Source organism: Podarcis muralis, chromosome 9 (genome assembly GCF_964188315.1).
Source record: "Podarcis muralis chromosome 9, rPodMur119.hap1.1, whole genome shotgun sequence".
NCBI classification, from domain to species: domain Eukaryota; kingdom Metazoa; phylum Chordata; class Lepidosauria; order Squamata; family Lacertidae; genus Podarcis; species Podarcis muralis.
The window spans coordinates 5,147,777-5,373,246 of NC_135663.1; the positions used below are offsets into that span (position 1 = coordinate 5,147,777).

General features: G+C 46.7%; 1 protein-coding gene across 2 annotated transcripts; it reads right to left on the reverse strand.

The window, feature by feature from the left end:
* Positions 1 to 18,432: 18,432 nt before the first annotated feature.
* ATRN (attractin) lies at positions 18,433 to 173,326 on the reverse strand. Of its 2 annotated transcripts, XM_077933720.1 has the most exons (29): positions 172,636 to 173,277; positions 124,380 to 124,463; positions 122,320 to 122,433; positions 118,258 to 118,386; positions 115,434 to 115,639; positions 114,269 to 114,437; positions 112,068 to 112,158; positions 108,286 to 108,529; positions 107,029 to 107,212; positions 103,996 to 104,150; positions 100,139 to 100,223; positions 96,567 to 96,787; positions 95,552 to 95,673; positions 93,094 to 93,232; positions 92,460 to 92,641; positions 91,455 to 91,671; positions 89,586 to 89,771; positions 88,374 to 88,613; positions 86,707 to 86,844; positions 85,599 to 85,692; positions 81,244 to 81,296; positions 78,327 to 78,421; positions 76,412 to 76,490; positions 75,344 to 75,501; positions 58,106 to 58,167; positions 52,178 to 52,256; positions 31,744 to 31,851; positions 20,473 to 20,587; positions 18,433 to 18,666 (listed from the first exon to the last, which is right to left on the reverse strand). In XM_077933720.1, exons 1-29 carry the CDS (start codon positions 172,887 to 172,889, stop codon positions 18,542 to 18,544), a joined length of 4,128 nt encoding a protein of 1,375 aa, XP_077789846.1. In that variant the 5' UTR covers positions 172,890 to 173,277; the 3' UTR covers positions 18,433 to 18,541. The 2 variants fall into 2 exon arrangements, with proteins under 2 accessions (XP_077789846.1, XP_077789847.1); XM_077933721.1 differs by lacking the exons at positions 18,433 to 18,666; positions 20,473 to 20,587; positions 31,744 to 31,851 and adding an exon at positions 42,869 to 44,074 and having other exon boundaries at positions 172,636 to 173,326.
* Positions 173,327 to 225,470: the final 52,144 nt, after the last annotated feature.

Here is a 225,470-nt window from a genome sequence, read left to right on the forward strand (position 1 = left end):
GCCTGGTTAACCCCCTAAAAACTCTGATACCCCATTTCTAAATACAATATACTCCCATAGAGACTACCTTACACTGCGTTTAAAACCAAAATCACATTTGGATAGAAACTGTTTCACAGGCACCTGGCCCTAGTCTTTATAACCCCGTACCTTCTTCCAGAAGGCAGAAGCTGAAAGAGATCATTTCCGGGGTGCGCACTATCCTGCGCTATCTCTGCAGCTTTCTTATGGCACCTGGAAGCATAGATTTGATCCCAGGTGGGAAGAGTGCACCCAATTATTCTCTCCGCAGTCTTTACAACCCTGGACAGCATTGTTTTCCCCCTGGCCGTGCAGCTCCCAAACCACACACAGAGACCATAAGTTAATACACTCTCAACAGTACAATGGTAAAATGCCATCAACAGGTCCTTTGAGAGATTGTTTTTTCCAGAGAATTCTCAGAAAATATAACCTCTGCTTGCTCTCTTCATCAGGTCTTTGCTGTTTGTCTGTTTGCTGCCTGCCCTTCACCCTAAGGTCCCAGGATGGGTTACAGCCTTAAAATACAATATCAAAACATCAGGAAGAACTTTCTGGCAGTAAGAGCTGTCCAAGAGTGGAACGGTCTCCCTCAGGAGGTGATGGACTCTTCTTCCTTGATGGTTTTGAAGCAGAGGTTGGATCACAGCTGTCAACCTTTCCCTTTTTTTAAGGGAAATTCCCTTATTCCGAATAGGATTCCTCACAAGAAAAGGGAAACGTTGACAGCTGTGGGTTGGATCGCCATCTGTCATGGATGCTTTAGCTGAGATTCCTGTGGGAATGTTCAGGGAAGCAGGAGAGGATATATTGTTTATTAATATCCTTCCTAACTTGCGCTAGCAAGTTATTTTACTTAGCAGAGTTTTACATTCCCCTTTTAAACGCACAGTGGATGGCTAGTTCCAGGCTTGTGTAAGCCTCTCACTATTAGGTTCCTGGTAAGTTCCCTTATATCCCTCTTAAAAGAATAAACACGCCACAATGTTATTTAAAGATTAATAAAAGAGGTTTACTCACATCATCAGTTCACAGTTGGATCCCTGAAGGCAGACTTAGTTACAAAGTATATACATGTGGATCTATCCCATATGGAGATAATCCCAGGGTCCTCTGTTGGCTGAAAGCTGAAAGCCAACAGAGCATTTCTAGCTAAAAAAACTGCTCCAATGACGAATGGAGTCAAAAAGAGAGAGTGCTGAGCTCCTTGTTCTTCTGTGTTACCTGGACAGGTAAGGTCACACTGTGCTGGTCCCGGGGGTTACCGTGCAGTGTGGTCCAAGTCCAGTCCGAGGTATGTGTGGTATGGGGGCTGTCCGTCAAGGCTGAAGTGGGGTCCAAGGCAAGGAGTCAGGTGAGATCAGGAACTCTGGCAGAAGAGCAGGACAGTGTGCAGGCAGGAACAGGTTACCAACAATGTGGCTCCCGCAATTTGGGACTGGGCTGGCTGGCTTTTATCTCCTCTGAGGCATAGGGCGGCCCCAGTCCACAGGTGACTCGCCCCTCCTGGCCTGGAGGCGAGCACTCTTCCTGCGAGAACTTAGTTCCCTCCGCCTTTCTGCCCTGAGCCTCTTCAGCTCAGGAGAGGCTGGAGGGTGACCAGACCCAGAGGCAACCTCACCTTCCCCTGACGGGGCTGGGAGAGGAGCACCTGCAGGCAATGGGTCCTCCATCACCTCCGGAGCCAGAGCAGATTCAGTTGGTGTCTGCTCCTGAGGATCCGGCACAGGTGAGGGCCCTTCAGGTTCAAGCCCCAGCCCTGGCTCAGCCAGTCCTGGAGACGGGGACTCCTGTGCAGGCTGGGATTCCTCAGGTTCAGCCTCTGAATCCGATCCCCAGGCCATCACACACACACACACCTCTAGTCACATGCAAAGGAACTATGTCCCAGCCAGGAGGAAACAGGAAGTTTTCGACTGGCTGGACCAAACATTCCCCCGCATGTCCACTCTAGGAAAACAAGGAATGTTGTATTTGACTGCTACTTATGCATCACATCCCACAATTGCTGCATTGCAGGGGGTTGGGCAACCCTCGAGGTCCCTTCCAACTCTACAACCCTGCGCTTCCTTTTAAAGCTCATTCTCAAAAGACGAGACGTTTTTCTTCTTGGAAATTAAAACCCAAACAGGAGTTGCAGCTCAGACTGATGAAATTGAACGAAGAAGACGCAGAGGTGTGTTGGCACGCTTGTCGTGCCCCAGAAACAACAAGGGGAGCGGCGACAGATGCAAGAGGGCAGAGGTGACTCCCCGACGAGATCTGTAGCTGCAAGGCAATCTCTCTCTGAAGAAGAAGCAAAAGGACGACAAAAGGGTTGGCTTCGGAAGAGTGTGTGTGTGCTGCTCTTTCGCCTTGAGATTGATGAGGAAAAGCCTGACTTGCGGAGGGCTTTAGTTAAAGGAGGCCTTCCGGATGGTTCCACCTTGACCCACTTTCTTATCTGAACAGCAGATTGTCCTTTCGAAATCTGCACCGAACCAATGCTGATATATCACATACCCTGCCTCAGATGAGAATAGAGACTCCTCATTCCCCCGCAACTGACCCTCCTAGACACCCACCCACCCACCCACAGAGCATTTAAAATATCTCAAGGGCTGGTCACACAGAAGAGGCAACAAGCTTGTTTTCTCCTGCTCTGGAGGGTAGGACTCAAACCCACGGCTTCAGGTTACAAGGAAGGAGATTCCGACTCAACATCAGCTTTCTGACAGCAAGAGCTGTTTGACAGTGGAACGGTCTCCCTCAGGAGGTGGTGGACTCTCCTTTCCTTGGAGGTTTTTCAGAAGAGGTCTTGGATGCTTTAGTTGAGATTTCTGCCTTGCAGGAGGTTGAACTAGATGATGAGGAGGAGGAGTTTGGATTTGATATCCCGCTTTATCACTACCCAAAGGAGTCTCAAAGCGGCTAACAATCTCCTTTTCCCTTCCTCCCCCACAACAAACACTCTGTGAGGTGAGTGGGGCTGAGAGACTTAAGAGAAGTGTGACTAGCCCACGGTCACCCAGCAGCTGCATGTGGAGGAGCGGAGACACGAACCCGGTTCACCAGATTACGAGTCCGCCGTTCTTAACCACTACACCACACTGGCTCTCATCTACACCACAGATGACCCTCAGGTCCCTTCCAACTCTACAAATCTCTGATCCTATGGTCCATAGCTCAATGACAGAGCCCCTGCCTTGCTTTCAGGCAAGATGGCCATCTGCCAGGGGTCCCTTCCTATCCTACAGCTCTGTGACTCTATGCAACGGGTCCAGGTTTCAGTCCAAAACAGCATTTCCGGCTTAAAAGGATCCAGTAACACACAATGGGGGTGGGATCACACCCACACCGTACTTTTAGAGTATGTGGCTGTCCCCCAAAATCCTGGGAACTACCCATTTTTACAGGTGCTGGGAGTGATAGTTCTGTGGGGTAAACTAGAGTTCAAAGGAGACCCTTTGGGGAAGCCATGTGCTTTAAATGGAATGGAAAGCCCAAACTGGTCTAGATGGCTGGGTGCTTCAATGTCTTCCATCTGAGCCTGAAAACACTAAGACAGCCTTTGCTCTTGCAAAAATCCCAATTAATTTCCACAGTTGAGGCTGGTGCCATCAAAGCTTGCAAGGAGCCTTCGTTTTACTTTATTTTTTTTCTGAGGGAGGGGGGGGACAACGTATCCCTCGCCAGCAGCAGGCGCCAACTTTATTGGCAGCTGTCTCAATGGCCGGTTCTGGCTGTTAAGAAGAGCCAGGTAAGAGGGGCGAAAATTAATGGCTCCTCATTATTCCGAGTCGCTGGTACATTTACAGTCTATCACTCGTTTGGAGTGCCTCTTGAATGCGCAATAAAAGGAAGCGGCAGTAAGATGTTGCCCGCTTGTCTGATGAGCTCCTGTTAGCGGCTCCTCGGCCGAGAGATCCGAATGCCTCCACCCCCAGCAAGACACATCCTGCTCCATACCCTCCAACATTCCTCCGATGAAAATAGGGACTTCCCATTCCACAATGATAATTTTACTATTTATACCCCACCCATCTGATATGGTTGCCCCGGCCACTCTGGGCAGCTTCCAACATATATAAAAACATAATGAAACATTAAACATTTTTTTAAGAAAACATTCCCTATACATACAGGATTGCCTTCAGATGGCCCATACCCTCTGTAATATCCTAGGCAACACGATGACTAAATACAATGATACAATATCAATATACACTCTTTATATAATATGGAATATATGAAATCACATAAACGGAAAACTTATGAATCTCTGAAGATCACAAAATATGTACTCTTAATGGATTCTCTTGAAAACATAGAACCAAATAAACATAAGTCTTAAAAGTCTCTGAAAGTCTTTGAAGACTACACAAGTCTCTGAAAGAAGCAATAGGACAGATTCTTATCTAGTGAAAACAGGCTATAAAGCTTTGTATTATGACGTCCAGCGCTGCCGAAGTAGTTCGCAAACAGACGTAGTGAACAGTGATTCCGGATATACCCACTGTTTCATGGAATTCTTCTTCAGCACAGCAGAAGGATACAGAAATGCTTCATCAACCCATCTATGTGGTGAATGGAATTGTGCAACAACAATTGCTATGCAGCAGTGGTCATAAAGTTATGTAGTCGCAGTGGCTCTCCAGACTTTCGGGTCAGGGAGATCTAGCCATGCCCAGAGGTGGCAGGAACTGAACCCAGGACTGTCTGAACCCAGATCATGTGCTCTCTTCCTGGGCTATGGCTCTGCCCTGTAGCTGTTTCTCTACCCAGAAGAAGAACCGATAGTTGTACCCTTTCAGGGCATTGCACTAGGGGCAAGTTTTTCCTGAATGGTAGATCATCCGCTTTTAATACACACTAGCAGGGAGCGCCTGGTATTGCCTGGGATTTTAAAGAAACCAAACCAAAAACAAAAACACCCTTTGTTTTGTTTTTTTAATGGATAGTATGATTTATGGGTTTTGACCCACCACACTAAATATTGGTCGAGGTCATACCAAAGTCATGTTTCAGCCCACCATCTTGATTCAAAATGGCAGCCAATGTCCCGATATCAACAAAGAGTATCATCCCCACCGTGGAAACCCTCTGACCAAGTTTGCCAACACTATCTTGAGAGGCGTCTTAAGGTGTAGAGAACAAGCAAGAGAACACACCAACCGCTTTCCTCAAAATGTTGGATTTGTCCTGTGCCTGCCTCTACCACCTCACCAGTCTTCACTTCCTGTCAAGTCCAGGGCCTAACCACCCTGTGATCCTCAGATGAAGGGCTGTATATAAATCTTATTTTTTTAAAAAATGGGCAGAGATGAGGAACCTTGGACTCCAACTCCTTTCAGCCCCAGTCTGGATGGCCAATGACCATGGATGATGGGAGTTGTAGTCCAGCCACAACTGAAAGGTCATTATTTTCCCCATCCTTGGCTAAGATGTATCTGGCCATCTTTCACCCGGTAGGGCCCCTAAAATCGGCATCCTTCCAAAAACTCTTCAAGGAAAAGCATCACCTGGCTTTTCCGTAGGTGTCGCCCGTTTCCTCTAACGCAAACCGCCACAGCAGAGGCAGCAGTGTCTTTGAGTAGCCTGGTGTGCCTCTTGTTGATGGTTATTAAAATGTTGTCCATGCTTCTTCAGAGCCGAGACGGATGGCGGGAGGCCAGAGGCAAAGAAACAGGGACAGAATTAGCAGTTGCACGGTGGCGACAGTTCATCGCTCCTCTCGCCAAAGAAGAAAGCGAGTTCAGGGAAGCTCATTCTGTGGAGAGTGATTTGAGGAGAGGCTGAGGAATATTTCTTCGCTCAGATTTGAGGGTGGGGGGTCAGGGAGGAAGGCAGGAGTGGAGAACGCTGGCAGGGCTTCAGTAACATCTGGACTTTCATCCTGACCTAACAAGGTCTGCGTGTCACTGGCCGGCAGAGCCTCATTGTGGCAAAAATAATCAGACGGCTTCATTTCAGCACAGCGTTGCCTTCTCAGAAGCCTCGGGGAAAGAGGATAGCTTGTGACTCCAGAAACATTTATCGGTCCTCAAGCAAGTGTTTAACTTGGCCTCAGGCAAAGGATGCTGCAAAGAGCTCGAGAAAGGCAGGGCAGATTACAGGCCTGGCCAGGGTCCCTTTTCTGTGTGTGCATGTTTTAAAAATGAAATATTGGTACACGCCACCCCAATCTCAAAGCAGCGAGAGACTCCAGGAGTTAAAGGTAAAGGGACCCCTGACCGTTAGGTCCAGTTGCGGACAACTCTGGGGTTGCGGCGCTCATCTCACTTTATTGGCCGAGGGAGCCGGCGTCCAGCTTCTGGGTCACGTGACCAGCATGACTAAGCCGCTTCTGGTGAACCAGAGCAGCGCATGGAAACGCCATTTACCTTCCCGCCAGAGCGGTACCTATTTATCTACTTGCACTTTTTGTGCTTTCGAACTGCTAGGTTGGCAGGAGCAGGGACCGAGCAACGGGAGCTCACCCCCGTCACGGGGATTTGAACCACTGACCTTCTGATCAGCAAGTCCTAGGCTCTGTGGTTTAACGCACAGCGCCACCCACGTCCCTTACTCCAGGAGTTACCCATGGTTGTTTTCTTGAAATGAAGGTCAGCAGAGACTGTGGTGCTGTTAGGATACACGGTTTTGTTTATGGAAGCTGAACATAAGATAGAGGGGTTCACGGCATCGACACCCCGACAAATCTTGCTTCCTCACCACCACCCCTGAAAGCGGGGGCTCAGAACTGCAAACCCAAGCTTTGCCAGTTCTAACTTTTGCCAGATAACGAGTGTCGATTTGCTGTTATTGGGCAATATATTTGTACTTTACGTGCCTTGTACTTTGAAGCTTTGATGAGAGCCACCCTCCTCTCAGGAACTGTTGGGTGATGGATTTGGAGCAGCAAAGGTCACTGAGGGACTCAAAGATGAGAGAAATGTTGGGGGGGGGGCTGGGAAGAGCGATAAGAAGCTCAAAGGCAGGTGCGCTGCAAAGCCCAGTGAGAACCGAGAAATAAAGGAAGCTTGGGCTAAAGTAATGTTTGAGACAATGGGCTATTATCTCTTTTCCCCAGCCACTCATTTCCCTCTCTCCTCATTAACAAGCTAAATCGAATATGCATAAGTATGCCAGGAGTGGGGGGGGGGAGCCCGTTTTATGTGCTGTCCATTGAAGTGGGACCCATCAAAGGCAGATTCCCAACTCGGACAGAAATAAAAGTAATACTTTACTTTCCAATTTGGGTCTCTTTCTCCTTTCTGGAGCACTCCAGTCAAGACAACCATTTGTTACCACGAGACCTGGTTCAGCTCCCTTCTTAGGAGTTAATGTGTGCTCAGGTGCCAGGAGGCAGAGAGGTTAATGGTCAGAAACTAAGCTCCTGGCCGCATTTGGCAAATCATTTGGAGAAATCAGCCAGTGGAAACTGTGATGGACTCCAAAATCAATCAATTAAAGGGGGAAACTTGCTGCTTTCCCCGCTTCTGGGGGTGAGAAACCAGACCTCCCCCCACCCAGCTCCTATTCCCAGACTGACTTCAAGTATCTCCTTTGCTTTGGCGTAGATTTCATGATGTAACCAGTTACAAATGGTTCACCTCACAGGGGAGGGTAGCCTGAGGCCAGACTGCCAAGCAGAAAAGCGCTTGACTCATCCAAGGAGGAGATGCAAAGAGCCAGGGGAACCCTTTGTCTTCCAGAACTGCCCTTATCACATCAGATTGTGCATAGCAACTATGAATCATAGGGTTGGAAGGGAACTCAGAGGTCATCTAGTCCAAACCCCTGCGATGCAGGAATCTCAGCTAAAGCATCCCTGGCAAATGGCCATCCAACCTCTGTTTAAAAACCTCCAATTAAGGAGAGTCCACCACTTCTTGTGGGAACCTGTTTCACTGTTGAACACCTCTTACTGTCACAAAGTTCTTTCAGATGTTTAGTTGTAATCTCCTTTCTTGTAACTTGAAGCCATTGGTTGAGGTACTACCCTCCAGAGCAGGAGAAAACCAGCTTGCTCCACCTTCAGTATAATAATAATAATAATAATAATAATAATAATAATAATAATAATTTATTATTTGTACCCCGCCCATCTGGCTGGGTTTCCCCAGCCACTCTGGGCGGCTTCCAACAAAGATGAAAGATACACTAAAATTTCACATATTAAAAACTTCCCTGGACAGGGCTGCCTTAAGATGTCTTCTGAATGTCAGGTAGATGTTTATCGCTTTGACATCTGATGGGAGGGCGTTCCACAGGGCGGGTGCCACTACCGAGAAGGCCCTCTGCCTTGTTACCTGTAACTTGGCCTCTCGCAGTGAGGGAACCGCCAGAAGGCCCTTGGAGCTGGACTTCAGTGTCCGGGCAGAACGATGGGGGAGGAGACGCTCCTTCAGATATACTAGACCGAGGCCATTTAGGGCTTTAAAGGTCAGCACCAACACTTTGAATTGTGCTCGGAAACGTACTGGGAGCCAATGTAGGTCTTTCAAGACCGGTGTTATATGGTCTCGGCAGCCGCTCCCAGTCACCAGTCTAGCTGCCGCATTCTGGATTAGTTGTAGTTTCCGGGTCACCTTCAAAGGTAGCCCCATGTAGAGCGCATTGCAGTAGTCCAAGCGGGAGATAACCAGAGCATGCACCACTCTGGCAAGACAGTCCGCAGGCAGATAGGGTCTCAGCCTACGTACCAGATGGAGCTGGTAAACAGCTGCCCTGGATACAGATTTGACCTGTGCCTCCATGGACAGCTGTGAGTCCAAAATGACTCCCAGGCTGCGCACCTGGTCCTTCAGGGTCACAGTTACCCCATTCAGGACCAGGGAATCCTCCACACCTGCCCGCCTCCTGTCCCCCCAAAACAGTACTTCTGTCTTGTCAGGATTCAACCTCAATCTGTTAGCCGCCATCCATCCTCCAACCGCTTCCAGACACTCACACAGGACCTTCACCGCCTTCACTGGTTCTGATTTAAAAGAGAGGTAGAGCTGGGTATCATCCACATACATGTGACCGAGTGTGAGATCCTTGAAGATGGCTTTCGTATCTCCTCTGAGTCTCCTCTTTTCCAGACCAAACATACCCAGCTCCTTCAACTGTTCCTCATAAGGCTTGGTTTCCAGACCCTTGGTCATCTTGGATGCCCTCCTCTGCACACCTTTAATAATAATAATAATAATAATAATAATAATAATAATAATAATGATGATGATGATGATGATGATTTATTATTTATACCCCGCCCATCTGGCTGGGCTTCCCCAGCCACTCTGGGCAGCTTCCAAAAGAATATTAAAATACATCAAACAAACAATATTAAAATACACCTTCCAGCTTGTCAACATCCTTCATAAATTGTGGTGCCCAGAACTGGACACAGGACTCCAGGCAGAATACCAATGGAAGGTGAGAGGTTGGGGGTGGCACTGGATTTTGGTGGCACAAAGGGCAATCACTGAAATTCGAGATGTCAAGGTCTTCTGCTGGTGGAGGTCCAAAGCTGCCATTGTGGTTAGAAGCTATAGATAGTCCCCCCCAGAGCAGCACACAGGGGAAGGGGAGGGAATAATTTTTTGATCTGGCAAGAAGAAATGCTTGTGCTGATGGACCAATAATAACTGAATTCCTCCCATGCTTAAATTCGGGTGGATTATTCTTATTGCTAACGTGAGCTGGCTTTCCTTTTCTCTTTGTTACACTTGACACACATATAGAATATTTAAAGCTATTTGGGCAACTCTAATCACAATTTCCTCTCCAAGAGGAGAAATAACAGAGGATTTGATCTCCCCCGAAAGCCCCATCTCCAATAAGCTAAGGAATATTTTCGGAGGGTTATGGAGGGAGATACTCTAACCGGTTCTGGAGTAACCCAGCTGGCTCCAAAGCCTGTTTGCAGACTCTCAGCACAAGAAAGGTGAGCTCTTTGAAAGGTGAGCTCTTCGAAGGCTGGATTACCTGGCTGGGCTGAAGGAACAGCCGGGGTCACCCACTGAGTTAATGGAGGGCAAAAAATAAATAAATAATGAAACAAAAGGGGAAGAGCTTCTGTGTTACTCTTCATCCCTTCTCTCGTGCTACAAGATGCAGGTTTTAAAACCCACTGACTCCTTAAACTGCAAGGTGAAAACATTAACTTTCTTATAATAAGTGATGTTACAGGGAACCAGGCAGAGGGCCTTCTCGGTAGTGGCGCCCGCCCTGTGGAACGCCTTCCCAGATGATGTCAAGGCAATAAACAACTATTTTACAGTGGTACCTCGCAAGACAAATGCCTCGCAAGACAAAAAACTCGCAAGACGGAAGGGTTTTTTGTTTTTTGAGCTGCTTCGCAAGACGATTTTCCCTATGGGCTTGCTTCGCAAGACGGAAACGTCTTGCAAGTTTGTTTCCTTTTTCTTAACACCATTAATACAGTTGCGACTTGACTTCGAGGAGCAACTCATAGAACGCGGTGTGGTAGCCTTTTTTGAGGTTTTTAAAGACTTTGGTGATTTTTGAAGCTTTTCCAAAACTTTCCTGACACTGTGCTTCGCAAGACAAAAAAAATCGCAAGACGACAAAACTCACGGAACAAATTAATTTCGTCTTGCGAGGCACCACTTTACTTTTAAAAGACAACTGAAGGTGGCCCTGTCTAGGGAAGTTTTTAATGTCTGATGCTGTATTGTTTTTAATATTCAGTTGGAAGCCGCCCAACTTATTATTATTATTATTATTATTATTATTATTATTATTATTATTGCTCGGATCTTGGCGGATGGAAATACAGAGTGAAAGAAATGCACTAGCATAAGTGTTACGATATAGAAGCAATGCAGCCGCGAGCTGCTGGTAGCTTGAAAGCAAAACATAATGGGAATGTTGGGACTGTCCGTGGGAAACAGAGGGACAGTCAATTCACAGGGCATTGCACCGGAATTAGCTCAGAGTGTAATATGAGCTCTTCCTCTTGTTCCTGTACAGGAAGTGCAGGAAGTGTTTCACTCTCGACTGCTGGAGTTTGAAGAGAGCAGTCATGTTTTTTGTAACGCTGCAAAGACAGAAATAAAGGCATGTAAATACGTTTTCTGTCTATCTCTTTTCCCTGCCGGGGGGGCAAGAAAGAGGGGGGGTGTTCTTCTCACGCTGAGAAGGATCGCCTATCACGACCTCTGCCTGGATCTTGCTGGGAAAGCAGACAAGGAGGTCAACAGGAGACCAAGCCTGGGAGAGTTGCCAGTTTCTACTGATAAAGGCTTGATTTCCGACAATAAGAACATAAGGGCCCTGCTGGATCACACCAATGGCCCATCTAGTCCCGCATCCTATTTTCAGACGTCTGTGGGGAAACCCACAAACAGGATTTGAGCACAAGAGACCTCTCGTCTCCTGTGGTTTCCAGCAACAGGTATTCAGAAGCATGATTGCCTCCATCTGTGGAGGCAGAGTAGACATCCTGGCTAGTAGCCATCAATAGTCCTCTCCTCCTCTAATCCTCTCTTTAAGCCATCCAAGTTTGTGGCCATCACTGCCTCCTGTGGCAGAGAGTTCCATAGTTCCACAGCCAGCAGCTTGTGAGGCATGTTTAGGTCAGGCAGACCTGGATTCAAATGTCTGCTTCCATGAAACACGCCATGAGTGACACACACAGCCTAGACTACCCCACAGTGCTGCTGCAACGATGAAATGGGGAGAAGACCCAGTAATTTTGCCCCACACTCCTGGGAGGGAAAGGTGGGGTGTGAATGCGAGAAATACACAGTAACCAAAAATGAGGCAGCCATTCTTAACCAGATCGTCTTCTTTTTATTCCAGAAGGGAAAAAAGTTTTTGTTCATTATTTACTTTTATTTACATACATATACTTCACATTGGTGTTTTAAAATGCACGTATTCATCACCTTATTCCTGCTTTTAAATTAGCTGTTATTTTGTGTTTTTTTACAATACAAAAAAATACCAAAAAACCAGCAGCCCTAAAATGCGTATTTTTATACCATCCCCACCCCAGCAATGAAATACTTTACAATACTTACTCGTTATTTACATATGAATGCAATAAAGGCTAAATTATACATATGAACAAAACTAAGCTCAGGTCCAAATACAGAAGAATAGTGTTTTTCCCCCCACACCAGAAAAAGAAAGAACTGTAGGGGGAGAAGAAACAGAAAGAAATTCCTAAGAGAAAATTAGTTCAAGAACTCTACAGAAAAGACCTCTTTGTGCACAAATTTCAGAGTAATAGAAATGTAAGGGCTTTTTTCTTTTGCTGTTTCAAGGGCCGACATTATTTGACACACCATGACAAATTTCACTTAATTTCCCCCATCCCGGTTTAAGTGCTGGAGCAGATTCCTGATGAGAAGAGACCAGGCTCAAAAGTGTCAAAAGCATTCTGAATCTGGAAGACGCAAAAAAAAAAAGGGGGGGCAGGTTTTTTTTTCTGGGAAAACAAAGAAAGTTTGTTGGAAGAGTTTTGCAGAGAGGCGGGAGAGTTGAGAGGTTGGTTTTGGGTGGGGGGGGGGGCAACGTGAAGCAGCACAGCTAACCACATCCTGAATTTTAAAATTCGAAGCTGCTAGGAAAAAGGTAGCGACTGGTGCCGCGGTTTATGAGAAGAACAGAAAGACAAAAGCGCCGTCGGCCTTTTGGCCGAAGACGCTTACCTACAGAGCAGCTGCACAAAGGAGGAACCAACCTGCATCTATAAGACACAACCCAGCAAAAGTTATTTCAAGTAGCAGCTGAAAGGGAAGAGGAAGCCGCCAAGACAACTGACCTGAATCCCAACTTCTTCAATAGGTGTTAGAAGCGGGGGGAAGTGAAAGAGAAACTCGCAAGCGGTGGTTTTGGCAATTCAACAAACCACGTTGGTGGTGCCCATTGGGCTTAGATGGCTGTAGGTGGAGCTGGCCTGCGGAAAGGCAGTCTCTTTCTCTCTCTGGATATGTTGCCCTTGCCATCGTGCCCCACTTTTGCCAGCTTCCCAGATGCATTTGGTCAGCTCCTTTGGGGGAAAACCAGGCTCCTGGACTGGGTGGCTCCTCAAGTCCGATCTCGAAGGGCTCTGTTCACAAGCTTTTGCCTGGATGAGGCCTGGAGGGACTTGTCTTCTCAAGGAACAGCAGGCAAGGCCAATGTGGTGCTCTCCAAAGGTTGCTGGGAGCACAATTCCTGCCCATTGGCCATGATAGCCTGAGATGATGGGAGTTGCAATCTCACCTCTGGAGAGCGCTACATTGGCGACTGCTGTCCCAGGGGAGATTTCAATACCCACAGCGTCTTTCAGGGCCTCATGCACAGCCAAGTTTTTCACTCAACTGCTGCACTGCAACAAGTCGCTTCTGCTCCTGTTCCACACTGGGGAAGCCTGCCTTGCAGGGCGGGCAGAGTTATTTCCCACACGGCTATGGTAGACAGACTTGTTTGGGTCTCCATCCTTCCCAGCCCTGAATTACAAAAGCTCTTCCTCCCCAAATTTTGGGTTTCCCATTAGGAAAGCTGAGCTGGGTCACACACAGGCTTGAGTCTCCAGACACTTGGGGGGGGGAGAGACAAATGAGTCACTGGTTTGACAAACCAGCACAACTGGGTGCTTTTTGCCAGGTCGCCTCGGAGCAGCTGTCAAACAATACCAGACAAGGTCCACATGCTTCTAGCGAGACGCGGCGCTGCAACGTGCTGGCTGTGGACCTGGGGCTCCAATCCTCACCCAGAGATCTGTGCATAATACAAGGGTTCCCCGATAGCAGGGGCTCAGCCTGCAGGCTATTTTTGCTGTGTGCGTGAATATGATATCACCCTAAGAGTAACAAGGAGTCGCTGCTACTAGGATGGTTTGCAGCGGGCTTTGGTTTACAGCTATTACGAGTGAGGAAATCAATTCTGTGTCGGCGCCCTCTTAATGTTTAGCTAGGGCAGCCATCGCCACCCTGGGTCCTGCCAGATGTTTGGGGCTACATCTGGCTGGCAGCCGGTCAGGCAAGCCGGACCTATGACAATGGGAAAGAGTCCAGAAATTTGGGGAGGGGGTTTGAGATAGAGATTGGAGGTCAGCCAGTTAGGGTCCGAGTGCTCCTCCTTTCTGAAACACATTCTCAAAAACCCTGTAAGGTGGCACAGAATTGCAGGTTGGGGGGGGGGGGGGATATATATATATGTCTAAGACCACTTACTGAGTTCCTGGAAAAGGTTGGATTCCTGGTTCACAGCTCAGCTTCTTTGCTCCAACGCTACACTCATAGCCAAGGTCTCAGCCTTCATTTTATAGATATACAGATACTGTGTATATATAAATCCCATTTCCGACAGTAATTCTAAAAGCGCACTGGGAACCAAGTGAATATATTCTCACACATCGGCGGTCTCCGTGGGGGAATTTCTTTCCTCCTTAATACAGTGTGCATGGTAACTAGAAGGCAGCAGATACCTGTCAAGGGGTGCTTTCACAGCCTGTCATTCTTCAAGCATTTGCAATTCGCCACAGTTAGGTTACATTATTCATGGATAAGATCCAGAAGGGGAGGGAAGAGAATCTCAGGCACCAGGCAGTCAAGAGACAGCCGGGGCTTTGGCATCTGTGACACAGAACATTTGTGGCCTGACAGCTCCAAAGGACACGCAAGCCGCATCGCCAGAGATACTCGTCTGCCTTTGTGTACAAATCACAGGTCCAAACGGAACACCTTCTTGGATGGCAGCAGGCTCCCAGGTGCTCACCAGAGGAGATGAATGACCGAGGAACTGTTTGAGAACAGAAACAATTATATATATATCCCAGGTATTAAAGAGTGCCCCCCTACAGAGATCTCAATTCCAGCTGCCTCCAGAACTTCAAAAGCCGCAAAATTCAGATTCTGAAATAATGGCTTGAAAGGCGAATCTCTGTAAAGATCCCTAACTCCTCCGCTTCCCAGGGGAAACAACCCTCCATTGAAAAGCAGAATTTAGCTGGCACAAAACACCAGAATCAGCTGGGGGAGTTGTACAAGGCCTGCTCATTTCAAGGTGTTCCCGCACAACTTCCATCGACTTCAGGTTGGTCTGTCGGCGCAGGTGGGTAGTCCATGGAAAATGGGGGTCGCGAAGGCCTTCTCTGACACAAGAGGTTATTCCTTAAATCAACTTGTATGCCGTTTATGGAACTAAGACCCGAAGTTCTTCAAACAGATCTCCTCCCCGAAACATGCACACACTTTATTTTTTTGGCAAATAATTTTACTTTCATATTTTGGGAGCATTGCAGTCCAGTGGTTGGATTAACTCTGCAGGCTTTCCGTGATTTTCGTGGTGCAGTTCTTTTTGGAGATTGGGATTCCCAGTTCTGCTTGAGCGATGGTGATGGGAGAGAACTTTGTTAGCGCCACTCCCCTAACTCCTCAGTGTCTCAACGGAAGCGACACTGGTAGTATAATACTGGAGCAAGCTGAATGGGAACAAGTCCTCCACTCCCAGATCTTCAGATCTGTGATCCTAACTGGAAGGTCCAGGAGACGGGTGCTTAGCAGGAAGCGGGCAAGGGATCTTGGTTCATCCCGGACTCTTGTCAACGCCTTTGCCATGGCAGATTCAGGCTCTTTTCTACCGCACACAAAACCCACACAGCCTCCCCAAGGCGGCACGCTCCTTAATGCTGCAAAAATGGACTTCGAGAGGTAATTTGCTGCCTTCCACTTCTCCCCAAGGACAAGTCAATTCAAGTGCAGCTTCAACAAAGCAAATTGGGGAGGGGCAGGGAGAGATATGCTATTTTAATTGTACGTTTGTTCCAGTTCTGTAGGGTTCAAGAAGTACAGGTTCATTAATATGCACAATGACAACATTTCTGGCCAGGCAGTCCAGAACAAGAAAGCTTTGGTCGCTCACCGTTTGTTCATTGCGAGATGCAAATGAGCGGCTAATTCCAGTCGCGCAATGCACATGCATGCACCTCCAAGGAGTCTAGATCGTTGCCTCTCTCATCTCCACTCCCTCCCCATCCCCATGAGTCCGCTCAAAATACAGCTGTAATACATTACTGCGTTCAAGAGAGGAAAAGGGGGTAGATTGGGGAAAGGGATGCAGTTACTCCAGGTGTAACTATAGGAGCTGCAACATGCGACACTGCTAAAAAAATATCGCATTTATGTTTCAAGCTACTGTCCCCCACCTGGATGCTGGGAGCACAAGCCCCAGATCTGTGCAGGGGAAGAACTTGCCAGAAAAATGCTATTGGGGGTGGCAGACGCACTTAAGGGCCAAACATAGCTGCCTCCTCCTAGGCTACAGCAGCCTTGATCCAGCAGTGTGTTGTGCCCAGATGAGAGGGTGGCACAGGGGTTTCTCCAGTAAGTGTGGCATCAGGGGCAGCTCCCAGCCGCTGGAGTGGAAGCAATGCTACAGTGACGGGAGCCTTTGCTGCTTTCTGCATGCATTTAGGCAACGGGAACGCTCTCCATCGGCGGCAAAAGTGCAATTGCATCGCGACTCTTGCTATGGCTAATGGACTGGCTCCCACGACCCCCTTGCGTGGGCTGGGATGGCATGCACCGCCAAGCAGCCGCCAGCGGTTCCATTGTAAGTGGGACACAATTTGGGCAAAATGGGATGGTGCACTGACTATCCCTGCCCTGTTTTGGAAGCCTGGTTGCTCCCTTCTGAACACACATGCGAGTGATTTTCAGAGGGAACGCAATAGGTGTTAAGAGCAAGTGAAAACCTGAGTTATAGCAACTTCGAACACATGCCGACTCTGCAATGCCCGCTCGATTTGGAGAGAGTGCCAAAGCCAACACTTCTTGCTTCTCAAGGCTCCTGCTTCTCTGGCTGCCAAGCTAATAAAACCCCAGGTTTCTGCTGGTTTCTGTCTGGAACATACAACGGGCAACCTGGTTAACTGCCCAGGATTTATCAAGGCCAGAGCAATGTAAGTGGCTCTCAATCTGCAATGGCAGTCCAGCCCCTGGGCCAACCGAGAAGCCGCACCTCGACTTCTTGAGAAGGCACTCAAAGGGTGCCACCAAGTGCCACACTCCGGTCTCCCAGCCTCTCCTTGGGGCACCTTACGTCAACCTGGCACCCTCCAGCTCAGTGGTTCTCAACCTTGGGCCCCCGGATGTTTTTGGCCTACAACTCCCATGATCCCTAGCTCGCAGGACCAGTGGTCAGGGATGCTGGGAGTTGTAGGCCAAAAGCATCTGGGTACCCAAGATTGAGAAAGGTGCTCCAGATGCTTACTACAACTCCCATCAGCCCCAGTCAGCACAGCGTGATGAGAGTTGTAGTCCCAAACATCTGGAGGGCACCAGGTTGGCTAAGGGATGCTTCAGAGTTAATTCAGACCCTACCCTTGCCTTTGCAGGAGTACACTTGCCCGGTGTGCAGGATTATTGATAGGTATTGGGGAGGAGCGAGCAATGTAAGCTGTTCAAACAGAAGGGACCACTCTTCAGAGCACATCCACTGTAATGCAGAAAGTGGTTTTCCCCACGTTTGTTCTCAAGTGAGGTAAAATAAAAAGGGGCGTGGGAGAGGGGTGGCGCCCAAAAGAGGGAACATCTGCCTTGAATGGAAGCAGATGCACGATGCAAAATGACAATAAATAGGAAGCATTCCAGCCCCCCACCCCGGCCCCCCGACAACCACCACGGCTCCATCAGCCTGAAACAGGTTAGCGTCCTTATGCTCTGCGCCCGTTAACTGGGCACAGCGGGGAAAAGGCCACGGATTGCCCAGGGTAACTGAGGAATGTAGTTACGCAAGAGGCCAGCTATGCTAATTCCCCTTTGCTGCCTTGGTTCTATTTAAAACCTTGGGAACACTTGCACACAGATCTGCCACATAGATCCACGTGAAAAACATTAATCTTCCCAGAAAAGGGAGGTGTTGTTTTTTTTCCTGGCAATGTGCTGCAGTGCGTAGCACCCAGCCACACTCAACAACATCCCTCGATTTAATACAGTCAGGTGGATGAAAATAAAGCGGCAAACATAACCCCAGCCCCAATGAAGGTATTGTATTTGGAACAGAGCTCTAAATAAGAGAGAAATAAATAGAATTTTTTTTACAACACTGGGTTCCTGGAGGAAATTGAGTTAGCTTCTCCTTAAATCCTGGGGGTTTAACTGCCGAGGGCAGAAAATTATCTGTAAGCGCTGCAGCTTTTCTTGTACGACCAGGGAAGGGGTGTGGGGAAGAGAATCAAATACCACAAAGCGCTTTCCACATACAAAAAGCCGAGTGTTCTTTGTCTTCCCGTGGCTTTTCCCTACTGCCAACCTTCAGTGGTAGAGGCGGACGGATAATGGATTCGCAACCAACGGCCTTTAGCTGGATAGGGGAGGGAGATGCAAAAACGTGGGAGCCAGGCAGGCACGACGGGATTGGCAAATCTAAGACGGAGTGGATGTCAAAACAAGGCCAACTAAGACAACGCCAGCAGGAAGGGCTGGATGCTCCCCAGAAACATTCGAGGTGTCCTTTGCAACACAAACCTTGCAAAAAAAACCACACCTCTGTCCTCCTCCTCCCAGGTAATCCCTTGTGTTTAAAACCCTAAAGAGGCAGTTCAGATGTCCATGCATCAAATACAGGTCCCGGGCTGGGCTGGAGGCTGCTGTTTGCGACTTCGTACCGCTCCCGACTTCTCTTTGTAGGCAATAGGCATTTGTTGTGAAATGTCCACCAACGCACTAGCTACTGCAAGACCTGGAAGGAGAAGGGAGAGAGCAGGGAGTTACAGGCAGAACGGAGAACAGGGGAGCCCAGCCAGCATCACCACACCCATCCATCGTAGACTGGCCAGAGACCCAGGGAGGTTTCTGCTCCCTCGCCAGATTCCTTGCACCCACCTCTGACGCAACTGGTCTCCACACTCAGTGAAAGGTGGACCAACCCTTGGCCAGGATTCAGAAGATGGGGTGGAAGATGGCAACGCTAGCTTCCAGAGAGAACCCAAAGCTTACAGACAACTCTTAAGGCAGGGTGACTCTGCCCTTGCAAAGTTTAATAATAATAATAATAATAATAATAATAATAATAATAATAATAATTTATTATTTATACCCCGCCCATCTGGCTGAGTTTCCCCAGCCACTCTGAGCTGCTCCCAATCGAGTGTTAAAAACAATACAGTATTAAATATTAAAAAATTCCCTAAACAGGGCTGCCTTCAAATGTCTTTTAAAAATAGGATAGCTGCTTATTTCCTTGACATCTGACGGGAGGGCGTTCCATAGGGTGGGCGCCACTACCGAGAAGGCCCTCTATCTGTTTCCCTGTAACCTCACTTCTCGCAATGAGGGAACCACCAGAAGGCCCTCGGCGCTGGACCTCAGTGTCCGGGCAGAATGATGGCTGTGGAGACGCTCCTTCAGATATACTGGACTGAGGCCGTTTAGGGCTTTAAAGGTCAGCACCAACACTTTGAATTGTGCTCGGAAACGTACTGGGAGCCAATGCAGATCTCTCAGGACCGGTGTTATGTGGTCCCGGTGGCCACTCCCAGTCACCAGTCTAGCTGCCACATTCTGGATTAGTTGTAGTTTCCGAGTCACCTTCAAAGGTAGCCCCACGTAGAGCGCATTGCAGTAGTCCAAGCGGGAGATAACCAGAGCATGCACCACTCTGGCAAGGCAGTCCGCAGACAGTTAAGACTTCCCCTGCATGCATAGACAGGCTTCGGTGAAAAGACAAGACTAATTGCGTTTCCAACGGTTTCTGCGTATGCTGTTGAGGGAAGTGAGGTGCAGATGGGGCTTGTCAACCTGGGAAGATAGCCCATCTAGGAGAAGGAAAACTCTTATCCTAAATCTCCCATTTCCTTGCAGGATATCTTCGGGAGAAGAAAAGGCTAAGGGGTAAAGCCTACACAAATCCAGAGTGGATATGCTAAGATGGTTGGATGGTGCCTTGTACGCCTCCTTTCAACAACTCCTACAGCCAAGTTGGTGCAAAACGCATTGAACTGCTTTCCTTTGGACCAAGGCTGAGAGGAGAGCCTTGTGGTCTGGGCAGCCCCAAACCTCCACAAACACTGCCCAGGCTTGCGCCCTAGGGAGGTCTCTTTGGTTACTTCTAATGATGCGGTTTGACTTCTACGGAAGTGAACTCCATTGTCTTTCGAGACAGACGGGTGCCAACAACAAGCACACTCAACAGGACAGGAAGCAGGAAATGAGTGCCTCTATACCAACAGCAGCACTTGCTTCCATGCGCCGGGGCGTACAACATGTCAGTTATATGCCTTTAGCAGATGCAGTTATACTAGGCGTACACGGGCGTGCAAATCGGCACAAGCAGCCGTCCACGTGGAGGTGCTCTGAAAGGAATGAGTTGCATTTAAAGTTGCATTTAAAGTGCATTTAAAGAAAAGCGAAAAAGGGTCGGGTGGACTTAGACATCGAATGGCTGTAGGAAGAGGTTACTGGACGACTATGTTACTGGACGACAACTTCCAGCATACTTCAAAAAAACAGAAGGGCACCGTGCTGTGGAAGGACGGTGGTTGCTTACCTGATTGCCCTGGTGGAGGGATACCTCCCAGGCCTCGTGGCAACCTCACAAATACCGAAAGAACAGCAGCTTTGTTGCCAAAACAGGGCTCCAACGCTATGGGTTTGGGGACAGTCTGCGGGGGAGAAAAGAGAGCATAATTTACTTCATGCCAGTTTCACCTGATTTTGCCAGCTTAGGAGCTGACCTCTAATCTTCAACCAAACCGCAATCCAATCTGCAGCCACAAACTCCACGATATGCTATACCTGGACAGAACCAACGCAAGGGGCCATAAGAAGTGCTCACAGAATGGAACAGAGGCAGCATCCCTTTTTTTATTTTTAAAGTCAAGGGAAAGCAATCAGCAGCTGTGTTTTCTTGCATCTGATTTATTTATCTTTGCTCAGCTTACTTTAAGCGATCTCTCCGTGGTTAAATACAGGTTTGTGTGCACACATTCCCAGAATCAATTCAGCCAATACTTTTTAGCAGGCACAGCAGAAGCCAAGGTTCATCCGTGCCTTTGCATAACCGGGGAGGAGGGCGACGGCAGGGTGCAGAAGGAAGAGGAATACCGAAAAAGAGCATCTGAATTACAGGCTCTGGGAGTTGGAGCAGAACGAACGCTTGGAGGGTGACAAGTTCCCCATCCTCAGGTACAAGGCAACTCCTGGGAGCACAGGAAGGTGCCTCATACAGAGTCAGACCATTGGGTCTGCCTAGCTAAGTATTACCTACACTGGCTGGCAGCAGCTCCCCAGGGTTTCCCAAAAATCACAGACACGGGTGGCATTCCTGAGTATGAAATTCATTTTTCTCTCTCAAGCTCATGCCGCAAACCTCTAGCCCTCTGCTATGTCACGCTGGTTTCTTCTGTGCCGCTCCTGAAACATGTCTAACATGCACTTAGCAGGGCTCCAAGACCCTGTGGTCGAAAATAAACCGGAAAGTGTTTCCATCTATATTTCACTTTGATAGATCAGCAGCTCATTTTAATGGGGCATGTAATTAAATCGAAAAGGTACTAAGGAACTGTATTTCAACATCTATTAAAAGTAGCAGAGTGTTCTCAACGGCAAAGTAGCTGGGAACAAGGCACGGAAACTTGGGTCTTTGTGCGAGCAAACTATCAGAGAAGCAATTACAAAAGGAAAGGAAAGGAAAACACTGTTCTGCTTAGCGGCTGGTACGTTTTGTTGCTTATAAAGTTTCAGCTTCAAGCAAATTCTTTTTATGACGTCCTAAACGGAGCAATTATTGCCTTTTTCATTAGGTGAGGCATTATAATGCAGTACTTATGAGCCAAACAGAAACTATAGATGTTAAAAGAAAGGGAGAAGGAACCAAAGTCACCATTAAGTTAACAAATGCCTAACAAGGCAGTGACAGAGAGAAAAACCAAAATTAGTGCCTTTACGCATCTCTAGTATTAAACGGATAACAAACACACTGATGGATTAGTCCCTGCAAAGCATTTCGCTGTCTACCACAGGGAGGCTGATATTTACAGCAGCCTGTGCCCTGGAATCTCCACTCCCTATAGAGTTGCTAAAGTTCAAAATAATTCTTTTCTTACAAAAGCAGTGGAGAACAAACTTGCACCATATATTCTGCCGGAACTCAATTACTAGAACTAATGGGCATGCAGTGCCAGGCAACTCCAAGTAATACATTGCCCATGGTGGCATCCAGCATGGAGAGAGAAATAGACAGAAAGAAGAGGAAAGAGAAAGAGGAGACGAGTATATATAAATAGTGTAGAAGAGGAAGGATGGGGAATTGGAATCTGGCAAGCAGACTGGATCTTTGCCTCCCCTACAGGCCAACTTTAACAGGTGGGCAGGCCCCCTAGCTGCCAATCACCCAATATCACAATGGTGTCAAGTAACCAGTTTTCCTTTGAAATCAAACCACCAGCTGATTGGCAGAGCCTGCTAGCTCCACTTTCAGTAGAGCACCACATGTTTACCTGCCCTACCTGTAGCGCAGGTGGGTATGGCTTGGCTGAAAGGGTCTCACAGACCAAATGGGAGCAGAGCAGGCATTCCACACCACGGTTTAGATTAGTGTTCTTCCACCTTGGTTCTTCCGATGATGATGGACTACAACTCCCATCATCCCCAGCCAACTTAGCCAATGGTCATGGACAATGGAAGTTGTAGTCCAACAGCATCTGAGGAGCTAAGGCTGAAGGACACTGGTTTCAGGAAAAGGAGAGAAAGCCAATGGTCCAGCTGTTCAAGCAAGCAACTTATAGGATGTGCAGGTCCGTGATCTTCATTAACATTTTAATTGATATTAAGCCAGGACAGAGTTACGATAGCGTGTTTATTTTTTAGGCTACTTTGGTTTAGGTGCATTCCTTGTAGTAGAGAACGAAGACGGAAATACTTAAGGGCAAGCCTTTCCTACTAAAAGAACAAGCAACCCCCACTGCATCCCTAATCCCCAGGTAATTTATGAACCCCTGTTTCTGCAAAGGAAATGAGAAATGCACTACATTCACTCAGAGGGCTTGGGACCTGTTTGCAGGTTTCCCATAGGCATCTGGTTGGCCACTGTGGGAACAGGATGCTGGACTAGGTGGGCCATTGGCCTGATCCACCAGGCTCTCCTTAGGCTCTCGTTTTCTTAATGTGCATCTCATCAGGTGAGTCACAACTGAAGGGGAACTCCATGGAGTTCATCTTCCCATGCCCAACCTGCAGGTACCTACTCTTCTCAACGGAATGGCTAACGCCGCAGAGCTGAAGAAGGCCTCCCGCTTCCGGACCCAAGAGGCTGTTAGTGTGGTCCAAGAGCCTTTGCTCCAACTCCCTCTCCCAGGAACAGGAAGCCTAGCTAGATAGCCCAGCTCCCACAGTGACAGAACAGGTTTCTTGGATCTCTGCCCAGACCAAGCTTCCTACTAAACTTAGGTGGCCTGTCTGACACTCCCCCGCCCCCTTCTTTGGGGTGTCATTTCGCAAGATGCCGTGGAAGTGTGCTGAGAGACCTCGGGGGGAACTTTCCGTTCTGCCCCATTACTTTTCTTCACATAAATTCACCAAGTCGCAAGGTCTAGGGATTGATAAACACATTCTTTATAAAAATAGACGTCAACAACAAAAAACAGATTCCCCATACTTGTTCTGAGAGCGATAATCAGTCCTAATTAAGTATTGCGAAACACCAGATGAATAAGTGAATTGGGTTATCCTTTTTCAAATCCAATTAATGGTGATAGGCAGGGCCAAACACTTAAAAAAATAAAAATACAGAATGACCACTGAACATGAACCCAGGGGAAAAAATCCTCCACACACTTCTTCTCCAACCATGTCCATTAAATCCCCCCATGCAGTAATAATAATAATAATAATAATAATAATAATAATAATAATAATAATAATAATTTATTATTTATACCCCCAGTCACTCTGGGCAGCTTCCAACAAAATATTAAAATACAATAGTCCGTCAAACATTAAAAGCTTCCCTAAACAGGGATGCCTTCAGATGTCTTCTAAAAGTTGGGTAGTTGTTGGTCTCTTTGACATCTGGTGGGAGGGCGTTCCACAGGGCGGGTGCCACTACCAGGGAGGCCTTCTGCCTGGTTCCCTGTAACCTGGCTTCTCACAGCAAGGGAACCTCGGCGCGGGACCTCAGTTTCCGGGCAGAACAATGTTGCACAGTAAACTTAAGGGCACAAGAGGATCCCTGCTGGATAGGACCAAAGGTCCACCTAGTCCAGAATCCTGCTTTCTACCATGATGCCCATCCAGATGCCTCCAAGAAGCCCACAAGTATGTTTTGAAGGCAATGGCCCTTTCCTGCTGTTGCCTCCTCTAGCACCTGCTATTCAGGTATGGGGATTCCCTTCAACCACCATGGCCCATAGCAATGGATAGTCCTCTCTTCCTCCATGAATCAGTCAAGGCCCCTTTGAAAGCCATCCAGCCTAGTGGCTGGGGATGGGGTGGGTCAAGGGGCTCCCATTCCCTCCTCTTCCTCCTCCTCCCATGGAAGGTGTGCAGAGGAGGGCGACCAAGATGATTAAGGGTTTGGAAACCAGGCATTATTAGGAACGGCTGAGGGAGTTGGGAATGTTTAGCCTGGAAAAGAAGAGACTGAGAGGAGATAGGATGGCCAGCTTCAAATATCTCATGGGCTGTCACATGGAAGAGCGAGCAAGATTGCTTTCTTCTGCTACAGAGGATAGGACTCAAACAAATGGCTTCAAGTTACAAGGAAGGAGAATCTGACTAAACGTCAGGAAGAACTTTCTGGTAGTAAGTGTCAGTAGTTCAGCCTGCACTTGAGTAGGACCCTGGTAGAGACACATGACTGACTGGCATGTTCTCTCCCTCCTGGTCGATCATTTGGGAGCTTCAAAAGCGTTCTTCAGCCCGAACATCACAGCGACCGATGCCAACAGACATCGGCACACTTAGGGATCCACAGAGTCTTCGCAGCTTGCGTAACAGAACCTCAGCAACTCAGCATTTTGGCTAATCTACTTTATTTACATATAAACACACACGGAGCACTGCAACATGGCTCCCTCTCTCTCTAGCATCAGACAGCAAAAAGAGAAAGAACAAAGGACAATAGTCCCACTTCATGGAACACAGGAACACAGGAACACAAACATCCTGTCTCTGTCACTTCCCACTCTGTGGGATATATCGTCATGTGAAAGACAACAATCTTATGACTGCAATCATGGATGTTACATGGATGTAACATTGCAGCTGTTTGACCGTGGAGTGGTTTTTAAGCAGAGGTTGAATGGCCATTTGTTAATGGATGCTTTAGTTGAGATTCCTGTATTGCAGGGAGTTGGACTAGATGATCTTTGGGGGTACCTTCCAACTCTACAATTCTATGATTCTATGATAATCACTGTTACACATTTTCTCCTTGCATTTTGTGGTAGCTGTTTCACCACGAGCCAGCTACAAACATGTCAGGAGGAGGAGTGGGATCATTTCAGCAAAGCGCTCATAGTGCTTTGTGCCTCCAAAGCGCCATCACAGCCCTGCCCCACTTGTGAGTGCAGAAAATGCATGAGCTGAAGTCCCCGCCCCACCCTTTGAAACCCTACGAGCAGAATCACCCAGAGGTCATCACAGCCACCGCTCTGCCGCACCCACCAGGAAAAGTTGGTCCCAGGTTTGCAAAAACTGTCTAACTCCATGCCTTGCTAAGCTAGCTAGAAATAATTCATTAAACAACAAAGGTTTGTTTCCTCCTGCCGCTCCTGTATCTAAGGAGCCTTTTTAGAATAAAGTGAAATTTTAGCGGAGCTAATCCGTTTTGCACACCTCAGCTGCCCGCATAATCTCCAGCTCTTTGTGGTGGGCAACAGCGTCCCCCTGCCAGGTGTTCAAAGGGCAGCGTGTTCCTTTCCATGAATTAAAAAGCAAGGTGATGTCAGCAGAGGCACCAAGTGGAACACAGAAGCCGAGAACAGTTTGCCTCCTTTTGCTCCGATGTCCCTGCACATTAGAATCTGCTCAAAACCTGCCCAACAACACGGCTTGCATCAAGTGAACTGGTAGCCTTAGAAGCATGTTTTTAAAACGCTGCAGAGGAAGGGGTGCTTTTGTTTATTAAAGGGGAGGACTCATAAGTTCAGAAGGCTATTCTCCCCCCAGTCTGAAGTGCTTCATCAGAGGTGAGCCCCAGACACATCCAAATTTGAGCCTTGGCTCATACTGCCTTGAAGCAGGATCTGGTCACCGCCATCCCTTCTGTCTACCAGCTAGATCTCCGCCCCCCCCCCAAAAAATTTACAGCTTAGCAGCAAGGTTTCCAGTCCCCTCTGTTTCCCCCTCCCTTCCCTCAGGATGTAGGAACCCTGGAGAAGTAGATTTGCCAGAGCTTCCATTACCAGGGATGCGACCATTGCAGCATGCTAGGCACTGGAAAGATGGAAAGAAGGAGGGAGAGGAAGGGAAGAAGAGGAGGAGAAACTGTAGAGAGACACCCTGCTGCCACAAGTTTGGAGATGGCAAAGGAGTCCAGGGGATCTCCAGAGATGGGGAGATTGCATCATCAACTCATCTTTTGAAAACCCTTGCAAAATCCTTGAGACAGCACTCCCCTCCTCCCGAAGCATTCACAAAGGAAGATTACAAAAAGCAGAAATCAAGGCGAATCTAATTCACCCAAATCATAATGCTGCCCCAAACCAAACACTGAAAACTCGGAGGTGGTGTGATTCTGCGAACGACACACTGGACGTGATGCATGTGCAAAAAACACAGGAATCTGAATGATAGCCGTTTGGGGGGAAAGCCACAATCCCCAGATAGTCAGTACCTTTATTAAGGGTGACCTGACCAAGGGATATTACACTCCCAGCCTCCCTCTTCAGGGGCAACAATACAAGCACTGCTGTATCTTCCTTTATGGGGTGGGGGGTTGAGAAGATCTGCTTGAGGGAAAGTAGAATTTTTAATAGAATGAAGAGAAAAGGGGAAAAGGTTTAATTAGCCCAAAACCATTCCTCTGGTATGGTATGTTCTCTTGTGTGTGTTTGGGGTTTTTTAACAGTCACGTCTAGTTTTGCTCCATCGAGATCAACACAGGAGAAGGAGCAAAAGTGAGAGAAGGAACATTAGCCGCTGAGGCTGCGCCCAGCAAAATTAATGAGAAGAAGAGGAGAGCTGATGAAGGCAGAGACCAGCTGAAAGAAAGGACCTGAACTGGCTGGTGGGCAGGGACAGAAAGCCAGTACAGGACAGAGAAGAGGTGGGATTTGGTGGGGTGGGGGAGAGAGTTTGGCAGGGACCCACAACGGTGTGTTCATAGGGGGAAATCAAGCTCTTCTGACTCTGCTTGGATTACTTGGAGCAATCTGCTACCCACACGCCCTGAGGCCATGGACCTCACTGGCTTTGCTAAAAGCGCATGGTGCTCAGATACAGACATTGGGAGGGTCTTGTTTTACAGCAGTGGGTCATACTGCCAGGTGAGCTCCTGGTTATACCCAGCTCCAAGATTACATGAGGACCTATGCACTACTAGATAGATTGTGCCGGAAATATGGTTTTATTTCCTCAGTACAGAATGTTAAATTGCCAAGCAGCTTACAAGCTTTGCTAATCTTAGATCATTCACACCTGCCGATTATAAAAGCTACTTCAAAGCAATATTCTTCTCGGAATAAGTGGATGAAGAAAGCTCAGCTCTAAATCTGATTCGGAGCAACTCTGCCAAAAAGAGAGAGCTGTATTTCACAGGTATCTAATGACAAAACAAGCCGATAAGCCTTAGAGGGTCAACTTGCCACACTGGCCCTTGTGAAGCAAAGGGCTACCAGATGCAAAACCAAAATGGCTGCCCACCGGCTAGCTGGAATATAAAAGAGGGAGGGGTGGTTGGGAAGGGGGGGAACCACTCCTTTAGGCTGCTAGTCACGCGTTGGCTTAGAAAGACGTCATTCCTACTGGGTAAATCGCTCTCTCTTTTCCTTCTTATGCACTGCAGGAAATATACTAATTGAGACTACTGTTCCAAAATGAGTCCAGCTGCAAGACGTTCGCCTAGGATGCAATTAGCTTAATCTGACCTGCCAGTTGGCCAGGCACAAAAGGAAAGTGAGAGACCCTTGCTGACTAAAATGACCCCTTTCCTACTATTTATTTGGCCGCTAGTAAGTTAAGCAGTCGAGGGCCAATTCGCACGTGGCGTTTGCCTGCACAGCCACCATCTCCATGCAGAAAAAGCTCTGGGGTGCTCCGAGCTCCGGTTCCCCACAGGATCCAGCCCTGCCAGAACAACTGGGTGGCAAGGAGCAAGGAGCAATCTGGGGGTAGGAGGCCTGCTGAGAAGAACTGGCAACACTGGGGAGGAACCAGGCTCCTTTCCTCCCAATCTGTTACTCCAGAGGCAGGGTGGGGATGCTGCCCCAAATATCTGAGGGCCACAATTCCCACCAGCCGCAGCAATAGGCCACAGAGCTGCTAAAGGAGCAGGTGGGGAGTGGGTGGCTCCCTTGGCCACTTGTCCAGAAGGGATGCATCCCAGAGATTCTTCCCTTTGGCCTGAAGGGGGTGGAGCAGATCCTCTTCCTTGACTGCTGTTCTTGCAATGCAGCAAATAAGGCTCTGGTCTCCCCTCTGCCTCACAGTGCCCACTGGGGCACACCTTTGCACATTGGCATAAAAGGACCGTGTAAAAATTAGCCAGGAACGTGCTTGTGGAAGCTGCTCCTCTCCTTGCAATTCCCAAGAGCGTGAAATTGGGGTAGGATACAAATCTGCCTAATTTCCAAACCAAGTGGTGCCCGTGACCATTTGTACAATATTCACATAACGCAGCCCATGTGGGTGTGTCCATCCCTACACACCGATAACTGGGAATTAAAACTGTTGTGCGGGCACAGTCCAAGAGTTTCTGGCACCTGAGCCAGACAACCCAAATGGCCAATCCTTCTCCCCACCTCCCTGAAATAGGGTCAGGGTCCCGACTAAACCACATTAGCAATTTGCACCTGACCTACACCATCCAGGGATTATACTCAGAGGTGTTACATGAGCACTTGCACACCTGAGTGTCTTCTGCTTACAAAATAAGCAGAGCAAGAAAAAGGAAGTGGGAGGGGGCAGCTTGCAGAGAGACAAATTAGGTCCCTTTTTGTTTCCCGTGCTGAGAAGCGACTGGCGAACCACCCCCGCGCCCCCTGCAGTCATGCCACTTCCGTTTAAGTCACAGATTCTACACTCTCACACATGCATACACAAAAGTTAAGAGGGTTTCGATAGCTTGTACATCCATGAACTCCCTAACCCTGCTCCGCATTCAGAACAAGGGCTGTCTGTTCCCATATTGATGGCGAACATATGCCAAGTTCTCACGGCTCCCCAGCTGGGGGAGAAAAGGGCGCAGACGAAAAAGTGGCAGCTTGTCAAATCGTCTCCCAGGAGGAGCTGGAGGAGCAAGGCGGCAGAAGCAGGAGGGGCGAGAGGAAGCAAAGAGGGAGGGTGGAGGACGGCTGCGGAAGGAGATCCCTGGCCCAACTAGCTGCCGGAGAATCTGGTGAGCCACTGCCAGAGAATATTCCCAGCCCTACCAGGAGCTGCCAGGGACTGAACATGGGGTGCTTGCAGTGATATGTGGTCCAGGCCTGGTTTAAGGGCCAGAGCACAATGGCGCCTTCACCTGGCAGTACATTGTGGGTGAGGCTTGCCTGACACCCGGCATCTTGCCTTACCTTCTCCAGCTGCCTCCTTCCTCCCTGCGCCGGGCACTGCAGCAGCGGTTTGGCTTCACCATAGTGCCTCACAGGGGACCAGGGCCAATTTCCCTCCCTCTGTGCTGGGTGCTGGTTCTGGGGAGAGCCAACAGAGGCAATTTGGCTTCACCCCGGTGCCACGCAGGGCCAAAGCCAAATGATGCTCCTTCCCTTTCAACATTGCAATGTGTCACTATATCACGATGTTTAGCTGGTGATGCATCAGGATGTTAAAAAGCTGGCATCGCCCAGCCCTAGAAGGCAGAGCATTCGCTCTACCAACTGAGCCAAAGCCCTTCCCCACGCTTAACTGGCTGCACCTCAGAAAGTCCACTCTCCTTGCCTCTGCTACGATGCCCCCCTACAAATCAGGCAGGGAAGTCACTGGTTCACAACCCAGAGGGCAGTGGATACTATCCCACAGCAGAGACACTGGAACTGGGAACAAGGCTATGTTAGAATTCCTGCTCCATGGTTGCAGTCATGGGATTGTTGTCTTTCACATGACGGTGTATGTTTTGACTCCACAGAGTGGGAAGTGACGGAGACATGATGTTTGTGTTACTGTGTTCCGTGAAGTGGGACTATTGTCCTTTGTTCTTTTTCTCTTCGCTGTCTGATGCGAGAGAGAAAGGGAGCCATGTTGCAGTGCTCCATGTGTATTTATATGTAAATAAAGTAGATTAGCCAAAATGCTGAGTTGCTGAGGTCTGTCACACGCATGGCGCACAAACCCTGCGGATCCCTAAGTGTGCCGGTGTTGGTTGGTATCAGTTGCTGTGATGTTCGGGCAGAAGAAAGCTTTTGAAGCTCCCAAACGATCGACCAGGAGGGGGAGAACATGCCAATCGGCTATGTGTCTCTGCCAGAGTCCTACTTGAGTGTAGGCCAAACTCCTGACAGGCTATGCTTCCCTCAAAGCGGGGGGGGGGGGTGTCTGTTGGAGAGGGGGGTGTCAATTGGAAGAGCCATCTCACCACCACTCATTCCTAAGGTGGTATTTCCACTTTCTCCACCTATCCCTCTGCCTTTCCAATGAGGTAGGGAGTGGCCCCCCAGCAGCTTGGACTGGTTGCAGCACTGTGAACCCATCCATGAAGAGGATGTGCATGAGCAGAATTATGTTCCAAATCATAGAATTGTTGAGTCGGAAGGGACCACTCGGGTCATCTAGTCCAACCCTCTGCAATGCAGGAATCTTTTGCCCGACGTGGGACTCAAACCCATGACCCTGAGATTAAGAGTCTTATGCTCTACCAGGTGAGTTATACTAAGTGCATACAGGTGATCTCGGTGTCAGTCCCACTCACATTCATTTCATTTCACTCTTAATTATACCACCTTTTCTCTCTCTTTTACTTTTACTTTGTATTCTTCCTGCATGGATCACGTTCAGAACCCAAGTGTCCACTGTACACACATTTCCTCCTCCCTCCTGTTGCAGAGGCAGCAATGTTGTAACATGCAACAGATTCCTTTGTTTCTGGGCAGTTATCCAAGTTATGCCCCCAACTCTCAGCCACAGGACAGCATGCTGGGGCTAGAAGCAGTTTGTCTGGCAGTGGCACTCCCTCTGCCCACTGCACCTGTTGCCAGGCTGGCTTTCCAGATCACCTGCTGCCGAGTGTAGGACCCCCCCCCCCCCGTTGTAACCAGTTGTACCCGACTTTCTTAATACTTAGCCAATTAGCCTCCCCCCGTCCTTTGAAAGACCGTGCAAAGAAGGCTTTTTCAGCAGCACCTACAGCTATTTCCAACCAACTGTTCTGGCATATTAAACTGTATCCTTCTTGATTACAAGGCATAAAAAATCTTTTTAAAAAGAGCTGCAACTTTTATTTAAACCAACGTAACCTGAAAGATGCAAACGAGCAGCCTGGAGAAAGAAAATTAGATCAAAAACAAGGCCTGCTGGGTTTCGAATGTTTACGGCTTCTTTGTGGCTAGACTTCTAATATTGCCTTCCTCTCCTCTCCTCCGCCTCCCTCTTGCAAAAGCCGGTCAAGCAGCACAGCATCTGTGAATATTAACAACGGGAACAGTGCTCCTACAGGGTGGTCCCTCACCTTTACGCTGCCTCCAATGAGGTCGGGTGGCTCCTCGTCCGTTTCCAAGGCAACGTTGATGGACGCAAAAGGGCGACTGGCCATCTGCTGCATCTCTCGGAGCAGTTGCTGTTGAATAAATGGAGAGATGTTAATACGGCAGCCCGACATATTCAAGGGTCACGGGCGTTCATGGGATTTTCACACAGTTGCAAGGAAACAAGAGCGGCGGCTGGCACTCTGTGCCCAGAAAGAGAATAATTCAAGACTAGCAGTTAAAGAAAGTTTAAGCAATACTGCTATATATATATATATATTTTAACAGGATGTGGCAAAACATGGGGTGTAGGATCAGACCTGCTGCCACCACAACTCTGGTCCTGAGTTAGGGCAGGCGGACTCATGGGAGTTGTAGTGAATTCAAAACAAGTTCACAGCATGGTCCATTTGTGTTATAGATTTACAGCCTGAGCTGGACAGGCTGCTCAAGAGGCATCGCCTGTTAGGACCGGTGCACAAGGCACAGTGAGATAAGCATCCCTTTGTTGCCTTCATGTGGAGATTTGTCTGGACGCTAACAGCCACATACCTGGCACTGCCCAGAAATCCTAAGAAACCAAAGTATCAGTTCAGTTTTGAAACCAGGGGTTACAATAAGGGAAGTTTTGGAAGGTCCGTTCTTCTGCCATCTTGATTCAAAATGGCATCTGATTACAGTGGTACCTCGGGTTAAGTACTTAATTCGTTCTGGAGGTCCGTTCTTAACCTGAAACTGTTCTTAACCTGAAGCACCACTTTAGCTCATGGGGCCTCCTGCTGCCTCTGCGCCGCCAGAGCACAATTTCTGTTCTCATCCTGAAGGAAAGTTCCTAACCCAAGGTACTATTTCTGGGTTAGCAGAGTCTGTAACCTGAAGTGTGTGTAACCTGAAGCATATGTAACCCGAGGTACCACTGTACATCCAAGCAGATGAAAACCTGTTCCTTTCCAAAATATATACTAGATGCGAGGGCTGAGTTGGAGGCGATGGATAGTTCAGCAAGGGTTGCAAACCTCTGCTGCGACCCGGGCTCTCACCACACACCTTCCTGCCATATTGAGACTCACAATCGTGTGCACAGGAAACAAAGTGGTCCTTTCACAAAGAAAAAACCTCAATGTTTCATTGAGAGAAAACAGGCCTGGTTAGGTGACCTACAACTCAGAAAGGAGATGAGGGCTGAGTCAACCTGGAATCCCTTGATTGTATAGAAAGAAGTTCTCTCTAGGCAACTCACAAGTAACAATATACCCTGAAGAACTAAATGAGCAAATGTATGTACTAAAGCATCACAAATTTGCCCAAGGTAAGGTAGGTCTCATAACTCTTCTGTTTTGGGATGACGGTGGAGAAGGTGTTCATTGCATGCTTGTTTCCACAGCAACTTCACTGATCCATCACACACAACCTCCAAAAAAACCCCTATTATGAGCATGTAAGAAACTAGCTGGCGTAAGGAAATCTGCAGAGCCAGATAGCCATGCGTCTTCCCCCATCACATGGCCGGTTCCTGCTTTGTTTTTGCTCAGTTCAGCATTTTCAAATTGTTTCCCAACCTGTTCTCTACTTCTCTGGCCCGCTTCCACCTATATTCTCCACCCGGCTCCATGAGTTTTGTGGTTTTAATTTTAATTGCACGGTTTTTGTCAGAGACGGCCTCCAGGTCCCAGCTCACAGAAGACCAACGCTAGCCAGCAGAACTGTACAAAGTCTTTATTGAAGTTTAGTTCCCATTTTCAAACCCTAGCGTGCGTCTCTACGTCTAGACCCTAGACCAGCGAAGCCTCGTCTGAGTCTCCGCCCCCTGTACACCAGTTTAAGACTCTAGCCTTACTCCACCTCCTACGTTTCTCCTTCCTCCTCTGGGTCCTACTACCCCCCTGGGTGCCTTCCTTCCTGGACGCCTCGGAAGCGGACCCTTCGGACTCCTCCCCCTCTCTTCGGCGTGCTTTGGGACCCGGCTCCCTCTCCGGGCTGCTCATTGCGCCTCCCTCTTGTACATTTGAACTTGGCGCGCGCGCGCTGCCCCCGACCTTCCTTTTGACCGTTTCCTCGCTCTCTGATGCAGGCGTGGCTAACCCTGACTCATGTCCTTCCGCTGACGGAAAGCTGCCTGCTGCCGATGTTTGGGACTCCTCCCCCTTACTGCTCTCCGGTGGGGAAGCTGGTCCCGATTTCCAGCTGCTGCTCTCTGAGTCCCCTCTGGCCCCTCCTTCCTGGGGTGTTCCCTCTGGCAACCCCCTAGCTCTGACCACGGGAGCCCCTTTCTGTGAATCCTCTGATTCGCTGGAGAGACTTAGAGACCTCGGATGGCTATCATCGCTGACCTCTCCCTCGGATTCCTCTCCCTCGGTCTCTAATTCCTCCCTATCCTGTCCCTCTGCTCCTGAACCCCTGACAGTTTTATAATTAAACGGTTGCATTTTGTGAATTTGGGGGGTGCTTTAGAAATAATTAAAAAAGCAGGCCACAAAATTTAAATGTTAAGTTGCACGAATGTCTTACCCTGTGACTGAGTTGGAGGTTAACGAATCTCCGCTTCCCCTGCCAGCTGCAGGGCTGATACTCCACACCGACAAATTATAATGAAACAACAGCAGAACAGAGCGAAACCCACAGCATCAACCATGTAAGGTCAGCAAGTCTCCCAAATCCATCAGATTCATGTGTGCCACAGTACGGAGGACTACCGTATTTTTTGCTCTATAACACGCACCCGACCATAACACACACATAGTTTTTAGAGGAGGAAAACAAGAAAAAATAATATTCTAAACGAAACAGTGGATGTATGATTTTTGTGGTTCATGCTGTGGCCACAGACATGTGATCTGACGGTGAGTTTGGGGTAGCCCAATGCAAAAATCCTGAGGATCCATGTGGAGCCATGCTTTGTAACCACGTTTTTGCACCACTGCGCCCCCAGGCAACAGTGGGTGTGTGATTTTTTTTGGTGCAAGATGTAGCCATGGTCATGCTATGTGATCTGATGGCGAATTTGGGGTGACCCAGTGCAAAAATCCTGAGGATCCATGTGGATCCGTGCTTTGTAATCACGTTTTAAGTGGGGAGGGAAGGAAAAGCACTCAAGGGACAAGGAACACGCATGGGGTGGGTGGAGAAGGATGCTGTTAATAATGCAGAAGAGGGGTATAAGAGGAGAAGGCTCCTCTCCTCTCCCGCTTTGCTCCTTTAAAGCAAGCAGGCTCTCTGTCCCTCTCCTCCCCCCCACTCAGCGGCTCTTCTCCCGCTTTGCTGTTTCAAAGCAAGCCACGGAGGAGGGAAGTAAGGGGAACCATGGATCCTCTGCTCACGACTACAGCAGATCCCCCCGCCATCCGTAGGCATTCGCTCCATAACACGCACAGACATTTCCCCTTACTTTCTAGGAGGAAAAAACTGAGTGTTGTGGTGCAAAAAATACGGTATATGTCTGCTTGAGATTAACAGCAGCTGTAAATAACTCAAGGGTCTACCAACTCCTCCAAGGTCCAGAAAAGAACTGAACCTAAAGAGCAAAGGATATAGAAATTATGCTGAGTGGATTGATCTGCAGTCTGTATTGCTTAGGGGCGTCTATTTTTCTCACTTCCCACCAGTTGCTGGGGTGTTTGCGGGTTTTGTCTGGGGGTAGGGGTTGCCGCTATTGTTGTTTTTGTGTCTTTATTGTGAGTTGTGTGGAAATTGTTCAGTTTGGTTGTTATGATGTTTTATTTACTGTTTAGGACTACTTTTGTAGTGGGTGTGTGTGTGTTAGGGGACGGTAGTTCCTCTGGTGGGGGATATGTCATGCCCCTTTTGGGGTAGTTTGTCCACCCTGAATCCCTACCCTGCACTCAGCTCTCACCTGTAGCTCCTAGAAGCTGTGACAGCAGCCACACCCTGGGAATGGGTCCAATGGTCAAGAAAGTGGTTTCTGCACAACACGCTGCAGAGGGCGAAGGGAAGAGCAGATGGGTCTTGTCAACCCATCTAGGAGAAAGGAAAACTCTAATCCTAAACTTCCACTGCCTTGCAGGTTATCTTTGGGAGAAGAGAAGGCTAAGGAGTAGACCCTACACAAATCTGGAGTCCCTAAGGCAGTTGTACGCAACTCCTGCAGCCAAGCTGGTGCCAAGCGTATTGCTCTGTTTTCCTTCAAACCACATCAGTGAGGCCAGAGTGGGGTCTTGCCGCCTGGGCAGCTCAGGACCTCCATCCACACTGCCCAGGCCTGTGCCCCATGGAGGACACTTCAGTGCTGCTAATGCAGTGGTTTGACTTCATCTCCGGAGGAGCACTCCATTGTCTCTTGAGACAGACAGATGCCAACAATGTAGTTTTTTTCATGTTGAATTGTGAGAGAGCCTGCCATCACGGGCAATTGCCCTGGGTGAAACAAGACTGGTAGGGGTGGTTCAGTACTTCCCCTACTGCTAGTTCAGTGAGGTCAGACTCAAGAGGTACTAGCGAAGCCTGGGCAGAGCTTCTGCTGTTGGGTAACCATGCCGAATTAGCTAGCTGTATTGAAAAGAGGTCAGGCTCTCAGCTGGAAACGCCCAGCTGCAAAAGGCCACAGAGCTCTTCCCACTATTTTAAGCATCGTTTTGAAATCTCCCTTCATTACTTGGGCCCATGGTGCGGATGAACTATGTAAAACTACTGAAATGAAAAGCATCCTAAAAATACACTGAAAGGCAGCCATTATATATACAGTGGAACCTCAGTTTTCAAACGTAATCCGTTCTGGAAGACCGTTCGACTTCCGAAATGTTCGAAACCTGAATGTTAGAAGAATGTTGGAATGAAGTTACATGGCTTTAGTAGAAATGTTATAAGGAATTAAGTATAAATAGATTAATAGAATATTAAAGGAAAAAATAAGGTTAGAATGTGGTAAGATAATTATAGGATAGAAAACAGAGGAAGATGGAAAGGAATTGCTGAAACAATTAACAGAAGTGGAATACGAAAAGGGAGGTGTGAGGAGGTCGTTGAAATAAGTGAATGAAAGATAAGATATTGAAATTGTTTGATGTGTTTTAAACTGTTTTTGTTTTGTTTTGTTAGTTTAATGTGTTAGTGTTATGTAGTGTTTTTGTATTGTATTGTATTGTTCCTTTTTTTTGTAGTGTTTAAATTGTTGGAAAAGTAATAAATATTATTTTCAAAAAAACCCGAAATGTTCGAAACCTGAGGATCAAAGGACAGTTGGCAAAATCCATTGAAAACATGGAGAAATGCGCCTCGGAAAGCCATTCAAGATCCTAGGCGCGTTCGAAAACGGAAGCAATTACTTCTGGGTTTTCCAAAAGTAACGGAGATGTTCGAGAACCGAGGTTCCACTGTACTTTGCTTCCAGAAAAGGCTTGGAGGATGAAGGGAGTTTTAGAGGTGGAGAACAGTCTCTGAGAACACCTCTCTTTAAGCCCCTTGCTACACTTAGCATTTTATAAGAACAGGGGGAGCGTATCAAAGTCAAGCTTACAAGACTAGGAACTAGCCCAGAACAGCAACTGGAAAGCTCCAAGATTTCAGGCAGAGGTCTTTCCTAGCCTGAAATCCTTCCCAGAAGCAGAATCCAGAGTGTACCAGTGGTTCCCCATTTTTTTCCCCATGGACCACTTGGAAATTGCTGAGGGTCTTGGAGGACCACTTAATATTCCCCGCCGCCGCCTGTCTGTAGCAATTGTGAATCCTGGATGCTGAATTATTTTGACAGTACAGTCATACCTTGGTTCTCGAACAGAATGTGTTTCAGGAGTCCATTCGACTTCCAGAACTGTTCGAAAACCAAGACGTGGCTTCCGATTGGCCACAGGAGCGCCCTGCAGCCAATCGGAAGCTGCGGAAACCACACCGGACCTTCAGCTCCCGAAAATTGTTCGAAAACAGGAACACTCACTCTCGGTTTTTTATTGTCTGGGAGCCAAAATGTACAAGTTCCAGGGCATTCGACAACCAAGGTACGACTGTATCTTTTTGCTTCTTTTAATTCTTATATTGTATGTTATTGTATTACCATCTGAACTTAACAGGACTGTACAGAAGTCAAAGTGTTCTTCGCAGACATGCCCCAAACCACCTGAATTAAGCTCAGGGACCACAGTTTGGGAACCACCAGTCCGGCCCTGGCCCAGAGTTAGCGAACAACATCCAGGTGTGAGACCTGGGATCTATTCTGGAGACTGCCTTGAACAATGCAACGATCATGCCAATAGAGCTTTACATAGTATAAAGGGAGGCAGTTTGCCCACAGGGATTTTTGACCTATACTCTACTGACAACCTGCCATACAAGTGCCACTCAAGTGAACCCAAACTCATGTGCCAGACCTCCTGTTCCAGACTACTACTTAAAACGATGCTCGGCAGATTGCAAAGTGAAGAAAGCGCGAAACAGATTGCAGGGTTGCTGCTGCAGTAATTGTGCCCTTCAGCTACCATAAAACGCTTTGTCTAATGGCTGTAAAATAAAACCAGAGCAAGCTGTCCTGATAAATATGCCCAAAATAAGAATCAAGCAGAACTCATTAACTCGGCAAGGAGTTGAATATTCACACAATCACTGAGCCCACCCAGGAGGTTATGTGGGTACAGCTACATGAATCTTGCACTTGAAATAGCTCTCGAAGCCTTCAAATCATGAGACAATACATGTTTGGCAAATGTGTTGTGTTTTTTTTTAAAAAAAAAATTGCTCAATTCATGCTGGAGGCCCTTGATCAGAATGGACAATGATGAACCATTCACAAGCCCAGACACTGATTGTTCACCTCAATGGAGCACAAGAACAAGATTCAAGGATAATAACAGTGGGGCAAAGGAATCTCACAGCAGTAAAATGCTAGGTGCAAGAGTCCCCTGTACTGCAGCACAGATGAAGTAAAACAAGTGTGGACCTTATCCAGCCATCGATGGGAGACCAGAGACAGCCTCATGAAAGCCACGCTGAGCTTTCCAAGAGCGAGATCTAATCGTGTTTTGAAACCAATATTCAGGCATTTAAAGGTCTCTAGGGAAAGACTGCATAACTTATGTGTTCTCTGTAGGTCTTACTGAAATGACCCATTAATCTAGAGTTACTCCTGAGTAGGTTAATAAATAACAGCGTTTTCCAGCTCAGAGTTTGTGATCAGCATCAGAACCATTTTCACAAGTTCTTTCGCACACAAATCAATTCCTGGTCTCCCCACACCCCCAAGGTGTTCTTTAACAGCAATCCAATTTAGAGGGAAATGCATTTTGCTTGTCACTGCACAACTGGAAGTCAGAAACCCTTCCGATCTACTTTGAATTACCCAGTGGTCTACCAGCACACCCTGCTCCTCCTTCTACCCACTTCTGCTGTCAGCGCAGAGGTGGGGCTCACAAGAGTCATAGGACTAATCTATACTGGTGAGTTATAACGTTATAAATGTGTTATAAAAATGTGACACTAGCAGGTGCTGTACAGGATTCAATGGGAAATTGTATTGAGAGCTATATAACTTTTCTTCTTAGCTTTTTTTTTTTTTAGATCATTGTAGATCTACCCTTAGTTAAACAACACCTGGGAAGGGTGAAAGTTGGTCACTCGTGCTGTAGGAAATCAAAATTAAAAGGTCATCCAGCTATGAGAATGATATGCAAAAGGAACACAACTGGTACACACACACACACACACACACACACACACACACACACACACACACCATTATCAAGAAGTAAGTTATAGATCTGTCCCATTATTGTGTACTTCTTGACAATTCTGTGATTCTATGCTACCATCAATCCGTAACACCAGCCCTTCTGGAATCACTTTGTAAAATAAAAGAAATAGCTTTGGCACGTATCAGCCTTGGGACTTGCTTAACTTCAAGAGGAACATCTATTTTTAAAGGAAGCAACACTCCTCCACCCAAAACACACACACACACACACACACACACAGATCTCAATTGCTGCCAGTGGACCTTGGTTTAAGAAAACCCGACTGAGCAATACATCATCTTTACTGAAGAAATATAACAAGAATGAAATATTATGCAATCAAGGATAAATCAATTTTAATGTTTTATCTTTACATTCATGAAATGGTGGCCTGCCAAAATGGAATTCTGAAACAAGCGAAGTTTTCAGTCATTAATGTTATTCTCCCTCGAAAAGATACTACGCTACTCCTCAGACCGAAATGCAGGAGCTTCCATTCAACCTCCAGGCACAACACACGATTGTTATGGAATTCTTTTGTGCATGACAATAGAAACCTTTGATGAGGTATGACAGTAACAAGCAACAGTAATCTAAGACAGACAGGATGGTGGTGATATCAAAACCATTGAAATGTTGGAAGAGGGAGCAGACATTTTTGAATTTTTATTTTAAACCCTCACTAGTATTCTTTATAGCTATGAGAATGAGAGTAATGAAATCTGGGACTTTAGGGTGTGGAAACTAGAATAAAGAAAACAGGTAATGGCTTTGTTCAGACATTGCACCAAACCATAGTTAGAGAAATTTAACTTTGGTTTGTTTTGAAGTCTGAAATCATAAGCCGTGGTTCATGACCAGCCAACAAACTAGAATCAGAAGCCACACATGAACTGGGTTTGCAAACCATGGATTGAAGTGATGTCTAAACTGACAAACCATAATTATGGCCACTCCTGCATCTCTGGAGAAAAAAGTGCTTAGCTGATGTTATATTAAAACCACACACGGTGCAATAAATCATGATTTGCCTGTATAGTCATTCAAACCATGGCTTAAACTATGGTTGGACTACAGTTCTAAACTATGATTAGTGAAAGCTGTAGTTCGTTCTGATGCCCAGATTGAACCAACTTCTGTCTTTGTTGAAGCCTTAAGGGGAGCTATTATAAAATACATTATCAGTGGTAACTGATACCCCCCCCCAAATAAAAAAACTAATCGGGGGTGGAAAGGGGGAAGGAACGGGCTGGGGAAAGGGTAGAATGGGTCCATGTGAGGTTATGCACACTGAACCAATGCACGCAGGAGTCAGGAACATAACCCCCACACAAATCAGTTGTTGCCTGAACAAACAAGACCAGGGGGGAGCCCTCATCCGTCCAACTACCATCTGCATCACTAAGACCACTAGAAGAAGAGGCGCATCAGCATTCCATACTGCTTAGACCAAGCTCTGCATGGCCTGCAGAATGACTATCTGACTACAAGCCACGATAGGGACGTGGGTGGCACTGTGAGTTAAACCACAGAACCTAGGACTTGCCGATCAGAAGGTCGGCGGTTCGAATCCCTGCGGCGGGGTGAGCTCCCGTTGCTTGGTCCCTGCTCCTGCCCACCTAGCAGTTCAAAAGAACTTTTAAAAGTGCAAGTAGATAAATAGGTACCACTCTGGCAGGAAGGTAAACGGTGTTTCCGTGCGCTGCTCTGGTTCACCAGAAGTGGCTTAGTCATGCTGGCCACATGACCCGGAAGCTATACGCCGGCTCCCTCGGCCAGTAAAGCAAGATGAGCGCCGCAACCCCAGAGTCGGCCACGACTGGACCTAATGGTCAGGGGTCCCTTTACCTTACAAGCCATTATCCGGAAGCCAAGATCAAGCCTTGGCCTCTTCATCATGGGTCCTCTGGGGAAAACCAACCACAGGCACTGGTTCACACCTAACACAAAGCCATTCTCTGTGTTGTTTTGCCCCATTCGTGGCAAAGGATTTTCAACAGGAGATGTGAAGCAGCCACTTCTGAGCAGCATGCAGCCCAATCACATAAAATAAGCTATGGTTTAACGTAGGTGGGAAAACATTTTCATTGCTGTAATCGCCACGAACCCAAGTTCTCTTTACTGGTCAGTTACTGCCATGTCAGGTTGCATTAGTATCCATAGGAGGGGTTCTTTTTTGGGGGGGGGTGTATCCTGCCTCAACGTTCAACACTTTGCGCTAGCTTACACTGAACTGCATTTGCCAGTGCATTGCCCATTCCCCCAATTTGGGAGATGTGCTTTTGAAGCTCGCCAAAATCCTTTTTTGCTTCTACGACCCTGAAAAACTCTGTTTCATCAGAAAACATGGACATGTACCCCCTTAGTTCATGGACCACACCTGCTGGGTTTCATGAAGCCCCGTCAAGACTGCCTGGGAGATAAACACTAGGGAGCAGAACAGTTATTCACCGAGGCAACATAAATGCTTAAACTATCACGAGAGAGGAGAGGCATGTTCTTTTGAAAATAAATTGGGCAGTAACACTTAGCCACAATTGCAAGCCACCATGTAAGACAACGAATAAATAATTATCTGGCAGTATTTTCATCATAGCCGAAAATTAAGTTTCCAGTTCCCTGGGGCAGCGATTGCATTAATGTTAGCTAATTAGGTTTGTAACCAACTTTGCAAGCCTCTCTCTCTCTCTCTCTCTCTCTCTCTCTCTGTGTGTGTGTGTGTGTGTTTGTGTGTGTGTGAGTTTAGGGGGGGGGATAGAACTCAACAGGCATTTTCACACTTCAAATTATTACAAACACAGGACAAAGCTACTGGGAATTGATGTCATGTGAAAAGACAAGACAAATGTATCTTCATCAGCCATGGATTAAATACATATTTTATCAGAACCAGGCCCCCAAACAAGGAAGACACAATGGATGACCTTTAGTATGCAGAATAAGCTGAAGGTTTGAGGCTTTAAAAAACGTAAGCGAGGTCTGCTGTAAATGCAAATTAAAAGCAGGGAAGAATACGATAACAAGGGGCACCCATCAGCTGAAAAGCTGAGAAATGTTCAATGTAATTACAAAAAGGCTATTATAACTCTCCAAGAGAATAAATTCCAGTGCACCCATTACTGACCATTTTTCCCAGGAACAAACTGTTCCTTGATAGGGCAAGTCAAAAGCCCAAGCTTGTGGTTCTTCTAGGCAAGGATGGCCAAGCAAGCGCTTCTTGGTCTGGATGCGACCCCTGAATCAATCTCATCAGCCACAATGTTATCTTTCACTGGTGGGCTAGGGGGACCTCAACAGTCCTGGCCCAGGAACCCAAATTACCAAAACTGAAGTTCAGTTTTGTTAAAAGCAAGACTCGTTTTCCCTTCAAAAGCCAAAGACAGAACTAGATATTGAAATTGAGGACCTCATGGGAAAGAGAGTTGTGATCAGAGGCTGAAATCAATATAGAAAATTTATTTAAAATACCCAAGCAGAAAACCATTTTGCATGATGAAAAATGCAAGGATAATCCACAAAGAATATCAAAGTGGAAAAAGGCTTATTATACACAACTGTAAGGAACAGTGTATGCAGGTAAAAATAGAATGTAATGATTACATGGGTAACAAAACAGAATATTCTGCCTTGTGGCTTAATGCTATTCAATCTAAAGATTTCACTCTTAAAACTTTACTTTGTCATTTTATCTGATACTTCCAATATTTCTGTTCTATTGCAGTCAACAATTACGGCAAGCAAAACTTAGAAGTAATTTTTATTTACTTAATCTCTGCTTTGATTTACCTTCCAGATCACCCACTAGTCAATAGCAGTTAAAAGCTTTGCTTATATAGCAAATTAATCTTAAAAGTTAAGCAGAAGAAGAGGAGATGCTAAATCTGTCTTTCCAGGTAGGGGTTCAAAGGAACAAGTTTCTGCGGATTCTAGGAAGAGTAGAGAGATTAATCCAGGACCCAATGCATGGAGGAGAAAAAGATCAAAAAATAAAATAGTGTGGTTCAAATCTCACCGGGGAGTAAGCAAAAATAAAACAAGAATTATTTATGTATAAAACTACAGAAGCCAAATCTGTTTAGAATTGTTCATGAACCAAAGCTTGTGCCCCAAAAGGCAGATTCACAGAAAAAATTGCCACAAAACACTTCAAAAGTGGAGGGAGGGACAAGCTCAAAGCATGAAACCCCTTCTTCTCGCAAAGAGAAAAGCAAAGGGCAAACTGGACCCCAGGAGGCCTAGAACAAGCAAAAATATATGATAGCAAAACGGGAGCTAAGCAGTGAAATCAAGCGAGAAGAAAAAGTGAGCTCCAGCATGGAGCTGCAGTCTTTTTCCATCCCCACCCCCTTGGCACCCCAATTTTTCTGCCTTCTTCTCACTGTTAATTCAGTCTTGCTTTGGGTAAAGGACAGGCCAGCGGAGAGGCACCTGCAGAAACAATTCTCCACCAGTTTTGGGTGATTAATGGCACGTTCTTGAGCCTTATCAGAGTCCAGAGAAATTCACGAAGGCTGCTCAGGGCTGCTAGCCACATGGAATAACCAAACTCGTATCTTCATCAGACTGCAGCACTCTTGTCTCAGCTCGTCAGCATTTCTGCTTCCAACATCTCAGCATCCGAGTCGACAGAGACATTTTTGCCCTTAAGAAGAACATTGAGGCCTGATTAAACCATGAGCCAGACTTTCTCAACCAAAGGTTTGCTTCCATCCTGCTCCATAGCTCTCTGCCTTCCTCATGCACACCACTATCCACTCCCTGCCCCAAAGACTCAAAGAGCAATGTTTTTGCTGTCTCTCTGTAAGATTGACTGATATTTATTTATTTATTTATTAATTACTTGTATACAGCAAGCCTGCAGCTTAAGTGCATTTAACTTGTGCGCAATCAGCTTTACGTGGACGGCAAAAAACATTAAAAAGGGGGCAGGGTCCAGGAAAAATGACTTGGGCAATCCCACTCGCCACTGAACCCAACGAGTTTTGACTATGCACAATCTTGGCTTTCAGGCACGATGCCCAGAATGTAACTCCCATGTAAGCTGCGGACCTACTGTTCCACTTTCCCTCCAAGGAGCTCCAGGTGGTTGTACATACTGTATTTTTCGCTCCATAGGGCGCACCTGACCATAGGGCGCACCTAGTTTTCAGAGGGAGAAATCAAGGGGGGAAATGTGATTCCCCTCCCCCCACAGCTCTGGGAGCAGCGGACAGGCTGCAGGCAGCCTGTGCGCTTCTCCAAGACCTTCTCCCTGCTTTTGCGGGAGGTGGGGGAATTCCCCCATCTCCCGCAAAAGCCCACAGGAGAAGAAGGGACTGACTCGGCCAGTCAGTCCCTTCTCCCTCCTTGGGGAAAAGCCCCCAAGAGCGGCGAGCTCTTTAAAGGCTGCGCGGCTCCTGCGGGCTTTTGCGGGAGGTGGGGGAATTCCCCCATCTCCCGCAAAAGCCCTCAGGAGCCACGCACCCTTTAAAGAGTGTACGGCTCCTGCGGGCTTTTCAACCGAGCTTGTGGGGCTGGCGGTGGGGGGAAGCGCTGCTTTTCCCCACTGCCAGCCTCAAAACCAGGTTGGGGAGTCGCGCGCCTTCCTGCTGCCCCCCGAGCCTGTGGGGCTGGCGGTGGGGGGAAGCGCTGCTTTCCCCCACCGCCAGCCTCAAAACCAGGTTGGGGAGCCGCACAAAGGCGTCGTGCGCCTTCCTGCTGCCCCCCCCCCGAGCCTGTGGGGCTTGTAGTGGGGGGAAGCGCTGCTTTCCCCCACCGCCAGCCTCAAAGACCAGACTCTCCTGGCTTCAGTGAAAGCAACGGGAAGCCTCCGGAGTGCAGGCTTCGGAGGCTTCGCATTGCTATCGCTGAAGCCAGGGAGCCTGCATTCGCTCCATAGGACGCACAAACATTTCCCCTTAATTTTTGGAGCGGAAAAAGTGCGTCCTATAGAGCGAAAAATACGGTAGCTCTCATCCTCCCAATTTTATCCTCGCAAGAACCCTGTAAAGTAGACTAGACTGAGAGAGGTCATCCCAGATGAGCTTCATGGGCAAGTGGGGATCTTCATTGGCTCCCAGTATGCTTCTGAGCACAATTCAAAGTGTTGGTGCTGACTTTTAAAGCCCTAAACGGACTCAGTTCTGTATACCTGAAAGAGCGTCTCCACCCCTATCATTCAGCCCGGACACTGAGGTCCAGCGCCGAGGGCCTTCTGGTGGTTCCCTCGCTGTGAGAAGTGAGGTTACAGGGAATCAGGCAGAGGGCCTTCTCGGTAGTGGCGCCTGTCCTGTGAAACGCCCTCCCAGCAGATGTTAAGGCAATAAGCAACTATTTTACTTTTAAAAGACAACTGAAAGTGGCTCTGTTTACGGAAGTTTTTAATGTTGAATGCTGTATTGTGTTTTTAATATTCTGTTGGGATGCTGTATTGTTTTTAATATTCTGTTGTTGGGCAGGGTATAAATAATAAGTTGTTGTTGTTGTTACAGTCATACCTCGGGTTACAGACGCTTCAGGTTGCGTTTTTTCAGGTTACAGACCCGCCAAAACCCGGAAGCACCAGAACGGGTTACATCTGGGTTTCGTCGGTCATGCATGCACAGAAGCGCTAAATCACACTTTGCGCATGTGCAGAAGCGCCGAATTGCAACCGGCGCATGTGCAGATGCGCCGCTGCAGGTTGCGAATGTGCAGCATGGATCACGTTCGCAACCCGAGCATCCACTGTATTATTATATTTGAACCCTGGTCTCCTGAGTCTCAGTCCAAAACCTGAACCACCACACTGACTTCACAATGTGGCATAATGTCATCACCGTGCGGGTTTCACTGCTCATGGGGGCAGAGGGACTGTGAGTGTTGACATTACAGGCTACAAGGAGAACCACCAGATGCAGGGATCCTCTTTTCAGAAGTTGCCTCAAGTTCCCCATATTTAGCATATTGACTGTTTGACTTCACCAAATGGTCCCGGGGAAGGGTTACAAAAATGTCACCATTGGAACCAGTGCAACTTACATTAAAATCGTAAGATAAAACCAGAGAACCAACAGCAAACAACCAAAACAGCAGCACAGAACAGAAATGCAGGAAAAGGGAAGACATCCACTCAAGCAAAGGGTTCGGTAAAATGGTGCGTCTTGGCCAGCTGTCAAAAAGCACGCAATGGATGGTATAAAGACACATCTCACTGCATAACCTGGGGCCACCAAAGAGGAAGCTTCATTTTGAAGGGGGAAAGTAAGACAGCAGGGCTAATAATGGTTCTTAACCTTCCTTGCCACCAAAGTTTCTTTCTGACTTGGATTAAAGTCTGAACCAAGACAGAAATCAGGGACCATGACACTTGCTGGTATTGAGAGTTAGCATTGTAGTTCCTGAATGTTGCACCTGAAACCAAGCAATAATGGACATTAGTGCCATAATTAAAACAAACACTAAATTTAGCCTTTTCTCTCAAGCATAACCCAGAAAAAAGGAAAGTGCCAAATCTCAGAGAGAGAGAGAGATATTTCAGTATATGTTTCGGTTGCGTCAATTTTTACTGATAAACCATTTTAGATTATTAATTGGAAGGTGGCAGATAAATATTTAAAATAAATGAAAGCAAATCACTCTCTTTTCAGACTATCTACACAGGTATAGTATAGCATTTTGACTGGACAGTCTACTGTTTTGAGACTTGGATAAATGCCCTCCATCGTACCCTGCCCAAGCTGATTCAGAATCCGAGGTTTAAGCCTTGGATTGTGGCTCACAGCTTGACTACAGGAATCCCAAAGGCATGTAAAAAAAGGGAAAGGAGGTTGAAAGGGAGCAAAGAATACATATTAAGACTTGGTTGTAGACAGATGTACTCTTTATGATGCCATTGCGGTTTTATTTCAAGCATTATTCTCTACCACCGCCTTCATGTTTCCTATCACTTTCCAAAAGTCATGTAATAAAAGGAGCAATTTTATCTGTCTTTCAGTATCATTCCGAGCCCCAAACAAGCATTCTTTCTTGTTTCCATTTCCTCCACCAGCAAAATACAGCGCCTGAAAGCCATTTCGTTACGGTGCTCAGTGGAGAGAGAGAAAAGGGTACGAATTTACGAACCACTCACTTCCCTTTAGTAGATCAGTGTCACGCAGACTCTAATGCCGCCTTGCCAAGTTGCCCAAATGTTACTTCAGATAATATACTGATAGGTCTAAACCCCTGCCAAATGCTTTACAATATCCTACTCTCATTCAGTTATGAATAAATGCTCCTCATCACCACCGTATCCGGGCTAGGTTAAGTAGGGAGTTACATTGGCTATATTAGGTTTCAGGATTGGTTTGGCTTTTAATTTGTGGAGGAAAGATTGAAACAAATGTGCTTTACACGCATTGGGCAGATGCTCTTGGTTGTTCTGTTTTGAGCAATGGCCTGAGTAGTATGGAAATGGGGAATGGATTTTAATGGCACCTTGGAGAGCTCCCTGTAGGACTCAGGCTGAAGACTCCATTAAGAGCAGAGCTTAGATGTTGCTTCAGCAGCAGTCATCTTCTGACTGGGCCTTAAATGGGAGCTGCAGTTCTTTCTCAGTTGCTAGCTCCACCTTCCGTGTGAGAAGCTTCTTGCAGCGGTTCTCAACCTGTGGGTCCCCAGATGTTGTTGGACTACAACTCCCATCATCCCTGATCTCTGGCCTTGCCAGCTAGGGGTGATGGGGAGTTGTAGTTCAACAACATCTGGGGACCCACAGGTTGAGAAAGGCTGGACTTTAAAGGGACCCCGGCTGCTTAAGCACTTGCAGATTCCTGAAGAACACGGGAGACTTTGGCCCTGCTAGGACCACAGCTAGAGTCCTCTGCATCAGAGGAGGAAAGCAGGATCGCATGGTCATAACACTGGTCGCCACAGAGTTGGCAGGGAGCACAAGCGTCATCTAGTCCAACCCCCTGCAATACAGGAATCTTTTGCCCAATGTGGGGCTTGAAGCCACAACCTTCAGATTAAGAGCCCCATGATCTACAGACGGAGCTGTCCCAGCTCACCTGAGAGTGAGCAAAATCTTCTGCTTTCAGTGTTTTGCATCATGTTCTACTGGCCAGGTACAAGAAGTTATTGCAACTATAAGTAGTGTTTTAACAATACCCCCCCCCCCCCCGGTTAAAAAGCATAACATTCTATATTTTTCTGCAGTATTTTTCAAGCTGTTAGAAATAGCACAAGCCTGCAACAACCTTACTCAACATTCCTATCACATAGTCCTTCAACATTCCAGAGACCTGGGCAAGTTCTGTTGCTCCCCAAACCAGCAAAAGTGAGCTTCTACTTTCCCTTCTAGGTCATAAGGACCCCAAATAGGTCACTGCCCTATCTTCCATATATCTATCCCTCTCCTAGCATACCAGCAACAATATAGGGGGCTTCTTAGATTTACTTGTTATTTATTACACAAAATTTCTACTCCGCTTGATTGCAAAAAACAAACCTCAAAGCGGATTGCAAAAAGTTAAAACAATAAAATCGAGAAAAAATCACAAGCATGCTTTAAAACATACAAAATATAAAATACTTTCTAAGCATCTGGGTAGGCTTATCTAAACAGGAATGTTTTCGGCAGGCACCAAAGAGAGTACAGTGAAGTCTGCTTGATCTCAATAGGCAGGGAGATGGGAAAGGAATTAACTCAATTCAGCCCATAGGAAGCGGTTATGACCTCAGTCGTCATTTTGGGGTTGAGCAGGGACAGCAGGTGACCTGATACACAACTCGGGTCAGAAAGAAGTCGCCACTGGACAGCAACTCTTCAACACTATTAAGTTATGAGGATCCCTTCTGTATAAAGTTTTAGGACAGTTTGTTAGAAATCAGACAAGTTGTCTATCACTTGAAATTAAAGCGTGCAAGCCAAGTATGAGAAACCTAACTGTGAGAAAGATAAGATACCAGCTGATCCTCTCTGCAACTTTCAAAAAAAAAGTATGCCCAGAGGATAACTTCACACCAGTGACATTTTCCATTTAAGCCATCATTAAATGCCTCACTTGGCTCCAGGCAGAATGCGGTATTTCTCAGACTACATCCAACATAAACCCTGATTAACATTTTATTTAGGAAGAACTCCAGGAAGCCTTCACTTTGCTTTTTATACTCTTGTCAAGATGGGAAAGAGAAGAACAATGGCCATTTATCCCCAAAGTCTGTCTCCTGCTGGTGGTGCCCTGCTGCATCAGACCAAAAACCTATCTGGCCCATCATCCCATTTCCTACAGTGGTCCATAGGAGGCCTCTGAGAAACCCACAAACAGGCCTTGAGTGCTATAGCACTCGTCCTCTGTTGGCCCCCTGGCAACTGCAACTATTCAGAGGTATTCTTCTTCTGGATGTGGTACAGTAAGGGCATGCCTCAACTTTAAATTCTGCTTTGTATGTCTGTTTATCTTCTTTAAAAATTGTATCTGTTTTGAATCACTCTGTGCTCAGGTTCCAAACTACTGTGTGTATGTGTGTGTGTGTGTGTGTGTGTGTATAAAAGCTCTGTGTTGCCCATTCACGATAACAGGTAATCTAAAAACATTTGCAACCTTCCTCCCAACCTTCCTTCACTTTGGCCCAAGTGTTTTGAAAAGGAACATGTGAGGTATAGGTTGACACTGTCAAATTCAGCCAATTTATTTCACAATTAAGTCCTCCCTACTATACTTAAAAATACCTGTTGAGGTCTCTGAATTTTCAAAGTTAGGTCCTGATTAAGGATGGGCATGGTTGCATGCAAGCCTTTTGAGCAGGACAGAGCAGATGACATAAAGCACACAAGTGTACAACTCCTAGGAGGAAATACATGTCCGTGCAAGAAGGACTTGCGCATTTTAAACACTCAAGCTCCAGAGTAAATGTCACTGCTCATGTCAATATATGTTAGATGGACTAGATAGGGAAAGGTAGTCAAGCTCAGGAAAGAATAGTTTGCCCAATAATGCGTGAGCCTTTTCAAACTACTTACAGAAAACAAAATGACCTCTCTTGGGCCTATAACAATTATTATTGCTTGCCTCACTGCTGAAATACCATTATTAACTTTCTTTACGAGAAACCACTACTCCTCTTGCATCTTATTTGAAACTCTTGGTGGCATTCAGCTAAGTTTTACTTACAGCAGACCCACTGAAATAACTGGGCCTAACTAAGACATGTTCATCAATTTCAGTGGGTCTGCTGAATAAACTTACCCTGAAGTCTTCTGGCATGAACAGAGCCCTGGGAGGGGCAGGGCTCCATCTTACTTTCTGAGGGGCTTCAGGGAAGGCAAGGATCTGTATTTTTAGTATTTCTAAATATTAAAAGGTAAAAAGGTAAAGGTACCCCTGCCCGTACGGGCCAGTCTTGACAGACTCTAGGGTTGTGCGCCCATCTCACTCAAGAGGCCGGGGGCCAGCGCTGTCCGGAGACACTTCTGGGTCACGTGGCCAGCGTGACAAGCTGCATCTGGCGAGCCAGAGCTGCACACGTAAACACCGTTTACCTTCCCGCTGGTAAGCGGTCTCTATTTATCTACTTGCACCCGGGAGTGCTTTCGAACTGCTAGGTTGGCAGGCGCTGGGACCGAGCGACGGGAGCGCACCCCGCCGCGGGGATTCGAACCGCCAACCTTTCGATCTGCAAGCCCTAGGCGCTGAGGCTTTTACCCACAGCGCCACCCGCGTCCCCGCTTCTAAATATTAGCACATCATAAAAGATCGGGGTGGTGAAGAATGACAAGGCGCAAAGCACCATCAAGAACAAAGCAAATAACAGAAGAGACGGGCTGTCACATTGAGAAGAAGAAGAAGAAGAAGAAGAAGAAGAAGAAGAAGAAGAAGAAGAAGAAGAAGAAGAAGAAGAAGAAGAAGAAAAAGTGTTCAAGAGACATTTGAAAGTCAAAAGCGAGGGTGCCTACTAAATATCTATTGGACATGTATTTCACCTCCAGTTGAGGCCAATGAGGGTTCTGTAACATGTGGAACATCTGTTCTCCTCCAAATGATTTCAGGGATTAATATGGGATTATAAGGTCTCAGGTAAGGGTTCAGGTGGTCCGTAAAAGTATACTGGGTCCAAGTTGTTCAGGGCTATGTATATCAGTGCAATAACCTTCAACCAGGCCCATTAGCATATGAGCAGCCGGCGCAGATGTTTTAGCAAGTTGCTGGACCTCTGCTCCCATCAGTAGTCTAGCCATTGCATTCCACACCAGCTGGGGCTTCCAGGTGAGGCGCAAGCACGACTTGCCATGGAGTGTGGTGCATTAATGCTGGCTTGGGGAAGCAGAGAGGGGAGCCATGCTGCTTCCTGGCTGCCCCCAAATCCTGCACACAGAATCATAGAATTGGAAGGGAATCCAAGGGTCATCTAGTCCAACCCCCTGCAATGTAGGATGAAACAAGATGAAACAATATCTGGTCTCTTCCACACACCCCACATGGTGCCAGGGAACTAGGAGGAAGAGGAGAAGGGCCAGACCCTCTTTTTCTTTTTAAACATTTGCAGCAGGGCTTTTGCAAAAGCAACGTGCGTCTCACGCCATTTCTGCCTTCCATCGAGCTAACTCAAAAGGAGACAGATGCCTCTCTGCTGCCTTCTACAGAACATAGGGAATTTCAAGAGGGCTTCCAGAGCCCTCGGTCAGTAAGCAAGGCATCTGGTTCAATTGTGTGCTTGGCACCTCTTAGGAGAACACATGCAAGAAGCAGACATAAAAGCTCACAGGTCGTAGCAAGAAGGCAGTGATTCTGTCATTTTGACCCACCTCTCTCCGCCGCGACGCCCAGCAGCTCTGCTTAATCTTCCAAACCACAGCGGCCACAAGGAGCAGAGACAAGAAACAGCTGAAATGGAGGAAACAGGAAAATCAACAACAACACTTATTTCCTTTCGATTTGAGATGCAGGAGAATTCGACAGCTAGACCAACAAAAATAGCATTGCACTCGCATGAACTTCTGTCAACAGATACTAATGGCACATAAAGTGCTTGGCAACATTAAGATTCATGTCTCTGTCTTGTAAGGTGGTGCGCAGCAGGCATTTGGGGGGGGGGAGAGGGGGGAGAGAGAAGCAAGATGTGCCGCTGCGAAGGGTGAATGACAAAGCCAGAATGAGACCATATCACCTGCCTTCACACTTGAGAACGTCAACATAATTCAATCAAGTTATCACTCAACGGTGATGACAGAAGGCCCTGCTAATGCAGATCTCACTGTGACCCAGCAAGGGAAACGGAACGGCAATGTGTGAAAACATGCAAAAGGGATTTTAAATAAGGAATGTTTGTTCTGTTTCCTTTCTAATCGCAGGTAACGTCTTATTTATAAGACCAAGTGAACTAGAAAATGAACCCTGTTCATATTGATTTATTCACTGGCTGAGATTTATAGGCCTACTCTCTCCCTAAGGCACAGAGTAGATTCCAGCCAAATGTTATCATTAATCCTCATAAAAACAAGCAAGGGAGGTCACCGTTATCCCATTTTTCAGATGGGAAAGTGAGGCTGAATGATGTACCGAAAGCCAGCTAATGATTCCATAGCTGAGTTGGGATTTGAACCCAAGCCAAATCTAACACTCTACCCATGGGGCTCTCCAGTTTCACAATCGTTTTGTAAGAGTACTCAATTATTTTTCTGCATCTGTTATGACAAAGGAAAAGGGTGATCTAATAGCTTTCATATGTCATTACTTTTATCCAGATCTTTCTGTAATTGTTTTTGATCCAATTAATTATAGCAACTTGCCAACCCAGAGCCAGCAAACATTCTTCCCCCATTATCTCAATAACCTTCAAAGCAGCATGCCCTACAGTTAGATAGGTGGCTGCTACTTGCTCCAGTTTACAACCTGGAACAAAGGCAGAAAATTACTTGCCCAAATATTATCTGATGATTTACCAAAGCAAATGCCAAGTCCATTAATAAAGTATCATTTAAAATCTTCCTATTTCACAGACACGATCTATTCAGCAGACAGAAACACAAAGAGAGACCTGCAGCGGTTGTATGCAAGTTATTTAATACTCCTCCCCACCTAGCATTGATGTTTGGGGCATATTTGTCCAAAAGTAAGTTCTTTTGCAAGGTGAATTCTTGTCCGATCAAAAAGAAAATATCAAAAAATAAAATGTAGACCAAAAGAAGAGAATGGAATTCTGCTATGCAACATCCCGGCCCATCAAAGCCTCCTGAACAAAGAACCAACTTTGTTTCTCTCCCTAAAACAAAACCCTACGGTGTCTCTGCTCATGTCCTCAGTCCCAATCCCTTTTCACCATTTCTAAATTCAGAGGCAGAAGTTGGGAGCAGAAAGGACGTGTGCAGCCACACCAGATGATCTTGGAGGCTTACAGGAGCTCACACTCCTCGCTAGACAGACCATAACCCACATCAGATATTTGTCCAATGGCTGAGGCCGTCCCGTCTGTGTGAAAAATTCAGCAGCCCTTAACACTTCAGCCAAACCCTGCTGAGTTTAACAAGAGCCTGTCAAAAGACTTCGCTGAAGTGTCACCCTCCTCTAACTCTTTTGCTACAACTATCTTCTTTGCCTTTTTTTAAAAAATCCATTTGGGAAGGTATCAGTGGAATATACTGAGCAGCTTTCTTCTTCAACGCTTCCAAAAAGAACCCTTTACATCTTTGTCACAAGGAGGCAGCAGATCCCCGTAAGTGCTGAAAAGCTCACACAGTGGGGCTCATTTTTTATTGCAGGAGGTCAGTCGCCAGCACTTCCAAAAGCATCAGAACTGCAGAGTTCACTTCAGAGTCAGGGCTCTGAACCCCAGATGATCGGGTCATATTTAAAGGTGACATTTCTGACACATAAATGGCACTCAGAAGTTCCACCATGCTTGGGCAACCAGCAACTGGAACCGGCATGGGGCTATGCAGAACATCAGGCAAGGCAAATGCAAATAAGATCCTGTCTTAGTTTTCAATGGCTTGTATGGGAAGAAGCGATTGGTCTGCAATCCAGTGCAACTGAAAGGAGGAAATCCTTGCCCTTCACTTTAAAAGAGTGGCAAGAAATAAAGGTTCGGTGGACACCACAATGCTGCCAAATTGTATCCTATTACTTCTGCAAATAACAGAAATGAGAAGGTGACTTTTATTATTATTATTATTATTTATTGAATTTTTATACTGCCCTATTCCCGGAGGTCTCAGGGCGGTTCACAGAAAAGGCCTACATAAAAACCACAATATATATAATAAAAATAACAGCAATAACCCAATAATACCCCCCCCTAAAGAGCCACATTTTAAAAGGGTATGGGATGTTGATCAGGTCAACCAAAGGCCTGGTTAAAAGGGAACATTTTTGCCTTGCGCCTAAGGTGTATAATGAAGGTGCCAGGCGAACTTCCTCCCTGGGGAGAGCATTCCACAGATGGGGAGCCACTGCAGAGAAGGCCCTGTTCTCGTCTTGCCACCCTCCGGCCTTCTCGAGGAGGAGGCACACAAAGGAGGGCCTCAGAAGATGATCTCAGGGTCTTGGTAGGTTCATATGGAATGAGGCGGTGCTTGAGGTATTGTGGTCCTGAGCAATTTAAGGCTTTATAGGTCAAAACCAGCACTTTGAATTGGGCCCGGAAACTAATTGGTAGCCAGTGCAGTTGGGCCGGGATCAGTGTAATAAGCTCAAACCATCTGTCAATAGCCCAAGTCATTTGGGTGTTCCAGAGGTCAGCTAAGGCTTCAACATATCCAGTCATATCAACCAGAAACACCCCCCCCCCGAGCCATTTGGAATCCCACTGGATCCATCAGCCTCCGAGGGCTGACCCTCCTAATAGGTCCCCCACTTCTGCGGAGAGGAAAAGGTGCTGACAGCCTAAATCTCAACAGGAGTGATCTAACCATGGCAAGGGGCTGATGCCAATGTCTCCCACCTTCAAATCACCCTATTCCTGCCCAGTCGAGAAAACAAGGTCGAGAGTGTGGCCTGCCATGTGCGTTGGGATGGTGACATGTTGGGACAGCTACATGGATGTCATGGCAGCCATGAAGTCCTGAGCCGCCCCAGAGCCAGCTGCCTCGGCATGGACATTGAAGTCTTCCAGAACCAGATAGAAACTGTTTATCCGGTGGCTAGTCCTAGTTTTTATAACCCTGTACCTTCTTCCAGAAGGCAGAAGCTGAAAGAGATCATTTCCGGGGTGCGCACTATCCTGCGCTATCTCTGCAGCTTTCTTATGGCACCTGGAAGCATAGATTTGATCCAAGGTGGGAAGAGCGCACCCAATTATTCTCTCCGCAGTCTTTACAACCGTGGACAGCATTGTTTTTCCCCTGACCGTGCAGCTCCCAAACCACACACACATCCCCCCCCTCAACTGGACAGAGAGTCTGGAGATAGAGAGTGGATCTCTATAGACCACAACAACTCCCCCTCCCCGACCCTCAAGTCTGGCCTGATGCTGCGCTGAGTACCCAGGTGGGCACAGCTGGGTGAGACCAACTCCACCTTGTTCACCCACCCAGGTTTCTGTGATACATGCCAGGTCAGCCTCCTCAGCCATAATCAGGTCATGGGTGAGGGAGATTTTATTCTGGGCCGACCTGGCATTCAACTGCAGCAGTCGCAGACCCAAGGGCTGGCTGATATAACTGCCTGTGCCTTGTGCCCCTTGCCCAGCCTGCCATATCTCCCCCTACCTAGAACCATTGTAATTGAGCCTCCCCCTGCTCTGCTCTCCTCCGCTCCTCTCCTCCTGGGCACAAGCCACCAAGTGCCCTCACGGCCCAGTTAAAAACAGCTGAAACACTAAACAAAAGAATTTAAAAGGATATAAAAACAATTTAAAAGAAGAAGCCCTCTCTGCTGAGCATCAGTCCTTATAAAACCTGCCAGGCCCCGCCCTGGGCCAGGTGGAGAGAGGCAGGAGCAGGGCCCTCAGGCTCTCAGCAAGATGAGAGCAAGTCACATCACGGATTCACCTAGGGCAAAGGTAAAGGTAAAAGGGACCCCTGACCATTAGGTCCAGTCGTGGATGACTCTGGGGTTGCGGCGCTCATCTCGCTTCATTGGCTGAGGGAGCCGGCATACAGCTTCCGGGTCATGTGGTGGCCAGCATGACTAAGCTGCTTCTGGCGAACCAGAGCAGCGCACGGAAACGCCGTTTACCTACCGCCGGAGCGGTACCTATTTATCTACTTGCACTTTGACGTGCTTTCGAACTGCTAGGTTGGCAGGAGCAGGGACCAAGCAACAGGAGCTCACCCCATCGCGGGGATTCGAACCACCGACCTTCTGATCAGCAAGTCCCAGGCTCTGTGGTTTAACCCACAGCGCCACCTGTGTCCCTTCACCTAGGGCAGTGGCTCCCAATTAGCTAAGTACTGTGGAACTCCTGTTTTTCAAAAGCCAAGCCATGGAACCCTACTTTTTTTTAAAAAAAAAGATGTCTCTATGGTAGTTTTTGTTAAGTGAATGGTGCCACGGAACCCCTGGGTGGGTTATGTGGAGGGGTCCATGGACCACCAGTTGGGAACTACTGACCTAGCACAATGTACTTGGAAGTAACATTGTGGTGGGGAGGAAACTTATATAGGCCACCTGAGACTAGGTGGTGCCACCTCCATCAATGGCCGCCCCACCAGAGCATGCACTATGTGCCAATGCCAGGCAGGGACAGGCACCTGTGACGCCGCCACATCAGCATTAGCAGGGTCAAGCCGAGCAGGTGGCGTCCAACCACCCTCTGAATATATTTGCAAGGCTTCCTGTCAACATCCCTTTCGTTTGCCATCTGTTGCAAAAGGACTGAAGTATCAGACAATAACCTTGGGAATCAACTTTACTGCCACATGAATTCTATTTCTCCAGGAGGATACATCATCATCATCATCATCTCAATTTATTACTCACACTTTACCATAGGTCACAGGGCATGTTACAACAATTTAAAATTCGGCATTAAAAATAATTGAAACAAATCACAGTGAATGAATAGGGTAGAGCCTAAAAACATATCTCAAGTCTCCTCCTCTCATATGCTCTTCTGGGATTCTCCAAAATAGATGGGCGAATGTGTGGAAAGCCTCATTGCACCAGCTGGATTTATTCCACTAGGTTCCACTAGCACACTCGGTTAGTTGAATCTGGCCCCTAGTTTCTCTCATATGCTGAAGACATGCATCTGTTCCTTGCTTCCTGTGCTCCCCAAGAACTCTAATGGGTTCATAGCACAGGACTTGCCCTTTGCACAAGCCATGCTGGCTCTACTTCAGCAAATCTTGTTCTTCTATATGCTTAACTATTTTATCTTTAACAATACTTTCCACCACTTTCCCTGCTACAGACATTAAGCTAACCAGCCTGTAATTTCCAGGATCCTACCCCAAGTTCACACTACCCCAGTGAATCCCTTTTAAAAAAACTCAGTTCTTACTGATAAAGGATTGTAATATGGCATAGGAACAAAAGACAAACCCTTATTCAGATAGCTCAACAGTCGGTCTTTAAGCACTTAGAAAAGGATGCTGTGATTACTAAAACCCAGCATGGGTTTCTCAAAAACAAGTCATGCCAGATGAATCTCATTTCTTTCTCTTTCTTTCTTTTTTTATGGAGTTACAAGCTTGGTGGATGAGGGGAATGCTGTGGACATAGTGTATCTTGACTTCAGTAAGGCTTTTGATACTAACAGTAAAATATTTTAGTTATTTAGAGTAGAAGATTACCTGAAAAAGGTGACAAAGAACTGTACCAGGTCCATAAAGTTACTGTGCTGTGAAAATGCAATCTGTAGAGAAGAAAAAGCAAATGAATTATTTGTTGTTGCATTCAGAAACTCATGCTGCAAATAAGCTATTCCGTTTCCAGGGCTAACATAATAATGAAATCCTGCTCCATTTAGATAGTGTTAGCACAGCAACCTGTCACTTAAAAGTGGTGCATTGTTGACATATTTGATACCCCACCATTCTACCAGGTACCCAAGGAGGCTTACAACACACGAAACAATAAAAACATGGTGCCATATTAAAAGCACAAATAGAACAGCAGGATAATAAACATGCATTGCTTAGAACTACAGGAACGTAATCAATAAGCTACAACTTCTCTCTCTCATGCTCTATTCATGTCTGAGCACGCATTAATTTATTGGGCTAAAGCTCTGACAACCACAAAAACCTCCCTGATGCTCGGAAACCACAGTACAGAAGAGGGTCGAGATGGTGTAGTGGTTAGAAAGCCATCCAAGTTAAAACAAGATGGGTTCAGGGACTAAACTTGGGCCCTCTCAGAAGGGGGAATCCTGCAACATAAAAGACCTCCCCTTGAACCTCAGCAATGACTATAAAGGCAATCCCTCTTGCAGAGAAGTGAAGAGCAGAACTATGCTCTATGTCCTGCTCTTGTTAAGGTTTCCTGGCCGACATCCTCAGATATTGACTCCTCCCTAGCAACTTCCTCAGTTCCAGTCTTCCCACTTTTTTCCATTACAGAAGCCTCCCTAGAGTAAACACCTCTTAAAGTAGTGCATGGCCCTTTAACTGAGAGCAAATCCCCTGGGAGGCGAGGTCTAAAACTCTTTTCAGCAGCATAGTGAGAGCTGGACCATAAAGAAGGCTGATTGCCGAAGAATTGGTGCTTTTGAATTTTGGTGCTGGATGAGACTCTTGAGAGTCCCATGGACTGCAAGAAGATCAAACCTATCCATTCTGAAGGAAATCAGCCCTGAGTGCTCACTGGAAGGACAGATCCAATACTTTGGCCACCTCATGAGAAGAGAAGACTCCCTGGAAAAGACCCTGATGTTGGGGAAGATGGAGGGCACAAGGAGAAGGGGACGAGATGGTTGGATAGTGTTCTCGAAGCTACCAGCATGAGTTTGACCAAACTGTGGGAGGCAGTGGAAGACAGGAGTGCCTGGCGTGCTCTGGTCCATGGGGTCACAAAGAGTCAGACACGACTAAACGACTAAACAACAACAATAAACCATCAGTAGACTGCCAGGCAGTGCTGCTGCAGAAACACGCTGAGATACCTGCTCTCAGGCTCCAGCCCTCCTCCATAGCTTTCACCTTGCCGGGAGCAGTCACAGTGTGCTGTCCCAGGTCCTGATGCTGCCATATCACTGAGATCCTCACCACCACCTGCTAATATTTGCAAACAATCTACGACCAGGACTGCAGACATTCCCACCCATTGCTTTCCTCCCTTGCCCCTGGGCAGCGACTCCTCTGAAGACTTCAGGCACAAACAGGCTTGCACAGACCTCTGTCAATTTTACGCAAAGCAGCTGCTGCGTTTCCAAGATTACATGGCGACAGCCACCCCAGCCCAGGTTTGGCACCAATACGAAAGCCGGCGAGCCAGACCTGGTCTTTTAAGCAGGATGTCACCACTGTGTCATTCATTCCAAGTTTCCAGGGACAGGGCCAAGAGACAGCCTCCTCCTGATTCTTAGATCCTCATATGAAGATTAAAATATGGCAGAAAAAACTGGAGAGAATTTAAGGGAAGCATTCTTCTTATTTATTGTTTTGAAATATGAGATTACTTTTTTTTTACAATTCAGGTCACAGAAGGCTTTTGCATATTAAAGCATGTTTGTAACACTTTTAATGCAAATGATGAACCATTTTCTTGTACTTTATCATCTGAGCACATAGCTGCCTCTGAAGACAGTTCAGAAACGTCAGCTAGTGCAGAATTCAGTGGCCAGGTTGCTCACTGGAGCAAGAGGGTTTGAGCATCTTACACCGATCCTGGCCCCATTGCACTGGCTACCAATTAGTTTACAGGCCCAATTCAAAGTGCTGGTTTTGACATATAAAGCCTTAAAAGGCTCAGGACCGCAATACCTCAAGGACCACCTCTTTCCATATGAATCTACCTGAGATCATCTTCCAAGGCCATGTGCCTCCTCCTTGAGAGGTCCGGAGGGTGGCAAAAGAAGAACAGGGCCTTTTCTGCAGTGGCTTTTCTGGAATGTTCTCCCCAGGGAAGTTCGCCTGGCGCCTTCATTATAAACCTTTAGGTGCCAGGCAAAAATGTTCCGTTTTAACCATGCCTTTGGCTGATTTGATTGACAATCCTATGCCCTTTTAAAACGTGGGTGGTTTTTTTTTTCGGGGGAGGGGGTTATTTGATTGTTGTTTTTATTTTGATTATGTATTTTGTGGTTTTATATTTTGATTTTATTCTTTGAACTGCCCTGAGACCTCCAGGTATAGGGCAGTATATTGATGATGATGATGATGATGATGTTTTTATAAACATTATCTACTTGTCCTCCTTTTCTATCTCTCAGAGTGTCCGTAATTTTTACCATACACACCCAATCACAAACCCTGAATAACCATGCTATGGATGGCAGAACTCCCTCCCCATTTATAAAACTTACTGCCATCGTAGCAGTTGTTAAAAGACACATTAATATTCTGAGATAAGATAGCTGTCTTTTTTTAAACAACAAAAACAGAACAATGGATGTAGTATGAATGCACAACTGCACACACAAGTCAAAATTGATTTCCAATGTTTCTTTCTTTCTCTCTCTCTCTCTCTCAGGACATCATCCGTAAATGTGGAACTGAACTGCTTTAATGTCACCACATCTCCAACAGATGTTATTCGCTGTAGTACAAATTCTGCCCAGCCTAGACAGCATGTATTCCTGCTTCAGATCAAATGGGCATGTTCTGACAGATATCCATTTTCAAGAACTCACATTTGCCTGAACTTGGGGTCCCGCAAGCAGCTTGAAACAATGGAATCAAGTGCGAGTTAATATACTACCAAGTAGAACTGAGAAGACCGACACACTTAGCAGTAAAAGAGGAACTGCACTCGTTCCTTCTGCAACAGTCTTGTTTTGAGTGGACCAGAAGTTGATTTACAGTTAGAGAAAGCAGCAACCTAACCCACCAACATCATGGAAGCTAATTCTGCAAGTTATTAGGCCAGTAAGCACTGTGTATTTCATTTCAACAAATTAGGGACCAAATCAGCTATTTTGGATCCAGCGGTGCAAAAAGGAAAAGGGGGAAAAAGCTTCCAAGATTTTCTGGTTCCTATTTCAGAAAAAAATGGAATGCCAAAACAAATTAAAATACCACACAAAAGCACACAGAGACCCACAAGGCTGAAAAGTACCCAGACTTTCCAGACAGATAAAACAAACAGAGAAATACACCATGCATGCTTTGTATGAAATCCATCTGTTTTCTTTCCTGCCAACTGTATTTCCTGAGTTCTAATGTTCAGAAGAATGAAGTCAAACAAACCTCAGAGCTGTGTTTGAATACAAAGCTGCTGCTCAACTTTCTATTGAAAAACAAATTGCCTAGGTATTTCCCAAGCCATGCCAAAAGTTGTCAAGATCATTCATTTTGGTTTTTGACAGTGCATTGTAAAAGGGAAAATTTTAATACTGCCCTTCACCTCAGGGCGGGTCAGCAGCAGCTGGAGACTTAGATTTCCACTTATATTGTTTTTTTAAAGAAATCAGGTCTTCTTGGTTGAATTTTTGAGGCTGAGAAAAGGCAAGGGTGAACCATTAACCTGTAAAAAGAAACAAATCAAGAACCATTCTGCCTGCTGAATCTCTCTTCCCAAATCAATAAATGTAAATTCTTTGATACTTTGTGTGGTGGGTGTTAGCCAAAAAAGGTTCCGGTTATTACACTTTTATTAAATTATGGGGGATTGAATTGCTCCACAAAAGTCCTCCAAACAATGACTACACTGGGGACAAACTTTGAAGAACTTTGACTAAGTCCAGCAACAATCCTTACTGTATCTTTTGAGAGCCTTGTAGTGCTATATTTTCTTGATTCTGGACAAGACGATAGATCACAATTCCTCAGAGCCCAGGGCCCAAGAATGACCTCCATAACAGCTATTGTCTTTCACAATTAGATTCTAAGTGTGAATGCACAATAGATGAGGGTCTGAACAGGAGTTGAAAGTTAGAACTAGAGGATGATGCACTCCGGGACAAAATGATAGTTTCCAAATGAGAAAAATCTATCATATGCAAGATTATCCAAATGCTAGGATTCTACAGGAGGAGAACAGGATACGGTAAACAGGGCATAGTTCAGCTTCCTGAGAATATCAGCTTCCTTTAAAGAAAAAAGCAAACCAACAAGTTTATATCCCTTTTCATGATGTAGCGCTGACTGAATGAGTGTGGGCAAATTTCAGACATCAGTGGTGAGGTATGGCTGAATGCCAACTTCAGTGCTCAGAGGTGGGGTTGACCCTCCCATGGCTACGAAACCAGAATTTGGGGTGGAGGAGTAAGAAAATTGTGTCCTTTTTTTGCAATCTTTATTTTTTACAGTTCACAGAATTTGGATTCCCTGTGTACATAGAATCCTGGATATGCATTGAGGGATGAAAGGCAGAGATGGGGCAAAGAACATGAGAATAAATACTGGTTTTACACTGTCCATATTGTTACAAGTCGCCCCAATCTCTGCTGAGCAGTGGCAAGAGATTCCAGGGTCTTGGCACTTAACCAGGGTTGCATTTCCACTGAGACACCAAGACACAGCACAAAATGACACCTTCAGGAAATATGGTTTATTCACACATATTTACACCTGAGTTTTATGGGGAGAGAGTGCACAGCACGTCTATCGTCCTTCCCAACATTACGGCATGGGATTCAGGGGCACCCTAAATGCCATCCCCATGCCTCTCTGCAACTGCACGCTCCAGACAGTCATCATGGCTGCTTCCCATCAGTCCCAGCATGGAGTTCCTCCCCCTTCTTGCTTCTTCCCAGAAAGCCCTGCCACCTAAACTTCTGTCGTAAAAGGGCACCCTCTTTTTCTGCGGTGACATCACACCCCCGTCTTTACCCTGGCAACCTCCCTCTGTGCCTGGCAAGGTCTTGTTCCTGGTTGATGACTTCCATTGAGGGGTAATGGGTAGCCATCACAACCACTGTTTCTTCAATGACCCGCCATCGCCAGGCTGGCATCATGAAGAAGTTGTTGTTGTTGTTTAGTCGTTTAGTTCTGTCTGACTCTTCGTGACCCCATGGACCAGAGCATACCAGCCACTCCTGTCTTCCACTGCCTCCCGCAGCTTGGTCAAACATGTTGGTAGCTTCGAGAACACTGTCCAACTATCTCGTCCTCTGTCGTCCCCTTCTCCTTGTGCCCTCCATCTTTCCCAACATCAGGGTCTTTTCCAGCGAGTCTTCTCCTCTCATGAGGTAGCCAAAATATTGGAGCCTTAGCTTCAGGATCTGTCCTTCCAGTGAGCACTCAGGGCTGATTTCCTTCAGAATGGATAGGTTTGATCTTCTTGCAGTCCATGGGACTCTCAGGAGTCTCCTCCAGAACCATAATTCAAAAGTGTCAATTCTTCAGCGATCAGAAGTTAGGTGATGTTATTTCCCAGTCCTTGAGAAATTCAGGAATTTATGAGTCTGCTCAAATTCTGACCCTTCACTGAATGTAGAGATCTGCCCCACCCCAGCCCCTCATAACAAGGGGACCACCTGACCCTTAAATCAGAAAGAATATTCCATGGTGCAATATGCACTGGAATTTTCTTGCACTTCTTTTGCCAGAACCTTTGCTATACAATGAAATGACCTGAAGGAGATTTCACACATACATACACACACACACCGGCTGCTGCCAGGGGGGAGATATTGGCCTCTGGAATGCCCCCCTTAGCTGCATTCAAAGGAAACCCAGGAAAAGTCTGATTGGTCCTTGTTGCTATTGCAGAAGAGATGTTTTTGAAAAGGAGCCATTCCTGCTTTGCTTAGCCATTTCATTTCTCCTTTAGTGGAAGCAGAATGTGTTCTGGAATACTTAAACCACAACAGCTATTAGGGAAAAGCTCTTCACAGCTTAAGTAGTCAGACTCGCTGCAGTAGGTAGGTAGAATTCACATGGAACAAAATTGGCGGCGGGGTTGGGGGGGGGAGTCTTAATTTAAAAAGTATATATGACTCACTGTTTCCACAGGCAGAGTTTAAGGATTGGAGTTCAAGCAAGGAGACTTCCTGACAAACCTTTAAAACAACAACCCTCCTCTTGGATCTCATGCGTGTTTGTTCAACGAAGCTGGTTTGAATTATCTGCCGTTTGGCAGCAGAGATGTTAGAATCGGGCTAGGATGCCTGCCTGCATGGTTTCTGTTACCTTTTTTTTTTTTTTTGCAAAAGTAATAGGATAATTTATTTCATTTAACACATGTCTGCGCATTTAACACACTCGGGGACATCCAGTGAAGCTGAACACTGGGAGATTCAGAAGAGACAGAAGAAACTACTTTTTCACATGGTGCAACCATGGAATTTGCTTCCCCAAGAGGCAGTATTGGGTGGGACATATTCCTGGAGAAGAACTATCAATGACCACCTCCACTATCAGACTCTTAATCTTAGTGTCATGGGTTCAAGTCCCATGCTGGGCCAAACAATTTCTGCATTGCAGGGGGTTAGACTAGATGACCCTTGGGTCCCTTCTATGATTCAATGACTAGATGAGCCTCTGGCCTGATCCAGCAGGGCTCTTGTGATGTCCTTATGCATCGTTTTTGTTCTTTCTCTCCGTCCCCCCACCTCCCTCAAGAAAAGCAGCTCATGATAAATTGTGTATCAACATAGCTTACCGTTTCAATTCAATCTCATGCACTACTTGGATGACAAGACTGAAACCTTGTGGTTGGAAATAGGCCAACGTCCCTAGACAAAGTATTCCACGGGGCCATCATGGAAAAAGCCCTGCTCTCCGTCCCATAGAACAAAGCTTTTTCCGAAGGCTTTTAAAGCTATGGAGGCTCAGTTGGCAAGAGGCAATCCCCAAGGGGGGGGCCAGAGGCAGCACCCTGTATATTGGTTTAGAGAAGCTTGAGCAGTTTGGTTTCTCCAAATTCTGATGCAAACGGACGTGATCAGCATCTCTCAAACTAATGTACAGATCGCAGTGTAATTACCCCTTTGGGTTTTCCACTTCTCAAAATCTTGTGGCACACTCAGCGGCTCAAGTAAGTTAGCAAATGTGTATTTTAAAATGAAATGCATTTGGAAATGCAAACACTGAGATAAAATATGCATATTATCACCTCACCCCTTATATACCCAAGCTGATCACTGGTCCTTGGCTTGGCAGAAACCCTCTTAGCAGGAGGACCACCTGACATTTGGAATTCTCTCCCATTAAATATCAGCCAGGAGCCCCCTCTGTTATCTTTTTGGTACCCACTAAAAACCTTCCCATTCCAGCAAGCTTTTTAAGTAGAAACCTTTCCCAGTCTGCATCTGCACTGGGATTGTTTTTAAGAAGCTGTTGTTGTTTTGTTGTTTGTTGTTTACCGCCCTGGGCTTCTTTGAGAAGAACAGTGGGATACAAGCTAAATTACTGTAAAAAAATATGAATAATAATATCTAGATGCATATTTTGAGATAAAATACATATTTAAATACAGAGTGTGACATTTGGTGCAGATTCCTCCCCCACCCCCTTTTACCGAAACACTGCAGATTAATGCAGAAATGGGACAAAAGACTTATGAGTGAGAGACTGATCCATCCATCCCTAGCATTAGCCCCAGAAGCTAATTGGCAAGAAGCATTAATACAAGCCAAACTACAGGAGATAAAGTTCAACAGAAAAACCAGCAGCATACAGTTTGCCTTTTCTGGCACAGCGCAGATGAAATCCATGCCACGGGAGGAAAGCACGTATTTATTTCTGAAGCAGCATGAAGTACAGTACTGTTTCCTGGGTGCTGCAGGATCTGCTCCAGTTAGCAACTAGAAATTATTCTGCCTTTTAAAAAGGGGGCTCCCATTAGCAGCAAAATTAATTGCATTTCTTTGTTTTAGACTCATTTTGCTTTAACAATACTATTGACGATTGTTCAGCTGGCACAGGAGCTCTATTAGCTGAAGCACAAGTAAAATTCAAGACTCAGGTCTCCTAGGATCTTGCAACCTAACCATTCCAAGGTTTGCTCCCAGTGGCAGTTTATTAGGGTAGCATTTGCATGTGCCCAGAAGTAGCCTGGTGTTCGACTTTCTACAAGGAAAGATGCAACATCAATTTCCGTGAATTGCTGTGGGGGGGTGTGGATGACAAAGGGATGGCTGATGGCTCTGCAGTATTGTCCAAACACCATTTGGACAAAAGAAGTTGGCAAAAGAGACTTTCTTCCCAGTGGGGCAGCATTCCCCCATAACCCCATATGAAGAAGGGGTGGGTTGAGTCATGACTTTTCATTTTAGCATGATAGCAAAACGAAGAGCAACAGAAGGAAACATATCCTCACAGAGGTGACTGTGCAAACAGCACTCATCACTTGGTAAAACTACTGCCATGTGAACTTCTATTGGCTTGGGTTTGCTCAGTTCTCACTTCCTGTTTGGAATGAAGCACCCAGTGAGGACGCGGGTGGCACTGTGGTCTAAACCACTGAGCCTAGGGCTTGCTGATTGAAAGGTCAGCAGTTTGAATCCTTGCGACAGGGTGAGTTCCCGTTGCTCGGTCCCTGCTCCTGCCAACCTAGTAGTTCGAAAGCACGTCAAAGTACAAGTAGATAAATAGGTACCGCTCCTGGTGGGAAGGTAAACGGCGTTTCCATGCGCTGCTCTGGTTTTGCCAGAAGCGGCTTAGTCATGCTGGCCACATGACCCAGAAAAACTGTCTGTGGACAAACGCCAGCTCCCTTGGCCAGTAAAGCAAGATGAGCGCTGCAACCCCAGAGTCGTCCGCAACTGGACATAACTGTCAGGGGTCCCCTTTACCCAGTGAGGCATAAGGTATATCCCACTGGTTAAATGGGGACAGATGGACGGACGTTTCACCTTGAAACAGCCCAAATTCAAAGATAGCCTTCACAAATATAAAGGAAGTGCATGGCCTGTTTCTCCAGAAAGATTATTTCATGGTCTGCTTTGCATTGGAGGACTCTCAAAAGCAGATTTTCGAGGGTCTGCATGGAAAGGACAATAAGGGAACCTCCAATGTATGATCTCTACAGGTGCTGCGCTGGGCAAGACCCGTACTCTCATCCAGCAGAACTCTTTTTACACACATATTTGAGTCTCTGAAAGATGCATGTTCAAGACTTTTGCTCTTTTCCTTCCCTGGCTGCTTCTCCTTTTCGCTGCACTGGCAGCGTTGTCGGTGACCAAGCTGTGCACTTGACATCTGAATTTTGGTCCGGTGCATTGCAGCTTTACCTTTGCCGCTTCTTTTAAGTATTCTGCCGCGAGCACATTCCCCAACGCTTCAATTGTTTCTCAACGAGAGAGACAGCTCTTTTCTTGGGCTGTCACACAAGCACATATTATTGGATCACTATGGATGCCGTTTCACATATCAAGGTACAGGCTAACAACTTTTTCGCCTTCTCTCCCCTCCCCACCCTGCATCCCATTGTTCCGTTTCATCCTCATTTACTGCATCCAGCAATTTGCTACCTAACTCTACTCCTAAAAATAGATTGCGGTAGATTTTCCATCATTGCAATCAGGCTACAAAATGTTTGTGCTGAACTTCTTGAGAGTTTGTCGCATAGATGTAACGAATGCTTCAATTGGTGCTGTGCGGGAATGAGCTGGGGGGAAGAACAGCGGCGGTAGGAAACCTGCTTTGAAGGGCAGAAGGACACCAAGTTCCACTGAGTGGAGACCAACGGTAGGGAACCTCCAGCTCATGGGCCAAACGTGGCCGGCCAGGCCATTTTGGGGCAGCCACAACCACCAACCCTACATCTGATTCCATACATGACATCAGGAACGGGGCAGAGAAGGCCGAGTGTCAGGGGACTGCCATCGGAACAGGGAAAGGAAGCAGAGAGGCAGTTGGGATACAGGGAACTTCCGAAAATCTTGAGAAGCAGTTCCTCTTCCTGCGGTGGGGAAAGCCACACCTCCAGTGGGGAAGAGGGGAAGGGACCAGAGGATGCTGGTGGGAGCCGGCCAGGAGGGAAGCACGCCTCTTCCGTCGCCCACCTTGCGCAGAGGTGTAAAACACAAAGAAGGAAGGAAAAGGCTGGGGGTGACTAAGCTCTTATGTTGGGGGAGGACCCGGAAACGACCACTCCCGGATTCTGCTAGCGATTGAGGCAGACATGAACTGATGGTTCTGCACTGTAAATAGTTTTGCACCAAAATAAATCCTGTTAAAGACAGGTCGGAGTCCTGCCTGGTTACTCACGAGCAACCGCCACTGACATCTGACACTGAGGTTTTGCAAGATCCACCAGGAGCTTCAAGCATGCTCCCACCCTTGCTTTCCCTTGGGCTCAAGGAGGGGGGAAAGTTTCCATTCAATGAAGGAAGCTGCTCCTCCCTCCCAGCGCTGCTTCATTCAAGCTATTAGCTTATATTCATCTAGGAGGATTTTCTCTGTACAGAAGGAACCAGCCTATTTGCTGTTTTCCTTATCCTAAAGGGCAGGAGAACAAGTTGCGCATGGAGGCGTCCCAGGGCTGTTATGCGGCACCGATCCAGCTGCTGCAGGGTCACATATTATTCTCAGTCTATAAAGGAACTGCTAAGGTCTTGTTCTAGCCTGGATATTGCCTGGGGGGCTGAAATGCGTGGAGCACGTGCAGAGGGCCTTTTCCCACTGTGGCACTGCAACTCCAGAATTCCCAACCGGGGTCCCTGCTCATCTGGGTCACTTTCTAGCTGTCAGTAGTAAGTGAAGACATTTATATTCTGACAGGTTCCTTGATTGATTTCCACTGTCTTTTTGATCGATGGCTCTTCGCTGCTTGCTCGGATGAGCACTTTGTTACAGGGAGGCTTCTGGTCTATAGTTGCATCATCTTACTATTGGAATACTTCGGATCTGCTGCTGCTGTTTCACAGCTAAATCTGAGATTTTGCACTTTTGGTACAGGGGATTTTGCAGGGAATGTTACAGGACACATTAGGCAATTTTCAGGAAGCAGAGGAGAGTGTTATAGAAACATATAAAGTGCGTCAGGGGTATGAACCGCCCTGAGACCTCCGGGTATAGGGCGGTATATAAATTCAATAAATAATAATAAAATAATAGAATCATAGAATTGGAAGGGACCCTGAGGGTCATCTAGTTCAACCCCCTGGAATGCAAGAATCTCAATTAAAGCATCCATGACAGGTGGCCAAACAACCTCTGCTTAAAAACCCCCAAGGAAGGAGAGTCTACCGCCTTCTGAGTGAGTCTTTTCCGCTGTCAAACAGTTTTTACCTTCAGAAAGCTCTTCCTGTGGTTTACTAAGAATCTCCTTTCATGTAACTTGAAGACATTCGTTCAAGGCCTACTCTCCAGAGCAAGAGAAAACAAGCTTGCTCTGTCTTCCATGTGACAGCCCTTAAGATGGCTATCCTGCCTCCTCTCAGTCTCCTCTTTTCCATGCTAAATGTACTCAGCTCCTGCAACCGTTCCTCATAAGGCCTGGTTTCCAGACCCCTTGATCATCGCACCTTACCATTTCCAGATGATATCTAACCCCTGCTCCCCCCTCTCTCACACACAGTGTTGGCAGCTATCACAGGACAGAGAAAACAGATCAATACAAAAGCAACATTTTCCCAAATAACAATTTATAAGGAAGATTAAACAATTAACTGGACCATTATTTATCAGGCAGACAAAGCCAATCATAAAAGCTTATATAGTGTTTATTGATCACTCATATTCTTATAATAATTTTTGGTTCTGAACAGGCTAAATGCATCTCTTCTGAGATTTCTTTCCATATTAAAATTCACATTTCCTAATTTGTATCTCTGAACTCTTTGTGTCCTCTTCTTAAAAATAATTCACTGATTCACATCCAGGAAAGTCTTTTAACAAAATGAACTTCAGGTGTGCATTGACTGTGTACTCTCCAAATTGTGGGGTGGACCAGGAGAGGTTTTCACATGTTTGAATTTGGTATGCCCTAAATTTCAAGTTGTTCTTTGGATTTGCCTGCCCTGGGTCCAAAAAACAGTGTGGTTGGGATTTAACACTAGGCCTATTCAGAGTAGACCCACTGAAATTAATGAACATGACTAAGTTGGGTCAATTAAATTCAACAGGATTACTCTGAAAAGAAATTCGCTTAATTTCACCCTGCATTTTTAAAGTGACACTGCATTATTATTATTTTCTAAAAAGCAAAACCAATATGACAAGCTCAGTGCGAGTAGGGAGGGGTGGAGAAGTGGAGAAATCATTTGTTCTGACTGACACTGTTTCTGAACCCAAATGTTTGACACCACTTACAACACACACCAAGTCCTGGGTGCCACTCAAGTACAGTCATACCTTGGTTGTCGACCGCCCTGGAACTCAAGACGTTTTGGCTCCCAAACGCTGCAAATCCGGAAGTGATTGTTCCGGTTTGTGAGCGTACTTTTGGAGCACGAACATCCAACAGGGCTTCCACGGCTTCTGATTGGCTGCAGGAGCTTCCTGCAGCCAATCAGAAGCCGCAATTCAGTTTTCAAACGTTTTGGAAGTCGAACGGACTTCCGGAACTAATTCCATTCAACTTCCACGGCATGACTGTATAAGTCCAGGGTCACTGTCCCTCTGACTGGCTCCGAGAAATCTAGAAATTTCACCTCTTTGTCATGACTGGAAGACATATGTAGCCATTCTATGTAAGGGTAGTTGAAGTCATTAATCACGATAACAGCTCCTCTTTCGGACGCTTCCTTCATTTAATTCTGCATCTCAATGCCTCCCTGAACATTTTGATTGCAGGGACAATAGCACACACCCCCAGTACGAGATTACTCAATTCCCATTTCAACTGAAGCCAGGAAGTGGCACAAGAGATTTGCGTTTCACGATGGAGCTTGTACTTTAAAAAAAAAGTTTTTTGTCACTGTGCTGTACACATGCTACTGCTCTGGTTCCACTTATATTGTCCAACTGGTGCTTTGAGCAGGGTAAATAGGCGTGGGTATTGTATACCCTCCAACATTTCTCCAACAAAAATAGGGGGACGTCCCATTCCATATTGGTAATTTTACTTTTTATACCTGGGTTGCCGCAGTCACACTGGACAGCTTCCAACATATATAAAAACATAATGAAACATTAAACATTAAGAAAAAAAACTTGCCTATACAGGATTCACTTCAGACGGCTCGGGGGTTGGATAACTCCATACCCTCCAACATTTTTCCAGTGAAAATAGAGACATGCTAAAGCAGGCATGTTCAAAGTCCATTTTGGGGGCCTAATCCGGCCTCCCGGTCGATTTAATCCGGCCCCCGTGGCAATATATGTCCTGGGGTAAAATCCTAAAAAAATCTCCAGCAACTTTGGGGTAAAATTGTGGAAAAAGCTCAACAACTTTGGTCAGCCCTCACGCATGTTCACTTCATCAAATCCGGCCCTCTTTGAAAAAAGTTTGGGCACCCCTGTCCTAAGGAGAAGTGGGACATTCTGGGATCAAATCAGAAACCAGGACAGCTTCTCTAAATCAGGGATGTCCCCGGGACACTTGGAGGGTCTGGTATTGTGCAAATGCCTCCAGGTTCTCCAGAAGGAACCTCAAGGGCAACAGCAACCCAAATCAGTACAACAAAATGGATAGGTTAATAATACCTGCACCCTCAAACACTGATTATTGGGCACAAGACTCAGCTTGTAGCACTGCCAAGGAAATAGAAGTACCACTGACCTTACAATCCTCACTGCGGGTGTAAGGTCAGAACATGCCACCGTCAAGTATGAGTGCCCATCACACTTCTAAGGCTTTCTCATTCAGTCACCAATTGACAGAGCTTTCAAATGAGCTCCGTTTGGACCCCGATGTTTGTGCCACTACGTCAAAGCAAACTACAGAACCGCTAGCACACACGGGGAGGAGAACTTTAACACTGGCGCGTAAAACTGCTGACACAACACAATCAAAGGAGATTTGAAGTGTTTCCCATTACTAACTTGTCAGATATAGCGAAAAAATGAGCCAAGGTAGAAAGGGGGGGGGGGCTTTACTTTGTTTGCTTGAACTGAGAGCCATCTGTAAAATTCCACTGCTGGTTTCTACAACTCAACTTCTTTGCTTCTCAGTTCGGAGGCTTCTAAAAACCACCAAGCTTAACCCTCTGAGATCACGACACCCTGTAACAACTCTCACCACTGTGCAAACCGACAGGCGGGGGAAGGATGGGGATCTGAAACATGAAACTGCCATTCTCATATATTACTTTGCAGATGATCGACACCTCCAGTGGTTATACAGCATGCAGAAGACGAATTTGCCAATTCTATTTCTAGAAAGGCTCATTCCGCACGGCACGTGCCAAATAAACTAAATTAAAACTGAAACCATAAATAAGACGAACCGATTGCAGACTTGATTAATTTTCTAAATCAGAAATGAACCCCTTTTTTTATAACAAACACCAACCATTTGCAGCGCAGGCGGCAAACTGTATCCAACAAGAACTTACCCGTCTTCCCCGAAGGAAGCTGACAAACTAACTTAAGCAGACTTGACAATGTGGCTGTCACAAGCCAGAGTGGCTTAAACTGAACCGACTCAGTAAACACTGACGCTAACTTCCAAGTTTTTAAAGAACGGTGATCTACATTTTGCTAACTGTGAATTCTAGAGAGCTTTTTATAGAAGAGATTGCTTAAATGAAGGAAGCTAGGAGGGAGGGAGGGAGGGAGGGACATTCTACACCAATATACTTTTAAAACCAACTGGTGGTTTCGAAGAGAGGTGGAGCAATATTTTAAGGGTGGGAGCTCAGCACTGGCAAATGCACAACTATCAGTCGTACAAAAGAGCATTTATATGCTTGCAGCTTCCTAAAGAAAACCAGGCAGAGGGGAAAGGAGAGCCAGGAGGACAAGGAAGTCTTGAAACAGGAACTCCAGGACAAACAAGGGCGAGCGATCAGAGGACCAACATCTACGATGGATTCTTGCAATGGGCGGCTCTTCCCAGAGATTTAAAAAGCCTTATATCTGGCACACACCACAACAGGACAAAAACTTAAGCGTCAGTTAACAAAGGAGGGGAAATGCGCCAGCACATTAATTAAGCTGCCCAAATTAAGAATACAAATACTGGCTTCAGGTTAAAATGAGAGAAAATGAAAGTGACTAAGAATGGGTAAACAGCAAAACAAAAGGAATTCACTGAACATGTAATTTCATCCTATTTCAGTTCTCCACTGTGAGCCAAACTACATGCAGCACTAAATGCGCCACTTGGAAGCATATCAGGGTTTTCTCGTTTGCTTTTTTAAGTTTAATAATGGGTGTGAGGGTCCCTAATTTCCATTGGGACCCTTTTCTCCCCAGTCTGAACGATAGGGGAAAAAAAAAAATCTCCTGCCTCGGCTATTAGCTTTAGAGGAAAAGGCTATCATTATTGCCAATGAGTCCTTGGGGGTGGGGAATGCACATTTTTCACTCTCTCCAAGTCAATGCACACATACACCTTCCTTTATGTACAACAGGGTCTGGCATTGCCCACGTGGCATTTCTGCCACTTATCGAACTGCAACCCCTTCTCCTTCCCCTCAATAATACAAGTTGGCTTGTTTTTTTACATTCCACCCCACTTCTAAACTTGGGACAGGGGGAGAGAGACCAAGACCAGACATGCAGAGTTGGCTGTACAGTTCCTCCGGCCGTGTTCGGATTCAAGCACATGGCAGGCCAAGTTCCTAACGGGTTGATGGGCAGGGGGATTTGACCCATCTTCCAACACCCAGCTCTTGCCAAAGGAGGGCACTGACAGGGAGACTGGCCGCACCAACAAGGAAAGCTGCACAAAAAAGGCTAGTGGGAAGTGTGATATCACTCACAATAAATAACTCTTGGCCAGGCTTTCTTACTGATTTAATTAGCAAGGATAGCGATACACAGTTCCTGCTCGCCTGCTGCCAACTGGTTAAGGTCACGGAGCCACCGTCCATGTCACTGCTTAAGTCCTTCGTGTACCTTTCAACTTGGAGCTTATCACATTCACATCCAATTCATTTGCACCCATTTGTTGCTGTTTATAATATTTCTTACTCTGTTTGCCGCATTTACAGACTGCTTTTCGCCATGCATGGTCTCAAAACGGTATTCCAAACTTAACAATGGAAAGTGTAATGCTGGTGGTCAACGAAAGAGGTTTAAAGACTCTCTCAAGGCGAATCTAAAAAAATGTGGTATAAACACTGACAACTGAGAAGCCCTGGCCTCCAAGCACTCCAGTTGGAGAACTGTCTTTACTAAAGGTGTCATGGGCTTTGAAGATGCTCGAACTCAGGACGCAAGGGAGAAATGCGCTAAGAGGAAGGCACACTTGGCAAACCCTCACCCTGATCAACTCCCACCCGGAAACCTATGTCCCCACTGTGGAAGGACATGTGGATCCAGAATTGGCCTCCACAGTCACGGACCCACTGTTAAGACCATGTTCATGGAAGACAATCTTATTCAGCTACGAATGATCACCAAAGAAGAAGAAGATAGAGAAGCCCACCAGCAGGCATGGAGTTCTGCAGAAGTCCCCCACAGGGGACCCAGGTAGGGAAGGGAGATGAAAGCACACACAGCAGGAGGGAGGGTTCATTCCATTATACAAGTACTCTGGTCCAAGTTTTTTAAAAATGGGGTTTGCACTAACAGACTGCTTCTCAAGATGGAGACCTTCCACTAGCACCGTCTGAATGGTCTCAAGTTGAAAGATAATAAAAATGCTGTGGCCCCATAAAACCTACAACATTTAGCCGCCCAGGAGATATCATAAGCAACAACTGACACAATCTGAATTGCACTGAGGCTGCAGAGTAAGTTAGATCGCGGCCAAAGAGTGATAATGGCAATAGGTGATGGCTTCTAGCACACAAATATATACAGTACAGGACCTGAACATTTGTTGGAGTATCGGACATCAGCACTAAGCAAACAGAACAGAGTATACAGAACAGCTCCCATATATTCCAGTCGTTCTCTAGTGCTTATGTGAATGGAAGGGTCTCTTACCTGTATCTTTATTGGCCAGGTGAAGTTGCTCACGTAGACAAAGAAAGTGATGTTGGGATTGTTGCGGAAGTCAAATTTCTCATTGGAGAAGCTGTCCTTGTACTCCTTGATTTGGCTCTTTGAAACCACCGGAATCTCCTCCCCTGCCTGGGTGCCAGCTGTTGGGAGTATTTTAAAAGAAACATTCTCATCTGTCGGGAGTGAAGATTTTCAGGCTCAGGTTCAAATCCTCACTTGGCCACAAGGCTTACTTGATGGCCTTGAGCCCTCTCAAACTAATCTACCTCAAAGGGTTGTTGGAAGGGCAAAATGGGTTGGGGTGAGAGGAGCCCTTGGGGCAAAACCAAAATATAACTGAAATGAAATAAAGATATATGTTTTTGTGCAAATCCTTGGTAACATTACAAGGGGTGCTCTTAAATTATACAGCAGCGCTAGTTGATAAAACAATAAAAATTATTCTGCTTCAACAAGACAGTACTGAGCTCAGTTTCATTACTGCGATTAAGAAACACACAAACGACTGTTGCATACAAAATTAACATTTTGGCTGCCAACGCAAGCATTCAAGATCTGGAAATCGGATAAATTGTTCTACTTCGTTTCTCAGATTATCTTTGGAGTGAAGTTATGCCTCAATATACAGACTATTACACGGCACAGCAGCCTTCTAAATCCCTAAGTCACCCATAGGGTATCTGCATATAAAGAGGCTATAAGCCAGAACTGGCTGCCTGATCCGAGAGCTGCCTCTTGCCCCCGGCTGAGTTGCTGTGCACCAACTGTGTGAGAAAGACGATCTGTCTAGCTAAGGAGGAAATAGGAAGACTGGAAGCAGAACAATGAGGAGCAGGAAGTTGAGGGATGGAGGGTGTCAAGAGGCAATGGAAGGAGTTTGGGCTGTTCAAGGCCAATGAAAGAGCCAGGTCAGAGGGGGACTGGCCTCTGGTTCAGCAGAACTGGCCAAATATCTGGCCACTGGTCTCTGGTTTAAATATGCCACCACTGCTTTCCAGAAATTTCTAGTTCAGACACTGGGCATTTGGAAACGGGAAGAATTGTCCTCACCTGCAAAACTTGTTGACCAAGTGATGTTGAGGTTGAAGTTTTTAGAAGCATTGATAAACATGTCCAGGTCTCTGTTTTGCTGATTTCAGGGAACAAAGAAAGCAGCACAGATTAATGGCTTGCACACAGAGAGAGCAGCTTCCATCAAGTTTTGTCAGCACTGCTTGGGCAAGAACAAAGGCATGCCAAAATCCCCCTAAAACAGCCCAATAGGATTCAAGCTTACCTGTGCCACATTAAAACACAGCACTGGTTACGTTTCTGTTTGCCAAATATTTTTGCATTTTTTTGTATTTCAGGAAGTGGGAACATGGGATCCCAAATCCTACAATTTTACCCTGTGTTCACGAGACAGGAAGATTCTGAGTTGCACAGAATACCACTTTATTCAGGATTAAGAACAATAAATCAAAAAGAGGCTTTAAAAAAAAAAACAAGCAGGAAACCCCACATTGGGTTATGTGTATACTTGTTCTCTGGAATTCCCAAAGTCATTTCCATAATAATGTCCCAAGGAACCACAGCAGGCACTACTAAGTAAATTAACCTTTCTTCAGCATGGTCTGCAAAGAAAAATGTCCAATATGAAGTCAAGCAGCAGCAGGCCAGAGATTAAACCTGTGACTTCCAAGAAAGGGAAGGTAAAATTAAGAGATTCCATTCACACTACGGTCAGACTAGCCCTCCCTATAATAAACTGATCTTGGCCATTTTGAGTGGTCAACACAGAATGGCAAAGAACAGCAGGCACAGAGGGTTGGAACTACAAAGACTTAAGGGTACAGCCATAGCACAAATGTACCAGTGCTCTGCCCTCAAAATGCGTTATTTCCGTGTGATTCCTGGAACCAGGGCTGTGTCAACTTTTTTTAAGAGAATATCTATTTTCAGGAAAAAGAGGCATTTCCTAGACCAGCTCTCAATTAGCCCTTTAAAAAAAGGGGGGGCATCTGCCTCCTACTGGTTAGAGCAGGAACCACAGATATATTTGGATCACTGCATAGAGACAAATACCCATTTGTAACTAAAAGTGTATTTCTTTAATAATAATAATAATAATAACAATGGATTGCTCCTATGGATCCTCTGCAGTGATGCTGCGATGTCAATATGGTTGTGTGGCTCCCTAATAATTGTTGGATTCTGCCATGAGTAAAACAAAATTAAATTTAAAAACGTATTTTGTTTTTAAAATTACCAACTGTTCTCACATGCCCCCCCTCCTGTGATACTGTGGTGTTAAAAGGTTTTTGTAAAAACTGGAGGACCCCTCCCAAATTTGTCCATTAAAAAAAAATTGTTTTTTTTTGGGGGGGGGGTTTAAAAAAACCTGACTTGCTTATGCCAAAATGTTTTTTTGTGATAACCCTATTCCTCAAGTAGTGTGTGTGGTTTTTTTATTTAAATAAGAACCATGCCCACCTTTACACATCTGTGACACATACTCTTATATTACTGTCCCCTCAAGGACTGACCATGCAGCCCTTGGCCTGACATTTCTGTCAGCCCCAAGGCCACAGGACTTCACACACAGGAGTATAAATTATCAGTTACAACGGTCGCTGTAAGTTGACTCTCAGCGTAACTGCAAGTTTTAAAAATAATTTAAATTTTAAAAAATTCAAAACCAGCCATTTATTACAGCAACGAACTCCACGGCTAATTACACGTACGCCTTGAGGTCATCAGTATATCTCAACTTGAGTTCCCCATCGCTAGGAACAGAACTGCAGGGGCCTCTCACACAGTGCAAAATGAGCACAGAACTGGCACTGAAAGGAGCGTGCAGGCAGTCTTGTTGTGGGCGGGGGAAAGAAAAGAGTCGATCTCTGCATGCAGCCTACTGACCGTCGGCCAGAGAGAACCAGGGCATTTTAATAAACAACGTGAAATGCAATTGGGATAATTTACTAACCTCTTCGGGCGTCGCTACGAAATTGATTGCAGTGTAATAACGATCATCTTCTTGCGAAAGGCTGAAGGTGAACTGATAGTCGATAAGGAGAGTGTCTGTATAAAAGTAGACAAATTGGAGTTAGGTGCCGCCGTGGCATAAAGCCAGAGTCAGCCTGAGGCATGAAGTTTGCTACTTGCTAGGATATAAATAAGGGACATGGGATATAAGGGATGCGGGTGGCGCTGTGGGTTAAACCACTGAGCCTAGGACTGGCCGATCAGAAGGTCACAGTTTGAATCCCCGTGGCGGGGTGAGCTCCCGTTGCTCGGTCCCTGCTCCTGCCAACCTAGCAGTTCGAAAGCACAAAAAGTGCAAGTAGATAAATAGGTACCACTCCGGCGGGAAGGTAAACGGCGCTTTCGTGCGCTGCTCTGGTTCGCCAGAAGTGGCTTAGTCAGGCTGGCCACATGACCCGGAAGCTGTACACCGGCTCCCTGGGCCAGTAAAGCGAGATGAGCCCCTCAACCCCAGAGTCGGCCACGACTGGACCTAATGGTCAGGAGTCCCTTTACCTTTAGGATATAAATACGAGCCTGTTGCACGGCTGGCCCTTGCATGTGAGCAGGAAAAGCAGAGAGGGGCGAGTGCAAGCAGATGCAGGGCAGCAGCCAAGAGTATAGACCAGAGAGCCCCCAGGATAGCCTTGCCCAACCCAGTGCAGGCCCATCTAGCCACCTGCTCTCTATGTCTCAGCTCAGCAAATGAAGCACAAGGATGACAATAGTAAAGGGCTCCTGAAGCATGACTCAAACAATACAAGGGAAGCCTCTGAAAAACCTCGCGCTACACACATGCGGAATGTTGTTTTTGCAGTATGTTGCATGCGCCGCCATTACGCTCTGTCTGGTGGGAATGCGCAAGGAGGCTGGGCTCAGCTCACGGTACAACACCTGGCGTCTTCTCTGCTGGCTTTTCACCACTTCCTTAAGTCTTGTTTGTTCTTGTAGGCATTTAATTTATCTGGTTAATCCTTCATTTAGTTTTTATCTGCCGCTCTGTTTGCATTTTAGTTTTTAATTGGTTTTTAATGCCTTGTTTGATCGTTTTAAATTGTTTATGATTGCATTGTTAGCATCTATTAGGTGATATGAAAATAGGCTCAGCCAAACAAACTGTTTGCATTCGCACAGCTATCTTTCTTTTCTTTTCCCTCTTTTGCTTTCAAGTGCCTCCTTCACACGTATCTGCTGGCTCCAACCGGCCCTCTTCTGTTTTTACAGCCTTTCCATTAATGTGACTTGACTTTATTATTAGATTGCAAGCCCACAGGCAGGATCGGAACTTCTAACTTCTTTTCAAGCACCTACAAATGTGAGGTGGGTGGAGATGTGTGTGCCTGCGTGCGCGCGCACCGAATAAAAAACGCATCATTAATTCCACTGGAGGGTTTTGATCCTTATCCTTTATCCAATGGCAAAAATAATGACCAGGGTGCTTCAGAAGAAATCAGCAACCCCTTACACATATCTCTAAGTATCTTTATTTAAATGTATTTTTATGGACAGAATATGGCACAACTTTTCTGAATGTCATGGGCTGCAGAAAAGGCCTCTGCATCACCAAACTGTCTAGACCAGCTTCTTACAGATATCCATTACAAGAAGCCTGCCATCAACTATTAAAGCTTGTTATTTCAATCTTAGTATCAAGTCCATCACCTCTGCAGCTCCCCCAGGCATGCACCTTCCTTCTCCTTCCCTTCACCCTTCTCCTGTGGACGCACCTCTCTCCTTCCTAGGACCCTTCTGCTTCTTGCCTCTACAGGTTCCTAACCACCTCTTGGGAAGACAAGAGCAAACTGGATATAAGAGCAATTGCACCTGCAGCTGAAACAGCAGCCCCTCAAGCCAAGACTGAAGCCCGTTTTGTCAACTGCAGTCTAAAATGCTGAACTACAGCTCACCTAGGAACGGCAGCTCTGGGTGAGTCCACTTAGGGAAGTAGAAAGAGAGATAGACCCTCGTTCCAAGGGTGTCTGTCAGAAACGATCAGGCCAGAAGTTGCCAACCGTTTCAGACCCGTGGGCACATCTGCTAACCCAAGGAAGTGTTGCAGGAGCCACACTCGCACGCTACGACTAAGCACACACCGCAACCTATTCTGTTGGCTACAACAGAATGCTGCTTTCAGATCTAATTTCTGCATGGAGAGGACTTGTGGGTGCCCGGGACAGGTGCACAGGTACCCCATGGTAACCCCTGGATTAGAGAACCAACACACATTATTTATATAGCACAGTTTGTGTGTTTGGCATGAGGAAATGGCAATAGAAATTAGTGGAGGGCAGGGGGGACACAGACTGAGGAGTGCAGGAAGAACTAGAGGCAGAAAAAGAAGTCACTAAGGGGAGGGAATGAACAGACTCAGAGAGAATGGGGTTGCCCCTACAAATATACACACAGTTGTACCTTGGAAGTTGAATGGAATCCGTTCCGGAAGTCCGTCCGACTTCCAAAATGTTCAGAAACCAAAGCGCAACTTCTGATTGGCTGCAGGAAGCTCCTGCAGACAATCGGAAGCCATGGGTGCCCCATCGAACAGTCGGCTTCCAAAAATAGTTCACAAACCAGAACAGTCACTTCTGGGTTCGCGGCGTTCGGGAGCCAAAACGTTCGAGAACTAAGCTGTTCAAAAACCAAGTTATGACTCTGTGTGTGTGTGTGTGTGTGTGTGTGTGTGTGAGAGAGAGAGAGAGAGAGAGAGAGAGAGAGAGAGAGAGAGAGAGAGAGTGCAGCTCCAGAATAAGCAGCAGCCAACAGAGAAAGCAGCATATTGTTCTCTCCTTTTAATATGCCTTTGAGCTCATTTGCAGCAAGCTGATGATGTACAAGTACCAAGTTTACGTACAGGCAAAAGAAAAACAATTTTCACTCACAGTAGCACGTTCCTTTGAGAGGATTGCCTTGGTATCGGTTTTCGACCTCACACCTAGAAGAAAGAGCATGAGCAATGTTGACCTTCTGCCTTAATTTTCCCTTGAGCTTGAAATTGTAATGTTTGTTTGTTTGCTTTTCTTTTAAGTCACATCCAGCATGAACCGGGAAGAAAACCACTTCTTATTAAAAATAAAACAGCAGCATGCAAAGAGACGAAAGAACAAACAACGCGGGACCAACAGAGGCGACGCAAACCCGGTGGAAGAGTAATGAAACTGAAATTTGGAACACATTTGAGAACCTTGCCACTAACTTTAAAAGTTGCCTAAAATAATCTAAGAAGCTAGCTGGGAATAAGCAATACAAGAAACCACAGGCGGCGGAGAGCTAGGGAAATGATGGTTTGTTTCACTACATGTTTTGTAGAGCATGGAAAGTGTTTGAAGCAGAAACAGTTTATTTTTCCTAAGCATCAAAAAGAGAAACCAGGAGGGGGGGGGTATATTGTTCCTGGACCCTTCAGGACCAGCAGTTGTGTGACGGAAGGGACCAGCCTCCTGAAAGACACATCTATCCTTCAACTTGCATCTGGAGAGGGGTCATCTCTTCCCTCCTTCTGCCAGTTTTATACTGGTAGCTGGACTAAAGGCTTTTGCCTGTCTGGAGTCCCTATTGGACCATAAATTTAAAAGGTACTAATAAACTGGGGGTTATCCACATCTAGCTTCTTGTTATCATTATCATTATCATTATCATTATCATTATCATTATCATCATCATCAATACAGACATACCTCGGGATAAATACGCTTCAGGTTGAGAGCTTTCGGGTTGTGCTCCGCAGTGACCCGGAAGTAACGGAGAGTGTTACTTCCGGGTTTCTCCGCTCACGCACGCGCAGACGCTCAAAATGACGTCACATGTATGCGTGGAAGCGGCGAAACGTGACCCGCGCACGAGCAGACATGCTGTCACATCTTAGGTTCTGTTCGGGATGTGAACGGGGCTCCGGAACGGATCCCGTTCGCATCCCAAGGTACCACTGTACTCCACCCATCCACTCTGAAAAAGGAGGTAGCATTTATGGCTGTGCTAAATGTTTCCTGTTTTTAATAATATTGCAGTCAAAGCTACTGCTTTCCAAGCAGAACAGAAACTCCTACCTACCCCATATAGTTTTCTGTACTTTCTACTTTTGATAATAAAAAAACCCCAAATCCCTGTTCACACAGCATTGAACTAAATGACCCTTGTGGTCCCTTCCAGCTCTACAGGTTTGCTATTCTATGACACCATCTTAATGTAGGAATTTATTTTATTTTTTTCTAGCACCTATTCCCTGCTATTATTTCCCATGCACTGCTGCTGAGACGGCACCGGTTTTCATTTCCTGCTTATAGCTTCTTTCTAGAGTGACCTCCGGGCAATTGGGCAGCAAAACGCAAATGTGCTAATGTCATAATGCTACATAATCAATCAGATTTGGTTATATGCCGATATCTCTCAGAGCAAACAAAGCCAATTAAAGAGTGTGAGCAAGGCTTCGTAGACTGGTCAGCCTGGTTATCACAGCCAATAATACATTATGTATTGAACGTGATGTCTTTGAGGACAGATGGGCTATTCGTGACCCTGCTTCTTGAGTAGGGGGAAAATTTTACCCCTTCCCAGAGTCTCTCAACTGGTGGGTGGACTTTCAGTACTGACAAAACAGTGTTCAACCAAACACACCCACTCCTCAAATCTAATAATTTTCCATCACATAACCCACTAAATCTTGAAAGCAGTGGTGGGAATAGATTCTTCAAATGTATATTGTGTTGCGCAAGTAACTTCATAGGACTCCTGAAGAGCAAGATCTTAGTTCTGCATCTCCACGGATCAACTTTTTTAAAACAGGATTCAGGGTTTATAAAGTAGGATTGCTTTCTTCTTCTGAGCTGCAGAAGCCTGGGCAGGTTTAATCTCAATAGTGGGCTAAACGTTCAATGTAAGAATCAGCTCCATCTGGTACGCAGGCTGAGACCCTATCTGCCCGTGGACTGCCTTGCCAGAGTGGTGCATGCTCTGGTTATCTCTCTCTTGGACTACTGCAATGCACTCTATGTGGGGCTACCTTTGAAGGTGAACCGGAAACTACAACTAATCCAGAATGTGGCAGCTAGACTGGTGACTGGGAGTGGCCGCTGAGACCATATAACACCGGTCTTGAAAGACCTACATTGGCTCCCAGTACGTTTCCGAGCACAATTCAAAGTGTTGGTGCTGACCTTTAAAGCCCTGAACAGCCTCAGCCCAGTATACCTGAAGGAGCGTCTCCACCTCCATCATTCTGCCTGGACACTGAGGTCCAGCGCCGAGGGCCTTCTGGCGGGTCCCTCACTGTGAGAGGCCAAGTTACAGGGAACCAGGCAGAGGGCCTTCTCGGTAGTGGCACCCACCCTGTGGAACGCCCTCCCACCAGATGTCAAAGAGAACAACAACTACCAGACTTTTAGAAGACATCTGAAGGCAGCCCTGTTTAGGGAAGCTTTTAATGTTTGATGCATTACTGTAATTTAATCTTTTGTTGAAAGCCGCACAGAGTGGCTGGGGAAGCCCAGCCAGATGGGCGGGGTATAAATAAAAAATTATTTTTTATTATTATTATTATTATTATTATTATTATTATTATTATTACATGAGAACTGACTGCTGCATCAGGCCAATGCCCCCCCTAGTCCAGCACCCTGTTCTCACAGTGGCCAACCAGATGTCCGTGGAAAACCCTCAAGCAGGATATGGGCACAACAGAAATGTTCTCCCCTCTTGCGGCTTCCAGAACCTGGCATTCAGAAGCATTGCTGCCTCCATCAGTGCACCACACCAAATAAAACAGCACCATGACACATTCTGCTTCAACCATGTTACCCAAACCTGTCACTGCACCCCATCCAGTCCTCTGTTTTATTGCAGGCGTATGCAGCAAGATGCCACTGGTGCATTAATAGTGCATTTGAAGTGGTTATCTATATCTAATGCTCCCTCATTATTGAACGCACAATTTAACTCCACCAGTCCCATTGGTGGGTGTTCATGCCACCCCCAATTCCACCTGCCCTTTTTCCCCTGAGGGCAGGTTGGTTGCCCTATAATAATAATAATAATAATAATAATAATAATAATAAAATTTTATTTATACCCCGCCATTCCCAGTGCAAAAACCGGGCTCAGGGCAGCTAACAACAAATTTAAAACACTTAATTATAAAAGCAGCATAAAATACAGTATAAAAACATGAATAACAATAAAATTCAAAAATCAAAAATCAATTTAGGGGAAATAAGCATTAGATAATCCCCAGAGCTAGTTGGCTGAATTGGTCCTACTTGGGCCAGCGAGGAAGCCAGGGGAGAATTAGCTGTGGGGTCTCAGAGTGGGTAATTTTCATAAAAGGGAAGGGGGGAGGGAAGGGAAATAAAAGATCAGGCTGAATTCAAATTAACGGCCAGGCGGAATAGCTCTGTCTTAGAGGCCCGGTGGAAGGAGGTTAAATCCTGCAGGGCCCTAGTCTCCTGGGACAGAGCATTCCACCAGGTCGGAGCCATCACTGAAAAGGCCCTGGCCCTGGTGGAGGATAGTCTGACTTCCTTAGAGCCCGGGACCTCTAAACTATAGTTATTCGTGGACCTTAAGGTCCTCTGCGGGGCAGACCAGGAGAGGCGGTCCCGTAGATACGAGGGTCCTATGGAGCCACCATGATTTCATTTGTACATTTTTTGTGTTGTTGCAATCTGGCTGCAGTGGCTGTGCTAAAATATGCATCCTTGCAGAAAAAGAAACAGGAATGTCACCACATGGCATCAAGGAGAAGTCGGGGGGGGGTACAGCTACACGAGCTTTGCTTCTGGCCCCAAATGAAAGTCAGTTGTGCTCTGGTGCCAAGCCACCAGACTTTGATTTTTAAGCTTTTCTCTTTTTTTATGCTCAGGCTGTGATTACCCGCGAAACCTTTGCTCGTTCACACACGCAAAAGCCACCCCACAGGAACGACTGTATCCAGCATTAACAGGAAGCACTTGGGAGCAGCTCTAACACAAATAAGTGGATTTGATTTGGTGCCTTGAGGGGGCACCCCAGCACTCTGGTGCAGCAAAAGCTGGATCCCACACCCCAAGTTGGAACATTTGTGGCATGAAAAGGCTTCAGTAGGGAGCTATGGGCCATGCACTGATTGCTCACAAAGCAGTCTGACTGCCCTGAAACCTTTGTGGGCGCAAACAGTATTGAATGCAGGAGTGTGTAGAACCACCCCAATGCCATCAAGAGCACAATGAATGGACAATAAAAAGGACATATGTAAAGGCTGACTCACAGCTGACACTCCTCTCCTTTGATTCCTTTTGTGGTGCAAAAACACTTCCCTGTGTTTGCGTTGCAGATAGAAGCATGGCCATTGCACTTGCAAGCTGAAAGATAAACAGATTTTTTCCCCTGTAAAATAAATACTGATGGATCAATTAACAAGCAATTAAGCTGTTCACATTGTGAGTGGCTTCCCACTCGCTTATATGCCTTGAATGCACATTTATGTCATTTATGACAGGACACAAAACACTGCTTGTTGCACAATTTGGAAGACCGCACTTGATTGAGTAGTACCCTGAATTTCATCTCTCTGCCTATACGGACAGACAGACAACCCCTGGGTGAGAGCTAAAACCAAAGGTAGTTCAGCAGCCTTAGCAAAAGGCGAGGAGGAAAGCAAGATCTTATCAAATTTCAGGCATGAATGAATGGCAAAGGGATCATCTCTACAGACTCAATGTCTTTGTTAAATGAGTCCATGATTGGGAAACGTGTTGCTCAGGCTTTTGGTTCATATTTGAAGTAGACCTGCCACAAGGAATATTATGATCCATGCCCCTGTGAAATGCTTCTTTAAGTTCAGTTATATGACAGATGTAATAAAATATCACTGATGTTACACAGTTCTATCACTGGTAATTATCAATTATTCTGTAAAAGTAGAACAGACACAGAATATGTATCAAGTATAGAATTCAGCTTTCTGGGAATCTTAACTTCGCTTTTTAAATGGTTCCCACCACTCGAGGCTGGGAAGACAGCCTTGAAAGTATGTAAGTGAAACCTGCTGAATTCTCTCCAAAAAGGCTAGATGAATAAAATTCTCAGTGTTTGGATGGCTTCAGTGCCCTGGCAAAACATGAATAAATTATGCAAAGAAGCAAAACCATAGTGTTCAGTGAAATAGTGTAAATTTGCTCATTTTGCGCAATTTACAAATTGCAGAAAATAGGTTTCCTTGGTACAGAATTTTGCACAGTCCACACACAGCCTCGATCATTATGGCCTGCATACTAGCTGTTAAAAAAAAAAAGGTCAGGCAAAAATAAATGGGGACCAGGGGAGGAAATGCAATTGTTCAGCAGTGGGGAAGATGGATGGAGGACCCAACTTACGCTGACAGGTGCCTCCATTTGTGGGGTCTCCATAGTAACCAGAGATGCAGGTTTCACAGTGCTTGCCAGTCGTCAGGTTCTCACACCTCTCGCAGATGCTCTCGTTGACACATCTACTGTGCCCGTTACACTGGCAGGCTAGAAAACAAAAAGGGACGCTCAGCACATCTTTCGCTCTCTCCCATCCATCTCGTTATTTGTCACCACAATTTTGATTGCTTGGTGTTTTGGGCTAAGTAACAGCAAGTTCACACCAGACCAGGTGGTCTTGCTTTCCAGAGATCCAGGATAAGCACCAGAGCATCTCAGCAGGGCTCCCCTTCCCAGGGTGGACTGGAGTGCACACAATCAGCAGCTACAACACTCAGCACTTAACTGTGCTGGAGAAACTTTCTGGCGTCGCAGGTGATTGTGCATCGCCTGTATCTGTACTCAAATAATTCTAATGGACGTTAGAATTAATGGAGGGAGCACATGCAGAAATTTGCTCTTTTTATGTTGACTCATCTGCCCATAGACAAAGGCATTTATACGTGTCGTTTTGTCTAACTACACAGCATGAAATTCAAAGGATCATATCATCATAATCTGGAAGCGAAACAGATTTTGAGTTTGAAACAGTTGTGCCCCCCAGATTTTGAGTTTGAAACAGTTGTGCCCCCTTTCATATCTTGCCGGTGCTGAACTGCTTGCTATCTGCAGCCACTGTTTCCTTTGATGGCCTCTGCTTTGGGAGACATCCCACCACCTCTATTCTTCCCCAGCCAGTTTGGGCTCCTGTTCTGAATGTGATGAAATCACAGCACAATCTAGCAAATCGGATTTAGCTATGTGCTGACATCAGTATATGAAAACTATCGATAAGGGCACTAGCTCCTTTCTGGTCACAGTAAGCCTAGCCAATCATGAATCACTGGAAGAACTGGGACATTTCTCTGCCCTTTCACAACACCAACTCCTCTCCTCTCCTCCCCCCCCCCCAAAAAAAAAGGAAAAAGAAAAAGAAAAACCAGCCAAGGAAGAAAAGCTTTGCATTCCAATAAACTGTTCTTTTCCCTGCCCCCATTTCAGGTGACATTAACCCTTATATCTATTTCTATTTTATTTTAACTATTTCCCATAAGGCTGCAGCAGGGGAAGATATGGGACTGCAGGGCTGCTGCGCCAGCTCTGGTGAGCAACTAGATCCATTGGGCTCTTCTTCTCCCACCAACAGTTGAACTTCAACGTGGTCCTTTTAAGAACTTCATACCTTTAGGAACTGTTGTCTGAATTTGCTTTCCCCTCTGCCTTTCCTACTGCAACATGTCTTTTAGGCTGGAAAATTGTGGGCAAGGAGTGCCTCATTTATAATGGAGTCTTTTAACTAAAGAGAGGACTACAAACACTATAAACAAGCAAACAGAGTGGCAGACTTCTCACGTTCCCCTACATTATAAACGTAAGATTGCATTCTCTGAAGTTCTCCCTTAACACGGCTAACAACTCAGCACTACTCAGGAATAGGCACCATTACCTGGTTCCATTTTCAAGAAGCTGCACACAGTCACTGAAAGATTAAACAAATCCACCCTCTTGCCCCTGCCTACTGGGCATACAAGAGGATCACTTAAGGTTTTAAGAGATAACTGATCTCCACATCAAATGTGCACTCCTAAATAAGTTACCTGGACAGTGAATAAAGGACCAGTTGTATTTGTTCTCAGCCAGGCACATGCTGACATCAAGGACAGGCTCTAGGTAGGATTTTCCTGTTGCTGGTGGAGGTGAAGGCGGCATCTTCACTGGACCTCTGGAAGAGCCTTCAATGCACTTCCCCTTGCCTGTATTACTGGGATCCGTACACCAGCCACAGCCAGGCTGCTCCAAACAGTGCCCACAAGTGAAGTAGCCAGAACAGTTTTCAGCTGCGGAGAGAAAGAGAACTTCCAGGTTAAGGAAAGAAGCCACCAGTGCTTTAAGGCTTCACATCCTGGGCTGGTTCACATGCAACAACAGCACACCAGGGTCTGAACATCCTCCCACTTGCACACTGCCTCTTTCGCATTCTGTTTCGATCCTGGCTGGCTCCAAGAAGTCAGAGTTTGCCATTAAAGCTGAATGAGCAAACTACAGCCTGCAACCTGCCTTCCAAGCAGCAACTGGGAAGCGTAATGTGAAGTGGGCTGAATTTTTTTTCCCTTGTAGGTTAGGACTTTCCAAATATCAATAATGCAATCATAAATAAAGATGAATGGAATTTTAAAACAGGGCCTGGGTTGCATCTGGGTAGCCCGGTAAATATTGTGCAGGAAAACTGGTGTTGGAGGCTTCACCTGGAACTCTACCGGCTGGAGGCAGTAGCCTGGCAGGATGCAGACAAATGAGAGCCTCAAGTCCTACTCAGTATGGGGATTCTAACATATTCCTCCAGATTTAGACCACTGCAACTTGCCCACAGCCACCCTGCTAATCTGGGGAGCAGCTTTGGGATCCTGTTGTCCTCAGTCCTACAATGAGCACACACACAAGTAAAATTCATTCTCCAGTCCAACAGAAGAGTATAATAAAATCTGTATACCCCCTTCCTCCATAGATCTCAGGACAGTTCACAAAATACAGGCAGCAACCATTTCATGAGGGGGTTCCGTTCCCAGGCCCTGCGTGTGCAGCAGAGCACATATAAACGCACCCCACCCCGTTATACCCCCCTTCTGCCATCTTCCAGGTCCAAAAGGACCCTGTGTCGGCGACTGCGTGTCAATTGGATGGCCCCAAAATAGTCGCTGCCTGTGCATAAATATACTAGGTGCACGGACCATTGGATGATACCACCCCCTTTATGGAAGTGCCCCTACACAACAACTGTTGAGATCCCCATCAGCCAAAGGATTGCTTACGTGGACAGCTGCTCACGGTATGCCACTCCATGCACTGGCCATAAGGGAAAGAGGCCACATAAGCACTGGAGTCCACGCACTGTTTCTTGTTGCTGCACCACATACACTCGGAGTTGCTGCTGGTGCATTCGCTGCACACCGTTCTCAGGCCACAGGGGGTGCGGCACTGCTTGGCACTGTGGTTGGCTGCGCATTCAACAACAACAACAACAAAAGGGATTAGTGCAAGCAGCTTTTACCATATGAGACATTTCCAAGCCTTTTTCTTTTCTTCCACCTTGAAGCCAAAGGTAACACTACATTGCTGGTGAAAAGAATCCAACTTTCTCCTCCCGAACCCCCGAAAGGCTGCTGAATCCTGACACTGCTTCTTGTCAGCATCACTGTGGTCCTTCCCATTCTTTACTAATAAAGCTCTTATCCATTAAGGAAGCTACTGTAGCCCTCTTGCTGACAGACCTCTTTCCGCACCCCGGACAATTCAAAACGGCTCTCGAGTTCAGCTCCGTGCCTGATTATCCATTTAATTTCCCCTCGAGGCTTTAGCCCTTGAGGTCACACTCTGCATGAACGCCAAGGTTCTTCAAGATAAACCACAGCTCCCTAGACTTTAAAAGCTGGAGCTCACATTTTGATCAGCAGTGGGATGGTGTCAAAGGACTCCACAAAAGTAAGTTATCACCACTCTGACAGTGGAACAGACTCCTTCGGGAAGTGGTGGACTGTCCTTCAATGGAAGTTTCTAAGTAGATTGGATGGCCACCAGTCATGGATGCTTTAGCTGAGATTCCTGCCTTGCTTCCTACGTTCCTGAGTCAGACAACTGATCCATCTAGCTCAGTGTTTTCAAACACTGACAGGCAGCAGCTCCCCAGAGTTTCAAACGGGGGACATTCCCAGCTGTAGCTGGAGATGCCGGGGACTGAACCTGCAGATGAACCTGCAGACGGGACCTTCTGCAGATGAAGCAGATGCTCTACCAGTGACCTACCGTATTTTTCACTCTATAAGACACACTTTTTTCCTCCTAAAAAGCAAGGGGAAATGTCTGTGTGTCTTATGGAGCAAATGCAGGCTGCGCAGCTATCGCTGAAGCCAGCAGAGCAAGAGGGAGAGCTGCGCAGCACCTCTTGTTGTGATGCCTTCACAGCGATGCACGATGAGGGACGGAAGGGAGCCCTTACAGAGCCTCTTCCGTCCCTCATCCTGCTTTGCTGGGAAGCCAGCAGACCAAGAGGCCCCGCACAGCTCTCCCTCTTGCTCTGCTGGCTTCAGCAGAGCAGCGCAGCGCATCTTCAGCAAAGTGGGAGGAGGAAAGGAAGGGGCTCCTTGAAGAGTGTCGCTTCGTCTCGCCTGCTTCCTCCGATCCCCCCAAGAGGGACAACGCTGTTAGGTGGCCAGCAGATCCAGCTTCCCCAAAGGGGCGGACGGACCGGTGGCTCCTTAGCCTGATCCTCCCTCCTCTTTACTCTTCAACAACATTTGATTCAGAATATTTTTTTTCTTGTTTTCCTCCTCTAAAAACTAGGTGCATCTTGTGGTCGGGTGCGGCTTATAGAGCGAAAAATACGATAAGTCCCTTTCCCTTGAACTGATAGTCCAGTGTGTCTCCTTCTTTGGAGGTCTTTAAGCAGAGGCTTGACAACCATATGTCAGGAGTGCTCTGATGGTCTTTCCTGCTTGGCAGGGGGTTGGACTCGATGGCCCTTGTGGTCTATTCCAACTCTATGATTCTATGATTCTATGATACAAATCAACTCTAATATTGTGGAAGGAAGAGTCTACACCAATGCATCATTCTGTATTTGCATGCCTCCACACATGTTCGTCCCCAGTCTCCTACGGCAAGAGCACCAAGAGATATTTTACCAGGCCTTTCGCAGACGCTGCCATTGACTTGGTTGATGCATGTTGCTGCTTTCAGCCCTTGGTTGTTTGGCACCGCCAAGTAGCTGCAGAACCCAATGTCGCTTGGCTCCCCAGGCAGCCACTGGAGTGAGGTGTTCGTGAAGGGAGACATGTCTTCCCAGCACCAGTACGATATGTTGATCTTCCGCAGCCCAACCCAGGGCGTCAGGGCTTTTGGCTAAGAGGAAGGAGGGCGGTATGAGAGTTAAGGAGGAGCACACAGCCACAGTGTGACACACGGGCATTTTCAATGAGCAAAAATATGCTTTCTATTAAGGGATAGGTCTTGCTTAACGCACAATGGTCTCTGAGCTGCCGAGATTCGAACAGGGTGCAAGTGAGAGGCAGCAAGCTGCTGAGTTTGCAAGCGAGAAGGTCATTTGTGTCTCTCCACAATCCCATCATGCTATCGCCAACTTCTTTCTCTAGCTCTCTGCCCCTTCAACAGACACGCATGCTAATTGCGGCAAGTCTCATAGCTATAAGCAAGACAGTCAAACCCAGCTGCTGAAATGGAGCCCTAAAACCAGACAACAGCTTGTCAGAGACAACAGCTTGTCAGAGACATAATGGCAAGCCTAGGTGGAAGGGAGGGGGTGGCATCATGAGTGCCCCAAGGGGGATAGAGAACACAGTGTCACAACTGCCCCACACTAATAAGATTATGGGTAGTTGGGTCTTACAAGATAGCTAGATGTGGGTTCTCTGCATATGGAACCAAGCCAGGTAAGCCCCAACTTTCAACTGCTAAAGTAGTCAAAAACCAAAAGCAGTTGCTTTGGGGGATTAACATCAAAAACATAACATTGTACTGAGATGCCAACATTAGCCTTGGTTACAACCTCACAGAGGAATATGAATTTCAACAGCTCCCTTTGAAATGGAGCAACTCAACCTGAGGGTGAATGCGCAAGGACCTCCCTGATCACCCAGATGCAACTTCAAAGGGCATTAAGGATCACTCACCGATGACTGTGTTTTCTGGAGTTCTTTAAGAAGGAAATCCACCTTCTTCTGGGTGGTGAGCGACGCCAGAGCGGCATTGTGGCTCCGGCAGTTCAGCTTTGCATTGTCGTAGCTATCTTTCGTTTGCGTGAGTCTCAGGCAAGAGTTGCCCACCAAGTGCCAGGTGGCCCCACAGATGTTCTCTGTAAAAAAAAAGAGGAGCAGAAGTTACGCACGGATTTCACTCTTGCCTCGCTTGCGGCGATCATCCACAGGGACTCAGGTGCCTACAAGGATCTCCAATTCACAAAAAATATATATTTAACTCATCAATATACTATCATTTATTTAACTCACTAATAATAATGATAATAAATAATAATAAAATTTTATTTATGTCCTGCCCTCCCCAGCCGAAGCAGGGCTCAGAGTGGCTAACAACAGTAAAAGTAACACAATTTACATAAAATCACAATCAATTAATTGAAATAAATTCTAAAATCAATTCAGAATCAAATTAATGGCATTAGTTAAAAATAATGTCAGTGCAATAAAGCAATGCAAAAAGATAGGCAGGCAGATATTCTTCTCCATTTGGGAGGGAAAGGAAAGGGTAGAAGCACATGCGAATGCTACACTCAAGGAGATAACATACCAGGCAAAGCAATGCATTCTTGATTCCGACCTTCCCACTGACAGTTCTGATCCAGGCTGCAGCTCTTACAGCTCGTCTTCTTGTTACAGTAAAATGCAGGGTTATCCTTGGGGCAATTTTCAAACGCAGCAATGGGAGTCTAACAGAGACAGCAAAGAGGTACACTTTTTCCTTCACAAGATACACAAGATGAATCAACAATTCTGCTAAAGAGACAACAGGGTAGATCTAGCCATGAACACACTCCTTGTGGGGCACCAAAGCCAGCAGAGTTATCTATACTTCGGAAATCCCATTCATCCACCCAGCTTTGAAACCATTCCAGGCTTGGGTCTCATTAGAAGTTCCAGATCAGTTTCATCAGTTTTGTCACAGATCGTCCCACTGAATCAGAGTGTTGGGCAATGCATTCAAAGTGTGCCTCCCAGGTGGTGACAGCCAAAGGTTTTGAAAACGTTCAGGAAGCAACAGGGCTTTTTAAAGGTGGCTAACTGCATTCCCAAAACACTTTGGGGCCCATATACTTTTTTCAGTGACTAAAAAGCAAGTTCTTCAGCTGTTGGGACCAAAAAAAGGAAAGAGGGAAAAGGGGGTCCTGAGGGTCAGGGTGTATGAAGAAAGCTTTCCAAATGCAGCTAAATCAAACTTCCTGGCAAAGTAGCAGCCATGTGACCTTATTCCTCATTGCTTAGCTCAGCTTTTGCTAACCTACTGCCTCCAGCTGTTTTTGACACTGGGTCCAGCCAGCACAGCTGTCCAAAGGAGCCACTTCCACCCACTCCAGGACCTTCCAGGCCAAAAGATATGATGTTACCCAACAACATGAGCTAACAGTGTGACGCAGCAGCAAAAAAACCAAAAAACCCTAATGCTATTCTAGGTGGCATCAACAGAAGTATAGTGTCCAGATCAAGGGAAGTCATAGTCCCACTCTATTCTGCCTTGGTCAGACCACCCCGGAGTACTGTGGCCACAATTTTGGCAAACTGGAACATGTGCAAAGGGTGGCAACAAAGATGATCAAAGGTCTCGAAACCAAGCCTTATGAGGAACGGTTGAAGGAGCTGGGTATGTTAAGCCTGGATGAGAGGAGACTGAGAGGAGATATGATAGCCATCTTCAAATATCTAAAGGGATGCCGCATGGAAGATGGAATAAGCTTTTTTTTTCCTGCTCTGGAGGGTAGGACTCGAACCCATGGCTTCAGGTTACAAAAAAGGAGATTCCGATTAAGGATCAGGAAGAAGTTTCTGACAGTAAGAGCTGTTTGATGATGGGGCGGACTCCCTCGGGAGGTGGTGGACTCTCCTTCATTGGACGTTTTTAAGCAGAGATTAGATGGCCATCTGTCATGGATGCTTTAGCCGAGATTCCTGCATTGCAGGGGGTTGGACTAGATGGCTCTCGGTATCCCAGTGCTACAGTTCTATGATTCTATGACTCAGAGGTCTCGTCTGCACCACACCCCATTGTATGTAGTCCTCACTGTCCCTATGCCATAGGAACCAGAGGCATCTCAACTGGAAAATGGCCCCTTAAAAAACACAAACAGGTCCTCAGAGGAAGACGGGCTGACAGAAGGTCTGGACCCACCAGCCTTCATAAGGCCTCGGCATGCCACTGAGACAACAGCCCTTTTCCTGCAAGCTCCAGCTAGCACTTGTCACACTGATCTGTCCATGGTCCTGACAATCTGTGGTTAGCCTTCCTGCTGCAAGGGGTGCATTGATCTGGGCCCACAGCACAGCACTGACATTCATTTATCCCAACCCTGACCTATGCATGTGAACCTGAGCACTGTATAGAACGCCAAAGAACTGAACATCAAAAACAAAAATCCCCTAACACAGCGGTTCTCAACCTGTGGGTCCCCAGATGTTGTTGGACTACAACTCCCATCATCCCTGAGCTCTGGCCTTGCTAGCTAGTGGTGATGGGAGTTGTAGTCCAACAACATCTGGAGACCCACAGGTTGAGAAAGGCTGCCCTAACTAAAAAGGATACAAGGGCATAGGGAGGGTGAGGACGAATAAGGTACTATACTATTTTATTGTAATAACGTGAAAAACCTAATATGCTATAGATAAGAAAGAAAGACAAGCAGAGCTACTGATCTAACACAGCCTGCCTTGGAAGCGTCAAATCAAAACAGGACAAGACAAAGGTAGGTTTTCATTGACGGAGTGGGGGGAGATTGTTGTTTGCACCCTGCAACGCTTCTCAGTGTTTGTGACTTGTGTGATTAGGTATAAAAAATAGAAGCGTTTTGGCAGAGTATACACAACCCTTTTGCTTCGCCCCACTCTCTCTTCTAGGATGTTCATTAGTGAGCCACCGAGCACAATTGAAGCAGCCCACCCAGAGCTACGAATTGCAACTGCTTGGCAAAGTCAGCTGCAGTTGCTGACAAGCGCTTTCTTGGCAGCAGACATAAAGGGGGGGGGGCAGAAACCGTTACCTGGTCTTCTGAGCAGTTGCTGTTCCTTGACACACACTGGTCGGTGCACCAATGGCACCGGTTTGTGTTGGACGTGCAGCTGTAGCAGTCTGTTATCTGATCGCATTTGTCATGGTCCACAGCTAGTAAGGAAAAGGAAAGACCTGCATGACCAAACAGGGGCATTTCCTAGCCGTCTCAAAAGGTCTACTTGCCCACCGCAATTCAGACACAAGCAACAGGTGTTGTTATTTAATTAAATTTGCATGCCGCCCTTCATCCATAAATCTCAGGGCAGTTCACAGCATAAAAATACTAGGTAAAAACACAAAATGCGTAACAACTACAAAAACAAAACAATAACCCACCCTTGTCACTGGGCTATTCCATGTCAGACTGTAGCTCAGGAATTTCATATGAATGAATGCTCCTTTATATACATAAAAGGATACTCCACATTGTAATTCACCGTGCACATTAATTTATTTTTTTTCAAAATATAGAGGAGCAGCTCTAAAATTCAATGAAGGGGAGCAAGAGGGGTGAGCCAAGGGAAAATATGCATTTACTTCAATTGCACCTATGCAGCTTAGTTGCAGAAGGCAGGCAGTACAGTGGTACCTCAGGTTATAGACGCTTCACGTTACAGACTCCACTAACCCAGAAATAGTACCTTGGGTTAAGAACTTTGCTTCAGGATGAGAACAGAAATCGCGCAGCAGCGGCGCGGCGGCAGGCCCCATTAGCTAAAGTGGTGCTTCAGGTTAGGAACAGTTTCAGGTTGAAAACGGGCCTCCGGAACAAATTAAGTTCTTAACCTGGGATACCGCTGTAACTGCATCTCTGACCACTGTCACTGCTGGCTGGGCCTGACAGGGGTAGCTGTTCAGTGATATCTGAAGGGCACTCCCTACATTTTTCAACCCCCAAACCATTCCCCAACGCTACCAAACAGCCAGTGGAAACATCCCTAACCGAAGGCAGTGTCCAGTATGCCAGAGTAATAAAACCCAGTGGATCTGTCTGCAACACCTACCTGTCCAGCAAGGGCATTCCTCAGCAGCTTTTTGCTCTTGCTGCTCTGTGGCCAGTTCCCACGGGAGGCACTGGAGGGTGGAGCTGTTCCACACGCATCGGAGCCCAGGGCCTGCCCCCGAGCAAGAGGTTGCATTGCTGTAGGCTTCGCAGCTTTCCGGTGTGTATTTCACAATGTCGCTCAACAGCAGGCTGTTAAAACCTCCAAATATATACATATTGCTAACAAAGGAAGGAAAGGGGAAGGGAGAGATCAATGGCTTGTTCTTTACTTCAAAAGGGAGACCGTGTGAGACACTTCTAACCGGCTGATCCACGCACAGAAGCCGTGTTTGAAGATTCGTCTCAAACACTAGGCTCGTTTCCAATTAAAGCACTCCCATTCCATGAGAAGTTGGCTGGTTGTTCAGGAACACTTTGTAGGGCCGTTCTCTGTTACTGCAGGCACTGGACCACTTGCAGCCCGCTGGCCTTGTCAAGCAGGTAGCAAGCCCACAGGTGCAGTTGGGCTGCACTTAGCTTGGTGGGTTGCAAGTCGGCTTCCATAAAAGTAACATTTCTACAGAGTTCACCACTATCAGAGGGTAGCCAAGCAGCTCTTTATGGCACAAGAATCTAATATAAGTGCTAGAAGCCACCCAGAATAGCTGGGGAAACCCAGCCAGATGGATGGGCCATAAATAATAAAGTTGTTGTTGTTGCATTGCATTGCAACACGAAAAGAGTAAAGAGAGAGGCAGAAGGACTAATAGGAACTACTTAGTTCTACACGCTGTGTGTTCGTGCAACTGATTGTGCAAGTCAGGTGTAGGGAACCTCAAGCCCTCCAGATGTTGCACTGGCAATGCTCACTGGGGTTGATGAGAGCAACATCTGGAAGTCCAAAGGTTCCCTGGCATAAGTACATGGTCTGGTACGCAGTTCTTCAATGGGCAGGCAAGAATCTTAGGTGTTTTTAAAAACCTACATCCAGTCTTCTTGGCTACTGAGAAGTTTGGGAAAGTTGCAGCTGGGGCTAGTGGACATCTTGGAAGCAGAAGGGCGAAGTCAGGATGCTCATGGCTTCAGTACTCTGAATCATGGGTAGGCAAACTAAGGCCCGGGGGCCGGATGTGGCCCAATCGCCTTCTAAATCTGGCCCGCAGACGGTCAGGGATTCAGCGTGTTTTTACATGAGCAGAATGTGTCCTTTTATTTAAAATGCATCTCTGGGCTATTTGTGGGGCATAGGAATTCGTTCTTTTTTTCTTTTTCTTTCTTTCATTCTTTCAAAATATAGTCCGGCCCCCCACAAGGTCTGAGGGACAGTGGACTGGCCCCCTGCTGAAAAAGCTTCCTGATCCTTGCTCTAAATTATCTCAAGTATCTCTTGGTTCATCTCTTCCCCATCTCCACAATTGTTTCCTGACCCTGATCTATGCAGGCCATGTGCTTCCAGTCCTCCAGCCTGGGTCAAAAACTCTAAAGCCAGACTGAGCAATGTGTGGCCTTTCAGGTCCTGATGGACTACAATTTCCATCATTCTTGCAAATGGCCCTGCTGGCTGGGGCTGATGGAAGTTGGGAGACCAACTTCATCTGGAGGGCCACAGGTCCCCCTGTCCCTGCCCTGAATCTCTGGGCTATGTGGTTGCAAAACTTGCATAATATACTCTGACTGCAGGTCTGTTTCCCCCACTCGCCAACGCAGAAATATTGTGACGTGCAAAGTGCACAGAGCTCTTAATAACTCTGCTGAGCATCACCTGCACACAAAGGAGGCCGGAGTTTCACAAAAACAGAGTTTTTAAGTGAACCTAAGAAGTGTGAAAATTGTTTCTCTGGGTGTTTTAAGACAAAAGAGAAAACTGTGGCGGTACAGATTAAGTGACGGATGGCTGAAGTCAAGTGCGGTGCAGTAGATACAAAAGAGAGTTCACAAAAGGGCCAGCAGTAACACAGAGGAGCAGGGAAACGGGTTTTCGCCCAGGAGAAGATTTAAGGCGGAGGCTCTCAGAAAGGCGATAAAACCATGTTGTTATGATAGGAGGTACATTAGCCAGCGAATGGGGTGGAAAAGCTGAGTTGGAAACTGTTGTTCAAAGCAAGGATGGAGGCAAAACTCAATGAGCTAAACAGTCATGTTTCAAAACTAGTAAAAGTACTTCTCCACAATTAACCCATGGAGCTCATTACCACGGGAAGGTAATAGTACGGCAGCTAGCATAAAACCGGCAATAAAGAACAAAAGGGGTGGGGGAAGTTTCAAGCCCACCACAAAAGGTAATGTGTACTCTATACACATTAACACAACTGAGTGTAAGGTTGGGAAAGCATCCATGTTGTCATTTGCATACAGTGTGTTAATCTGCTGGGAATCTGGGAGCAAGAGCCAGCAGCTAAAATATTGGCCCTATCACTTAAATTTGACAACCCACAAGCACCATGGATGCTGTTGCAATAGGAAAAGTCACTTGCTTTAATTAGCCTTCAGACAAATGGCGGTCCCCTCTTTGTGATAACAGGTATGGGCACCTGAATTGACATGGGCAACAGAGCAAGGCAGGATCACCCCATGTATCCAAGGTATCCAAATTTGTTTTGGGGAAGGGGGGGGGAATGGTCATTTGTCTAAAAGACAAAACTAAATTTTTCTTATATGCGACGTCTGCAGCAAGAATCCTGGTGGCTAAGTACTGGAAAGGGAATCAGTTACCCACTAGGGGAGAGTGGTTATGTAAGCTTTCAGAATATTCAGAATTAGCCAAATTGACAGATATAATAAGACAAAAACCGAAAAGTGAAGTGAAAAAGGAATGGGAGTGTCTAAATGAATACCTTAAAAGCCAAGGTTCGAGGACAGAAATCTGGCTGAGTCTGGAATAACCTTGTGAAGTGAAAGGATAAGAAAGAGGGATTTATATCTAGATGCTAGGACAGAGGTGATCAGGAAAACAGGGAGACACAATGAGAGATAAAGGAGGTGCTGTGGGATTGGTGGAAGTCAATGTTTGTTTTTCTTTTTAGTGTTTATATTATTAACTTGTAAGATATGGATTTGTTTTGTTTTTGTTTTTTTGAATGTTGGTTTTTGTGTTTTGTGTATTGTTATTTTTCGATATGTTTGTGTTGTTGCGTGGAAAATACTAATAAAATTTATAAAAAAATAAAAAGGTAAAGGAGGGAGCATGCAAGTACAAAGGCTCCATCCTTGCTGCCACATGGCTCCCTCTGCCCTCCCACCTGTTGAGGACAAACACTTGAATCAAGGAGCCTGCTGCACTCCTCCAGGCTCCCCACAGCAGACGATTATCCTGAACAACAGGGGAAGGGCAAAAGTCAGAGCCCCACAGCCCCTCTGTGCTTGCGATGCCCCTTCATAGGAGGAACAACTGAATAGGGCTAACGGTTTGGGAAAGAGTGGCAGCACTGTGCAGCTATCACAAGCAGCTGGTGCGAGTTCAGAGGCCCTGGTCGTGCAAGCAGGAGCGCCTTCAGCCATGACCTGGCGTGGTCGGGAACAGGAGTGCAGGACGAGACCCTGGCTCCCCTTCTCCCCACACCCACAAGGACCCAAGCCATTTTGCCCTCTTACTTGTTGCTCAGCACAGCAGAGTGTCCAAATCTGTTGACGTCGTGAGGGAGGTCAGGTTGAGGCAGCACGGACCAACAATCGCAAGCTGGAATTAAGCAAGCCTCATTTCAGAGCAGTTCCTTCTGGTACATTAGCTGGCATTTTAGGTGGAACGGCTTTTTTTTGCATTATTCCAAAAGCAATTCAAATGACAACACGGGACGTTCATTAGCTATTCCAAAGAGCAGATAAGTGCTAAAGCGTTTCGGGAGACACATCCAGCCCAATCCCCGGTGCAATTTCTTAAGGAGACCCCAAACAAGATGAGGGTATACGTAGCTGCCATTATTTTCACCACTCACCTCATTAACCAGTATGGCAGAACCAGTTGTCTGCAACCAAGTACCTGCTCTGTACGCCCGGAAGAAGAAAGTCTAACCTGTGCAAAAGGTGTTTTAGGGCTGGACGCTATTATTAAATCCCCAGGGGGGTCTGATTATCTTTTGCAACTAGATAAATTACTCCCCCACCACAAATGAATGTCACAAGTAGCTAAGAGGGGTCCCTGTTCTTTCACTGGTTATTGGGTGAGTGGGCTCAAATCCATTTAGAATACTTTCTGCTTGCCATGGCTTTAAGGCAAGGAGGAGAGAAGAGCAAATCAAACCACCTCTTCCTTCCTCTCTCCAAGCTGTCCTAATACCCCCTTTCACATCTGCTTACGATTATTCCCACACAAATACACACTCACCTTGGACGAAACTACAAAAAGTAAAGTACTTGAACCAAAAAAAAGAAAGAAAAGGGCATCAGCCCATAAGGTTTAGCAAACATGCTATCTTTAGGCTAATGCCTCAAAGGGCTTCCTGTCTAGAATATCATGTCTTTCCCTTCCAGTGGTTCAAAATCTTTGGGGTCAAAAGCAACATTGCACCAGCCACAAACGTCCAGCCGTTTAAATCCTTTGCAGAAATCAAGAAATTGTCTGTAATAATGAGGAATAATGCAGGGGGAGGAATAATGGAAGGAGGGGGAGGTTCAAACTGTTCAAAATACTGAATCTTAAAAAACACACACAAAAAACACACTGAGGTCTGAGGCAGCTGCCATGAGAGGACCAGGGTATGTGGTCTAATCTTAAAATGTATCTACCCAGGTCAGCTCTCAGGTAATGAGTCTAATGAGTCAGGGTGTGACCAGGAGAGATACTCACCCACCCACAACAACTCAAGAAGGCTTTAAAGTGGTTCTGGCGATTGCTCCTCTTTACACACACACACACACACACACACACACACACACACACACACACTATTCCCAGGAGAGGTGGAAGCACACAAGTTTGCAATAAGGAGAATTTTTAAAAGTTCTAACCACCAGATGGTTCACAATCTATATTTCCATGCGCACTAAAGGCAAATGGCTGGGCAATGGGAGGAAAGAGGGAGGAAAGCTGGATCTCAAGAGACAGGCATTGATGCCTTGGCTAAAACAACATATGGCCTTTGTTAATGCTTCAACTCCAACGGCACAACTGGCTTCTGTGGGTGCAACAAAGCTCCATCTTCCTCTTCCTCTTCCCCTTCCTCTCCTGTCCCATCTAGCAGGTTCAGGAGGCACACAGGAGGAAGAGAGGAAATGGAATTCCTGTTGCACCACTGGAGCTACACACGAGGAGGAGCATTGGATGCAACCCACATTTTCCAACCCAGCCAGTTGCTTCTCATAATACAAATGAACCACAACCAGGTGCCTCACCCCAACAGCTGATCTGTTGCCCACTTCCTGGCTGTCCTGCCCTGCTACTTCCAAGCCTCCATCCTCCTCAGCCTACGCCTACCCCTCCTATCGGGGCAGCAACCGAGCCTATTTCTTCCCCTTTACACCCCCACATTACTGGTTATCCAGACTTAAAACTTCCCTGTAGTCAGTACTGCACCAGAATGTATTGCAGTGCGTGAAAAGAAGGCACCAGCAAATGGGACAACGCATGCTACATTAGCTGAAATCATTAGAGCTCTGGCAACTTTGAATAGTTCAGGATGAGGCTTTGGCATTCAGGGATGGAACCCTAATACAGTTTGGACTAATGGCCCCTCGCCCTGCGGGATGCTTTAATTGCCAGCAGAGGTTTCACTGATTTATTCTCTCTCTCTTTCCAAAAAAAAGTTCGGTGCGAGAGCATTTGATTTTTTCGCTGAACTGTTTAATGGGCACGTGTGCCGTTCCAGTTTTTCAAGGCAGATCTAAGGGAAAGCGAGCCAGAAAGCTCAATGGTATTTTTGATCCAGGAGGCTGAGAGCTGCGAAGCCAAGGAACATATTTTTGTAGATTAGGAGGAGCACTTGAAGTGCTTCGACTCTGCTGCCTTCTCCCTCTTTCACTGGGAACCAAGTAGAGAAAAAGCTAATGGTTTTGAGATTACCAAGAATTATTGCCCTGCTGACTTTGAACTAAGCCAACTTTTGAATTCCACCTCAGATCCACAAGAATGTATCAGTTTGTGTGCGCGCGCACACATGCACTGTGAAAGAGGTTGGTGTTCTCGTAAAACCTAAGCCCGTTCACAGGGAAATGGTTGCCAGGATTTCAGTGCGTGCCAAGAGAAGAGGGAGACACAGCAACTGCATTATCGTGAAGGGCTTTTGATAGCTTCAGAGAGCTATGTAAGATGCTGGGGGGGGGGGGAGAAAGAAGATGGGCGTTAAGCTCTTGCACAGAAAAGAAAAATATATTGCTGTGCTACGACATGTGGGCAAAAACGAATCATTCCAGAAATCCAGGAATTATGGTGAGGCTTCCATAAAAACTTAAATAGGGTATTAAGAGATGATCTAGATTTTATTCTTCGGTGTGTAAACTGATCCCCATCTTGCCTAAAGAAAAACAGCATCCATGTTATAGTTTTGTTAAATGCTGCCCTCTCCTGGCTTTTCCAAGTTCGGCTGCTTAATCAAATTGGGTCCCTGACACATGGGAATGCGTCTCCCAGCAAGGCACATTCAAGCAGCCACAGATGCGCATGGCCTTTGAAACAAGAGCTTGGCCTTGTTTCATGCTTCTCCACATGACCACTTCGACCCCCGTGTGTGCTGGACAATCCAGCATCACACACAACTGTGTCGTCGCTAGCCATGCATCCTTTTCCTGGGATTATGGAACAACATTTGCAATGCACACGTTATCAGCAGGACAGATAAATAATGCGCACTCGCCTTGCAACAGACTGAGGGCTGCTCACGTTCCAAAAACCTGGGCTCAGTTCATCTTAACTGTGTTGTTTACAGCATATTCTATTTCTCCCCCCACCCCACCCCCAGCTACGAGCTGCTGCAAAAGCAAAGTTTGGAGCAAACAGAAATTGCCCCATAGCGAGAGCCCGGTGGTGACTTGACGTTGCACACACGGCTGATCACAGCAGCGCTGGCTGACATCTGCATGGGGGAACTTGAGATCATGAAAACCAGAACCGTCTGCTACCATTTTCAGGCAGCCCCGCCTCCATTTTGCCCAGAGATATTCCGGGGACAGAGTCACGTGCAGAACCTTGGCACAGTTGTGCCACAGGGAACTCTGCTGGAGGCTTCACTGGGGAACCTGTTTGCAGTATAAATACCTAAGTTAGTATAAATACCTAACTCAAGCTTTGTGAGACAAAGCTCAGAGGCTGAGCGCCACTGTCCCCCCTACAGTGAGTGAGACAGAGGGGAGCAGGCAATGACCCTTCAGCATTAACTGCAATCAGGTAACCCAAAAGCATCTAATGTTTTCAATTGTTGCTTTTTTAAAAAAGCATGCTATCTTGAATGTTGACAGATCAGCTTTCACGAATAACAGGGGTTTTTGTCTGCTTACTTGAACTTCTAAATGAGACTTACCTAGATCATAGGCCATGAAATCTGAAGAAAAGCACTTGGCGCCATGGCTCATGGAAGTGTCATTGTGGGTGTTTCCTCCAAATACCAGCATGGTCCCACTAATGATCACAGCGGAATGCAGGTATCGGGAGAACTTGCTGTCTCTGAGGATTGTCCTGCGGATATATAACAAGAGATGGGATTTCAAAGGCTGCCCACGCCCTAAACACTCCAAGTGTCTTCTAAAAGAAGAGCGGAGGCAGCTATGGCTGAAAACAAGCCACGGGAATGGAGTACAATTATTTCAGAGGTAGCGCAGAAAAGATCCAGGGTCCAAGGCATCAAGGCCAAACACAGAGGTTGCAAACCCTCTGAGTGCCATAGCACCCATAAAGGTTTTTTCTGGTGCCTCTGGGCAGATGCCCAAGACTCTGAGCTTTCATTTCTAATTTTGGTTCTACCACACACCACACGGCAGTCTTTCTGTGTTATGCCATGCCCTCCCCCCTTCAAAATAGTAGCTATTTTATTGCTGGCGCTTCCCAGCACTCTCCCACAATTCAAAATGTCCCCACCGATCCATAAAGGTTGGCAGCCCCTGCTTGCGACAAAAATTCAAACAGCAAACCCAAAAGGTACATGGGGAACAAACCACATTTTCAAATACCGGTAACAAATGCGTAAATGCAACACAATGTAGAAAAACCAAAATCAGGAATAAAAATACAAGCAATAAAATAAGTAAAATCGCCATCACACGCAGCCAGCATACAGCCCCCCACTGACCCACTGCTTGCCCAGGCCCTTGCTAATAAAAGATGCTCTTTTTTGCCATAGGGAGAGAAAGGAGAAAGCATCTGCGAGCTCATCAACTATCTGCTTCCTTCAGAGCTCTTCTCTTGAATAGGAAAGAGAATGTGTTGGTCCAAGATTCTCGGCATTAATAAGTTATAGAGACCCTTGGGTGGGGGGAAGGCACCGAATGACAGAGTGAGAAACTTGCCCTGTACTGTTCGACTTTCTGGCCAAATCTACTTCTAAGTGTATAATTTGCACAGAGACTGGTGTCAGAGCAAATTAGACATCATGATGGCAGATCCACTTGTCATAATCAGATCCTCACCAAGTCCCTGTGTGGGTAAGGTGGGGGCTGCTAAACAGTTTCCCCCCTCATGATTTCCCCACTGAAACGGCATCCCAATGTTTTTCCCCTCCAGCTAGGGCTCTGAAACTAAGAGCAGTTCCCATCAGGAGTAGGTCAGCTGGGGAGAATGTTTTGGGGAAAGTGGGCAGACAAGCAGGGGCAGAATTCAGCCTTCTCTCGCCCCCATCCCCTTAAGGAATCTGCTTTTCAAAGGTCTGTGGCTAGTTGGACCCTGATTTGTAGGAAAATTTTACCTTTTCCTACAAATGAGCAGGGAGCGGGGATCTGTCTAAATAAAAATATGCCTATGTCCCTTGGTGTTGCCAATTTAACTGCACAACCCTTGCATAATTTAAAGAGAACCTATCGACTCACTTAAACGTGGTCTGCTAGTTAAAACAAAGACTATAAAATATGCATTTCCCATAGTCCTCCCTTTGCCTTCAGCCAAATATCTTAATTAACTCAATCAATCTCCAAAGCCCTTCCTAGCCACTGTGTGCGGTGGTCCTCCAAGTATGTGACATTTATTCAAGATATGGTTGACATATTCATCACTGCTTACACGTAGGAAGCTGCCATGTACAGATTCAAAGCGTGGGTCCATTTAGCTCAGGACGGTTTACACTGACTGTTTACAGCAGGGGTCGGCAAACTAAGGCCTGTGGGCTGGATCAGGCCCAATTGCCTTCAGGATCCGACCTGCGGACTGTCCATGGATCAGCATGGGGCTTCTGTTCATTCAGGCTGCACCATTTTCCCCCCTGCGCCATTCCATTTCCCACACACACCGCGGCAGCGCCTACTCCCTCCCTCCTCCTCCCTTCTCCCCGCCCTGCCTAGAGGAGGAAGGGGGCGGGGCTGAGCCAGATGAGCACCATTTTAAGCAGCCCCTCTCCGGAGCCAGCCCTTTCGCGCCGCTCATCTTCCCTCCACCATTGCTGCCCCCATCCTGGTACTCCTGTGGACAAGCTCGCTCTGCCTACCCACGAGAAGCAGCGGCGGTGGTGGTAGCCCCTGGGAAGGTAAGCGCAGCGGCTGGGGCTGGGGAGGAGGACTACTTGCCCCCTTCGCCTCTTCTTCCAGCTCCTCCCTCCAGTGTCGTTTCTCCGGCCCACCACAAGGTCTGAGGGACAGTGGACCAGCCCGCAGCTAAAAAAATTGCCGACCCCTGGTTTACAGGCTTACAGACAGGGAATCTCTATCAGCCCTACCTGGAAATGCCAGGGACTGAACCTGGGAGCGTCTGCATGCAAGGCAAGGTGCTGTACCACTGAGCTATGGCCCTCTCCACATGGTCTCACGGAGGTTAGAGCAAGGGCTCTTTCAAACATCCAAAGAGACTGCTAAACGATCAAAATGGATTCAGTTTTTTTGCTGAGAGCCAGTGTGGTGTAGTGGTTAAGAGCGGTGGACTCGTAATCTGTTGAACCGGGTTCGCTTCCCCGCTCCTCCACATGCAGCTGCTGGGTGACCTTGGGCCAGTCACACTTCTCTGAAGTCTCTCAGCCTCACTCACCTTACAGAGTGTTTGTTGTGGGGGAGGAAGGGAAAGGAGATTGTTAGCCGCTTTGAGACTCCTGAAGGGGAGTGATAAACGGGATATCAAATCCAAACTCTTATTATTATTATTTCTGCAGGGGTAGGCAACACGGTGTCCTCCAGGTTCTTTGGAACTACTATTCCCATCAGTACCAGATGCAATGGCCAGTGGACGGAAATGATGGGAATTGTAGCTTTGGAGGGCAACCTGTTGGCTGACCCTGTACTACAGAAACGTTTCCCCAACATTTCAAGTTTTTAAGATCGACTTACAGTAGAATCCAGCATCAACTAGAGTGTCGGGACTCATTAGGTGGCCGCAGAAGGCTGCAAATTTCAAAGTGAAAATAGATTTGAAATATACCTACCACCTGCCCTTATTGACTTCATACTGGTATAAATCGTCTGTTAGTCTGTATTTGTTGGCACTGAACGCCTTGTAACCTCCGTGAGCGTAGATGGACTTGGTGTTTGGATCATACACGCTGCTGTGGCCATAGCCTCCTTGAACTAAGGCTCCCGTTGTTTGCAGAATATTCCATGTATTTGTGGCTGAGAGAGAATGAAAGGCAGATATGAATGTGCCCTGCTTAATCGGCAGGTGTCATATGTTCCAGCTCAATCGCTACTAACAGCAGGGATCATCCTCTTTACAGAAATCCTCCCTATTATCAAATAAGAAAGCCCCTCCAGTTCACAGCTACTTTCAGCAGACGTTCACTGGCTGCGGAATCCTTCAGGGTCTGGGCATGGATGTTTCCCAGAAACAAATAAGAAAATCAATTCAAGCTGGCTTACATACTGGCAAGCTGAAACTGAACTTTAATTTATACATTACAAAGATATATGCTGCGTACATAATTTAAAATTGCTACCTAACCCAACGCCAGGGGATATGAATTGTCAGGAATTTGATTTAAAAATGAGAGCAGGACCACTACCCCATCACAAGCGACAAATACCCAACTCAGAAGGATTTACAATCGACATCAGATCAACAAGGCTGAGATTGCCCAGGGGGTGGCTGGCGGGTGGGGAGAAGGGAACAGAACTTGAAAAGGCACATGAGCATCAAGGATCTGGGAAGGAAGAGGGAAGTGATGGAGGAAATGAACACAAGGTAAGGCCGCAACAGGGGTAGAAACCGTGAAAATTTGTGGGTATTTGAAAAGGACAAAATAGTGTTACCTAGTCCTCTGCAGGAGGGAATGACAACATACACACAGAGAATGATGATCAAGCAAACGCAATACGTTAAAAAATAAACAGGGCAAACATGGAGCATTGAATGGAGCTTCCCCTTTCTTCCCACTGCAGCCCCCTCATTCTACCCCCACCCCACCCCCAAAAAATCTAGAGAGCTCCCCATGGAGATGTTGGGGGGCAAGCAGAAGTCACAGGGGAAATGGAAAGGAAGGGAACACCCCATGGCACAAGTAAAATGCTTTTCTGCTCACGCACAGATGTCATTTGATACAACCCAGTGTTGAAACTGACGGTATAATTAGAATTATTAAAAGGGGACAGGTGGAAGAAGGAAATTTGTCCATTAGTCTTATGTAAGATGTTCCTCTTTAGTTCTTTATGAATGATAAGTTAAGAGTCCCTGTCAAAGCAATACCTACCCAGGTTGTATTCCTGCACGTTGCTGATGTATCCATAAAGAGGGCAGTGCCCAAAGATGACTAGCATCACAACAGAGCCGTCATCCCGCGTGACAATGTGGGCTGAGTGGCCAACGACAGCGTATTGCTCCTTGGTCTTTGGGGTCACGTGAACCCATGACTGGTTTGCAATATGGAACACCCAGAGCTCACTGGTCACGTTTCCAGATTCATCTATCTTGCCTCCATACATGTAGATTTTATTCTGCGGGGGGTAAAGGTTTGTTTCACATTAGAATTCATTGCTAAACAAAAAATGACCCAGCAAGAAAACAAACTCATAAGCACGTCAAACAGCTCTCCTTGGGAAGAAAGAACTTGAATTTGCACACACCTGCATATAACAGAATGAATGTTCTAATACAATCATTTACACCATTCACCAGCACACGTGAAAAGATACCAACAATCTGATCAGAGCCCCCCTGAACTTGAAGCATGGGAAGTCCCAATAAAAAATTTATAATTCGGCAGAATATTTGGATTATTTGATATGTATATGTATAATTTGGAATATTTAATGTGATTTGATTGGATTGTTAAAATGGAAAACTTAATAAAAATGATTTTTTAAAAAAATGAAAAGGTACCAACAATCTAATAAATGACCCAGCATCCACCCAGCTTTAGCCTCACACCCACCTTTCACCAGTTAATATCAGCATTTAACAGAAAATGTTCCAAATTGTGAAGAAACGAAATAATCTCAGACATTCTTCTGCATATCACAATTTCACCTAATGGCATGGGAAACGATCCCGCTCCTCCCATATTCTGTCCCTAAGTGTGGAAGTCTCAAATGCCAGGGTGGTGGCGGGTGAAGGGGATGTGTGGAAAGCAGACAAGAGAAAAGAAAACCATATGGGGGAATAACATCCCTCCCTGGCCCCAATGGGCTAACAACTGAGGCACCGCAAATCACATGGCAAGCTTACCCCGCTCTATGACAGACCCAGGGAATCTGTTCCTCAACCCCACAGCTTTAGCATACAAGGCCACTATGCAAGATCAGGAGGCCTGGAGGGAGGTGTCATTCGGATGCAGACAACACTCAGCTCAGTTCTCCTGTCCTCTGAGTTAGGTGAGGCTGTGCGAGTGCTGAACTGGTGCCTGGATTCAGAAATGGGCTGGATGCAGGCCAAGAAACTGAGGCTCAGTTATGACAAGGCAGGCACGGCAGATAAGTAGCTCCGGTGTCCAAGAATTAGCTGCACAATCTGTTCTATATGAGATTGCACTCCCCCTGGTATGCCGTCTGGGGGCAACTCCTGGCTCCAGCATTGTCACAGAAGGCCTTAGTAGCGCAGAGTGCTGCCCATTACTTTCAGCTGTTTTGCCAGCTGTGGCTGTTCCTGGACAGCAATCGTCTTGCCACCGTGACCCGTTGTCTGGTATCCTCCCAACTGGATCACTGCAATGCGTTCTACATGGGGTTGCCCTCCAAGACAACGCAGGCGCTTCCAATTCATACAGGATGTGGCTGCCAGAATTTTAATTGGCACGGCCAGATGGACTCACATTACACTGACTCTAAAGGACTTACACGGCGGCCGGATCGCTTCCAAGGCAATTTGTCTTTAAAACCCTCCAATACCTGAAGGGCTGCCCATATCCTAAGATCTTCAGATGAGCTTCTGTGCACCTCTGCCAGGTGAGATTTGTTGTATATCAACAAGGAAGAGAGAGCCCTTTAGAATGCCCTCCCTACAAGCGCACGGCTGACAGAAGCATTCTAATCATTTCAGCACAAGGTAAAAACTTCTTTGCACAGGAGTTTCAAAGGTGCTTAGTCTAGTTGGCCGTATTTTGTTTCTAGTTGCCTTTTAAGTATCGTATGATGAATACTCAATTTTTTGGCATGTTTAGTTTTGTTTATGCTTAATGTGCATCACCTTGATTTCCTTAAAGAGGCAGGACAGTGTGAAGATTAATGATCACTGTTTGTTTAAGTCCTTCTCTCAATTTCCAGTCCAAGCTCAGTAACTGCAACATCATCCTTCCACCGATGGATCACCCCCCTTTTTATATAGTGTGCCACATGAATTGCCCTCCATGCCAAGCTGTCTTAAACTGGGCTCCTAAGGAAATTCTTCCCTTCTGTGACATGCTCCCATTGCAGAAATAAATTCGAGGCTCGTTTTCTTTCTTTTGCTGAATATACTGCATTTATCCCATTTCGTACTGGAATTAATCCATGAATCTCATGGATAGAGCACTGGATTTGGGGTGGAGATAAAGTAAAGGTAAAGGGAGCCCTGACCATTAGGTCCATTCGTGACCGAATCTGGGGCTGCGGTGCTCATCTCAGCTTCCGAGTCATGTGGTCAGCATGACTAAGCCACTTCTGGCAAACCAGAGCAGCGCACGGAAATGCCGTTTACTTTCCCGCCGGAGTGGTACCTATTTATCTACTTGCACTTTGGCGTTCTTTCGAACTGCTAGGTTGACAGGAGCAGGGACCGAGCAACGGGAGCTCACCCTGTCACGGGGATTCGAACCGCCAACCTTTTGATCGGCAAGTCCTAGGCTCTGTGGAGATACCTGGATTCAAATCACTGCTTCACCACGAAACCCACAGGAACTTAAGAGCAAGGGGTTCTGCATCAGCCCAAAGGCGCCTCTAGTCCAGCATCTCGCTTCTCACCTTGGTCGCCATTCAGGTGCCCTTTTGCCCTGCTTCAGAGGACACAGCCTCTTCTCATGGTTGCTCCCCATGAAAGCTTACACACTGGTGCAATGCCTCTGAACATGGGTGCTGAATGTAGACAACAGAACTCATGCCCGTTCATAGGCCTCTCCTCCATGTGGATTTTTAAAATACCCTATTAGAACCATCCACTCTAGTGGGAATTATCACATCTTATCTTTTGGCAGGAAGTCACTTTCGTGGCATTGCTCAAGCCTCTCCTCCTCAGCCTGACCTGAACAGAGGAAGGAGCAGCTGCATCATCTGGTTGGAGGAAAGGTGGCATGCAAATGCATTAAATAAAGACACTGTATCAAAGCTCTTTAGTCTGCTCTCATCTCGCTGTTTCTTAAAGGTAAAGGTAAAGGGACCCCTGACCATTAGGTCCAGTCGTGACCGACTCTGGGGTTGCGGCGCTCATCTCGCTTTATTGGCCGAGGGAGCCGGCGTACAGCTTCCGGGTCATGTGGCCAGCATGACTAAGCCGCTTCTGGCGAACCAGAGCAGCGCATGGAAACGCTGTTTACCTTCCCGCCGGAGTGGTAACTATTTATCTACTTGCACTGGCGTGCTTTCGAACTGCTAGGTTGGCAGGAGCAGGGACCGAACAACAGGAGCTCACCCCGTCGCAGGGATTCGAACCACCGACCTTCTGATCGGCAAGCCCTAGGCTCTGTGGTTTAACCCACAGCGCCACCCGTGTCCCTTCACTGTTTCTTAAGAGTCACCAAAGAGCTGCTTCAGCATACTTGATCCCCAGAGAACAGACTATGCCCAAAGATGAGCTGATCTGCGTCATGTCCCACCAACACTATCAAGAGAACGTACAATGTGGGCGGTTGCCAAAACAGACGTGGAATACTGAATGCTTCTCCTTGGTGTTTCTACTGGGAGAAGAGTTCACCCAAAGCAGATCCAGAATTTCAAACCAGATTGGAAACGCAGCCTCAATAGTTCTAATAATAGTCCAATCGATTTTATTGTTTGCAGCCAATGGCCATTACAATACAATGTGAACACAAGTCGCAGCCTCAATAACTCCAGCAAAGTCACCTACTTCGTGTATGTCCAGGGAATGCCCGTATCTGATCACAACTGCATTCACGCTGCTGTTCAGGGGCAGCCATTCTCCGGAAAGAAGATTATACCTGCATAATGAAAAAGATAAAATACACTGATGTATCCCTTTTGCACGCCCGAGCACAAAGCTGCTATTTATACTTCTCATAATGCATATGGGACAAGAATAGGGCAAACACAGTAAAAATGCTAAAAGGGGTGTTTAATGATCAAACTAGCACACGGATAAAACAAAAACCGATTTGACTCCAGTGCTTCTGCTGGCAATATCAGGGGCTGCATTTGTTGTGGTCTTTGATAGAGAAAACAGACCCTCAAAATGAATTCAAGCAAGACAGGAAAGAAGCAGCAGAAACAAGAGGAATGCTTTTATTCATTTTTGTTCAGCATCATCTCCAAATATTCTCCCTGAAGATCAGTAAGGACCTTCTTCATGAAACTTTTTTACCCTGGAGTTCGGTGGCTGTAAGCCAGCTCCAGACACAATTCTGTGAATTGCCACCTATTTGGGTTGCCTTTGTTGACCTCAGCTGTATTAGTTTAATGACGTATAGCCAATACAGAGAGACAGTGAAAGGCATATACACGATTAAGAGGCTCCCATGGCACCCTTTACCCGTAGCTTGGGAGACACTTCTTCTGCAAGCAGGTGCCAGGCTTCAAAGGTTGCACCAAAATGTCTCAACAATTACATGCAAGGCTGGCCATGCAAGTCTCCCCCATGGAACTGGCATCCTATCAGGGAGAGGAATTGGGACCACAGAAGGCATCTATGCAACTAGCAACACTCACATGGCTGCATCATTCGAGCACAGCTTTGTCTCAGCTTTGTCTTAGTCCTCGTTACTGATGGCTGAGTCTTCCCCATGGTCCCTTCCTAAGCAGTTACAGGTGCCAGGCAGTCCCCTGTTAACCGCTTAGGAAGGGTCCATGGGGAGGACTCAGCCATCAATAACAAGGGTGAGAGGGCAAAGCCGAGCTGCTTGACCAATGAAGCTCTGGGAGCTCAGGCTGTGGCATCTGCTGCCAAGGTGACCTCCTTACACAAGGTAACCTGAAAACAAGAGGACCTGTCCACCTTCACTGAAGCAAAAAAAGAGGCAGCAATCATGGCCACCACAGAAACTCAATGCCACACATAGTGTTCAGCTGCAACGGACGCAGCACCAGACATCACATAAATCACAGGGGAAACAGAGATGAAACAAATACACAGGAAATGACAGAGAATAAGGTAGACTGGGGTCGGAAAGCCTAGCTTTGCATTTTGCGGAGAGAAATCATAAAGTTCCTAATGACACATCATCTTCTGCCACCAAGAGGAAGCTTTGCTGGGGAAGAAGGAAGGAAGGAGCCAGGCCCTTCTGAGCATATGCCCTTTCCACAACAACCTTTCCACCTAGCTCTAGGTTTCGAACCTTGCTCTGCACAGCCACAGAGCCCGTGTGCAAGACTGCAGAGAGATCACCAGGTATCACCATCTTTTAAGGAAAGGGAGAGCACAAGGCAAGAAACAGCTTAGCTATACGTCCCAGCACGTTTCCAAGCACAATTCAAAGTGTTGGTGCTGACCTTTAAAGCCCTAAACGGCCTCAGTCCTGTATACCTGAAGGAGCATCTCCACCCCCATCGTTCAGCCCAGACACTGAGGTCCATCTCCAAGGGCCTTCTGGCAGTTCCCTCCCTGCGAGAAGTGAGGTTACAGGGAACCAGGCAGAGGCCCTTCTCGGTAGTGGCGCCCGCCCTGTGGAACGCCCTCCCACCAGATGTCAAGGAAATAAGCAGCCATCCTATTTTTAAAAGACATCTGAAGGCAGCCCTGTTTAGGAAAGCTTTTAATATTTAATGCTGTATTGTTTTTAACACTCGATTGGGAGCCGCCCAGAGTGGCTGGGGAAACTCAGCTAGATGGGTGGGGTATAAATAAATAAATATTATTATTATTATTATTATTATTATTATTATTACTACTACTACTACTACTACTACTACTACTATTATACTTCAGAAGAGCAGAGGGAGAGCAGGGCCAGCACAGTACTACAGTCAAACGACTGGCTGTTACTCATCCCAACATCTTGGTTCCCTCTAAATTTAGCACAGGTCAACACAAGAGCAAAATGAAACCCCTCACTACCATTTCCCATTAAAACATTTTGAAGTTTTGTTTATACTCACGCCAAAACCATTTGAGCATCCGTGTGGTTGAACATGTAACCACCAACTACCCACATGACATCATCTTGGACTACGGCTTTATGAGATGCTCTAGGAAGTTTGGGGATGTAGAATTCCTCCTGAGTCCAGAACGACTGGTTTGCTGGGACAGGTACTGAGCAGTCTGTACCTAGGAGAAGCAAAAGCGAATGTGTCTAGAACAGTATTACATACTTTCCATCACTTAAGAGCTACATTTATATTGACAGACATTTACAGGTAATAAGCTCTAAAAAGGAGGAGGAGGAAGAGGGGACCCGAATAAAGAAAAGGAGCTTTGAAAGGTACGGATAAGAAGGGACTAGGGGGAGGAAGTATAGGAGCAGCATAAGAATGGAAGAAATAATAGAAATTTCCACCCTAGGAGCAGAACAAGAGTTGCCAAGGAACTTGGGGATGCAGGATGAGTGAATCTAAATAGATAGCTAACGGGATAGGTGTTAGCAGCTATCTGAGTATGTAAAAAAGGTAAAGGGACCCCTGACCATTAGGTCCGGTCGTGACCGACTCTGGGGTTGTGCGCTCATCTCGCTCTATAGGTCAAGGGAGCCGGCATTTGTCCGCAGACAGCTTCCGGGTCATGTGGCCAGCATGACTAAGCCACTTCTAGTGAACCAGAACAGCGCACGGAAACGCCCTTTACCTTCCCGCCAGAGCGGTCCCTATTTATCTACTTGCACTTTGACGTGCTTTCGAACTGCTAGGTTGGCAGGAATCTAAGTATGTAGGTAAAGATAAAAAGGTAAAAGATGCCTGGACGGTTAAGTCCAGTCAAAGGCAACTATGGGGTTAAGGTGCTCATCTTGCTTTCGGGCCAGGGGAGCTGGCATTTGTCCACAGACAGTTTTCCGGCTCATGTGGCCAGCACGAGTAAAATGCTTCTGGTGCAACAGAACACCATGACGGAAACCAGAGCGCACGGAAATGCTGTTTACCTTCCCGCCACAATGATACCTATTTATCTATGTGCACTGGCATGCTTTCGAACTGCTAGGTTGGCAGGAGCAGGGACCAAGCAAAGGGAGCTCACATCAAACTGGAAACAAAAAATGCCAGCACCATTCAAATCCTTGCTAAGCATTTCAAACTCTAATACTTGTATTACAAAAGGGCATTTGCCACCTACCTTGCCAGCCCGAGTTGCAAACACATCCTTGGGTACCATTCACGTTGCACAGCCCTCTCTCTGGGGAGCCACAGTCGTCTGGGCAGAATGGAATGTCACAGGCTTCTCCTTTCCAATGTTCTGAACACTCACACTCAACCACTTTGCTGCTGTTGGTGACCCTGCACTCCCCTCTGCCAGAGCAGTTATGAGGGCACACATCAAAGCTGCAGACGGAGAATCAGGAAAAGGTCATATCAAAGATTGGTTGTCATAGCACCGGGAAATGGGAGACTGGCAACAGCAAACGACCAAGACTCATGCCAAATATGATCAGGAAGCTAGCAGTTTTACTGCTCCCTTGGGAGGAACGTCCGGATCGAAACCCAGTATGTCATAGTAATTGGGGGAAAGAAAAGGAAAAGAATGCAATACAATTTTGCCCTTTAATCAACCAAATTATGCTTGGAAAAAGGGTGGTGAAAGGACAGAACTCTTCCAGACTTTCGAAACATGTTTCTGGAGACTTAGTGCACAGAATCAGAAAGTTTTCAGCCTTTGGAGTTAATGATCTGAGTGTAAGGGTTTGATAGGCAGAACCTAGAAAAAAGTAGCTAGACAAGGAGCAGCTGCAGAGCTACAAAATAGGTAACATGGCTGTGCCCAGGTGAGGGAAGGTGAAATATTCAAAAGAGATAACGGTATGATTGTGGATTACGCTGGGGAACAAAAATTTTGTTGCATTGACACCCGCAGCCACATACATAACAAAAGGCACCAGGCTTGTTTACACATTTTTGTCTACTTGAAGAAGCCATGGTCTGATCTGAAAAATACAAGTATTTAGGTTACAAAACCGTAAAAATAAAGAAAAATTAAGTTTGCAAAACAATAATTACCATGTGGTTAGGGTAGATCACTGAGTCAGTGTCCACTTATCCCCAGTGTAAATATGACATATCGGCAAAAGTTGGAAATTGAAAGATAACTATAGCATGTACACAAAAATTGATTTCAGATTTGGAATCAGCCTTGAAAGAACATACAAGAACAGTTGAAAAATCTCATGCAACAGAAAATGGGGGGGGGGATTGTTCCCCAGTGATTATTACTCATTAAATTTATTAGTGTCTTTTTTGCCAATTTTTGATGTGTTTTATTTATTGTTTATGACTACTTCTGTCGTTATGGAAATCTGTTCATGTTGTGAGCCACCTTGAACATGGTTTTAATTTTGGAAAGGTGGCATACAAATAAATGATGGTGAGATCATGTGGTCCTCATCTGTTAGGAGGCTGGCTTAAGTTCTCCAGTCTAGGAGATCTGGATCAGTAACAACTTGTACATCAAATCACTTGCTTCAGCTCTGCTGAGTCAGGGCAGCTGGGGTATGCATGGGGTATTTTTTAAACAAGGAACTACAAAAGGGTCATTCGGTTCACTGCAGGGCACATGCCTTATTCGTGGAATTTCCAAGGTTCAGTCCCCAGTAAATCCAGTTAAGAACCATCAGGTTCCAAGTAATGGGTAGGGGGAAGTCGCTCCAGTTAGAGAAGACGCTACTGGCCTCGACTGGCAAATCATCTGACCTGGTATAAATCAGCTTCTTCTGTCCTTCAAGGTTTTGTACAGTGAAATACCAACTGATGCCACAAGATGGTGCTACAGTTTCTAGAATTTCAAGTTCTGGAAATGTTTGTTGCTACATCCCAGATTGCCATTTGTTCCATTGCTGTGTTTTAGATCCCAGTTCAGTGTGTGTTTAAAGATCCCAGTTCAGTGTAAAGAATTAGAGATCACAAATTGGGAATTTGAAAGATCCAAGTATGAGTAATAAAATCAAACTTTTTTTTTTTAGAGCAGGGCATGATACATTCTGCATTTGCCAGTAGAATAGGGGAGGAAACTGTTATCAATATACCAGACACAGAGTATAAAAACATAGGTATGGTTAGCTATTTATGCTCCCAGCAAGTCCAAAATAATCACCTGCCCAAACCTAACAGGGCAGAAACCACGTTAAAGGTAAAGGTAAAGGTACCCCTGCCCGTTCGGGCCAGTCTTGCCAGACTCTAGGGTTGTGCGCTCATCTCACTCTAGAGGCCGGGAGCCAGCGCTGTCCGCAGACACTTCCGGGTCACGTGGCCAGCGTGACAAGCTGCATCTGGCGAGCCAGTGCAGCACACGGAACGCCGTTTACCTTCCCGCTAGTAAGCGGTCCCTATTTATCTACTTGCACTTTGACATGCTTTCGAACTGCTAGGTTGGCAGGCGCTGGGACCGAACGACGGGAACGCACCCCGCCGCGGGGATTCAAGCCGCCGACCATGCGATCGGCAAGTCCTAGGCGCTGAGGTTTTACCCACAGCGCCACCCGTGTCCCCACAGAAACCACGTTATCGGTGTGTTTTCTTCAAATACCGTATTTTTTGCTCCATAAGACTCACTTTTTCCCTCCTAAAAAGTAAGGGGAAATGTGTGTGCGTCTTATGGAGCGAATGCAGGCTGTGCAGCTATCCCAGAATCCAGAACAGCAAGAGGGATTGCTGCTTTCACTGCGCAGTGATCCCTCTTGCTGTTCTGGCTTCTGAGATTCAGAATGTTTTGTTTTTTTTCTTGTTTTCCTCCTCCAAAAACTAGGTGCGCCTTGTGGTCTGGTGCATCTTACAGAGCGAAAAATACGGTAAATGAAGTGCTGATTCAAGATGCAAGCTAAATCCACAAGGAGCTATTGCTTCAAAACCAACTGTAAATGCTAGCAGGGAGAAACTGACAAGTGAATTTAAAGCAGTACTTCAAAGCCTTTCATTCTGGCACTCCTCGCATACCTGCAGCCGCAACTTACTTGTAGGTGATGTTAAATCCTGTCAAGTTATATGCCGCATCGCTGAAGAAATGGAGGAGAGCATAACCAGAGGTGGCTACAACTTCTGGGACCGTCTCGTTGCTCTCCCTCTCGGGAACGATCAGGCCACTGTACAGGGAGAGACAAGATGCAGCTACATTAGGAGAGGGTTTCAGGAGCTAGAATAGGCAAAGATGCAACATCAAAGACATAGCTTTAGATGGAAGACTCCACACAGTCCTATCAATAGAAAAGTTGGCCAACAAAGTAATATATGGAGACAAAAGCATAACATCTGACCATCAAACAGTTCACAAATACCATCAATATCACTGAATAGCACAATTTATACAACCTGCAGCACAAGCCAAACTGTGACAACTCCGAGTTAAGTCCTACTGGATTCAATGGGGCTCACTTCCCGGTAAGTGGGGTTAGGACTGCAGCCTTAGTCACTAAAATGAAACTCTCATTCACCTGAGTCAATATCCGAATCATTTAATCTGGATAATGCATCTGGTTTTAATTATGAAGGCACGCATTAAAAAAAACCTTCCCATCATCATCTTTAGATGGGCAAATATGCAACCATGCACATTTAAAATCTAATCAAATGGATGGGAGCAATATCTATGGGGGCACTTTCAAGAGCAACTAACAGGGATCAGTTATCTATCTTGTCCATTTAAACTCTCTCTCTCTCTCTCTCAAAAATCAGGAAGAGGTCAAAGCAATCAAAATCAAACATATTTTCAAACACCATTTATCTTCCTTTTGTACTTTTCGAGAATGGAAAGGTTCCAACTACATATAAAATGCTCCAAATCACAGGAGGCAAAACACTCAAGAATTCAACACACACATATATGGAAGGGAGGGAGTTTTCCTTGTTGCATGTGCTCGTCAGATGAAGGGCAGTATATAAATTTAATAAATAAAATAAAATAAAAACATTTCTCTCAGAGATAGCATGCCACCTAAGCATTGCCACGAAGTCGAAATGAATCGACCCCAAAAGGGAATGAAAGAGGACACACATTTGTATGTGCTACGGTAATTTGTATGTGTAGAAATAATTTCTATAATTTGAATGGAAATACATCTCTCCAGGTGCTGGCTGTGGGTGGGCACTTCGCTGTGCCTTCCAATGGTTCTTCACTCTTCAACCAGCCTTGGACCAGACAGTCCTTCAGATAAAGAGCTCTTGGCCTTGCGCTTCTCAAACAATGCAAAAGGGTACTTGTCTAGTTAAGGAAGGGGATGCTAGCTAGCTGAGAACTACAAACACACAAAACGAGAGATCGGAGCCCTTTTTATTTATTTCATTTTGAGCCCACCCTCCATCAAGCAAGTGATGCCAGGGTGGGGTACCTCCAATACAGAAACTAAGAACGCAACAATTCCAATGAAAACAGTAAAGTAATATAAAAACCAGCCAATGATACGTCTCACTCACATTCGATACAGCACCGGATTCTGGAATTACGTTAGTCCAAGTGCAACCTCTTGCTTGCTTGTGACTCCCACACACTTCCAGCTTACATCTGCACTGATTCACACAACTGTGGTGATCACAATGATGTTCTCACTGATCAAAGCAAAGCCTGATCACACCCATAGTTCTGGGGCATGTGCAGACTTCCAGAAGAACTGACCTCCTCAGTGAACGGAGGTCCTCTCAGGCACAGAAAAGGTGCATGTCCCATCATATGCAAATGGTGCATGCCTCATAATATGCAAATGGTATAGCTATAGTGCTGGAGGAGACTCTTGAGAGTCCCATGGACTGCAAGAAGATCAAACCTCTCCGTTCTTAAGGAAATCAGCCCTGAGTGCTCACTGGAAGGACAGATCCTGAAGCTGAGACTCCAAGACTTTGGCCACCTCATGAGAAGAGAAGACTCCCTGGAAAAGACCCTGATGTTGGGAAAGATGGCGGGCACAAGGAGAAGGGGATGACAGAGGACAAGATGGTTGGATAGTGTTCTCGAAGCTACCAGCATGAGTCTGACCAAACTGCGGGAGGCAGTGGAAGACAGGAGTGCCTGGCATGCTCTGGTCCATGGGGCCATGAAGAGTCGGACACGACTAAACGACTAAACAACAACAATAGCTAAGGTGGGCCGTGCATGGGGTGCAAGAGTCAGCACCCCACATCATGAACTTGAGAAAGCCTGTCCAATCTCGTCTACCACTTTCATGCAATTTGAATACTTTTTTTTCCCCTGGTTAGAAATCCTTTGGCTAGACACCTTGGTATATGCAAGGTTCCAACAAACAAGACCTTCTCTAGAGAAAAATTACTGCCACTCGACTTTTGCACATTAAAGCATTAAGAGAAATAATTTCACACTTGATGCATCCTCGTAGGCTCAGGTGCCTAAAGATTAATTATATATTTGCAGCCCTCTTATGCCTGTCACTCTAAAGTCAATGTTTCATCATAGCTTAATGTCAAGTGAACCCAATTGTTCAACCAAGGGGCAGCTAGGAACAACAAGTGCTTTGTTTTCCCATCACAGTGGAGAACTATTAAAACATCTTCAGGCCGTTGAAGTAGTTGTTCATAGACAAACCCATTGTAATAGCAGAGTTAACCAGTAGAATGCCAGGACTTTATTCTTCTGGAAGGAACCTGTTTGCCTGCCAGCCAAGATTCCAGAATAGGAAAATTACTTGACTACCCAGGATTTGCTATTTAAGGCACCAGAAGACGCAGGTATCTACGGAGCAAAAGCCCAATGAGGTTGCTTTAGGCAGCTGTCAGGTTGCAGCTGCCATTTGAAGGTGTAAGCAACACTGGCAGTCACGGGAGAGAAAAGGAGACTTAGACCGAGCTAAGCATGTCAGTCTTGATTCTTGCTCCAATGATGGTTTCGTGTGATGCAACTGAATGACAGGAGATCCATCAGGCAGGGCGGGACTTTTAATGAAGTTGGGGCTTACAAGATGTCAAGGCAGTCACTTGCCCAACTGTGTTTGTCATCAGTATCTACAACAGCACCTGGAAGCTTTAGGCCATATGAAGACATCATCGAAAGAGTCAAGCTGCAGCCAGCATTATATTACCTAGGGATCAGAATCCACTTTGTAGAAGCCAGCAGCAAATCAGATAGACAAGTGATGGGGAAGTTCATTATTCTTAGGCACCTGGGGGAATATCAAAGCTTGCCTACTTGCAAGAAGAAACGCTTATAAGTTTGTCAACAGCATGAGCTGAAGATGCCAAACACAGAAACATCTGCTTAACCTTGCTCTAAATTAAGTTCACTTAAGCCAATTCTGGATTGCCAAACTGGCAAGTGTCAAAATAAACAAGTTCATCTCAAGATAAAACAGAAGGTAAAAGACTATTTCTATGTAGAAAACGGTGTTTATCCCCAGGCAGTGATTTCTCGTTTATGCCATTTCGAAACACTTTAAGCTTCCTGAAACCCCATTAATAAGCTCACTTCAGCTTTACAGATGAAAATGCAATTCAAAGCAAGTATCTGCAAGATCTTTGCTAACGACTGGGGTGGGAGAGATCTATATTATTTTCCCAGATGAACCACGGCCTCACTATATGACATCTGGGCAAAGAGGAAGAAACGGAACTACTGTCAAGTTCTCAGTCTTGACCCCTTCCTAAAGCACGCAAATAAAAGCAACATGGAACCCAAGTGCATCTCCTGTTGAAATGCAGACGTGTCAAGGCACCTGATGGGCAAGGAAAAAGGTTTTCAAGGTGGCCAAATCATGCATAGCCATCACATTTGGCTGGAATCAGTCAAAGCTCCAATGTGAGTCGAAAGGAAAACTAGTGGAACAGCAGCACAGCACAGTGAGGACTGCTGTGCAAAGGCTTTTCCTGTGTTCACCACATGCACAGATATGCAAAGGGGTAGAAACTCAAGTAATGTGGGAACTACAAACAAAAAATATACCACATAATACTTTCCCTGCGTTTCCTGATCCTAGGACAGAAAAAAAAGAACCGCAGACTTTCAAGACAAAACATGAAGAATTGCATCAAACAAATACGACAAACCAATTAGTTTCACACTGTTCTCTGGGGCTTACCTAAAAGCAGCCAGTAATGGAGCATAAATCGAATCCCCATCATATACGTACAAGTGGTCCCAGCTGCATTCCGTCGCAAAATGATTAAAACGGAGCCTAAGGATCGAGTTCGGCCTGTGGGAAGAAAACAAGCGGCGTTATTTCCACAGACCCTCAACATATTGCTCTCTTTTGCAAGCAAAGCCACAGCTCGCCTCTAATATTGTATCATCGTCTGTTCTTTCAAGTTATTTTATTGTGATGCAATGACTGTTGCCTCATAACTTCCATCAACCCTTTTTTTGTAGTGAGCATTTCTTCCAAGTTGGTCCCCATACAATAGGTTTTACGAAATCCTGAAGAATTAGCCAAAGCTGAAATTCTGCAGGCTATTATAATCTCAACACAATGAGGAAATATTCCTATGTAAAAGCTAGGTCCTGGTGACCAGCTTCATGCTACAGTGGTACCTCAGGTTAAGTACTTAATTCATTCCAGAGGTCTGTTCTTAACCTGAAACTGTTCTTAACCTGAAGCACCACTTTAGCTAATGGGGCCTCCTGCTGCCATTGGAGCACGATTTCTGTTCTCATCCTGAAGCAAAGTTCTTAACCTGAAGCACTATTTCTGGGTTAGTGGAGTCTGTAACCTGAAGCGTGTGTAACCTGAGGTACCACTGTATTGACAACAATTTGGCAGTTCGGACTCGCAAAGGAAGGAAATATTATCAGAGCAGTCACACAGTGCCACTGTTGTGGGGCTGAATCTTTATAGACTGCAGCTGGGGGGTGCCACACATTTTAACCCCCCACCTCCACCCCAATATATTTTGGCTGAAAATGTCCAGTCCAACAACCGATGTATCTCAAAAATTTAGCATAGTCTCCTCACTTATACTCAGTTTTGCTCTCTTCTTTCACATCAAGGACTGCAATGACATCTCCTAACTAATTCACATATCGCAGGCACAGGAATAAGGTTAACAAAGCAGGGGGTGCCTCTTCAATACAAGCAACTGCTTCCATGTAGAAATTTCATTTGTGTAGATATATATATTCTGTCACATCTGACCCAACATATGTGCTCAAACGTAAACGCATCAAGTGATCCAGAATCTCAAAATAGGTTGGGCTTGCCAGCATCCAGCCTAAAAATACCACAAAACATTATGACTGAACAAAAACATAAGCACCCTTCAAAAGGAATGGAACTATAAAAGCACCATTCTTAATTTTTTTTATTTTTAAAAGAATCATCCTGCTAAGAAACCACTAAAATCTGCAAGGGGGAAATCAAATATCATAGTAGTTAAAGCGAGGACCTTGGCTGAAAGCTTGACAGAACCTCTGAAGGTCTGTCTGAATAAATGTGAATTTGGGACAGGATCAGAGAAGTCCCAGCTTTCGTTGGGGAAATGCCGGGTTTTGTTTCCTTGCACAAGAGGAAAAGTCATGAAATATGCTGCCTCTTGCCTTTGGCACAATATCTGGGCAGCTAGGCTGTGACCCACAAGTTTAAGCTTGAGAGAGAACAATAATTGTTCTTCCTCTCTTTTGCCAACCCAAGGAGAATAGTAGCCATGATCAGAAAGCCAAACCACCAAATTATCGGTATTTTTTTATTATGTCACCCGATACAACTCAGATCTTTCCCTATCTCTGCTGATGCTGAACCACAGCCTGAAGAAATGGGTGGTGAGAGATTCTCTGGGGCTTAATCCTCACAGCTCCATTCCGAATGACAGGCTGTAGTCTTTGCTATAGGCCAGGAAGAAGTCTGATTCCCCAAAGTATAGAGAGATGGATGCCGTTTTTGTACGGACTGGACCAGACCGCGGCCTACGAACTGTTCTTAAATTTGGTAAGAATTCTCATGCCAAAAAACAACAGCATAAAACTGCTGGAATGCAAAATTAGGGCCAGTTTCAATAATTGTTCAAGAGCAATTCTTTCCTCTTTAGCAACTGGACAGCAAAATATAAGCCAACTGGAAAAGCAGTTAAAAACATCATGATGTAGCTACATACAGGCAAGAATACGGCACAATTCCATCCCGTGAATATAAAGGTGTTTGCTTCTTACCTTCCCACAATAAGCCATGTGCATTTCGTTTTGTATTTATAGTTTCCAGGTCCATCTGTTACATACCCCGAACTTCCAGTAAGCCTGTGAAGAGAAACTAAAAATGTAGCATCCCGTCATGATTTAGTACTACTTTTTTACAGTGGTGCCCCGCAAGACGAATGCCTCGCAAGACGGAAAACCCGCTAGACGAAAGGGTTTTCCGTTTTGGAGGTGCTTCGCAAAACGAAGTTCCTGCAGGGTTTTTTTCCTCCCCCCCCCCCTTTTCCTAAGCCACTAAGCCGCTTAACAGCTGATCCGCTAAGCCCGCTAAGCCGCTAATAGCGCTAATCCGCTAAGCCGCTAATGGGCTTGCTTCGCAAGACGAAAAAACCGCAAGACGAAGAGACTCGCGGAACGGATTCTTTTCGTCTTGCGAGGCACCACTGTACTTTTAAAAAAACTTCAATATGAATACAGCCAATAAATTATCCTTATACTCTCGTAATTATCCTTCCCCTCCTTTCAGCAAAGTGTTGTCATCTCTTCTTGCCAAAGTGTTTTAAAAGTATCTCCTCACACCCTTTGTGGAAATGTTAAAATACTGCTAGAGATATTTTGTTTTATTCTGTGATGCTAGAGATCCTAATGTGGATTTTGTTGACAAACTATTTAAATGGGACCTCAAGCATCCGGCATACAGTTACAGTTTTTAGAAAATCCATTCTATCTGTCCCCGGATTCACTAGCAATAAAGTCTCTCCAAAGTTATTATTCTGAGATTTTCTGGGGGAGTACAAATTCAGAATTTCTACTAGGAGGTACAAATTCAGAGGTCAAGGAGTACAGGTTTTTTCCTCATCATTTTCACCATGAAGCAAACCAAGGGTGCATGATATCCAATTAAGTCATACCAGAATAGATCCATTGATTCCAACATGACTGCTGTGAGTATTACTTAGCTGGACGTCACCTGCTACTAAGAATTATATCTGTTTAACAGGGGCAAACAACTATTAGAAGTCTGGCATGACTGGCACTATTATGATTGACCAGCTTTCTAGGAAACTATCACACCGCAGCCTCAGTCCAAATTAAAGGTAAAAAAAGGTAAATGACCCCCTGAGAGTTAAGTCCAGTCACAGACGACTCTGGGGTTGCAGCGCTCATCTCGCTTTACAGGCCGAGGGAGCCGGCGTTTGTCCGCAGACAGTTTTTCCAGGTCATGTGGCGAGCATGACTAAGCTGCTTCTGATGAAACCAGAGCAGCGCACGGAAACTCCATTTACCTTCCTACCGGAGTGGTATCTATTTATCTACTTGCACTTTTTGGTGTGTTTTCGAACTGCTAGGTTGGCAGGAGCTGGGACCGAGCAACGGGAGCTCCCCCCGTCGCGAGGATTCGAACCGCCGACCTTCCAATTGGCAAGCCCTAGGGCTCAGTGGTTTAGATCACAGCACTACTTGTACCAGTCCAAATTAGCCTGCTGCAAAGAAGTTAAACGAAACACACCCTTTGTTGCAGAATTCGACACATAGCATTGGGCCACTGCTCTCATTTTTGCCTTAGTATACTGAATAAATGCCAGATAACTATGCCTGACCCCATACTTCCCCTACAGGGTACTTCCAACTGAGCATGTCCATAGCAAATATGGCATCAGCATACATTTGCACACTCCAAAGACAGCTTCCAACAATTCGCCATGGGGAAAAGCGAGACCTGTCTTTTCCAGGGACATTAATCGCTGGTATGCAGAATCAGAAGTACAATGAACTAGACTTGCAGGCAGATGCTGTGAGAGTCTACCCGAAGTCTCTCTTTTTTTCATTTGAAGGTCAGCGTACCCATAAGCCTTTCCAATTGCTCAAAACCAAGCAAAGTTCCCCTGCCATCAGTCCCTCATGCCGCAGGAACTGAATAATCACTGTTCTTTTTACAGTCCCTGCTGCTTTTCAAAGTGGAGGATCTTGTGCTTATTTTAAAAGCCCATACTTGGTCCCAAGAAACATTAAGGGCTGCCCAATTCTTTAAGGACTGCCCAATCGCCGAAGTCTCTGAGACAGTTGCTACTGGTGGCCCCATAGGGAGAGTCCAATTATGTGGAAATTCCTCCCAGCTGAGATCAGGCAAACTGCAGCAGCTTGGTGATATTATTATTATTATTATTATTATTATTATTATTATTATTATTATTATTTCAGTAGGCATCTTAAGTAAGCTTTTCTGATTTTGTGGTTATTTTTAATTGATTTTATCCTCTGTATCTCTTTTGTAACCTAACTTAAAACTACTGTTTTATGTGGCGTATGACTTGTGACAGCAAACAGATGCATAAAACCATTCATTGCTCAGAGCTAGATGAAGGTGCACCTCTTCTGCTATGAATGCACAGAGAGAAAAATGATTGCCAGCTGACATTGGAATGAAAGTGACAAATTCCACAGATAAATTATAGCAATCATTTCTTCAAAGGAAGCTAACCCAGAGTCCACACAGATGTAATTGGACGCAGTCGGACATCTCTTGTCAAATACTTGTATTTGCCCACTAGACCTCATTGCCTTTGCATTTTGTGAACTGGACAGAGCGGCACAAGGTGACAGCAGTGGGGTTCAAAGCATGATTCTGGGGTGTTGGGAGCCAGGCAGACACCCCCAACAAGACTCCTATATATGTGTGGGGAAGGTGCATGAGAACCACCAAACAGTGGTACCTTGGTTCTCAAACGCCTTGGTTCTCAAACGCCAAAAACCCAGAAGTGTTCTGTTTTTCGAAAGTTGAACGTCCGATGCGGCTGTCGGCTATTGTTTCTGGGGCGCCTGCACCAATCAGAAGCTGCGCCTTGGTTTCCAAACATTTCAGAAGTCAAACGGACTTCCAGAACAGATTAAGTTTGGCTCTTTTGTTTTTGCTATTTATTTTGCGTTTTTGTTTTCAAGGCTTTTTCGGTTAATTTGTTTTTGTGACTGTGTGGAACCCAGTTCAGCTACTGATTGATTGATTGACTGGTTGACTGACTGACTGACTGACTGATTGATTGATTGATTGATTGTGTGACTGCGGAAATGGACAAAAGCCCCCCATCCAAACATTGACTATCATTAGTGCAGGTAAGGAAAAAATTAATTTTATTTTTTTTCATCTACAATACTGTCTTATTTATTTTATAGTACAGTACATTGATTATTGCTTTCATTTTATGGATCAATGGTCTCGTTAGATAGTAAAATTCATGTTAAGTTACTGTTTTAGGGGTTGCTTTTAAAAGTCTGGAATGGATTAATCCATTTTGCATTACTTTCTATGGGAAAGCGCGCCTTGGCTTTGGAACGCTTTGGTTTTGGAACGGACTTCTGGAACGGATTAAGTTTGAGAACCAAAGTACCACCATGCTTCTCAAAGGGGCTGTGCCTCATCTGCTGCTGGCAGCTGTGCAAGGCAAAGGAACAACCCCAGCTTTTCCAAATCCTTGCAAGCTTACAGAGTTGAAGGAATTTCACACATCTGTTTGATAATGTGCCATCACCAGGGATTGAGATGCAAGGTCCAGAAAAGGGCAATTTCAGATTCTGACTAGTCCCATACAAGCAGCTACAGAATGATAAGAAGGACCGTTCGTTTTAGTGACTTTATATTCATTACAGGTTGCTACTGAAATTTCCCTGCACCTTGTAGCATGGCTGTTTCTTTTAGGCGGAACAGAAGAGGTTGAATGTTTAACAGCCCTGAGAAATTCGGCGTACAGCGCAGGTGCCTAATTTGATCTTGTTTTCTCCAAAGCATGACCTTTAGAGAGCAGCGCAACCCTCCGAATCTAAATGTGCAAAGAGCACCCGTGTATCAATTGAGTCGGCACCCTGCCGGTAATTGATAGCAAACAAACAGACTTTGGTAGCTCAAACAAACCTTGTCGAAATGGCAAAAGATCTTGTGCAATCTGCCCTTCTCCCAAACAACTTCACTACGCAGAAATCGTTACAACTGACCTACTCTGAAAGCAATTACTGCAGCTTTCACAGTACAAATAGCACCACAAATGTCTCCAGCATTGCTGGCGAGACCCAAGGGGGAAAGTGAAAAGTTCTGTTAGAAAATGAATCTGCCCAGGTCTCAACTGCTCCACCTAAAAAGGGACACCAGGATACCTCCAAGAGGTCAAGAACAGGAGAATTTCCAGCCTATAAATGATTTACTTGCTGTTATGTGTTTGTGGGTGCCCTGAACTGCTGCAGACTCCTGGGTGCTGGGGTTTAATCAGTACCTTGAGAATTAAGGTGAGCTGACAGATGTTGGATTTAGTAAGGGAAAAAATGTAGACTGAGCTAGTCCTTCCAGGCTGGGGTATCGCCTGTGCATAAGTTGTTAAGAAATGCAAGGATAGAGGGAAATGGAAAATGAAAACTTATGAAGAGGTGAAAGAATTTGTTTACGACTGGTTACACTACTTTCAGATTAATGAAATGTTTAAAAAAGATTGTAAAATGTATGGGTATGAAGGTAAAGAATCAAAATTCCAAATGGAGGTATTGAATAATGAGTATAAAAACCTGTCTAAAATGTACAAAATGTTGCTGGAGTGGCAGACAAAAGATGAAGAGGTAAAAGTAGTAATGATACACTGGGCAAGAGACTTTGGTTACAATATACAGTATGATGATTGGATGAAATTATGGAATGAAAGGCTAAAATTTACGGCATGTACTGCGTTGAAAGAAAATGTAATGAAAATGTTTTACAGATGGTATATAACGCCAGTTAAACTGGCCAAAATGTATAAAACATGCAAAAAGTGTTGGAAATGTAAAGAAAAAGAAGGTACTTTCTATCATATGTGGTGGGAGTGTAAAAAGGTGAAAGACTTCTGGGAAATGATATACAATGAATTGAAAAAGATGTTGAAATATACGTTTGTTAAAAAACCAGAATAATAATAATAAATAATAAATAATAAATTTTATTTATATCCCGCCCTCCCCAGCCAGGAATGGTAGGAAATGAAATCAATAAGAGAGACTGTAAACTGTTTCAATATGCAGTGACTGCCGCAAGGTTACTTCTGGCCCAAAGATGGAAACAGGAAGAAATTCCAACAGTGGAAGAATGGAGAAGGAAATTGACCGAATATGCAGAATTGGACAAATTGACTGGGAAGATTCGATACCAGAAAGACCAAAAGTTATCGAGGACTGGGGAAAATTTACAGAATATCTGAAAAATATATGTGATGCACAGACAACGCTTGTTGGTTTTGAAGAGACTCTGTGAAATAGTAAGAAATACTGCAAAAAAGAGAGTAAGAGGAAAAGGAGTGGGGAAAGGCAATACAGTGGTGCCTCGCAAGACGAAATTAATTCGTTCCGCAAGTCTCTTCGTCTTGCAGTTTTTTCGTCTTGCGATGCACGGTTTCCCATAGGAATGCATTGAAAATCAATTAATGCGTTCCTAGGGAAACCGCCTTCAGACCAGGTCCGGGGACAGTCTGTCCCCGGACCTCTTCTGAAGGCTGGGGGGGGGGGACAAGGGCTTTTCTTCCCACCCCCAGCATTTTAAAAAACCCTGGGACAGTGGAGGACTTCTCCGCTGTCCGGGCGATCTTAAAATGCTGGCGGGCGGCATTTTAAAATCGCCCCGACAGCGGAGGACTTCTCCGCTGTCCGGGGCGATTTAAAAGCCCCTGGAAAGGCAGGCAGGGGGGACAAAGACTTTCGCCCCCTGCCCGCCTTCAGAAGGTGTTCCCGCCCCCCGCCCCGCTTCGGAACAGCCTTCCGAAGTGGGGCGGCTGGGGCAGGTCTTCCCGCCCCCCTCCCCGCTTCGGAACAGCGTTCCGAAGTGGGGCGGCTGGGGCAGGTGATCCCGCCCCCCCTCCCCGCTTCGGAACAGCGTTCCGAAGTGGGGCGGCTGGGGCAGGTGATCCCGCCCCCCCCCCCCGCTTCGGAACAGCGTTCCGAAGTGGGGCGGCTGGGGCAGGTGATCCCGCCCCCCCCCTCCCCGCTTCGGAATAGCGTTCCGAAGTGGGGCGGCTGGGGCAGGTGATCCCGCCCCCCCTCCCCGCTTCGGAACAGCGTTCCGAAGTGGGGCGGCTGGGGCAGGTCTTCCCGGCCCCCCCTCCCCACTTCGGAACAGCGTTCCGAAGTGGGGCGGCTGGGGCAGGTGTCCCCACCCCCCCTCCCCGCTTCGGAACAGCGTTCCGAAGTGGGGCGGCTGGGGCAGGTCTTCCCGCCCCCCCCTCCCCGCTTCGGAACAGCGTTCCGAAGTGGGGCGGCTGGGGCAGGTCTTCCCGCCCCCCCTCCCCGCTTCGGAACAGCGTTCCGAAGTGGGGCGGCTGGGGCAGGTGATCCCGCCCCCCCCCTTCGGAACAGCGTTTTAAAATGCTGGGGGTCGGGAGCGAAGCGCTGCCGACCCCAGCATTTTAAAATCTCCCCGTGTCCCGGGAAGGTTTTAAAATGCTGGGGGTCGGGAGCGAAGCGTTCGCTGCCGACCCCAGCATTTTAAAATCTCCAAGGGACACGGGGAGATTTTAAAATGCTGGGGGTCGGCAGCGCTTCCCTCCCGACCCCCAGCATTTTAAAATCTCCTCGGGACAGAGACTTCTCTGCTGTCCCTTGGAGATTTTAAAATGCTGGGGTCGGCAGCGAACGCTTCGCTCCCGACCCCCAGCATTTTAAAACCTCCCCTGGACACGGGGAGATTTTAAAATGCTGGGGGTCGGCAGCGCTTCCCTCCCGACCCCCAGCATTTTAAAATCTCCTCGGGACAGAGACTTCTCTGCTGTCCCTTGGAGATTTTAAAATGCTGGGGGTCGGCAGCGAACGCTTCGCTCCCGCCCGCCAGCATTTTAAGATCGCCCGGGGCAGGCGGGGGGAAGGCAGGCGGGGGGGAGCAAAGACTTTTGCCCCCCGCCGGCCTTCAGAAGAGGTCCTCTTCTGAAGGCCGGCTGTGGGCGAAAGTCTTTGCTCCCGACCGCCAGCATTTCCCTATGGGCTTTCGTCTTGCGATGCAAGCCCATAGGGAAATTCGTCTTGCGAAGCGCCTCCAAAACAGAAAACCCTTTCGTCTTGCGGGTTTTCCGTCTTGAGAGGCATTCGTCTTGCGGGGTACCACTGTATCATGTTTAGAAATGCGTCAATAAATAGAAATTTTTCGAAAGATTGACAGAGAAACTGAGGGAAGTCAAAAATGGAAGCATGAGTGTAAAATAATTTGTTGACTGTATAAAACTTGTTTGGAAAATGAATAAAAATTATTTTTTTAAAAAAAAGAAATGCAAGGATGTTGATGGACAGTCATCAGCGCATCAAGGGAAGACCCTAGAATCTGTGAGACAGGGGTTGCCAGGGTTACAACGGGCAGAGAAATGCTTAGCATTCCAGTTTAGCCTGAAGGTAAAACAGTGTGGCCATGCTGCATGTGGCTTGGGTTGCATTTTGCAAGGGTTTGGGAGAAGAAGGGAGGAGCCAGAACTGCATGCAGGGCTGGCTGGTTGCACCGAGAGACCAGGCAGCATGACTGGTTTTTGCTCCGGACCCAAGCTTGCTGAAGCTATGGGAGAAGCAGCAAGAGACACTCTTGGGGTGTAATGTTCTCCACTGAAGGCTTCAGGTGTGAATATGTGTAAATAAACCATATTTCTTAAATACACTACAGTCTCATAAAAAGGTAAAGCTAAAGGGACCCCTGACCATTAGGTCCAGTCGTGGACGACTCTGGGGTTGCGGCGCTCATCTTGCTTTATTGGTCGAGGGAGCCGGCGTACAGCTTCCGGGTCATGTGGCCAGCATGACTAAGCCACTTCTGGCGAACCAGAGCAGTGCATGGAAATGCCGTTTACCTTCCCACCGGAGTGGTACCTATTTATCTACTTGCACTTTGACGTGCTTTTGAACTGCTAGGTTGGCAGGAGCAGGGACCAAGCAACGGGAGCTCACCCCATTGTGGGGATTCGAACCGCCAACATTCTGATCAGCAACCCCTAGGCCCGCGTCCCCTACAGTCTCATGCCTAGTCCTTAAAAGCTTAGTGGGCAGTGTGCAACCTGTTGGAACATCTTCACTGCAGCTCTGAATGTCTCTTGAATGGCTCCTGAACTCCTTATTTGTGACCCCTGAATTTTGCGTCTGCTGCCATGCCTGTACTGTTGCTTGCTCTTTCTTACTTGCACCTAAAAGCCTCTGTCCACATGTTTCAGGGCGGAAGAAGGGCAGCAAGAGCCTGAGGCTCAGCACCACTTATGCACACAAGAAGCCATAAGGTTGCCATTATACCTGAAAGAGGACAAAGTTATTAACCAGCGCCAATGCTTAAGTTTCACACTGCAATAGTTCACTAAAGATAGCTATGCTAAAGTCACATTTGCAGCAGACAGGAATCATTCATCGCCGTCTCATCTTCAGCATTTATATAAGCACACTTGACTATACAGAACTTTAGTGAAAACAGATTTCAGGTACGCAATGAAAATCGAGGGACATGATTCATTCATTGCTTTGTAATAACCTTCAACAGACAAAGATAAGCCCAAGTTAAAACAATGTTTGGTTAAAAACCCCATTTTAATTATGTTTTGTCTGCAGCAGACCAGCTGACATTTAACTGCTTATTTTGTTTGGCAAAAAAATATCAATTGACTGACAGAGTTAATTTGGCGGAGAAAATTACTGCAACTTCTTCCATGCCAGCCTTTGGGATAAAGGACTAGGCATGTTAAAATGAGAACAAAGTAAGTTATTGTCTACTAGATGTCGGGTAAAGATAGGAGTCAAGACTAAACTGTGTCAGTTACACCTATAATCAGAAGAATTTAACAGACTTAATTGGGTTTGAACCTTTTCACATCCATTGCTTTCTGTACTGAAGATAATTTATATGTCAATGTGGTACCCTCCAGGTTCCTGATTAAGTTTATCACCATTAATCATTGTGACCTTATAAAACAGTCAACAATTCATCAACATCCTTACTGCAATCACCTCAGAAAGGCAGATTTTTAAAATCGGAGTTAAATCACCAAAAATCACCCAATTCACACCCTAACCAAAAACTGAAGCCTAAACTCATCGTTTCACAGGCACAAACACTACAGGGATTCATAATAGGGCATTTTTAGTAACAGCACCCTGGCTCTGGATTATGGTGGAATCAACAATACCTAATTTTCAGCACCAGATGAAAAGCTCCACTTATCCAGGGCTTTTGACTATATTAGCCTAGTTATAAAATGGGACGGACTGTCTGAATTGAACAGTAATTTTATTGACTGGCTTTATATATTTTGTATACTGCCCTGTGATCATTTTGCAATGAAGGGGGTGGTTTTTTATATATAAATAAGTAAGTAACACTTTAAATTCCAGTCATCAGGTTGCCTAGATGCCCAGAAAATTTATGCAGGCAGATAAAGATTTGAACAGATTTTTCCAAGGCACGGTATCAACCCCAATCTGGGTTTTATAGCGTATATAACTGCAGCATAACTTGCAGAACAGCAATGGGTTTCTGTGACTGGCAGGTCTCAAGTTGTCTAGCTGCCCAGAAATTTCATGCCGGCGGATAAAGATTTGAACAGATTTTTCCAAGCTACGGTATCAGCTCCAATCTAGAGTTTACCAGTAATTGTAACAAGACTTGCAGCAAGGCGATGGGGTTTCCATGGCCAACAGATCTCAAGTGCCACCACTGTATGCTATAAAGTACTACCAGTGGAATTGTTACGTACTCCCCACTTCCTCATTCAGGAAGAGAAGAGATAAGACTATTTGGGGAAGGGGAGCTGAATGACAGTGTGCACTGGAGAATTCGGGGCAGCGTTCGTTCCCAGTTTATGAAGCTGTGCACAAGCACCATGGCGCTGGGTTCCTCCCTCTACTCACATTCACATCCCACCATGAGGGCACAATGACACTTTACAGCATATGCAAAAGGATGAGGCCTTGCCCGAAGGAGCAGCCAGGCCAATCAGAATTTCAAGTGTGGAAGACAAAGAACAGAGGGAAGGGTAATGAGCAATACATCTGGAGCCTAGCAGATTCTGTCAGCAATCATGCCTTTCCATTTATGTAATCTCTGTTCCATTTAAAGAGTTCGTTGCAATCACCACGCAGTTATAAGAAGAAAGTATAGATTGCCTACTGACACAACAGTCATATCCCAAAATTAGAAACATACAATATGCCAAAAATGAAGGATCTTGAAATACACAAGCTGGTATCTAACCTACATTTTCTGCACCTGTGCGCTTCTCAAACATTGGCTGGGATCCAAACTGCTCTGCATGCTGTTTGCCACATGCAGGAGACTTTAAGCTCTCCAGCTTTTCATAGAAACCCAATAGTCCACCCATGCCCACCTCTAAAGGTCAGGACACCTGCCAGAGGGACACCCCATGAGGGAAAGGAGCTACCACGGCAAGGGGGGAGGAACTGGTAACCCCCCCCCCAAAAAAAAAAAGCTTTGAATGCATGCAGCATATGTTGGGAGATTTGGAACAGACAAAAGGAAGTATTTCTTTGCACAGTGCAGTTGAACAATGAGATTTGCTAACAAAAGATTGCCAACCTGGGTGTCTCTAAAAGGTGATTAGACAAATTCATAGCGAATACAGCTGTCAATGGCTACTCCCCACGATGGATGTGTAATACCCTCCAGTGGGCACCATGCCTCTGAACACCCAATGCTGAGGAGTCCAACTGGGAAGAGTGCTCCTACACTCGTGTCATGCTTTGGGGCTTCCCTTGGGCGCCTGGAGAGCACTGCAAGAACGGAATGCTACTCTAAATAGTCTTAGGTCTGATCCTGCGTTGTTCCACACCCAGGCTTCTCTGGGTCCTGGGTAATGCTTCATGACCACAAGTCTTTGGACCACAAAAGTTACTGCAAACAGCAGCATTCCACCAACTAAAGAAAGTCACCATGTACAAGTCTTCCCATCAATACACATGAAAAGACAAGTGACAGGGAGGCTGTGTTTTTACTCTGCTCACCTATCAATCTCTCAGTAAATGATGTGTCCTCGGTCACGAAGGGTCAACTCCTTCATGCAACATCAAAATGTAAGAAGAGCCTCTTGGATCAGAACAAAGGCCCATCTGGTCCAGCATCCTGTCTCACAGTGGTCAACCAGATGCCCCAATGGAAGCCCACCAGCAAGACCTGAGGGCAACAGCACTTGCCCACCTGTGATTCCCTGGAACTCAGGCATACTGCCTCTGACAGGGGATGTGGAACGTAGCCATTGGGGTTAGTAGTCACTGAAAGTCTTTTCTTCATTAATCTTTTCAATCTTCTTTTGAAGCCATTCAAGTAGAGGGACTTCTTTGCCTCCGAACTAGCCAAACAAACAAAAAACTCCAAACGCTGCAACCTTTTCTCACATGGGTGTCACACACCATCCCCTTGATCATTTTTGTCACCCTTTTCTGAAGCCTTCCCAACTCTATAGTATCTTTCTTGAGAAGAAGCAACCAGAACTGTACCCAGTATTCCAAATATAGTCCCGCCATAGATTTGTACGGTGGTAGCGTTTTTATCAATTCCTCTCCTAGTAGTCCCTAGCCTGGAATCTTCCCTTTCGCAAACACTGCACCCTCCGACAACAATCAGTAGAAAGGAACAACCAAGGCACATTTTGACAACTGTCTGTCACCAAACAGAATCTATACTGTGTCAGTATGTCAGTAGCCATATGTCAATACGGGTTTGGATTTTTTGTTCCCATCATATGCAAAAATTCTGTAACCCTGCAAGGCGTGTGTATAGAGGGAAACCCTTGAGCTGCCACAAATTTTTAGTTTTTTAAAACCAGACACACACCAGGGCTAAGATTTTCACTATCATTATGCTTTTTAAAAATATTGGGAAACAAAGGAAGAACATCAATCACGTAAGTACTATAGTGCAGTGGGATCTGGATCATAGTGTGCACATAACAAATTTGGGCTTTACAAAAGTGGTAATACTTTTACCAATCATGAATTCACTCAACTATGTCTCTAATGGCAAAAGCGGATGATAAAATTGTGGATCCATATCAACTGGACAGTATGCCAAGCTCCAGGGGGTTTCCAGAACCTCCTTGGACAACAGCCCCACTCAATCCGTATTTAGGAAGAACCACCTATGTAGCACAAAGAGATATAATTGCAGGGAGGCTGCAAATAAGTCTCCAATATACACAAAACTCAATGCTTTCTCTAGAAAATGGCTGTCAACCCAGAATCTTCCTAAAAGCACAGCTGGCCTCCAGAACAAAGGAAATAAGGAAAAAACTAGATGTTATTTTAGGGCAAGCATAGATGCATATGGTGATTGCGCACATCTTTAATGTTAAATACGTTTCAAGTCAATCCAAGGTTCATGCATGTTGAAGGGGATGTCAATAAAAGCATTCCGTGCAACTTGACATAAAAAGTCCTTGTCCTTGTGCTAATGGGGTTCTGTTTGCATCCGGTCTTTGCCAAGCGTATCTACAACTAACCAAACAAGTATCTGGTAGTTCATCAGTGTTGAAAAATCAACAGGGAGAAATGGAAAAATAGGAAGCCCGCTTCTAGATGCCATGGGAAGGAACCCAGGGAGTCAAGAGTCCATGAAAACATAACAGCATCGTCCCCCCAATAAGGACAGACACTCCAAAGAAAGACCAGGGCACATATCCAACAGACTGGGTGTGAATAGGAACCTTAGCTTTATCACTCCCTTAGTACCTTTTCAGCACATTAATTCTCATTCTCACAACTATCCCACAAATCAATTTGAACTTGAGTTTCGGGGCAAGACAGCATCTCCAACATCCAAATCTGATGTTTCTGACCTGCATTTATAATCCATTCTCTCAGAAAAACAACCCTACATAGGTTTGCACATTTTGCTTATTTACTGAATCAGAGGTTAAAGTTCGCTGAAAATCGCAGCCTAGCAAATTTAGAAACTTGCTCCTTCAGCCAGAGATCATGAAAACAAGAGCAGAGTTGTCTCTTGAGTTCACAGTATGCATGTGTGGTACCTAAGCTACTCTAAGGGAGTGTCGCAATGTAAGAGGCTGCACCCAGAGTAAGATTGGGCAAAAATTACAAGATTTAAGATGACAACACTCTATACAGTGGTACAGTGGTGCCTCGCAAGACGAAATTAATTCGTTCCGTGAGTTTTGTCGTCTTGCGATTTTTTTCGGTGTCGGAAAAGTTTTGGAAAAGCTTCAAAAATCACCAAAGTCTTCAAAAACCTCAAAAAAGGCTACCACACCGCGTGCTATGAGTTGCTCCTCAAAGTCAAGTCGCAACTGTATTAACGGTGTTAAGAAAAAGGAAACAAACTTGCAAGACGTTTCCATCTTGCGAAGCAAGCCCATAGGGAAAATCGTCTTGCGAAGCAGCTCAAAACACAAAAAATCCTTTCGTCTTGCGAGTTTTCCGTCTTGCGAGGCATTCGTCTTGCGAGGTACCACTGTACCTCGGGTTAAGTACTTAATTTGTTCCGGAGGTCCGTTCTTAACCTGAAACTGTTCTTAACCTGAAGCACCACTTTAGCTAATGAGGCCTCCTGCTGCTGCCACACTGCCGGAGCCTGATTTCTGTTCTCAACCTGAAGCAAAGTTCTTAACCTGAAGCACTATTTCTGGGTTAGTGGAGTCTATAACCTGAAGCGTATGTAACCTGAAGTGCATGTAACCCGAGGTACCACTGTATGCAGCATGGCACCAAAAATTGAACTTGTCATCAACTTTGCATGCTGCTCAGCTGAACATATAAAGCTGCCTATAAAGGTGAGATTGTTGGCCTATCTAGTTCAATGCTGTCTACACTGACTGGCAGTAGCTCTCCAGGGAACGTTCCCAGCCCTACCTAGAGATGTCAGGGATTGTAGCTGGGATAGCAGCATTCGCTTCACCACTGAGCCAAAGTGCTTCCATAAACCTGCGAAGTGGCTGTCTTTCCGTTCTTGCTATTGAAGAGTTTGGTACAATTTGAAAACTTGCCCAAGAGCTTAGTTCTAAAAGAAAAGCATTTCTCTCTAGCTGAAGAGCACACAAGCAGAAGCCCCCTCAAGCACCATTGCCACTTACAGAAGTGTGTTTTGAGTTCTTCCCTCCAGCAGTAGACCAGCACTCACAGCGCTACGACAACGGGTGTTGAATTTTGGGCCGCATGTGACTCGCAAATAACAGACACACAATTCAAGTATTTTAATCACTGGAATACGGTGGTGCCCCGCAAGACGAATGCCTCGCAAGACGAAAAACCCGCAAGACGAAAGGGTTTTCTGTTGCGGAGGCGCTTCGCAAGACGAATTTCCCTATGGGCTTGCTTTGCAAGACGAAAACGTCTTGCGAGTCTCGCCATTTTTTTTCGCTTCCCCCCCCCCTTTTTCAAAGCCGCTAAGCCGTTAATAGCCTTTTAACAGCTTAGCCGCTAAGCCTTTAATAGCCACTAAGCCGCTAAATCGCTAATAGCGCTAATCCGCTTAGACGCTAATGGGGTTGCTTCGCAAGACGAAAAAACCGCTAGACGAAGAGAATCGCGGAACGGATTCTTTTCGTCTTGCGAGGCACCACTGTACTGTCTGTCTGAAGCACTCACCGGGGAGGTGATCCCAACAAAAAGGCTTCACAATTTGGTCTGAGGCACAAGACTTATCAAGTGACTTACTTGTGGTTAGAATTGTTGACTGGTATGTCCAAAACAACACGGATGTTAAAGAAGAGCTACAGAGTGCTTAAATCACAAGATCACCAAATAATCAGGAGGGTTACAAATATTCACAGCACCATGCCTTCAAAATGACTTCAGCAAACAGGATGTAAAATTCCTTAGTGTGCATTCTGAAGCTGTCTTGAGTTGCAATACTTTAAAAGTCATTCAGTTCAGAAACATTTGTTCCACTAGTAGTTATGGCTACAGGATCCCAGAAAGCAGAAACCCCCAAAGGAGTGGAATCTAGCGAAGGAAAGAAGAGTCCATGGTGTGCCACAAACAGCCTAGCATTAACCTACACTGAACCCAAGTCACTTGGGCACACAAGCAATTTGCACTGCCAACCGGCCCCAACACAGCAGGCTAATTCGCTGCTTGTTTTTTTAATGAGAGTACAAAAATGTATATACAACCTATCATTTCAAGAACTACCAAGGCAGTTGACAAACAAACAAATGCAGTTAAGGACACCCAGCACGGCAAAGGAGGACCCCTTCAGAATTAGGATTACTCCAGCATTCTGTGACCAACAGCAGACAGACAGATGCTTCTAAATTTCCAAGTCAAACATAGCTTTGTCCTGCTTGCCCCCACAATTAATAGAGATATACTGACTCTGTATATGGAGGCTCCACTTGACTATGAGGGCCAACAGCTGTTGATAGACCAATGTCCATGCATTTCTTTAATTCTTTAAAACAATAATTCTAACGCACCCTTCCCTGCTGCCTCCCAGCCCAGCCATTACCACATATATCAGGAGTGGCTAACCTGTTTTCATACTTGGCCAACCACCCCAGGACCCAGCAGTGGGTATGGTCAAAAATTGGTGAGGCTGCTCCACATTCACACATCCATGGACACATAGCAGAGCAAGAGATTCTAAACCTCAAGGTTGTGGGGTTCCTGCATGGCAAGGTCCCTTCCAGCTCCCCAATTCTATGATTCCAGATCAGCAAGGCAGACAAACTAGAGACACACACACGGAAGACGATTTAAAGCAAGGTAAAGGTAAAGGTACCTCTGCCCGTACGGGCCAGTCTTGACAGACTCTAGGGTTGTGCGCCCATCTCACTCAAGAGGCCGGGGGCCAGCGCTGTCCGGAGACACTTCCGGGTCACGTGGCCAGCGTGACATCGCTGCTCTGGCGAGCCAGAGCCGCACACGGAAACGCCGTTTACCTTCCCGCCAGAGCGGTCCCTATTTATCTACTTGCACCCGGTGGTGCTTTCGAACTGCTAGGTTGGCAGGCGCTGGGACCGAGCAGCGGGAGCGCACCCCGCCGCGGGGATTCGAACCGCTGACCTTTCTATCGGCAAGCCCTAGGCGCTGAGGCTTTTACCCACAGCGCCACCCGCGTCCCTTAAAGCAAGGTAGAATAGGGTAAAAAAAACAAAAACATTTTGCAGAATGAACAAAAGGCAAGATGGTTCTGTCTAGAACAGAGGACCCAACCGGCCCGACCAGAGGCAGGGAAGATCTAGAGCAGGGGTCAGCAAACTTTTTCAGCAGGGGGCCGGTCCACTGTCCCTCAGACCTTGTGGGGGGCCGGACTATATCTTGGAGAGAAAAAACAAACAAATTCCCATGCCCCACAAATAACCCAGAGATGCATTTTAGACAAAAGCACATATTCTACTCAGGTAAAAACACACTGATTCCTGGACCGTCCACGGGCCGGATTTAGAAGGCAATTGGGCCGGATCCAGCCCCTGGGCCTTCGTTTGCCTACCCATGATCTAGAGGGCAGGATGGCTGCTCCCCTGGAAGTGGAGGCAAAAGACTTTTCCAGTCTAGCAGAAGGATCCTATTAACTGAACGTCCTTCAGTCCTTCCTGGGAAAGTCATTTTTACTAATCTACAACATGTGTAATGGTGCTTTGCCCAGTGGGAAAGCATGTAAACAGCTAATCTCAACGTAATTTCTTCAAAAAAGCAGATAGTGGCACTTTAGCATCTCAAACTCCTTTCCAACACAGTTCCCTTCAATGCAGAGGCGGCTATTCTATGATTTGCACCAACACGGCTGGGAGCTATACATAAGCGATGCAATGGCGACAAGCAGGGCTGATTGCCCGTGCCAGGTGCACACCAAGGAAAAGAGCCTGCCATGTAGCTGGGGATCTAAGCAAGAAGTGCGAAGGAAAGCAGACTGCATGGGCCAACCTCTGTAAAACAACAACATCCCCATCCAAAGCAGAGGCGTTTCCTCAGAGAACAATTATAGCCAAACAACACTACTGCACAGTAGAAGAAGTATATTACGTTAAGGCATGAAAAAGCCCTGCCTGAATCAGAGATGTAAAAATGCCAAAATAATTTGAAGTCGTTTTGTTCCCTCTCTTTTTTTTTTTCCAGGGGGGAATGGAAATTTGTGGGTTAAAATGAAAATTGTGCAATACCTTTCTTTAAGCACCATTTACAGTTCAAGAGTCGCTTTGATACTTTAGGAAAATAACAGGTATTATGTATAACTTGGTTTGCCATAAAATCATCGTGTCTGGTATATGCACTAAAAGTACAGTTTATTCAGGCATTAATTAGAAACTGAATTCACTTCTTAAAATTTTGCTACAAAATGGAGCTAGAAGCTGCTAAATGGTAAGGGCCCAAGCATCCCTTTGGTTTTGCTAGATTATGAGGAGCAGGCAAACACAAGAAGAAACCATCAAGATTATAGTGAAACGAAGACAATTATTATGTGTTCTGAAAACTATAATTACAGTGGAACCTCGGGTTATGTACCATCCTCCTTATGAATGCTTTGCTAAACGAGCTCCGCTAACCTGGAAGCAGATGCCCCTAGTTGCGAACTTTGCCCCGGGATGCAAGTGGAAGTCGTGCGCCAGCGGCACAGCAGCAGCAGGAGGCCCCATTAAACAAAGTGCACCTCATATCAAGAACAGTTTCGGCTTAAGAATGGACCTCCGGAACGAATTAAGTTTGTAACCGGAGGTACCACTGTATCTCCTAAGAATATAAGAAGAGCCTGTTGGATCAGGCCAGCGGCCCACGTAGCTCCAACATCCTGTTCTCACAGTAGCTAACCAGATAAAAAGGTAAAGGGACCCCTGACCATTAGGTTCAGTCGTGGCTGACTCTGGGGTTGCAGCGCTCATCTCGCTTTACTGGCCGAGGGAGCCAGCGTACAGCTTCCGGGTCATGTGGCCAGCATGACTAAGGCGCTTCTGGCGAAACCAGAGCAGTACCTTCCCACCGGAGTGGTACCTATTTATCTACTTGCACTTTGACGTGCTTTCGAACTGCTAGGTTGGCAGGAGCAGGGACCGAGCAATGGGAGCTCACCCCATCGCGGGGATTCGAACCACCAACCTTCTGATCGGCAAGTCCTAGGCTCTGTGATTTAACCCAAAGTGCCACCCGCATCCCATAGCTAACCAGATACCTATGCGTTAATTGTCACTGGCAGCGTTATCATCCATTAATTTATCTAATCCTCATTAAAAGCTATCCAAGTTGATGTCATCACTGCCTCTTAAAGAAGAACTTCCTTTTGTCTGTCTTGTCACTGGGAGCCCCTGAGTCCTATTGTTTTCCTGGGGCAAGGGGATGGCCTCCTCCATCCACTGCCTGTATGCTATGCTCCACACCATATTTCTCCAGTACCTCCAGTGTCAAGCAGACGAAAAGCTCTCATTTCCATTAAAAGTGCTGAGAAAGGGGAAGCGAGGGACCAAGACTCAGTGCATACTACAAATTTGGTGGTAGGACAGGGCAGGTATCCGAAAATGTTGCATTTCTCAGTTTTCCCCAGAATGTAGGGAAGAGACTTCACGAACACCCATTTTTTTGTGGCAAGAGTATTTAAAAAGGAAAGGCCTGGCCATTATCACATCAAGAGACTGGGTGCAGGCATCAGCTTTACTGATCAGAGCAACAAACTAGAGCAGAAATCAGATAAAAGAGAGAGAGAAAGTCATTATTGCTTTGGAAAGAAATTGCTTACATGATCATTTTTACAAAACCTTTTTACACAAGCTCAGAGTAAAAGACCAAATATCTCCACACAGCAGCAAATACTTCTCAGACCTGGCGTAACTCTCTTTCACCTTCCTAGTCATAAAGCCAGAACATTTATTTTACTGTCTTACCACACCACAGCTTAGAAGTCTGCAGTTTATAGGAGTTAACATCTCTTGCAAGCACCAGTAAGTCAAATGATGTGCTGACTCTACAAATGCTTCCCATCACTAGTATTTACCAGCACACCAGAACCATTATTTCCATAGCAGACTATTACTTAGACATGTAGCCCCTGGGTACAGTCCAGGAAGGAGTCAAGCCCACCTGTGACCAATATCGTCACAAGGCCGAGCAAAGCATATCCAATCCTCACTTATCTCCCGCCTCTACTTCCAGCAAGGACACACAATTCCTTAGAACTATTTCTACACAATTCACAACAGAAATCAGTGGAGGTTATCAAACAACTGTTTTTAAGAGGGAAATAGAAACCTTGCTCAACCAGATTGAAGGATCAAGTCCAGCTTCCTGCTCTTCGTAACAGACAACAGATGCCACCAGGAAGTTCACAGATTTGTTCCTCTAAGGGAAGACAGCCACCAAAACATTATAAATAGCAGGTCATGAGCTGAAACAGAAGATATGCAAAAACTAACAGCATGCCCTCTATCTCAAAACATGGAACAATAATGTATGCATTCCTAATTTTTAAAAAATCTGCCCAGTTTGCGGCACTTTGCAAAGCAGGAACCTGAAATAGTTCTTCTAACTCCAGCAGCTCTCATTGGTGGGTTGGTGACTTTTTAAAATAATAGCTCCTCTGCCACTCAAGGGTGTTTGTCAATTGGTCCAGCAGGCTGGAACCTCAATCCTTTGCACAACAACATGAATTCCAAGCTATGCTTGGGGAGAATGAGGTGAGCAGAGCAGCATTAGTATGATCCAGCCATCGTTCCTGTGAAGGTTTCCCCAACCTCATCCACAAGATGGCCATACTCAAACCCATCAATTCTCCATTGCATTATCCAACTTAATATGGCTCTGAACTTTTGACTAGACACATATATTTCCCCCCACCGCTCCAAAAGAAGAGCGGTGTCACCCTTCTCTCTCCCCCCCTGCCCCACTCTCTCCAAAACCCACCATGTCACTGAAACTTCTGACACACCTTCAGTATTCATCCCTAGCAAACCAAGCATATATGTTGATTTTGCTGGCATTCATCTCTTGTTAGCTTTGCATTCCTGTCCTATTGAGGAGACCCTTGGTTCAGCTAGAAACCTGGACATGCCCAGAGAATATGTCTACCTTTTCTGGCTTCTGATCTGAACGAGGAACCTCTGCTCCATGAGGAGCCTAATTTCATTTGGGAGAAGCCCCAGTGGTTTGTACCAGAATAAACTTCCCACAATAGTTACTAAACACAGTAATTTCCCTGCGGTGAGAAATAACTGGACCGCCACATAGATTACAACATTTAGTGCGTGCCTAATTAGTCTCCAGAACTCCTACCATATCTACTGTAAATAAACACCCTTATTTAACATTAATTAATTCAGTATCACAAATAATGGGTGTCCTCCAGCAAGTACCTTCCCCAGGAGATCAGATTCAGCAATCTCATTTCAGCCCACACTATCCACTAGCCAGTTAATTAAGTTTGAATTTCCTGGAAAACATAGCCACCTTTTCCCATAAGGGACATACTAGTTACCTGGTCATAACTCTGGTTAGCCAGAGGCCTGGATTATTTAGGTCCCTGTGAAAACCCCAGAAGACCCAACTGCTAAACCATTCTCCTCTATCCGGGGAACAGGTGTTCCTTGCGCTTCAACTCTCCTACTTCCACAAATCCAGCTCACTTACAACTCTAAAGCTGCTAAGGTGGTGGATTTTTATTTTCACCGGAAATAAGGCAACTGCAGAGCACAGGACAGTTACACTATTTCCAGCAGCTAGGCGACAAGCTAGGCGATGTCCTGCTACCTCCTTTCCATTATCAGTAGAAAGTTACTTAAGTTAAAGATCCATAATTTTTAAAAAGGGCAATACATTTTATTGACCCAGAATTTGGACTATTTCAGCAGATGGTTTTGCTTTTTTTGCCTTTTTCTAAGTGCCGTAGAAGAGAGCACTACTTGGTGTTCTTAATTAGCAAAGATACTTTAAAAGATTATAAGCAAAATGCATTGGCCCAAACCTTTTGCGCGCTCTCTCTCTCTTTTAAGTATTAGACACATCTGCGGGCAGGTATTTTCATACTGATTATCTCTAGTGTCTCATTTCCATCCTAAAAACAATGCAAGATGGGAGGTTCCCATTTTGAGGGTGTCCAGTGGCAGAGCTTCATGCTCCAGCACGGGGGGGGGGGGCAGAGAGCAGGCGGGGGTGGGGTGGGGCTGGCGCACATCCCGGGGGCGTGGCGCACCACCCACAGGGGCATGGCATGTGTCCTGGAGGCGTGGCGACCACCTGCGGGGGCACGGCGCCCAGCGCGGCCGGGGGGTCAGCCGCAATGGAACCCCACTGGGATCACGCTGCCGGGGGCGGTGCGCTCCCCCTGCACTCCTCTTCCTCCACCAGTGCACCCCATGGTTCTTAACCCCAAACTCTGTGCAAGCTCCGCTATACATTTGAGAGCATAAGAAGAGCTTGCTGGATCAGGCCAATGGCCCATTTGTCCATCATCATGTTCTCACAGTGGCCAACTAGATGCCTGTGAGAAACAAGCCTGCTTCTCCATGAGCAAGCGTCTTCGTTCACTTCACTGGGATGGTGATGCTGTTTAACAGACCATCCTCTCCTCCCAAATATCAAGCTCCTTCGTTTCTGAAAGCTGTATTCCAGCAAGGTGTCACGCATACACCCCTCATTCCCCAAGGCAGGGGAAATCAGAAATCTAGAAGCCACCACTGAATGTGCCTGCAACACTGTGGGTTGCAGCCACACCAAGGAAACCAAATGACTTGCATTTTCAGTCTTTATTATTAAAGCATTCCGTTACATCAGCTCCTAAAGTGCACCACTCCTCACTAACTAGCTGTCTAGGCAATCTGCAGACCTGTGCTTTCTCAGACAGTTGGGACAACAGCGCTGCTACACACTTCCTGCTCTCTTAAACCTCCTAGGCTTGGTGTGGTGCATGAAAGCACCCATCACTGCTTCCTCGATGGCAGTTCCAGCTGCTCTCCTTGCTTCAAAGCCCCTCCTTGAGCATGCAGACAGAGGGGGAGACAGTGGAGGGGAGGGAGAGAAGGGAATTCCAAAGGCATGGCTCTCCCTGGACCCAGCACAGGCTTTTCAGCTTCCAAGACTCCCTCCAGCACTTTCCCCTGGTCTCTGGCTGCCCAATCTCTTCCTCTTGACTCCTCTCTGCATCCACCCACCAGCAGCTGCTTCATGGAGGGCACAGAACCCCACAAAGCACTGGCCCTTTCTCTTGGATCATCATCTTCCCCACCTATTCCCCCCAATCCTCAGGCTCCTGCCTGTCCCTGACAGTGAGTAGGGTTACCCAGTTCTTGGGTTTAAGGGCACCCTTCATCTTGGGAGTTTCCTTCCTTATGGGAGCTTCAGCAGGTGCCCTGAAAAAAACGCCATCCAAAACATACAGCTCCTTTATGTTCAGCCTTGACACCTATTCTTTAGTAGAGAAGGAATAGCAGACAGCCTACATTACTAGTGGGAGGCAAGAGGCATGTTCAGTTGTGAAGAGTGCTTTGGAGAGAGAAATTAACAGCCGTAAATGACAGAAAAAATCCCAGCACCTGACTACCTAAAACTGTAGTGCTGGCACCTGGGAGTTTTCAACTAATTTTCTTGTCCTACTAGAGAAGTTATAAAATTGATATAGTTGTCCCAAGATGGCATCTTCTTGCAAACATGGGAACTCCAAGACATGCACAATATTCCACCACACCGGTGACTTTCCACTACAAAGATTTCCCCAGTCACCTCAATCTCAAAGCAGTTTACTTACTTAAACTGAATTAGCTTTGCAATGTTTCAAAGGTTTCACTCCCAGGTTGGTGAATATTTTATTCTTAGCATTCTGCCCCCAAAGTGATATGTAATATAAAAAATACTAGGGGGAAGGATTAAAACAAAACAAATCCTGTTATCTTTGTGCTGTTTTAACATGCTTTTATACTGCATTTTATGGCTTTTGTGCATCACACTGAGATATAAATGTGGAAGGTGACAAATAACCACCACCACCGGAGTGGAATTTAAAAGCCATCAAAAACCCAGCAGAAGAAAACAGGTTTGTTTTTTCCAGTCTAAATCTAGACAAAGATGGAACCAGCATAACCTCACTAATGAATGAGATCCATTTTCAGGGCAGGGCTACAATCAACACTGTGAGTTACACAAATATTTCCAATCAGCATACAGTGGTACCTCAGTTTAACAACAGCCCTGTTTACGAATGATTCGGTTTATGAACGCAGTAAAGCCAGAAGCAGTGTCCCGGTTTGCGAACTTTACCTCGGTCTAAGAAAGGAATCCAAACAGTGGAAGGGCACCAGCGGAGGGAGGCCAAGCACACCTCAGTTTAAGAACAGACTTCCGGAACAGATTAAGTTTGCAAAATGAGGTACCACTGTAATGTGAATAAAAGTATGCCCAGTAAAAACATTGAAGGGTTTCCAAAATACAGTGGTACCTCTGGTTGCGAATGGGATCCGTTCCAGAGGCCCGTTCACAACATGAAAAGCCCACAACCTGAAGCACCGTATCTGCGCAGGTGCGTGGCGTGATTTAGCGCTTCTGCGCATGCGTGAGTGGCGAAACCTGGAAGTAACCCTTTCCAGTACTTCCGGGTCGCCGTGGGATGCAACCTGAAAAAATGTAACATGAAGCAAATGTAACATGAGGCATGACTGTACACAGTATACAATTTTTTTCTTTTTTCAGATTTGGTGTCTTAAACCACCAGGATCCGCCCATCAAGTGACTTAAGACAGGAAATCTAAGGAACGAACTTTTCCAGAATAAAAATCCTCACGTGCCTGGAGCTCTATGTACTGCCCCTGTCTGGAGATCAGGCTGAAGGACAGAAGGAAAAGTGATATTTTCTGTGTCCTCAGGTCACAGACCTTTGTCCACAGCAAGGTCTTGTCCAGCTCCATCCCTTCTAGGTTAAAACCACTCTATTTAGGACAGCCTTTGAGAGGGAAACTGTTAGGCTGCTGTGTCTTGTATTCTCGCCAGACTTATATAAAGCTGTTGTTTTACCTTGGTTAAGCCTCGTTTTATACTTGATTGCTACAGCTGTTTAATGCTGATGGATGCCTTATGGGGTGGAGGCATGGAATATAAATAATTTAAACAAATAAATATTTATAACCCCACAAAACTTGTTTAAAGGTGGTTTTCAAAAACCAATTTCCCACCCCTGAAATGAGGGGAGGTCTGTGCATACTGAACTAGCACAGAAACATTTGAATGGAGCAAAAGTCAGATCTAAGAGAGAAGAAGGTCATGTACAACATGCCCAATTCCAAATTTAGTTATTCATAAATTATAGAATAATAGAGTTTCAAGGGACCCTGAGGGTCATCTAGTCCAACCCCCTGCAATGCAGGAATCTCAACTAAAACATCCATGACAGAGGGCCATTCAACCTCTGCTAAGAAACCTCCAAGGAAGGAGAGTCCACAACCTCCACAGGGAGTCCATACCACTGTGGAACAGCTCTTACTGTCAGAAAGTTCTTCCTGATGTTTAGTCGGAATCTCCTTTCTTATAACTTGAAGCCATTGATTTGGGTCCTACCCTCCAGAGCAGGAGAAAACAAGTTTGCTCCATCTTCCAAGTGACAACCCTTCAGATATTAGAAGATGGCTATCATATCTCCTCTCAGTCTCCACTTTTCTAAGCAAAACATACCTAACTCCCTCTTAAGACTTGGTTTCCGGATGCCCTCCTCTGCATATGTTGCAGCTTGTCGATATCTTTCTTAAATTGTGGTGCCCAGAACTGGACACAGCATTCCAGGTGTGCTCTGACCAAGGCAGAATAGAGTAGGACTATTACCTCCCTGGATCTCAACAATAGACGTCTGCTGATGCAGTCTAGAATAGGTGATGTTGCTGTATCACACTGTTGACTCATGTTAAGCTTGTGGTTTACTAAGATCCTTAGATCCTTTTCACGTTGCAAACCACTGACTAAAACCTTCCATTTAATTCAAAAATAATCTGCATCATGGCTTTCAGCAGCAAATGACCTCAAGAACAACTGCTTGTTGACATGGTTAGCATTCTATCTCTATCTTTATCGTTCTGTACTGGATCACACCTCTAATTATGAATTTCTTAAAACCCTAAAGCCTGAGCAGGAACTCATTGGCATGGTTGGCATTTTTGTTAAACATCCCTCGGCCATTTGGGATTGGAGCGGTGCAGTGTTAACTCTGAGAATTGTAAGAGCAAAAGGAAGACAAAAGAGCCATCAAACCCAGCCTTCCCTACTTGGAAGTGCAAACATCCAGTCACCACAGAACAACGTATGCAAACCAAACTTTGATGCACTAAGAAAGAAAAGGTGCACTGCAATGTTTTTCAGCGGCCCATAAATGCAAGGCAAATAAAGGTCAGACAGGTGGACTTCTTAGAACTGAAACTACCACTAAGAGCTGTATCCAACTTAATCACTGTAAGTTTGCAATGTGCAACTTCAACAAAACTTCCCTTTCCTCTCCTTCCTCAGTATACCTCACAAATCTGCTAATGGGGCTCCCCCAATCTTCCAGAGTAGATTTAGAAGGGTTGAAGGGAGGCACAAAGGGGAGGGGAAGTTCCCTTACTCATACAAAATGATTTAGAGGGTATCACCTTAGCAAATTGGTGGTGCTTATATTTTCTTGGGAGTTAAATACGTGAACTAACAACTGGAAATGGAGGTGGTTTCTGTCACACATTCCTAGTTTTGTTGTCTCGGTTTTGTCCACTGCAAAAGCAGATACCCAAAAAATCAATCACCACTCTAAGTGCCCTAACATTTGCACTAATACACCAATTTAGAAAATTTGTTTGAAGCATACTTAAACAAGATAAACTGGATTCCCTATCATAAATCTATCCAAGTATCTCTAAAGTTCTGAAAATTCAGAAGTTATTTAGTTTAGCATTAAAAAAATAAATCAAGCTAACCCTTCATAAATATTTGTAAAGCACAGGTGGAATAACCTTCACTTCACCAAAAAATGATTGGCTTCATTCTCTTTCAGCTTCATTAAAAAGATAATAGGTTTGGAGGCTTGCAGAGTAGATCATTAGTACAACAACCTGTCAAATATGTTATTATGATCCCCATATTGAAACCAAAGGCTGAAACCAAGAGAATAGTGACTTGGCATAGTTAGTGGGCACTTTCTGTTCAGAGCTCAGTCTTAGCCACTATGCTAGACTGGCTCTCAAAAGAGCACCAATGAACCATAGAGACATATAACACATTAAGTCCAACTTAGCTCTGCGGGCCATTGACAAAGCAGTCAAATCAGCAATGAAAGCTCCGCAGGGTCATCAGATCCCACAATCTAGCCTCTTCCTCCAACCCTGAAGAACTTGCTGTCAGCATTCGCAACACGGCGTCTCTGGATACAGGAGCAACGACTTGCACCCCAGGAATACAAATGCAGGTCCACAGCACTGAAAGCTGATCATGCAAACCCCGTCTTAATAGAAGCAGAACTAAAGCTGTTGCAAAGTGTTTCAACCTCAAAACATGGAATTAACAGCCAAGAAGAGGAGGCGGTGGAAAGAATCCTAATGAGCAACCCATAAAGGCATGATTAATCATATGCTTCACATAGCCAAAATGTGTTCCCAAACTGAAGGTAACAAGAGCATTATTGAAATAAACCAACTAAATTACATGCTGCAAAACTTCATCAAGCATCACTTTTTGAGGGAGGGAGGGAGGGAAGGACAGACACAAATAAACACAACAAAAATAAAAGTTATTAACTCGCTATTAAAATGAAAGGTCATATTAAACTGACTTCTTTGTTCATCCCTTTTGGGAGTATATAATATTTCCTACTGAGAGTGAAAGAGCCAAAATCATGTTTTACATATGGATGCTAGTTTAAGAGGGGTGTTTTTTTCCTTAAGCAAGCTTGTCATCATGGCTTCATAAAAATAAAGGAAGTTTGCCAAGTTTGATGCCTGAAGAAGCAAACAGAGTGACTCATTCATCCTCTCTATTCCAGCCTTCCCCAACCTGGTGCCTGCCAGATGTTTCGGATTACAATTCCCACAGTCCCAGCTACCATGCCCAAGTACAGTGGTACCTTGTTTTACGAACGTCTCAGAAGTCGAATGTTTCAGATTCCGAAGGCGGAAAACCCAGAACTTCCTGCTTCAGTTTTCGAATGCTTTTCGGAAGCCAAACATGCCACACGACTTCCGTATTGAGTTTTCCGGATGGAAATGCTTCCGGAAATGCATGCTTCGGCTTTCAAACATTTCAGAAGTCAAACGGTCTTCCGGAACAGATTATGTTCGAAAACCGAGTTACCACTATATATATATATATCTATATACATTTTTATATATGTATGTATGTATTTGCTCCCTCGCCCTGAAACAAGATGAGCGCCGCACCCCATAGTCGCCTTTGACTGGACTTAATTGTCCAGGGATCGTTTCCCTTTACCTTTATCTATGTATTTGTGGCTTTATTTTGGTCCAGATCTCTTGCTTACAAATCAATAAGGCATGTATGCACTCTCTCACATACTTCCTAAGTGGCCAGGGGGCATGGAAATCACCTGAAAAACATTGCGTAACTTTCCAGCTTGGCTAATATTGTATACTGGCATGCATTCATTGCTACCACTATGTTTTATAAAGCAATGAATGCTTAGAAACAGTTCCATTTTCCAGCAGATTTTCTGCACCATGTTACTGAATGCAATACCCCCATCCAGGAGGTACGGTGTGTGATGCCTTATTCCGTCCATCACCATGGCAGCATTTGTTAAGACGAGATATCACAGCCTTCCATAGCAAAAGGCAAGCTGCCTTCTAGCCCTGTACGCAAATGGGACAAAAAGGCTGCTTGGCACACAGGAGAAGAAGTTAGCACATATTTGCAGTCTGGATAAGAAGCAAGCCTTCAGGAGACCCAGTTATGTGTGCGCCCTCAGTGCCACCAATTAATCAGAAGCACATTACAGTTAAAGCCTTAGCCAATTAATTGCGCCAATTGAAAGAGGAGGGAGGCATAAGCAGAAGGACGACTCTGTAAGGTACAAGGCATCAATGTTATCTGAAGGTTAAGTCCACCAGCGCAGGGCAGGAGGGTGACTCAGCCATGAAAGCAGCATGAAACCTTCGTGAGAATGCATTCACAGATGCTGGCAGCAAACCGGGAATGACTATAACCTCCCTGCCCTGCTTAGGAGCTTCCCCAGCGCATTTAAGCTGGTCGCTGCTGGAGGCTGGTCTAATCCAGGAAAGCAATTTTTATGTTCTTCTGTGAAAACAATGATAAGCCAATTACAAGACACAGGCGCTCTCAAGTATTTTCTACATTGCCATCCAGCAGACGGTTTATAACACAGTGAAATTTGCTTGGAAGGTCAGATATTACCGCCTGCAAATATAAGGAACATTATGAGGAGTTACTACACAGTTTGAATACTAACCGTAAGTGCCTTGCCTCATTTTCATTTCTGTCGTGCTGCCGTATCAAAAAGTGAACAATGGCCACTTATGAATGCCATTTCACTAGTGTTTCAGTAAAGGTAAAGGTAAAGGTACCCCTGCCCGTACGGGCCAGTCTTGACAGACTCTAGGGTTGTGCGCCCATCTCACTCAAGAGGCCGGGGGCCAGCGCTGTCCGGAGACACTTCCGGGTCACGTGGCCAGCGTGACATCGCTGCTCTGGCGAGCCAGAGCCGCACACGGAAACGCCGTTTACCTTCCCGCTAGTAAGCGGTCCCTATTTATCTACTTGCACTTTGACATGCTTTCGAACTGCTAGGTTGGCAGGCGCTGGGACCGAACAACAGGAGCGCACCCCGCCGCGGGGATTCGAACCGCCGACCTTTCGATCGGCAAGCCCTAGGCACTGAGGCTTTTACCCACAGCGCCACCCGCGTCCCCCCAGTGTTTCAGTGCGCTCATCTAAATATTTGCAAATTAATGTGGAAAAAGTGGGCGGGAGAGACCAATTCAAGCCATCTGACAAGAACCGAGTGCACTTGTTTCTCCAGACAATTTATTTACTAACAATTCAGCAGCTGAGGGAGCAAGATAAAGATCAGAGCAAGGAGGGCTCAAAAAAAAAAAAACTTGACAGGGGAGAAGAAGCAGGGAAATACATGGTACAAATCTGCAAGGCAGACTCATATCAGATGGAGATTACAAACCCAGTTTGTGAATATTGCAAATACTAAGCTTACTGCGGTGATGGGTGCAAAAGAGGACAGATAAGCAAGCAATTCTAAAGGAGGACATTTCATTAAAGGAAGGCTAGTGGCCTGCTTAAATGGGATTGTAAAGCAATTTCATGTGCAACAGGAAGCACAAAAAAATAGATGCAAAAACAGAAAGTGAAATGAAACACCATCAACACTCATATGGGCCCAAAGACATATGACTGCCCTTTAATGGCAAGAGCCCACAGGAAACAGCATATTGTAACGATTGCTCTTGCATTTCAAGACCATTAGTTAAACTCACCTTCATAGCTTCCAAGACACTGCAGGTTGTACACTGAAAATAGATAGCTCTCGTAGGGAATTTTAAAGTATGTTTCCACAAGAAACTTCCACTGTTCAGCATTTCCCACATCTACCAGTGAAGTCACGGCAGCTGATGTTAGACATGCTCAAGCATTAACATTTTATACTTTTGGAAGCACCACAGCCTCCTAGAGGAAATTGTGTGTCTCTATGGTGATAATGAGCATCCATGACTGATAGTGCACATGATAAACAAAAAGCTATGCCAATGATGCAAAGTGGAATGTTTTTCACTGCTGTATTTTTCTGCAGAAAATGTTCCACTTTTAGAAATGCGCTGTTTCATAAAAACATAACGAAGACAATACAAGTCGAGGCGGGCTATGCTAGTCAATTCTAAACTCAAGAGTTGCAACTGTTTGCAGATTACTGCCTCTACTCAGAATAACGCATGCACAACTCTTCAGATATAGAAAAATAAAAATTTTAAATACTAAAATTAGTATGTTAACAGTTTCTGGTGCCTTAATTTTCCCCCTTCAAAAATTAATTGCAAGTTGTCGAATCTTAAAGCATTTACAAATATTCCTACTAAAAATCCAAGTAAATCTGCCCAAATGTGACATTTATATTACACTTAGTACACCTTATAGGGCGTTTTTCCTATTAAAATGTGCGTTGAATAATACTGATTTAGATCCATTCCAATCCAGCTTCAGGCCTGACTTTGGGACAAAAACAGCCCTGGTCACACTTGGGAATGACTTATGCTAGACAACAGGTGTAGAAGTGCAATCCTGTTCATTCCCCTAGACCTCTCTCAGAGGCTTTCTATGCCACTGAACTGTTTATCTGGGTGGAGCTTGGGAAGCACTGTGTTCCTGTGGTCCTTCCTGGAGGAGCAATCTCAGAAGGTGGTTCTGGGGAACTCCTGTTTCATCTCATAGACCAGGGGTCGGCAACCCGCGGCTCCGGAGCCGCATGCGGCTCTTTTACACCTTTGCCGCGGCTCCGGAGATCCTCGGGGACCCTGAGCAGAAAAGCAGAAGCGCCAGAAAGAGGAGGAGGATGGAGCTGGGCAGCTGAGCCGGGCAAAGCAAGGCGGCGGCGGCAGCGGAGCTCGAGAGGCGGCGGCTGCTGGGATGGAGGAGGAGGCAGCGGCGGCCGGAGAAGGGCTGCTGCTGCCTCCGGAGGGAAGTTCTGCCAGGCGGCTTCATGGCTCATAGCTTCCCCCAGGGTAGGATGGGCGGCGGCGGCGGCGAGGGGACAGTGAGGAAGCGGCCAAGCAGCTCACGGCGGCGCCTCTTCCCTCATGGTGCAGGGAGCGAGGAGGAAGAGGAGGAGGGCAGTGGCAGGAAGGTGCACTAGGGCGCAGCGACGGTTCTCCCCTCAGGTGGACGCGGCTGCCACTCCCACCGCTGGCACCTGCCACACACAGGCGCGTCCACACGCAGGCGCGCTCCCTCTCGCCGTCGTGGCAGCCCGCCCGCCCTCAGGCCCCACGCACCGCGCGACTTCGAGAGCCGCCCACCCAGGCCACGCTCTCCTCAGCCCCGCGCGTGAGGCACCTGAGGCGAGGGAGAGAGAGCGCGTGCGCTCGAGGGAAATGGCAGGGCGGGGTTTTTGTGTGTGTTTGTGTGTGGGGTGGTGGTGGTGGTGCTTCGGGATCCTTTATGGGGGAAGGGGAAGAATGTGTGGTTATTTACATTTGGCTTGTTTTGCGGCTCCCCGTTTTTTGTTTTTTTTCCGGAAACGGGTCCAAGTGGCTCTTTTTGTCTTAAAGGTTGCCGACCCCTGTCATAGACTATGGGAAGCCTGAAAGTTCAAATTCCACCCCCCATGAGTTTTAACTTCTACATGAAACTATCCAGAAGTCTGAGGTTTACAGTGGTGCTTTGCTGCTTCCCAAGGCAAAGTCTGCAGTTTTGGAATGTTCATGGAGTCAACCCTAACTGGAGGCCTCCTTTTAAAGGCCCTTAGAAACATCAGCTGGTACAGAATCCTGCCCCCAGAGTCCTGGTGGGAGTCAGGCCGGCAGTTCACGTAACAGCTACCTGCACTGGTTGCCAGTGCATTTCCAAGCCCAATTGAAACAGTACAGTACTGGATATTAAAGAAGAAGTAGGCAACATGGTGCCCTCTTGAAGTTGCTGGACCACAGCTCCCATCAGCCATCACCACTGAATTATGCTGGTTGGTGCGAGTTGTGGCAGTCCCCTCTCCCTCTCTCCCTTAAAGTCTTAAATGATTTTGGTCTGATTTACCTGAAATAGCACCTTAACCCGCTAACAGCCTGCCCATATGTTACAATCAGCAATGGAGTTCCTCTTCCCACAGCCAAGTCCAAAAATAGTTGGCAAGCACAAGGAAGTGAGGCTGTTCTGCAGAGGCCCCACACCTCTAGAATACACTGCCAGCTGCAGACTGTCAATCCCCATTGTTGCAGGCATTTAAGGAAGCCCTAAAGTCCTATCTGATAGGTGTTTTGTTATTACTGATTACTTTTATTATTTATTTGAAGTTTGTGATTGCATTGCACTGTATGCTATTCTGCAGGTTATCCTGGGAGGTTCTTTTTGTCCTAAGAGAAGGAAAGTATAAATAGAATTTCAGTTCAACTTCCTCTGACTATTACAGATTCGGATGTTTACACAGAATGTGAAATGATCAGTATAATTGAGTAAACAAACTTGGAAGTTGAAAGATATGATAATTCAGAACTCCACTGACTCACTCAAAAATACATCCTGCTGAATTCAACTGAGTCCTTTATAGCTTAGCACATTTAGGATTATAGTCACGATGTTAACTGTATATTCAGATTCAGAATTAAGATTTGGTTTAGAGTCCATCTACTATCATAGATCTTCAAGGCTTTTAAAAGATCTCAATGCAGATTAGTTAATGATTAACACTACATTGTGGAAATAAATATCTGGTTAGGTAGGGAAACATTCTAAAGGCAGGAGCAATCAGAAATTATGGAAACACTGATGCTACTAATCTGGATTTTTTTAAAAACAAAATAAAAACAGGATTAACAAAGGATTTTCTCGGCTTTTTCAAAGCCCACAAAACCCTCTCTTTTTACCAAGGGCACATTCCCTCACCATTCATATCAGAAGGTAAAATACAAAGGTAAAGGAGCGCTGGACGGTTAATTCCAGTCAAAGGCGACTATGGGGTATGGCGTTCATCTCGCTTCAGACTAAGGGAGCTGGCGCTTGTCCACAGACAGCTTTCCAGATCATGTGGCCAGCATGACTAAACCGCTTCTGGTGCAACGGAAACACCATGACAGAAACCAGAGTGTACAGAAATGCCATTTACCTTCCCACTGCAGCAGTACCTATTTATCTACTTGCACTGGTGCGCTTTCAAAGTGCTAGGTTGGCAGGAGCTGGGACAAAACAACAGGAGCTCACTCCGTTGCACAGATTAGAACCGCCGACCTTCTGATCAGCAAACCCAAGAGACTCAGTGGTTTAAACCACAGCGCCACCTGCATCCTTTCATATCAGGAGGAGGAGGATTCAAGTGTGTTAGGAATTCCCCCTGATCTGCACTAAGAGATGTTAGGAAAATGCCCTCAGCCAAACAGAGGCAGCTCCAAACTGTATTTGTAACTACAGAAACAAAACTGAATCTCACAAAAAGGTGACGAATTGGAGAACACAGCCTTGTGCTGTAAGATTGATCAACTAAGCTTTAAAGGTGGATTTTGCCCTCCTGGAAACTGTTCCACAGTAAACATGGAGTAACAGTATGAGAAGAGGCATGATACTTTTTACCTGTCTGACCTTAACTGGGTCAGAGGGATGCTTTCACTTGTGATCTGACTGCAAGAGAGAACTCCTGAGCTGGGCCTATTTTGCAATATGTATGCCCTTTGAGATTAAAGTTAGACAGAAGCCAGGGCTCAAACCAAAGGTTATGTGACTCCAGCTAATGAGCTGGGTCAGGGTGTTCCATATTAGTGGTTACACAAGCCTCTAGTGGCGTAGGTAACGGCAACAGGGTCCATTCTGACTACCCTTCTAGCAGGGGTCCATAAATTCTGGCTGACCAACCAACAAAGCAAGCAATTGGGCTTAATGGTTCTGATCTTGTGCTACTGCTTGCAGTTCCCTATTAGTGCTCCTGCCTTCAATCTCCAGCTCCTTCCTCTCCTCTAGCTAACTTACAGCCCAGCATTAACCACTGCTACAGCTTGCTACCCAGTGGGGTGACAGTACAGGCCAGTCATCCTTGTACCTTACTCATCTTGTTATGCAAGGGACTCTTGTCCTGTCTCACTTTCTCATGGAAACCACTCATTTCCCAAGCAGATGAAACAAAACAGAACTCTTCTACATAAATGAAGCATACCTAGAGAAGACAGAAAATGGGCATATCAGCTATCCCACTCCTCTATGAACACCCGCCTCATTACTTTTGAGATCAGCATACATCCTCATGGATTCTTCAACATCTTTTCCAAGCACAAGAGCATAAGGAAGTCACTTCTTCCCGAAAACAGGACAGACTGGCCAGCTGATGTGCAGCAACACCTGCATTTCTCAGGACAGCACACTCAATTACTGCAACTCACCCTATGGCTAAGATGCTCCTTGTGCAACAGCCCATCTGCTGAAACACAGAAGGTAACAAAACAAACAACAGACAAGCCTAAAACATTTAAAGCACCACAATTTTTAAAAGCCCTTTTCCCCAGTCCCCACCCACATCACTTCAGATGCCAGAGGCACCCAAGAACAGTGTCAATTGGTGACCTCAATGCAAAGGAAGGATGCAAGAAGCTAAGTGTTGCATTCAGTGTCCTGGTTAGTCATGCAGAGTACCCTTCTTCAACATCGTGCCATTAATTTGTTTTGGACTACAACCTTTTATCCTTCCTGATGATTGGTCAAGATGTGTGGGGCTGATAGCCTCAAAACCTGTGTAGCCTCAAAACCTCAAGGGCACGAGCAGTGGGCGGAGGCTGATGTTAGAGCCTTAAATGCTGACATCAACACTCTGAACTGAGCTCAGAAATGGACTGCCAGGAATAATAGGTTATTAACCCACAAGATTTATATAAACGCACACGCATCTGAATAATCGTAGGCAACATATTTCACTAAGAGAACAAGACATTGTAGGTTAATCGGCAACTACGTCGATTAAAGGGCCTGATCCAAACTCTCTACATATTGTCTGGCTAATACATACCACAAAGGCCAACTGTGGTCCACTAATAGTTTAAGGACCAGAATACAAAACACCAGTATCTAGGTTAAAAAAAATCTAATGATGCAAAGAAGCTCAATACAACCCTTCAAGTGGTTTCACGCAACCCTTCAAGTGGTTTCCATGGAGATGGGTGAAAGGCAGGTTCTCTCTGGGCATGCACCACTGGACTTAATGTCTATGCACAGGAAACATGCAGGAAGTATGGTGGCACTCTACCCAAGAGCCTCCTTGCACAGCTGGTCTACTCAGACTTGCAAGACAGGAGAAAACCCTTTCCTTTACGTTTTCCACAAAAGTTCCTCTTTTCTTCCTCAGATGGCACAGCTCATTCAAAAGCCAAACAAAAATTCAAAAGGCATTTGCGGATTTTGCTTGGAAGTGCAGGGAAGAGTATGCCTTCACCAAGTACAGAAAGCATCAACGCCTAAAAGCCCTGAATCTTTCAAGGGGGTATTTGCACAGCACATCAGGATTTCTCCCTATGGAAGTCATTACTGAAAACTATGTTGGGGAAGCATTTGTGGATGGATCACTTCTGCCCTAATACATTACTGTATAAGTTGTTTAGACTGCAGCCTTTGATCAAAGGAAGAAGAAAAAGACTACAGGACTATTACTACGCTACATACAGCCAACAATGCACATTGTGCTAGAGATATACATAACAGATGTGAAGCAGCTCCATGACCAAAGTTATCTGTGCAGTATGTTCAAAGATGCATCATGGGCCTAACAAAAGGTTAAAAGCCTACAAAAAATTACTAGCTATGTGTGGGCAGACAATCTACGTTAGTCATTTGTGGCACATTGATGGCTGAAAAACAGGTACAAATCAGTTATATTTTACCATTTACAAGCACTTCCCAGCCTAGGCGGCTATTCTTATCCAACACAGACAGCAGGCAAGTTTACAAAAATGAATTATTACCTCCAAGGGGACTGTTGTAAGGGAAAGAATTGTCTCTCACAACCAAGAGGGTTCCCAGTAGGGCTCACATACATTACAAGCAGTAAAACCAAAATTATGGAATACAGAAGTCTGGTTGAAAAGCAACATGCTGCTTCAACAAACCATGGTTTGCTGGTATGCAAAGAACTCTCAAGTGCAAACAGGCCCTTCATCTAGCTGCAGAGGAGATATCCTAGATTTTAAAAGGACAGTTACTGCAACATCTGAACTAGAAAATTTTGGTTTAAAGACTCCTTATGAATCCTGGTTTGCACTCAGCACTTAAATCAATCTCCTGATTTGGACACATTATTATTATTATTATTATTATTAAAGAGTACTAGCCACATGTATGCATGTCTTCATCCAAAAGAAAAGCAGTGCCCAAGGAGGGAACCCAAGATAGGAAAAGAGGTGGTTAGGGAACAATTCTCCAGGGCCTGATAAACTGCACCTAAGGATACTAAAGGAGCTTGAAGGTATAATCTCAGAGCCTGTCGAATTCTTGGGAAAAAGGTGAGGTGTCTGCAGACTGGAGATGGGCAATGGTTGTCCCCATGCTCAAAAAAGTGGGGAAAGAGGAACCAAGTAAAAAAGACCAGTCAGCTTGACGTAGATACCAGAAAAGTTCCCAGAACAGATAATTCAACAGTCGGTTGTGAGGACTTAGAAAAGGGTGTTGGGATTGCTAAAATCCAGCACAGGTTTCTCAAAAACAAGTATTGCCACACGAATCCAAATTTCATTTTATTTTTGATAGAGTTACAAGCTTGGTGGATCAGGGGAATGCAGTGGGCATAGTATATCTTGGTTTTGGCAAAAATATCCCATATTCTTGGAAAGAAACTGGTAAAATGTGGGCTTTGTGAGGTAACCATTAGGTGGATTTATAGTTGGTTGACTCACCAAACCCAAAAGGGCTCATTAAGTTTTCTCATTATCCTGGGAAAATGTGAGAAGTGGGATGCCGCAAGCTAGAAGGTATACAGAGAAGGATGACCAAGATGATCAAGGGTCTGGAAACCAAGCCTTACAAGGAACAGTTGAGGGAGTTAGGCATGTTTGATGTGGGAGAGAGGAAACTGAGAAGAGATATGAAAGCCATCTTCAAATATCTGAAGGGATGTCACATGGAAGATGGAGCAAGCTTGTTTTCTCCTGCTCTGGAGGGTAGGGCCCAAAACAATTGAACCAAATGACAAGAAGGGCAATTCCAACTAAACACCAGGAAGAACTTTCTGACAGTTTTTAAGCAGAGCTTGGATGGCCATCTCCCAGAGATACTTTAGGTGTGATTCCTGCATTGCAGGGGGTTTGATTAGATCCCTCAGGATGTTAACTACTTGTATAAATGAATAGGTCCATGCTGTATTTTTGAAATGTGAATAAACAGATGTCTTTGAAGTTTATTGAGGAGGGATGGGGAAGGATGTTGTTCTGGGGGTTTTCTAGTGGATGAACAGAAAATAGGCACAGGAAAGGCAGATGGGATCAAGATTGGTTTCAGGCATGCAATACATGAAATCACATGCAGCTGGGAGCAGCTAGTGACAAGAGAAGCTTGTTATGAGTGCAGGAACTACTAAAAAAAAAGTCTGCGCAGTAGTCTGGCACAGGGTGGCAGTGACTTTTAATACACAAAGGCTGTTAGGACACTACTTCAACTACCGTATTAGGACTTTTCAGGAGCTCAGAGAAACTAAGGAGACAAGAGTAGTAAGCACCACACACACGACCCCAAAGAAGTATCACTGGTTTTATTATGGTTCACCTAAAGTTAAGTTTCCCAGAAATTAAGCAGCAGCCAGGAAGTCCAAGAGCAAACAATCCACTGGGATATAACTCTGCTGAGAACCCAAGAATGTCTTCACTGCAACAAACTAGGGTAAACATCTCTGTGGCGGCAGAGAGCCTGTGCAGGGAGAAAGGGTATTTAAGGGGACAGGGTAGACGAAGAAAAAAGCAAGAAGCTTTGAGCTAGCAGTCACAATACATTTCTTTCAAGCAGTGGTGCATTCCTAGACTTGGCAAACACATACAAGGGATCCACCAGCTGTGTCCTGGTCAGGACAAAGGCCTTCGGTCTCAAAGATTCAACTGGTGGAGTCTGTGGAAAGCGCCCCTCCCTGACATTATAGACAAGAGCTGAGCACATGTAGTAACTTGAAGCAAAAATATGCCAAAGCAGCACAAACTATGGTGGTAAATGTGCACTGTTGTGTCCGAAGTGCACTCCTTAGAACGTCTTGTACCCTTTGGCTAACTATTTTAGCCACCGAAATTTAACATGAAGTTACCTAACAGAGAGGGAGAAATGGGATTGGATGAAAACTGAATGGTCTGGCTGAGGCTCATGCTGGAAGGTGAGGAAGTCCATGCAGCCAAGCCTCACACACTCAAAAGTCTCCTGCTTCTGTCACCTCGGCCTTGTCAAGCTTGACTTCAGAGCTGGAGTGGAGGTAATCCTGAAGCAGTATAAACTGCATTTATCATATGGAACAAGGTTTTCTGCCTCAAAGAACAGAGTTAATTTGTAAAAGGTCACAATTCTGCTGGGCCATTTGCTACCTAGAAGAATTAGAAGCAGCAACGCTGATTTTGTTATTTTTTGCACATCTGATCAGACACAAAGGAAGTTACTGTCTGCAATTAATATATTTTTTAAGAAAAGAAAAAATAACTATTCTTTTCAATCTATTTTGCGTAGCAGAAGTACACAAAATAAAAATCAGTTGCATGTGACAAAGTGAAAACATAGCATGCATAAATATGACCCTATGTAAAAGGTATTACTATAAAATCTGAGATTATGGGTCAAACCAGATGCAGTGGGAAAGTGTTTCTTCGTTGAATTAGAAGCCACATGCTGCCGCTTTGAAGATTACATAAGCAGCCCACTGTAAAAAGGTGTTTGACCCTCTTCTCCTTTAAAAGGTAACGGTAAAGGACCCCTGACAGTTAAGTCCAGTCACGAACGACTCTGGGGTTACAGCGCTCATCTCGCTTTACAGGCTGAGGGAGCTGGCATTTGTCCGCAGAGTTTTTCCGGGCCATGTAGCCAGCAGGACTAAGCCGCTTCAGGCAAAACCAGAGCGGTGCACAGAAATGCCGTTTAACTTCCCGCCGGAGTGGTACCTATTTATCTACTTGCACTTTGACATGCTTTCGAACTGCGAAGTTGGCAGGAGCAGGGACTGGGCAATGGGAGCTCACCCTGTCGCAGGGATTCGAACCACCAACCTTCTGATCGGCAAGCCCAAAAGGCTCAGTGGTTTAGACCACAGCGCCACCCGCGTCCCTACCTTCCTTTACCCTTGTCCTAATCTAAATTCCCATAAAAGGCACAGCATCAGTACTTATGTTCTCCCCTCCCAGGAGCTAAAAGTGCAGCTTGCAGGGCGGCAAGCAGATTCAGGGATTCCCACTTACTTTTTTGCAGGGGCTGTTTTGGAAGTCTTTTTTCTTCTTCTTTTTGGAATGAGACTAACCATCTCCTCATCACAACTAGCTTGGCCATTCAAGAACCTACACAGAGTTGCCAAGTACCTTTTAGCACTTTCTTTCCTTGCTGCAAAACAAGTTCTAAAGATACTTCCAATGTTTTTACACTTTTGGTGCTCTAAAGTAAATTTAATGGCAGAGTCTGTTTTGCTTATTTGGGCAAGGTGTTCCAATTTATTGCAGTAGATGCTAGATTTTATTCCGAATGAAAACGATCCAACACCATACTCTGAGGCCAAGATTAATTATTTTTAATGTACCACTCAGCACATTTCGGCTACAGAAGCTGTGTAATATTCATCTATAACTCCTTCCATTAACTTAATGAAAGACATTTTCCTTTCTTATAAAATACCTTGTAATTGCACCCCACTAAATCATTTTCACTCTTCTCCCCACATCTGATTTGCAGGTTTCTTTGCATGTACGGACGCCTTCACAAAATTTGGGGGGACTGTTTGTGTTTTGAGTCATATTCACTCAAAAAAAAAAAAGGACTGCTGAGTTTCGTGGGACTTATTCATGTAAGGGTACATCAGACTGCGGCTTCAGGCATGCAATGGCATACAAAAGGCGTGTATTTTGCAAGCATAAATACAGAGGCAATCATCCATCACAAACATGTGACTTGCCTTCAACTTCCTCCAAGTCCCAAGCTGCTGCCAGACAGCCAAACTCTGCACAACACTTCAGAACTGCAGAATAAAAACAGAGTAGACACAAGGGAGACTGTGTAGTCACCTAAAAGACCTGTATTCAGGTAAAGGTAATCATGCTGCAAGTGACAGCACACTCCTTTCTCAGAAGCACCACTCAACTACCTGAGCCCATACAAATGGATCTTATGCTCCTGTTTCACTCCCTCCAAGCTCTGCAATGCTTTGAGTTCTGAACTTATAAATATATATGGAAAGTAAACATCCATGCAGTATTCCATTTCACAGAGAAACACCCCTTTACTCATTAGCTACCATCCCTTGTCATCGGAAAGCTTTAAGTACTGTGAATTCTACAACCCTATTTCTTCTGCAAAAGTGCTCAGAAATTAGTCCCACTTTGTTCAACAGTGCTTACTGTCAATAAGTGTTCCAACGACTGGCGCTTCCACATTCCACTCGCTCGGCATTCTTGCACATATACAGGAGAACTGGCTTCCACTTTAACACAGGCGGAGAGAGCCAAACAAGTCTCTGTCTCGTCTCTAAGCAGCCATAATTCTGTCATGAAAAAGGCACCTGGCCCAAAAAAATTGATTATGCTCCTAGGTTGTATCTGGCTGTACTCCAAGATGTTTTAATTGTTACAAAACCCATCTAGTATTCATGCTTGTTCACGAAATGTATGAATTTCAAATTGGGAAGCTTGATTTAAAACTATTCCCATTTTTCTTCCCTTTGAGATGGTTTAAATCAACCTGACCTTCATAGATCCAATGCATACTTTATGTCCGCAGGTGTGTCTGCTCTGTGTACACTCAGGTTTCTTACAGAGAGCACCTTGAGCATGAAAGAGAGAGGTACACCTCCACGGATTCACTGGACGGCTGTGGTTTATTTATTTTGAATATTTATAGCCCTAAGAGGCTTTCAAAGCAACTTTCCATCATTGTTTATTTGTACACCACCTTTGCAAAGTAAACCCTGCTCAAGCAGCTGACAACACTGAAAAGTTTATGTAATTCACTGACAAGACTTCACGTTTAAACAAGCTTAGGAAAACATCTCCAATGACGCAACAAAATTAAAACAATCCACTAATGGCTCATACTAAGGTCTAGGAATAAAAATACAAGAGCATAATGCAGGCAGCAAAAAAATTTAATTCAGCTCCAGAACTAAACCTTGACCCAGGCAACAACACTTAAGGAAAACCCCTCCCTAAAGGTCTTTAGGCATCCTAAGCAGCAGAAGCTCCCATTGTAGCCGAAATCAGTGAGGTCCACCCTCCAGGCCAGGTGGTAACAGGCCAGAAAAAGCAGGGAGCGGGTCTGACAGGACTCACAACAAGATGGCCTCTTGTACCTTCAGCACCCACCTTTGCAGTTGGGGTTTGTATAGGACCCTGTCCTCCAAGGTCAGAAGGAAATAGGTTAGGCAAAAAGAAGGTCTTGCAGGACTCAGTGCAAGAACTTACAAAATATTTGCACAATACAGCCACATTTTTTAAAGTTAGTACATAAAACTAGAGATAACATTATCAGGTTTGCTCAGGCAGCTTTTTTCTGCCCCCTTTTTGGTCACAGCTCCCCCAGACATGATGTACTTTACTGCATGTCTAGAGAGGTCTACCTCTCCTTCACACTCATAGGAGACGACATAAGCACAATGAATACACACCTGCCTCCATAAAGTGTAAATTGCCGAGTTCTAAATAGCTCGGAAGCACTTTACTATTCATAAGAAGATGGCAAAATAATTTAACTCATCTGCCCAGGAGAACCCACACAGTCCTGCATATAACCTTCAAGGCTGTTGCTGTAATGCAAAGCCAGACAAATAGCAACCCAAATGCATCATTGCAAGGCTATCAATATTCAAGCTAGTTTTGGCAACAGAGTTGTATCCTAAAGCAAAATGCAGGCCTCTAAAATAAGAACAAGCTACGTGGATGCTTTTGTTACTCAACAGTATTTGTCACAAACTAGAGACACCTGCCATTAAAGCCTGATTTTGTATGGTTACCTGCAAATAAAGGAATTACTTCCAGGACCAAAGCTTAATTCAATAACAGACAACGCCACTGGCTAATGAATAATGGTATTTGTTGTACAGGACCAAGTTAAGTCAGAGACCTCCCATGGCCTCTTCCCTTCTTATTTGAGCACTATAGGGCTGGGAATCTACATTCATCCACAGTAATAAAGCCTGCATCTCCAATTCCCCTCCCCATCCTACACTTCGCAGAAAAGGAGTATATTGGCACACACTTCACAGAAGGTCAGATCACAGCAAGCTGAAATGGGCACAGAAGAAAGTGAGGAATGCATGTGGTTCACTCACGGGCCCATGTTGGGAGATTTCTGCCCTCTTTGGTTTCCCAGCATGCAGACACCTTCTTCTTGTGAATGGGTACCACCATTTTGGCTACATAAGAATCATCACTCACGAACCAGTGAACAATGCTAATAGAGGGAAGGACAGCACAACATACCTGTCTCATTCTCACTTGAGGATTAAGTAATCAAGTCACACTATGACCTTAAAGGCATCACAGCATATATTACTAAAGGACGCTTTTCTGCACCAACATTCTGTCACCTAGTTATGTAGAGAAATAATTCGGGGGCAGCAAGGAACAAAGCATTTTAAAAGCTATTCTTTGTCTCACAAATTAACACCGACCGAAATACACAGATGCCACCCCTTTTCCGGCACCAATGTGCCAGGAAACCTTTACTGACTGGGATAAACTTCTGAGCAACTTTTCTAATGACCCGCACACACAATTCATCACCTTTGCAACAATAACTCCATCCACTTAAGGCAAACCTACTATCCCATGATCACAGGTAAAATGCTGATCAAAGAACCCACTCCGTAATTCTTCCCACAGGCAACTCATGGGGAAATGTAGCTTCCCGATTAAGGAGGACTCTGTGCCCTGACCTTACACTGGTCCTTAGGGCTTGGCAACTGCATCTTCCCCTACAGCGCAGTCACCCTTGAATAAATGCATGTATTGTGATGCAAGGAGGCCAGCATCTATTTTAACAGATCATGTGATGTAAGAGGAGGGAAGACTCATCCTGAATACAACCACATAAACACATATGTTTACTGTGCCATCACCCCAAATCAAGATTCCCCTAAGAGAGGGTGTCCCAGATAACACAAAAAGATCCTTTCACTCGTGTCCTAGTTCTGCAATACAGACCCACTTGGAACAGCATAAATACATTCTGAACCACAATACATGCAAAAGCATCCAGCCTTTAAACAACATCTGGAAGTCTGCTCTCCCCTCAGCTGGTCCATCCACTACACATTTTGGAAAGTTGCTTCTCTCTTCTCTATGCATTTGGAAACTTTGTAAGATATTATAACCAAATGTTGCACGATGGTTCCTCAGATCAAGGAGTGCAGGTTTTTTTCCCCTGTGTTTGGATACAATTGTACATCATTTTGAATCAGGAAGGTTCACTAAACCTTTCAAAGCTGCAGTGATTTCTTTTCCCTCTTAGAATTCCCAAGCAACAATTGTCACTTACTGCTAGGCCATTATAAACCGAGGTGATCTAACATACTGTCACTATAACCCAAAGTGAGTAGCACCCTAGTACTCTAATATACTGCCTTGCTTCATTTCACCCACCTATGGAAAGGTTCAGTCACACAAGCCCCTTTCTCCAGGGACTACCAGTAAATGGACCTCACCTTAGCATCATACAGAGACATACCGTATTGAATTAAGATTTCATGCTGAACTCTTCTCTTTCTCTTAGACTGGTAAACCACAGACATACCTTGTTTTTTAAAAAGGCAACCCTATTAATCATTGGGTTTGTCTGACAAAGTAAGTAATTCCTTTCAAATGCTTTAGGAAACATAATCTTCACTATCAGCAGAGCCCAGGCATGTAAATTCACATCCTGGCAACACAGTCATTGGGCTGCAGCCACAGCTTCACATGCCTAGTTCCAATGGTGCATCTTGACTTTCATTTCCTCTCCTCTCTCTCTTCTGCACATACCCACCAAATCTGCTCTGGAGGGTCCCTCAACCCTCCAGAGATGATTTTGAGGGTGCAAGGAGGGCTGAAGGCAACAGGAGAGGAGGGGGGACGTTCCACTGTATGCACAGAAGTCTGCTTTGCGAGTTCCCATTGAGTTCTAATTCTTTACTTTGTCCTATTTGTACCAGATAATTTTTTTTAATGCCTGGCTATATCCTCAGAGCTGGGACGTGGGTGGTGCTGTGGTCTAAAATCACAGAGCCTAGGTCTTGCCAATCAGAAGGTCGGCGGTTCAAATCCCCGCAACAGGGTGAGCTCCCGTTGCTCAGTCCCTGCTCCTGCCAACCTAACAGTTCAAAAGCACGTCAAGTGCAAGTAGATAAATAGGTACTGCTCCAGCAGGAAGGTAAACAGCGTTTCCGTGCACTGCTCTGGTTCACCAGAAGCACCTTAGTCATTCTGGCCACATGACCCGGGAAAAGTGTATGCGGACAAATGCCAACTCCCTCAGCTAGTAAAGCAATATGAGCACCGCAACCCCAGAATCATCTGGGACCTAACGGTCAGGAGTCCCTTTACCTATATCCCCAGATGAACCATACCAACATGTTTTTCATGTGTGCTAAAACTCAGTCTATTTTTTTTAAAAAAGAATTGTTTAACCACATCAGTTAAGAAATGTGGATATATATTCTCAGTGCTTTTTGCTGGGGCGGACGCAGGGGTACACATACCCCTAAACATTTTCTGAATCTTTGTACTTTTGTCCATTTACTGTATTTTTCCCGATTTGAACTATAAAATGGTAATTTTCTTGAGTCAAAATGAGAGTACTCCTAAAACTTTTTTTTAGAATAAAAGCACTGTATATACTATAACGTTATTGTTTTAGTTAAATAAATTGTTTAAATTGTTATTAAGGAAATGATTATTTTTCTCCTTCCAAAAAAGTACAGCAGAAAAGTTGTCCAAATATAAACAGTTAACTTATTAAACCTCACAGTAATTCCATAATTATCTGTCTATGCATATCTAATAGTATAACCAAATCAGTAATTTTTGATATAACTGTAAAAACTACTCTGAAACTTTATTATTCCAAAAATGAAACCTTCGTCTGGCTGTAAATATTACGATTATACCAGCAAGAATGATTCTTTCTGTAAAAAAATGATTTAAATCAAGTCTTACTGACTAGTGATTTAAATCGTGATTTAAATTGTGATTTAAATAGATTTGATTTAAATCAAATCCATTCTGCAGTCCCAACTATGCATCTGAATGTGCATGCACACAAATGCACATACTTCTATAAGCAAGAAACAAGAGCAAAGCTATGCAGCAAAGCTAACAAAATTATTGTGGCACAGCTTCTGTAGTCTATGAAAGCTTATGTGCCATAATAAATATGTCCATCTTTAAGATGGCACATTACTCTTAGTCTGCAGCAGCACACACAGTTAATTCTGTGGAACTTGTCTTTGCAAAATTGTTACCTTCTGCCCTCACCAGCAAGACCAAATGCCATGGTTTCACACAGCGACAACACAAATACACAGAGACCAACCACTGCTTGCCTCTTTTCCACACTTCCCTTTTAAAAATGTGTAGGAACTGGCAGACCTTTCAGTGGCAATGCTGCACCCTCAGAAAGACTTCCCCCAGCTTAGTAACTCAGGCCCACCGATCTGGCTTCCATCCTTGTCTTCTTTGTACACTCCTCCACATGATCTTACAAAGCCAACTGGGAGAGGAGAGCTCCTGCGAGACCACACATCCCTGCCTCTGTTCATCAAGCTGCTCAGGGAACCCAGGCAGGATTTCCTTTGTGACAGTGTAATCCTATGCACATTCAGTGGGACTTAGTGCCCAGTAAGTGGGTACAGGACTGCAATCTTAGTGTTACAGCAAAGCTTCACATTCAAATATTTGTTGTTGCTATTATCACAATCCTCACTGGTCTATGTGGAGAGAGCTCAGCCCGAGTTTTCTCCTGATATCTCCCCTGTGACATCGCTTCCCACACCACCATGAAAATCACCAAGCCATAACTGTCACCAACTTAAGGACTAGAGCAGTATGTTGGCTAAACATCTCAGCCACTGGAAAGTCCACAAACCAAGTCTCACCACAGCAAAGGAATGCCTGCATGCATGAAAGCACCTTTTTTCTCTCTGCCACTAACTCTCGTCTGTAATGTGACAGTAATAATACTGGCCTACTCAGGGTTATTATAAGAATTACTGAGATAACATACATGAGGCAGTTTGAGCAGTCCAGATGGGTTATGTTATTAAAGCAATTCCTTAATACAGTATATACAGTACTTTAAATCATCTCTCTTCTCACAGTTTCCACACCTTTTAACCATTACTCTGGAATGCTTTCTATAAATGCTTAGTGTCACCTACGAGCAGAAAAACTCTGGTTCAGTTTTCCTGGTCATAGATGACACTAAGCATTTATAGAAAGCATTCAAAGCACCTCCTTGACGTTGCCTTGCAATCTTTGTAATTACCCTGCAAGATGAGGTGAGTATTAGCCCCATGTTATTTAAGACAGTGTTTCCCAAACGTTTTTGGGCAACGGCACACCTGTTTACCGGAAAAAAATCTCGCGGCACACCACCATTAAAGCCCCGCCCCCGTGACGTCATTCGGGGAGCCGGCGGCCCGGGCCTGAGCTGGAAGGAGAGGCGGTGCTTTTCGGCACAAGGCAATCGGCCTGGAATTGTTTCCCGCGCGCTGCGAAAGGGAACAGCTGCGGTCGCGCGAACCCTCCGGCGCTGGGAGGGGAAAGGGCGGAGTCGCAGAGCACCAGCTGGCCGAGCGGTTGCGCGCAGCGTTGCGCTTTTGGAGAGCGTGCGGCTGCTGCTAGGGGATCCGGGGACGTGAGCAGGCCTGGCCCGACCCGGGTTGAAGGAGGACAAGCCGGCAGCGCGCCAAGTGAGTTCGGTTGCGCACGACGGCCCCCGCTCCCCCCACCCCCGCCGGATCCTCGCCGCCGCCGCCTCTCGCCCGCCTCCCTCCCACGGCACACCACCCGATGTCTCACGGCACAGTAGTGTGCCGCGGAACACCGGTTGGGAAACACTGATTTAAGAGAGGGAGGATGAGAGCTAAGGTCACCAGACAAGTTCATAGGAGGGGCGAGATCTGAACCAGAACATTTCCTGGTCTTCTGCACAAACAGCCAAGGCATCAGCACTTACTTTCATCATGTATTTTGAATGCAATTTTCACATGTGCTCATTCCCAAGTCATTTTAAAATCATACTAAAAACCCCAAAGATCCATTCTCCTACTTTTTCTTTTCTTTTTTATCTCTAGCAACCTACAGCAGGGGTGGCTTTTCTGGGCCTGAGGGCCACATTCACCCTTGGCCAACCTTCCGGGGGCCGAATGCCAGTGTTGGGTGTAACCACCCACTCTCCTGCAGGTATACCTGCAAAACATACACACCTACAAGCACAAAGCAGCACCACACCCCTCCCTCAACTGTTCTGAAGGAAGGGGGTTTTCAGACTTATTCCTCATTCATAAAATGATTGGTCCGATGACTAAGGGGGAGGACATCTGTGTCCCTATCAGGGCACAGGGCTGAGCACAGAGAGTTCAAACCACCCAGTGCCATCATTATTTCTTAAATTTATTTTTGTACCCACTGCTGAAATCAGTGGTGTCTAGGGGGAAGTCAAGAGAATAAAATGTGGTTAGGGGGCCACATCAGCCCCTGCCCAGGACAGGGGTTAGTCAATCCTGGCCTAAATTCCTCACATTTAGACATCAGAGAGCAGAACTTAATGGGGAGTAAGGGGAGAGTGTCCTATCTATATATTGCACAGGCCTTTGCTCCCTAGCAATTTGTAACATGCGGGGAACCCTCACACCCACCCTGGTCTCTGTCACCCACAAAAACTGTTCTTCTCTGTTTTTAGCAGTTCTTACTTTATATATAAGCTGCCTCAAGTCCCTGTCAGGGGTAAAGTCAGGATATAAATAATTATACAACAACAACAACCCCCAACACATGCCTAATGCTTTTTTCGTCATTATGTATTTCCCCAGATATGAGCTCACTAGCACTTACGAAAGATTTCGCTGTTTAGCCAACAACAAATGTGCATATTTGGAGGAGGGGGGCAACTACAGTAGTACCTATATGCCCGAGGCTTATTATTTCAGCCAGGCGAATAAAAGTATTATTTGCTTCTCTACTAGACCGAGTCACTGGGTGACTTGACCCAGGACGTAGAGAAGAGGCACGTTCACCCAGAAACAACTCCAACCTGCGTCCAACCTGAAGGTGTGTGTAGGACTGCGGGTGAAATCTTATGCAGAATTGAACAGGATTTGTGGAAGGTAATGTCAAGGCGGGTTGGCGCCAGCAGGCCATGAGAGGCGCAGCATTTGCACACACCTCCCCGCCCCTCCGACCCTCACACCAACCCTGTGAGGCAGGTCAGGCCGAGGCTGCCCCAGGGATGGTGCTCAGCGCCCCGGCCGAAGAGACCCCGACCCCCCCCCCGCTTCCCCCGGCGCCCCCTCACCCACCGGAAGCGGCCCCCGCAGTGCTGGCACTGGTCGCCGACCCATCCCGGCGGGCACTCGCACTGGCCGGTGCTGGGCTGGCAGCGCCCTCCGTTGGCGCACGGCTTGTCGCACTCCTTCGCCTCGGCGGCCGCTCCGGCTCCGGCTCCCACCCCGGCTCCGGCCGCCGGACCCAGCAGGAGGAGCAGGAGGGCGGCCAGCCAGGCTGGGGCGAGGGCGAGGAGGCCGCCGCGCCGCCTGCGGCCCCGCCGCTCCATCGCCTGAGGGGAAAAGGGACGGCAGTGAGGAGAACGGAGCCCGGGGAGGGGGCGGGCGGCAGAGAGAGGCTCCGCCGAGAAGCTTCGCGCGGGCGGACGGTGGCCGGCGAGGGCTGCGGCGGCGGCTGCTGCTGCTGCGGAGCGGCCTCCTCCTCCTCCTCCCTGGAGCGACGGAAGCCCGCGAGGCTCAACCTTAGCGCGGCGGCGGCCGGCCTGGCGCTCGCTCTCCTCCTCACACAACCGTTCTGAGGGGGAGGAGGAGGAGGAAGCGACGGAGCGTCGCCCCCTCCCGCCGGTGTCCGCTCCCGATGACGTCGGCGCCGAGCGGAGCCCCTGACGAGGGGGGAGAGCGAGGATAAAGAGAGACCATAGAGTTCTTCTCTGTCGTAGAGAGGCGGGCGGATGGTATCCAGGCAACCGCCTAAGCGGGGAGAGGGGGTGGGGCTTAGGGCTGGACGCAGGTGGGCGGTGCCGAATTTGATAGAGAGCAGGCTCGCCCAATCAGGTCGCCGGCAGCTACTTTTCGGACTACATCTCCCATCAGCCCCTTCAAAACGGGGAGGAGGCTGCTCTCCGTCAGGTTTGGCACCGCCCACCTGACAAGTCCGAGGCCCCGCCCTCTTGCTTTCTCTCGGCTGTCGTTCAAGTGGCCGTCGCGGGAGGCAGAAGTTCAACAGGTGAAGCCACCCTTCCTCGCCCACCTGCAGCAGGTCTGCAGGTGCAATGAACCTGTGCTATTGCTTTAATTTCCAGAGGCGCAGGTGTGTTAGTCTGTTGCAGGGGGAGAGAATCTTGCAGCACCTAATAATAATAATAATAATAATAATAATAATAATAATAATAATTTATTATGTATACCCTGCCCATCTGGCTGGGCCTCCCCAGCCACTCTGGGCGGCTTCCATAGAAACCAAAAATACAGTAAAATATCACACGTTAAAAACTTCCCTGAACAGGGCTGCCTTAAGATGTCTTCTGAATGTCAGGTAGTTGTTTATCGCTTTGCAATCTGCTGGAAGGGCATTCCACAGGGCGGGCGCCACTACCGAGAAGGCCCTCTGCCTGGTTCCCTGTAACTTGGCTTCTTGCAGCGAGGGAACCGCCAGAAGGCCCTCAGCACTGGACCTCAGTGTCCGGGCAGAACGATAGGGATGGAGATGCTCCTTCAGGTACACTGGACCGAGGCCGTTTAGGGCTTTAAAGGTCAGCACCAACACTTTGAATTGTGCTCGGAAACGTACTGGGAGCCAATGTAGGTCTTTCAAGACCGGTGTTATATGGTCTCGGCGGCCGCCCCCAGTCACCAGTCTAGCTGCCGCATTCTGGATTAGTTGTAGTTTCCGAGTCTCAACCAATCTCAACCAAAAAGTCTCAACCAATGTTATGATGGCATCAGTGCTGTTGCACTCCGGCCCTTCTTCTGGGCTTTGCATCAGCATCGGATTGGCCTCTGCAAGAACAGCGTGCAGGATGAGAGAGGCTCCCTTGGGCCTGATGGGCTCTGATGATGATGATAATAATAATAATAATAATAATAATAATAATAATAATAATAATTTAAATTGGGTTTTTTTAGAACGAGTAAATACATAGCAGGGAAAGTTATCTGCTCAATAAAGTAAGTTCAATGTGACTGCATTGCACCATTATATTTCCCTCACTTAGCAAACAAGTGGGGGGGGGGGCTAAATTAAACTCCAACAACAGCAACAAGTGCTTTGGCCTAGCTGGAATATGTCCTTGAACTCTGATAATGCCTCTTGGAGAGGGGTGTGCGAGGGGGTGTTGGTGAACAAAGGTAATATTTACATTTGTCGCTCCATCCATTTTGCCTCTGGTACCACTCACCTCTGGCCTGTGCCCGCTCCAAGGTTGCCCTGAAGCGAAGGCAGACTGAAAAAGGTTTCCCACGCAGGTGCTGTGGCAAACAAGCATCGATGATACTAATACCCACATTTGGGGTGCGTGGTTGGCATGTTCATCATGCAGGATTTTAATCTTCCTGGTGTGCGGTGTGGTTTTGGTCCACGTTGGCCAACACTGCTCTTTTATTTTTCCTTTTTTTAAAAGTCACTTCGCCTACCTGCCGCCTCCCATTCTGGGAGCGCTGTCATGATCTGGCCAACTCCATCTGTGTGCTGGCATCTTCCTTCCTGGCCTGTGTGCTATTTCAGCTCCCTGGGCCTGGATTTGCCAGCAATTCTCGCAGATAATTGTTTTCTCTCAACACCACCTGCTCCTTTCCTACCCCCGGCGTAGGTAATGGCTGAGCGAAAGGATCAAGTAAAACCTGACACGCTGTCGGGATAATTCCAACCAAACCATTTCACCTATAGGGGTGCTTTCGGAATTATTCCAGTATAAAAGGACAAGATTCAACCAGGGGAACTTTCGCTTGCTTAGCCCGTTGCCAAGGCATCTGTTCAAATTCCCAGCAGCCCAGATTAAGCTGAATAAAACCTGGCATGTTGGACGGAATTCTGTTTCGGATTGCATATGCGATGGATATACCTGTGTCTGTCCTAGAACTGTTCTTACAGAACCCAAATAAATCACAGCTATACATAACGGAGGAGGAGGCAGATTAAAGTTTGATGAGGCCTTGATATTGCAAAGAATTAGGCTGCAATCAGATGGGGCGGTGAGGTGTTCTTTCCAGATTTCAGATGCATTCAATCGGTGTATCCCACCCCCAGCAAAGGACAGTTCTGATGTAAACTTTTTGTGTTAATCAATTGGGGGAGGGCTGCCTTTTAAATACGAGAGCACAGTAGCTGCATTCTGATATTAAACTGGGAGGTAGCAGTCCCTATTTTCCAGGGACAGTCCCAGATTTACAGAAGCCTTCCCAGTTTCTGGTTTCATCCTAGAATGTCCTACTTTTCCTTAGGTAAAGGTAAAGGGACCCCTGACCATTAGGTTCAGTCGCGAACGACTCTGGGGTTGCAGCGCTCATCTCGCTTTACTGGCCGAGGGACCCGGCGTACAGCTTCTGGGTCATGTGGCCAGCATGACTAAGCCGCTTCTGGTGAACCAGAGCAGCGCACGGAAACGCCGTTTACCTTCCCGCCGGAGCGGTACCTATTTATCTACTTGCACTTTGATGTGCTTTCGAGCTGCTAGGTTGGCAGGAGCAGGGACCAAACAACAGGAGCTCACCCCGTCACGGGGATTCGAACCACCGACCTTCTGATTGGCAAGTCCTAGGCTCTGTGGTTTAACCCACAGCGCCACCCGTGTCCCATTACTTTTCCTTAGGATGTCCCTATTTTCATTGGAGAAATGTTGGAGGGTTATGCAACCCCCAAACCAACCTTTAGAAGACATCTGAAAGCAGACCTGTATTGATGAGTTTCTTAATCTTTAATGTTTCACTATGTTTTTATATGTTGGAAGCTGCCCAAAGTGGCTGGGGTGACTCAGTCAGATAGGTGGAGAAGAAGAAGAAGAAGAAGAAGAAGAAGAAGAAGAAGAAGAAGAAGAAGAAGAAGAAGAAATTGAATAAAATGTCCCTGTTTTCATCAGATAAATGTTGGAGGGTATGAGGTAGTTACCTCAATTCTTGATGCTGAAGGTGGCCTTCCAATTCTCTCTATCTGGAATCATTTACAGATTAAGGTTTAGCTAGCAGACCAATGAAGCAAACCTTTACAGATTAAAATTGACCCAATTAATCCACCCAAAGAGAAGCAGCTCTTTTTCTCCAAGGAAATCTGGAAGGAGCCACTCTGCTTTTTCCCCTCTTAACTGCGCAACACTTTTTAAAACAGCTCCATCGTCGTTCTTGTGCTGCAACCAAGACATGGAGAGAACAAAGGCAACTGGAGTGGGCGGGGGGGAGAAACTCTTCACTGAATTTTGAATTAAACCCAAGAGAATTATTATACAAAAGGGGAAAAAACGTGACTGTCCCCTGGCCCCTTTTACATTATAATGAGGCAGCATCTCTGCACAACAGAGACCCAAGGGCTTTGTTTGTATAGAAATAACCTGCTCTCCAGGGAAGCCAATTCTGTAGTATTGCCAAACAGCTGCAAGGAGCCTTGCATGGAAGAAGAAGAAGAAAAAGGCAGATGCTTTAAGAATCTGCACACAGGTCTTTTGGAGGAGAGTGTATGTGTGATGGCCTGGGATTCCGAGTCTGAGAGCGATCCGGAGGAATCCCAGCCGGCACAGGAGTCCCCGCCTCCAGGGCCGGCTGAACTGGGGCAAGGCCTAGATGCTGAGGAAACTCAAGAGCAGGCACCAGGTGAAATCATTCAGGCCCCAGAGGTGCTGGAAGACTCAGTGGCTACAGGTGAGCCTCCCCCGGGGCCCAGTAACCCTTCGGCCTCTCCTGATCTGCAGAGGCTTAGGGCAGAGAGGCGAAGGGAACTGGTGTCTCCCAGGAGGAGTGCTCGCCTTAAGGCCAAGAGAGGCGGGGCTTCTGGGGGCCGGGACCGCCCCCGGCCTTAGAAGAAGATAAAGGTCAGGCAGCCCGGTCCCAGGTTGCGGGAGCAACGTCGTTGTGGAGTACCTGTTTTACCCAGTCCTTGTTCGGCACTCCCAGTGTGCCTGTTCCTCGCCCGGCTTCCTGTTTCTGACTCTCCGGTGTTCCTGTTCCTCGCCTGGATTCCTGCTTCTGCCTTACCAGTGTTCCTGTTCCTCGCCTGGACTCCTGCTTCTGCCCTACCAGTGTTCCTGTTCCTCGCCTGGCTTCCTGCTTCTGCCCTACCATCGTTCCTGCTACCTCGCCCGGCTCCCTGTTGATCTTGGCCTACGGTAATAGTACCTTATCCCCCCTGGGACCAGCACAGTTTGCTCCCGCCCCACCCGCACTCCCTCTTTGTTGGGGTGCGTTCGGGAAGAGTCAGAGGCCATGGCTGACCAAGCGGCTACATTGTTGGCAATAGCCCAGGAGAACCAGGCCTTGAGGCACACCGTGCAGCAGCTCAGTAACGTGGTTACGGCACTACAGCAGCGTTTGGACGCCCTACCAGCTCCTGGGGCCGACGCCCCGGCTTCTGGCAAGTACCCAGTAGCCTTGCCTGAGAAATTTGATGGGGCTCCGGCCAGCTTTCCCATGTTCCTTGCCCAGGCCAAGCTGTATATTCAGGGGCGCGCCCGGAACTTCCCTGACGACCGCACCAAGGTGCATTTTTTGATTAGTTTGTTAAAGGACCAGGCGGCCAAGTGGGCGTTGCCGCTGCTCAGGCAAGACTCCCCCTTGCTGGCAGACTACGGGGGGTTTTGCAATCTGTTGGAGGCCGCGTTCGGCAACCCTCAGAAGGGGAGTCAAGCCAACCGGGCGATTCGGCAGTTGAGACAGGGCAAGTCCACGGTGGCCGCATACACCACAGAATTCCGGCTGCTGGCACAGGACTTGACCTGGAACGACTCTGCTCTTCGGGACCAGTATCTCGAGGGGCTTTCAGATGAGATACTGGACCAGCTGGCCACAATGGAACGCCCCACCACGCTAGACGCCCTTATTCAGCGGAGTCTACAGATAGACGATCGGCTAGAGGACCGGCGTCAGGCTCGGGGCCGCCGGCACCTCCAGTTCTCGGCCCCAGTGTCTACCAGCAGCCCCACAGGCCCAGCTGAGTCATTGGAGGAACCCATGCAGCTTGGGGCAGTGCGGCCACGCCTCTCCCCCGCAGAGAAGTCGCGGCGTCGGGAGGGGAATCTATGTCTCTATTGTGGCGGAAGCGGACACTATGCACGGTCCTGTCCTGAGAAACCGCCAACCCCCAGTAGCTGATGGCCCTGGCTACCTGGGGTCCCAAACAGCACAGAACGGGGCCGCACCAATTGAATTACAACACCTTATGGTTCCGGTACATCTATACCCTCCAGGAGGGCCATGGATTCTTACCCATGCTCTGGTGGATTCAGGGGCAACCCGCTCTTATATGGACGCTGCTTTTGCTGCCCAGCATCGGGTGCCACTTCGGAACAAGCCAGAACCGGTACAGGTGGAGGCAATCGACGGACGGCCACTGCGTTCGGGCGCCGTCACTCAAGAGACCCAGCCCCTGGTCCTGTGCCTCCAGCAGCACCGTGAGATGCGAACTCTGGATATTGCCTCCATGCCCCGGTTCCCCCTGGTGCTTGGGATGGACTGGCTAGAGGCTCACAATGTGCAGATTGACTGGGTCAAACGGACTGTACACTTCCCAGACCCCAGTTCTCCTGCTGAGACTGAGATGCTAGCAGCTGCGCCCACTGAGGAGGCTGCTGCAACGCTCCCCGCTGAGTACCGGGACTATCACGACGTGTTCGAGGAACGGGGGGCAGACCAGCTGCCGCCGCATCGGTCCTTTGACTGCGGCATAGACCTCCAGCCCGGAGCGCCTCTACCGGTGAGTCGCTTATACTCGTTAACAGAGCCAGAGCGCGAGGCTTTGCAGGACTTCTTGCGCAAGAACCTGGAGCGTGGGTTCATTAGACCTTCTACCTCGCCCACTGCTGCGCCAGTGCTCTTTGTTAAAAAGAAATGTGGGGAGCTCCGCCTTTGCCATGATTACCGGGCCCTGAACAAAATTACCATCCCGGACCGGTACCCCTTGCCCCTTATTTCGGAGTTACTGGAGCGGGTGCAAGGGGCGCAGGTGTTCACCAAGCTAGACCTCCGGGGAGCCTACAATTTGATTCGGATCCGCGCCGGGGATGAGTGGAAGACAGCATTCGGGACCCGGTACGGACAGTTCGAATACCTGGTTATGCCCTTTGGTTTGTGCAACGCGCCTGCTGTGTTCCAACGGTACATCAACCACGTGTTCCAGGACTTGCTAGACAAGTACGTGGTGGTGTACTTGGATGACATTCTGGTTTACTCCCGTGACCCGGCGTGCCACGAGGGCCATGTCCGGACCGTGCTGCAGCGCTTGCGCGAGCATCGTCTGTATGCAAAGCTCAGCAAGTGCGAGTTCCATCAGCAGTCAGTGGACTTCCTGGGTCATCGACTCTCACCAGGTGGGGTGCAGATGGATCCTGGGAAGGTGGCAGCGGTTCGAGAATGGGCGGCACCTCGGAACCGCAAGGACCTACAGCGTTTCCTGGGGTTTGCCAACTATTACCGGACCTTCATTGCGGATTATGCTCACCGCACCACCCCGTTGACCCGGCTTCTGCGCCCCAAGACGCCATTTTCCTGGGACAAGGAGGCGGAGGAGGCATTTCAAGGGTTGAAGGCCTGTTTCCAGAGAGCGCCAATCTTGCAACATCCGGATCCTTCTCGACCCTTTGTGGTAGAGACTGACGCCTCCAGTACGGCTCTCGGTGCCGTCTTGTCTCAGCAGCACGAACCGGAAGCGCCACTCTTACCCTGCGCCTTCTATTCCCGCCAGCTCCTTCCAGCGGAGCGTAACTATACCGTGTGGGAGCGGGAACTACTGGCCATCAAGGTGGCCTTTGAGGTTTGGCGCCACCATCTTGAAGGAGCAAGACACCCGGTGGAGGTGAGAACCGACCACCGGAACCTGGAATACCTCCAGACCACCCGCAAGCTGAACCAAAGGCAGATCCGGTGGGCGTTGTTCTTTTCCCGGTTCCAGTTCCGGATCCGCTACATCCCTAGCTCCCAAAACCAGAAGGCGGATGCCCTGTCCCGGAAACCTGAAGACAACGCAGACACGGTTCAGCAAGCAGCACCCACCACGATCCTACCACCAGCTGCATTCCTGGCCACCCAGGAGGTTGAGCCACTGCAGGCTCGGGTGCGGGAACAGCAGCGGGTCGACGCTTGGGCCCAGGAACGACTCCGGGAACTGGCCGAAGGATCATGCCCTCAGTATCCAGGGCTGGTCTCGCATCAGGGTCTTCTGCTGCACCACGGGCGCCTGTACATCCCACCAGGGCCGCTGCGGGCTGAGGTTCTCCGGATGACCCATGACGCTCCAGCGGCGGGGCACTTTGGGCGGTATCGGACCACCCATCTGGTAAGCCGTGAGTTTTGGTGGCCCCGTTTGAAGGCTGACGTGGCTCGCTACGTCGCTGGTTGTGACGTCTGCAGGCGGGCCAAGGGGCCTACCGGGCGACCCCCCGGCCTTCTTCAGCCGTTGCCAGTTCCACCACGTCCTTGGCACACAGTTTCTCTAGACTTTGTAGTGGAGTTACCCCCGTCTCGTGGCTGCACCTGCCTTCTAGTTTTCTCCGACCACTTCACGAAGATGGTGCACTGTGCCCCCTGCCCATCCATACCCTCAGCTAAGGAAACCGCGCAGCTGTACCTTCAGCATGTCTTCCGCCTGCATGGCCTACCTGAGCGTGTAGTGTCCGACCGCGGCGTTCAGTTCACGTCCCGGTTTTGGCGTGCTTTGCACCAGGCCCTCGGAACAGAGGTCTGTCTCTCATCTGCTTACCACCCACAGACTGATGGCCAGACGGAACGGGCGAACGCGGTGCTGGAACAGTACCTCCGGTGTTACTGCAGCTACCAGCAGGACGACTGGGTCGACCACCTAGCATTGGCGGAGTTCGCTTATAACAACGCGGTGAATGCGTCCACCCAGCAGACCCCGTTCCAAGCCAGTTATGGCCTTCATCCACGGTTGTTTCCGGATGTGCTGCCGGCATCTGCGGTCCCTGCGGTGACAGAGTGGCTTCAGGAGCTCCAGTCCCAGCAACAGCTGTTGATGGAGCAGCTGCGCCAGGCCAAGGAGGCGTACAAGGTCCAGGCCGACCGCCACCGCCAGGTGGGGCCGGAACTTCACATCGGTGACTTGGTATGGCTTTCCACTCGCCACCTCCACCCTTCTCGACCTTCGCGGAAGCTGGACGCCCGGTTCACCGGCCCGTTCCCTATCGTGGACCAGGTCTCGCCTGTGGCATTCCGTCTCCGGTTGCCAGCAAACCTGAAGGTTCACCCGGTATTCCATAGGTCCCTTCTGAGTCCGGTGGCCCCACCCGACGAGTTCCACCCGGACCGTCCCCGACCGCAGCCAGTTTTGGTGCAGGGAGAGCCTGAGTACGAGGTGGAACGCATTCTGGACTCCCGATACCGCAGGGGAAGGCTGCAGTATCTCATTGACTGGAAGGGGTATGGGCCAGAGGACCGTTCCTGGGAACCAGCGGTCAACGTCCACGCACCTGCCTGCATCCGGGAGTTTCATGCAGCGTACCCCAGCAAGCCGGGTCCGGACCCTCAAGTGAGGGGGGGGCCTGGGAGGGGGGATGGTGTGATGGCCTGGGATTCCGAGTCTGAGAGCGATCCGGAGGAATCCCAGCCGGCACAGGAGTCCCCGCCTCCAGGGCCGGCTGAACTGGGGCAAGGCCTAGATGCTGAGGAAACTCAAGAGCAGGCACCAGGTGAAATCATTCAGGCCCCAGAGGTGCTGGAAGACTCAGTGGCTACAGGTGAGCCTCCCCCGGGGCCCAGTAACCCTTCGGCCTCTCCTGATCTGCAGAGGCTTAGGGCAGAGAGGCGAAGGGAACTGGTGTCTCCCAGGAGGAGTGCTCGCCTTAAGGCCAAGAGAGGCGGGGCTTCTGGGGGCCGGGACCGCCCCCGGCCTTAGAAGAAGATAAAGGTCAGGCAGCCCGGTCCCAGGTTGCGGGAGCAACGTCGTTGTGGAGTACCTGTTTTACCCAGTCCTTGTTCGGCACTCCCAGTGTGCCTGTTCCTCGCCCGGCTTCCTGTTTCTGACTCTCCGGTGTTCCTGTTCCTCGCCTGGATTCCTGCTTCTGCCTTACCAGTGTTCCTGTTCCTCGCCTGGACTCCTGCTTCTGCCCTACCAGTGTTCCTGTTCCTCGCCTGGCTTCCTGCTTCTGCCCTACCATCGTTCCTGCTACCTCGCCCGGCTCCCTGTTGATCTTGGCCTACGGTAATAGTACCTTATCCCCCCTGGGACCAGCACAGTATGGCATGTTGAAGCTGCTTTACTACTCTTCTGAAGTTTCACATGCCACACATTTCAGAGGGATCCTGCAGGGTGGATGAAGGCCCCTGGCACTCAAGTAAATCAAGAGAAACAGAAGTTCCTGGGCGGCTCGTTCCAGCTGGAGGAACCAACAAAAATAGTCCAACTGAGGAAGCAAAACAGGAAACCACCTTGAGATGGGTTCCAAGAAAGCACGAGCTTGGTGTCATGGACTGTTTGGATGCAGATAAATGGTGTGTGGGGGGAACCAGCTGGGGAACCCCCAAGGGGAAGAAGGCTCAGAGCCCGGGGAATGCTGGTTGGATGACGAAGAGTGGTCACAGGAAGAAGAAGAAGAGTTTGGATTTGATATCCCGCTTTATCACTATCCTAAGGAGTCTCAAAGCGGCTAACATTCTCCTTTCCCTTCCTCCCCCACAACAAACACTCTGTGAGGTGAGTGAGGCTGAGATACTGCTGAGAAGTGTGACTGGCCCAAGGTCACCCAGCAGCTGCATGTGGAGAAGCGGGGAAGCGAACCTGGTTCACCAGATTACGAGTTCACTGCTCTTAACCACTACACCACACAGAAGACTGGGAAGAGGGGGTATCGGAAGCTGACGAGGTAACAGGGCTTAGTGAGCGGGGAGAGTCTGTGGCAGAGGGCAGTCCAGAATTAAAGGCAGAAGCTGAAGCAGGAGAAGAAGGAAGCCAAGAGGGGTAAGGCTGGTGAAGAGGAACAGGTGTCTCCCCCTCCTGTTGCGACAGGCTCCCTTTCCCTCTTGTCTCCTAGAACCAGAAGAGGTGGAGGAGAAGTTGGCTTCACACTTTTTTCTCCAAGGTGTCCCCAAGGATGTTCGGCAAAATATCAAGTGAATAATTGAAACCCCCAGAGCCAAGAGTTTCTCCACAGGGGGGGGGGGGTTAATTTATTTTGCAGACTTCCAGGGAAGAAAGAACAGGAAATGGCCATATGTAAACCAGCCTGTGGCAAGGTGCTCTTTGCCTCCACAAAAACATTGTTGTGCAGAAGGGACTTTGACTTGGCTCTGGGGGAAATCCAAACCACACCCTCTCCAAGAGTTTACACATGAAAACGGGTTTCTCCCCTCCACCCCAGTCACACCTCTGTTTTCCACGCAGAGGAGAATGCATGACTCTGCTCCCCTTCTGGCGTTTGCTGAAAACTCCTCTGTCCGGTGCGTTGCTGTGTAACAGCACGGATCTGAAAGTAAAGAGGCTGTTTGTTCGGTTAAAGATATACCAGAAGAAGAAGAAACATAATTATCCCGTTGTATGCTGTTGAAAGTTCAAACTTAACCAGCTGCAGCGTGTGAAACACAAAATGCAGGGCACGTACCTACAGGACTGCCTCTCCTGGTATGTCCCTTGGAGGACCTTACAGTCTTCAAATAAAAACATCTTGGAGGTCCCGGGCCACAGGGAGGTTAGGCTGGCCTCAACTAGAGCCAGGGCTTTTTCGGCTGTGGCCCCGACTTTGTGGAACCCTCTATCCCGAGAGACTAGGGCCCTGTGGGACTTGACATCTTTCCGCAGGGCCTGCAAGACAGAGCTCTTCCACCAGGCCTTTGGCCAAGGCGCAGTCTGACCTCCTCCTGTGGTAATCCTCTAGCCCAATGGTTGCCATTAATTCGATTTTGAATTGATTTTAGAATGCATTTCAATCAATTGATTGTGATTTTATGTAAACTTTGTTACTTTTATTGTTGTTAGCCGCTCTGAGCCAGGCTTCGGCTGGGGAGGGCGGGATATAAATAAAAAATTATTATTATTATTATTATTATTATTATTATTATTATTAAGAATATAAGAAGAGTCCAGCATCCTGTTCTCACAGCAGCCAACCAGATGCCTGTAAGAAGCCTTAAAGCAGAGCCTGAATAAAAGAGCCCTCTTCGCTCCTGCAGTATTCAGATGCATTGTGCACAACATAGCCATGGATAGCCCTCTCCTCCATGAATTTTTTATTGCCTTTAAATGTAATTTACAAGGAAGACAATCTAAGACTCACAGAATTATGGAGTTGGGAGGAACCCAAGGGTCATCTAGTCCAAACCCCTTCATTGCAGGGTCTCGAACCCACAACCCTGAAATTAAGAGTCTCAGTCAGTCAGTTTTATTGCACATAGCCAAAGGCTGCCGCAATGTACACAGAATTATTTGACAATTAAAAGAAAATATGCTGAATTGATAAAAAAAAGACTTAAAACATTTATATTATCAAAACTTTAAATTAGGAGTCTCGTACTCTACTGATTGAGTTATAAGAGTAATCAAGTGGATCTCTAGGAAAACAGTGCTTTAGCAAGGGCAGTATTTGTGGTTAATCTTCCCTCTTTTTCTCTGTTTTTGTTTTATATCTGTGCTTTTCCCTCAACAGCCCCACTTTTCCCTACTAATTTCATTCTAATTTTACACTCCGCTTAATCAGGGTCCTTCTCATTTATTTGGCCACCTCGTACTTGAAGGCAAGGCAACCACCTCCCAAAGTTCTGAAAATCTGCCGCCTGAGAAACAGTTTCTATTTAAATGCAATTTTGGTTTTAAACGCAGTGTAAGGTAGTCTCTGAAGGGACACAGGTGGCACCGTGGGTTAAACCACAGAGCCTAGGATTTGCCGATCAGAAGGTCGGCAGTTCAAATCCCCGTGACGGGGTGAGCTCCCTTTGCTCGGTCCCTGCTCCTGCCAACCCTAGCAGTTCGAAAGCACGTCAAAGTGCAAGTAGATAAATAGGTACCGCTCCAGCGGGAAGGTAAACGGTGTTTCTGTGCGCTGCTCTGGTTCGCCAGAAGCAGCTTAGTCCTGCTGGCCACATGACCCGGAAGCTGTACACCGGCTCCCTCGGTCAATAAAGCGAGATGAGCACCGCAGCCCCAGAGTCGGCCACGACTGCACCTAATGGTCAGGGGTCCCTTTACCTTTACCTTTAAGGTAGTCTCTATGGGAGTATATTGTATTTAATTATGGGGTATCAGAGTTTTTAGGGGGCTAACCATGCTGGGATAGTTGTAATAGCAGGCTTGTTGGTTTTTGTCTGATGTAGATTTTTTCAATTTCGTTGTTCTGTATGGGACAATGACAATAAAGATTATCATATCGTATTCTGAGAGTATCCTCCATCGCCACCTGCTCCAGATTCTCACTGGGGATGAATTGGGGTGAGGGAAGAAGGCAGCATTTTGGCCCACCTATTTTAGCTTCGCCAGATCAAAAGCTGTCTGAAGGGCAAAGCTGGCCTGCTTTGTTTGTTTTGTGGCCAGTTCTCAGCCTCCTGGGGGAAGGCCGCAGTGTGTCTGCACACATTGCAAAACACAAACACCCAAATCCCCCGAGGGAATTAAAAAGCTGTTCATCCTTAAAGACTTGCCCAGGCTCGATTCTCTGCCAGTGGCTTGCAGCCAGCAGGCTCTCAGATAGCTGTGCCCCTAAGCTAGCAACCTCAAGCGATGCATTTCTCGCCCTCGCTAAACCGTTTCTGATTTGATTTATAGAGACAGATGATAAGCAAAGGGTTGTCGCAGGGACTTGAGTTTGTGCCACCCACTGCTTTATACAGCTTTTAACAAGGCTGTACAGGTTCAGCAGGAGAGTTGGGGCAATATGCAGCCACCATTGTGGGCAGCTAGTTTATATTAGAACAGTTGGGCGATGGCGGTTGCCTCCTTTTTTGTTGTTGTTTAGTCGTTTAGTCGTGTCCGACTCTTCGTGACCCCCTGGACCAGAGCACGCCAGGCACTCCTGTCTTCCACTGCCTCCCGCAGTTTGGTCAAACTCATGCTGGTAGCTTTGAGGACACTGTCCCACCATCTCATCCTCTGTCGTCCCCTTCTCCTTGTGCCCTCCATCTTTCCCAACATCAGGGTCTTGTCCAGGGAGTCTTCTCTTCTCATGAGGTGGCCAAAGTATTGGAGTCTCAGCTTCAGGATCTGTCCTTCCAGTGAGCACTCAGGGCTGATTTCCTTCAGAATGGAGAGGTTTGATCTTCTTGCAGTCCATGGGACTCTCAAGAATCTCCTCCAGGACCAGAATTCAAAAGCATCAATCAGTTCTTCGGCGATCAGCCTTCTTTATTGTCCAGCTTTCACTTCCATACATCACTACTGGGAAAACCATGCCTCTTTTACAGAGGCCCAGAACCCTTGGAAATAGTTGCACTGGTGCCACTGGTCCTGTTGACCTGAATTACCAGGACAGACAAGTCAAGACAGTGGCAGGCACCTGTGTGTGTGTGTGTGTGTGTGTGTGTGTGTGTGTGTGTTTGTGTGTGCCCCAACCTCCTTCCCCTTTACAACCCACCCACGCCCTCACCTGTCCCCCAAATCTTGCCCCACCCTGTCCCCCCACAGCCTTCCCCTCCCAGCCCAAGACTTACCCCTTTTTAAAGGGGGAGGCACCTCCCCTCCACCCCTGTTAAACTTCACTGCAGGTGCATTTCACAGAGGGCGTAGGTGTTCCCTGCAGCAGTTTGCTAAATCTTTGCAGCATCTTACCCTCCTTCCATTAACAGCTCGCCGGAGCATCTGCGATTGCAGAGGGTGACGACAGCTTACATTTCTATGTATATAGGAAGATAGAGACACATGCATTCTTCTTCCACAGATCTAATGCTGCGAATGACTTTTAGCCACAGTGGGAAACCTCTGGCCCACAGACCTCTTTAGCATCCCTATTTAGCTCACAAGGTTATTTTGGCCAAGGTACGCCCTGCACCTGATCGCTTCTGGCCCGAAATGGGTCACTCACGAATGTTGTGAATGGAGAATAAGCAGTGGCGGAGAGAACCTTTTTGAAAACTGAAGGTTCTTCTCTGTTCCTGCAAGTTCTCAGGGACATTTGTAACGTCTAAGGCAGGAGCTGAACATGGCTCCCCCTGAAGAGTATTTCCTGAAGGGAGATGGCAAGCTTCTGATTCCAGTACTCCTGCCTGCCAACACAAGACCTTCTCAGTCACCTTGCAGTGTAATCAAGCACAAAATCCAACAGGCAGGCTCACCATACAATTTTTTCTGTCTCTGACACCTCCTGCAAATAGACAGAAGGATTAAACAGGATTAAGGAAGGAGAAGGAGTTTCTTGTATTTAGATAGATATCTTTGCTTGGAGGCTGATTAGAAGTTTTTGTTTTCCTCCCGTGATTAATTCTGGAGATTGACCTTGGTTGAGATAATGCTGTAAATAACAGGAGTCTGCCCAAGCTTAGAGGAAGCTGGCTTTGGGTTTTGCATATTTGTCTGTCTTCCGCAGCATCTCTTCTAGCTTAAGAACAAAAAGAAGAGGGAGGGGAATATGCAATTAAATGTTGGTGATATCTTGGGGCTCTGCTAGGCCAGGAGAGGGTGGAGTCTCTCATTTATGGGAACCAGATGGGCAGTGACCAAGGGTGTCTCTGCACCACCCACTAAAACCAGTTATCCTGGGAATTGTAATTCTCTGAAAGGAAGGGAATAAAAATCCATCTGTCTCAGGAGACAATGGAAGAGTGTGCCTTTGAGGGTGAAGTCAAACTCTTGGAAGATTTCGGTGTATGCTGTGGCCATAGAAACCAATATGGGAGAGATGTGTTTTGTTGCAACAGGGCAGATGAAGTCATCCGGTTGTGCTGATGCAGATTCACCAGGGCTTTTCTTCTCTCTGTGCTTCTCCCAGTGGTCATTCCTCCTCTGGTCACTGTTGTGGATGCACAACCTGACTGTCTGTCCCCAGGCACTGTTCTAGATTTGAGGTTCTAGATTTCCCAAGCTCTGGGAGGAAGACTTTTCATTGCCTACAGATAGTCACCCAGTCTCAAACAACTCCTCGCCCATAATAATACAGCAAGCAGACTTAACATGGACACCAGAGCCTGTAATAAACTCAGATGCCAACTTTGCTGCCACATACACCTAGACAACATCATCACTGGACCTAACAACATCAAACATACCATCTCAGGACTATTTAATTGCTCATCTTCTAACATTGTGTATGCCATGAAATGCCAACAGTGCCCTTCAGCTCTCTATATTGGACAAACAGGCCAAACCCTACGCCAAAGGATAAATGGACATCAATCTGACATCAGGAATCACAAGACAGAGAAACCAGTAGGAGAACCCTTCAATCTCCCAGGACATTCTATACAAGATCTCAAAGTCGCTGTCATGTTACAAAAGAATTTCAGAAATAGACAGGAAAGAGAAGTTGCTGAATTACAAATTATTACCAAACTTGAAACCGTGGAGAGACCTGGTCTGAATAGAGACATTGGATTCCTATCTCATTATAAATGATAAAGCTATTTTTGGCCATCTCATCCCTTGCTTTTTCCTGTAAGACCAATTGCAGTCGTTAACAGTTGTCAACAGGTTTACCAAACCTATCAGCCAATCACCCATTCCTACCACCCTTCTGAGTAATACCCCTAAACCCACCCTCTCACTATATATAAAGGTCTGGTGACTTCTGTTTCAGTGTATCTGAAGAAGTGTGCATGCACATGAAAGCTCATACCCAGAACAAACCTAGTTGGTCTCTAAGGTGCTACTGGACAATTTTTATTATTATTATTATATTTCCCAGGCACTGTGATTGTCTTCAAGGGATTCCCACACAGCAGGGTTGATGTTGCCATGCTTCATGTCATGTTGGCAGACATTTTTGTAACACAGAGTTGGCCTGAATTTATTCCTGCATTCTGGGACAGGAGAGGACAGGTATGTTCAATCTTTGTTGGGTGTCGGAGCCCACAGGGCAAGGCAGGTCAGACGTTTCAGGACCAGGGATAGCTCCAGGTGAGCAGCTTTCTCCAGTAAAGGTCGGGATTTAATGGTTAAGAAGGGTCAAGGAAAGGCCCGATTACTGCCACCTGCTGGCAAGAGTGTGATCACACTTAGTGGGTCTCTAAGGTCCTGCCAACCTACCAGTTCCAAAGCACGTGAAAGTGCAAGTAGATAAATAGGTACGGCTCCGGCGGGAAGGTAAACGGTGTTTCCGTGCGCTGCTCTGGTTTGCCAGAAGCGGCTTAGTCATGCTGGCCACATGACCCGGAAGCTATACGCTGGCTCCCTCAGCCAATAAAGCGAGATGAGCGCCGCAACCCCAGAGTCGGTCATGACTGGACCTAATGGTCAGGAGTCCCTTTATCCTTTACCTTTTAAGGTGCTAGGGACACGGGTGCCACTGTACTCTAAACTACTAAGCCTAGGGCTTGCCGATCATTTGAATCCCTGCAACGGGGTGAGCTCCCATTGCTCTGCCCCAGCTCCTGACAACCTAGCAGTTCAAAAGCATGCCAAAAAGTGCAAGTAGATAAATAGGTACCGCTCCGGCAGGAAGGGAAACCGTGTTTCCGTGCACTGCTCTGGTTTCGCCAGAAGCAGCTTAGTCATGCTGGGCACATGACCCGGAAAAACTGTCAGTGGACAAACATCAGCTCCCTCAGCCAGTAAAGCTCCACAACCCCAGAGTTGTTCACGACTGGACTTAACTGTCAGGGGTCCTTTACCTTTTTTTTTTAAGGTGCTACTGGACAATTTTTTTATTTTTTTATTTACAGTCATACCTCATGTTATGTTTGCTTCAGGTTGCATGTTTTCAGGCGACCTGGAAGTACCAGAAAGGGTTACTTCTGAGTTTTGCCGCTCGCGCATGCGCAGACGTGCAAAATGACACCACGCGCATGCGGCGAAGCAGCGAATCGCGACCCACGCATGTGCAGACGCAGGTTGCGTTCTGCTCATGTTGCAAACGGGCCTCCGGAACGGATCCCGTTCACAACCACTGTATTTTGACTGCGTCAGATCAACACGGCTACCTACCTGAACTTAGAATTATAGAATTGTAGAGATGGAAAAGACCCTGAGGATCATCATCTAGTCCAACCCCTTTCAATGCAGGGATATGCATATATCCCTCATATCATAGAATCATAGAATCATAGAGTTGGAATAGACCACAAGGGCCATCGAGTCCACCCCCCTGCCAAGCAGGAAACACCATCAGAGCACTCCTGACATATGGTTGTCAAGCCTCTGCTTAAAGACCTCCAAAGAAGGAGACTCCACCACACTCCTTGGCAGCAAATTCCACTGTCGAACAGCTCTTACTGTCAGGAAGTTCTTCCTAATGTTTAGGTGGAATCTTCTTTCTTGTAGTTTGGATCCATTGCTCCGTGTCCGCTTCTCTGGAGCAGCAGAAAACAACCTTTCTCCCTCCTCTATATGACATCCTTTTATATATTTGAACATGGCTATCATATCACCCCTTAACCTCCTCTTCTCCAGGCTAAACATGCCCAGCTCCCTTAGCCGTTCCTCATAAGGCATCGTTTCCAGGCCTTTGACCATTTTGGTTGCCCTCCTCTGGACACGTTCCAGTTTGTCAGTGTCCTTCTTGAACTGTGGTGCCCAGTATCATTCACAAACTCCCATGAAATCCCCAGCATTGAGCCCCAGAGACTCTTGCAAATTTGCATGACCCAAATCACTTAATCCTGCTTTGCTGAAATACCACAGCAACTGAACTCTTTTTCCTCCCAAATGAGGCATAATCTTTTCTTTTCTGGCTCACAGGTAACACCTTTTGAATTCAACAAACAAACAAGCCCTGATCGGGAACCTGACATCGATGCCTCGCACAGCTCAAGTCAATGATCAGATATTGCCTCTCAGTTTGCAAGAAAAAAATCTATGTTTCCGTGGCAAGTTCTTATGCATTTTACATGACACACTACCTCTCTGTGCTTGTAGGTCGTGCCTTATAAACAGACAAGGCCTTATCAGTTCAAGCAAAGTGCAACAGGGTCAGGTTTAAGGTGCTGGTTTTGACCTTTAAAGCCCTATGCAGCCTAGGACCCACGTACCTAGGAGACTGCCTCTCCTGGTATGCCCCGTGGAGGACCTTAAGGTCCACAAATGGCAATATTTTGGAGGTCCCAAGTCGCAAGGTGGTTAGATTGATCTCAACTAGGGCCAGGGCCTTTTCAGTACTGGCCCCAACTTGGTGGAACGCTCTGTCACAAGAGACCAGGGCCCTGCGGGACTTGACATCTTTCCGCAGGGCCTGCAAGACAGAGCTGTTCCGCCTGGCCTTTGATTTGGACTCAGTGTGACCCTTATGTTTTCCTCCCCTTATGGTTTTGATCTATGGGCTACTTTTAAAATGACACTGCTTTTTAAATTTCATTTTAACCTGTATTTTAAATTGGATTCTTCCCCCTATTATGTTTCTATTGTAATTTTACTGGTGTTAGCTGCCCTGAGCCCGGCTCTGACTGGGGAGGGCGGGGTATAAATAAAAATTATTATTATTATTATTATTATTATTATTATTATTATTATTATTAGTGGACTTCACGTTGCCTTTGACGGCGCCAACAGAAAGAAGAATTCCCAGGGGACAATTCTGCTTGCAGGCTTATAGGAGGAACAGAGGCCGAAGCAAATTGGCCGATCACCTGCTTTGCATGCCCAGAGCTCCAGTATTTCCAGATCAAAAGGATTTTGGGTTGAAAGGCTGGGAAAGACCTCTCCCTTAGCCCTAGAAGAACTCCAAGCCAGGCAGAGGAGATAGTGCATTAGCTCAGAATAAAGCACGTGTTTGGATTCTTCTTTGCTAAATGAATATGCTTCTTTGATTTTAGAAGTGGCTTTTGCCTGGGTCAGAACAGTTTCCACTTTATAGAGGCTTCGTGCAGCATTGATCAGAAAGCGGGGAAGCGGGGAGGTGGAATTTGCTTTGAAGAAAAGCAGGATGTGCAAAGGGCAGAGAAGAACAAGAACCATTTCTCATGTGGGAGATTTAGGCAAGGACCACACTTCGTCGAAGCTGCACGCGAGGGGCTAAACAGATGGCATGGATCCGAGACACCCTTGAACCAAACACGGGTGTGACCCGTGATTAAAAGGTAAAGGGACCCCTGACCATTAGGTCCAGTCATAACCGACTCTGGGGTTGCGGCGCTCATCTCGCTTTACTGGCCGAGGGAGCCGGCATACAGCTTCCGGGTCATGTGGCCAGCAGGACTAAGCCACTTCTGGCGAACCAGAGCAGCGCACGGAAACGCCGTTTACCTTCCCGCTGGAGTGGTACCTATTTATCTACTTGCTCTTTGATGTGCTTTCGAACTGCTAGGTTGGCAGGAGCAGGGACCAAGCAATGGGAGCTCACCCCGTCACGGGGATTCGAACCGCTGACCGTCTGATCAGCAAGTCCTAGGCTCTGTGGTTAAACCCACAGCGCCACCCGCCTCCATTTTAAAAAGAAATTAGTGGGCATCCGGTTGGGAGCAGGGAATTGGATTGCAGTACAAAACTGAGGACGGGTGGACTATGTTGTCTTACCTTTTTTTTGTAAACCGCTTTCAGGGCATTGGGTTTTTTTTACAGGCAAGCGGTATGTAAATGTTAAGAACTAAATAAGGATGAGAGGGGCAGTTAGGAATGTCCTGGGCAGCAACTGCTGAGTCACTGCCTCCTGAAATTATGTTGGTGGTGGTAGTGGGAGCTTAGCTGTGTTTTTTTCCACTGGTACTGGGTGACTCAGGGCTCTTCTTCATTCTTGCCAAGCTGAGATCCAAACCACAGCAAACAAGCTGACCTCAGTTTTGGCAAACAGGCTTAACTGGATTAAAAAAAAGCACCGGGTAGGACACAGTGAGGGATGGGCGAGACACAGTGATTTGTTGTTGTTTAGTCATTTAGTTGTGTCCGACTCTTCGTGACCCCTTGGACCAGAGCATGCAAGGCACTCCTGTCCTCCACTGCCTCCTGCAGTTTGGTCAAACTCATGCTGGTAGCTTCAAGAACACTGTCCCACCATCTCCTCCTCCGTCATCCCCTTCTCCTTCTGCCTTCCATCTTTCCCAACATCAGGGTCTTTTCCAGGGAGTCTTCTCTTCTCATGAGGTGGCCAAAGTCTTGGAGTCTCAGCTTCAGGATCTGTCCTTCCAGTGAGCACTCAGGGCTGATTTCCTTCAGAATGGATGCGTTTGATCTTCTTGCAGTCCATGGGACTCTCAAGAGTCTCCTCCAGCACCAGAATTCAAAAGCATCAATTCTTCGGCAATCAGCCTTCTTTATGGTCCAGCTCTCACTTCCATACATCATTACTGGGAAAACCATAGCTTTACCTATACAGACCTTTGTTGGCAAGGTGATGTCTCTGCACAGTGATTACAGTTGGGTATACTGAGGTGGGGGGAACGACGACAAATTTGCTCGCCAATCTGTGAGGAACTATTTGTGGCCGACCTATGGATGTCAATGAAACCCTGCTGGAATGAGTGGCTATGAGGGACACGGGCTCAGAAGCTTTCGTGGTTTTGAACTCAAGATCCAGGCATGCTTCAACAGTCGTGAACTATTGCTTGCTTCATTTTAGCAAATCACCTGGGTGCTCTCAGCGCTTAACTCACACCCCATCCCTCTGCTGTCTCCTCCACTATCAGCATTCAGATTGTAAATGCCTTGAGTGCAGTTTTGTGTGTGTGTGTGCACGCACATGCAAAGTGCCACTCACTTTGTGTCTGGTTTCAGGGAATCCGATCCCTCCCACGGTAGGCAGCCAAGGAACCAGAAGAGTTCTTACCAAGTCCTTTATTCACAGAGGGAGGCTTTGGAAAGTGCCTCTACATTGCAGCAATGGTGTTGCTCTAAGAAATCTCCTCCCTGCCTTTTACTCTCAGTCGTCAGCAGCTTATAAGGTAGCTGCGTAAGGCCCTTTGTCTGTTCCCTCTCTGCTCTCCCATTTTCACAGCCCTCCTGGTTCTAGGATAGGGTTACCAGACGTCCCCGTTTCCCGGGGACAGTCCCCGGATTTGCGAATAAGTCCCCGGACAAATTCCATCCCCGGAATGTCCCCGGATTTCATCTAATGTCCCCGGGAAACGCAGCAGCAGCAGTCTCAGCAGCCCAGAGCAGTTGGCTCTGGCTGGCTTCAGGAGCTGCTTGGAAGTCCTCATACGATGGTGGTGCAGGGGCTCTCAGATGCAGCTTCCGGGCTGCCTCCACCTTCCCTGACCCCAGCAACTCAGCTGGGAAGGGAGGCTTCATGCTGCCTATCGGAGCAGCGTCCCAACTCCTATTTGCGTGCAAGCAGGAGGGGGCAGGGATCTCTTGGTTAGGCAAGTGGAAGCCTCCCTTCCCAGCTGAGGGATCCCCACCCCCTCCTGCTTGCACCCAAATAGGAATGGGATTGGGGCTGCTCCAGTGGGAAGGGAGGCATCGCGCTGCCCGAGCCTCACCGCCACCGCTCTCGGCCCTCCTTCTCCGCCTTCCATGCCTGACCCACTGCACACCGCTTCCCCACCACCACTACTACCACCAAAGAACCAACAACTCGGGGGCTGCCCAGTGTGATGGCCTGGGAATCCGATTCTGAGAGTGAACCGGAGGAATCCCAGCCTGCACAGGAGTCCCCGCCTCCAGGGCCGGCTGAACTGGGGCAAGGCCTTGATTCTGAGGAGCCTGCACCTGTGCCCAGGCACCAGGTGAATCCATTCTGGCTCCAGAGGTGGTTGAGGACTCAGTGACTGCAGGTGAGTCTCCCCCGGGGCCCAGTAACCCTTCAGCCTCTCCTGAACTGCAGAGGCTTAGGGCAGAGAGGTGAAGGGAACTGGTTTCTCCCAGGAGGAGTGCTCGCCTTAAGGCCAGGAGAGGCGGGTCTCCTGGGGGCCGGGACCGCCCCTGGCCTCAGAGAAGATAAAGGCCAGTCAGCCCGGTCCCAGGTTGCGGGAGCAACATCGTCGTTGAGTACCTGCTCCTGTCCGGACCCAGACCTGACCCTCCAGTGTTCCTGTCCCCGCTCGGCTTCCTGCTTTGGACCTCGCCCCGCTCCTTGTGAACTATTTCCAGGCTAGTGACCCAGAACCGGACTTCGACTACGTCAACGGTAACCTTCCCCCCGGGACCAGCACAGGCCCTTTGTATGTTCCCTCTCTGCTCTCCCATTTTCACAGCCCTCCTGGTTCTAGGATAGGGTTACCAGACGTCCCCGTTTCCCGGGGACAGTCCCCGGATTTGCGAATAAGTCCCCGGACAAATTCCATCCCTGGAATGTCCCCGGATTTCATCTAATGTCCCCGGGAAACGCAGCAGCGGAAGTCTCAGCAGCCTGGAGCAGTTGGCTCTGGCTGGCTTCAGGAGCTGCTTGGAAGTCCTCATACGATGGTGGTGCAGGGGCTCCCAGATGCAGCTTCTGGGCTGCCTCCACCTTCCCTGACCCCAGCAACTCAGCTGGGAAGGGAGGCTTCATGCTGCCTATTGGAGCAGCGTCCCAACTTCTATTTGCGTGCAAGCAGGAGGGGGCACGCGGGTGGCGCTGTGGGTTAAAGCCTCAGCGCCTAGGGCTTGCCGATCGAAAGGTCGGCAGTTCGAATCCCCGCGGCGGGGTGCGCTCCCATTGTTCGGTCCCAGCGCCTGCCAACCTAGCAGTTTGAAAGCACCCCCGGGTGCAAGTAGATAAATAGGGACCGCTTACTGGCGGAAAGGTAAACAGCGTTTCCGTGTGCGGCTCTGGCTCGCCAGAGCAGCGATGTCACGCTGGCCACGTGACCCGGAAGTGTCTCTGGACAGCGCTGGCCCCCAGCCTCTTGAGTAAGATGGGCGCACAACCCTAGAGTCTGTCAAGACTGGCCCGTACGGGCAGGGGTATCTTTACCTTTACCTTTAGGAGGGGGCAGGGATCTCTTGGTTAGGCAACGGGAAGCCTCCCTTCCCAGCTGAGGGATCCCCACCCCCTCCTGCTTGCACCCAAATAGGAATGGGATTGGGGCTGCTCCAGTGGGAAGGGAGGCATTGCGCTGCCCGAGCCTCACCGCCACCACTCTCGGCCCTCCTTCTCCGCCTTCCATGCCTGACCCACCGCGCATCGCTTCCCCACCACCACCAAAGAACCCACAACTCGGGGGCTGCCAAGGCTCATGGAGAAAGGAGATAGAAGCCTCATAGTAAGGGGAAACGTGGCGGTTGAGGTCAAGGCGGTGGTCACTCCTCTGCCACCGCCATCGCTGCAGCATCAACGTCCCGAACGTGATTTATTTATTTATTTAAATTGTCTCCGGATTCATTGAAAAAAATCTGGTAACCTTATTCTAGGAGAAGTGGGTTTGGGAATGCTTTCTAATGATAATGTGTCAGCCAGTTGTTCTGGCTCTGCTGCTTCCCCTTCCGTTACCTCCCAGCTCTGTCTTTCTTCTGTCTCAGAGTCATGACCTTCTGCAAACCACCGTTGTAAATCTATACTGTCCTCCTCTTCTCAGGAAGGTCCAGGAGGAGGGAGGGTGGTCTCCGAGCACAATTCAGTAGTGTTGGTGCTGACCTTTAAAGCTCTAAACGGCCTTGGTCCAGTATATCTGAAGGAGCGTCTCCACCCCCATCGTTCTGCCTGGACACTGAGGTCCAGCTCCGAGGGCCTTCTGGCAGTTCCCTCGCTGTGAGAAGCAAAGCTACAGGGAACCAGGCGGAGGGCCTTCTTGGTAGTGGCACCTGCCCTGTGGAACTCCCTCCCACCAGATGTCAAAGAGAAGAACAACTACCAGACTTTTAGAAGACATCTGAAGGCAGCGCTGTTTAGGGAAGCTTTTAATGTTTGATGCATTACTGTATTTTAATATTTTGTTGGAAGCTGCCCAAAGTGGCTGGGGAAGCCCAGCCAGATGGGCGGGGTATAAATAATAAATTGTTGTTGTTGTTCTTATTCCCAGTCCAGTCCCTGGCACTTTGAGACGTTCTGTATCCTAATTCTCCCTCTCCCATCCTTTCCATCGGCTGCATCTCCTCTCCAAAGACTCTCACCATCAGAGACGGATTTAAGGGAGTGCAATCAGGTCAGCCGCACTGGGCGCGAAGCCTCAGAGGTGCCACAACGATGATCACAGAATCACAGCCTTGTAGAGTCGGAAGGGACCCCTGAGGGTCCTCTAGTCTGACCCTTGTGATGCAGGAATCTTTTGCCCGACATGGGGCTCAAACCCACGACCCTGATATTCAGAGTCTCATGCTGTACCAGCTGAGCTGATGCAGAGTGAAACATGAGTGGCAGGGAGACCACCGGATGCCACTGCAGTTTGAGACCCCCAGGTCCACCACTGCTGCCATCCAATCGATTAAGCTCAAAAAGCCTTTTGGAGCAATGAACTTGCCCTTTCACGACTTTGCAAAAATCCTAGGCATATATCACCAAATAAATAAATAAATGGCCATAGTCTGATGGGTGCACAGAAACAGCTCAGCCCAGGTAACTGCCAGAAAACCAGAGATATCTGTTCTCTTGGGATCTGAAAGCCAATGCTGGAGACATTTTGTGGTGCTAGGAGTGAGGAATAAGTCTGAAAACCCCCTTCCTTCAGAACAGTTGAGGGAGGGGTGTGGTGCTGCTTTGTGCTTGTAGGTGTGTATGTTTTGCAGGTATACCGGCAGGAGAGTGGGTGGTTACACCCAACACTGGCATTCGGCCCCCGGAAGGTTGGCCAAGGGTGAATGTGGCCCTCAGGCCCAGAAAAGCCACCCCTGCTGTAGGTTGCCAGAGATAGAAAAGAAAAGAAAAAGTAGGAGAATGGATCTTTGGGGTTTTTAGTATGATTTTAAAATGACTTGGGAATGAGCACATGTGAAAATTGCATTCAAAATACAGTGGTGCCCCGCAAGACGAACGCCTCGCAAGACGGATAACCTGCTAGACGAAAGGGTTTTCCATTTTGGAGGCGCTTCGCAAAACGAATTTCCCTATGGGCTTCCTTCGCAACACGAAAGCCCATAGGGAAATCTCCGGGACAGCGGGGAAGCGCAGCGCGTCTTCCCCACTGTCCTCGGACCTCCTCCGAAGCCGGGCGGCGGGGCAGGAATACCTCCTCCCGCTGCCGCCGGGCTTCGGAAGGCTCCTCCGAAGCCGGGCGGTGGGGATGGAACACCTCCCCCTGCCGCCCGGCTTCGGAAGGCTCCTCCAAAGCCGGGCGGCGGGGCGGGAACACCTTCTGAAGGCCAGCGGGGGGCAAAAGTCTTTGTTCCCCCCTGCCTGCCTTCCCGGGAGAGCGGAGAAACGCAGCGCGTTTCTCCGCTGTCCCGGACGGCTTTTGAAGGCAGGCGGGGGGGGGGAGCAAAGACTTTTGCCCCCGCCCACCTTCAGAAGAGATCCTGGACCTCGTCTGAAGGCTGGCGGGGGGCAAAAGTCTTTGTCCCCCCTGCCTGCCTTCCCAGGGGCTTTTAAATCGCCCCGGACAGCGGAGAAGTCCTCCACTGTCCCGGGGTTTTTTAAAATGCTGGGGGTGGGAAGAAAAGCCCTTGTTTCCCCCCCCCCCCAGCCTTCAGAAGAGGTCGGGGGACAGACTGTCCCCGGACCTGGTCTGAAGGCGGTTTCCATAGGAACGCATTAATTGATTTTCAATGCATTCCTATGGGAAACCGTGCATCGCAAGACGAAAAACTCGCAAGACGAAGAGACTTGCGGAACGAATTAATTTCGTCTTGCGAGGCACCACTGTACATGATGCAAGTAAGTGCCTATGCCTTGGCTGTTTGTGCAGAAGACCAGGAAATGTTCTGGTTCAGATCTCGCCCCTCCTATGAACTTGTCTGGTGACCTTAGCTCTCATCCTCCCTCTCTTAAATAACATGGGGCTAATACTCACCTCATCTCGCAAGGTAATTACAAAGATTGCAAGGCAACGTCAAGGAGGTGCTTTGAATGCTTTCTATAAATGCTTAGTGTCATCTATGACCAGGAAAACTGAACCAGAGTTTTTCTGCTTGTAGATGACACTAAGCATTTATAGAAAACATTACAGAGTAATTGTTAAAAGGTGTGGAAACTGTGAGAAGAGAGTTGATTTAAAGCAGGGGTAAGCAGCCTAAGGCCCAGGGGCCGGATCCGGCCCAATCGCCTTCTAAATCCAACCCGCGGACGGTCTGGGAATCAGCGTGTTTTTACATGAGTAGAATGTGTGCTTTTATTTAAATTGCATCTCTGGGTTATTTGTGGGGCAAAGGAATTCGTACATTATTATTTTTCAAAATCTAGTCCGGCCGCCCACAAGGTCTGAGGCCCCCTGCTGAAAAAGTTTGCTGACCCATTCTCTTGGGGGTCTGGATCTAGCCACTTGAGGCATTTCTGCCCTAACAAATGAAGCCAGAGGTTGACTTGCAAAGAACAACTCGCTTGAGTACATCCTCCCTCTGTGATTCCATGTGGCAATTTACGAAGGTTAAATGTACTTGGATTTCCATGGCTCTCGTTCTTGCATGTTTCTTTGGCTGTAATGTTCTTTTTAAGTGTTTTCTTCTCTTGCCCCTTTGTTATTGATTAATTCCTCCTCCCACATAGCCCCCTCCCCGAAAACCTTGTATCAGCATGATATGAGTCCCAGCCCACCCACCCCCAAAATAAAAGCAGGCGATTCTTCATCTTGGCTTGGAACTGTCACATTTTTCAGTCGTCCTTGAAAACTGGTTGGGGAAGCAGAGCGGAAGCTTTTTTTTATATACATCTGCCGGTACTGAATTATTAAAATCTTTATGAATACCAGCCGTGCATTTATCCGTCCACTTGCCCCGGGGCGTTTTCTGTTCCTCTTGCGTTCTGCAAGCAATTAATCGGCGTGATTTCTCTTCCAAGAGATGGCTTTGCACAAGTCGAAAGGCAGGATGGGTTGAGAAGGACAACAAAAGCCCCAGCCGTGTGTGATGAGGCCAGCCAGTCTATCCCAGCTCCTGCAAGAACATCCTCAAAAAGTCATCTCAAGGAGCCCTGTCCAGTCCACGTTGCAAAGTCCAAGGAAATGCTTCCTTTCTGCAGCTCCGCAGGAGCCCAGCTAGCAGCAGGAAGGTCATTGACACGCACCATCCCAGTCTCCAAGCAATGAAATAATCCAGGGCACTTATTCAGGGTTCGTTTTCCTTGGATGAAGGTCAGCGGAGACTGTGGTGTGTTTAGGATATAGGCTTTTAGTTACACATATCTACGACCCAAGCATAAGCTGGAGGGATTCACAGCCTTAACACCCCAAGAGATCTTGCTTCTCTATTAGTCACAGGTCCGTATAGTCAAAACTATGGTTTTCCCAGTACAGTGGTACCTCGGGTTACATATGCTTCAGGTTACATACGCTTCAGGTTACAGACTCTGCTGACCCAGAAACAGTACCTCGGGTTAAGAACTTTGCTTCAGGATGAGAACAGAAATCGTGCTCTGGCGGCGCGGCGGCAGCAGGAGGGCCCATTAGCTAAAGTGGTGCTTCAGGTTAAGAACAGTTTCAGGTTAAGAACGGACCTCCGGAACGAATTAAGTACTTAACCCGAGGTACCACTGTAGTGATGTATGGAAGTGAGAGCTGGACCATAAAGAAGGCTGATCGCCGAAGAATTGATGCTTTTGAATTATGGTGCTGGAGGAGACTCTTGAGAGTCCCATGGACTGCAAGAAGATCCAACCTCTCCATTCTTAAGGAAATCAGCCCTGAGTGCTCACTGGAAGGACAGATCCTGAAGCTGAGGCTCCAAGACTTTGGCCACCTCATGAGAAGAGAAAAGACCCTGATGTTGGGAAAGATGAAGGACACAAGGAGAAGGGGACGACAGAGGATGAGATGGTTGGACAGTGTTCTCGAAGCTACCAGCATGAGTTTGACCAAACTGCGGGAGGCAGTGGAAGACAGGAGTGCCTGGCGTGCTCTGGTCCATGGGGTCACGAAGAGTCGGACACGACTAAACGACTACACAACATTAGTCACAGCTTTGAATCCAGCCAGGGCTGTCTTTACCCAGGAGTCAAAACAAAAAAAATTCCTTCCAGTAGCACCTTAAAGACCAACTAAGTTAGTTCTTGGTATGAGCTTTCGTGTGCATGCACACTTCGTCAGATACACCCAGATTAACCCAGGAGTGCAAGGGTTGCGGGGCACCCGGGCACCGAATTCTGGGGGGCACCTGTGCCATGCATAATTTTATAAATTTATATCATGTCGCCCTTTCCTCTAAACTAAAATCCCCAAATGCCAGAATCTTTCATCATGGCGAAATCGCTGCATCCTCTTGATTGTTTTGGTTGCCAAAAACATGCTCTGTTTTTGTCCAAGGTGTCCAAAGAGCTATGAGGCCGGGGAAGGCTGGTCTAGGCAACCAAATATCTACTGTTCCTGGAGTGGCCACCAGACCCATTGGGCAGGGAGAGCCATCAAGGCCTTCCTATTTGAGGCTGGTGCATTCCAAGCCCTGGTACATTCCTAGTGCTCTTTGGTCCCGATACCCGATGCAAAACATTTCTTTATAATATCTCTTCCCTGCCTCTTTCTGCAAATCGCCCTCAGTAATAAATACACAGTGATAAATTCAATTCCAAACAATAAAATTACAGTAAATCAGCAGACACAGTATGATAACATACAACAGTGAGCAGATAAAGGGCCATTAAAAGACCTCTAAGGTCATTAAGAGCCCGAGATAACATGGTGGACTTTGCCTGGTACCTAAAAGATAACAGAGCTGGCACCGCCCAGGTGAGCATTCCTGGAAACAGTACATGTTCTTAAGAAGGCACAGGAGATCTGTTTTCTGTTACCCCATGTCACTTTGTTTCTGGAAACACTAGTTGTGGAACAACCATGCACACACTTCCAATCCAACGCGCACATGTAGACATGGAGGTAATAAACAGATGTTCTAGTTACAGGTTGGTAGCCGTGTTGGTCTGCCATAGTCGAAACAAAAAAAAAAAATTCCTTCCAGTAGCACCTTAAAGGTAAAGGTAAAGAGACCCCTGACCATTAGGTCCAGTCGTGGCTGACTCTGGGGTTGCGGCGCTCATCTCGCTTTATTGGCCGAGGGAGCCAGCGTACAGCTTCCAGGTCATGTGGCCAGCATGACTAAACCGCTTCTGGGGAACCAGAGCAACGCACGGAAATGCTGTTTACCTTCCCACCTGAGTGGTACCTATTTATCTACTTGAACTTTGACGTGCTTTCAAACTGCTAGGTTGGCAGGAGCAGGGACCGAACAATGGGAGCTCACCCCGTCACGGGGATTCGAACCGCCAACCTTCTGATCGGCAAGTCCTAGGCTCTGTGGTTTAACCCACAGTGCCACCCGTGTCCCTAAGTAGCACCTTAGAGAGCAAATAAGTTTGTTATTGGTATGAGTTATTGGTATCTGAAGAAGTGTGCATACACAGAAAAGCTCATACCAATAACAAACTTAGTTGGTCTCTAAGGTGCTACTGGAAGGATTTTTTTTAATTTTTATTTTTTTGTAATAAACAGACACGCTATACATAGGCTTAGACTACTGAGAAGATCTCGCCAGTGCTTGGAGATCAGTGAACTCAGGGTCCCTTCCCCACTCTCCACCCACTGGAACTGGGCATTGTGTTGTAGGCAGTTGAATGCTCCAAGCTTAGACCACATGGCTTCAGCAAGCCATCTTTGTGTTTCTATACAAATAATTTAGAAACATTTACCATTTTGGAACCCAAGTTATACTGCCTTTCTCTTCTTGCTGCTGTAAAAAGGACATGAATCTGACCGAAGAGATTGCAAGTAAACCAATTTTAACTTACAAAACACATTGCCTCTTTCTATGCTAAGGGAAGTGGGGAATTCTGGAAGCAATTTAGAAGGGGACGTTTTAAAAGGACTAACAGCCCATATTTCCATGCTCTGCTTTGCTGCAGGTTTTGTGATTTTAAATCTCTGCTGGGGCTCTATCAACAAAGAGTACTTACCCCAAACCTGGATCTAGACTTCCAGGGAATTCTCATTTTATTATGCTATAGCTTTTATTCTTTTCCTTTTACCAAACCGACCAACAGGAGATACAGAAGTCTGATATACCTGAAGGAGTATACCTGAAGGAGTGTCTCCACCCCCATCGTTCTGCCCGCATGCTGAGGTCCAGTGCTGAGGGCCTTCTGGCGGTTCCCTCACTGCGGGAAGCAAAGCTACAGGGAACCTGGCAGAGGGCCTTCTCGGTGGTGGTGCCCTCCCTGTGGAACGCCTTCCTGCCAGATGTCAAAGAGAACAACAACTACCTGACATTTAGAAGACATCTGAAGGCAGCCCTCTTTAGGGAAGCTTTTAATGTTTGATGCATTACTGTATTTTAATATTTTGTTGGAAGCCCAGCCAGATGGGTGGGGTATAAATAAATTATTATTATTATTATTATTATTATTATTATTATTATCACAGTGTTGCTTCAGCAAACAACAGACTGCGTCCTGTGCTGCTGCATCCCAATTCTTAGCCCCACCCACACTGGAAGGGGCTGCATTCATGAAAGTGGTCCAGCCCTCTCCAGTAATCTCCTATTGCGATGCAGCCTCTGGCATCACTGGGGTTCCAGAAATGGAGTCCTCCAAGTCCAAGAACAGCCACATACTTGGGTCAGAAGGGAACCCACAGGCACATCTGGTGGAAGAGCTCGCACCAGATCCTCAGTTACATCACTTGAAGAAGCGGGATCAGAAGGTGACAGACTCTCCTTCCTTGGAGGTTTTCAAGCAGAGGTTGGATGGCCACCTGTCATGGATGCTTTAGCTGTGTTCCTGAATTGCAGAAGGTTAGACCAGATGGCCTTGGGGTCCCTTCCAACTCTAGGATTCTATAATTCTACACTCCTACCCTATAACTCATGATTTGGTTCATACTATGTTATAAGACATATAACATATAGGGACGTGGGTGGCGCTGTGGGTTAAACCACAGAGCCTAAGACTTGCCGATCAAAAGGTTTGCGGTTCGAATCCCCGTGACAAGATGAGCTCCCGTTGCTCGGTCCCTGCTCCTGCCAACCTAGCAGTTCGAAAGCACGTCAAAGTGCAAGTAGATAAATAGGTACTGCTCTGGCGGGAAGGTAAACAGTGTTTCCGTGCACTGCTCTGGTTCACCAGAAGCTGCTTAGTCATGCTGGCCGCATGATCCGGAAGCTGTACGCTGGCTCCCTTGGCCAGTAAAGCGAGATGAGCGCCGCAACCCCAGAGTCGGTCACGACTGAACCTACTAGTCAGGGGTCCCTTTACCTTTATGTTATAAGAAAAAATGCTCCCTTTCCCTTATGGGGTATTCCGGAGCCTGTATAGAGTCCTTAAGTGGGTTCCCTATCGGTAGGAGAAAATAACAGAGGCCAACCAGGGTATATTGAGAAGCAAAGTGGCTAGTAAGCCTGATCTTTATTAAATGAAATAAACTGTTGCAACAGGATCCCCACTCCGGGGGAGAGTAACCCCGAACAATGGTGTGCAAGCCCTTATATAGACTTTTGAAATTGCCCACCCTATAGCCCAAGACCACCCCCCAAAACACCATAGATACATCACAGAAGGAGGCGGTCTACAGCAGAAATCCTGCCTGCCAGGATACCTGATAATCTGATAATGGTCACTGATTGCTCTACCTGGGCGGCCATTCTTTTGTGATGGTTTATATTTTAGTTCCTGAATCCAGGTCACAGGCTCACCCCTATTCATACACAAATACGCCCTTAAGACAGGACTTGCAAGCGAAAAGACAATGGGAAGGCTTGAGAGCCAGTGTGGTGTAGTGGTTAAGAGCGGTAGTCACGTAATCTGGGTAACCGGGTTCGCGTCTCCGCTCCTCCACATGCAGCTGCTGGGTGACCTTGGGCCAGTCACACTTCTTTGAAGTCTCTCAGCCCCACTCACCTCACAGAGTGTTTGTTGTGGGGGAGGAAGGGAAAGGAGATTGTTAGCCGCTTTGAGACTCCTGAAGGGGAGTGAAAGGCGGGATATCAAATCCAAACTCCTCTTCTTCTTCTAAGCAGAGGTTGGAAGGCCATCTGTCAGGGATTCTTCAGCTGAGGTTCCTGAATGGCAGGGGGTTGGATGAGATAACCCTCGGGTATTCCCTTCCAACTTTGCAGTTCAGTTCTATGACTGTGTGAGTCTATATAGCTCCTGTCCCCTGACACCGAGGTAGTGAAATATATTGCAGTTCAGAATCCACCCGGACCACGAAAACTGCAGCTGCATTGGAATTTCCCCCGCTGCCAACTGTGTTTCAGTCACACAGGTGACTTGCCTTCCAGCTTTAATTAGAAAGCACTCCAATAAGTCAAAGACAGATTGCCTAATTAAAAATACCAGCGAGGTCAACAGGACTAGGGAAGCACTCCATCACTCAAAAGCCTTGGGGGGATTTTCCAGGAGAGCAGCTTTTTCGGAACCTCAGCAAAGGACCAGATGGGGCGGCTCGGATGCCTCTGATGGGAGCCCAAGAAAAGCAGGACGTGTAACAAAGGGGCATACGATGAAATTAAACATGGCTCACCCATCAGATCGGGGGGGGGGGGGAATCTGTGACTCCTCCAGAGGTTGGTGGACTCCCAGCAGTCCCGGTCAGCAGGGGCAATGGCCAGCTACAGACCAACTGATGAGAGTTGGCATCAGTCTGAATTTAACTGCATTTAATTATGCACTGTGTGAAGTAGATAGATAGATAGAACTTTATTCGCATTAGCCAATGGCCATAGCAACAGTAAAACATTACAGTATACGCAGAAAAGGAAGTTTGATATAAGAGCACAATTTAAAGTCCTGAATCAGCCGTCAGTTAGTGGCCCTTATTCTGATTGCCCCTGCTATGAACCTAGCCACCTTTGCTGTTATCTGCACATTTTGATCTGATAGAAGAAAGGACATTGTGGCAGTGGTTGAGCGCCCTGAGATGGTTATTACGAGTGGGGTGATGATCTCGTTCCTCAGGTCTTTGTAGAGAGTGCAAGACAGGAGGACGTGTGGCGCTGTTTCGGTGCTACCATCTCCACAGGGGCAAAGGCATTTCTCAGGCGGGATCTTTTGGAATCGACCCTCAAGTACGGCAGATGGCAAAACATCCAGTCTTGCAAGTGTAAAAGCACGTCTGTATTTTGGGATAAGAAGTTTGTGCAGATATGGGGCCAGAGAATCAAAATGGAGAGGTGGAAAATGAACGTACCAAGAAATTCCTCATAGTGGCCAGGTTGTTCCCTATACGACTCGCAATACCCTATGAGCGAGCGAAAGGACATTTTGTCTACAGAAGAAAATGCTCTAATAAGCCAATTTTGGTCATTGCCATCCCCAGCCCAAGCTGAAATCCTGGCATCAGTCTGGTTCGAGAGTCAGTAGGGTGGGCCTCTGGGGATGAAGTCAAAGCTCTGCATTAGCAGCAGCAGCAAGTGACCTCCTTGGGGCGTGTCAGGATGCTGTCAGCGGCTCCCGGCTGGTTGCCCAGGAAAGCATAAGGGCAAGGAAAAGAAGAAGAAGAGTTTGGATTTGATATCCTGCTTTATCACTGCCCGAAGGAGTCTCAAAGCGGCTAACATTCTCCTTTCCCTTCCTCCCCCACAACAAACACTCTGTGAGGTGAGTGGGGCCGACTCTGGGGTTGCAGTGCTCATCTCGCTTTATTGGCCGAGGGAGCCGGCATACAGCTTCCGGGTCATGTGGCCAGCAGGACTAAGCCACTTCTGGCGAAGCAGGGCAGCGCATGGAAACGCCATTTACCTTCCCGCCAGAGCAGTACCTATTTGTCTACTTGCACTTTTACGTGCTTTTGAACTGCTAGGTTGGCAGGAGCAGGGACTGAGCAACGGGAGCTCACCCCGTTGCGGGGATTTGAACCACCGACCTTCTGATCGGCAAGTCCTAGGCTCTGCGGTTTAACCCACAGTGCCACCCGGACGGACCTACTATTTCTCTCTTCCACTCAATTTGCCAGAGCCTGTCTTTGCATGCAGCGAAAGTCCCTAACTCACCAAAGGTTTGAGACCCATCGGCTAGCCTCACCTGCTTTAGCCAGGCAGTCGAAGTCATTTCCGGGGTGTGGCTATGGTCACATGCTAGCAACTTCTAGAAGCCACAGGTCCTTAAAGGATCTAGGAGTCTTGGTTGACCACAAACTTGACATGAGCCAACAGTGTGACGCAGCAGCTAAAAAAGCCAATGCAATTCTGGGCTGCATCAATAGGAGTATAGCATCTAGATCAAGGGAAGTAATAGTGCCACTGTATTCTGCTCTGGTCAGACCTCACCTGGAGTACTGTGTCCAGTTCTGGGCACCACAGTTCAAGAAGGACACTGACAAACTGGAACGTGTCCAGAGGAGGGCAACCAAAATGGTCAAAGGTCTGGAAATGATGCCTTATGAGGAACGGCTAAGGGAGCTGGGCATGTTTAGCCTGGAGAAGAGGAGGTTAAGGGGTGATATGATAGCCATGTTCAAATATATAAAAGGATGTCATATAGAGGAGGGAGAAAGGTTGTTTTCTGCTGCTCCAGAGAGGTGGACACGGAGCAATGGATCCAAACTACAAGAAAGAAGATTCCACCTAAACATTAGGAAGAACTTCCTGACAGTAAGAGCTGTTCGACAGTGGAATTTGCTGCCAAGGAGTGTGGTGGAGTCTCCTTCTTTGGAGGTCTTTAAGCAGAGGCTTGACAACCATATGTCAGGAGTGCTCTGATGGTGTTTCCTGCTTGGCAGGGGGTTGGACTCGATGGCCCTTGTGGTCTATTCCAACTCTGTGATTCTATGATTCTAAGTGACAACACACACCTGGGTTTTAACTCTGCAAGATACCGGTACTCTTCAGAGCCTGTTGTATTCAGGAGGTACAAGCAGGAGACCTGTCAGGTGCTAACCAATTTACAAGAGCATTTCCTGGAGGTAGTTTCTAACTTCCAAGCTATTCTGGAAATTTAATTTTATTTAAAGTATTGATGATATGCCATCTTTTTTTCAGAGGGGAACCAGGAGAGCAGGTGCCCCCTCCCCACACATATAATTTGCTTTCCTGACATGTTGGTGAAGATGTTCATAGGATCATAGAACTGCAGGTGGGACACCAGGGGTCATCTAGTCCAACCCCCTGCAATGCAGAAATCACAACAAAAGTTAAAGAACAGCGCAACTTTTTGTTAGCTCATGTTAGTGAAGCCTTTCCTACCACCACACCTGCAGGCCAAGGAATCATCTGCTTTTCATGAACCTTTGAAAGAACAGTTCTGGATCATAGCTGTCAACGTTTCCCATTTTTTAAGGGAAATTCCCTTATTCCGAATAGGATTCCTTGCAAGAAAAGGGAAAAGTTGACAGCTATGTTCTGGATGTTTGTATTAATGCACATCCACCATCCCCTCAGCCAAAAATAGAGAGAGAAGATAATATTCTCTGCTGCAGCAGATAAGTTTTTTTTTAATTAATTAAAAAATGTTAGTTGTAGAAATGGAAATTTGACTCTCATTATTTTGAATTCAGGGAGGACAGAGCATCCATATTGCACAGCAAGGAAACAGCGGGTGAGACAGAGGCTGGCAAGCACTGCCCTTCATTTCTTTTACTCTTCTTTCAACAAGGCGGCTTGGCAAAGATGCCGTCGGAGGCCAGAAGTATTCAAAGGAGCCGTTCCTTTTTGTGGGAAATGAGAAGCTGGGAGGTTGCACGTTTCAAGACAGACGATGACTGGGCACTCTTCCATTCTGCTAGACCAGCACCTCCTTCCTGAGCAGTGGCTCCCTGGGTCAATAACGCTGGCTGGCGATGACTGACAACCCTTTTAAAACCTCGCTTTCCCCCCATTACAACCCGATACCTGTGACGGTTTCAGCACCTGCCTGTTCCTGGGGAGAAGAAGGACGGCACTTTGTCTCTGCTGCTGTGTATTGACCTCCATCTCTCCAACGCCGCGCAGGAGCCCATTGATTCCTCTAAATCCTTTTGTAAAAGAGTCTAAAAATCTAACAAGCCATGATTCAGCTCGGCACCACTTTAGCCTTGATATGTATTGGTTGTGCTGACGCAGAGAGTCGGAAGAAATTGCTGGAAAAGAGCTTGCAGCCCCTGCTTACTTGGAAGTACATTCCCCTGGGTTCAAGTGGGCTTCCTTACAAGTAAATGAGCATAGGATTGCAGCCTTAATTTGTATCGCCCTAGCCAATAATTTTGTTTTGGTAGTATTCAGTTTAAAACCAGCAACTTTACCAAAATTCTGAATCAAGTCCAATATTCTCATTAAGCTTTCTTTGGGGTTCTCTGTAATTATTAATAGGTCATCAGCAAAGGCCTTAAGTTTATAAGATTTATTTCCCAGTGTTATCCCTTTAACCAACTGGTCCTCTCGCATCCAGATATTTAGGACTTCCATTATCATAATAAATATCAGGGGAGACAGTGGGCAGCCCTGCTGGGTCCCCTTACTTATTTTGCATTCATCTGTGATTTTTCCATTGATGATTAATTTAGCTGATTGTTCCAAATATATGGCATTTATTCCTTCACAGAGATTTTCGCCGATTCCAATTTATTGGATTAATTTTTTTCATAAACTTCCAGGAAACCTGGTCAAATGCTTTTTCAGCACCACCAGGGAAGGACTTAATGGCAGCCGTGCAATTTTTATTATTACATTTTTGCTCTTATTTAGCCTAGCTCAGTTAGTAGTGCATGAGAATCTGAATCCCAGGGTTGAGGGTTTAGAGCCCCGCGTTGGGCAAAGTATTCCTGCATTGCACAGGGTTGGACTAGATGATTCTCCTGGTCCCTTCCAAAGCTACAATTCGATGGTCCTATGATTTATTATTGTATTATTGATTCTCGCAGGGCCTCCGGACAGACAGGTCTTGTTCCCACAGCAATGACCAGAGAACGACTGACTGCTGCGAGGAGTGCAGGGAAAAGAAATGTCACGGTGAAATGTCACAGTTGTGCAGCAGCACAACTGGACGCCTTCATCTGCCCCAGCTGCAACAAAACATGTCTCTCCTATATCGGCCTCTACAGCCACAGTAGGCGCTGCCTGCAACCTTTCAACAGTTTGACTTCACCCGCAAAGGCACCCTTCTCCGTTATCTCTCGAGACAGAACAACAATTTTTGCTTTCAGGTACCGTTTTGTAGCAGGAAGCAATATAGAAACTAAATAGACCTAAGCAGATCTAATTTTCACCTCTAATTCCAGGTACTGGTAAATTCTCCTGGGCCTCATCCAGGCAACCTGTTTATTGAGCATTCAACCTCCTTTGTTTGCACAGAGCTCATGGGCAGAATAGATATTTTTTTACCAGTTCCCCTTTATTACGTCCAGCTTCATAACACATACTCCAGGACTCAATAAAAGGAAGTAGTAATTTCAAATAAGCAATATTTCAACGTCTGATTCCAGGCGATTGTTGTACAATCAAATAGCATTAACAATAACCCCACAGGAAGCTCATCAATAATGAACTTTGTCCAGGCCAAGTTCCTCTAGAGTTCAATGTTGGTCTAAGTTCCTGGATAAGATATGGATATATTTCCTTGTGAGGCCCTGCTTTGTCCTGCTAGAACCGCCAAACAAGCTCAAGGGCAGGATAGATTATATCCCCTCTTTCCTGAACATTTGTTCTGATTTGTTTATGCAGCGGTTAAACAGCAGTAAGTGTTTGTCCTGAAACCATCATCATTTCCTTGCGTGGGGCTTATATATCTCCCTGGCAATCCTTCCGCACCTTCCAATACATTTCTCTCTCGCTTTCCAAACCACAAAAAGTTTAATTCTTTCTAAAAACAGATTTGTTAAATCATTCGAAGACAGAGGTCCTTTGGCTGGGTTGGGACGATATGGGATTGTGGGGGGGCAACTCCCTTCTCTTGCGGGGGCGCAATTAGTGCCAGCACCGTCCTTTAAGAGTTTGGGTGTAATCTTCGACACCTCCCTTTCCATGGAGGCGCAGATTGCAGCTATAACAAAGGCAGCATTTTTTCATCTCCGCCAAGCTAAGCAGTTGGCTCCTTGCCTCTCTCGCCCTGACCTCGCCACTGTGATCCACGCGACTGTCACCTCCAGACTTGATTCTTGTAACTCACTCTACGTGGGGCTGTGTGATGGCCTGGGAATCAGATTCAGAGGCTGAACCTGAGGAATCCCAGCCTGCACAAGAGTCCCCGCCTCCAGGGCCGGTTGAGCCGGGGCTGGGGCTTGAACTTGAAGGGCCCTCACCTGTGCCGGATCCTCAGGAGCAGACACCAGTTGAATCTGCTCTGGCTCCGGAGGTGATGGAGGACCCATTGCCTGCAGGTGCTCCACTCTCAGCCCCGTCAGGGGAAGCTGAGGTTGTCTCTGGGTCCAGTAACTCTCCAGTCTCTCCTGAGCTGCGGAGGCTCAGGGCAGAAAGGCGGAGGGAACTAAGTTCTTGCAGGAGGAGTGCTCACCTCCAGGCCAGGAGAGGCGAGTCACCTGTGGACCGGGACCGCCTTATGCCTCGGGGCAGATAAAAGCCAGCCAGCCCAGTCCCAGGTTGCAGGAGCAACATTGTTGGTAACCTGTTCCTGCCTGCACCCTTCTGCCAGAGTTCCTGACCTCACCCGACTCCTTGCCTTGGACTCCGCTTCAGCCTTGATGGACAACCTCCATACCACACCCTTGACCTTGGACTGGACTCGGACCATGCCGCACAGTAACCCCCCGGGACCAGCACAGGCTGCCTTTGAGACTGACCCAGAAACTCCAGCGGGTGCAGAATGCCGCGGCGAGACTCCTTACGGGGTCCTTGCCGCGGGATCACATTCACATCCCGGTGCTATACCAGCTGCACTGGCTCCCGGTGGAGTACAGGATCAGGTTTAAGATGCTGGTTTTAACCTTTAAAGCCCTATACGGCCCAGGACCCTCATACCTACAGAACCGCCTCTCCTGGTATGTCCCACAGAGGACCTTACGGTCTTCAAACAAAAACATCTTGGAGGTCCCGGGCCACAGGGAGGTTAGGCTGGCTTCAACCAGAGCCAGGGCTTTTTCGGCTGTGGCCCCAATCTGGTGGAACGCTCTGTCACAAGAGACTAGGGCCCTGCGGGACTTGAATCTCCACATTTCCACCATGCATTTTGTCCTCCACACTTCATCAGCATCTCATTGCAAATTTCTCATAATATACACATATTTGTGTGCAGTTTACACCCATGTACACATTTTTGTAAGCAACCCCTCCCAACTTAGAACATTTTGTATGTCATTTTTCACTTTCTCCTAAAACATTAACTTTACAGGGCCTTCTTGGTAGTGGCGCCCTTCCTGTGGAACACCCTCCTTTCAGATGTGAAGGAGATAAAGAACTGCATAACTTTTAGAAGAAATCTGAAGGCAGCCCTGTTTAGGGAAGTTTTTAATGTCTGATGTTTTGCTGTGTTTTTATACATGTAGTAAAACGGCCAGAGTGAATGGGGAGGCCGAGCCGGATGGGTGGGGTATAAATAATGAAATTATTTATGAAAGAATTATAATTATTTGTACACAACGGGCTTGAGAACTGCATTGCAAAATTTGGAGATGGGCAAATTTTGAAAGATATCTGTGTTTTGGTTGGTGCATTAGCTCAAACAGGGCAAATTAAGTAGTTTCTCATTAAACCCTATTTTTAATAATAATAATAATAATAATAATAATAATAATAATAATAATAATAATTTATTCTTTGTATCCTGCCCTCCCCAGCAGAGGCTGGGCTCAGAGCGGCTAACATAATAAAAAACAACAATATGCATAAAAACAGTCATCAGTTAATTAATTAAAATACATCTTAAACTTAATTCAGAATAATTTTATTATTATTATTTTTACTCTCTCCTGCTACTTGTGGAAAGGGAGAAGGAGGCACACAAGACATCACTCTCCCTCCCCCCCTCCACTCCTGCTTGACCTCTAAGATGACTCTCTTCCCACCCCCTCCCTGTCCAGCTCTGGACTTCTAAGAGTTCTCCAAGAATTGCTCACATTTTGGCACATTTTTCTCCTTGGCCCAAGAGCACGGAGCCAGAAAAAGCAGCTGGCCGGCCTTCCCTTCACCTCCCGCCTGGACCCGAAAGAGGCTTCTCAGACAGGGCAGACAGTTTGTGTTTTTTTGGCCGGGGACGTTCTCAGCAGTGGGGGAAAGTTGTGTGCTGTTGTCATCTCCCGCAGCTCTGCCTTGTTCTTGGGCATCTGCTGCCTCCTTGTGCCGGCAGAGTAATTGGCATCTGATCAAGCTCAGCTTCTGCACTCCGTTGAGGTGCCTCCTGCACTATTGATTATTTATTATGATTAGACCTTGTTTTACAATTTTTTAAATAATAATAATAATAATAATGCAATGTTTATAGGCCCCTGGGCACCCAAAATCTCAGCGCAGTGTACAAAAGGACAGGAAGTGCTTGGGTGCCAACAATCACACTTCGTAGCAGCCAGCAAGATATACAGTGGTACCTCAGTTCTTAAACCGAAACCGTTCTTAAACCGAGGCATGCTTTCCCTAATGAGGCCTCCTGCCGCCGGTTCCCTTCCACCATTCGGCTTCTGTTCTTAGACCGAGGTAAAGTTTGCAAACCGGGGCACTACTTCCGGTTTTGCAAAGCTCATATACCGAATACAGTGGACGCTCGGGTTGCGAACGTGATCCGTGCAGGATGCACGTTCGCAACCCGTAGCGCCGCATCTGTGCACACGCGGGTTGTGATTCGTGCTTCTGCGCATGCGCAAAGCGCAATCTAGCGTATCTGCGCATGCACGAGCGCTGAAACCCGAAAGTAACTTGTTCAGGTACTTCCGGGTTCAGCGCGGTGCGCAACCCAAAAACGCGCAACCCGAAGCATCTGTAACCTGAGAAATGACTGTAGTTTGTAAACAGGGCTATTCTTAAACCGAGGTACCACTGTAGTCAAATGCACAGCCAACATACTCCAGGAAGGCTTAGAGGGCAAAGAAAAGGATTTTGCATGAGGCAGAAACACGAGGTCACCAGCGCAAAGCTAGTTTCCTTCCAAGGAGCTCAAGGTGGCATGCATCGTTCATCCCCCTACCTCATTGAATCCCCACAACAACCCTGTGAGGTAGGTTAGGCTGGGAGGCAGGGATTGGCCCAAGGTAGGTAAAGGAAAAGGACCCCTGGACTGTTAAGTCCAGTCCAAGGCGAATATGGGGTTGTGGCACTCATTCGCTTTCAGGCCAAGGGAGCCGGCGTTTGTCCACAGACAGCTTTCCAGGTCATGTGGCCAGCATGACTAAACTGCTTCTGGCGCATTGGAACACCGTGATGTAAACCAGAGCGCACGGAAACGCCTTTTATCTTCCCGCCGCAGCGGTACTGTTAATGGAAAAATCCGAGGGCTCCCTTGGACAAAAAAAAGACACCAACTAGGATAACTTGGAGCAAAACAGCAGCCTGAAGGCTTGGCCTTTATTGGATACTGTTGCGACAGGACTCCCACCCGCAACAAGATGAAGCAAAATGGAAGTCCAGAACAAAAGAAGACCCCAACTTTTATTAGTTACTAATCCCCCAAACTACACCCCTAAGACTACATCACTACTACATCACAAAAAAGGAGGGGTTGAGGGAGGAGTTGTGGAGGTAACCTGAGTATCTTGTCACCTGGCTGGTTCCTCCTCTCCCCCTCCCCATGAGTCATTTCCAGAGGACAAAAGGGAGTTGGCAGTTTCCTACCCCCAGAGAGAAGATCAGATCATTGTCCTTTGTTCCAGTCCATGTTGAATCCACTCCCATATGCAAGTCTGTTGTGACCTGGATGGTCTTCTGCCTGGGACCATCAAGGTTGTCATGCCAACTGGGTAGGGCTCCTGTGTATGTGCTGGTATGGTTAAGGGATTGTGGCCGTCCTGTATCAAACCATCCCCCTTTGATAGTCCTTCCTTCAGGGAGTAAAATAAAAGTGGACCGGTGTAAATCCGATGTATGGTTGATTTACTATGAATTTATAACAGAAACGTCGTGTATGTCGTGTGTGTGTGTGTCGTGTTTGTACAAAATGATTGGGGGTTTTTCCTGTAACAGTACCTATTTATCTACTTGCGCTGGCGTGCTTTTTAACTGCTAGGTTGGCAGGAGCTGGGACAGAGCAACGGGAGCTCACCCCATCGCAGGGATTTGAACCGCCGACCTCCTGATTGGCCAACCCAAGAAGCTCAGTGGTTTAGACCACAGCGCCACCCGTGCCAGGCCCAAGGACGCCCATTGAGCTTCAAGGTCACCAGTGGGGATTTGAACCATGGACTCCCACTCTAACAACTGCATACTGTCTCCTATCGCCATAGAGCTTTGGGGCTGCAAAATTCAGAGGGATACAAGTGTTTTTGCCCATAGCTCCGCCCGAATCACACTGCTTATCAGAATTCACAAATAACTAAGCATTTGCAACCCCCTTTCTTTTACATCTGATCCTTCCATGTTTCCAATGTATCATTTTCCACATTTTCTGCCTTGTCCAGCTGGTCTGAAAAGGCCTGTTTATAATTCTCCTCCGTCCTAGACCTTTCGCATGAATTCCCCCAGCGGATCCCCTGCGAGTGACAAATGATATATTATTTCTCCCCTTAGGCACAATATTTCTTATTTCTGCTGAACAACACAGCTATATTTAATACGTTATCTTTGCTCATTTCTCGGCTAAACCTCTGCTGGAAGGAAAGATATCCTTTTGTCTGCTGTTCTATTTCTAACTGCTCTGCTTTGCACAGGAAAACACAGATTTCTGGGCCCATTTATTAAAAAAATATATAATTTAAGTGTTGTCTCTTGCAAAACAATGCATGCTGAATGCGTTATTTAAATAACAAGAACCATCCTCCACCTTGGAACAAATAGCATTCATCCCATCTGGGACTCTCCGATGAAAGATTGTCTCCAAATGTCTGATGGTAGCCTGATTAAAAAAAAAGAAGTGACTGTTATCTGGGATTCGCTGAATAGCCCAGCTGAAGGAATTATCTTGTCATTGATAACAAAGACAAAAGCTGCTTAAAAATGGAGACGGGATAAAGGGCTGGTATTTAAATATAACTTGTGTTATATTTGTGTGAGAGTGAGCGCTGAAACAAACAGTTCCTTAAATTTGGAGTCTGGGAGATTTCATTCTCTCTCTCAAATGAGCTACAACCCCATGCAAAGTTCACTGCAAAAGAGCTCACCGTGGAGATCTTATTTTTTTATATTTTCAAGATGTGCATTTGCCACAGGCGCATTTCATTGGTCATGGCTGCCAAGGCAATCGACGGATCAGAGGGATTTGCAGTTAGGTGGATCTCTAGGTGTGGTCCTGGACGGCTGTTAACGGAACAGTCCGAGGGCTCCCTTGCACAAAAACAAAGACACCAACTAGGATAACTTGGAGCAAAACAGCAGCCTGTGGGCTTGGCCTTTATTGAATACTGTTGCGACAGGACTCCCACCCGCAACAAGATGAAGCAAAATGGAAGTCCAGAACAAAAGAAGACCCCAACTTTTATTAGTTACTAATCCCCCAAACTACACCCCTAAGACTACATCACAACTACATCACAAAAAGGAGGGGTTAAGGGAGGAGTTGTGGAGGTAACCTGAGTGTCTTGTCACCTGGCTGGTCCCTCCTTTCGCCCTCCCCATGAGTCATTTCCAGAGGACAAAAGGGAGTTGGCAGTTTCCTGCCCCCAGAGGGAAGATCAGATCATTGTCCTTTGTTCCAGTCCATGTTGAATCCACTCCCATATGCAAGTCTGTTGTGACCTGGATGGTCTTCTGTCTGGGACCATCAAGGTTGTCATGCCAACTGGGCAGGGCTCCTGTGTATGTGCTGGTATGGTTAAGGGATTATGACTGTCCTGTATCAAACCATCCCCCTTTGATAGTCCTTCCTTCATGGAGTAAAATAAAAGTGGACCGGTGTAAATCCGATGTATGGTTATCCGATGTACTATGAATTTATAACAGAAACGTCGTGTATGCCGTGTGTGTGTGTGTGTGTGTGGTGTTTGTACAAACTGAATGATTGGGGGGGGGCGTTCCTGCAACATGGCATTTTCCAAAATCCTCCTGCATGGAGAAATGTTGCCATGCTTGAAGCAAGCCTTAAAGGTAAAGGGAAAGGTACCCCTGCCCATACAGGTCAGTCTTGCCAGACTCTGGGGTTGTGCGCTCATCTCACTCTATAGGCCGGGAGCCAGCGCTGTCCGGAGACACTTCCAGGTCACGTGGCCAGCGTGATAAAGCTGCATCTGGCGAGCCAGTGCAGCACACGGAACGCCGTTTACCTTCCCGCTGGTAAGCGGTCCCTATTTATCTACTTGCACCCGGAGGTGCTTTCGAACTGCTAGGTTGTCAGGCGCTGGGACTGAACGACGGGAGCGCACCCTGCCGCGGGGATTCGAACCGCTGACCATGCGATCGGCAAGTCCTAGGCGCTGAGGTTTTACCCACAGCGCCACCTGCGTCCCCGAAGCAAGCCTTATATTTCCCCAAAACAATGGGGCTTAATCCGCGGCGTGTGTCAGAACGATGTCAAGATCGATCGGCCCCTAGTGACTTGTTGAGCTGTGGCGGGATTTGAACCCTGCTCTCCCAGCTCCTGCCGCAGCGCTCTAACCACTACGCCACACTGGCTTTTCCTCCTCTCCCTTCCAGATGGCAACAGCCGCAGACCCACTCCCCTCCCACCCAGCTCAGGACTTCCAGGAATCCCTGCAAAAGCTGTTTGCAGAAAACATTCAGATGGCTAAAGCAGCCGCTGCCTGGAGCTCTGAGAGTGTCCAGCTCTCGCCCCAATCTCAGGAATAAACAAAGCGATCAGTTCTCGGGTGAGACTTGGCAAGACAAGAACATTTCTTTCTTTGCTTTCTTTCTTCCCCACTGAGGTGGAGTCATTTTTCTCCCCAGGATTTTTTTATTTTTATTTTTTGGGACTAATGATGAAAATTGGCTGCAATTGCTTCCTCTTTGATATATGTCCACACACATACGGACAAGAGCTGTGTGCGTTTGTTAGTCCAACCACGTAGATTACAGTTGTAATAAACGAAAATCTGCCCTTATTCCCTTATGGGGGACACAAGAGCCCTTATAGAGTCCTTTGCAGGTTCTCCATCGGTCAGAGAAAATAGCAGAGGCCAACCAGAGAATATTGAGAAGCAAAGCAGCTCGTAAGCCTGATCTTTACTGAACTGCTGCAACAGGGTGCCCTCTTCACACGCAGTAAAGGAGGAGGACCCAGAACAAAGGTGTGCCCGCCCTTATATAGACATTTTAAATTGCCCGCCCTGGAGTCCAAGACCACCCCCAGAAACATCATACATGCATCACAGAAAGGGAGGTCTACAACAGAAATCTGAGTGCGTTGTTTATCTTCTGTTCGGCAGACCTGCTAACGGTCATTTGACTGGATACCCTGGGGAGCCTGGCCAGTCTTTTATAATGACAAATACTTATTTCCGGAGCCAGGTCACAGGCTCACCCTATTCATTCATTGACATACCCTTAAGACAGGATTTGTGAATGAAAAGACAATGGGGAGGCTTTTCCATTTCCTTTGACCTTGCAGAGAAATATTTGAGGTCAATTTGGGAGGGACAAAACGGTTTCAGGACTTTTTCTGAACATTTATTATATATATATATATATATATATATATATATATATATATATATATATGACCTTAATTTTTTTATTTCACAGTGCTCTGTATATGCAAAGGACAGCCCTAATGTTCTGACCACTGCTCATAGCTAACATGTTATTGGTCTACCTACATACAAACTACAGGTTAAGGTCTTTGATGGAGAGTAAGCTTATTATAGGATTGGGAGAATAGATTTGTAGGTTTGGATGCCCTCGCTGGGTCCCCTCCAAGCCCATGATTTTACAATTTTCTGAAGTTGGCTGGCATATCTCCTCAAAGTCTCCTCTGTCCTGTCTATCTTCCCACCTACCTGCCTACCTAACAGTTGAATTAAACAATAAAAGTAAAACAATATAATGACAAATAAAAACGTAACAGTGCATCAACAGCAGAATAAAACAAAACAAAACTGGAGAGTAAAAGCAGCTGCTAATCCCAATTTCATTTCATTCGAAGAGCTAAAATGTTTACTTCTCAAAGGTTTTCAGGGGCAAGTTTGGGGGCAATTTTAATCAGGAAGGGGGAATCAGACTGTTATGTACTGAAGTTCTCACCCAGGGCCAGCAGGGGGATACTGTAGATAGTTTTCACTCAGGTCCGCATATGCAAATAAGGAATTGAAAGTGACGTTCAGTGATTGGATAGTTACAGAAAGTTGTTACTGTTGCCTTGTAGTTGAGCTCTATATAAGCAGGTTGGCTGAACCCTTCAGTTCAGTTCTGTTCTGGCCTGTGAATAAACAAGAGCTGTATGAAGAATCGCTGTGTCGTCTGATATGTTCACCCACAACTTAACACAGACCCCTTCTCCTGAGTCTTATTGTTCCAGTGTTGACTAAGGGATCGGTGGATGAGAGGACAGCTCAAATTTCTTGGGGGGGGGGGGGAATCTCAGCATCTGCTCCTACACTCATACACATTAAGCGGCTGCTTAAAAACACAAGAGCAGTCCAGGCTGAAATTTTTGCGGTGAGTTGGCAACCTTATATGTTGGGTTGTTTTTTTTTTTTAAAAAAAAAGCAGTCCTAATTAAGCAGCAGTTCGGAGTGCAAGTGTTTTTACTGGCCCTATGGCTTACACGATAAAATATTTCAGGGCTGTAAGCATACACACCTAAAAGATACCATCTGCTGGGAAGGCTCCAAATAAGGTTGGCGTAGATGAATTTACAAGCCACTGCGTCAACAACAGCCATGTTTGTCCCCGCCGTTTTATTTGCAGGCGCAACTGAGATTTTTACTAAACAAAGAATCAATTTCCTTTTTGTTTTGTTTTTTTCCAATGGGGGAAAACCAAATTGCTCAGCTCCCGAGTGCTCAAGGTCCTTTGCAGCCTTCGCTGCTTGAGGTCAGGCGTTCCCCAAGGATGTGTACTTAACCTAGATTCTGCAGCTGCATGTCGGAAGAGAACTAGGTCAGGAAGCAGCGGGAAGAACCGGTAATCAGCATCTAGCTCCTTTCTTGTCTTGCTCCCCTTCTCTTTGGGAAAAAAACAGCTCTTAATGGAACACCTGCTCAAGATTCTGCGATTCTAGGGTCCCCCCCCCCAATATTTTTACTGGTGTAATAAATGGAAATCTGGCCTGATTCCCTTATAGGGGACACAAGAGCCCTTATAGAGTCCTTTGCAGGTTCTCCATCGGTCAGAAAAAATAACAGAGGCCAACCAGAGAATATTGAGAAGCAAAGCAGCTCGTAAGCCTGATCTTTATTGAACTGTTGCAACAGGGTGCTCCCCTCACCTGCAGGAAAGGAGGAGGACCCTGAACCAAGGTGTGTTCGCCCTTATATAGACATTTTAAATTGCCCGCACTGGAGTCCAAGACCACCCCCAGAAATATCATACCTACATCACAGAAGGGGCGGTCTACAACAGAAATCTGAGTGCGTTGTTTACCTCCTGTCTGGCAGGTTACCTGTTAATGCTTACTTGATTGGATACCCTGGGGAGCCTGGCCAGTCTTTTGTAATGATAAATACTTACTTCCTGAGCCAGGCCATAGGCTCACCCTATTCATACACAGACATACCCTTAAGACAGGATTTGTGAAGGAAAAGACAATGGGGAGGCTTTTCCATTTTCCTTGACCTTGCAGAGAAATCATTTGATCAGTTTGGGAGTCAAAATGGTTTCCGGGCTGTTTTCCTGTGCTGCTTCAGACATGTGGTTTATATATTTATGTATGTGTTTGCCTGGTACAGCCTCTTCTCCTCCTCATCCACTGTCCAGCAACCACTTTGAGATGCCCAAAGGAAGAGGTTTCTAGCCGCAGCCATGGAGAGGCCACAGAGAGGCAATGAGACACTCTCTCGCTGGTGTTGCTGTAGCTGCCTTTGCTTAAGACAAGCACGGGCTCATTCTCTTCCCTGAGTTCAGTGGCGGCGGCAAGGAAAATAGGGGCATTCCGGGATCAAATCAGAAGCTGGGATAGCTTTTGTAATTACAGGACTACCCCTGGAAAATTGGGACACCTGGAGTTAATATCACGGTTAATATCAGCCGGACACACCAAAAGTAATCAGAAGCGTTTTTCCTGTTATGGGGTACTGCCAGACCCTCCAAGTGACTCTACTTTCTAGGGACAGTCCCAGATTTACAGAAGCCATTCCAGTTTCTGAATCGATCCTAGATCTTTTATTTCCCTTCCCTTCCCTCTCCCTCCCCTTTTATGAAGATTACCCACTCTGAGACCCCACAGCTAATTCTCCCCTGGCCTCCTCGCTGGCCCAAGTAGGACCAATTCAGCCAGCTAGCCCTGGGGATTATCTAATTGATTTTTGAATTTTTGAATTTTATTGTTCATGTTTTTATACTGTATGTTTTAAATTTGTTGTTAGCCACCCTGAGCCCAGTATTTGAACCGGGAAGGGCGGGGTATAAATAAAAATTTATTATTTATTATTACTATTAATATAGAATGTCCCACTTTTCTTTAGGAAGTCCCTATTTTCATCAGAGAAATGTTGAAGGGTATGGAGTTATATAACTCCCAAACCAAGGGGATAAGTAACTACACAACCTTCAGAAGACATCTAGAAACAGCCCTATATAGGGAAGGTGTTTTTTTTTTAATGTTTAATGTTTTATTATGTTTTTATATGTGTTGGAAGCTGCCCAGAGTGGCTGGGGCAACCATGTCAGATGGGTATAAATCATGAAGTGATGATGATGATGGAATAGGACATCCCTATTTTCACTGGAGAAATGTTGGAGGGTATGCCCTGCTTATAACCCAGTGTTCTTCTGTAGTGTCTGGACCAGCTATAAGGGATGCCTCACTTAGGACACATTACAGTGGTCTAAAAGTAAGGTTACCCATAGATAACTCACAGTAGCCAAGCTATCCTCATCCAGGAAAGGATGTACTGTAGTTGATGCACCAATGAAAGCTGTTGAGATCGCCACTTACCTAGGAGTAAGCCCCCCAGGGACGCGGACTTATAAAAAATATTGGGGGGCCCCGGGAAAGCTCATGAATAATAAATAAGCTCATGAATATGCAAATAAAGTGGTGCCGCCTCCTCGTGAGCGAATAGGGGAGAGCGTGCTGCGCCTATTAATCAGCTCCAAAGGAAATTGGGTGGAGCTTTTGCTCGGGAGGGAGGGCAGGAGGCATGCAGCCCGCCCCTCCCTGTGCATTTTGGGCTGGGGGAGGGGCGGCGATGGCGCTCTGCTGGAGGGGCGCCGGAGATTATTGGGGGGGCAGAGCCCCCCCCAAACGAATTTTTGAGGGGGCTCGGGCCCCCTCAAGCCCCATGGAGTCGGCGCCTATGAAGCCCCCTTGAATTCATTAGGACGCTGCTGAGTAGATTTGGGCAGGATTGCAGCCTGAAGACATTTACTGGGTGACACAGAGGCCTCTTTGTGAACCGAACACTCGCTCTGCAATTGCTGGGGTGATGCCAGGGCAAAATGCCTTTGTCGCTCGGCTGGTATAATGACAAGATCTGCAAGCTCACAGATTCAGCTCCGTTGAATAATCGGACAGAAAAGGAAGCACGGGTCTTTCGGCGGTTAGTAGGTCAGAGGCTGGGCCCGAGGTTACGAAGCGGGGTCTTTGGTAAAGGTAATGGCTCAGCCAACCTCGCCAGCTTAGTCAGCATCAAGGGAGATGGACGTGTCATGGTATGGCAAATCTTGCACATTGCAGCAGCATTTATTCTTCCCTGACTTGATGGAATGGCCTCTCCAAGGTAAGTTTCTTTTGGAACAGGGAGCATAAATAAACCTTTGTGTGTGTGTGTGTGTGTGTGTGTGTGTGTGTGTGTGTAGAACTGCCTTCTTAATAAAACATAACACTCTCCTGTGCAGGTCAGCCAACACACACTGCTTATTGCTAGAATAACACTTGCATAAACTGAAAGGAACTGTAAAGAAAAGTCCATTTGCCCGACAATAAATGTTGGAAATGTAATGAGACTGAAGGTACATTCTTTCACCTTTGTTGGACATGCCCAAGAATTAAGACATTCTGGGAGATGATTTATAATGAAATGAAAAAGGTATTCAAATATACCTTCCTGAAGAAACCAGAGGCCTTTCTCCTGGGCATGGTCGGCCAATTGGTGCTAAAGAAGGATAGAACTTTTTTTATGTATGCAACAACAGCAGCAAGAATACTCATAGCGAAGTATTGGAAGACACAAGACTTACCCACCCGGGAAGAATGGCAGATGAAGTTGATGGACTATATGGAACTGGCGGAAATGACTGGCAGAATCTGAGACCAGGTAGAAGAGTCGGTGGAAGAAGACTGGAAAAAGTTTAAAGACTATTTACAGAAATACTGTAAAATTAATGAATGTTAGAAGAATGTTGGAATGAAGTTATATGGCTTTAGTAGAAATGTTATAAGGAATTAAGTATAAATAGATTAATAGAATATTAAAGGAAAAAATAAGGTTAGAATGTGTTAAGATAATTATAGGATAGAAAACAGAGGAAGATGGAAAGGAATTGCTGAAACAACTAATAGAAGTGGAATACAAAAAGGGAGGTGTGAGGAGGTCGTGGAAATAAGTGAATGAAAGATAAGATACTGAAATTGTTTGATGTGTTTTAAACTGTTTTTGTTTGGTTATGTTAGTTTAATGTGTCAGTGTTATGTAGTGTTTTTGTATTGTATTGTATTGTATTGTATTGTATTGTTCTGTTCTTTTTTTTCTTTTTTCTTTTTCTTTGTAGTGTTGTGTTTAAAGTGTTGGAAAAGTAATAAATATCATTTTCCAAAAAAAAAAGGAAGTGTAAAGAAAAGTCTAACCTGGTGGTGATGGTGTTTAGATCCAGCCCATGATAACAGGACGTTCTAAATTTAACTCTGCAGTGGTTCAGATTAGGATGATCTTAATAACCGCCTGTGGATCTGATGCATGCTTACAGGAGCTTATGCCTCCAATCATTTAATTTCTTAGGAATTACATCTTATACACAGAGCTCTCTATTGCCAGGTTATTTAATGCATTGGTGACAGGCTAGCTAGCAGCAATATTGTATTAGCAAAGTCATAGCTAAGAGGGATGTTATCATGCTTTCACACTCTGTGTTATCAATTTATCAGAAATTATTAAAAATAGAAAACCCGAAACTCTAAAGGTGGCCTATTTCAGACTGTCATCCTCTGGACGTATTATGGGCGATGCTTTTTTTCCTGAGTTAAAACCACAAAGAGTCTCATGGTACTCTGCAAACTAACACAAACATTGTGGATTAAGTCTCTCTCTCTCTGTATATATACACAGTAAGATAATGATGGTAGGGATGTAATAAAAATATGACATATTCAAGGGAGTGCCATGAGGGGTGTACACTTTTATATGGATACATAGTGGCACAGTCCTCAGTACAACTACTCAGAAGTAAGTCAGAACCCCAGCACATTAAGGGCTGCCTCTCCCAATATGAACCACCCTAGACCCCATGATCACGATTTGAGGCCCTTCTTCGTGTGCCCCCTCCACAAAAGTACCGGGGGGTCAAGGGCAGACTTTCATAATCTTTTGTAATATGGCATCCCGTGCGAGGCTAACATTTGGCGTCTCCAATTGCATCTTCTCAGTTATGGGTCTTCTCAGTTTTGTGCCCTTTGGGCTTGGTGCCCTGTGCTGGGGAACTGTCTCAACAGCATTAAATCCAGTGCTAGGAGAGCAGCAACAAGAAAACAGGGCCTTTTCAGTGGTGGCTCCGTTTGCGGAACAATCATATCTTTACAACGTATCTTCAGGTGCCTTGCCTTCAAAGCTGGCAGAATGTTTTAACACACACCCCGCCAGGTTTTAATGTATGTATGCACATTTTTGTTTCTTTGTTAAGCCTTTTTGGAGAAAAGACAAAAAAAGTGAATAATAAAATCAATGGATGAAGCGTGTAAGTG

Excerpts from the sequence above, each read along its gene's own strand:
- ATRN (XM_077933720.1), bottom strand. The coding sequence starts at position 172,889 with ATGGAGCGGCGGGGCCGCAGGCGGCGCGGCGGCCTCCTCGCCCTCGCC. Across the intron at positions 108,530-112,067 it reads ATTCCCTGGACATACACGAA|AATAAAATCTACATGTATGG; the intron begins GTAGGTGACTTT and ends TACCCCCCGCAG. Across the intron at positions 91,672-92,459 it reads TCCAGAAAACACAGTCATCG|CCAAAAGCCCTGACGCCCTG; the intron begins GTGAGTGATCCT and ends CCTTCCTCTTAG.